Source organism: Meleagris gallopavo, chromosome 1 (assembly GCF_905368555.1).
Source record: "Meleagris gallopavo chromosome 1, MGAL_WU_HG_1.1, whole genome shotgun sequence".
Lineage (NCBI taxonomy): Eukaryota > Metazoa > Chordata > Aves > Galliformes > Phasianidae > Meleagris > Meleagris gallopavo.
The window spans coordinates 88679663-88968020 of record NC_139404.1 but is presented as its reverse complement, the minus strand read 5'-3'; the positions used below and the strand labels follow the sequence as shown (position 1 = coordinate 88968020).

At 38.2% G+C, this 288358-nt stretch overlaps 5 protein-coding genes across 17 annotated transcripts; 3 read left to right on the top strand and 2 right to left on the bottom strand.

Moving 5' to 3' along the window:
- Positions 1-45543: 45543 nt before the first annotated feature.
- NSUN3 (NOP2/Sun RNA methyltransferase 3) lies at positions 45544-96090 on the bottom strand. 7 transcript variants are annotated; one of them, XR_014887401.1, is made up of 8 exons: positions 95936-96090; positions 92966-93075; positions 91203-91546; positions 89518-89672; positions 88578-88699; positions 75795-76028; positions 49129-74399; positions 45544-46158 (listed from the first exon to the last, which is right to left on the bottom strand). XR_014887401.1 is itself a non-coding variant. In XM_085239954.1 (8 exons), exons 1-7 carry the CDS (start codon positions 96029-96031, stop codon positions 74354-74356), a joined length of 1107 nt encoding a protein of 368 aa, XP_085096080.1. In that variant the 5' UTR covers positions 96032-96090; the 3' UTR covers positions 50139-66587; positions 74321-74353. The 7 variants fall into 7 exon arrangements, 3 of the variants coding, with proteins under 3 accessions (XP_085096080.1, XP_085096096.1, XP_085096091.1); XR_014887400.1 differs by having other exon boundaries at positions 45544-49450; positions 54853-74399; XR_014887402.1 differs by having other exon boundaries at positions 66402-74399.
- On the top strand, positions 51202-55968 carry LOC146545498 (uncharacterized). The gene is made up of 2 exons (XM_085239948.1): positions 51202-54631; positions 55504-55968. Exon 1 carries the CDS (start codon positions 51202-51204, stop codon positions 54253-54255), a length of 3054 nt encoding a protein of 1017 aa, XP_085096074.1. The 3' UTR covers positions 54256-54631; positions 55504-55968.
- A 2059-nt stretch (positions 96091-98149) lies between the features above and the next one.
- On the bottom strand, positions 98150-146448 carry ARL13B (ARF like GTPase 13B). 7 transcript variants are annotated; one of them, XM_085239911.1, is made up of 12 exons: positions 146290-146448; positions 142234-142324; positions 140515-140585; positions 136305-136554; positions 119005-119034; positions 113062-113167; positions 109848-110050; positions 108054-108150; positions 107100-107328; positions 106252-106368; positions 105757-105825; positions 98150-100205 (listed from the first exon to the last, which is right to left on the bottom strand). In XM_085239911.1, the coding sequence occupies exons 2-12, from the start codon at positions 142290-142292 to the stop codon at positions 100129-100131; spliced, it is 1308 nt and encodes a 435-aa protein (XP_085096037.1). In that variant the 5' UTR covers positions 142293-142324; positions 146290-146448; the 3' UTR covers positions 98150-100128. The 7 variants fall into 7 exon arrangements, with proteins under 7 accessions (XP_085096037.1, XP_085096051.1, XP_085096042.1 ...); XM_085239925.1 differs by having other exon boundaries at positions 140515-140581; positions 146290-146435; XM_085239916.1 differs by lacking the exon at positions 146290-146448 and adding an exon at positions 143623-143757.
- Positions 117990-133221, top strand: STX19 (syntaxin 19). Its single transcript, XM_010720787.3, has 3 exons — positions 117990-118251; positions 130407-130687; positions 131678-133221. Exon 3 carries the CDS (start codon positions 131766-131768, stop codon positions 132639-132641), a length of 876 nt encoding a protein of 291 aa, XP_010719089.1. The 5' UTR covers positions 117990-118251; positions 130407-130687; positions 131678-131765; the 3' UTR covers positions 132642-133221.
- Positions 146449-146611: 163 nt separating the features above from the next.
- Positions 146612-179202, top strand: PROS1 (protein S). Its single transcript, XM_085239892.1, has 15 exons — positions 146612-147084; positions 151687-151844; positions 153006-153030; positions 153359-153445; positions 156881-157003; positions 157158-157280; positions 159353-159478; positions 164544-164665; positions 167402-167520; positions 169543-169732; positions 170682-170849; positions 171920-172088; positions 173629-173777; positions 174508-174721; positions 176839-179202. The coding sequence occupies exons 1-15, from the start codon at positions 147006-147008 to the stop codon at positions 176982-176984; spliced, it is 1998 nt and encodes a 665-aa protein (XP_085096018.1). The 5' UTR covers positions 146612-147005; the 3' UTR covers positions 176985-179202.
- Positions 179203-288358: the final 109156 nt, after the last annotated feature.

Here is a 288358-nt window from a genome sequence, read left to right as displayed (position 1 = left end):
TTGACAAAGCTGGAATTTGCTATATAAATTGACTCTTGCTGGATAACAGAAACCAGACAAATGAAAAACTATTGTTTTTTTTTTTATTATTATTATTAGATATTGCTTACACTTCACTTGCAAAAGAAGTAGAAACTCCAGAAGAAACAGCAGCAAGCAATTTGTGTTTCAAGATAAGACCAGGAGCACACAGCTAGGCTTCTGCTAAAATCAGCACCTAACTGAAGCATTCTGAATGATTTGCCACTGTTCTCCTCACATGGTCCTTTACTTGCTCTGTCTCTTGGGAAAGAGCATTTCTGTACTGGCATGTAAACCCAAAACGGCTCTGCCAGAACTGAAGGAGCTGGTTAATGGAAAGATGTTTAAACCAAGAAGGCAGCTCCATTCTTAAATGTACTTCAGCATACAGACTGTAATACAGGCAGTTTCTTTGTATCTGAAGGATCTCAGCAGAGGCTTTATATGCTCCCCTGTTGCCACCTCTAAATTTCATTGTTGTTCTCTCAAGAATTATTTCAGCTTGGGAAATTTAAGAGCATGTTTGCAATGATGAGGCTATAACCAAGGCAAAAGGATAGCAAATTTAAGAGGAAATAGGGGAGAAAGGAGTCTCTCGGTGCTAGCTAAGTTCTGCGTAAAATCAGTGGGAATATAAAGGTGCCAAATCTTACACAAGATGTCACAAAACCTTACGTGGTTGCAGCCAACAGGATGGAATCACTGCTCGTTTTTAGAAGTACTGCTGCTCTTAATGCAGTTGGCATGTCTTACAGTGGTCATAGCATTGTTCTAGGTCTAGCAGTCACAACTGTGGCAGGATTGAAATCAGGACTGAAAAAGGGCATGTTTTTGAAGTGTCCTGCTTTGTTCAAACAAGTATGTTCAATCATGGAATATGCTATTGAAGAGTTGAAAAAACCTTCCCACACATTCTTAACTCTCTCAAAATATACAAAACGATGCACTGAACATAGAGTCTCTCATCTTCTCATAATGAAAATGGAAGCTGTTATCTTTCATACTGAGGTTTGCTACACATTGTACAGAAGTTCGCTAAACCTATACTGATTAGTGAAGAGTGCCACAGAACAACTTCTTAAAATTAGGTTTTCCATTTTTCATATTTATTATGCCACTCCTTGAGATTATTTAGAGAAAAAAATGAGCTGTTTTGGAAAAATAATTTGGGATGGCATTTCATTTTCACATCTACTTCTCAGCTGTTCATTGGTCACGCTTATGTGAAAGAGTATGACATTTTTGCCCCGCTACTCAAAATTAGTCTTTACTTACATTGACAAACAGTAGAATCGATTGCACTAGTTCTACTTTAGATGGGCTAATGTTTACAAGGAGATTGTCCAACTGCATCCACATAAAAAAGTCAGCAGTAGCCAAAAGCCCATATCCACTGTGGCTTCAAGTATTGTTAATAGCAAATAGGTTGAACGTGAGGCAGTAGTGAAGGGAAAAAATTCCTCGTTGAGGACAGGCAGAGCACAATTTCTCATCATGGAATGTGACTTTTCCATCTTTATGGAAAGAACACACAGCCATTTTCACTCTAACTCAGAAAGCAATTGGCTAAGAATCCACTCTATGGATACTGAATGGTACTCCAGAAACTCTATAGTTAAGCCTTCTTTTTTTTTTTTTTTTTTTTTTTTTTTCCCTAGCAATTATAGGCAATGTTGCAAGAAAAAAAAGAAAAAAGAAAAAAAAAAAAAAAAGCTTATTCTCTGTAGAGGAGGTGTTTGCTTTTGCAAGAGAAACCACGCATCTTCCATACATATTAACGTATCAGCATGCCAGTGCATATTCACTTCATATTCTTGGTAACCTTCCTGCCTTGATATCTTCCTTCAGTCAGAAAACAAAAAGAAAAAATGAATAGAAAGTAGACACGCAGTTGCATTCCAGAGATCCTCAATGAAGACTGCTCCTCAGTATTTCTTAAGCCCCAGGTACCACCATTTCTGAATTTAATTCCTTCTATAAGAACCCCTGTTTTGCATAATCCACTGTGATAATTATGCACTGAGATAGATAGATAAGCACTGTGAGAAATAGCTTTACATAAGCACAGAGAAGTTCACAGATCCAAGTGCAAGGTACAAATGGAAAATAAGATCAGTTTGGCAAGACTGACAATGGAAAAATCTATCAGAAAGCGAGATGTGCATAGAAGCTAATGCCACCAGTCAGAACTACAGACTGTTCTGCAAACGCACTCCTCCAATAACCTATGCTTATTAGAAATGTTTATGTTTTAATGCACAGGACAAATGGTACAGCACATAATGACATGGCAGTTATGGCTAAGCTCCCTAACATAAACCAAAAATATTCCCTCTCTTTTCAGTGCATCCCACCAACCTCTTAAGGAAATAAGCCTATTCTCCCCTCCATCTCTCAGCAGAGGAGTCGTTTTCCTAAAAAGATCAAGATCAGTGTCATGGTTGGTTGTTTCTATCTGCCACAAAGAGAACACAATCCTGAAGATACCATCAACACAACTATGCAGCAATGGAGCTAGAGTTTAAAGTGCAGATGCTACAGAGAAGCAGTTCCAGTTTGACCAACAATTCTCATTAACTGGCAGAAAAACATGTGTTAGAGAAAATGCTTAACTTCAAGATTTAGAAAGAGAGCCTTCCTGGTAGGAGGCTTTGTTGACTCAGAGGATCCCGAACCAGATCTAGGTTTGCTCCACAGGACACCAAATGCTTTTCAGGCCCTCGAGGGCATCCCAGTCCTAACTGTTCCCCAGCTCACAGAGACACAAGACTCCATGTCAGCTCCTGATGCCATAGCTCCTGTCCCAGCAAGCATGCAGCAGCTCTTGACTCTAGCACCCATAGCCCTTCCCACCATGAACCCCCATACTCATAGGCCACAGCCTGGCTCTGGCCTCCATGGTCCTGATTCTCTCTGATGACTCCTCGGCCTGTGGGAGGGTGTTCCAGTATTCAGAAATTTCATGAGGTCTACCTGTCAAGTCTGGGCAACCTGAGTACAAGTTTGATAAAATTTACAACACTCCCACCATAAAACACTCTTCGACAGCAATTCCCATGCACCTGCAGCATTTCTGTCATTCTTACAGGAAACCCTCAACTTGGGAGTCAGTAGGGGCAAGAAAGTTCAACTTTACTTTATTTGCCTGAATCCTGTATCTGGTGGTGCTGAGAAAGACAAGCTTCCACCATCATTGTGACAGAGACTGGTGAGGCAAGCAGCTCTTCATGTTCTCTGAGTTTCAGAGCAGAAAATAGGAAGTAACTAATCTTACAGAAAGAAGATCATGTTTTATGTCACTTACTGAAGACTTTCAAAACGTCAATTGGTAGCAGAACCAAACCACTCAGAATCCAAACCAAAACTAAAATCCCACTCATCAGTAACGTAACAACTAGCAAATAGTTAGGGCTAAGGCTCGATCTGAAGTAGAAACAGCCACATCATGTCAGCTAGAAGAAGATCCTAGGATGCCCTCTGTAAAAAGCAGCGGATAGACTGAACATCCCAGCAGCAAAAATAGTTTGTAGTAGTAGTGCCACTGTTCAGTTTTCTGTAGAGAGGTTTTGTTTGCCTGGATGCTACGCTATAAGCATTTAACTAGTTGCTCTGTAAGCATTTTGGACTAAAGGTCTCAGGCATGAAAGGAACTTGTCCAATCCAATTATTATAGGTACAGTCTGTGACTTTGCCCCACCACATTGCCATATCACCAGCTATTTCCTCATATATTTGTGCCTCTAGCTGTGCTTCCAGAAATAAAATCCCTTGCAAGACTAGTCCTGTATTTAGTTTCATCAAAGAAGCCATCTGCTTGATGCAGCTCAACAGTTACATTCACTTTCAATGACCAGGAATCCTTTCTCTCTGCCTTCCTATGATTACATCTTAGCAAAAGCAAAACAAATAATCCCAAACAAGCTCCACAACTACAATCCTCAAAACACCTTTCACCACTTACTGATCCATTGAGTGTGCTGCTCTTGCCCTTTCCTTTTCAGAAAGGAAAACAACCATTTATGAGCACCTAGCTAGACATACTGTCTCCCAGAAAATCAAATCTCTCATAGCAGAGAGCTATCCTTTGGGAAAGCTTGTTGCTAAATATCAGTTCAAACAGCAGTGCAATATTAGGTTCAAAAATACTGTCCTGAGATTCAACACCTATTCAGATTTCAGTGACACTCTAAAGTCAAGCCATCATACCAGCACTGAAATATTGTTCTTTTCTTTGTCTCTTAGCTATAAACATCATTTTTGTTACCTTTGTCAAAATACATTATTAAAGCTTACTGCAAAGTGACTGAAAAGTTAAAAATATATTATTTTTTTTTTAAGAGTTAAGAAAAACTGTATTAGCTCATCAGCAAAGTTTATACTGGGGGTTGAATCTCCTGGGAAGATTGATTCAAGTACATGCAAGTGGACAGTGGTATATCTCTGCTAGTTCCAGTGATCATCAGTTTTTCCATTTGTACTGATTATCTCTTTAACAGCTGACTCCTTATACCTCAACTCAAGTTATAGGAAGCAAACCCACCAAGTACATTAAGTTGCCACTGCTAGAACAAAATACTAAGATAGTGCCAAAAGAGTAATTACTACAGTAGATCTGTGGTAGAAAAGGACATGTTCAGTTTTCTTCTTCTTTGCTAGTTACTTTTTAACCTATCTGCTACTGACATCACATAGAAATGTCTTAAACTTTTCCAAGAGGAACAATGTCTGTGCCAGTGTCCTGAATAGTGCCATAAAGGGAACAGGAAATGTCTACAAAATGTCTACAATACATGACATGTGTTTGTTTTCTTCATGCTCCAAAGTTACATCTCTTGGATTTTTGTCACCAACAGAAACAGGAAGACATATATCTATGCTGTTGTGTTGAGCCATTTCCAGAACTAGGAAGGAGGGCACATGACAGACCAGAAATTTCTCCCCGAATGAAACATTAATATGAGAGATGAGGTGCCATGCAAAATTACAACTCCACAACTGATTTCCTAACACATCACATCAGAATTTACAAACTTGAAGTTTTTTTTAACTCTTCTGAAATCAGCAGGTTAAGAGACCAGATACCAGGGCACTTTTAGAGTAGCATATCTTAATTCAATGATATTGACTGAAACAATTTAAAAACTTCATTAAGCCATAGACACACAGTTAATCCTGCAAATTTGAGACAACTAATTTAGAACACTTGCAGATGTCTGGCAAATCATAAGGTCAGATTAGCTCATCTGTCACAACCTGATGATCTTTAGAAAGGCAGATGCATACCATGCAATGACTTTGCTTTGAATCTACTAGCTAGAAACCATTCCTTCCATACAAATTATTTAATGTAAAATAAAATATACTTTTATTCCTCTCTTCATACAGTACACTAGACAATTTTAAGTAGTCCCCTAACAGAAACAGCTCCATCAGGAAAGGGGGAGAGGAAAAGGAAAGACTAAAAAAAAAATCCTTTTTCTTTTTAAAAGCATGATGGCAGTGGTATGAGTATTCCCAACAATGAATTTTTCTGCAAAACAGAATGAAAAACAAAAACAAAGCTATAAACACTAAAGCAGGCTGTATAGCATTAATGGTTTCCTCTGTCCTTTTAAAGATTTACTGTCTTTGAAGATATTGCCTCTCAACAGTCTGCCACAGTAATATTGTATAATGCTGAGAAGCCAGCCAAGGCTCACAGTAGAAATAAATATGAGAGTAAAGTTCTTGAAACAGAGTTGACAAACCAAAACTCCCTTGACTTTACAGTTAATTCCTCCACCAGGGTCCTTATTTCTCTTTCTGGGAATCATGTGACATTAGAACATATTGTGGAACCTGTTAGTTTGTTGGTCTGTATATAATACTTTCTGTTTTATTCATTATGCCATTAATGACCTTGCTGGTCCAACTGTACGCAGATATTAAACATCTTGCTAGATAATCACAGACTCATGGATTCATAGAATGCCTTGGGTTGTAAGGGACGGGCTGTAATAGCAAAATGAAATCACTTCCAAATGCTGAAAACATTTCATGAACATGGCCACACTGGAACAAGAGGATCAACAAGCAGTAGGGCATCTTCCACTTAAATAGGAAGTAATAAAAGAAGTGATATGTGTATTCCCCATTTCATAATCCAAACCGAATCTCCAGGAGGAATGAACTGTGCTATTGGTGATTTGACATCCAACTCTTTTTCTGCTAGGAGATTCAAATCATTTCAGTGGGAATTGAAAGATGAAGCAAAGAAGAATAGATGTCAGTTAGGGCTGAAATGCTCACCCAGCCTGTATTCCACATAAGACTTCCAGGCAAGATATTTTTCCCTCATACTTTTTCCTACCTATGAGCCTGAAAAGAAGTTGGATGAAAAAAAATCAGAAAGCAAGATCACCCTCTTAACTGAATCAAAATATTAACTGCTTTCCAGTATCTCTTCTCCTTCCCCATCCTATATTGCTGCACATAGCATACGAGTACAGAACTGATTTTGTGAAAAAAGATATCCCTTCAATCTTTTCTTAAGTCTACTACAGACTTTGGTTCTGATGTAAAATGAGGTATACCTAGGAGAGGTTGTTTCTTGCGTCCTCCAGTTCCTCAGAGAAATAAAAATATATGTAAAAAACAAAAGGAAGAGTTAAAAAAAAAAAAAAATTACACACGATGTTAAGGAATTTTGAAGTTGAATCAATTAATACTTGTATTAATCGATTTTTTTTCTTTTTAATAAATCACCGTGGAGATCTTTGGAATGAAAATTATATAAGAAAAACTCCATACAACTCGACTTTTTAGGCAGATTAAATTGAATAGCATCTGAACAGCGTCCACTGGAAAAAAAACAAAAAAAAGTACAGCACGGCAGCACAAATATGGGAAAAAGCATTAATATGATGGCTCATCAGGGAGCTATGGAAAGTGAGAAACAAATATTGAAGTAGCTAGCACAACTGGCTCAAGAGCTTTCTCTCCTTTCACCCCTGTGGTCTTAGGGTTCATCAGTACCTTTCTCAGGATGTCTCCTCTTCTTGGAAGTCAACAGTGCAGTAACAGGCCCTCCTACACCCCCTTCAGCCTACAACATATAACTGCAACTAAAGATTACAAGGTAATTAACATAAAGAGGATTTGGTGAGCCTATGCTAGTTCGTACACAAGAGCAGGTAGCGTACCTGGGCTTCGGAAGACCAGCATTCATGAACAGCAAAAGTGGGAGGGTGAAAGCGCACTCTGAAAATGGGCTGCATGTCTTATAAATTCAAGGAAGGGGAACTTCGCCTGCCTAACTGTGACGATTCCAGGCGCTGGCTGCAGAGAGTGCCTGAGCCTGTTGCTGCCAGTAAAAGGCTGCAGGGATTCCACCTGTGTGAGGTGTGAGCAGGTGGATGATCTGCTCAATATGGTGGCAGAGATTAAGGAGGAGGTGGAGAGATTAAGGAGTATCAGGGAGTGTGAGCAGGAGATAGAATGGTGGAGTAACTCTGTGAGAAATACACCAGGGTGATACCCCCTAAACAGTGGTGGACCCTCTCCCCTGCAGAGGGAGCCAATTTGAGAGAACAGGAGAAACGGAAACAGGTCCCAACTCAGTGACACAGGCAACTTCTATCCCAACCTACCTTGGTTCCCCAGGTGCTTCTACATAATAGGCTTGAAGCCCTGGAACCCAAGAGAAAGGTGAGTGAGGATGCAATGGGAGGTCTGCCTCAGAGGCTGTCTAGTGTCAAGTCATCAACCTCACGCCTCAAAACTGCATCCGCTAAGAGGGACAGAAAAGTGATTGTCGTAGGTGATTTATATCAGCCCAACCCTACCTGTGAGGAGATCTGCTGCCTTCTTGGGGCCCAGTTCAGGATATTTCTAGAAAACTCCGTACCCTGATCCACTCCTCTGATTATTACCCTTTCTTAATAGTTCAGGCCAGCAGTAATGAGGTCACTGATAGAAACCTGAGGATTATCAAAAATGACTTCAGGGGACTGACGTGATTAGCTGGTGGAGCAGGCATACAGGTAGCATTTTCCTCTATTTCTTCCATAGCAGGGAAAGACACTGAGAAGAGCAGGAAAACCCATTTTATAAACACGTGGCTGAGAGGCTGGTGCAAATGCAAGAATTTTGGGTTCCTTGATAATGGGGCAGTTTACTCAGCACCTGGCCTGTGGTCTGCAGACGGGCCTCACCTGTCTCAAAGGGGAAAATGGATCCTTTCCCAGGAGCTGGCAGGGCTTGTGGAGAGGGCTTTAAACTAGATATGAAGGGGGACTGGAATAAAACCAAGCCTGCTAGAAGTGAGCCTGGCTGAACGATAACAGAATTAGGGGTGAGGCAAGGGGCTCAGCTGAAGTGCATCTACACCAATGCACACATGGGCAGCACAACGCAGCATGGGCAACAAACAGGAGGAGCTGGAAGCCAGTGTACCACTATATGATAGCTGCTATCATTCTAGCTTACCTTTGTAGCAATCAGTTCATGTAACCATGTCCCGCAATATATTTCGTTATTATTACCACCATTCAAGGCAGTGCAGCATTGCAAAATTTCTCTGACTGTAATTAAACAGATCATTTCCTTTCATTTAATATTGAAAAGCAATAAGATGTTATTAGAAGGTGGAAGTTTTAATGCCAGTTTATTAGTAGCATGACTTGGTGCCTGCTGATAGTTACTGTAAAGTTCAAAAGGTTAACAAGAGTTGGCTGGGATCAAGTAGTTGCCAGGTGTTTTCCTTGTGGTTGATGGAGTAAAGCCAATTGAAATTATCAGTTTGAAAAGTAACCACTAGCAACTCTTCATTTCAGCATGGAAACATGTTTTCATGGGGAAAAAAATATCATTTTTCCTCTTTCTAAGACAACTCTCACATAACTTGTAATAATTAGAAACCAACAGCACCCAGCTTTCTCTCAGACTACAACAGCTTCCTCATAAAAAAAAAAAGAAAGAAAAGAAGTGCAAGAAAAGTGTAATGCTTTGCATTAAAATAATAACGATCTTTTCAGAAGAATAAAATCATACAGCTTTCTGAATTTAGAGAGCAATATTTAAGGTGTAGAACAGGTGTTAATTCCCCCCTTCCCCCCCCTGAGGACTTTTAATTATCTAATTTGTATCTGTAAAAAGTTGTAATAATATAAAAATATGCTTAAATATGAATCAGACAGAATGGATAGTTAAAGAAATGCACACTTGATTTGGACTGAATACACATATATTTGGTCCAAAATACAGCAGATGGCAAACCAAACAGGAAAGCATCCACTTCATCTTGCAAATCCTGTGGTTCTCTGGTTACTGTTATTTATTTGAGGGTAAATCAACACATCTGTAAAATTAGGCAGACAAAAAAATGACATTCATGTTGCACAAATTCATTGTCAGAAGATAAAAAGACAAAAATTGCCAGATGTGTTAGAAAACACATCAGTCAAAACCAGATGATACTGCCTGAGTTGCTAGGTTATTCCCTTGTACTTTGTCCTGCGTAGGGCTGTATCCTAACCAGAATTTACCAAAACATGAATTGAGTCTTCTAGGGCAGCCCTTTGAACATCGGTGCTTACCTGTTTGATAGGTATGTGAGGATGCACATATCTATATACACACACCACATACTCATTTTTATCAGTCTTTAGCCTCAGTGACCTTTTACCACAACACAGATAGGAATTGTGATGCATGTTTTAACTGTTTGTAACTTCATCTCATTTTTAGAAGTATTTTAAAACTTCCTAAAGGCAGAATGAGTTTCTCCCTACATTGAAATCAAAAGTTGTTTTGATCAAGGCAGGGTTTTACCCTTGATAGCTAATTCTGTATAAAAATAATAATAATTTCCAATTGGGAGGTAAGAGGGGAGAGGGAGAACAGGGGGTTTCTGTGCAGCAAGTACATTAGAGAACTATTTTTCCAGGTGAATTCTGCTAAGGAGGTACTTCTATATTTAGGGACTCGCTTTTCCCCCGTCACACAGCATTTCAAGCAATTTGTTTGAAAATTCTTATATTAAACTGTTCAGCCTCATTCCCTGCCTGTCCATTCTACTGCATTTTCTGTTCAGAACCCTATCATTCTTATAGTGCTGCTAATGACAACAAAATGCTCCATTCCGTGTTGAAATTTCAGAAAGATGAAGCTGAAGTATTCTGCAAGGACAAAGGGTACATTAAAATGAGCTGTGGAGTGTATGGTAATCATGACATGAAGAAAATATCCTCTCTAGCAACCTGTTCTAGTATTTGTCCTTCTCTATGGTAATAAATAAATAAATAAATCCTAATATTGAGTTCATATTTTCCACATTCCCCCTTCTATCTGTTGTCTCTTGTCCTGGCACTGTGCCCCTCAGTAGAGAGCCTGCCTCCATCTCCACCTCCTCTTTTCATCAGACAGCACCAAGGACTCCCTGCCCTCAGCCCGCTGGCTGCATTCCTGTGAACACAGCCAAAGATGCGGCTGGCATTTTTGCTGCAAGGACACATTGCTAACTTGTTCAGCCTGCTGTCCACAGGGACTCCAAGTTTTTTTCTTGTTTTCTCTGCTGTGGGCTCAGCCTATGATTTTGCATGGGGCTCACCCTAGCTCAGGGGCTGAATATCAGACTTGCATGTGCTGAGGTACCAATCAGACCACTTACCAGCATGCTGAGGTACCTCCAAAAGGCAGTCTTGCCCTTCAGCAAAGCAAACACTTCCCAGAACTTAGTATCATACATTTACTGAGAGTGTGCTGTATTTCATTATTCAGTTTGTGAACAGGGAGCTAAAACATTGTTAGCATCATTATTGATGCCTGAGAGATGCCACTAGTAATCAGCCATGAATTTGTGTCATTGATCACAATATTTTGGGTCTAACAATCCAGCCAGTTTTCAAACACCTTATCATTCACTTGTGTAGGCTGTATCTCACCAGTTTATTTACAAGAACACTAGAGCTTTTGCCAAAGGCTTTGTTAATGTAAGGTAAATAACACAACCATTTATCACATTGCAGGACACATTCAGGCTGGACAGGAGTTGCTCTAGTTCAGTCTGCACTCTCTGTTTGGAGTCACATTCTCATTCTTCGGATGTGTAGAAATGGCTTCGAGGAAGATTTGCTCTATAATCTTCCAAGGGCCTGCAGTGAGACTGACCAGCCCAAAGCTCCGTAGACCCTCATCCTTCTTACCTCACTCTTCTTGATAACGTGTGAGGTTTACTTTCCTGCAGCAAACAGGAAGCTTCCTTGATCACCATGACCCTTCCACAGTAATATACAGCATCCTCCCCATGTAACTGGTCAACTCTTTCAACCACCTCAGACGCAACCTGTCCGGTCATATGGACTTCTATACATTCTGTCGCCTATAACCATGAGCAATGAGGTCAGACAATGTGGGAGGACTACAGATACTGTTTACTGCTGAAGAGGGAAAATTTGTGTAGTCAAAGCTCAGAGTTAAAGCAGGCCAGCACTGAGAGAGGACAACAAAAAGGGCTTTTTAATACTTGTTAACAACACAGAGATATCATTGATGCGTATCTTTATGAGGATACTCACCTCACAAATAGGGATGGAGACAAAAAAAAGAGACATTAAATGCACTCTTTGTCTCTGTCTTCACACCAGTGATGAGCACTGGGAACCCGGGAGCCCTGAGTTCGAGGACAGCGACTATGGCAGCTCCTAAATTTTGACAGATTTGCTGCTCCAGCTGGATGCATATAAGTTGAGGAAGCCCAGTGGAATTCATCCCAGGGTACTCTATGAACTGACTGATGTCATCACAAGAACTCTCTCAATTATTGTTCAACAGTGTCGGGAATCTGGAAAGGTCCATTTGACTGGAAAGTGGAGAACATTGCTCCAGTTTTCAAGAAGGGCAAGAAAGGCTTCAGTAATTACAGGCCTGCCAGTCTCACTTCAGTGCCTGGTAAAATTATGGAGATGATGATGAGAGTTATTGAAAAATACCTGAAAGAAAATGCAGTGACCTATAGCCAACATGGGCTTCTGAGGGGAAAGTCCTGCTTCACAAATTTCATCTCCTTTTACAAGGTTACTCACCTATATGACCAAGGGAAGCCAGTTGATGTAATACTTCTGGATTGCAGCAAAGCTTTCTGTACTAACATTATCCATTTTGGCAAAAAAAATCAATGAAACAACTAAATTTTTAAAAATTATTTTTAAGGACATAAGTTAGACTTCTTGGATTCTTTTTTCCTCTCCTCCACTGCCTTCTTTCGTAATCAGATGTAAGCATAATGGGCACTCTCTCTACTTTGACCAGTCAGAAGAGCAGACAATCTCACCAATGCCAAGTATCTTTTTCAGAGCTTTCTCTAACTATTTAGGCTCAGTAATACATATAAATACTCTCCATATCTAAATCCAACTTTAAGTTAAGAAGTATTTGCCTCCTATATGCCTCATTCTCCTTTCAAAACACTAAAGCTTTTGTAATGTTTCCTTCAGATTAGCAAATACAATTAAGGTCCAACTTGTTACTATCATAATTGCAATCATATATCCATCTTGAGGATGAATCCCTTTTGTTTCTCACGAAGCAATTGTTTGTTATTAAATTGGTTGAAATACAGCATTAGCACTATACACTGCATTTTTATTAGCACACTAGCCAAGAAATGATTAAAGAACATAACAGCGTTTCTGAACTGGATCTAAATTACCATCGATCGTCAATAAACTGCAACAAGATTTCCCCTTCTTGCACATTTTTTCAAACCCCACTGCATGTTTTCCTGACTAAAGTCTATGGTGGCAAAAGGCATCTCTCAGAAGAATACAGTGTTGGACATACAGAACACAATATATGCTTTAAAAGATGAAACTACGTTTGTAATTTATCCCTTTCTCCCATTATTTCATTCTTTTTCAGTACTGCAGTCTTCACAAGAGTGGCATATTGTCATCTTTCAAAATGTGTTTTGACATACTTCTCAAGTAATCACAGCAATGGTTTTCGCAATTTACTGGCATATATATTTGTATTTTTCTCACTATTCCTTCATGTTCCACTGCTCAGTTTTATCTACTGTTTTTCTCTTTTCTCTTTAATGTAATCCAGCCCTATAATAGCTTTCTTTACATGCAAAAACAATTTTTGTTTGAATTGCCCAGGAATCCAATTGAATGTGCAGTAATCCTATAATTACACGACAGAAACACACCACTTTCCCTAGCTAATCCAGAAACCATTCTCCCTCCATAAATTTATCAATAAGCAAAGCGCACTTAAATGTGGTTTCCAACTGGCTCATTTCAGGTAAATGCTAAAATAGCCAAATCTATATCTACTCTGCAGCTAGGGAGAGTGCAGGACAGTCCAAAAAGGCAAGTCTGAGGGATTTGACAAGTCATTACTTACTCTCCTTTAAAGTAATTCTAGCTAATTTTGATATGCCAAATCCAGACACATACAGCAATCCTGAATTAGCATCAATTACCGTGTCATTTCAGGGCACAAAACCATCTTTTCCTATAACTCTTCACATAAGAAAGACAGAAAGAAATGCAGATTATTCACAAACATTTAAATTATATATAACTCAGTCTGTTTCCTCAGGCATTTAAAAGTTAGCACCTGGACCAGTTTCAGTTTGACAATAGTCAAATGCTTACAGCTGAGTACAGACTCACACAGTAAAATAAATTATGTTAAATAAATGAATTATGTTTAATAATATAGCATAGGCCATACATCCCAGAAAAAAAAATTTTAATTTTTAATTGTATTTATATTCTGTGAGAAGATGATATCCAACTGCTTCACAAGTAAGCAGCAACACAAAGGCCAAGTCCTGTTCATAGCAGTGGAGAAAATATACTCTGTTTCCAGATCAGGAGGTATTTTGGAATTTGCTTTGCCATCCAGGCATGTTGTTTGCATTTTTTAGTCCAGTTAGATTCTCTTGAGGGAAACTAATTAGAAGCATTTTTTTGACTGTAGACATTTTAATTTCCAGCTATTATATGATTCTCTCAGTGTCTGGACACCACACATTCTTCTTGCATCTTACAAGACAGACAGGAGTGGGACATAAAGAGTGTGAAGATGTTGTGATATGCAGATTAAACCCTGCTAGAGTGAGGAGCAAAGTGCATGCCAGTAAAGCTCATTCTGCTCCAAAAGCTCTGAGAGAACTCAAGATTCCCAGGTCAAAAGCACTTCAGCACACGCTATCCCAGAACTATATACAACATATACATAATACAATACATATACATAATACATATACATATGCAGGGTACAGGGAAGCAGTTATGCCTGTACACAGAACCTTAACATCGGAATATCCAGGAGTACGGCCTGAGACCCCCAGTGTTCTTTTAGATGTTTGTTAGTATCTCCATGCACATGGACATATATGTACAAAGTTTGTTTATGTTATTAAAAAAAATATCTTAATATCCTATTAGCACTCGTGTGGTGTTTTTGTTTTGTTTTTAAAAGATATATTTGTATCACTGTACAACCAGGATGAGACATTCAAAAGCAATCAACAGAAATAAGATGCTTAAATCTGTTCTTATTGTAACTGGTGGCACCAGTCTTCCAGAGAAAATGGTTACACACAAATTAGCTGACTGATTTAAAACCCTTCACCTGTAAGACACAAGGAACCATGAACAGCATCAAGGATGAGTTAGTTGAAGAAGGTTGATGGGGGAGGAAAGAAAAAAAAATCTTTCCAAAGAAGCCTGATTACAAAAGCAAGGGAGAGGACAGTTACAGTATGGTTGGATTTGAGTAATGAATTTCACAGTCCTTCATAAACATCTTACAAGAAAGAACTGGTTCAAGCTTGAATATGGATGCTGAGGCACAGAAAGTCTACTTAGAGAGTATGATCCAGAGGTAACAATACAGTCTAGTAGGGAAATTCCTTCATTTTTTTCAATATTTTCTAAAGTTTCCCAGTTAAAAAAATATAATAATAATAATAATAAAGCTTAATGGTCTAACTGCCCAGGTAAAGATGAAAGTATTGAGCAAGATCTAGAATCAACATGGCAGTAAACTGTGCAAGAAAATTAAGCAGCACACAGGGTCTGTACAGCACTATAAATGTGCAACTATAATTTGTATCTTTCCACTCCTTTTTGTTGGTCTCTTTCAATTGGTACATCTTGTCTTCTAGAGAGTCTTTCTTCAGAGCAAGACTTGTTATTTTGCTAGGTGCTTTATTCAGTGCTTAACAAAATAGGCCCCTGAATGGCTAAGATTCCTTGCAGTATTACTTCAGTATAAATGTTAAGCAACAATATTATTGTTATGCTACATAGCTGATCCACATCAAAGGATTTGGAGTTGATTCATTCATCATTGTCAGACAGGCAGTTTAAATTCCATCTGAGCCCATAAGCAACAACTTGAGAATAATGTGATCACTTTTTAAGGTTATTGAAGGGAAAGGGAGTCTTGGGAACAATTTTAAATGAAGAAAGTTCACGTAATAACTGCAGCCAAACTGGAGCTCAACAACTTGATGCAGCCCATGAGGTACAGTAACATGAATCTGTGAGGTTCCGTGAGACTTGTCTGTAAGACACTTCTCAAGCTGATGTTAGGCATATGCTTGTAATTCCCGGGAGTGAAACACCAGGGACAGAGTTCCCCACGGTCTCCTGGACCTACTTATATAAGAAAATAGCTTAAGTTATGATGCTATGTAACTGGTTTCAGAGAGACAAGATGACAGTCATTCCCAAAAGCGTACTTGCCACTTGCCACAGTGATCAGAGAGATTCTGTAGACTGCTGGCACTTGGATTCTTCACAAGCTGTTCCACAGTCTTTCCTGCCTTACAATCTAGCAACAGCCAGTAGGCCCAACACAGCAACAGAAGCATTACCTCATCAGATGCAACATCAAGAGGTAACATTTTATGTCTGAATTAAATAGATTATTAAGCTCAAATAATACTTTTTAGAAACCAAAGACTTCCTTTGGTGTTTAGACATTCTTTCTACACTCACAGTAAAGCTTCTGGGCACTCCTGACCTCAGCATTACATCTCCTCCCCTGCAAGCACATATAGCCAAGCTTTTCTTTTGCATTCTTGTATCATTTCCAACTTGATTAATGTCTCAGAAAGTCTTGCTTTTCTCCATCATCATACTTCTATCTGAAGTGACAGGTCTTCCATCAGACTCAAACACAGCAAATCGCATTAGGCTCCTACGCCAACACCAGATCTGAAACTTCCAGATTCCAGATATTCTGAAGCAAGAAGATATACCTTGATCTAACTTCAGTTTCACTCTAGGTCTTTACTGATATATTCATTATATTATGCAAGTAACACAGTGCAAACCTCAGAATATAATACGTGATGATATCACAGAATCATACAGAATCACAGAATGGCTCAGGTTGGAAGGGACCTCAAGGATCATGAATCTCCAACCCCCCTGCCTCATGCAGGGCCACCAACCTCCACATTTAATATTAGACCAGGTTGCTCAGGGCCCCATCCAACCTGGCCTTGAACACCTCCAAGGACGGGGCATTCACAACATCTCTGGGCAGCCTCTTCCAGCACCTCAATACTCTCTTGGTAAAGAGCTTCCCCCTGACACCCAACCTAAATCTTCCCTCCCTCAGCTTAAAACCAGTTCCCCTTGTCCTGCTGTTATCTACCCTTTCAAAGAGTTGATTCCCCTCCTGTTTGTAGGCTCCCTTTAGGTACTGAAAGGTTGCAATGAGGTCATCCTGCAGCCTTCTTTTCTCCAGGCTGAACAAGCCCAGCTCCCTTAGCCTGTCTTCGTAGGGGAGCTGCTCCAGCCTCTAATCATCTTTGTGGCTTTCCTCTGGACCCTCTCCAACAGCTCTCTGTCTTTCTTGTACTGGGGGTTCCAGACCTGGATGCAGTACTCCAGGTGGGGCCTCACAAGGGCATTGTAGAGAAGGACAATCACCTCCCTATCCTTGCTGGCCACCCCTCTTCTGATGGAGCCCAGGATACCATTTGCTTGATATCAAGAAACTTAGTTCCTGTTCTTACAGGAAGAGTGAATTTCAAAATCAATAGCAGAGAGAACTGCATTAGGATTGTACATATATTTTCTTTGAATACAGGTAAATGGAATACCTTTGTGTGGCAGCCAGAGATTCAAGACAGTTTAATTGGAAAAGATACAAAACCAAGGTCTTGACCATCTGTGTTCAGTGAAAATCTCAAGGGGTTATCACAAGTTTAAGCAGTTAGCCTGTGTTTCTCCAAATGACAAATCAGTCTCCAAACCCAAATCAGTTTGGGTTATCTGAACAGGTGACTTGCACTGTACTTCACATTCAGAAAACTATTTTGATTGTATTCCAGGCAAAAAAATAAAAGTATGGAAAAGCTGCTGGATTATTTACAAAACCCTTCACAAGGAAAGGCATGACAAATGCAAATTAAGATACCACTAGAAATCATAATGTCATTGTCAAAACTCCTTTCTAATAACATTTCTCTATTTAAAAAAACTTGGAAAGGTCATATTTAAAAGCATGAGTTCAAAATGGGAGTGTTCTCTTTGCATGATACAATGAATTTAATGGAGGAAAGCACATATGCTCCTTTACAAAAAGATCTCTCAACAGAGAGATTTTTTTTTTTCCTTCCCATTTTAAGTAACAGCTGTGAGGTCAACAAATGTTCCCTGCTGGAAAAAAAAATGTTTTCTTTTACTTCTAATTGCTGCACTTGCTCGCTAGTTGCCTTCACTTAAGAAAGTGCAGCATCTAAGCACTCAGCAGTCCGTGAACTCCTGCATCTTTCACATTGCGTGACTGGCTACCCAAGGGCAAGAAAGCAATCCTCTCAGATGCCGAACAAGTGCACTCAAGGGGAAAGAGGCATGAGTGTTGTCATCAGCCTCTGGAATCAGCTTGCCAGCTATGGGGGCAGGAGGAGAAGAGAAACAAACACAAGGAGAGGGAGAGCAAGACAGAACACGCTGTACCCTAACTCAGTGTCACAATAAATGCAGTGTTTGTTTACTAACAAAGATGTCAAGTGCTTTTTTGAAGCTTGGGAATTTTCCTGTTCGCTTCAGGTGTCTGACTGCATTTTTGTCTTATGAATGAGGAACTTGCTGAGGGTTTGTTTTTTTTTGTTTGTTTGTTTGTTTTCATTTTGCTGATATACTTAAAAACATCCATGAAATTGTGATATTATTAATCTCTGTAATTACCTGTATTAAGGCACAGTATTGCTCAAAATTGGCCAGAGAGAATTCTCTCAATGGCTACGCATAGCCTCTGTGTGTTTTGGATGACCACACAGAGACCAAACCTGAAAAAGGCAGGCAGCGGGGCCAGGATGTCACTCTACTTCACCATTGCAAGAAGTGAACTGGAAGTTAAGTGGTTCAGTCTTTCTGTTGAGACACATTTAGGGCAGAGTTTTAAAGCTGGGTGATAGGAGGTGGACAACAACAATATGAAAGTAGCTAGTTCTCTGCAATTAGCCTAACCTTCTGAATATCTCAGTCCAAGTCTTACTTCAGATTCATGTGTCCTTATCCTTGTCAAGCCAGGTAGCACACTGCAGAAAAAAAAACAACAAACTGTGACTGGAAAATGAAAGGCTTCCTTACAGTCATCTCTGCAAATTTCCAAATTACTGATTCACGTTTGTCTCATTGCTATTATCCTCTTATTTGCAGCTCAGCAAAGTGCGAAAGCCCACAGAGCTTTCTACAGACCATGCATTTATTTCGTACATCCCTAGGGATGTTTGGTCTTTAACTGCAAGCATTTTGGAACCGAGACTGTAATTCTGGTTGTATGTTTATGCTGCACTGCTCCGTGGTCTATTGGCCTTCAGTTGCTACCGTCAGGATTAACACGAAACACACTTCCACATATTCCATGCAACTTACGTTTCTCCTTAGAGCAAATTATGGTTCCTCCCCCCAACACACACTTTTTTTCCTTAAAGATTAACTGGTTTAAAAGCTATGATAACAGTAAGGTTGTTTTATTAGTAATGACAGACAGTAGAAACAAATGCAAGATGTGAGAAGTAACAGCAATGACACTGAAATAAGTATAAATTTCATGACAATGTTTTGACGCTGATTACTGGTACGTGTTCTTTGACTTAGTGAAAACGTGCTACACTACTTTGATCCTGTAGATGTTTTCACCAGCCACCTCCACAGCAAGGGAGACAAGTTCTTTTGCCAGCAGTCCTTCTGGAAAGATAGCTTTTTTTTTTTTTTTTTTCCAGCTTGTGGCTGAGTCACAACCACTGTCCCTCACTGACGATGGTAAACTGTGGATCAAAGCGGCAGTGAGGGACCACAAACGCTGAGCACTGGAGCCCGGAGTACCAGCTTTAATTCCTCCCCATTCACAGCTCTTCAGATGGTACTGCAACGTTGATTTGACTGACGTGTGCCATCATGTGGCGAAACTCAGCAGTACGCAAACAACACAAGCCTTACTTCTTTCAGTGCTGCAATTTTAAACACAAGATGAAAGTGAAATAGAAAGAGACATGATTGCAAAAATGTATTCATTCGGGCCTGCTTCTCCAGCAGCAATTTGAGATTCCTCAAGTGACACTACCCTTTCTATTCCTGAAATGGTTGCTAGCGAGTTGAATAAGGATTATAATCCTTGCACCCCTGGTAGGAATATTGCTGCCACAAAAATTAAACCCTAATGCATCTTCAGAAAGTTCTGCATTTTCTAGTAAATGTTATTATATCCTTGCAAATCAGTGAGAAGCTCAATCCTGCTTTGCAGCTGCAGAGAAGGTGCTGACTGACCCCCCTGCCAAATGAATCAAGCTGATGAGCTGTCTGCAGCCAACTGCCGGGGGCCCAAAACAGAGCGGTCACCTTTACACATAACAGCACAAGAAAATTACAATTTCAAAAACATTTAGACACTTACACTAAAATAGCAAATCCAGTCATTTCCATGAGTGTTGCTTAACGCAATTTCATGGCCTTGCAGCCTTGCTGAGCAGCGTTTTCTGCTCCTTCCTCTTCACAAGGCTAAAGTGAGTGATTAAAGCTGGCAGGGCTGACTGGCCCCAAACACAGCGGGCTGGGCCGCATGGCACTTAAAGCCACAGCATTGGGTATTATCTGAAGGCAACAAGGACAAACCAGTCCTTGAGCAAGCAGTGCCAGGTCAGGCTGTCCTCATCACAAACGCAAGCCACAATGTGCTTCAGGGATAAGCAACTGCAGAGTCACCTCTCCTCAATTCTTGTATATAAATATTGGAGGCAATAAAGCAAGGCTTGTACTAGAGAATAAAATGGAATTCAAACAACCTATCGTAGTCTACAGAATGAAGGATGAGAGCTTGAGTTTAACTTAAACATTTATTGATAGAGCTTAAAGCCAAATAAGACCATTACAATCATTTTGAGTGACCTCCTGTATACTACACACCACTAAATTTTACCCAGTTACACATGAAACAAGCCCAATAACTTCTGTACAGCTAAAGACTGTTTTCCAGTGTAGCACTGAATCTTGATTTGAAACACAGCACTTAAAATCACTCCCCTTGGGAGCTTGTACCAGAGGTTACAAAGCTAAAACTTTGTCCCATTACTACATTAGTTTGTCCAACATCAACTTAAAGCCACTGATTTGCCAATTCCTTCTACACTTGGCTGAAGAGCCCATTAGTACCCAGTATTTTCTCTCCTCGAAGACACTTAAATTTTGCAATTAAATCATCTTAGAGTAATCTTTCTGATAGCTATATAGATTTAACTGTTCTTGTATTTCTTGTATTGGTAAGGGTCTTCCAGGATGACTTCAGAGCCTGTTTTCTAAACTGGCCTTAATTTTTAACATCAGATCATGAGATAGTTACCAAAATTAAGCAAAGTGCTTCAACAGACACTTTGCCAGTGCCCCACAGAAATAAAATTCTGTCTTTTTTCCTCTGCTTCTTAGTACCTTTTCAACAACTGTTCTGATAACTGTTTCCATACCTGGCAATAAGCTAAAGGTACAGTGACAAACTCAAAGACTGCTACATCTTTAGGCAACCACAGTATTACAAACTGTTGATCAAGGTTTATTATATCTTCATAGATATCAAAGTGCTTAATCAGTAACACCTATTTTGACTGACAATCTTCAAAGCTCATATCTACTAGCATTTACTTTTATGTAAATCTATCAATTCTTTATAAATTAAATCTCCATCATTTGCCTAATATAGTCTGAGATAGACATTACGCAAACAGGATTTTTACAGTCCATATCACCAAGTCTGTCTTGAAACAGTGATTGTAAAACTTCCCAAATGTACAATGTATGGAGAATAAAAAATACAATTTCATGCAACTCTTTTCTGTCATTGATGAAAGTCACCTTAAATCAGCAAGTCTGCGTGTTACTCTCTAAGAGACATCATTCAACATCCTCCTCAAAATTATCATTGGATTAAAAAGTATCTCAACAACCTCATACAGTCTGAGCATATTTTCTCTACATGGAGAAGATTTTAATCAAATACCTCTGCCATTCCTACATCAGTTATTGATGTCTTCCCTTCCACTTATTAAAAGATGTGGTGGGTTTGCCTCAGCTAACAGCAAGATTTCTGCCCAAAACAACTGCTCTGTATCATTTTCCTAATTTTATTTCTAATACTCTTTAAAATTTTTGTAGATATTAAACTGTAAAGCCCTGTTGACGTATCGTAGATTTCTCTTAGTAAGCAAAGAATCTCCTTCCAGTTTTCTGAACTTCGTCGTGTCTTTGATTGCTTTGACTGCCATGTTGCCTTCTTTTATCTTGTGCATATTAGCACTTTATTCTAAAATAGGTTTTTAACTAAAATTCTATTTTACTATAGAATCAAGGTACTATTCAAACAAGCTCCTCTTTCAATAGTTAACTATTGTCAGTGACTATGTACTCAACATCTTCCAGGCTAAAAATTAATATTTCTTATTATGCCATCCCGAAGTACAAAAATACAATTACTAGATCCTGGACACTACACATATGACATAGGAATATCTTAAACTGTTTTATTTCAGAAATTCTAACAAAATTGCACTACTGAATTGACACATTCAGTATATGTCTCTTAAATTGAAGCTGGCCATAAACCATCTGTATTGCAGGAAGAAGCTTAGGCAGTCATGAGTGGTATTCTGTAAATTGATTGAGTAAGCTAAAAGGGAGAATTTTGCAAGTTAGAACACCAGTGCTTGTGTGTTTGAGATCCTGCACTTAAGTTACTAGTCATATTACTATGTATTATGTATTATATGTAGTATTATACATACTACATATTACTAAAAAAAAAAAAAAAAAGAGAACCAAGAAAAACAATCTGACCCTGTATTCCCTGTATTGTTACCAAATAGGCCATAATCAGTCATCTTAACATGCATTATCTCAGTTTTCAGAAATCCCTCATGGTCTAGATTTTACATCCTACTCATTACTCATCATTAGGGCTTCAACAATCAAACACAATAAACACAGAATGCACCTAAACACACAAGTCCAAAACATATGATTTAGCTGAGCTGAAGTCATTCCCAAGAGGGAGAAAAGTTATGGTTTATGCATCCTCTCCACTATTCAGACACTTGAAGTTGCTTTAAATTATTGTTGTGTTTTGGTACTGCCTGCTACCAATGCTCCAAGTAGTCCTGAGACCAAGTGACATAAAATAGCTGTATGGACTGTAAAGCCTGAAGTTTCCTCCCTCTGAGAAGACCTTGAGCCAGGCAGTTAGACAGTCTTTACAGCCTCCTCAAACCTCTGAAGCACAGATAATCACTGGAGGATAGAGACCATGCCAACATAACAGGATTTATTTCCTCTAACACATAAAGCCTTTTCCTCATATACAAAAGAAATAAAATTTACACAAACCACTGACCAATGGAGCTGTAAGCAATACAGCACTGGTCATCAGATATAGTCTTGGACAAAAAAAAAAAAGTCACATTCAGAGAAAATGAACTCCAGAACTGGAGACTTTTATCGCATGAAAATAAGAACTCACTAACAAAGAAATATGCCCCATCTCTTGGTGTCTGGAACCTATTCACAACTAAAAGGTACCATAAATAACTCTTCAACAACATAGACAGAGCTTCAGAACTAAGGGATTCCAATTAATGCTTTAGGGGGTAAAATAATAGTTTTGTCAGTGCTCATTAAAAAAAAAATGGCAAATGGATATCAAATTAACATACGAAAAAAACACTAGAAATGGATTCACAAAGAAGGATTTGCTATCTATTCATCAAAGGAATAAAATGTTACTTTACATGAAGAAAAATGCATGGCACAGATTCATAGAACAATATAGCATGAAGGACCCTTAAGAAATTATTAACTCCGTCTTCCACAATCCTGACACAAAACCACTTTGTTCACAAACCATTAAACACACACGCACACACAAGCAAACACAAAATAAAAAATAGTAAAATAAAATAAATCAAACACCCCTCCCCCACACACACACAAATAGGTCTGGTGTGGAAACCAATCTTTTTTGATAAAACATAAATCTCAGCACTTCCTGTTCTATCTACCAGGAGTACAAAAAAATGACCACTATTTCCCTCCTCATAATGGTTTTTATACCTCCGAAGTCTTAATGCGGTCCTTTCTTTTCTCTTCACTGTCCCTTCTCATTGCTAATTAAACTTATTTTACAATAGGATAGAATTTCTAAATAAAGACAATTCTGCAATTTGTAGAAGCAAGAAGCTAACTTCTGCACTGAAGATCTCCAGAATCTCAATGAGTGAAACAGCAAAGCTATGAAGATTATATCATGTTTATTATATTATGTTTATTACAGTATCGTCTGTTTTGCTATCATATATTTAACTGGTCAGCTTCTGCGGCTGTTATTTTCCACACAAAGTCAAAGTATCCAACCTTTCAAGCAGAAAAGTCAAAACAACGAAAAATCATCCTACACCTAATTGAGTAAACTACATGGAAAGTCATGTTGCAGATAGTATCTGACTTAGTGAAGAATGTCTTTTGCATTTCTGTTAAATTTCAGCATATCAGGTTGTACTACTATCACAGTATATCCAATTTAGAGTGTGATTTTTGTCCATGAAATATCCCATATCTGTCATCTGTCACAGGCCATTTTGCTCAGACAGGATGATTTTAATAGGAGGAAAATGCAGAGAAAAAGAATGTTTATGAGTCATCATGTTGACAGTGAAGGACAGAAGACATGTTATTTTGTTTCATCTTTCGCCATAAGATAATTCTTCAGACTTTGTGCTTTGTCAGGTGTAGGATATTTCAATAGACATAAACATAAGGGTGGCAGCACCATGGCCATACCCATACCTTCTACTCAAGTTTAATATCATATTTATTGTACGACCACTGAATCCAAATCAAACTTATTCATGAAAAAGATGAGGAGACCTTTCCATGCTTTAGTATACACTTACTCTTATAAATGCATACATTTCAAACTGTTATATACAAATATTTAGCTTTTTTGTCTTCATTAGCTCTACACATTTGGGGATGTTTTCCTTTTATGATACAAGCCAAAGTGAGGAGAAGCAAAGCATTGGCTTGTACTGTTTCAAGTTGATGAGATGCCTTTATCTTAATCCTTATTTTTAATACCACCACCACCACCATTTCCACTACTGGGATCAAATCCTATGCATATTTATGTACATCTGTTAGCCTTTCCTCACTGAATGATCAACAGTAGTTTAAGAACTACTTCAGTTTAGAGTTTAGCTACTTTTTCTATTGTAATCAAATATTTTTTGGTCATCCAAATTGGCCAGCTTCAGATGTAACATCCTACAGAACATTGAGGCATGGTTAAGAGCTATACTATATGAATCCTTTAAGGTCTTGGAGTAAGTCATATCTGACATTCCATTTGTCATCCTGAAATCCTGAGAACAGAAGACAAATGGCCCTCAATGTTGAAGGGAATCCTTCAGACAGAAATCACTTTAAAAGTAATAAGTTAATAAAGTGAAGAGATGCTTATGCAGAATAGTCATCAGGCTCATGGGCTGGGATTTTGCTCAGATGTCTTTGAATAACTTCCTAGATAAAGAAGAGGATTTAATTTTCCTGATAAAATTAGACCAATTAATCAGGCAGCACAGCAAAGATGTACTTCCCTTCTATAAGGGGAAAACCAGCTAAGTTATGATAAAGAATTTATTAGTAAGAAGTGTTCTCTTTAGACTTCTTTGGGAAATGAAGGGCAAGCCAATAGTAAAATATTTTAAAGCTCATTGTGGGCTTTTGGAGCACTGGTGAAATGTGCACTATCTATCAAGATTATTAAGATGAAACTATTAACCCTGTGACAGTTTAATAACCATTCTTTATGTTATAATAACACAGAGCCCCTTTGGGATCAGAGTTCCAATTTTGGAGGTAGTGTCCATCATTTGTCAAGGAAATTGAACCTTTTTTGTTGAACAAAACAGCAACAGGATCAGCCTCCCTCCCACCTTTTCCACCAAAACAATACAGCTGTGCAGATTCAGGTTGAGGTTTTTCTCTTTACAAGCTTTTTTTCCTGTAAATAGAGCAATTTGGTCTTTACACTTCTTGGGGGAGTCATAAATCACTGGACTATAAGAACAAAAAACAAACAAACAAACAAACAAAAAAGAGGATTAAAGAAGATTGGTCTTACAAACCTGAACACTCCTGAAGCTCATAAGGCTTTAGATCTCTTACAGCACTGACATGTTATGGTACCACATAAATGTCAAATCCCAAGCGACTTATATGAGTTACTCATCATAATGTACAAAAGAACACCTCAGTGCAGCACCTACAAAATGACCTTGCACCCTCTTTTACACAGTGGATTCAAAAATAAAAGCCAGGATTATTAACATTCATAACGTGCATGGCCGGTACCACATATATCTTCATTCCTAATCCATCAGGTTTAACATTCACACGCTTGTTGGCACACATGGGCATTCTGGAAGTCATATGAAAACATTTAAAGAAGAAAACAAAAAACACCATAACACAACAACAAACGAATATTAACAAAAAAACTTTACTAGGCAGCACTGCAGCACAGCAGTCAACACCAGAGACTATAAGATCCAAACTCTGCTAATTCTAGTCCCACCTGAGGGTTTGCTGTTACTTTGAGAGAAACCAGTCCCGTTTTTGGCTTTGAACTTTCAGTGGTTCATTTTCAATTACTTTACTTCCTTAGACTCACTCCCACATCATGTATGAGGTTAACACACACAAGGTTCCTAAAGAGCTTCTAGATGTACAGTTATACCTCAGGGCACGAGTCAACCGAGGGCACTCAATCTTGCTATTAACATGCATTTTTTACACATTAGTAAATGATATGTCATAGGTAATAGCATTTCACCCAAAATGCAGTCAAGGCCAGGTTGGATGGGGCCCTGGGCAGCCTGGTCTAGTATTAAATGGGGAGATCGGTGGCCCTGCCTGTGGTGAGGGGGTTGAAGATTCATGATCCTTGAAGTCCCTTCCAACCCAGGCCATTCTGTGATTCTGTAAAGCTACCTTCAAGCAGAATACTTTTTCATTATGTCTTTAGATTGGCTGTAACTTACAAATATGAGAGCTTCTATCCTACTGCTTGTGCACTTTGGCTGAAAACAAGCTTCCTGTAATATTGTTATTAAAGCCATTACACTGTGGTACAGTGCAGCTCTGTTGATTAAGACTCTATTATGGGACTCAAGACTTTTAACCTCACTATTGGGCACCTTCCCAAAGTTCCTACATGACTGTGGGCAAATCACCAGGGAAATAACTTGCTAAGGTACCTCAGGGGCCTCAGTTCCTTGCAAGACTTGCACAGTGCCTTGAAGAGGCTTCCTGTTAACTGCTTCTGTTTTGAGTTTTCTTGTCACTTACCACATGGTGAAAAGCCAAAGTACAAATGCCTCTGAAGGTAAAACTGCATGCTGTAAAATTGTTGCCCAAAAGTACCAAAATCTTGAAAAGAATGCTCTCACATGCTAGTCAGCCACTTATTAATGGGAACAAACAACATTTATGTTTGCTATAAAACTACTAACCCATGAAGTATTACTAGTTAACCAATAATGAAAATTGAATTGACATGTAAAACTAAATATATATACACACATACGGATACATCATATAAATATTGAATACATGCTTACAGAAATGTTTTCTTTTCTTACATACCTACCTATCATTTTGAGTACTTATGGCTGATTTTGGAAGCCACTTCTCAATTCTGAATTCATTTTGTAGGAATTTATTACTGATTTGTCCTCTATTGTATTTTGAAGACTAAAGATCTATTTATCCTTGAAACTTCACCTGTACATTTTTATTTTTTTTTCTACATAAAATTGAAGACCTATTGGACTTGCTCAATTCTAAACTATAAGGATCGAGAGCTGTTTTGGTACATCCAGTTCCCAGTGACTTCATCAAACTTTTCAGAGGTAACTGAAATTGCACTTGGAATCATATGGACAAAATAAGCCAGCCGTTCTAGGATAACAAAATAGCATTAAGCTCCCAAATCACACTCATCAGAAAATTCTTTGGTTTTGTAAAGCTGGAAGATCACTGAATTCTGTAAGAGTACTTATATGTAGTTTTCAGAGATTATTTGTAATATTCAGCACTTAGAATTTCAACAAAAAACTCAGAAAGCTAGCATGGCCAACTTCGGAGTAACATGCTAATATCCCCAAAACCCTTTATATACTGTGACCAAGAGGTAAGCATTTTCTCCAGAAAGTGAATAACTAGTCTTGACATAAAGAGAACATTACACAGAAATCTCACTTAGAATCTCACTCCAGTCTTTTATAGCTATTCCATACCCACATTATAATCTATATAATCTACATTTTTTTGCACTACCCTTGTTTTTCATGTAGCCAAGTATTCTGCATCCCCATGTTTTAGGGAATCAAATCACCTAGTGAGGAGCCTTTTGTAGAAATAATGTGTGTAGCCACAACAGGATTAGCTAAACAGAATTTCAAGGTGTTCTTGTATCAAAGTGATGTGCATTGTTATCAGCATAGCTTTCTTATCCAATTAATCCTCAGCTACAACAGCCCAACATTTGTAGTATAACTTTGAAGGGACAACTGCCCAGTTCCTGTTTCCCCACAATGCCAGGTGATTCAAATCTGAAGTTTGCCAGAGCCCACAATAAAGACAGCTCTCAGCTCTGAAGGCTATGCCAGATGCTTCACTTCCCCAAAATGGGCAGGTGCTCAGATCTGTGTCTTGGGTCAGGCACACTGAAATGCACACAACTCTCTTGTGATGAATTGCAGTACTGTAAACAACAGACTGTATCAGAAGGCTAAGATTAATTAACCAGGAAGAACAATTTAAAAGACTATGAACAAAGACAAAAAACAAAACAAAACAAACAAACAAACAACAACAACAACAAAACAACAACAAAAAAAAACCACCACAGACCTATTTTCTCCAAACATCCAAACATCACAGCTTTCATTTTCCTCCACTTCCTGAATTTCATTTTCTGCGTTGGGTTGTACAGGGAATATTCATTCAACACTCCACAGATGTCTGTTTGTGAAACACTTTCTACCACATTTTGCAGACCAATTCTTAGACAGGCAGGTCCTCAACTGATATGCAAAGAATACTATGATAACACTGAAGTCGGTGTTCCAAAACCATAACATTTTAATGAATTTATCATCAACTGCTGGGTATTTTCCTAGTCGCTGTGAGCAACACTCCCCAGAAAGTCATCAGCAAAGTCTACGCTAGCAATCTGGTCAAGAGGTGATAACAACAAACAAAAGAAAATCATACCTATGGACTGAGTATTCTTGAATGCAGAAAATGACACTTTACATGGGTTGACAGCAATAGGACAAGGGGGAATGGTTTTAAACTGAGACAGGGGAGATTTAGGGTAGATATTAGGAGGGAGTTTTTCACACAGAGGGTAGTAATGCCTTGGAACAGGTTGCCCAAGGAGGCTGTAGATGCCCCATGCCTGGAGGCATTCAAGGCCAGGCTGGATGTGGCTCTGGGCAGCCTGGTCTGGTGGTTGGTGACCCTGCACATAGCAGGGGGGTTGAAACTAGATGATCATTGTGGTCCTTTTCAACCCAGGCCATTTCTATGATAAAGAAAATCAGACAGTATGCTAAAGACAGAAGTCTCAATAAACAGAGATGGTTATATTCACTGTCTACTGGAGACCATTGATTGGCATTTCCTTCAAAAGATGGTACACTAACTTTTTGCCTTGTAAATTATGCTGACACTTTATGATTAAAGTCAGAAAATATATAGATTTTTATAAGTATGCCCATTTGAACATATTTATATTATTATATATTTATATATTTCTAACATACACTTTTGTTCCTGTGCTTCATTTGGTGTAGTTCACATCTGTAACCTTGCTACTTTTCAAAAATTGAACTCTGATCTTCAACCATTCCTTCTCCTGCACAGCTCTGTTTGTCCTATCCCAAACTTGGCAAAATTGACTTTGCGTTAGTGACTGACAGTCTTACCAGATGTCTTTGGGTGGCCTCAGAATCCTTCATCAATTGTCAACTCTCCCAAGTTTCTAATTTAAAACATCCCCTCCCAAATGTCATCAGTGTTCTCTGTCAGCACTCTAGAAAGGAAGGAAAAAAAAAAAAAAAAAGGGAAAAAAACTGATTTGCATTACCTTTTTCTTCTACAAGTGAGTGAGTGAGTGACTAATAATACACTGAAAGTTTTCATTATGTCATCTTCTCTCCCCAGCTTAGGCAAGGTCAAGCTTGGCTTTCATACAGAACTGGAATCATTTAGAAGATGTTGATGCTTCTTCTCCTCCTTTCCACCCTTGGGAATTAAGTGCATCTCCCCAAAACTCTCATCATCTTACCAGCTTAACTCACTAATTCTAGTCAGTACTTGTTATGTCCCATACAGATGTTGAGATTTTTCTTTTCTCTGCTGTTACTGAAATCACAGACACATGAAAAATGTATCTCAGACCTGAGGTTGCAGGGAAAGTCATCTACACCACCCTACAGGAACGCATATTCAATTTAATATTTTATATTGAAATATCAATATTGAATATTTCATATTCAATTTGAATATTAATTTTGTGAGCTTTTGAATGCTGTCCTGTTTTTATCTGAATATTCCAGTTTCTGTCTATCAACACCAATGTAAAATATGCCATTGCATTACACACTGAATGATGCTGCTGAAGAAAATACCACTGTGTTTCCTGTGCTTCCTAATATCAGAGGTGAATCTACATGATACAGTCACTGCCTGCTTTTTCTGTACTGGAAGATTAGAAATCCTCTTCTAGTCCCTTAAAATGTTTGATGATTTGCCACTAGATTTAGACTAAGGAAAGAGAGAGAATTTTTTTAGTATTTAAATTTTTGACAGTGTTAGCTGTGTATGGAATTCTTTACTTGAGCTCAGTCACTGTGAGTTCATGCTTTATACTCTTTTCATTAAGCAACTTGCTTTCAATTAAGCTGCTTGAGAGCTTTGTGATGAACTCAGGCATTTATTTCCAATTTCTTGTTATTCAAATTTTTTTCTTTTAAAGATGTTCAACTTCAAGCATGCATTTAAGTCACAGGGAACTCAATGGCTCTTAAGAACATACTTAGTAGCTTACTGAATACAAAAGGATTTGAAAGCAAATTTAATTATTCAGATGAAATTGGAGCTGGAAAGAATATATTACTTTAAACTGCAGTCCCCCCAGAGCATTTGTAGTTAGTAGAGTGTACATTTTTCAGTAGAGGCACAGGAACCTTACCCCATAAAACCCCTTCACCATTTGCTGTCATATGTCTTTTATACTATCATAATATGTGAAGTATCCTTAGAGTAGGAAACTAGAATTAGCTTTTGCAGTGGTTTAAAAAAAATAAATTTAAAAAAAGAATGTATTTTGCAGAGTACAAAACATTATGGAGAGAAGTAGCATTCACATTTTAACAACACCATGGGTAAGAGTGCAAACAATTTGTTTACGTTACTTCCTTGAAGCTTGACAATAGTCATTGCCAACACTAAGCAATTCTGTATTAAAAGTGAGTCCTTGGTCCTTACAACTTACTGCAAATTTGTGTTGAAAATCTGATATTTCTGTAAAGTTTAAAAAAGTATTTCCAGCCTTTTGAGAATAAGGACAGGAAAAAATGGGAGAAGAAAATTGCACACCCCAAATAGATGAAGGGCCTGTGTTTTATCTATTTCATGGATTGTTACCAGCCTCTGAAACTGTTCAAAACTAAGTTATTCGTTGCAGTATCATACTGAGAAAAAATAAAAAAAGCTTCCCTGTTTCTTGAGTCAATGGATCACAAGATCGCTGATGCTCAGACAGAAAATCCACAGATGAAATGCAGCTAGATCAACTGACTCTCAGTACGTGCTCTATGGATTAGGCCAATCTTCTCTTTATAAAGATAACTATTATTAGGCAGTATGATGTGGTCTTATAGCCACAGTGATAAATAACAACTTAATCCTCTATAACTCTACAGAGTCCACACAGCCTTTTCTGTAGGAAGCCGTACAGAGGGGTACTACTACAGACTAAAAGACACTGTCTATATACATCTTGACACGTGGGAAAATCTCTTCTTCAAAAAAAACCTCAGAAGTTTACTGTATATATTTCGTTAAACGGAATAAAATAATTTGATAGAGGGCAAAAAATTCTAATTATCAGCCTAACACAATAAATGTCAAAATTAGCCTGATTTTACAAAATAATGATTTGCAGCAAACTCCATCAAAGCATTTCATTTCCTGTGGAAACTTTCAAATTGCCTAAAGGCATTCTTTGACCAGCTGTACAAAACATTAACTAAATATCCTCTGAGTAAAAAGATTCCCATATCAGAGGCACCTGCACAATATGCAACAACACATTTCTTTTTCACATATTTGTTGAAGGCAGCTATACAGTTCCACTGGATCATCATTTACATTCACAATGGACAGCTGGCATCATCAAAATGAGACATTAAACTTGTTTATGCTTTCAGTAAATAAATAAATATCAAAAAAAGAAAAAAGAAAAAATCAGAGCTGCAACAGCAAAAAAAGGAAAGGAATGACTTTAAAAATTCTTTCAGATTCAGAAATGTTTAATTGCACTTTCAACTGGCAACCAATCAAAACATGCTTCTTCTCATATATGACGAACACTAAAGAAAGCAAAGTGAAACAAACAAACAAAAAATAAACAAAAGCACCCCAATTTTGCAACCCCCCAAAATACTTCTAAGATCTCTTTGCCAAATCAGGATGGTGGGAGAAAGAAGTATAATTATTGCAAACTTCTGTTTCATTAACAGACCACAGTCCAATAGAAAATTTAACCATACATTTTACTTCTCTATGGAAGCAGAAAGAACAAATCAGAAAGCTTTATAGTTAAGCCCTCTAAAAATGTATGCATTTGCTGAATTCTGCCTGGTGAAATCCTACCCTTGCTTATGCTAGCAGAAACATTTTTGTTGATTTTAGATGAAGCCCTGGCATTTAATTACCCAAGTCAATGCCTCTTGTATGAGCTCATCTGTTTATGATGTTTCAGCATTCACAAGTTCCCATTCACCTGAAGTTTTGTTGGTTCACAAAACTTCACATCAATTATTGCTTTTATTATCCCTGCTGGCAAATGTCTTGAGCAGAGAAAATATTTCTTCACAGATTGGCTTCAAGATACAACTGCTTCTAGCTTCTTACCAGCTGAGCACAATCTTCCTCAAACTTTTACCTCCTAGTCACTGTGTTTTATCTCACTAGGCTACAGCGAGGACTACTGCTTTATCAAGGAAGCAGAGTTGAGTGCTGAGACGTAATAAGTAAGTGCCCATTCCCATAGCATCCAAATGAGGTGAGCAGAGCAAGTCCATAGACTGTAACTAAAGTCAGCTGATCCCAGATATCAATAAGCAAGTCTGTAGGTCAAGCTGATAACTCACGTTAGCAACTTAAGGTTGGGATCAACAACCTGGACACAGGAATACCTGTAACATGGCTCAGACAAGGAGAAAGTTAATGCATCTCCCAGGCACTGTACTGGAGGTCCCTAAGAATGCCTCAGCCAGCTTTCCCTCAGGGCTTAGCACCTAAGTGCTCGGTTATTTTTCCTTTAGAAAATTAAATAGTCACAGTCATGGAAGACTACCAGAACAACTGTATATAATTCCCTATCTTAAATTTCCCATGCTTTTTGAAACTCTTGCAGATTCTTGAGGTGCTGCCAAATCCATCTCTTTCACACTGAAATTCACAATTTCTCTATCCAGTTCTCACAGGGGCCATCGTCCTTGCCTGTCTAGGACCCTCAGTTTGTAAGCTTCAGGGTCTATACAATGTTCTCATTGCTGGTGCTACCAATGCACCAGAACAAACTTTTCTGAGACAGTGCCCCCTCTATTTAGCATTTTTGTAAATCTTGAATGTTCGGTATGAACTGGAGAAAAAGATGGTTAAGAAGTCTACTTTCACCATGATAAAGATTTTTTAATGCACAGGCTAGTATATGAAGCTTATGTATGTCTATAGTAGCACATATACACAAAGGACTAAGACGTAGGCCACTCCAAAATTAACGCTTCCTATTTCTTTCCATGGAAACTACAACAGATACAAAAAGCATAGTAACACTATTTGATAGAACAAATTCTCAGTTACAAAACACTATTCTTCAACATATTTACCACCATTAACTAATTCACACAGATGAGCTGATCGAGACACTCTTTATTTTGCGGTGTGACAACTATGCATGGCAATCCAGAATGTGGCTTGTTTTTCATGTCGCTGTCACCACTGCTGAAATGCACCACCCACTGCCTCACTGTGCTCACATCTGCTGGTTGGTCTCTATAAACGTTCAACAAGTATCAGTGAATGTCAGTGGGTGCCATTCTTTCCTCATGGAGGAATTCAGTGATGCATCTTTGCTCTATATGCACTTACATGTTAGATGCCATTCTATCAGACTGCCTCTCTGCTGCCATCTGTCACATGGCAACAAAATATTACAGAATATTGTCAGGAAGGTTCAACCTCTACTGCCATACCACCAATATCTGCCTCTGATATCTTGGGCATTACTTTCTGAGCAGTCCTCAGAATTTGAAAAATTATATAAAAAGAAGATGTAGAAGCTCTCACTGACTCCAGCATCATCACTTCCAGAGCTCACTTTCTGGTAAGCATGCTTGCAGCACAAGGGATCCCAATCAGCTGCTCTGAATTACCTTGACTCGTTCTCCTGTCTGACAGCAGCTGCCTGACAAATTTCAACCCTAAACCTTCTGGAATGATTTTGGCGTTGGAGAACAGTTCTCAGCTGGGAAACAGCAGAGACTTCTTTAGGAGGTTTCCAATGAAAAGTCTTCATTTCCATATTAAGTTACATCTCCTGTTTGTACGACAAGCCTTTACCATTAAGTGTGCTCAAATAAGAATGGCCAAATTTTGTACAATCCTTATGTTGCTGAATTCCCACTAGTCCTACTAATTCCAAGGCGTTTTTTTCAGCATTTTCTACAGCAGTTAAAGTGAACTAGTTAAAAACTATTTCCTATGGATTTGTGTGTGTGTGTTTTTTTTTTTTCCTTCAGTACAAAAGAAATTTCAGTTGGAGAGACTGATGTAAAGGGTTGCAGTGCCTTCATGAGAAGTGTAAAAAGAGATAGGAGTTTTAACCTATTCCCTCAGAAGGTCAAACAGTGCAAATTAAAAGTACTACTGTGTTTGAGTTATGGAGATTTGTGCAGAATCTGAGTTAAGAGAAACACTTGCATTTAAGTGCAAGTTTTGCATTAAAGGCAAGTCCTACAAAGGGTCATTTACAATTTTCACCACAAACATTGGTTCATCCATCATGCCTACATATCGTGTTGCCACTCTGCTTTCAGAGAGCTACCATAACAGGACACATTAGTTTGCCACTCCATTAAATTCCTTCTTTGCCCTTGTGCCAACAAAAAGAATAAGATTTTTCTCCAAGATACTGTGATGGAAGAAAGCCAGATGAATGTAAAGCATTTTACAAGCTTAACTGATTAAACAAGCAATGCAGCCTTCGTACAGTAAAGATGTTATCGTTCTCCTTGATGGAAGAGGGACAGTGAAACAATAAGAGATTTACAAGGCATGCCTGAAGTTACATATTTGCTTGGACAAATGAGGAGGAAAAAAATGATCTCTGAACTCATGAGTCCCATAAGTACTTTTACAGGTTTGTCTTTCACACAAATGTGATGTTGCTTTATGTGATTTGGATACTGATCCTCAAAGAAATGAACTCAAGCTTCTTAATGTTGGGGTAGATGATGAGTAATAGGGAACGTACTCAGTGGATTTACTGCTTTAATGTTGCTATTGGCCAGAGTGACTGAATTTTCAAAAACCCATCACAATACATGACTACACTCTATCTCTCTCAAAAATAGTTGTGATGTATTCGTGTGGACATTTAATATTCTCACTGTATTTAGAAGCCCAAGTCTTAGAATGGCTTAATTAGATGAGTGTGCAAAGAAAATGCAACCTTAAATAGATGGGCTAATTATTGTGCTTTAAATGCAAATTTCTAACCAGACAGGAAAGTAATCCTACCATTTCATTCAAAAGAATATTTGTGAATGTCTCTTGCTCACTATTACTTGAAAGCTCTTCATTAGGCCAAATCTAAGATTGACTTGAATCTAAAACTTGGAGCTTAACCATTTGTTTGCCAGTACTAATCCTTTGAACTTCACATTTACCCCTCTTACTTAAAAGTACATCAAAAATAATGGGGGAAAAATAACTGAATCTAGCATTAGAGAGTACCTGTTGAAGGCAAATTTAATGATGTTATGCTTCAGGAAAGAAAACTTCACCATTTGTTTGGAAATTCTGTGAAGCCTTTTTAAGCACCTATGAAAAGTCCATGCAGGAAATATTTAATATCATACTGATAGCTACACTTTCTTCCTCTGAGTTTTCAGTGGAGTGTGGAATCCAGATCAGTTTTGTTTCTTGAATAAAGACCTCTGAGATCAATGCAAATCTTTGCGACTTCTTTCTTTCACTTTTCATGACTATGTTTGTCACTGGCTAAACAGACACGTGCTTTCATGGAACTGGAAATTTTCAGTCAATTAATGCAGATCTGATTTCTGTGAAGAACTGCTAATTATTATCATCTTTCACTTTGGTGTTATAAACAAAGGTTTTAAAAAGTTTAAAACTTCTGGAAAAGTGAATCTATCTTAAAAGCCATTATTTTTATCCTGGAGACATCAGAGTGCTATCAAAATAAATACTGTATTCCGGTTTCCAATCTGTATCTATTTCTAATGTCAACTGCCAAGAACTTGTTCAACAGTCGGAGCCTATTTATCTGCACAATGCATATTCTTGTTTACACATTATCACTTGTTAAGTTTTATGGCTGTAGACAAAAGGAAAAGCTGTACTGAAACTGCATGAATCTAACAGGGGAACACTTGACAGGATAGAACAGACTACTGATTATGGTTTTTAAACACATCATTTTATGAATTGCCATTTGATAAAAATGGTCAGAATTTTGATAAGGTTTATAACCAGCACTGCCTGCACTCCCTAGTTTTAAGAAAGATTGTGTAATCATTTCCATAATTAATACAGAATTCTAGGCAGGTTAATTATCACAATAATCAAGTTATTTTATTTCGGAAAAGGAAAAAGAAAGGAAGGAAAGGGAAAGGGAAAGGGAAAGGGAAAGGGAAAGGGAAAGGGAAAGGGAAAGGGAAAGGGAGGGAAGGGAAGGGAAGGGAAGGGAAAGAGGAAGGGAAAGGAAGGAGAAGGAAGAGAAGAGAAGAGAAGAGAAGAGAAGAGAAGAAGAGAAGAGAAGAGAAGAGGAAGAGAAGAGAAGAGAAGAGAGAGAGAAGAGAAGAGAGAGAAGAGAAGAGAAGAGAAGAGAAGAGAAGAGAAGAGAAGAGAAGAGGAAGAAGAAAGAGAAGAGAAGAGAAGAGAGAAGAGAAGAAGAGAAGAGAAGAGAAAAGAAAATAGAAGAAATAAAACCCCAAGCTTCCTTCCAGTGTAAGAGGAAGTACTGACGGTAAATAACATAATTTTGCAGAATCAGTTAAACCTGTTCAACCTTGAATTGGTCATGAAATTTTTGGAATAGGACTTCATAGCATGTTTACTACTGACAAAGTTCTGTTGCCTTTAAAATCAACGTTTGACTTGCTTGACTTAATCAACATTTCACCTATATTCAATAACAGATTTTTCACTTTCTCTGAAGGCCACTTATACCCGGATCCAGACACAGCACCGTCATTACCCTTCATCACTGTGATAGATCACTTCCACTGACACCTTTAACTGGATGATTCTGATGACTACCTGTAAGATGTAACTCCTTGTTTCCTTCAGATTTTATGGCTCAGATTCTGGCTCAAGATTAAAGATCTGACCTTAAGCTCAAAAAGAGAAGTTTAATTTATGACAGTTCTTCTCCAAATAGAAAGCACGTTTTAACGCACACATAGGGATAAGTTTTCATTATGTATTTTGCTACATTACTTTAGCATAGGATTAAATTCACTGTAAGGCTTTACTAACCATTTGGTAAACACTATCAATATTCATATGTGATTTTTTCACCACTAAACAAAACCTGAAGCTGAAGTGATTGGTAGTGAAATTTTCTGGTAAAAATGACAACACCATTTCAAATATTGTATTAAATATATATATATATATATTTTTTTTTTTTTGAATGTATGTGTAGAATTTTTGTTCACATTGCAATAAGTCAGAAAGCAAGTTTTTTGTTTGCCTATACTATTTTTTTTAAGTATACAGGAAATATATATATAATCCTCTAATCTTGCTCTGATTAAGAACTGTGTAGCCCAGTTTTGTGTGATATTGCAAATGTATCTTGAAAGAAGAATCTGAATGTATTTGTATAAACGGCCAACTTCACCATGACCTGAAATGTGACAGGGTTATGATCTTCAAATCTTGTACTTCCCTTCCTTTAAGTGCAGCTATCCTGAACTCCTTGTCATGTCAGAAGTGATAGATAGAGCCAGAAAACAAGATCAGAGTAATTTCTGTACCAGCTACTCCATTTAACACAAAGAGACTCTCTTAAATGACAAAGAAAGACAAATGGACATCAAATTGATGTCCTTCAGGTGCTAGTTCAGCCAATGACTTCTAATAGAGACGTTTTCTCTACAAGGAGAGGGCATTCAATATTTAAAACTATTCTTCAAGGAGGCCTGAGTCTGCTAAACAGCAGATCTCTTTGGCTTATGCCTAAAAAAATAAAACGTTGAAAATCTTCTTTTTTTCCTTTTTTTCTATTTTCTTTTTTCTTTTTGGATCAATTATCCCAAAGGCTGTACTAGTGAATGTATTTATTTCTGTTTAGAAATCTTGTGTTAACAATTGCATCACATTAAGCATGTAAGTGCCTGTTAAAAACAACTACCACTATCCTGCAGTCATTGGCACATCCATTACAGTTTTCAGCTGTGTTAATGCCACAGTGTGGAACATTACCATAGAGCACAACATTTCTGTGTGAGGAAGCAGATGGGAGCTCAGTGCTGTGTATTTTCTGTTCTCAAGTGGATTTTTGAGATCAGTCTGTTCTCTCTAGAGCATCCCACAAATGGCCTGTATAAATGAAAAGCCTGTACACAAAGACTGTACCAAAAAGCAGAGACCAGAGAGACAGAACTACTAGAGAACATCCAAAGGAGGGCTATGAAGATGGTGAAGGGTCTGGAGGGCAAGATGTATGAGGAGGAACTGAAATCCCTAGATTGTTCAGCACAGAGCAGAGGAGCTGAGGGGAGGCCTGATGGCGGCTGCAGCTTCTCACAGGGAGCAGAGGGCAGCCCTGAGCTCTGCTCTGTGTGACAGTTACAGGGCCCAAGGGAATGGCATGGAGCTGTGTCAGGGGAGCGGCAGGAAAAGGTTCTTCCCAGAGAGTGGTGGTGCATGGTTTCCAAGAGCAGTGGGCATGGCCTCAAGATGTTGATGTTCAAGGAGACAAATGCCTTCAGACATGGGGTTTGGATTTTGGGTGGTCCTGTGTGGAGCCGGGAGTTGGATTCAATGTACCTTGTAGGTCCCTTCTAGCTAGGGATATTCTGTGATTCTATGACCATATGAGCCAGTGATATTGAGGTGAAAAACCTCATCTTCTTGATTCATCCCACATTATTAGATTCTTTTCAGTTTTATTGATTTAACAGATTTTTTTTCATATAGATTAATTGGAAGAGATGTTTATTATTTCTTCTGCCTTGATTAGCATTTGAGAGACATTTGATGATGATAAAGTGTTATTAAAACCATCAGGGAACATTCAAAATCTGGCATTTTCTAACGTGTGAATCAGATGGAAATTACCTTCTGAGTATACTATAACAGACAATGTGTATCTAATATTAATCTGATATGCCTGTGGATACTAGTTCTGCACGTGCTTCTTTTGAAATCAGCAGACTTGCATGAATTCAGCCAGAGCAAAATCTGGCCTTCACCAATTGCCTCACTAAGGACATAAAGGCTGAGGGTCTTTCCAGATGACCATTTCAAGCATGAAAGATGGTACTCAGCCCCTCACGCTTTCCAGTTGCTGTGCTTCATATGTGCAACAGGGTGCCACCGCCTGTCTATCTTCCGGGATCCCACATGTGCAGATACAGCTAACCTGTGACCAAACAGACACACTGTGCCGGGAACACAAAAGACAGAGAAACTCCATCAGCACTCAACTCTGCAGCTAGAAGCCCCAGTTCCCAAAGAGTCCAGCTCCACACAAGGGCTCTGCCAGCTGATAGATCTGAGGGTCTTGCACAACAAGGAGAATGTGGGTAGCTGTTACCATCTGATGGACATGAGCACGTCAAATCTTGCCACTGACTGCAGCAGGCCTGAACAGCATTCAAAGATGGCAGTGAAACTCATCTGGTTTGTGTTTCATTCTTTGCTTTCAGAATTGTCAGTGGAATTCACATCTGCTTTTCTTACATAAATATTTTACTTTCTAGAAAGCGAACTTGTTTGTTTTTCTTGACTATAACTGTTTTAATCTAGAATCTTGCTGATTTTGTTGAGCCAAAATACATAGGTACAGACACCTACTTTAGATGATCTATATTAGATATGATTGATTCAAGAAATGCTATGCATGAAATACTACTGTAAAGTTTAGCTAGATTATGCTAGTGTGCTCTTTATGTTTTTTAAAAACATTCTTTTTTAAAGAAATAGCTGGAGAGGAGTTCTGCAAAGAAGGGCCTGGTTGCCCTCGTGGACAACAGACTGGCCATGAGCCACCAGGGTGCCCTTGTAGCCAAGAAGGCCATTGTTATCCTGGGGTGCATTAAAAAGACTGTGGACAGCAAGTTGAGGGAGGTTCTCCTCTCCCTCTACTCTGCCCTGGTGAGGCCACATCTGGTGTACTCTTTCCAGTCCTGGGCTCCTCAGCTCAAAAAGACAGAGATCTTCCAGAGAGAGTCCAGCGTAGAGCCACAAAGATGACTTTCCTCCATATGAGGAAAGGCTGAGAGACGTAGGATCTTCAGCCTGGAGAAGGGAAGGCTGTGGGGAGATCTTATCAATATTTACAAATATCTAATGGGAAGGTGCCAACTGGATGGAGCCATGCTCTTTTCAACAGCACCCAGTGACAGAACTGGGCAAGGGGCAAGGGACACAACTTGGAACACAGGAAGTTCTATGCAAATACAAGAAATAACTTCTTTACTGTGAGGGTGCCAGATTACTAAATAAGCTGCCCAGAGTCATTTTTGGAGTCCCCTTCTCCGGAGATATACAAAATCTGCCTGGACACTTTCCTGTTTAAACTACTCTAGGGAACCTACTTTAGTGAATAATGTTCAGAGGTCCCTTCCAATGCCTAAGATTCTGTGATAAAATTGAGTCTGTAGAAACACATAAAGCATTAAAGCAGTTACTATAGCACAGAACAACAATGGAAAAGCAAAAATGCAATTATCAGGTTGCTTGTTTTGACATGTGCCTGAGAAATACCTAATGCCATCATACCACAAAATTTTAAGTAGCAAAACCCTACACTAAATGAAAACACAAGAAACATCTAGCATCAGTTTCAATAACTACTGTTGCTGTGCAAACATGTACATGCAGAAACACACAAATTATTTGGGCAACATTACCCTCAAGATACTATTTTAGTCCTAACGGTACTCCTACATTTGAAAACTGATACATCAACACTAAAAAAATCACGGAACTTCAGCTACAGAATTGACTGAAATAAATGCAGAAATGAACGTCACTGTAAAATTATCTTCATGAATTATCAGTGTATGGATTGTTATTTATTTATTTATTTTAATTTACAGATTCTCTAAATCTGTTATGTTCTGCATTTGGGTCTGGAAATATTTGAACTCAGCCAAAGCACTTTGGCAAACCAAAAGAGAATTCTTAGTAATTGGCTTCCAGTCATCCAAAGTCCTTGGGCTAGGTTGGCAGGGAAGATGTGCCAACATGTAACTCTACTCACCTGCCTCAGTCTCTTTTCCACATGCACCAGGAAGCCTTCAGAGGAAAGAAAAGACAGACAAGAAAGGGCAAGCAAGCATTAAACCATTATAGTTACATATCCTGCTCCTTTTGTTTTCTGTAAGCTGCAGAGGAATGGGACTCACACTGGATGGCACAAGGCGTCAAAGATCAGGACCAAGAAAAAAAAGATTAAGAAAAATGATAAGACAGAAGGACATAAAAGTGGAATCACGGAACTGTTGAAGAAGAGTCAAGAAATAAAGAAATGTGGAGCATAGAGATGTTTTGAAAATCTCCTTCTTGCTTGGCAATGTATTTTTAGATAAAGAAAGAAAAAAAGAAAAACTTTATGAAAGAGTTACTGCTATGTATAAGCAAAAATGAGTGTTAGATACAGCTCTAGACCTTGTAAATTAGACACTAACCTTGGTCTAATTAATTCACCCCTTTCTTCCTCAGTTTAAGCAGGAAATAAGATTAAAGAAACTTGCCTCACAATAAGTCTGTCAAAAGGTTTACAAAATATTTGGAGATCTCAGTGGATAAGTCAGCACATAAGAGGAGAATATTTTTATGGCAACGGGCAAGGATATTTTATCACCTGCTGGATGAATTGGTGTGCAAGGGATTAAAGAAAGTGCATCAAAAGAAAACTCCTCATGTCTGTCAGCTGCAGTCTATGTAAATGTATCAAGCTATAGTCCCCTCACGCCTCATCTACTTAATAAAAGGTACGCAAAGAAGGCACCACTCTGAGCTGAATGCTTAGCTTATTAATTCCTCACGGACAAGATAAGGAGATAGGAAGCCTCTGAAGCATGTAAATTTCATTGTTTATAAGTGTAAGCTCTTTTAACCCTGCGTAGTCATGCCAGGCGTTTTAAGCACTGTCACCACCCAAATGTCAGACAGTCTCCTGATTTTGCTGTTTTACCTCAAATTAATTTGTCTTGAGCAGAGGAACAGCTCCATCCCAAAAACCAGCTAAATGACTCAGTGGTGAAGATAGGGAAGAAAAATCCCCAGACAAGGCTCCGCACTCTGGTAGTGGAAGAGAATAGGTAGAACAGAAGGCAGCCTTGTCAGTTAATGATAGGCAACAGAACAGGTACTTACAATAATGAGACTTTATAACTTTTGCCAGAAACGAGCCTGCAGAAGTACCCAGCTTTTTCAGATTAAGTGGGAGCATAATGGGTCTGCAATCCATTATTATGGGCAGTCAGTTTTTCCAGGAACATCAAAGTCCCCTTAAAGCCTGGAGAAAATGTTCTCTGTCCCCTGACCTCCAACAATATCTTCAGAGAAACTCTAAAATTTGGAGTAATCCTGGTTCTTTCTCAATAGTATTTGTTAATTAACAAAGCTACTTAGATAAATTTTCACTCAAGTTGCAGTTTGATTTGTGGGACTTACATGACAGAGCTCCATAAACAATGGAAGATGTGTCTTTCTGAGCAGTATTTCCTGAATACTTGACCAGGCTTTACAGAAAGCAGTATTTGACCCTCTTAGATTGTAAGAACAGAAGCAGAAATTCACCCAGAAATATGAGTTTGTTGCTGGTAGCCAGCAAGACTGTGTATTAGACACAATTCTCTCCTCATCTGCGGTGGTACTGCACAGCTCCAGTAAGAAGTTCAGTGTAACAGCTTCTGATTTACAATGGCTGGGAAAAGAGGCAAAAATGTTTACAGGATGCCATGGTCACCACTAAGTGCAATTAATAGAGCAGTTTTGCTGTACAGAAGCAAAACAGGGATAAATCACACTCAGCTTCTGGATCTCAACAGAAAAACACTCTGATCTGCTGCAGGACAGCTCCCCATCAAGGTTCATTGTAGATGAGTTTCACTGATGCTCATCAGCTCTAGCAAGCTGCTCCAAGCAAACGTAATAACAATTATTTTTTCTTCCTTATGTCTCCTTAATTTTCAGTAGCAGCTACGTTACCAATTCAACAGCTATTGCTGAGATGAAGTGGTTGTTGAGTGGAGAGACTGGAGAGAGAGTGTACTGCTTACCGAGCTGCAATCAATTCTGGTGAATCAATGTTACCAGAATAAAATATTGAGTTGTAATTAGATGTTCTTTCTTCAGAATGGTAGATCAAGTGCTGATTATACTTGTTAGGCTCATTCTTTGGACACTGACAATTTTAGCTTGTACCAGAAGTGAGTATATAAAGGCGCTTACCTGCCAGAATTTACACAACATGGAAAGGAAGTAAAACCTGACTGAAATCCCCTCACTATAAGCAGCCAATTTAGTAAGTCCATTAGTGTCCCCAGAAAGGAAGGAAAAGGCATAGAAAAGAAAAACAGTGTATGTTTCCAGACACATTATAAGCTGTTGAAAGCGATACTTCTTTGATACCATTTTGTTCTGGAAGGTTTTGGTATTATTCTGTCAAACTGGAATCACTCAGCTCATTTTGACTGAAAAAAGTCTAATGTCCCAAAGAGGAGAAAATTTTAACACATCATAAAAAATGCAGAAAATACACAGATGAATGCAGAGAAGGAAGCAAATGCCATACAAAGTAAAGCAATAGTGCCAAAATATCAACAAAGTCTTGTGGACAGGGTAACTGGGGCACACACAAAGATCTTCAGTGAGTTTGCATCAGTGTGACTTCACTAATCTTACCATCCATTGGCACAGCCCCATCTGCAGCTGATGATCAGTTTCTTTTAAAAAGAGGTTACTTATTCAACTCTTGCTATCTCAGAATAGACATCTTTCCTTCCAATACACGGGGTCTATGTGAATATTTAAAAATAGGGAGCAGAATGACATGCCATTGCATATGGCAACTCTTCAAGCAACATTTCCCTCTGCAGAAAAAAAAAAAAAAAAAAAAAGTGATAAGAGATACATCAGTATTTCTGTGGGATCAACAGAGAACACTGGAAAGTTTTCTAAAAGCAGATTTTATAACAGAAGAGAAATTCACAAAACACCCCAGGAATACCATCAGGAGCCTCAGTGCTGTTCTCCCTACCAAATATTCACTGTGACAGGTGACAAAGGCCACACAGCCTGCTTTTTTTTCTGTTGAGTAAGAGTCAGGAAGCACCCAAAAAGAGATGGAAACAATATTCTCCAGCTCCCAAAATATGAGCAGTGACATCACCAAGAGTTATTCCAGAGTTATTCCCTGCGCTAGCGCCCAAGTAGTCAGTGCAAACACAGTATCTTTAAATCTTTTTTTGCTAGTACAATATAAATGTCTCAGCTCTCTTCTTTGCTTGTGTCCTAAAGATGAACCTGACCAGAATAATTGACTCTCAATCTTCCTGATATAGCTACTGAAAATAACTTCATCTAATGTAATCTCTTTATTACTACTGTAAAACACTTTTCTCTTACTTCAGGTCACAGGCAGAAGGATAAGCTGGTTGAACGCCTAAGCCAGTCCTGGGAACACAGAACTCCAGCAAACGTCAGAGCTTCATATATAATCAGCACTCTTTTCAGCTGCAAGGAAATCTGATTTACATCAAGCTGCCGCTGCAGCAAAGGCAGGAAAGGTCCTTCAGAGATGCACAGTTCCAATAAATCCAGGAGTCATATCAGAAATTAAACTGAGGGTCACATTCTGCTCTTGGTTATGCCAGAGTAACAACCCCGCAATCATTGGAATTATTCTTGATTGATATCATACCTGATAGCAAAAATCTGTCCATAAGCCTCCAGTACCAGGCTCTGCTCTCTAGAGAGCTTTGAAATATTTCTAAGCCTGCTGTTTTTTAAGCTTCCAATTACAACCAACAGCAAAAAGGCTTTTGGAAGCAAAATACCACTCTTCACCCCAGCAAGGGTATTAAAAGCAGATCTCCCTTTTGTGGGTCTCAAGAACATCCAAGAGCATGCTGGGAAAAAAAAAAATACAATCTCCAGAAGATTGATGAGCCATGAAACATTTTTATTTTTTTTCCAGGTAATTGGTCAACCTTGATCACTGAGGTTAAGAGAAAAAACAAAGTAAAACAACAATAAACACCAAAACTCACATCACATTATCTCCAACACAGACATTTTGGATTGTGGATGAAGTGCCCAGGGTGACAGGAGTGTAAGAAGGCAGAATACAAGAGTATTGCAAAGGCTGAACTGATCTTTTATGTTAATTCCTATGCTCAATTTATGGTCTGAAGTAACAAATAAGAGCTGCTTGCAGAAATAGCAAGCCTCATCTCTTCTCTTACAGCAACACTCTGCTGGTTGCCATCTATTTATTTATTATACTAGCTAGCACCTTACAAATGCATTAGTTGGATTCAGGCAAAAACCACCAGGCAGAGCTATTAAAATAAATACAAAATCAACGCGCAGACACAGCAAAAAGCATGTTCAAACTCAACTTTCTTATGGAATGTGTAGAGCAATAAAAGAAAACCAAATTGCTTTCTGGAGAGGACTGGTGTAGAGGAGTTTTATGTCTGCATCCCAGCCTGATCTCTTGCTTTCCAGGAAAAGGAGACAAGTCTGTGTTCTCCATTGGTGCTGGAAACATAAGCACTCTTACAGGGATTGCCTGCAGCAAAACAAGATGAAAGCTGCATCAAGATTGATTCAAGCTATTTTGTCTGTTCAACTGTTACGACTTCTTCCCATTTCTTGAGCCATTTGGATGGTTTCATCCATCCCTTTTTTGGAAAGACAAACCTCCTTTTTTTCCAGCCACTGCAATCTACTAAATTTCTCCCCGAGGAAAAACTCATCTTCAGACATTTAGGGCTTACAATGATGAGTTCCATCTTTGGATCACAGACAAAACAATCCCAAAGTCTAACAAACAAGCAGAAACAACAGCTCTGAGGTCAAAGCACATCCAATAAACAAGGGAAACTAAAGCTCCAGAAAGAGTGACTCACTCCAAGTAAGTTGACTTCTCTACTGAAAAGTCTATCGCCAGGTGATGCTGGACTGTTTCTAATATTGATTTGTGCAGGATATTTTGATCTTACCCCATTACTCAGTGGAACAAAGGGCTACTTTTGTACCGGAGGCTGCAGAGCAGGAGACCTCTATTTGGATGTGGGATTTAAAGCAATGCTGTGCTACAAATCATGATGCAATTAAAGTAATCCATCATAAGTGACCATCAAGATTTTACTGCAGAAGACTATGAAATAAAAATAGAAGTACTTGCATGCGGAGATTAGAGAATTGCTGTGCCAGGACACACAGATTTTGAATAGTAGTGTGTTTTAATCAATATAAAGCAAATAATAATAATTAAAAAAAAAAACAACAAAATGTTGTAAAAATACAGACTGTGTAAGCAAAGACCTGAATAAAAGAAATGAAAACAATTGATCCTAAAAACATCCCCTCCAAAAAATATTCAGTGATGAAACAAAGCATGGGACAGTAAAGTAATAAAAAAGGAACAATTACAACAGTATTTGTCTGAAATTATTGGCTAAGAAGGATCAACCAAGAGAACATAATCCTGCCAATGAAATTTATACAGCATGTATACTCTAAGAGACTAAATGGCAAACTTGGGCTATTTGGATCACCTTCATATACTGATACAGATAGGGTGACAGAACTGAGTCCTTTGCAATTGTTCAGCATATTACTATAATGTAAATTGCAGCAATGTTGAAGCCTCTTAGAATCATAGAATGGTTTAGGTTGGAGGGACTTTTAAGATCACCTAGTTCCAACCCCCCTGCTACAGGCAGGCACATCCTCCTCTAGATCAGGTTGCTCAAAGCTCTGTCCGGCCTGGTATAACAGGATTTCCTTTCAGATGCTGTGAAAAGGAGGCACTGCTCCATTTTAGAATGCCTCCATCATAACAGAACCATTCACTGCAAACACGGAGATGAAAGCCTGTTGGGTCACAGTTGGTATAAGTGGAAGGAAAGTAGGAAAATAAACTGCAGGCTAATTTTAATGGGAAACAGACAGCTGGAGATACTTTTCACTACTAGTAATGTTAGCAGACATTCAGCAAGATCTGTCTTCCACTTCCTATACAGCCAATTCCAAGGGGATTACTGAAAAACTATCAGTGACTGAGTATGCCTAGATATGCTGGCTGGTTAAAAATAAGATAAAACGTTTCAGAACCAAGCCAGTGAAGCTTTATTTCTACTGCAATTTGCCATTAATAAAATAAGAAGAGAGGGAGTAGGTATGAACAGAAAATGAAAGTAATATGAAAGAAGAAAAATATGTAAAATCAGGAGTAAACCAAACCTAATAGGAAAATTACCCAACAGAGCAGAAATCTTCCTGTATTTCATCAACCAAGTTTCAAGAAGTATTTTGAAACTACAAGTAGGAACTTCTCCAACCACAGAGTTTCGAGGACAAAGTACCACTATTATGATACCAGATCTGTCTTTTATTACATATATCTCATTATTTTGATTAACCTTATATTGATCCACATGAAGAAAATCTTATGTTTATTGGTGACCTAGCTGTCAAGCTCTTTCTTCTGACCTTTTTGATCATGGAAACGTACAACTGTCTGTCACCTCCAGTACTTCCTTATCCTGTAGCTTTCACACAGCCTACAGAAAAATTTATCAAAAATGCATAAAACAGTTGCCAATAGCTACCAAGCTTCTATTAATAATTTTATGCCTTCTATTTCCAGTGAAAGTTAGGACTAAATGGAGGGAGTTACTGATGCTAAGTAAGTTTCTTTTGATCACATTGAATATTACAAACTGCACAGAACTCTTTCAAACCAATCTGTCATATCACAGTAGGCACAGGTTTTATTTCTCTCCAACGAGTAAGTACTCACTGTACTTGGAGCCATCTGCCTTACATTCCTTGTAGAAGCAATTCCCCCATTCTGTCTTTGAAAACAGTTAGGGGAATTCATGCCAGGACTGGGTTGACTTTGTCCTCTGGGCTTGAGACAAGTGTGGCTCTGTGCAGTCTCATACTATGCTAATGATTTGTACAGGAAAAGTGGTCTAGTGTGGAAAATCGGTGGATATCAGTGGGTAGAAATGGTTAAGTAAGAATGGCAGACAGCATGAGGTTTAGGAGAGAAGTAGTGAGTAATTTAGGAAATAACACTAAGCTGGGGAGGAGTGCAGCCATGTGAACTGGAAAAAAAAGAGGGCAAGTTTTTTATTTGTGACCACGAGAGAAGACCAGGTCACAGGCAGAGGGGATACAAACTGGAGAAGGAGCACTGGGAAGACAGAGCAAAGCTCTAGACTGCAAAGGAAGAGAGAAGAACATCATATTACTCCTTTCTCATAGGCTCTGAGAGGCAATTACAGGTACTTGGTATTCCAATCAGTATTAGAGCAACTCTAGTTCAGTGTGTCTGAGACTACTACCTTCTGATCTTGATTTAGTATAATGTTTCTAAAACAGAAAGCAGATGTCTTCTAGCTTAATTCTCTGATAAAAGCAGAACCTTTAAAATGATGCCACAAATGATGCTGTTGTTTCTAAGCACTTACCTAAATAGGGCTTCTCATTATTTGGAAAAAAAATAGCATTTGTGGACTCTTCTCACCTTTCAATGATAGAGCATATGCTGTAGTCAAGCTTCTCATTGTTATGGTTTCATTATTTCTGCAGACATAGGACACAACATTGACGAGTAGGCTATGAAGCATCGTAAACAATTACAGGTACACTAACACTGATGAAAACGAGAAATAGAACATGTTTCCTGAAACAGAAGCTGTTCTTGTAGAATGGCTTACTTGCTAGAACACAAAATTCACTGATGTACAGTTTTTTTCACTCACTAGAGCAAATCAGCAGAGATTTATTGGTCTGATGAATGAAATGAAAATTGTGCAGAGTATCAAAAGACAAAGGAAAAGCTTTTCCTTCTGTCATGGTTTCATGATTTTTCATTATCGGTATTCCACATCATAACATCATGCAATGTACTGGGGGTTTGACTGCTGATGCTCAAGTTCCGGGTGCCTGTCCAGAGGAGAAGAGCAGCTACGTTTCCCCAGGGGGCTTTGCGGTCAACGAGGAGATATAACTCCCGGCAAGGTCACCTGATGCTCTCTTCTCTGCCTGCGCTGCTTCGCTTGCGCTTCTCTGCCTGCGCTGCTTCGCTTGCGCTTCTCTGCCTGCGCTTCTCGCCTGCGCTTCTCTGCCTGCGCTTCTCATCTCAGCGTTGTGGTAAGGCCGATCCACCATCAATTTCACATTCTCTCTCCTTATAAAATTCTGTTGATACCATATTTAGTAAATTACTTTGTTTTACCTCAGATTGTTGCCACTGTTTTCAATTATTTCGGGGTCCCTTATTTTCTTTTTTTTTCCCGGGGGCGCGGATCCGCGGATCCCTCCGCCCTTCTAGTCACGGAACCGGGCCGAACCAGCCCGTAAACCGTTGACATTCTTGGTGGAGAATGCGGGCAACAGTTGCTTTTTAGCTTTTTGAACAAATCTCTCTCTCCGCTCTCAGACAGCTTCATTGGGAAAGTTTATCTGTTTCACCAGTACTGTCTGAAAGCGTGACCTTGAAAAGTCCAGGCGGACGGCCAATACTCTAGGATATTTGTAAACTTTGAGCCTTGCTATCTTGTTTCTGTAAAAGAAAAAAAAAAAAAAAAGAGAAAAAATGCTTTCTCTACTGAAACTGCCTTTTAAGGGGCTGCATGCCACTGTCTCTTCTTTCTTAATGCTAAAAACATACTGGGCCTTAATTAAGTTCACCACTTTGCTCTATGGAGCAATAGGTATATATAGCCAATTGAAAACATGGATGGAAATAACTATGTGGCATCTGTTATTTAAGAGAATATGCTGTGGTGGAAATGCTACATAGCCCCGATTTCATTCCTGACGAGCCAGACCAAGAGCATGATCCCGAGAGAGTCAGGTGTACACCAAACATGTGGCGTACATTCACAAAGACCGCACCAGAAAGGTACGCCAGCACATTTGCAGCAATGTATGGCAGAGGGGAAAGAAGACCCCTTATAAGTGAATTGGTTAATAAACTTCAAGACTTTGAGTTACATTTAAGCCCTCTGCGAGCTTGTGTTTCAGCCATTACAAAGGTAGCTGAAAAGCTGGACAGAATGGAAAACAAACAAGAAGATATAATAGACAAACTATCAACCGTGCCTGAAGCTGATAAATCCATGGAGGTAACGGATACATCAAATGGGGACCAGAATTCCCAAAACAGCCTATTGGAGGGGCTCATCAACTTGATTTCCTCCCAGCCGGTGGCATCTAATGTCTCAGCCATCAAAAGAAGACGTTCTCCTGCTCGAGCAAGTGACAACAGTAAGACCACATCACGTTTTGCCTTGTGGCATTACCTACGTGACCATGGAGAAGATATGAAGGAGTGGCATAAACAACCTACTCCTGTACTTCAAGCACGGGTAAGAGAGTTACAAGACAAATCAACCACCAAGGTGAACTTCTCCAAAAAGGTGATTGCTCCAGTTGCTGCAGACAATGAAGGTAACAAATAGAGGGGCCCTGCCCCCAGCCAGGGGGGGAAAGGGATAATAGAGTTTATTGGACTGTGTGGATTAGATGGCCTGGCACATCAGAATCACGAAAATATAAGGCCCTGGTGGATACTGGTGCACAGTGCACTCTAATGCCCTCGAGTCACCAAGGGACAAAATCAATTTATATTCATGGGGTGACTGGAGGTTCCCAAGAGCTAACTATGTTGGAGGCCGAAATCAGCCTCACTGGTAAAGACTGGCAAAAGCACCCTATTGTGACTGGCCCAGGGGCTCCATGCATACTTGGTATTGATTACCTCAGAAGGGGATATTTTAAGGATCCCAAAGGGTATCGATGGGCCTTTGGAATAGCTGCTGTAGACACAGAAGGTGTTAAGCAGTTGTCTATTTTGCCTGGCCTGTCAGAAGATCCATCTGCCGTGGGGTTGCTACGAGTGAAAGAGCAACAAGTACCGATTGCTACAAAAACGGTGCACAGACGGCAGTACCGCACCAACAGGGATTCCTTGCTCCCCATTCAGAAGCTGATTCACCAACTAGAGAATCAGGGAGTGATTAGCAAGACTCACTCACCTTTTAACAGCCCCATATGGCCAGTGCGTAAAGCCAGTGGAGAATGGAGGCTGACGGTGGACTACCGTGGCCTGAATGAAGTCACACCCCCATTGAGTGCTGCTGTGCCAGATATGTTAGAACTCCAATATGAATTGGAGTCAAAGGCAGCCAAATGGTACGCCACCATTGATATTGCTAACGCCTTTTTCTCCATTCCTTTGACCAAAGAATCTAGGCCACAGTTTGCTTTCACCTGGAGGGGCATTCAGTATACCTGGAATCGTTTGCCCCAGGGGTGGAAACATAGCCCAACCATTTGCCATGGGTTGATCCAAGCTGCACTGGAACAGGGAGGTGCTCCTGAGCACTTACAGTATATTGATGACATCATCGTGTGGGGCAACACAGCAAAGGAAGTTTTTGAGAAAGGAGAGCAAATAATCCAGATCCTTCTGCGTGCTGGTTTCGCTATTAAGCGAAGCAAAGTGAAAGGGCCTGCCCAGGAAATTCAGTTCCTAGGTATAAAGTGGCAAGATGGCCGTCGTCACATCCCAACAGATGTGATCAACAAAATCAGTGCCATGTCTCCACCCACTAATAAGAAAGAGACACAATCGTTCCTGGGTGTAGTGGGTTTTTGGAGAATGCATGTTCCAAACTACAGCCTCATTGTAAGCCCCCTTTATCAGGTGACACGGAAGAAGAATGATTTTATGTGGGGTCCTGAGCAGCAGCAGGCTTTTGAGCAGATTAAACAAGAGATAGCCCGTGCCGTGGCCCTGGGGCCAGTACGGATGGAACAGGATGCGAAGAACATCCTCTACACTGCTGCTGGAGAGAAAGGTCCCACTTGGAGTTTGTGGCAAAGAGCCTCAGGGGAGACCCGAGGCCGACCCCTGGGATTCTGGAGTCGGGCGTACAGAGGGTCTGAAGAGTGCTACACTCCAACTGAGAAGGAGATCTTAGCCGCGTATGAGGGGGTTCGGGCTGCTTCCGAAGTAATCGGTACAGAAACACAGCTCCTTCTGGCACCTCGACTGCCAGTGCTGAACTGGATGTTCAAGGGAAAGGGTCCCTCCACCCATCATGCTACTGATGCCACTTGGAGTAAGTGGATTGCGCTGATTACGCAGCGAGCGCGGATGGGGAATCTCAACCGTCCAGGAATCCTAGAGGTGATCATGGACTGGCCTGAAGGCAAAAAGTTTGGAACACCGCCAGCAGAAGAGATATCACGTGCTAAAGAGGCCCCACCATATAATGAACTACCCGAAAATGAGAAGACATATGCCCTATTCACAGATGGATCGTGTTGTATTGTGGGGAAACACCGCAGATGGAAAGCCGCTGTGTGGAGCCCCACACGACAAGTTGCAGAGGCCACTGAAGGAAAAGGAGAATCGAGCCAATTTGCAGAGGTAAAGGCTGTCCAACTGGCCTTGGATGTTGCTGAACGGGAGAGGTGGCCAATGCTTTATGTTTACACTGACTCGTGGATGGTGGCAAATGCTCTATGGGGGTGGTTACAGCAGTGGGAGCAAAACAACTGGCAAAGAAAGGGTAAACCTATTTGGGCTGCTGACCTGTGGAAAGATATTGCTGCCCGAATAAAGAATATGGTTATAAAGGTGCGTCACGTAGATGCCCATGTGCCCAAGAATAGGGCTACTGAGGAGCAGCAAAATAACCATCAGGTAGACAGAGCTGCCAGAATTGAGGTGGCCCAAATAGATCTGGACTGGCAGAACAAGGGTGAATTATTTCTAGCCCGATGGGCCCATGAGACCTCAGGCCATCAAGGGAGAGATGCGACATATAAGTGGGCTAGAGACCGAGGGGTGGATTTAACTATGGATGCTATTGCGCAAATCATTCACGACTGTGACACGTGTGCCACAATTAAACAAGCCAAGAGAATGAAACCTCTCTGGGAGGAAGGGCGATGGCAAAAGTACAAATATGGGGAGGCATGGCAGGTTGATTATATCACCTTGCCACGATCTCGTAATGGTAAGCGTTATGTGCTCACCATGGTGGAGGCAACAACTGGGTGGCTTGAAACCTATGCAGTACCCCACGCTACCGCCCGAAATACCATACTAGGTCTTGAGACACAAGTCCTGTGGCGACATGGTACCCCAGAAAGAATTGAGTCAGATAATGGGACTCATTTTAAAAATTCTCTTGTAGGTACCTGGGCTAAAGGTCATGGTATTGAGTGGATTTACCATATTCCCTACCATGCACCGGCCTCAGGTAAGATTGAACGATACAATGGGTTGTTAAAAACTATGCTGAAAGCAATGGGAGGCGGTACATTTAAGCACTGGGAGAAGCATTTGGCAGAAGCCACCTGGTTAGTCAATACCAGAGGATCTATCAATCGTGGTGGTCCAACCCAGTCCAGCTCCCTACATACCGTAGAGGGAGATAAAGTCCCTGTTGTACATGTAAAGAATATGTTGGGAAAGGCAGTTTGGGTTATTCCAGCCTCTGAGAAGGACAAACCTCTTCGTGGAACTGTTTTTGCCCAGGGACCTGGGTCCACTTGGTGGGTGATGCAGGAAAACGGGGATGTTCAATGTGTACCGCAAGGGAACTTGATGTTGAGGGAGTGCAGTCAGTAATTCCTAGTGCGTGTGTTTATATTTTGTTTGTCTATATTAAGCATGATGTAGTGATGTGGAATAAGGGGTGGAATGTCATGGTTTCATGATTTTTCATTATCGGTATTCCACATCATAACATCATGCAATGTACTGGGGGTTTGACTGCTGATGCTCAAGTTCCGGGTGCCTGTCCAGCGGAGAAGAGCAGCTACGTTTCCCCAGGGGGCTTTGCGGTCAGCGAGGAGATATAACTCCCGGCAAGGTCACCTGATGCTCTCTTCTCTGCCTGCGCTGCTTCGCTTGCGCTTCTCTGCCTGCGCTGCTTCGCTTGCGCTTCTCTGCCTGCGCTTCTCGCCTGCGCTTCTCTGCCTGCGCTTCTCATCTCAGCGTTGTGGTAAGGCCGATCCACCATCAATTTCACATTCTCTCTCCTTATAAAATTCTGTTGATACCATATTTAGTAAATTACTTTGTTTTACCTCAGATTGTTGCCACTGTTTTCAATTATTTCGGGGTCCCTTATTTTCTTTTTTTTTCCCGGGGGCGCGGATCCGCGGATCCCTCCGCCCTTCTAGTCACGGAACCGGGCCGAACCAGCCCGTAAACCGTTGACACCTTCCAAAAATGCCCCAACATTTTTATATCAAAAACAGATGTTCACATCAATGTAGTTATTTCCCCAATTCAGCCATTTCTGGATCATGTATTATGTGTTTGGTTTACTGAAATGCAAAGCACACATGCATCATCATACATGAAGCATATATCGTACATGAAGCATATATATGTGTGTCTAAAATGAAGAGCTTCAGGTCAGAGAGAGGTAACATCTCAATCTGTAGTCTGTATAACTGATGCAACTCACCCAGTTGCAGATACTTATATACAATAACCAGCTATAAAGATCCACAAAGTAAGATTTCATAACCTGCATTGCAAATTCTTATATTAAAATGTTAATTTCTTTAGTGATGGGTAGTTCTAACAGATAGAGTGTTTCCATCTACACATTTATGCTCATGCATTTTAAAAGCAGGAGATGTGTATATATCTTTTATTATTGATTGCTTTCATTGTCTTTTGACTTCTTAGCTTCTGTTTACAAATTTTCTGAAAAGAAGTTCTAGTAGTAAAACCTTATTCTAATTTAGCAAATGGATTATCCGTTATCACACTTGAGTACAGTAGACCAAATACCAAACTAACAGCCTGTAAGTAACTCTTCCACAAAACTAATAATCATTTTTCCTAATTTGCTTTTTCCAGGTTAGCTCGGAATATGGTAGAAAATCACATGAAGACAAATCTTGATACAGGGAATATCTGTGTATACTCACGCTCTCTTCAGTTCCTGCTAGAGACACTGTGTTACAATCTGTATTCAGAGGCTTCTGTGGGCAGTTAGAAAAACTGAAGGCTTGAAGAAAAGTGACAAATTTTAAGAGGCCACACACTATTTACCATGGTTCTCATTATGAAATATAGTCAAATCAGGAAGGGTCAGGAATGATTCACTATAAACTGTTGGATTACCTTGGTGTAGAACTAGTGAGTAAAGACAAGAAGAAGATGTTAAACAGTAAAGAAGTAAACCAAGCTCTATGTCTACACAAATTATCAGAAAAATGGTCTGTCTCTTATGAAGCATCTGTTTTCAGGAGCATGTGAAATAAGCTGCAGAACTTAAGTGTATTCATCATACTGTTATTAAACTTCATTACCTATCTAAAATCAATTGTTCAAATTGCCAGGAGGTGTGTGAGGAGGGGAAAAGGTTAATTCTTTCTGTGAACTCACTTAAAAGGCTTCCTATATTTAGAACCAACCATTTAGCTGACTACTTTCATCATCAAACCTGAAATATCAGAGACCTACAGAAGATGCCAGGGGAATTTCTATTAGATCACATACACCGTAAAGCTTGAAAATACGAACTTCAGAGATCTGAAAGTCCTCCAAGGAACCAATACTCAAATAAACTGCTGAGTCCTCAGCCCTTACAGCACACATCTTCTTCTGTTAAATGTACCATTTGGTAATGCATAACCATGAAGCCTGCTTCTCTGACATTGAGGTTCTTCTCATCTCCTGTATTTTCTGAGCTAGACTTCCCACTTTCACCATGCATGAGTTTCACCCCTCACATGAAAGCATGTTACTAGTGCTTAACACTGCTGTGTTTTGCTGCAGCTCCACAGTGGATTAGAAACCACCTACCCACTCTTATTTATGAGTTCCAAAACCCTTCAAGTTTTCTGTTCTCTGACGCGTAAGTGCTGCACTGCATCATAAAATAGCATGAGATTATCTTATAAAAACACAAAATCTGTAGAAGTCTTGTGCTATGCCATAAAAGCCTAAGACACGGTACTACTTGAAGTGTATGCAAAGTACTCATTTGCACATCTCTCCTAAAACAGTGGCCTGTTTTCAGGAGAGTATTTGCTTATGGTCTTTGCTTATGATCTGTGACACTTAGGACAGATTACTTGAATGAAAACAGGGTAGGGGGGGTAGCGGAAATCAGGTAAACTGAAGAAAAATAAAGTTCCAAGGAATAAGCAGGAGATTTAAGTTTGAAACTTGTCCACTCTTGCTAAGCTCTGGATAATCAACAAACTATGGCAATGTGACAGCATTTCATACAACAGATCTGGACTATGGTTAACAGCTGTAAAAAGACAAGGATGTTTAACCAAAATCTGAAACAAGCAGAACTGAACATGGGAGAAGCATGCTCTGAAACAAAAGGCAGTACAGGCAGTTTTGCAGATAAAGATTTCTTAAACATGACAAAGGGATGGATTTGGGGGTGTTGATTGATGAAAGACTCAACGTGAGCCAGCAATGTGGACTTGCAGCCCAGAAGGAGAATTGTATACTGCGTTGCATCAAGTGTGACTAGCAGGTTGAGGGAGGTGATTCTGCCCCTCTAATCTGCTCTCGTGAGACCCCATCTGGAGTACTGCATCCAGAACTGGGGCCCCCAGTACAAGAAGAACATGGAACTGTTGGAGCAGGTGCGGAGGAGAGCCACAAAGATGATCAGAGGGCTGGAGCACCTCCCCTACGAAGACAGGCTGAGAGAGCTGGGGCTCTTTAGCCTTGAGAAGACTCCAGGGAGACCTTATAGTGTACCTGGAGGGGACTTACAGGAAAGCTGGGGAGGGACTTTTTATAAGGGCATGTAACGACAGTACAAGGGAAAATATCTTTAAACTGGAAGAGGATAGATTTAGATTAGACATTAGGAGAAAATTCTTTACTGTGAGGGTGGTGAGACAGATTACTGAGCAAAGTTGTGAATGTCCCCTCCCTGGAGGCATTCAAGGCCAGGCTGGATGTGGCTTTGAGCAACTTGGTCTAGTGGGAGGTGTCTCTGCCTATACCAGTGGGTTGGAACTAGGTGATCTTAAAGGTCCCTTCCAATTCTAAATATTTTATAGTTCTATGAAGTCCTCTTCCTCCTTCCTTGCTTATCCTGCAGCTCAAAGCATTTTCCTAGCTCTCGCAGTAGATTAATAATCTACTCCCTCTTCTCAACCCTAATGCCTGGACTTGAAATTATCCTGCTGTTTTTTTTTTGTTTTGTTTTGTCCTTGCAAAATAAATCTCCTTTCTGTATCATCTTTTCCACTCGCTTGACATAAACAAAACATTTTAAATGTAAACTACAAATCCAATATCCATGAAAATGTTGCTACTTCAAGTGCTGGCAAACGGCCTAGTGTTGTGCAGGAAGTCGGATCATATTACCTTCTGGCCTTTGCATATAACAAAAACACTTGGCTCTTTCCTACTCATCCCCATAATTAGGAGGCAGAGCATCAATCACCAACTTACATGTATAGAAAGCTCGGTGCTAAACCTGCTGAATTCCTGTCTGTGCTCACCACTCAGAGAAGCAGAGGAGAAAACATGATTTTAAGCCGCATCAAAACAATAACTTTATGAAATCACACTTTGCTTTGAGATCCAAAACCTATTTTGTATACTGACAGAGTATAAAATCCTGGAGGGCTTTCCTTTCCTTCAGTAAAATAATAGCCCTACCTTTAAGAGGAAAAGGAAATCTTATATTAGGCTGGTAGTTGTCATGGTATGAAAAATTAGCTTGTCTAACTGAAATCTGATTCAAATGGCTTCAATTCTGGGAATACGATATGTTGCATTCTTAACTATAGATACAACAGAGTTTTTCTGCACAAATTTATCTAAAGTCTGTGATTATTTCAGTGCAGAAGTGAGTGAAGATGAAGCTGATTACACTGCTCAGCTAGCTCCACGTTAACATGAGTCTACTGCCTGCATTTCATGTATGTGTGTAGTATTTCAAAATATACAAGGGCTGCTCCAAAAGTAACGCCTCTATTTTATTATGTTGGTTCACAACGTCAGAGGCAGATGTCTGTGGTATGGCAGTAGAGGTTGAACCTTCCCACCAATATTCCCTTACGCCTTGTTGCTGTGCAATAGATGGCAGCAGAGGGGCAGTCTGACAGAATGTCTTCTGACATGAAAGTGCAGATGAAGCAAAGACATGTCATTGAATGTTTCCATGCAGAAAAAGATGGTACCCCATGACATTCATGAACACTTGCTGAGCATTTCTGGAGTTGAAACAGTGGATGTGAGCACAGCGAGGCAGTAGGTGGTGTGTTTCATCAGCAGCAACATGAAAGACAAGTCATGTTCCAGAGAGCCAAAAACAGCTGTTACACCTTGAAATGAAGAACATCTTGATCAGTTCTTCTGATCAAAAGCATGAGTCAGCTAATGGTGGCCACCTAGTTGAAAAAGTGTTTTATAGCTGAGGATTTGCTCTATCAAACAGTGTTACTATGCTTCATATTTGTTATAGATTCCATGGATATAAATAGGAAGCATTACTTTTGGAGCAACTTACATATATTTAGGAGTATCTGTAGGCCAGTACCCGATGTTAGACCCTGCAGAAGCACACAGAAATGAGGATAAGATAGTTATTGGTCTAGACATCCTTCTAATATAAATGAAGTGGTTTGACCACAAAACCAGCTTACATATGCATTAGAGTGTGTGATTTTACTAGCTATGATGGTTTGCTGCCACTACAATCTACCATGGGAGCTTTTGTATAGGGAAAACAGAATGGCTTCTCTGAACAGTGCCATCATCTTAGTAAAGACTCAAACTGGCAGCACTTCATGCACTGTAGCTTTGTTCTGTGCAGTCTGATGCTATGATCAAGGCTATAACAGGCACTCCATCACCCTGCTTGGATCACATGTCTGATGATCCTGAGACAAGATAGTCATAGATTTGTCTCCTATCTTATAGTTGGCCATTGCAGCAAGCAAGTGAAATATATCTCAGGAAACAAGGCAGATGAGCCATATCTGAATGTCAGGGTTTGCACCCACACTGTCACCTTCAGCTCTCCTTCAGGTCCTTGTTACATTACATGCTCACAGGTCAAAGAACTTGCATTAAACCTGATTTGAGCTGACCTGGGATTGAGGCTGAACATATTTCCATATTTATCTCTTTTTTTATAAACTTAGATTTATTAATGTTCCCCTTGCTATAAAATTCTTGGATTAAGGTAAATAAGGCTATAACTCAAAATATTTTGCCCAGCAATCTGCAGTGAAAAAAGAGCTGTAGATTTCTGGATGTACTAATAATGGTATTATTTTTTATTTGTGTTTAAAACGCACAAGAGATATTAACTTTAGTAAACACAAGTCACAAACATAAGCATACAGAAAATGGAATACAGAAACTCAGCACTAAGAGCAATTTTATATTAAAATGAAGATTGTCATGCTTTAACCACAAAACTAGAAAAAAATCCAGTTTATACCTCTCAGCCTAGCCAAAAGAAATAAACACCAACAAATGCAGCTCAGCTCTGATCTCCTCTGGACGCTTTAGATTTCTCTATTTTGTGCTATTTTGTACCAATCAATATACTGCCATTATATGACAAGTAGGCCTGCTAATTAAAGAAAATAACCTGCACCACCAAAAATACTATAGCCCTGAATATTCATGTGAGTGTAAAAGCGAATTCATGCATTGCTTATATTACTTGTGTCTGCTCACAGCCCAGAAGGCCAAATATATCCTGCGTAAGAAGAGGGGTTGCAAGCAGAGAAGGAGGGGATTGTTCCTTTCTACTCTGCCCTTATGCAGCCCCATCTAGAGTACTGCATCCAGGTCCGGGGCCCCCAGCAGAAGAAAGGCACACAACTGTTGGAGTGGGTCCAAAGATAGTCACAAAGATGATCAGAGGGCTGGAGCATCTCCTCTACGAAGACAGGCTGAGGGAGTTGGGCTTGTTCAGTCTGGAGAAGAGAAGGCTGCAGGGAAATCTCAACTGCAGCCTTTCAGTACTAAAAGGGAGCTTATAAGCAGGAAGGAGACTGACTTTTTATGTGATCAGGTGGAGACCAGACAAGGGGAACGGTTTTGAGCTTAAAGAGAACTAAAGATTTAGATTAGATGTTAGGATGTTAGATGTTATTACTCATTAGTAGTCTGCACACAGTTATTATTGTGTTATTGTTTTAGCAGCAGACCAAGAAGGTATTCAACATACGTGTGCCATAAGCAATAGAAAAAAATTCTTGAATTAATGTGAATGAATTGATCTATATGTGTAATAAATAATGTTCAATAAACATAGACCAATCTTGTCAAGAGCAAATTGCTTTTGCATTTTGTACCAGAAGTTGCTCTCAGACTTTAGCAAATCATAAATACAAGATACAGAACTACATTATGGGAAATTTTTATGCAACCAAAAAAAGAGTAATTGAAATAATAAAATCCCATAAATATGTCATGGATTTATATAAAAATTGTCATGGATATATGGAATATATTCATAACGGTGGAATTCGTTAGAATCAGTTTGTTTGTTTTCAATTGTATTAAAGTATCCTATGGAAATTAATGTCACATACATTATTTTTAATTATAGCATGGTCCAATTTAAGGTTGAAGCTTTTCCATTAATAAAACTCTTCCAGAAGACTAACCTGCTAAACCACTGCATGCCATATGCAACGTTATATATTTTTACTTATGGTTTAGCTGTAAGTTTTACATATATTACAGATACGTTCTAAATAATAAATGTATATATTTAAACTCCCATATTTTGGGCTGCTTTGCAACACAATATCCAACAGTAATTACTAGTATGCAAACAGGTTTAAATCAGAAGGCAACATGTCATTAAGCTATTTCCTGCAGTAGATGAAACACTTTTCAGCAATCCTAAATTTTGTCTGATTCAAAGAACGCATTAAGAAGCAGAGATAATAAAGGAAAGGAAAGAAGGTGAGGAGGAAGGACAGAACCCCTTATCCAATGAAAACTTAGAGCAAGTTGAAGTTCCAGTCTGTGATACAAACTGTCATCCTGAGATGACCTGGAAGGTAGGAAGAAAGGAGGTAAGAAAGATTCACATTATCATCAATGCAAGAGAAATGTTAATGGTAGAAATTTGAGTTTTATCCAGAGAAATGAATCAAACCCTATTAAATAGCGATGAAAACACACAGAAATACAATACCAGATCTTAAATAAAGTCATTAATAAAAGAACATTTGTTGCAGATTTCCAACCCGCTGTAGTAGGAAAATTCATGAATAATAATAGTGGCATTTATGCGATCCACTTTCTTCCTGTACAATATTTGTCTAATCTAATGAGATCTGGGTTGGCTGAATATAATAAAAATTTTAAAATGTTATACCTGAAATTGATCATGCATGTATTAGAAAAAAGAAAAAAAAAGAAAAAAAGGAAAAAAAGGAAAAGCGAGCATTTATAATCCATGCAATACTGTGTTAATATTGACACTCAGCTGTACTAATATAGGAGGTTATTGCAACTGAATTAATAGTGCTCAAAAATTAACATTGCTAGGAGCCCTACTGATTACATGAACATCTCCTGTACAAACATACTTTTTTCATTCCTGTTCAGGTCAAGGCCATAATGTTCCAATTTCATTTGAACAATTCAATTTTTATTCTTTGAGGCAGACAATATGGGAGAAGTATGACTGACAGAAGACAGACAGATTTGCTTTATTTACTGAAATTGAGGTGAAAATTACTTTTGTGTCACTACATCCTAATTCACTCTCCTATGAATATCCACACCAGATAGATAGATAGATGCCACCTACTACTGTACAAGACACAAAAAGTTGTGTCATATCATAAGTTATACTGACAACCCCACAAATTCAAAAAGAACTAGATGAAAAAGTTTCACTTTTGTTTGCAAGTACTGCATAACTACGTACATACCATGGTTTATGTCTAGAAGAAAGTATACAAGTCATTTTGTGAATAAAGCCAAAAAAATGTAGGTAGGATAGAACTGGGCTTGCTTCAGTATAAATTAGAGAGAACTATGTTTAACAAGTCTTACATTTGCTAAATGTTGTCTTACATCCTTTCCTTGAGTCTTGTTTTCCAAGTTTTTACTTTTTGTCTACTTCAACCACCTTTTGAATAGGCAGCCAAATTCCTAGTAGCTACAAGTATGTTCATGCCACCTGAAGGTTTCCATTTGCAAGGCAATCCAAGGGACCACATTCCCTTTCCTCTGATGAAACTGGCCATCAGAGTTCACTACTCACAGCACACTGCTTACACTTGCTCAGGTTTGTACATCCAGGTGGTCTAGGGATTACAATCCTAAACTAATCGCCAGGACAAGGCAACATGAAAGCCCAAGTGTTGCGATAGAAAACTTTGGAAAAAATTTTTCTTCTCAAAAGATGGACCAGACTGCTTTCTGGGATCAGCCACACTGCTCTGTTGAAGTTATGAGAATTTACTCCAGTGGAGCACCTGTTCCCAGACAGTATCTCTGATAAGGATTTGCTCCAGAATTCTGCGGTGTGTCACAGTCCCAGTGGCTGCAATCCCAGGAAAGTTGTCTTGCTTAACATATAAAGGACCTATGCATTTTTCTCAGCTTTTCAAGCACTGCCTTTTTGCCATCTCCTTTGTAAGGGGAAAACTCCAGCTGATGTGTTTATATTTGCATCAGACACAATGGTCTCCAGGTAATTTCTTAACAAATCATTTATAAGCCTGCAAGCTACACCTGCCAAACTCGATAGTGGAAATATAGCATGCAGGGTACAATGGGCCTGTAGGGAAAAAATACAGAGCAAAGCATCTCCTGACAGGGACAGGAGAAAATGTTTTCAGTGTGCAAATTCAGAACAACAGAGACTACTACAGGGTAACAGCAGTCAGGAAGTCTAAGTCTAACATATATATTGACATCCTCTAATGAATTAGGTTTGCAAGATAAATGTGTTATAAAACAGGTGCAGGGCCATAGCTGTGAGTTGAAAGGAGTTGACAGGTCTGTACAAGAGGTAAAACAGATTGATTCATCCAGAAATATAGAAATTCAACTAAGAGGGATTAAATAGACTCCATATCCAAATGTGATAACAGTCATAACACTTCCATTATAACAATGGCTGCAGTAGCTCAGATCCAATAAAAATTAAGCTAATGAACTGATGATAAATTTAATTTTTATTCCAGTTTGCATGCATTCGTAACAATAAATGACCACTTTAACTGTTTTCCTTCCTTCTCCAGCATACTTATGGACTGACTGACATTCATAGTAGACATGCTTTGCATTTGAGTGCAACATATTTTGGAAGAGATGGGGAAAATCAGCTATTCAGCTGAATAATATTTAAATGCTGCTCTCTTTTGAGTAGAAAATTACTCCCACCTGAAGCCTCAGAGAGACATCAGGTATGCATGACCTGAACTGAGTAAAAGAGCAAAAGTTCAAAAATATCATTGCAGATCTGTCATTACAGAATGATCTGAAGAAAACAAGGGGATAGAATCGTATCTCACTCTCACTATATTACATTCATGGAACAAACAGCTACAAAAAAGGTAAGGAAACTTTAACAGCAATACTCTAATATTTTAACATTTGCTAGCTTTTTCCAATAGAATATGCCAAACCGATTGCACCTCAGACAGCATTTTTCACATTTAATAATGCTCTGAAACAATGATTCTGAAAAGGGAGTACACCAAGGAAAGAAGAGCAAAGATTCAATCTTCTGAAATCCTCGTGTTTACTTCTTACCCAAAGAGATTTGCATATCAAAAGAAGCCTGAAATCATGAGATTACTACACATTCAGTAAGAGTTGTTTTTTGAAAGATCACTTAATTTTCGTTAACTGCTGCCTTCTGTGGGGAGAAGCTTAAAGTGAGCCATCCCCACTGTGGGAACTCCTAAAACCACCACCTGCTTATAAGGACAGACACATAGATACGCAAATAGCTTGCCCCATACAGCTGCTAATGGAAGAAGAAGAGCAGAGAGAACCAAGTAATATGGTTTTCAGCTTTCCTAAAAATGAAGAGAGTAATCTTTACCAGTGCTTCTGATTGAAATTATTTTAGATACTGATTTAGATTCTTAAGCGCTCATTCTCTTCTCCCTAGTACAAAACCAACCTGTCCACTCCTCTTTCCAGAACTGTTTTTGTCTCTTCTGCAGTTCTTCATAGCATCTTAAAATGGCCTGGGTTGAAAAGGACCACAGTGATCATCTAGTTTCACCCTCTCTGCTATGTGCAGGGTCACCAACCACAAGACCATTTTCTTTTTACCTTCTCTAAAAGTTAGTACAGAAAAAAATAAAATGCTTCTCTTTACAAATGTCAGGATGCTATCTAAGTGCAGAGAAGTAAGAAACAAAAGTAGCAGCAAAGGGAGCAGGGTAACCCAAGGTGCTGGTCTTCCCTATGCACTCAGTCCAGTAGGGCGATGGAGATGCCCTGCAGGAGTGACTGACCATTCCGAGGGGTTGCATTGAGCACAAGGAGAAAACTGCTTTTCTTACAGATAAGCTTACATTTTTCTGAAGGTGAAACCCATTTGTTTGCTTGTATGGGCTTAACCTCACCAAGGCCTAAACATTCATCTTTAAATACATTCTGGAGCCTGAATGGAGATATCAGCTGCAACCGCTGAGACAGACTTAACCCAAGTAAGGATTTGCAGTCTGAGATTATCTTTGTCACTCCAGTGCCAGGAATTTGCACACTGCTGTCTTTCTGTTTGTGTCCTCTTTGTAATGCCCTGTCATATCACTTGAGTTAAACACGAGCATGTGGGATGTTAGAGATGAACTAGTATGATGACATTTTAAGCTCTGCCTGCATCAGTTACTGCTGCAAAATTTCACACGCAGGAGGATGAAATGCAATTTGCATGCCTGGTCCCACTTTATTCATCCTAACAATCATCAGTTAAATGGTATAAACCAGTTGCAGGTATCCCAACAGAAGTTCACTGTTTCCAAACCAAGTCTACACAATGTTCTGATTAAAATCCCCTATGGAAAAAATCAAATGCACTTTCCCATTCACAATTAACAACAGCAGTTGTGTACCTGAAGTAACCATTGGGAAAAAGAAGAGTTGTACAGAACTGACTGAAATCTAGTCCATTTTGACCTTTAAGTTAACATTTTCAAAGAGCTGAAATGTTTTTGAAAGCCCAAATCTCCAAGGAAGTGAATATGACTTTGACACCTAGGTCACTTAGCTACTGTCAACTTTATTCCATTTCCAACAGATTAAAGTTATTGTGAAAAGAGTGAAAGACAGTGTTCTAATTTTCCTTTTAATGTAGGATTCAACAGAGAATGTGCTGCCTTAGAAAACTTTTTACAGTCTCGTTCTCTTATATCCGATTTCAGAAAGAGCAATCTTTTTTTTAAATAGGAATAAAAACTTTAGAAAACTTTAGATTAAGACATTTATCTCTAGCATAGTTCCTTTCTTCCTACTGCTTATTCAAAATACATACATCAACAATGCAACAAGTTCAATAAAAACAAAGCACAGTCTGTTACATTTAATCAGCCTTCATATACTTATCTGTGATCCTAGAACTGAATCACACTCTAGCCATCTCTAAGCCCTTTCAGGTAGAAGAATCTAAAGAAGCCTCTCAGCGTATGTATCGAGGCGTGTAGAAAGAAGAGCCTTTTCTTAAAAATGAAACACAAAGAAAATCAAATCTGTTCAGACTTTTTCCCCACCCCTCATTCCCTATAGGAACACAGATGTAGCATAAAAAATGTTTATAATACCTGATCTTGAATCTCCGCGGAATCATTGCAGAGAAGACAAAGAATCTCTCCACATCAAGAACTTGAGCTAAGCACGGATCCATCCAGTTGTCTTGACAGAATAATTCCACACACACTTTTCAGTGCAATGCATCTATTCTTTCTCAGACTTTCATTCTCACCAGGACTATTATCTAATTTCCCTTTCTGAAAAAAAAAAAGAAAAAAAAAAAAGACAAAACTCCACACACACAAAAAAACCCAAACTTATCTTATAGACAAACTCCAAAGGCCTATTACACTACTCCTTTAAGTTGCAGAGTAGCCTTCAGTGTGTTAACTTCAATAATATCCTCCCTTTGATGTCCTCTGCACCCGCAACCCAAGTAAAACAGTAAATGTTTTTCCAAAACACTTTCAGTTCTGCACTGAGAATCAATTTGTATGATGCAATTTGAAGAAAAATAAAACTCGTTTTGTGTTTCTTGGTCAAGCGTTAATAATTTAAAAAAGCCACATTTCTCAGAATAAAGCAAAGCTGAGTTTAGGAACTACAGCATTTTATATTGAAAGAAGCCTAGAAGAAAGCATAAGGGGACAGACATTTATATATATTTTTTTTTTCGCCTAAAAAAGAACTCTTAAGAGAGGACATAGGAAGAAAAACTCCGGTGGAAAAGCTCTTCCCCAACTTCTGTTATTAAAGCTTTGTATTTTTTCAGCAAAAGCAATGAAACTTTTCATTAAAAAGTAGCCGCATAATTTAAGAAATCAAGTCCCAGGTCAACTTATGTCTGGAAACTGGTGGAGTAAGTAGTGAGACATTTATAAATAAGTAAATGCTACTGGAGCAAGCTTGGCTTTTGTTGACAGATGGAAAAACGAGGCCCAGAGAGTTTAAAGATGAAGCAGTTTATGCACTTCATTGTGTCTTAACTCTGTTCTCAGACAAACCAACAGGAATGTTTGATATTGATTGGAGAGTTAGCCCTCTACGGAGTGCTTCTAAAAATCAAAACAGAAGAAAATTGCCCAAGGTGAAAACCGTGGACTGAACTCTGGCCTCCTGAACTTCAGGCTAGTGCTATAACAACAACAATATCCTCTCCATTTAGCCATAGTTGCCTTATAATTATGGCATACAGTCCAACACATGGTGGGATATATCTCTACATGATCCTTTCAGCACTTGAAGTGAAGGTCAGCATATCCTTGAGATCAAGGTAAGAATATTAATCACAGCCTAAGAGTTCAAGTCAACTTTGTATCTAGAATTAAAAGCCTACCAAACAAAAAAGCAACAACGCCATGACTACTTAAATATTTAAACAAGGTTAAAAAATAAAAGGCAATGAAAACCAACCAACTGAAACCACATAATTCCTGTTTGTCTTGGGTGACAGCTGCTTTACATGAGTTGCCATGTAGGGCACTGCATGAAAATTGATTGCTTGCATGATTAGATGACATAAACGTGCTTCCAGATGGTGGTATTTTCCTGTGTCACCCCACCACAACACAGCTACTTAAATTCATGAAGACACACTCTTCAATGTTACAACCGTAACCAAAAGGAGGCCTACTTCAACAAGGTTGATATACTCTTGCATACATCCCAGTCAAATAAAGAGATCATAAGTCTTTGCATATTCCAGTTCCAGAAGGAATAGCAAATAGCACGCACTAAGTGAAAGAGCGTATTGTACAGAAAGCCACCTGCAATACAGTTTGCTGAATTATATAATCTCTACTAGTACGTGACTCACAACTATGCTGTAAGACTAAGTTACACTGCAAACTTCCCATTTGGGTCCTCCACAAACCCAGTATCTTGTTAAGCTAGAAATGTGAATGCTACACAACATACATATGTACATACATAACTGTGAAGGAAGGAAGATGCTCAAGTGAAGACAAAGGCCTGTCACATAGCTTTATTTCTATCACACACATGCTGAACTGTTATGAATTCACATTTTTCAAAGCACAACCAGCAAGAGTTTAGAGTTACTAAAACACAGCTCATACATTGCACATTTATTTTAAACAGGCTCAAGGATGATGGGTTCTGGAAGGAGTAGATACCTCACCTAGATACCTCACCACTGTCTAATGTGTTTCTCAGTTAGGAATGTTAAGATAGCCAAAGAGTTAATAATGACTTTTTTTTATTTGTACCCTGTTAATTAAGTGAATCTATTCTATTCACACAGGTGATATCCAAAAGGGACCTTTCTAAGCCTCTGGGCTGCAGACTACCCATAATGTACAAACCCAGTGATCCATGCTGCTTTCAATTCTCCTTGATGCTTCTTATTTTTCAGTTTTGAAGCGTAATAGTAACCTTCAAAGCATGACACGCATTTCTAATCTAGTTACCTCCAGCAACTCATTCATGGAAATTTTCCAAAGATGCCCCTTCACACATGGAGACCTTCTAAGTGCATACTGTGCCTAAAATAAATAAATAAATAACCAAATGCCAACTTCTAAATCTCCTTCTGAAGATTGATCACATAATCAGTTGGAGGCAACATGAATGGTTTTGAATTAACCGCTTTGTAAAACATTCTCAGAGCCTCAGATGAGAGGCACATTATACACAGAAAGTAGTGTGTGCAGGAAATATACATTGTATATCTACAAAATGGGCCATATCCCACTGCCATTAAAATTGATGGGAGTTTTGCCATTCACTTCAATGGGATCAGCAGCAGTATATAAAGATGAATTGGCTATAAGCACACACACTGGCGCTTTATGGGCGTGACAATATAAAAGCCTTGTGTGAAGTAATGAAATGAATTATAACAGCTCTGGGTATGTCAATCTTTCTTCTCCTACCTTCAGTTGCTGTATCAGGAACATTAAACTTTTCCCCAGTTAGCCATAGAATCATAAAAATTACAGATAAAAAGTACTATTAAGTCTATTTCCTTCCAACACAAAATTATTCCTCCCTGTACCTTTCCTAATCCTCCGTGCACTCTAGATTTAAACTACTCAATGTTCTGACTTCTTTTCCTTCCTATAAGGAATTATTCCATCAGCTACTTAATCACAGATTCAACCAATCTATTTTTTTTTTTTCCTAGAAAACACATCAACAAAGCAAAAACCATTACAAAACACACGATGCATTGCTCTTAACTCTTATCTTGTTCCACATAGAGACAACTAGAAAAATACTTGAGAATTCTATCAGTTACATATTTGACTAATTTTCATAGCCCAGCATATCCAAATGAAGGCACAGCAATAGCTGCTCATTTGTTCCTGGTGTGATGGCAAACAAAGAAAGCAGGCAGGGATGTGAACTGCTCATTTGATGTCCTAGATTTTGAGTAATGCAACTTGATACCATTGTTTAATTCTCAGTAACGCATACATGCTTATCTTACAATTTCCAGCAAAGCTAAAAACTTTTTAAAAAGTTACTTTCACATTGTTGCTTACCGACTCACTCCCACCTGCCTCAATGCATTTACCTTGTTTTAGGTAAGTAGAAAGCACCAGACTTCTTCCTCTTTTAGGGCAGGATATTTAATGAATACATTAAAAAAAGGGAAAATAGCGTATCTACAATATAATCTACATTCTTACACACTTCATACTCAAGACACATCCAAGCAGGGAAACATAACACAAGAACACGTATTAAGAACCTGAACTTTTGTCTTGCTCCTCTTGAAAGCCATTCACTTGTAGACTCTCACTGAAGCAAGATAAATATAAACGCTTCTAGAGATTTCTCCAGTAGCAAAGCAAATTGCTTGAGTCAAATGGAGAACGAGGAGTTGTGTTAGGCCCATCACCACATAAGTGCTCTTCTATAATTATTAGACCAGAATAGCATCAAAGAAACAGCAGTAGGTAACTCAAATTTCCATTGGAGTGCTGTAAGATCTTCTCTAACACTGCATCCACATGTAAATGAGCCTCCTGCTTATTTTCACTGCTTTGTTTGAGTACAGTGTCAGTAAGGTCAGGCCAAACATATGGTCATCAGCATCATTTTAGGAAAAAGCAAGGTAGGAATATCACTACTGTTATCAGATGAAGTGGTAGTATCTTTCATATTTGGGTAGCTGTGCTGCCTCCTAGTGCTTTTAACAACCTTGACCAAAGACTTAGTTCTGCAACAACTTTTGGAGAATCCCTTACTATATATATATGTGTGTGTATATATATATATAACTTACAGTTACTGCCTGTAGATTTAGGGGAGCACAATCTGTTTCTTTTTCCTCTGTGACTCTGAGAGGTTACACCACCACAACACACTGACAAATGACCAGGTCCACAGGACTACCACTAAGTGAAACAGTGAGGAAGCACTTATGTAAGTGATCAACCTAAACACAGCTGCACGGAGTAGAAATTCTTCGGTGAAACATACAGACCATCATAAAAACCATATTTATGTTCTACCCTTCCTTTCAAGAGCAGTTGTCACTTTTTGAACAGTGTTTTATTTCCATACCATCTGCCTTTTTTAAATGAAGCGAGGCGAGCTCTCTGATGCTTCTCTCTGCAGAAGACCACATACTCGATCAAATAAAATTCAACCCCTCCCGAAGCTTTTAGACCCTGACCTTAAATCCTAGGGGCACGGAGGAAGATCAGACAGGAAAAGCATTTTCAGACAAATGTGTTGCTATGATCTGTCTTATAAAATACTACCTTTAGTCAAAAATCACGTGGTGGGGGCAAAGCAGAGCTATCTAAAGCCTGAGATCAGCGACTGCATACACTCCAGCCTCTCTGATTCAAGTTTGACAAAAACAGTAATTGAAAACTTAAGAGTTTCATCTTTAGCTGAGTTTTATCCAGAAGTTGACTACCAGTATGCACTGCTCAAGTTTCCTCTAGAAATAGAAAAAAAAAAAGTCTCATTTATAGACAATATTGCGTAAGTTACCCAGCAGGCCAAAGCAATTTTACCAACAAGAACATGACACCAACACAATTATCCATTCTGCTAAAAACAGGTAGTCAGGTTCTATTTAAATGTTCATAACTGATACTTGATTGAAAGCAAAACCCCATCACTTTCCTGGCAACATCATCAAAATAAGTTTTCCTACTGTGATAGTTCTGAGGTAGCCAAATAAGCTAGGCAGGTCCTCCCCACCCCCAGCACACAACTGTGGCCCCAAGTAATTTTTTTACCCCCTCTCATCCCAGGAATTCTCCTTTCCCCATCACTCACTCACTCACAGGTCATCTGCACAGGATTCAGCATTGCTGCTGTTCCATTCAGTTCAGAACTGCAGAAAGCCATGGTATCTTTCCTCCCATATTTTACATTATGCTTCCATTGCTTTTCACACATCTTAGTGAGGAAGTCAAGAGGTTGCTAGTCACTGAGTTGACTGTAACAGTCCAGTGTCATTTGTGTGTAATTTGTTTTTCCACTCTGCTCCACAGTGGAGAATGCTTTTGACAAGCTGCAATTGAACTGTGTCAGATGTCACTGATAAAGGATAAGATCTGGCAAATACTGAAGCTTCCTCTGTAAGATCATCTTACTGTACCATGTATATGTGTATATTATATGTGGATATATATACACACACACATACACAGACACTAAAAAAAAAGTCCAAACATCTAAACAAAGAAAATATTTTCTCTATGTTTGAAAAAGGAATGGCGGAAAAGCACAACTAGTTGAGTTCCAGTTATCTCTACTGGCTCTGAAATCTTCTGCATTGATATTTGCTACATGAGATACATTTGCAATGAGATGAGTCATTAACAAGAGCAATCTTAATTGTCTGCCATGAAGAAAATGCAGATTTCTCTGGCTACTCAAACACACAACAGAAGAGGCCACATTCCTGCCCTCAGCTTACTCATCTGCCTGTTCCTGGGCCTGCCACTTCCATTAAGATGGAGAGGCCAATTTATTTGCCACCTCATTTCCAACAGTGTTGCTTGTTAAAGAGGAGGCAAGATATAGTACACCTCAGGGAAATGCATGTAAAAAACAGAAAAGTATTGTTGCTTTGTCCTGAAAGTGAGCAGAGGAAATTCTAAAGAATCATAGAGTGGCCTGGGTTGAAAAAGACCACAATGATCATCTAGTTTCAACCCCCCTGCTATGTGCAGGGTCACCAACCACCAGACCAGGCTGTCCAGAGCCACATCCAGCCTGGCCTTGAATGCCTCCAGGGATGGGGCATCCACAACCTCCTTGGGCAATCTGTTCCAGTGTGTCACCACCTTCTGTATAAAAAACCTCTTCCTAATATCTAACCTAAACCTCCCCTGCCTCAGTTTAAAACCATTCCCCCCTTGTCCTATCACTATGCACCCTCGTAAACAGTCTTCCCTCCTCCTGTTTATATGCTCCCTTCAAGCATTGGAAGGCCCCAATGAGGTCTCCCCAAAGCCTTCTCTTCTTCAAGCTAAACAAGCCCAGTTCCCTCAACCTTTCCTTATAGCAGACGTGCTCCAGCTCTCAGATCATCTTAGCGGCCCTCCTCTGGACCTGCTCTAACAGAAAATACTTCTAAAGACATTGGAAGTAACCAAGAAATATCTGAACAGGCACACAAGCTTTCCAAGTACCCTTCCTTGGAAGCTATTTCATGGTGTACATAAACCATCCCCTTTACCCCCATAGGAATGTCTCTCTTCGTTTTCTCCTTCTTTTCCTCCCTCTCCCACCACACATGCTTACCAAATCCCTGTCAGCAGCCAGAACTAATTATAACATAAAAATTCTCCACAGTACTCTGAACAAGCACTCATCTGTTACGAAGCAAAATAAGTATCACTTCACAGTGAGCCTCTTTTCCTCCTGTCGTTTTGCTGCCTTTTTAGGCTAGCTGAAAAGAAACTCCAGAACAGCAAAGGATGCTGCAGAACTCAGTGCAGCTTTTATATAAATCAGGAGGCCCTGCCGCATAATTTAGGTCTAATGCAATGCAGTTCACAGGGACTCGCCCATATATCGAGACTGAGCAGAGTTCAGTTTTCAAGCATTCCTTTATTCATTGTGTGATTACCTAGCCCACGTTTTCCTCAACTATTCAGTTTAATCACATATTTTAATTCCATTCCTGAATGTTACATTCTAGGCTTTCCATTTCACTTTCCACAGGGCAAATAAAACTGATGGAAAGCGTTTTGACAAGGGTATTGTTATTTCAACCAGTCGCCTGAGATGACTCCAAATTCAGATATTACATTTAATGTTTCTGGGGCAGATGCTGTTAGTTTTTTGTTTTTTTTTCCAAAGGAACACAGTCTCATCATCTGCATACATTAGTGACTTCTCTGCCTCAAGTTGCATATGCTTCATATAGTCTTAAGCTTTCAGAGAGACTGCTGAAAATTTAATACTATTGGGGCACCTCGAACATTTTTTATCACACAGTAAAGGAGAAGATAACTGTGGAAATTCACGTATCAAAGGAGAAGAGTACTTCATGCATTTATTTGCTTCAGCAGTAGGAACAGCAGTGAGATACTATTTGAGGGCAAACTGCCCCAACCATTTTTGTTCTTGGTCACAGGTGCCTAAAGAACCAAAAGCTACTGCTTACGATCAGCATCTGTTTTTAAGAAACAAAGATTTTTCTACAATTCAGCTTCCATGGTTTTGAACACTGCCATCTCACTGCTCTAGATATTAGGTCCAGGAGGTTCCCAGCAAACATAAAGCTCAGAGTGGGGACTGACATTCAGCAATCCACGACAGGACTGCTGTGAAGAGTTAAAGCCCATCAATATAACAAGGTGAGCAAAGAATAAAGGCATTAAAAGCAAAATTCATTCCAGAGACAAAAGGTAGTTTACTCTAACAAGTAAATGGTAACAAGTATTTCTCAGCTTGCCACAACAGAATTACTGGAGAAATTGAAGCAGAACTACTGCATTTCCAATGGAACTTCTGACAAAAGATCTCACATAATCAACATTCTTCTCACCTTTGTTAATGAGGTGCTGAATCAATAATCGTTTTAACTATTTTTTTTTTTCCTCCAGTGTTTATGAGCCAATGTCCTTCTGTATTCAAGAAGAAAAAAAGTCTGCATTAGTCTTGATTTTAATTGGGATTGATTGTACATGCGTATACACAAATACGTATACACAAAATATGACATATCCATATGTACACAGTCACGCAAACTTGAAACGTGTGCCATACACCCCCAAAAAAATCTCCACTCTTTACAACAGCATTCCTTAAAAGTTTACTATAAGCTTCAGTCAGGGAAACGACTTAATTTCTTTGCTAAGAGTGGCACAGGACTCCTTTTTATTTTAACACAGGCATCCAACGAAGCAGATATACTGTTACATGATTAATTCAGAGGCAAAAGCCAAGCACTGACAAATTGGTGCTTTATACACCCAGTCCATAGAAAATACAGTTTGCATGTGTATATATGCATGAACATGGACATACCTGTCTATATAGCCATATTTCTCTACAGCACTGCACAGCAGAACTGAGGAAGCCTAAGAGAACATTAATACACATTCTTCTCACTGAATCTCCTCTACACACCACAGATGTGCCATCACAAATTCATTTAACATTCCTTAACTTGGGGTATAAGCCACCTCTTCAGATTGTTTTATTCATAATGACTGCAATCATGTAACAACACTGTCTGAATATAGTACCACTACTGCAGTTATTAATCATTCTGGTTCTATGTGCTTTATAGCCAGCTCGATATACTGCATTATGTCACAAACTAAGTATCAAAGCTAAACACATCTAAGTCCACTGTTATAGAGACCTTTCAAAAATATAAATTATTTTTGTAAGCTAAAAAAAAAAAAAAAAAACTGGTATTGACATACAGCTGCAAAGGTCAGCAACTAAACACAAGACAGGTTGTTTACTGGTTGAAAACTAACTAATATTAAACCTGTTTTGCCATTGCTAGAATAGTCAGAGCTTAAGATGACCAACTTTGCATACAAAGCAGCTTTTACAAGAAAACACATTTCAGGATAACACATTTCAAGGTATCTTGAAGAATGAATGCAGGATTTCCAAGACTTCAGAAGCAGGCATCATTTTTGAAAAATATACTGTATTACATCAGAATTAGTAATTTTAAAACAGTACAAAAATCACCACACACGCCTCTATTCTGGAATACGAATCCATTTAAGAGCATCACCTGGAAAATACTGCCAGGCTCTGATTCTGCCTACATGCCCATGTTAGAAAACATTTTGTATTTTTAGGTAACCACGTTACATTTCATTTACATTTTATCAGGGAGTTGCATATACAAAACAGCAAAGCTCTAAATTCTGCTGACTTGGACATGTGTATGTTCAAACACACACAGTATAGTAGAAATAAATACAGTTTCACTGATTAGTGAATAAACTAACAGGCATCACGTGGACTACATTTTCTTTAATTTAGCTACATACATTGGACCCCATGCTCTCCCTTTCTCTGGCAGAACCAGAAGTTCATGATGTTGTGTACCACTGTGAAAAGTGAATTCCTGGGAAACAGCTTTGGCAATTTCACTTATATTTACAGGAATAACATTAGTGCAGGAGTTCAGAATGAGATTTATTACACTGCTGTTCTCTTCCTTTGAGAGAGTACACGTAGAGTAGACCAGTGATCCACCAGGACGCAGTGCTTTAATAGCAGACCTGCAAATAACGAAAAAAAGTTAAGCATACATAGTGAAATATTGAGGGAGAGAATAGAGGAGGCAAAAAGGAGGAAAGATGTGAGAGCTGTAAATCCAGATTTACAAATAGGTACACAAATAGGAAAAAACAACATCATGAAATATTAATAGAATAATTGACAGTACAGGAAAACACCTGCATCACAGTTTTGCCTTCTCATTCATTATTGTATTATCAGTTAATTAAGAGTCTGTTGGTTTTTTTTATGTAAGAAAGACAAGCAGATAACAGCATTCATTCAGAGTTGCAGAATATACTTCGGATCATTTATATGCGCAGCACAACTGTGAAAATGCTGCAACTGTGCATACAAAATGGGTGAATACCACATCAGAAGTGCTAGTTAGATACTTAGCTGGCTGCTGGAGTGAACAAATAGCAGAATGTACTGCTGCAATAATAGCCTGGACTAATTGCTCTGCTCTAATTTGTGCAATTTCAGCAACTTATTCAGCATGTATCAGGGCTGGAGATTTCACTTAGACACTACTTTTCAATCTGATTTCCTAAGGAAATGTGATTTGTTGCATTATATCATCTACATGTGTCTACGTGTTTATATACCCTTCACGTATTACCTTGTTGACAAACACTGGCTAAATAAGGGCAATATTTCAGGTTTATAGAAAACTTCATGACTACTGATGGACAGTACAGAGTATTTCCTCCCCCTCTCGCCCCCCCCTTTATTCCCCACTGAAACTGAGATTGAACAAACTGTTTACTTTCCATTAAAGCAGATTCCCAAGGTCCTTCTCATAGAGAAAAAGACTATAACTTGTAAGAGTAAGAAAATGAGATATGCAATTCATAAACTTATAGCAAATTAAAAAAAGAAAATAAAACCTTGCACCACAGAAGGCTATTGAAGTCTTAGATTGGCAGGTATCACTGAGATGACTGCATTGACCAAGAAGAGACAAAACCAACAACATGAAGACACTAAGTGGAAATGAAAAACCCCAATCCTCAAGTCAGGTGAAAGCAGTGAGCCTGCTTTCAGGCTCAGATGAATAAACACAATGCCACTGAAATAGCAATTCCTCCAGAGGCAAGCTGAGGATCTGCTAAGCATGGTATCAGAATGAAAGCAGTTGAGAAAAAAGAAAAAAAAAAAAAGAGTGGAGGAGGGAGAAACCTCAAATCCCTTCTTTCTTTTATAAAAACAAGATTGGGCCTTTTCAGTAAAAGAATCAATAATAAAAGCTTTATCACAAGCAGGATCAAAGCAACTCTGAAAGTCCTGCAAAATAATAGGGAAACACCAGGACAAATGACTGAGATAATATATCACTGTTCACCTTCCCAGGTGAAAACACCTTCGTAATATACTCTCTACTCTTTGCATTATACTATTCAACTTTGTATTGCATTTCTCTGAGGAGTGCAAATCATCTTGCTCATTTCTATTAGTCTCAGTAAGGTTAATCAACAAGCCAAATACATAGTTTACTGTAACTACACTACTCCTGTTTTACTTAGCATAAGGGAACAGATCTCTCTCAACAGATGATGCTAAAAAAAAAATTAAAAGTGAGTGTTTAATGCCTTTGTTGTATCAGTTCAATAAAAAGATGGTGAGTGAGCAGATGGCTAGCACATTTAGCGTAAGTGAGAGAACAGGTAAAGATCAGCCTGTTATAGGTAAAGAAAAGGTTACAGAATACTTCTGTAGTCTGAATACTTTCAATTTAACTGAGCCTAATGGACTCATTCTAGGATACTTCCAAAATTAGCTAAAGTTTGTGAAAGAGCAAGCTTATCTCGAGCTTCTGAGTAGTTTCTGAGGATCTGTGAAAATGTTTAAGAATATTTTAGATACAGTCTGATACTTTACAAGATGGCATTTACCACATCACCTTGAGACAGTAAATATAGAATAGTTGCCATACCAACATTTTTCCACGTGATCATCAAAAATGATTTATGTTGGAAGGGAACCCTGGAGGTCACCTTGTCCAACCCAGACCTTATTTTCCAAAATTCTGCAACTGATGGGTTGACAGCTGGATTAGATGATCATAGTGTTCTGCTCCAACCTTAATGACTCTGTGATTCTAATTACCAGCATTCACTTCAATTACTCAGCCCTGGATAGTCATCCCTTCTCTTCCTCCTGCATCCAATATACATACACCTTATAGCAGGGTTCAAAAAGTATTGGACCAGAGAGCCTCAGCTGTCTGTCCAAATAACTGTTTGTTTGCAGCTCTTGTGCTATGGTGACAGCCATCCATTTTAATGGGCAGAGTTAATGCTACTTCTGTCTGGCTTGCCTAACCAACCAAAACACACCCAGATGTATGGAAGACAGCCACCGTAAAGCAGAGCACGAAGCCACAGTATGCATATCACAAAATATTTGCAAGAAATTCAGTAATATTCCATTGTTTCACGACAAAAAAAAAGTTTTTAAATGTCTTGAACTGACTGCCTTTTTACTTAGATTTCAAATGCTGGAGTGAAAGCAATCTTTATGAAATTATCTTAAGGCACAATTAATAGCACCATTTTCTAGTTTAGAAATTTTGCAGTAAAGCATCTCTTCAGAATTTTGGGCTAACACTCATTGCCATTGCGTTGCATCCTACCAGTGCCCAAAGTGTCACTTGTTCATAGTCAGTAGGGAAGAATCACAGGACATATTGCAAATCCTGCACTTTTAAACATATGAACAAAACAACAGAGACAGTTAAGTGCCACAGTCAGTCACTATCAGGAAGCAAGACAACATATCCACTTCTAAGACAAATGCAAAGACTGATAAAACAGCTGTAAATGTAGTTTGTGAGCAGATCCTCATTCATACACCAAGTTGATTATACATATCCAAATTTAACATGTAAAACATGATGTATAAAACATAAGCAACACTTCTCAGAATTGAAAAGGTCACTGAAATATGGGGTTTTGCCACAGGCATAATTGTTTCTGCTACTACAAGAAAGGAAAAAAAAAAAAAAAAAAAAAAGATGTTCACAGTTCAGTTACTCTTCCTAAAAATATGTAGCTTTGTAGATGTGCTATAGCAGCATCTGAAGACCTTACTAAGGACAGCATACTAAGTACTGCTCTGAAAGGCCATTCTGTGAGGCCATTCCTAAAGAGTCTTCCGTGTTCAAGCATAAACAAATACAAAACCATTAAAGAAACAGGAAAGTACATTCTTCTTATTCTGAAGATAAACAACAAACCAGGATCAGTGCACAGTTCTCTGTCTCCTCAGACTTGTACCTGTTCTGGAAATCATAAAAGCATTTTTCCCGCATCCAATAGTTGCTCATTTTCTAGCTTTTTAATCAGAACTTACTGAGAAGAAATCTAAACAGTGTCTTAAAGCGTAGCTCATCTTCATAATATTATAAGAAACCAAATAGTTTTCTCATTTCATATTTTCTCCTTCCTTTTACACCTTCTCCATGTATCCAGAAATGTTGTGCCACAGAAAAACAGCCAGTCAAAATGTGAAAATATTTTTGCACAACAATCAAAATGTACTTTCAGTACACCTGATAAAACTGTATTCAGAGTTGATAACCACAGCTGCTTTCCTATAATGCATATACTATATGAGAACTCAAACAAGTGAGTAAATAGTTTTACTGTTAAAAATTGGGAAAGTTAAGAGGTAAGTAAGTACTGAAAAAGTAGGCTAGCCTAGACACTGCTAAATGATTTTCTTTTTTCCTATGAAGTAACAAACATTCAAGGCACTACTTCCAAAGGTACCATGCTCCTACCACCAAGATCCTGGTGCAAGATACAGAGGAAGAAGCAACACAATTTCCAGAAAAAAAAAAAAAAAAAAAAAAATTAGAAAATCTCACAACGAAAACCAAGACTCCTTGACAATTTTCACTGCCCTGTGACCCAAAAAAGTCAGGCTGCTCAATGCAAAGTCATCTTTACTCTGAACCTATGTCATGAATTAAAATACCTAAGAGACACTACTTGACATTGCAAGGTTAAATCACTGTATCTATCCATCTTGACAAGCTCAGCAACAGCTGTTTCAGCAGCAGTGTTCAATGTCAACCAACCGCCATCCTTGATTAAGCTGTGCCTGGCTTCTGAAAAACCTTCAAAGAGCTGCAAAATTCAAAGTGAAGAAGAGCTGGGCTCAAAGTCACAGGGGGATAATGTGGTGGTTAAGCTGATTCAGAGAATCAGATCCCCTCATTGTCAGCATGATAGGGAATTCATTCATAAGAAAGCATGCACAAATACATTTAGGAAACTATCTTCTATGAACAAGGGAGGGAAACAAGTCCATTAAAGGGGCACATCAGAGCTGGACCATAACATACTGACACCCAGCAGAACCCACTATCACTGCTGTGACTACACAATCCAAGGATGTACAGTTCCTCTTGTACAAGAGGAACAAGGCGTTATCACTCTGATTCTTACTTAAAGCTTGACTCTCAACAAAGCAATCCGGCGCTTGTCATGAGGTACTTGGTAACTTCCAAATATGAGCTCCAAATCTAGAATGACTAAAAAGGATGTGAAGGCAGAAGACACTGATGGTTTTTTCACCTGTCTTTTATAATAATGTGTTGCTTAAACATCAAATATATTAGGTAATTAAACCACAGCGATTCTTCTCTTAGTGGTACAGATGTTTTTCTTCCTACTTATTAAAGAAGTAGCAAAACTTAGTTGAAATATGAATCGAGTTACAGTTAATTTGATCATTAGAAGATATACATTTATCATACTGAATTTTACATGTAACACGCAATAACACTGCACAGTTTCAAGCTTCTCATGAGAATACATATTAGAAGGACAGGAAAGTTTTCCTAGAGCCTCTTATGTCGTTTTCCATACAACCAATTTTGTTTTACTATAGTGCCAACAGCTGATGTGTGTAACTCAGCTTGTGTTGCATCCTATCATACTGCACCACTGCGGAAGTGAGAGGTTATTGTTTTAGTTCTGTAACCTGGTCAACACACAGCAAAACAAAAAAGAATAAAACTGGTAAAACACAAAGCAATCAATTAACATGCACCATTCATCATATAAGGCCTGAATCCAAAACCTCCAGGTTTAGCTCTTCCAGGATACAATATAAAACAGCATGCAAAAAGAAGTCTATTATAGAACTGCAATTACTGTACGGTTGTGAGAAAACTTATATGTTAAAGTAAAGGAAAAAAAAAAGTCAATATTTTCTGAGATAGTAAATGCAACTTAGGAGATACCAGCTTTGTACAATTAGAGAAACTCGCTACAATATGAAAATAGTCAAATATTGTAATTACAATAGCTAGAAAATTAGAGGTTATACTGAGATTAACTGGCACATTATTCTGTAGAAATTTGCTTGATGCTTCTCCTGTCAGCCTCGGCTTACTGACATTACTACTTTACAGTCACTGAATTTGCACTTGTATCTTTTCAGTACGTAAGTCTAAGACACAACCATAATCCAAACATAAATTGCACCTCTTCTCACTCTAAATGAGTTTTGCCAATGAAAGAGTTCTGCTCTTTGCAAGATGTTTCTTTGGGAACAGGTTCAATAGCACTTATTGTACCACAAAGTCAGAGGTACAAATGGTGCATTAGTCTATTTTAATCCTTCATATATCTTGAACACTGGATAACATTTTCATTTATTTTAAAGAATATACTATTTCAAAACATTTTTGTTTAAGTTTACTTCTCAAGAATTATTTTAAAACTAGAAATAGAGATGATGCTATTAGAAGAAACAATAGTATGATTATTTAATACCTCTGGAAATAAAGGCAGCTCTAGAGCCAACTCTAAAAGCACTACAATACAGTTAAGCAAGAACCCTGAATTAAGATTTTTCACACTAAAAGAAAATTAAACATGATAAGCTGACATTTTAGTTGTTTTAAAAGTCTTGGCATCTCCAATTCTCTTTTAAAAATAGGCAGACAATAAATTTGTAATTCAAAATTACAGTTAATGCCTGTATGTTCAGCCCACTCCTCCTATGCTTGGGTGTATGTTGCATGCCACTGGAAGGATCAGCATTAATTACATTACTCATTTAACCTTTTTCAGTACTTAAAGTAAAAAGATAGGGTATATTTTAGGGTATTTTAAAAATAATAACACTTCAACAGTGCCATCTTTTGGCAACTTGAATGTATTTCTGCTCAATATGCACGGCTATGATCAGAATGAAATCTGCTAACACACACAAACTATTCAAAAACTAGAGTATTTGAAGTTAAGCTTGCTTTTATCCTCAATTCTATTCTTTTTGTTGACAAAAGATATCAGGCATTTCCTTCTTTCTCTTACAGGAGTCCAGGTGCATCATGGTAATATGGACTGCACGTTAAAGGTTTTGCTTGGCTTTTCCTCAGATAAAGCCAACATGATAAGGAAATCCCTCTTGTGATGACATGCCCAGTTTATAATAATTTGTGAAGAGCAGTGACAGGGGTGTACAGGAGAGAGACAACTTCAAATATCACCACACAGTACGCTAAGAAACAGCTCTTTTGCAGAATTAAAGTAAATAGCCTTCAAAAAAGAAAACCAAACACACCTACTCCAATTTAGTCAATTTCTTCCTCTGAAAATTCTGATCAATAATGTTTCTACAACAAATAATTTCAAGCTCTTCTGATAAGAATATCAAACCTTCAATTTAACATTATTGAGCTTTCTCCTGTGATGCACACTGAGTCCCAGAACAATCACTCTGTTAACACAAGGCTACGAGATATCCTTTGCTATACTAAAATTGCCTTACTAAAATTGCTAAAAGTACCTTTACAAGGGCAACAGATTAGGTTATTTTTATACATATATTTAAGAGTCAAATGTGTCAATGCAATACCCATCAATTTTTCTTCCACTCTCAAATGTTGCAGCTGCCTCATACACATACATGCTGTGCCTCCACACAACCAGTATCACTGACAGTAAGGCTAGGTGTAGTTACCCTGCAGCAGCCAGAGTCAGCTCACTTCAAATCAGAACTTCAGTCATTTTAGTCATAGCAGGATTAATGCTTGCAGAGGTCCATTCCTCTTCCAAACTTCAAAGTTTTATTTGAGAAATGATTAACATATACAGCCCAAGTAGAACCTTTTCAACTAGAGGAGGCAGACCAGTAGACTTTCGAAGCCTACGGTGACATTACCACACAGCTTCTGAAATAGTATTTTTCATTACAACTTATGAATCACAAATACGAAGAAAAGAATGAAGACAGAAGTAAATTTTTTGTTTCATTGACATTTGTGAACCCAAATATCTAGCCACTGGATAGATTTTTTCTGTTTATTGATTCCAGACATTTTTTTTGCAACTCACTACTTGATATGTAAATTACACATATATGAGGGACTTGATATGTAAGTTATGAACAGAGCACCTCAAAAGACTTTAGGAACTAGGCATACATAAATTCAGAAATTATTTTATCTTTATGAAGAAAGATGAGATTGGGCCACAACAGTGGCCTCTGAAGACTGAAAAAACTGAAACCAGTCATAATTCTAAAAAACCAACCAGATTGTATTCTAAAGTAAAGGCATTCTTCAGTTCCCTGCTGTAGGTGTTACTTACTGATGAAAGACTGACCTTTAATACAAACAAAGAGGCAGTATGTCTCTCATACTCACTCAGCCACTCACTAATGCTCAAATCTAATTTCCAAACATTAAGTGTTTTAGTTAACAGCTATTTATATAAAACAGATTCTGGTCTGGTTTTCCAGGGATTGACTCCTCCTACCTTCCCTAAGCTCAAACACTGTGCTCCCTCTTGCTGATACATCTCTACTTTTGTCTCGTGGCAGTCTCTCAACAGAAAGGAATAAGAGTGACTTGTACTTCTAGCAATGTAACCAGCAGTCTCTTGAGGAATAGCATGGAATAAATACTGGCATATGCATAATTAGAACAAAATGTAAAAGCTCACCGTCCAGCCAAAAGCTACCAAGCCACTTTCAACCAAAGGGACAAGGAGGTACAGAAAAGGAATCTGGTTTTGCTCAGTGAAATGCCCTGAAGAGCACACCTGACACAAAGCCTTGGGCAATCGCTCTACATAAATTATTCAGTTTTTCAGAGACGGAAAGTGGTTAAAGGAAGAACCATCTACAGAATCTGCCAAAACAATAGTTACAATTCTAACAGATTCTCAGTGGAGGTGAGTAGATGATTACAAAAACAAGAGGGAGTATACGAGGAGGAATAGGAAAAACTCCAGGGAACGAGCCAAAAAACAGTACAGATCAGCAATCCTGCAGATGACATACTCCTCACTTTCCTACATGTCTTCTCTTCCGTTCTCCACAGAACACAGCATTCATTTCCTCTCTCAATTCACCACTCCATCACTGACACCTCAGTTTAGAATTTCCTCAGATCATTTAAAAATGCTATATAACTTAACCCACAGAGCTCTGATGTAGGAGCCTAGTAGTCTCTCAGCCAAGGCTGCCATATATTATTACATGTCCACATGTCATAAAGGCTCTCGTCTTAACAAAAAAACAACAACCATAGAGTATGGTGGTATCCGAACCCTGAGACCTCAGTCATATGACTGCATACTACCTACTTTAAAATAAATAAATAAAAAAAAACAATCAGAATTTGCCTTCACTTTATAACAAAATAAGCAATTTGCAGCACACATATATCAAAAAAAGTGTAAAAGAAACATTGTAATTCTTCATTAAAGTACATGCGGAAAACTCTTCAGTGAAAACACAGAAGAGATACCCAATCCCAAAGAAATAATAGTGGAGTTGCTGTATTTTTTCAGTAATTCAAAATATTTAAGACAAAAAAATCTATGATGAAATTCTATGAGCACATTTATTCTATGAATCTATGTCACTGATTTAATTACAGAGAGAAAACAGCAGCTTGTAACTTCAACTGCTTGCATCCTAAGTTTCATGAGAAGCTTTATTATTTACTTAATTTTCAAAAGTCTGTGCTTCAGAAAATAATGCTGGTCTGTTGGCATGTTAGCCTTTTAGAGACTTAGGCTGCCAATTCTACCTGATGACTTAAGGGAAAACGTTAGTCTTATTTTACAGACCACACAAGCATGCCATGCACCTTGACTCTGATGTTCAAGAGCGAAGAAAAGACATTAGACATTCTGCTAAAAGTGGAGTGTTTAGGGGCTGTTCTCATGGATAGTTATCAAGTAGTCAGAAGGAAAGAAGTTCCCTGTTTGATTGCAGTTTGTTGCTGACATGCTTTAAAAAACCATGGTGATGCTGGGACACGCTCATTGTCTTGATGGAAGCATTTCATTAACTAGGGACAATAAAGTCTTTTTCTGATTCCTTAACCTAGATTCAACGCTTCATTTTGAATTCTGAAAAACAAGAACCCATACAACCCAAAAGATCAACTAGCAAAACAAACATTTCGTATTACTGACTTTGCCACCAGTAATCAGAAGGGCAGAACAGTCATGTCTCTTCAAACCTCTCATACACTCAAAATTCTCTCAAACCTTTTAGCTTTGTGCACGCTTGTCTTACACACTCAAAACTAACACATCCCCTTGTAGTTAACTACTTTCAGAGAAAACTAGGTGAAAAGAAAAAAGTCAGCTACATTTTTTGAAGTCAGTTTGAGTTCCTTTGGACCAGAACTGCATGAGACACCAATTACAGCTGTTTAACTCCTACAAGATGTCGTGTATAGAATTAAAGTAGTCTGAATGCCTTTGCTGCATTTTCTGAAGAGCATCCTGTTTGGATTTATTTTCAGCCGAATCCTAACAGTTTATTTCAGCTGCAATAAGTGGTTCAGAAATAATTACAGCATCTGTAACAGTTTCACCATCAAGTTATTATGCACTCGACCTTAACCCCCAGTTTAATTTTCATTTGAGAACTGATAATATTGGTAAATTCATTTGTGGGAACCACTGCCTTTCACGCTAGCATTCACTATCAGGAAATGAACATTCCTTACTTTGCAATTTGTTTTCTGCATGAACACTCCAAATAATAACAAGATTTGCAGCATGTTCTTGGATTATAGCACTCTGCAGGGATGCTTTGGTTTTGATATTAACAATCACTATAGTCTCAATTTCCTTCAAATCAGTGATGCCCTTGTTGCTTATAAAATTTGCTGTTCAACATCTATGCTATTCATTTACATTTCAAATTTTGTTCAGACTGGTGGAGGAAGAACGTTACATCAGTTTCAACTTTTTTTTTTTTTTCTTTTTTTTAAAGATTTTAACTCCCTGAAGCTTTCAAATACTTTGTACACTGTATTACAAAATCTTTTTCTTCCTCACTGACGTCCCCAGTTTCCCCTCCTTCTAAGGCTGATTTGCTTTAGCCAAAACCCCAAAACAGGATGACAAAATTCAGAACAGGATTACAGGTGAGGCATCACCATAAATAAAAAGAAAGTAGAAATCACAAATTATGTGCTGAATGTCACTCAAAAGAAACAAGGACTGTACTCCCTTTCGCATTTTGTAATTCTTATTTGTAGGTAACCTCTTTTGCCGTCTTCCTTATACAACAAAACTATTGTTAAACTGAAGTCACCCCTGGCTTTTATATTTTATCTTCAAATCACACCATTTCTTCCACTACTTTGAACAATACTGCTGAGATCTAGCTTTATATTTATTTTTGTTTTACAGATAGAGCAACCGAGGTGAGAGATACCCATGAACATTAAGCACAAAGCAGCCTGAATAGGTAACCCAGAGCTAGCATGAGCTGACTACAAGGAAGGTGATTTAGCATACGTTCAGCCTTCCTGGATATCACTAGAAGGTATCTATTACCAGAAAGTATCAGAGACAGAATTCAAACTGAGTTTTTGATTTATAATTACGTACCCTGGCTATAAAACAAAGGCTCAAGTAGGTAATATTCTAAATCTTAGTTTTGCAAAAATTCTAAAACACTTGCATGAATCATTTAGCCTTTCCTGGTCTCATTTTATAATTTCCTTTTTCCTCTTTCACATATAATCTGAGATGCCATTAATATTGGAAATCCATTCTAAAATAATCAGAAGGAGCAATAAAAATCTAGCAGACACATACAACGCTTCCAAGTACATTATTAGATTAAGTGTGCAATCTTTACATCATGAAACTCACCATTTAATTATTGTGCCCCAAAATCTTTTAGAGGAGAAAAATAATATCCAGTGTGCATAACAATACTGTTCAACCTACAGATCTGCTCAGATATATCTGAATGATAAAATGTAAGTCGAAGTAAAAGGATTTTAAATTCCATATCAAAACTATTCTAGTCCTTACAAAGCTTATTCTACTTGTTGCTCAATTTAGGAATAATTGTCCTCAATTTACGGATAATTCAATTTAAACCTATTTGGGGGGGGTGGCAGGTGTGTATTTTTGGTTGGTTTTGTTCTTAAAAAGTTCCTGTCGTCACGAGTCCTTCACTTCAGCATTACAAACTGCAATGATTTATGCAAATTCTCCAAATTTCATTGCATGATATATGCTTTCTTTTGGTTGGGAATCACAAATTGGATTTTGTATGTCAAATATTGAAAAGAAAAAACTGAAATAGGTCAGTGTTTTAAATATGATCGATTTCTTCAAAGGAAATAGATGACATGATGCATTACTGCAATAAGATACTCATATTTCTGCTATAAATCACAGGCTTCTGATAGGTCTTTTTCAGCCAGAACTTGTGCAAAACTATCTGGAAATGCTGCAAAGGGAACTTTCCATAACGACAACTTTTTTTTTTGTAATATGTTATATTTCCCCTCAAGTTGCTTTGACAGATAGACTTCAGGCATGGTTGTTTCTTAGTTAAAAGCACTCAAGACCAGAAGGAATTACTGAGAAGTCACAGGACAGTTTTTCCTCATTGGAGAAAAAGAGTTTCAAAGGTTTCACAAATGCTAGCCAGCCTATTTCTGGTATTATTAAGAAGTGTAATACATGACAACTTGATTTAAGTTACAAGGTGGAAGCTCCTGGAAAATAGATAGCCTCCCTCAGCCCAGTTCCCCCATAAACCACCATTCTTATACTTTTTTTTTTTTTTTTACCCAATTATTTATGGTAAGTAGTATTTTTGGGCTAACAGTAATCAAAGGGTATATATACATACACACACGACTACTCTCACAGTTTAAGAAAAAGAAGCAAACCAGGAATATTACGCAAGTTTTCACTTCAGGTAAGGAATATTTATGAAATCATTTTAGCTGTATTCACTGAAGATATACTAGACTGCTCTGAATCATCTGAAAATAGACATAGATACAAGTTAGTTAAACAGCACCATGCAGAAGTGCGAAGGACCCAGACCTCACCACTTATGTTACACCATGCAAATTTCCATACTCAAACTAATTTTCTCATCTAAACAATAATTGCAACAACATTCTCTTTATGTTCTTTTTCCTCATGCAGTGAAACTTAGGTTTGGATACTAAACATGACAGATCTTGTCCTCATTTAATTTTCGTCAACTACAAAACTCCTTTAACAGCTCTTCTTCACACTTCTCACCTTAGCAGCTGGAACTGCAGAACAGATAACTCATTCCTTTGTAGTAACCTAAGTGTAGCTTGCTGAATATCAGAAGAGAATAACCAACTTCTGTCATTTGAACAAGGAGCATCAACCAGTATCTACACAAAAAAAAAAAAAGAGCAAATAAGACAATTCACAATGCAGATATTCACTTTCTGAGAACTGTCCATCAAAGTACTTTTGCAAGCACTGAGAAAACCGTATTTTACTTTCCATCTTGGATGTGGGAACAATCTAATTAATACGTCAAGATGTGGCATTCTTAAGAAATCACCAGGTAGGAAGAGAAAACAAAGCATAAGAAGGTGCTGCTCCAAAACTACCCTCTACCTGGATAGGTCTTTCTTGTTGCCTCATGGTAACAGGATGGAAGGTGCAACAATGGCACAGTAGCAAGATCCCAAGCTGCAGTGAGTGAGGATCTGCTCAAACATGACAGCAGAAGGCAGAGAAACAAAGGAAAGAATCTACTTATCTTCAGAAGGCCTCAGGTAGGCAAGGATCTCTAGCAAAAGATACCCTTATCTCTACCTCCATCCCTTAAATGAGGTCTGGAAAGGGGTAGATGCTGGTTCCATCTCTTCTAATCACTCAGGTGCACTGCTTGCACCTGAGCTCTCCTGGGTTTGCCTTGCCTTCCCACCTGGTGCTCAATCACTGGCTCAAGCCCTGACTTTGCACTTCCACTACACACCTGAAGCCATAAGTTCTTCGTTATCAAGGCTCCTTGTCAAGACTAACTGAGTAACATCATCTAACACATGAACAAATACGCAGTAAGATTCATCAAATGATTTCTGAGGCTCTGCAGATATTTATATAACAAAGTTACAAGGTCACGTGCAAATATTTTTGTTGGGTTCAGAAAAAACAAGAAAACAAAGGGAGCAGCATAGGAAAAGTAGCAGAATGTTACCTTGTCATAGAACTCAGGCTTAAGTTCTCCAATCTGTCTACCGTCTAGGTTAGAGACAGTTATTAAGTTAAACACAGGATGTGGGATGAAGGATTCCATTGTCTGTTTCAACCATCTCGATCTCAACTCATCATACTCATTACAATGAAATTGACCTTAAAAATATTGAAAAGAAAGTAAAGGTTCTAAAAAAAAAAAAAAAAAAAAAAAAGTTACCAATTCTCAGAAATTCTACAGATACTTTTTGTGAAAGCCACTGAGCTTATAAACTATGTGCTTATGTTATCACACGTTTTATAGCACTGCTCATTTTTTATAAACCCTCACAAATTTCAACATGTTCCTACAAAGCAATCCATGAATATTTACTAGAAAAAAAAAATAAATACTTAGGGTAGCAGTAGACTTCCACTGTAAAACAAACTTTAAACATAAGTCAATTCCAGTGTATGCTATCTAAACATTGTTCTGGGCTCCTTCTGCCATTGTGCTTAGATAACCAAGTATGTATCTCTTATAAATTAACTGCCTTTTAACTAAATGAAAGCTCAGCCGACTGCATCCTATGCTGCACCCTATGCCAGAGCAGTCAGAGCTTTTAAAGATAAGTCACTTGTACTTATCAAGCACAACAATACATTTTCTCTTACATCCCTTTGCTATTTTATTAAAGTTTCTCCTTTCCCAACTCTGGACACCCACCTGTAGTTCATCCTAAATTCATGTCTGCTATAAACAGCAGAATACATCTCAGCACCCAGCCACTCAGGTACAGCCACAATCAACTTCCTTGAACCCTACCTTCTCAGCAACAAACTGATACCTTTAGAAGCAGAGGTAAAAAATCAACAAAAGTTCCCCCCCACAACTTTTTGAAAAGGTAACCCACATTCCATTTACCTCATCATCAGCACTGGATTCCTCTAAGTGAGAGAGAATGAGAACCAGCTGTAATCAGTGAGACAGGTGGTTCTAATTAACATTCTCATCTGTAAGAACCTAAGGTGCTGCAAACATTTTGAGACAATTACTACCCAAACTAACAGACAAACTTGGAAACAGCAACCAAAACTTACTTAAACCCCCTGGCCTAGCAGAACTGGGCAACACCAAGCAGCAGCTTTCTAACATGCTAGGGTTATTTGAGAGCTCTCTTCTGCAACATATAGGTAAATCAAGACTGGAACTTATTAAATACTGATATAGACCAATTTCTTGCCATAAGCTTTCTTCCCCTGCCTAGATCCAGCACATTTAATCTATATTCTATTTTACACTGGTTCATTTATTTACTTAAGCTATTTGCACAGCACTGCCCAGAATGGAAGCAGGGGGGAAAAAAGTACGAATATTCTAGGATTGTAAATTACTTAACTTCATGGGTCAACAAATCTACAAAGGACTTGAACTAAAATTCAATTCTTAGAAATAATATAAAGAAATTAGTAGGAAAAAAAGAAAAACAAAGCTACTCTGCATTTGTCTGTCAGTATGCAGTAACGTATATTTAAATAACTTCTGCCATTTTCATCAGTTTTAGGTAAACAGAATTCAAAAGAACGTTAGCAAACAGCACGGAACTGAACACTTTTATTAAATACCCTCCACTCCCATTTCCAACTCTCATATAGAACACATAGACAACTCAAATAGCCCAGATGCAAATCATCTTCTTGATACAGTACCTGGACGGGCACACTGTAGGATCACTACTGATTTACCCCCTGGCGCAGCACAGAGATCCAAAACGTCTTCCCCATCCTTCACCTCTAATGCCAGCACTGGTAACACAGAAGCAGCGTTGAGTAGATAATATTCTTTGAGTTTACCAGCCTGGTGTTTTTGTGAAGGGAACCTCCTAGGAGTTCTACTGACGTAACACTTCAGGGATCTCGGAAGATAGGGCAAAGTTCCTCTGAAGGCAGGATGATATCCCTGCGCACACAAGGTATCCTCCAGGTCAGCAGTGTGGCTGAATTTGTTGAGCAGGACAGCGTGCTGCCAGTACGATGGGTATGTGAGTACCTCTCTAGATTGGAAAAAGGACAATCTATTCAATAACTTGACAAGTAAGATAAACTTCCCACCATGCAAGAAGCCTCTTCTTACATACTGACAATCAGACGATTCTTCTGAAAACAAAAAGGAATCATTCTGATTAGATATAGTTGTGGAAAACATGCAGGAAAAGAACTTCAACAGGAAATCAAGCCATCATTTTCCCTAGTTACTGCATTAAAACAGTAACTTCTTCTGAAATAAGGTGTTCTTGATTTTTCCAAATTCTTTAACAAATGACTGTGGAAGTTATAAAATATGAAGCACAATGTTTTTACTTCTCTAGGGGCAAATAGCAACTGTAACGTTCGTCATCAGAAATCACAGCAAAAGCACATCGGCTTCGCAGTGGTCATTCCAGCCATTGCTGTATACACGCATTTGTAAAATGCAATTTTTACAAGTGTCCTTTGCTAAATTTCCATGTATGTTCTACAATCACTGCATCAGGGAAAAAAAAAAAACAAAACAACACCTTAAATGAGGAATGTCTCATTCCTTGAAGATAATCAAAAAGTAGTCTTTAAATACAGGAATGCAACTGTTCTTATTTCAATTTGATTTTTTCAGGCTTTCAATCTTTTTCTTCAAAGATTTCCCATTTTCTATTTGAATTCCTATCTGCAATATTTGCTGACTAAAAGTGGAACATAAGTTGATCCAGCCTAAGAGTTTTTAAGTTGATTCAATTCAACTAATGCTGCACTTTCATGCTTTTATTTATACAAATATATTTTCAAGAGATCATTCAGAGTAGTAACATGGTTATTAAGAATACAGAAGAAATTTTTCCACTCAAATAATGCGGCACAGCTCACGTGAGCATTCAGCTTGAAGCTAACTGCTTTTGTTCACATTCCTTATACAAGCTAAGCAATGAACTCCCCCAGAAGTGCTCTTCTATGGCTTTTTTATGAGGAACTACCATCCAGCAGGGAAGGCAAGATGTCCTCTCTGAATTCCAGTTCTCCAGCTGCTGTGTGATCAAGGCCCAAGTTAAGTGACAGATTTCTTCTAACATCTCAACTATGAAGCTGTAGAAAAATACTAACAGCAGCTGCGAAGTAAAAAGTGTTACTTTTTGAACTGTTCTATATAGAACAGCTAACAGAGCATGCAAGACAGCAGTATTCTCACAGTGCACACACACACAGGTGAACAGAAACTTAATCACCACATCAAAAAACCAATGTCAGGGAAAAACTTAGCAATTTCAACATCAAACCTTCTGCTTTTACTTCCTGCTTTTACTACAGTTCTAAATGACAAATAAATTGGAACAATTGCTACAATTTATGCAAGACTCTTTCCGAAGTTAGCTTTTAAGTGCTTTATAAGCTAACAGAACCTCTCTCATTCCCTTACCCCCAGTCTGCCCAAAACAACAGACCTGATGCTGCTCCATGCATCTCCCAGCTCTGTTGAGTACTGCTTCTCAAAGTGGTCCAGAACAACTTGACAAATTTGCTTTTGGAGCTTCCCTTTGGTTTTATTTTCCAGCTTCAGAAAAAGGAGTTAAAAAGGCAAAAAAACAAAAACAACTATTAAAATACTTTTTTCACATTAGGTCAATTAGTATCAGTGATATTCAGATATCAAGGTAGTATCTCATACGTACTAAAATGTAACAAACTGAAGGACTAAGCTAGGTCCTCTCTCCTTCCCCACCTATTAACAAGGGCAATCAAACCCTGATAAACATATTCCCCCTCCATCCACACTAGGATAATGTAGTGGGTCCTGTGGCTGTCTGATATTTGGGAGCAAAAGAAGCAGAGCGTGACTGAAAAGAATGTCTTCCTATTGTTAGGGATGTGAAAAACAATAGGAAGACATTCTACAGGTACATTGGCCAGAAGAGACAGGCCAAAATGAGTGTACCTCCTTTGGTAAATGTAAAAGGAGAACTGGCTTCAACGGAAGAAGAGAAGGCTGAGGTATTGAATGTGTTCTTTGCCTCAGTCTTGAGTGGCAGCCAGGATTCCAGTATTTCTCACATCCCTGAGCCCTGTATCCCTAAACCTCTAGGTGGAAACTGAGGCGGTAAATCCCCCCCACTGTAAGAACAGAGCAAGTCATGAGACTGAATGTGTGTAAGTCTATAGGGCCAGATGGCGTGCAATCTGGAGTTCTGAAGGAACTGGCTGAGGTGGTTGCCGAGCCGCTCTCCATCATATTTGAAAAGTCATGGCTGTCAGGTGAGGTCTCAGATGACTGGAGGAAGGGTCTCATCACTCCCATTTACAAGAAAGGGAGCAAGGAGGACCGGGAACTACAGACCGGTGAGTCTCACTTCTGTACCTGGGAAGATTACGGAACAGATCATCCTAGACAACATGCTTGATCACATGAGGAATGAGAGTGTGATCCAAGACAGTCACCATGGCTTCACCAGCGGAACGTCATGCTTGAGCAATGTGGTGACTTTCTATGATGGAGTGATGGCACTGGTGGACAAGGGGAAGGCGACCAATGTCATTTACCTGGACTTGAGCAAGGCCTTTAACAAACTGGATGGACGTGGATTTGATGGGTGAACCACTCAATGGATACGAAATTGTTTGAAAGGCCATAGACAGAGGTGGTTATCAATGGCTCTATGTCCAGGTGGAGGCCGGTAATGAGCAGCGTCCCTCAGGGGTCTGACTTGGGACCAGTGCTCTCTAACATTTTATCAATGACATCAATGACAGACTCGAGTGCACCCTCAGCAAGTTTGCTGATGACACCAATGAGTGGTGCGGTTGACACGGTGGAAGGAAGGGATGCCATTCAGAGGGTTCAACAGCAAAGTGCAAGATTGAGCTGGAGGAATCCTAGGCATTTATACAGAGTGGAAGGAGCAGTCATCGAGAGAAGGACCTGGGGGTCCTGGTGGATGAAAAGCTTAACATGAGCCAGCAGTGAGCTCTTGCAGCTCAAAAAGCAAATGGTATCCAGGGCTCCATCAGAGGAGGGGTGGCCAGCAGGGACAGGGAGGAGACTGTCCCTCTCTACCCTGCTCTTGTGAGGCCCTACCTAGAGTCCACATCTGGAGCCCCCAGTACAAGAAAGACAGAGAGCTGTTGGAGAGGGTCCAGAGGAAAGCCACAAAGATGATTAAGGGACTGGAGCACCTCCCCTACGAAGACAGGCTGAAGGAGCTGGGGCTTGTTCAGCCTGGAGAAAAGAAGGGTGCAGGGTGACCTCATTGCAGCCTTTCAATACCTAAAGGGAGCCTACAAACAGGAGGGGAATCAACTCTCTGAAAGGGTAGATAACAGCAGGACAAGGGGAAATGGTTTTAAGTTGAGGAAGATTTAGGTTGGATGTCAGAGAGAAGTTCTTTACCAAGAGAGTGTTGAGGTGCTGGAACAGGCTGCCCAGAGAGGTTGTGGATGCCCCGTCCATAGAGGTATTCAAGGCCAGATTGGATGGGGCCCTGGGCAGCCTGGTGTAGTATTAAATGGAGAGGTTGGGGACCCTGTCTGTGGCAGGGGGAGATTCATGATCCTTGAGGTCCCTTACAACCCAGGCCATTCTGTGATTCTGTGAAAAGATTGCTTCCTAGAACCTGGAACTTGTCAATCACTTCTGCCAAGGCTTACCTACACACTTAAGTAAAATCTATTGGAATCATTGTGCAAGTCCTCTAGAGCAGAGCCACAAAGCACTGCAACAATTAAGTTATTCCAGGAATAAGAAAATAATTTGAACCATGGTATTGCCTGAGTTGGAATAGACCATTAAAGGCCATTTAGGCCAACCCCCTGCAATGAACAGGGACACCTACAGCTCCATCAGGTGCTCACTGCCCTGGCCAGCCTGACCTTGACTGTGTCCAGGCATGGGGCATCCACCACCTCTCTGGGCAACCTGTTACAGTGCCTCACCACCCTTACTGTAAAACACTTTGGCCTTATATCCAACCTAAATTTTCCCTCTTAGTTTGAAACCATTTCCCTTTGCCCTATCACAACAGAACCCACTGAAGGGTCTGTCCCCCTCTTTCTTACAGTTCCCTAATTAGCTATAATTCAGCCATAATTTTGATTCTCTTCACTAAAAAAAAAAAAAAAAAAGAAACAAAACATATGTTTCACTTCACAAGAAAGAGGAAAGAATTTCTGGTTTCTAAACAAAGCCGTATTATTCACAAAGTGGACACAGAACTTTGCAGGGCTTTCCTCCTTGGGGCCGTGCCACACCTCTCCCCTCCAAGCTGGGACCATCATTCCCCCACTTCCCTTACAGCCTATCACGGCTCACCCTTAAGCACACAACCCCGGACACAGCACTCCTCCGCCGGGCCGTGCAGGAAGGGGCCGGTCGTTCCTCACAGCCCGCTTCCGGCCCCGTGCCGCCGACCGCGGCGCCTCACCTGCTCCGGCGTCTGGGCGGCCCCGCATCGCGGGCGCAGAGCAATCGCGGTGGGGAGCGGTGGTAGCAGGCGAGCTGCCGCGTGAGGCAGCCTCATGGCCGGCGTGGGGGCGGGGCGGCCGAGGGCTACTCCTCCCAGCTGGAGCACTGCGCTGCTCTCTACCGGTCAGTTGGCCTCGTGCTGGTAGCGGTTTTTTTTTTTTTTTTTTTTTTTTTAAGAGACATTGGAACTACCGTTCCATTGCTCAGCATCCCCCCGTAAAACACTAGAGACAGAATGATAGGTTGGAAAGACTACTGAAATCATCTAGTCCAACCACCAGCCCATCACCATCACCATCAGTAATGCCCACTAACCATGTTCCTCAGTGCCACAACCACACGGTTCTTTAACACTTCCCGGGATGGGGACTTCACCACTTCCCTGGGTAGCCTGTGCCAATACATTGCCACATTTTCTGAGAAGAAATATTTCCTGGTATCCAACCTGAACCTCCTCCTCCGGTGCAACTTAAGGCCATTCCCTCTCATCCTATCACTGTTACCAGGGAGAAGAGCCTGACCCCACCTCACCACAGCCTCCTTTCAGGCTTAAAGTGATAAAATCTCCCCTCAGCCTCCTCCAGAGGGAATAATCCCACTTCCCTCAGCCTCTCCCCATAAGAGCTGTGCTACACACCCTTCACAGCTCTGTTTCCCATCTCTAGACATTCTCCAGAGCCTCAATTTGCTGAAACAGAACCATGGAGACCTGCAGGCTCCTTGTGTGAGGAAGGACATCAGTTTGTTCTTTTAGCCTGCTTTTGGTGTTGTTGCTGTGGCCCACTTAAGCTAGTACACACTAGTTTGCTCTCTCAGGGGCCTGTTTGTCAGCTCTTGTTGACTTCTCCAGAAAGAGCAATTTGGAAACAGCAAGTTCCTCTAACAGGGCTCTTTGTTAATGACTGCATGTGCAGCTCCTGTGCACTTACACTGGCCTCTAAAATCCAGAATGGAAAGGGGTGCAAAGGTAAAGGCAAGAGCACCAAATAAATATTTGAGTTTCAGGCACTGACTAATGAAGGCTAGGAACACTCATGCTCACTCATGCAAATGATTGTCAAACTTCAAAGCTCGTTTAAAGTGTTTCAATCAATATCCTAAGAAGGAGCCAATGGGTGAAATGGAGCGCTCCTGCGTACTCAATTGAAAGGAAACCAGAAAGGTTTTTAATAGACACCACCAGATATGTACCGGATATGTACACATAGGTACTGGAACAGGCTTCACAGAGAGGTTGAACTGGAGGTGTTCAAGGCCAGGTTGGATGGGGCCCTGGCAGCCTGGTCTAGCATTAAATGGGGAGGTTGGTGGCCCTGCATGTGGCAGGGGGGTTGGAGATTCATGATCCTTGAGGTCCCTTCCAACCCTGGCCATTCAGTGATTCTGTGATATGGAATAAAGCTGGTCTAAAAGTACAGTTCTCTGCAGCTGTAGTTCTGCCAAGTCCTACTACTAACACACGCAAGAAAATACATACAATTTAATTGTACATTTTGCCAGTAACACAAATCACAAGCTTGTCTTAGTGAGGCATTAAGTGTGATCAGTACCATGCTCAATACCTGCCTTAGAATCCTTGAGTGTAATTTGTACTGTGCTATTTATGTGCCTGAGGAAGACTTTGTGTGGAGAGTCCAGGATGAAGGAGGAAGTTGTGAGGTGAGGGAAGCACACCTTACAGTTCTCTGCACTTCCCTCAACCGACGTCATTCCACTAGCCCAAGAGGAAAATAACTTGAAGTTATGTTAAATTCATATTCAGTGAGGCATATAGACAGATCATCAACCTTTCCATGGCCTATTTCCCTAAGTTTTGTAAAAAGTGCAGGCCTTGTTACCACAGAGCAGTTGCCAGAGCAATCCTGGGTAAGGAAATAGTTTATCTGAAGGGGGGAGTTGTTCTATCCTAGGATAAACATCTCCAAACTACATTTGCTTTTAAAATTTAGAGCTTTATATACTAGCAGTGCAAATGAGGCTTGTAGACATAAAATATTTTTGACTATTTTTGCCTCAAAAATAAAAATTATGATTACGTGGGAAATGTTGATGTTATACATTTGTTTTAGTATGTATATAAATGCAATCTTGAGCAAATAAAAAATTAAAGTAAAAGAAAAAAGAAAAAGCTATTGTGGTCAATACATTTTCATAAACAAAACGGTATGAAACATTTTTAGTACTTTGGTCATTTATTGGTACAGATTATTTTAAAATCAGAAACAAAACTAATATACATGTCCACACGCATAACACGCCCAGCACACATTTCACACATAAGTAACAACATCTTACCTTTCAGTTTCTCAAATTTTGTTTCCACAGCAGTATTTAGCTTTATTTTTTTAATAAAGACCTCAATTAATTTATTTTTTATTAGTGTTAATATAAAAGGGTAATGCATTTCTAGAAACTAAAACTGTAAAAAAAAAAAAAAAAAGCAAAAACAGAGTCAAAATAATGAAGCCAAAATAATGAAGTGGTAACAGAGTAAGAAATGGGTAAGATGGGATTGTACCTATAAAAAAATATTCAATCCTTCCTCCACTAAGTATCAAGGTTGTTTAAAGTGAAAATGACTAAGTCTCCCAAATTACACTATTAGAATATAAGAAAAGTATTCTCATGCTGACAGTCACATACAAATTGTTTTGTCTGTATGCCAAATTTGCAAGCCTGGAATACTCCTCTCTACCCAATTCAAACTTAATATTTTTAAGACTGATTCTTTTTTCCACTCAAACATACTCTTAAAAATTAATCGTGTCATTTCAATATGGTATATTTATTTGTGTAACTTACTGACATGTGGCAAAGACTTCCAGTGTCAGTGCTGAATGCATCACATCAATGTAATTTCTATTCAAATCATTAAATAATATCACTTTATGGAAAACTGAGAGCAGAATGGAAAATCAGCAAAGAGCACTTCTTAAAAAGACTCTGAATAAGGGTTCCATCCTTGTAACCAAGTGGCATGGCTATATATTGCTTTTATAAAATATACCAATGGTTGCCTCCAAAGTAAGAGGAAAGACAGCATATAGGGCATGTCAGTAATCATGTAACATAACCATTTCTAACCTGTTTTACATATCCCTTGTATTTGTAAAATTAAAATACTGCACAGGGACATTATAGAACTTCTTAAAATTCTGGAGATTCTTTTATTTTCAAGATGGCATTTTACTGTTAATGAGATTAAAAAGTGCTGGAGCTTAAATGCATATTGGATGATTCAGTTTTTCATCAGGACTGATAACTGAATTAGTGCAAAACTTTCACAATGTGCAATTTTATTATATGTTGTAACAGACAATACAGTATTCAGCTCTATTTTTCAAACTGAACTTATTACCTACACCCAACTCAGTTAACAAAACTAAAACAATGCATAAGAAAAAAATCAGGCGATTCGAATAGCATAATTTTGTAAAAAATGTATTTATATTAAACTTCCCTTTCTACCTACCTCCCTTCAGGTTGCCAGAAATAAGCAATAAAGGTAATGTAATCCCTAATAAGAGGTATTGCTACTGTAAGAAAAATGTTAAGTCAAATACATTTTACTTGCATGTATTTAGGTATCAGCTTTCTAATGCTTTCTGGGTATTGTTTCATTGGTAGTAGGTAGGAAAATCCACATATATTTTCAGATAATTTTATAAAAAGTTAGAAAAATATATTTGATATTTGTTGCATAACCTGCCTATATTCACCCTAACATACATAAAAAAATGCATTAGAACCATTTATTAGCTGTAAAAATATCAACCACTGCGCAGCACCTGGTGAAAGGTTTCAAAGAAAACATACAATCCAGTATTTTATCATCTTGAAGGTATTTTTCTTCGGGTTTATAGCTATGCATTTTCACAAGTAAACCCAAAATGTATTCCGTACTGTGTTCATAGGAGCTTCCATGAAAACACAGATCTTCCTTGCTTTCATGCTTTCTTCACCCTGAAGTGCTGGTGATGTGAAAAGTAAATGACAAAGTAGAATAGAATAAACTCCATGTTTAATAATTACCAAATTTTTACTTTGCAAGAAGCTCACAGACTGTCATTTTTAAAATTTTCCTTCATGGACAAAACCCATTTTACAAAACAATTTCTTGACCATGTTTTTTCATTGTTATCTGGGATCCAGTTAAGCAATGACATCATGGGTATCACTGTTTGGTCTTTGGTGTACAGTCAATGGCGGTAGAGGTTTTCCATAGAAATCTGTATAAAAAATGCCAGAGAAGAAAAACACATTAAATGGATGTTTATTATCTCCTTTGCTTAATAAACTGTTTAAATAAGGCCAAATGTTGTTTCCATACTGAAAGCTAGATAGCTGACATGTTTAGAGCTAATTCCTACAAAGCAACTTTCAGGCATAGTGCTAACAGCTGCTGGTGTAATGTCCAAAAAACCATTTAATTACATTTTGTTAAACATGCATCAGCACTTGGAAGATCATGTCCAGAAGTAATCTACAAACATCCTGTAAACAGCTGTTTACAAGGGTGGATAATGATATGACAAAGGGGAATGGTTTTAAGCTGTGACAGGGGAGGTTTAGGGTAGGTATTAGGAGGAAGTTTTTCACTCAGAAGGTGGTGGCACACTGGAATAGGTTGCCCAAGGAGGTTGTGGATGCCCCATCCCTGGAGGCATTCAAGGCCAGGCTGGATGTGGCTCTGGGCAGCCTGGTCTGGTGGTTGGTGACCCTGCACATAGCAGGGGGGTTGAAACTAAATGATCATTGTGGTTCTTTTCAACCCAGGCCATTCTATGATTCTATGATCCTAAATATAGAGCATGAAACATGCAAAGTATAGAAGTGGCAACAGAGAAAATTAAGAATAAAAATTTGAATTTTAGTGTATTCATTGCAGTCGTTGCAATCAAGTTTTAAGTGACAGTAACACTAAACAGCATCCAAAATTTTATTTCCATTTATGCATGGCATCTATCTTGAAAAGCATACCAATTTTCTAGAAGAACTATATTATGAATTTTTAGATATAGGTGTAACATTGCATGTTGCCAATAAAGGAATTTAAAGGAGGAAAATCATTCAAGACTATTAAGTACATTCAAAGCTATTAAGTACACCAGAAGAGAATAAGCATCGTCCTTAAATATTTGCTAGTGATATAAAAGAAAAAAGAAACAAGACACAAATCATGCAGAGTGGTACATACAAAATGTTTCACAAACGAAAAAACAAAAGATGGTAAGAGGAGGCAGGTATAAAACAAGAAAAACTAAGTAGCTTTTTGAATGATTCAAATCTCAGCTTCAGTTATATGGGCAATTTCCTCCCCAGCAAAGATTTAACAACATGCCACCAAACACAAAATTCAACTTTAACAGAGCATAGTTCTCCAATAAAAGCTGTATTACACTTGTTCTAAACATGGAATAACTTGAATTAAAACTGCATTTCCAAGCTAAAGCTAACAAAAACAAGTTGTATTGCATTGCTCTAAGAATACATATACATGTCTGCAGGATCAAGCTTTTAGCTATCATTGCATAAGCAAAATGATAAAACTTCTGTACTCTTGGAATCCCTTGACTTTAATGGAGCTAATTCAGTGTTCCATCAGTATATGAAAAGCAACCAAACTGCTAAAAATGATTGCAGGGTAGATGAAAACCTGCACAATGGATGTTTTATTACTGTCAGCTCTTTGAGGTCTGGCAGACAACTTCAGGACTGGCAGACAATTTTAGCTCCTATTATATGTAAGACAGGTTCATCATTCCTGCAAATGTATTCTCCAGTGGCAATAAACAGATACTACCAAATGTTGTGCTAGAATCATTACAATGACAGGAAAAATTGCAGTCCTTAGTGAAAGTAACAGTATAATTAAAGATTGAAATAGTTTACTATACTGCTTGTTAACTTTGCCTAAACATCCAGCACAACGTTCTCTGCTAAGAATGACACAAAATGACACAATCTATGTCCTACATAGCCCAATAACTCACACACTTTTCAGTTTGCACATTGAATTATTAAGATGGATTTACATCTCTGATAATACCTAGCATTAAAAACAGACATTTGCATTGTTGTTTTCACCTCATACTACGCTAGTTCTGTGTATTTCTGCAGCAATACCTGTACTACAACTGTGTTCAGTTTGGGGCACCAAACAGTACAGAAAGGACAATGAGGTGCTGGAGCAGGTCCAAAGAAAGGCAACAAGGCTTGTGAAGGGCTTGGAGAATGTGCCCTATGAGGAGCAACTGAGGGAACTGGAGCTGTTTAGTCTGGGGAAAAGGAGGCTGAGAGGAGACCTTATTGCTCTCTTCCAATATCTGAAAGGTGCTTACAGAGAGAGGGGGGTTGGTCTCTTCTCACTGGTGACAGGACGAGGGGAAATGGCCTCAAGTTGCATCAGGGTAAGTTTAGGTTGGGTTATCAGGAAAAAACTTCTTTACAGCAAGGGTTGTTAAGCACTGGAATAGGATCCCCAGGGAGGTGGTTGAATCACCATCTCTGGATGTATTTAAAAACTGTTTGGATGTGGTGTTCAGGGACATGATGTAGCGGAGGGTTGTTAGTTACAGTAGTATGGTTTGGTTGTACTCAATGATCTTTAAGGTCTTTTCCAATCCGAGTGAATCTATGATTCTACATCTCTGCCTCACTTAAAAAAAAATAGTAATAATACAGAAGCAGAGAAATAACTGCTATCCTGAAGTCATAAACCTTACGCTAGTTTATACCCGAATTCTGGGAAACATCTATTCCTGTGTCTTTTCATTGACTAGCAGAAACAAACAGTATAAAAACTTGTTTTGAAGCGTAAGAGGATTGGTTTCTTGACTTATATTGAAGAGCTATCAAATGATTCAGTTATATACACTCTTGGACATGGACTTTGAGAGTACTCCTGAAAATAATCTCTGCAGAAACAGAGCTCACTGAACTTTTAAATGCAGTCTTTAACTTAAATACTTAAAATCTCAAAGAAATAAAGCCTTACCAAAGTCTCAGCTGAAGGAAATAAAAAAAAAAAAAAAACACACACACCAAAAACCTATAAGCCTTCATCACAAATTATGTTCTTCAGGCCACTTGCCATCAATTATCATGAAATCAAGCTAGGAGCTTTGGCTCAATCCCAGAACTACAACATAATCAACAGATGTGGAACATAGTGGGAAGAGTTCTTTGATCATTGTATCACAATGGACAGTTCTGGGCTCTTCAGCAGGGACAAGGACGGCAGATGAGGCAGGAGATGGTTCTGTGTGAGGGACGGGATGGATTGGATAAGGATGAAGGTTGAAGCAAATAAAGCAACTGTCAGTGTGGAATTCTGTTATAGGCCACCCAGCCAGGATGATGATGTTGAAGAATTGTTCTTCAAGGAACTAAGAGATACCTCTAGGTCATCCACCCTCGTCCTTAAGAGTGACTTCAACTTGCTAGATGTTAACTGAGAATACCACACAGCTGACATAAACAGGTACAGGAGATTCCTAAAATATCTTGATAACTTCGTGGTACCAGTTCTAAGGGAGCCAATTCAGCAAAGTCCTCTCCTAGTTCAGTTGCTTGCAAACAGAGAGTGTCTCATGGGTGAAGTGGCAAATGATGGTCATCTTGGCCATAGTGACCATGAAGTATTGAATCTAAAATCTTTTATGAAAGTAGGAAAATTGTCACTAAAACTTCAATCCTGGATATGGGGAGAGCAGGGTTCAGGCTGCTCAGTGAACTACTTGGCAATGTCCCCTAGTAAACTATTTGAAGGCCTTGGTGTCCATCAATGCTGGACACTTTTTAAGTATCAATTCTTAAGAGCACAGGAACAAGCAATTACAATATGTTGGAAGTCATGTAGGCAGGAAAGAAGGCTGGCTTGTCTAAGCAAGGAGATTCTTATAGAGTGTAGGTGGAAAAAGAAGGTATATTGCCACTGGAAGTGAGGTTGGGCAAATTGTTGTTATCCATTTTAGAGAGAAAATTGTGTGGCCAATGTTCTGTGAGGAACAACAAAGAGGGCTTTAAAAAATAGGTTAACAGCAAAAGAAGGACCAGAGATAACATTAGTTCACTATGTGATGGGGATGGTCACTTAATAAATAGTGAGCTGAGCAGGAGAAAGCAGTTGCTGAAAAGGTAATAGTATTTATAGGTGTGAAGTCCAGTATTAAAATGGCCTTTAGGATGAAATTTTTATTCAGAGAGTAAAATGGCAATGTTCAAAAAAGTTGAAGAAAGAGAAAGACTAATGACAGGCTTTTTTTTTTTTTCCTTTAACATCCAATTAAAGAGAAAGTGAAGATTTTTTCAGTGTTCATTAAAAGAGTATCCATTCAGAGTCCATACTGGCAGGTTGTTGGAAATAAATTTTAGCTTTTACCATGTTGGAAATAATTTGTGTGACAAAAAAAAAAAAAATGCTGAAATAGCTCAACAAATACATTTTACTGCTCTATGCTGTTGGTGTTATTAACGAAATTTCTGACAAAACTAATGTCTGGCAGAAGCACAGGCAATGTTTTTAATCTGCAAAGTGCTGAGCGTTCTAAGTTTCTTCTGACCTCAGTGGTTACCTCTGGTCATTAGATTGTTCCCCTATCAATGTGTATTTGAATATGTGTATTTGTATATGAATCTTTAGATTCCAAAATACTTTTATTCAAAATACTTTCATTATTATTTCTATTTTACAGATAAACTAAAGAAGCACAGATCTCAGGTCACTGATCTTACACACCTGTGAGTAGAGAAACTAGCTTAACTTTTTTTTCTTCCTTGTCCACCCATGCTCTTCCTACAAAATGTGATACCTCCTTTAGGCACAGGTTGAGTTAAAAACAAAAATAAAAAAAACCCAGAATTATCACCCCTCCCTACCTCTCCATCTGGATTTTCTTTCTTGCCTTCTTTTCTCTACATTCCTTTAAAAAAAAAAAATAAAAAGCAGAAAGATGGCTTTATGATTACAATTTTCTGAAATGCAGACTACAGACTACATTTTATGTACGTTCCTTTGGAAAATAAATATGTAGTCTCAGAGATTTTAATTCTTCTTTAGGCAACTTTTGATTATTTGTGTGTTGGTTATCCTTTGGCAGAGAAGCTGTACATTCTGTTGCTTCAGAATTTCAGCAGGTATGTCCATATGGTGCTGTACTACGTGACCTTAACCATGGCTTGAAACGATTAATTCAAGGATTAAATCTGATCTCTTTTCTCTATAAACTCCTGAATTAATGTTTTCTTTGATCAAATGTGTCCATTGCTTTAGTATGCTTATCCTCCTCTTATACTACTCCGAATATCTTCATATTCACTTGTTTTTTGAAAAACTGAAAAATAAAAACCATAAGAAAAATGAAGACTTTTTCATCTAGAACTGAGAATGTATGGTTTGCCCACTTAGATCCTGAATGCAATATGTGTTTGCACACTTAAAGTAACTATCCTATTACTGTCTGTAATACGCATTTTTATAATATTTAGGTTCATGCTGTTTGAACAAATAACAACTAGCTTTTAACATCCCATACAATATTAAATTTTGCAAGGGGATCTGAGGGAACTTACATTTTTGGTTAAAAAAAAAAAAGGGAAAAAAGATATGAGACTTGAAAAATCAAAAAGATGCTTTCAATTAAATTATAGAGTTAGCTTTTGGTCAAAGAAAACTGACCTTGAAAATTAAAAAAAAATGAAGAATGAGATGACTGTAGAAGCGAACGAACAGTGGAGAATGCTTTAAGAAAGTTCAAAACCCGAAATATATTAAATTACCAGTATGACGTGTTTCACCAAGAGGCTCGAGTTTTCGAAGTCTATTAAGTTTAGGAGTTCCCCATCCAACTAAAGAAAAACAAAGAGTGTCAAAATACATCTGTACTTGATTCTGAGAAAATATATGGACACCAGTCTCTTTTTGGAGAATTCAAAGCATTTAGGAATGGAAAAGAAACGTATTATATATTTGACGAATTCCATTTAGATAATTTTAAAATAAATCAATCTACCCTTAAAAATACTGATATTTTGATTACCCACTGATATTAGTCTGACTCCTTTCTTGTGCATGTGAAAATAACAACTTCTCCCCATGGTATGAATGAAATCAGTACTGCTAAAACTTCAGATTGTGAAGTGGGAAACTACATCAGAATTTCTTAAAGGAGAAGTTTTGGCAATATATCTCAGTTTCATCATTGACAGATAAATATTTTAAAAGTTTAAAAACCAGAGATTGAGACATCAGTTATTGCTTATTAGTACATTTACCTGGTGGAAGAGTTGATGGTGGTGTAGGATTTGGGGGAACTGCATCATCTCCATTAATGGGTTCCACTCTGTGGCCTCTTTTTAATTTTGTTTTTTTATTTTTCTTCTTACTGTTATCTATATGGAACAGAAATAATTAAAAGAATAAATAATTACATACCATATGGTTATATTCAGAGAACATGTTAAATCATCTTTTAATATGATTACTGGTGTAGACGCATGAGCATTTTCAGTCTAGATTTGCACAATACAACAAAAATTTGTGAAGTGTACAATGTACACAGCATACTTTGTTACTGTGAGCATAAAATATAGGCAAACTCTACATTTTAATAAACAAATTCATCTTAGCTTGGTAGCGATGGCAACTGGATCACATATTAGATTATGATAATAAAGGACTCAGTTTCAGCTGTAATCACAGAATCATAGAATCACCAAGGTTGGAAAAGACCTCCAAGATTATCCAGTTTAACTATCCACATACCACCAATATTTCCCACTAAACCATGTCCCTCAGTACAACATTTAAACATTTCTTGAACACCTCCAGGGACGGTGACTCCACCACCTCCCTGGGCAGCTTGTTCCAGTGCCTGATCACTCTGAGAAGAAGGATTTCCTAACGTCCAACCTGAATTTCCCCTGGCACAACTTGAGGCCATTCCGTCTAGTAATAAAAACAGTCAAACTAGCAAATAGACACTTTTTATAAGTAGATTTTTCAGTTCAATAACTGAATGGTGTGCTTTCAATAGATTCAATTAACATGTAGTGTCTTGAAAAGTAATGCAGACATAGGGAAGAAATGTGTGAAAAATAACATTAGAAGGAAGCAGAGTTACCTGAGTCAAGGCTTTCTGAGGTTTGCTGCTCATTTTCTTCACGCTGCAATTGTTGTGCAGTAGTAGAATTGCATGTTTCTAGTCTGGTACCATTTGTTTTTTGACTACCGTTAATTGTTAATTGCTGAGCATCCACTTGCTCTTGTTCTGTTTGGGATGTTGAGACAACAATTGCCTTTTCAGTCTCCAACCTTTGCCGCTTCTTTTCCTTCTCAATTTGTTTTTCGTTCTAATAATAATAATAATGATAATACTTTAATTTGTTTTTATAACTTCTAATGCTGAAAACTAATTCACTACTTTTTTTTTTTTTTTTTTTTTTTTTTATGTCTCAGATATAGCATACAAACTGTTTTCAGACAATAAGTGAAGAAGGTAACATCTCCATTACGCTACCCGGAGTGGCACAAGTAGAAAAAAAAGACAAGGGACTTACAGCAAAAGAAATTATTTACAGGTTTACATATTGATATCCACTTACATATGACATATATATACAAGAACAGTAGTCCTAAGCAAATTTTTTTCCATTATCTTAATTTTCAATAGAAAACAACAGATTATGCTGAGAAATCTAAGAAGTTGAAGTAGGCAGGGAGATTTTGTCTAAGTAACTACAACACTAAAACACTTTACAAGAAAACGGCAGACTTGGAATATTTTCCAGTCCTGAATGTCCAATAGTTTAATCAGGAAATATTTTCAATCAAATGTTTACAGTGTGATTATTTTACTGTGTCTTCAATTTTTGTCCCCTTTAAACTAATACTAGGGGGTTTTCTTAACATGAAAGCATTGATTAGTTGCACAGAAAACAAGACTGCCAAGATTAAAAAAAAAAGTGCTGCGTGTACAGACTTAGAGTAATTCTTTCAAAGAAACCCTTTTTCTTATTACCTCTCAGACATTTGTTAGAAGGTCTAAAATGATCCAGATTTCCACATATTCTCATACCTCAGAGATTACTGCAGCTATAGGCTGGAAAGGGTTTTCAGAATTCCCCGGCTCAGGATCCTCCTCATCATGTACACTTCTTCCTTCTTCTCTTTCCCTTTTTAGTTGATATTATTTTGTTGTTATAGTGTGTTTTGTGGGTATAGGAGAAAGATGAACAAAGAATTATGAAGTAGCCAGGTCATAAATTTTACAAAATAGAGAACAGTTATTAGGTCATCTAATTCATCCTCCAGGATATGCCAGCTGATTTTTACAGCATCTTTCTCTATTTTGAAATACATTCTACAAAAATCATAGTCATAGGCTAACATCAGTAGAACATAAGAACATGTTATAGCACTGGTAAAAACACATGTTGTTACGTGCCATAATGCTCAAGTTGCACTTCAGAAAGCCTGCAGTTTCTAAGGATCAGACATGTGACAGAATATTCTGAAACAAAGATTTTGATGGTTCAGCAGTATGATGAAATATCAGCATTGTTAATCTTCCACAACTATTATTTCATGGTATTCAACTATTAAGAAAACTGACATGCTGAGGAGAAAGCAGACTATCTAAAACATCTGTATTTCACAGAATCATAGAATCATAGAATGGCCTGGGTTGAAAAGGACCACAATGATCATCTAGTTTCAACCGCTCTGCTGTGTGCAGGGTCACCAACCACTAGATCAGGCTGCCCAGAGCCACATCAGGCTACAGACCTAGCCATTGCTCACCCAAATTAATCCAAAAAAAGTGGTTTGGATTTCTTTAAGAGGAAAATCACAAGTGAGAAGTGACATTTCTGAACAGGAAGTAAATGGTTAATATTTCCCAAGAATGAGCACAAAGTCAGTCGTGTATTTAACACATTTTGTTTCTCATTGTTCTAGATTCTCTTAACATATGGAAAGGAGAACAGCTGACAAACTACTCAGTACATATAGAAACAGTTAGGGAAAATTATTTGTTTCAGTGAGAGTCAGAAAAGTTGAGAAAAATCAAACCAAATCAGTAAGGGCACAAATCAAGAGACTTCACAGAAGCTTCACAGTTACTTCTCACAATAACTCAGACTTGCATGTCTCTATATTTTTAGGGCAGACAGAGAGAAAACGGGCACTTAGAGCATTTTATAATAATGCCCCAGTAAAATGATTCACAACAGTCTCTAATAGGAACCCGGTAGGCTGCTGACAACTGCAAAAGGCCTTGGAAGGAAAGTAATAAATGCTCAGATCATTCGAGTTGGAAGGGATCTTTGAAGGTCATCCAGTCCAACTTCCCTGCAATGAACAAGGACACCTACAGATAGATCAGGTTTGTCAGATCATGAGTTCCTACTTCCCTAAATCATCTTAAGTCCCCTCCGTGCCTTGTGGGCTGGATATCCTAAAGTTTATTAGGCATAGCATCAAGTAAAGTTTAATCTTTGATATTCACATATGGGTTAAAAAGTGTCATTAAGTTAGTTAAAAAGGTTATTTTAGGACACACCTGAAGATTTATTAAGATTAAATGATTATATATATATATTTATTGTTAGCATCCTGTTAAGTTCTATCAGCAAGACCAAATTTATTCCACAAACAGCTTTGCAATTCTCACTCCAGCATGAAAAAAGGGACTGAAACAGGCAAAAACTTGTTGGTCTCAAAGAAAAGGTTTGGCATTCAGGTCCTTACTTCTAATATGTAAGCCTTAGCTTGAAACCTTAAATCCATCACATAAGCTCTATGAACAAGAATTAATCAAATATCCTAGAGAGGGAGGTAAAGAAGGTAGGAGAAATAAAAGAAAAAATACCTTTCTTCTCGTATCCTTCTCACTCGCTCAGCTCTTTCTTGTTTCTTTTGTTCCTCATATGCTTTTTGTTCTGTAGTATCTCTTTGGATGCGCTCATTTAAGGCATCAAAATCTTTTGCTATGATATGCAGAAGCCAATATAAACCCTTTTTAATTGATTTATCAATTTTTTTCCCATAGCCCATGACAGCTGAGCAAGGTTCCTGTAAATATAAGCAGGAAAAAAAAAGGGGGGGAAATCATTTAATTATTTGCAGTTCAGATTACTTCACCAAATACATGGGCCCAGCCAAACAAATACTGTTGATCTTAAGCTTGGAAAACATTAAGAAGTATGAGAAATAAATCCGCATTTAGTTACTGTGTAAAATGTAGGTGTATTTTTTTGCTAAGATAGAAATCACATCAGATCTACCAAATTCCTGTATTTCCAGTCCCACTTCAGCAATACTACCTGCTGCACAGAAAAATGTTTGCATGTCAATCTCCAAATAAACATACGCATACACCAGTTACATACGTATCCATTATTTATTTACACATCTATTTATATTCCTATTTCAACAGACAATCTATGCATCTCCATAGGAATATAAGCATTTTATCAAACTCAAATATCTATTTTCTATCTTGCTGGTGCATTATAATAGCCTAAATTATATTTATCAAGTAAAATAGGGAAAAAAAAAAAAAGGTATCCAAGGAAATCAGTTAAGCTTCAGTTCGTGAAATAAATGTTCAAGTTATTCACAAGCATTTAGGAGATTAATAAAATTCTATCTGAATTTGTCAGAAAAACTCAAACCTCTTCAGTTTCTCAGATCAGGAGAGGAGTGAAGTAAAACATCCATTTTGGCTGAAATAAAACTGTTGTTATGATATTCTCATAAACAAACAGACACAAGTAGGCAAACCTATTGGAAAAATAGGTGCAAAATTTTGCTAAACTTTTTTAGAATACTCGATACAACACTTGAGGTAAGAGTGGTTGAAGGAATTAAGAGGAACAGAAAAATAATTTTAAAAATACTGATTATTAAGAACATCTGGTAAGAACATGTTGAAAGGACAGGAGCGGGCTTCTCCTTGAAATGAAAAGGCATCAAGGAGTTATGATAACAGTCCTCAAAAAAGGAGAAAATTCCAAATAGGAAAAGAATAATTTTTTGTCTGTGTTTGTTATCAGGAAGACAACTATAACTGGCTCTAATTGGAACAAACGAGATGTGGCTCAATTCTAAGGTTCAAATATGATTGTTATTTACTACAGAACACCACAGCATTCTCTAGAAAAACCTTAACAGGGAGATTTGTAAGCACATCTCTGAGAAACTAAGCTAATAGACCAGCCTGTTTTCGTTTAGGCTCACACAAAGGTTACTTTTGTAGTAGTTCAAGTATAAAATATAAAAATTTAGAGATACAGAAAACACAGAAATATTAAAAAAAAGAGGATGGTCATTTTGACTGACACTGTATGACTGCTAGACAAATGACTCAAATTGCTTTAATATTTTTTGCAGAGAAATATAAAAAAAACAAAAGAAAACTGATTGAATAAGAAAAAAATTATTCCTGCCTCATTTTAATAATATTATTTATTAAATCTTTTTTTGTTTCATAATCCCATATTTAAATTCATCCCATGAATGATCATACTGAAAGAGCTTGGGACCAGGTTTATCTTTAATGATCCTAGTGAAAACCTTTTCTTGGGGGTTGAAAGTAGATGATTATTATGGTTCTTTTCAACCCAGACCATTCTATGATTCTATGATTCATACTTCATAAAGAAGCTTGCAAGATTCTCACAGCTGCTTTCAGCTGAAATGACTCAGAGTACAGTCTAGTTTCAAGATAAAAACAGAGAATGAGAAATTAAGTAAATCTAAAGTACTGGAAATATGCATTAGAATCTCTTAAGTTTTTTCTATTGTTAATGCTTTGTAAGAAAATAATATTACCACAGAAATCCCTCAAGAACAATACTGTGATCTTTTTGTATTTATGACTGCTGCTGTATACTCAGTGCAATGTCTGCTGAATGAAGAAAAGCCTTCAAAGGGTCAAGACACTATGAATCTAGCTGTGGCTGTGCTATAATACAGCTTCCTACAAAATAACATTATATCTGTGCTACTCAATGAATATTTTAACTCTTCCTACAGAATTAAAAATCCTTTTAACTTTAAGACCCACGTATCAGATGGAATGTATATTCAAAATCATCTTCCAATGTTGTTTAATAGTTTCTATACAATTTGTAATATTCTTAAAACATTTATGTGGCAATTACAAAAAGATCATACACTTAAAACTCACAAATACTTAAATTAGAAGATTTGTTGTTTAAAAAATGACCATGACTACTACATCTAAAATGTAATTATTTTAGGACAGATATTAACTAGACCTTACTGTGTCTACTGGGCTGGGAATTAGAAGATATTACTTTACTTAATTTACTTTACTCCTACAGTTTCACAGATGATAACTCAGACTATCTGAGGTTTTAGCTGTGGACAGAAAGGAGACAAACATTACAACTGAACAGTGGTCCTTCCTGAATGTCAACATAAGCAAATTTCACTTTCTACTTCTTTTTAAAAAGGTGGAATACTAAACTTGCTGAATATCCACATCACTAATTCATTATTTTTATATGGTTTCAAGGTGGACCAATAAGTACACTTTGACAACCTTTGTAGCGATTTCTTCAACAAATTCAGAAGCCAAGTGTCAAGGTGAACAGTAGATTTGCTTGAAAAAAAAAAAGTACAAATGTACATACTGTATCTTTGCTGGGATTGCAGGCTTCTTGTTTCATTTTTATGCTATATGGCATAATCCCCTGTCTCCTTGCAAGCATTATGTGGGCTGCAGAGTTCAGTACAAGCATGACACTAATGCCCTATAGCTTGCAGTACCCACGATTTTTAACCTCTTATACTTGAATGAATTACACTCTAGCAGAATCTAAACAAGGAGAAGATGTATGGCGGAAATATCTTGTTTCTGTGAGGATTAACCTTGTTTCTCTGAGAAAAACTAATATAATAGAACTGGTGTAAATTTCTTCAGGGTTTTCATAAAGGTTATTCTTGTTCCTGGGACTGCAGGCTTCTCATTTCAGTGTTATGCTAAATGACATAATTCTCTACCTCCTTACAAGCATGCATGCACAAGAAAATGAAGCATCTTAAAATATACTTACAATCTGACACAGACATTTGTGTTCATTGACAAGCTTTTCCAGAGATAAGGTCTCAATTACATCTGCTTCTGACAGAGCTCCTTCTCTGTCCTGCTTATTTGCCAGTCTAAAGAAAAGATCAAAAGGAAACACTCAGCATCCAGAAATATGGAAGAAATTAGATCTTAAAAACTACATTCCTGACAAAAGTAGGAAAACGTAGGAGAAAGTAAAGAGAAAATGCCTTACTCCAGCTTTAATTCTTAGTTCTTTCTATCATACACCATTTTCAGCAGAGATACTAATATTAATGACTACGCACCCATAGACAAAGCAATTATATTTTACAGCTGAGAAGACAACAGCTGTACTGCTCACCTATGGTAACCCAGTATAACCTGCCAGGGTCTGTGGATCAAAGTTCAGAACTTCTCAACTTTCCAAACCACACGCACTTTCCACATGCACATAACACTGCTTCACAACAACCTCAGGTCTGCCTACTATCCACTATTTTTCTCAGCTGCCAAACAGTTTGGTATGTAGTATCTTGAACCTGTTCTTCATAAGTAAAACTCAGAACTTGCATGAATAGCTCTAAAAGACATTTTATTATTAAAGCAAGAGAAGAAAAAGGAAAGTATACGAAATGCATAACTTACAAAATAAGTATTCCATAAAATGAAGTGCCTTTATTCACTTATTTCTAAGTGACATGGGACCAATATGTCTTTCATGTCCTCCATAACTGCACCAGTAATGTTTTTGTACACTACAGATGCAACCTGATTCACTACCCCATGAATGTTTTTCATTATTTCACATCTGAATATGTACACTGACCTGAAAACAGAGGATGCTATGATCCTTTCAATACTGTTGAAAAAGTTATCAGTATTTATTAAAAATAAGGCTGTCTAGAATTACAAACATTCTAAACATTTAAATTCTTCTTCTCAGTAAACTCCTGTGTATACCACAGTATAACCATAAAAGCTACCTCCTTTTATCACAACTAAATTTTTAATGTTTAATTGGAATCTCTTTTATATAATATGAAATTGAAAATGTTTCCAATCTAAAATCCTGACAGCACTACTTCTCACAGAAAGGTGAAATTTTGTCCCTGATGAGGATTTCTCTCAGCTATTTCAAGCAATGATTTTCATGAAAAACACAGAACTTGTCAATCCTTGAGAACTCAATTTCTTGAATAAAAACAGACTTAAACGGATCACCATACAAGAAGACAGGATGCATTATAGGCACTGTGATCATGTATGTCTCACTTCTTCAGGAAAATGGGCTAAGTCTGTGAATCTGTAAAATCTCCTCATTCACTCTTAGCAATATGCTTATTCTACTGAATGTATTCTATACGTGCAGATTTCAAATTCAACAGAAAGGGATACAATTCTTAGAAGCAAAAGAAATGTCTACATGAAATAATCACAGAATGGCCTGGGTTGAAAGGGACCACAATGATCATCTAGTTTCAACCCCCCTGCTATGTGCAGGGTCACCAACCACCAGACCAGGCTGCCCAGAGCCACATCCAGCCTGGCCTTGAATGCCTCCAGGCATGGGGCATCTACAGCCTCCTTGGGCAACCTGTTCCAAGGCATTACTACCCTCTGTGTGAAAAACTTCCTCCTAATATCTACCCTAAATCTCCCCTGTCTCAGTTTAAAACCATTCCCCCTTGTCCTATCACTATCCACCCTCATAAACAGTTGTTCCCCCTCCTGTTTATGTGCTCCCTTCACGTACTGGAAGGTCACAATGAGATCTTCCCGGAGCCTTCTCTTCTCCAAGCTAAACAAGCCCAGTTCCCTCAACCTTTCCTCATAGGAGAGGTGCTCCAGCCTAATGTGTAGAAAAAGTCAGAAAAAAATGTAACAAAGTGAATATATTTACCTCAGTATTTAGGAATGTGTTAGCCAGACACGTGTTCCCCCCCAAAAAAAGTCAAAAAAGCAAAGTTGCAGTCACACTGATGAATGCAAGCACATGTTTATAACAAGTGGACAAGTTAAGATGCAAATCCAAAGTATATTTTTAAACAAACAAAAACAACAAGAGAAAACATGTAAGAAAATTTCTGTGCTTCAAGAGAAGAACTGAAGAGTTTTATAAGAAATAAATAAAACTTCACAAGAGTAGTGAAATCTAGGAGTTGTTCCAATCTTTGATAAAAACAGTTGGTGACAACAGGTTATATATATAGTGTTTCCTTTCCTATTAATTGCTTTAAATTAAAAGCTAGGATGGTAAATCTCCACGAACATGGGAGGGCATTAAATATGCAAAATACTATTAATGTTTGAAGTTACTATTTGTATATATGAAAAACTGTACTGTTTATATTTAACCAATGTATGAAGGTCGCTCTGAAAGTAATGCCTCCTATTTATTTCCATGGAAACAACAGCAGATACAAACAGCACAATGGCACTACTTCATAGAGAATATTCTCAGTTACAAAACTGAAAAATATTATTTTTCATTTTGTGGTGTGACAGCTGTGCAAGACTGTCCAGAATGTGGCTTGTCTTTCAGATCATTGTCACCACCACTGAAATACACCATCCACCACCTCACTGTGGTCACATCCATTGTTTAGTCTCCATAGACCTTCAGGAAGCATTCATGAATGTCAGTGGGTACTTTCTGCATGGAATAATTCAGTGACACGTCTTTGCTCCATCTGCACTTCCATGTCAGACTCCATTCTGTCAGACTGCCCCTCTGCTGCTATCTGTCACATGGCAACAAAATGTAACAGAATGCTGGTGGAATGGTTCAACCTCTACTGCTATACCAACATCCACCTCTGACATTATGGGTGAACATAATAAAACAGGAGGCATTACCTTTGGAGCAGCTCTCAGATCATTTTGGAATATAACATGCAATCAGATTTTAATTTCTACAAATTTTATACAAAACTGGTAATAGTACTGTTGTCATAATCCAGAGAATTAAAGTGCAAAAGCTGTAAAAGGAATTTTTCGGAGTACTAGAAAAACAGAAAACTGCACTTGTTTCTCTCTAGTAAAGGAATTCTCCTAAAATAACTTTTTGTAATTTAGCAACTCTTCCATTGCCAAAGAACTCTGAATCAACTTTCTAGACAAAATCACAAACAATTTAGCCTCCAGGAATGCAATGGCAGATTGGTTTAGAACCAGACTTCACAGTCTTTCTTCTAAACCTGAAGTTGTCATAATCACTTTTAGGGAATGTTTGGCCAAAGCTTGTAAGGAATTATCATACTCCTTACTGGGAGGAAACAATGCTAAGAATTCACTCCATAGTTAGAGAAACTTGTCAGCATATGAGGTCCACCTACAAACGTACTTATTCTCTCATTCTCATTTTCCAGAATTGCAGTATGAGAGTCTCAGTTCTTAATTATCATAATCCTAAGAGATCTTTTAACCTCAAAGAGCCATAAAAAAGTTGTATTATATTTACAACTCCAAAAAACAGTCCTTGTCACCATTAATCTCATGTGCTGTGATTCATTATCTGACCTTCCCTTTCAAGGATTGTGCATGAAGGAGACCATGGAAAGACAGCTTCTTAAACATCCTGACAGCTCAATTCTCTTTTGATCTTTGTTAGTCTTAAAAACCACGTGCAGTCAAAAAGGTTTATATATTTACCATCAGCTTGGGGATAAAAACTCCTATATCCCACCTATGATCAAAACTTTGTTAACTTGCCTGCAGCACAAGAAAGAGCACAGAGTTCTCCTCAGTATGTTAACACTTGATTTGATAATCCATTCCCATTTCTTGACAAAAATATTAATTCTACAGTGCTTTGTACTCTATGTGGTTTAGTGAAGACAATACTTCACGCTTCCTTACTTCATATACAGAAACAATGACTTTTTCAATGTGTTTGTTACATTGGCACTGTTTCTTAACAAACAGCTACAACAAGTAATGTTGTCCCAGTATTTGGCTATTAAATGTGCCTGAAACTAAACTAGAGAAAAACTGAAATAGAATTCAAGAAAGTTATAGGGAGAAATCAAAAGACTGGAAACAGTTATCTTTGCCTTCTTTTTCTTTTCCCCTCCATTTAGCCCACCTTTGCCACAGCCTAAAAATCCTACTGCACTTTTCCTAGTTTCAAAAAGCATTCCTCAGCAATGCTGTCAATCCCTATCTTCATCTGATTTAAGAAAATATTTCTGAGTACATACTTTGTTGCCACAGCCTATTCCTTTTCAACCTGAAGATTAAATAACTGTAGTATTTACTGTTTCTCTGGACTGTACATTCTACAAATCACAGATGACGCAGAATGTAATCTTCGCAAACTGCATACCTCAATTTGACAGTAATGCCCTATAACATGCAGTATCTGCTGATTTTTGACCTTTATTACTTTGAATGGCATACAGTTTGCTTTTTGGACAGTTATCTTCTGTTTTCAATACAGAAAACCTGTTATAATACCAGCTGTATTCAAAAATTGGAATTGAAGTTCTGTACCTGGCTAAGTGAAATATCCAAATGGCAATCTCCACCTCACGCTCCCCAAGAATTCATTTAATACAGGTCATACATTTCCTGTTGCTCTAATCCCTGTCCCACTTCAGTCTGTAGATCAAACTTAAGGAATTAAAATATTGTTCAAATACTTTTAAGACACTGGCAGTCACACTGTGCATTAAAGATGCCTCATGTTTTTTCCGTTCAAGTAAGCATATGGATAGATCCGCAACCTACTCTTGCTTTCTTTTTCGTTCTCACTTCAGCGTAGAAGAAAGCAATTACTGTGCTTACACTTGTGCTTCAGAGGCAGGCAGTGCTATGTTTGCAGCTGACAAGGTCTCTCTACCTAGGGAGCTGGTCTCAGACACTTCCTACTATTGGCCAACTCCATGAGAGTGATCCGCCTCGCAGCAAGGCTGGGTTGCAAACAGGCAGAACCAGATTCCCCAAGTAGAAAGTAATCAATTTGCCTGTCTACTGCAGTTGCAGAAGTCAGCTTCCCTCTCGCACTGCTGCACTTGAAGATGAGCCCTTGGACAATTATTTAAGGACTAGGAGCAGAAAGCATACTGAAAAGACTTACTGGAATGCCACTCAAGACACAGAAAATATTCAAAACAATATTTGTCTCATTATACTCAAGCTTAGCCTCCAGAGTTCCCTTCTAAAGGATAACGTGTGCCATCAACTGGATTCAAAGGTAAAGACTTTTCTTTTACTTAATGTTAAAAAAGTTGCAAATATCAGAAAAAGGCTGTGTAGTCTGTGTCTGTGTCAAGACACACAAACAGTGAATATCGACCCTGAAAATAATTGGATAGAACTCTAGGTTAATATTGTCTCAGAGCTTCACTGCTCATGCACGGGAATGCTAAGCTTTGAAGCCAAGTTTTACACATAAAACCTCATTCTTTACTGAATACACTGGAGTTATCTTAAAGGACAGAGCTTGGTTTTAATTTTCCAAAGCAGCAGAACTTCATATGTAGCAATCTTTGGTGTTTAAGAACTATAAGAAGTATTGATAAACACACTTGAAAGCACTGATGGCATATAACATTAAGTTTGCCAACTCCAAAGCTTTTATAAATAAAATCATGCTTTACTTACTTAAATTTCACAAATTATACTTGGAACCCTCTTAGTGCAACAAAAAATGTTATTTATAAAAGAAACAGAGGAAAGGAAAGCACCAACTGCTTTTATGTCATGTAAGACTTTTTTTTTTTTTTTAAACAACTAGAGAGCTTTGAACTTTATTTTTAGAGTCATGGGAAACTGTGGAAAGGGAGTGTATGTGTGCATTGGCACAACTGACATCTACACTTCAGTATTTCCCTCAGAAGACATACCAGCGAAAAAGACTCTGAACATGAACTATGTGCACTTGTTGGCTTGCTTCTAAAATGTAAATTACCCAGCAAGTAGTGAACAAGTAAGCATTAAAACTTACTTCACAGTCCAAGAGATTTGGTGAAAAAATCTGGAATAAAAAGGACATATTTGTGTCTCAGTTTTCTTAAAACAAACAAACAAACAAGAAACGTTAGAGAAAAAACAGATGTTTCTTTCACAGAAGGTATTCTGCATGAGTGCCGAGATGTGTTTATTTTCTTGGTTTGCAGGCTTGGACTTTTTGTTTTAAATACGTTTCCTTTACAACTTGTGCATTTGGTGTTGGATTACCATACAGCAAGAACACTGAGAACTAAATAGTGTACAGGCAGGCTGTTAGAAGTAATATGTGAAAGCTTATAGATACTGCTTTTGGGTATAGCCAGTTATCACAGACTTGAGAAGTTTGGTCAAATCTGCATGTTGGCCATAAAAAATATAGAAGAGCACAGTATACCTCCAGGATACTTTGGTCAAAATACTGCAGTATCAGAATTGTCAATCTTGAGTAGAAGTAACTTCAGGAAAATGTATCTTTAAAAGAATGATTTATCTGAGATCAGGAATACTAGATTTGAAGACTACTTTAATTGAGGGTGACTGAGCCACCATTCCTCAGAATGCAAAGACAAGAGGAAGAAACTTTCAGCTGCACAGCAGTCTAAACAAGAATGAACAAAGCCATATTTTTCCACCCACGGTTGAGCTTTTAGAAATGATGTTCCACATATTTTCTTCAGAATTTCATCTCTCATCCTTTTTTCTTTTCCCACTTGGACAGTTCTGTGGACAGCAATTACTAGGATGACACAATAGAAAACTGAGGCCTGTGCAGTTATATGAAGAAAAGATTTATTAGTTTCTTTGTTTTCCTCATATTACCATGCAGCTCAAACTCTTGATCGAGAGACAGAAAGATGTGTGTCAGATAGTTTTTGCCCTTCAATTATTGGCAGTTCATTAACTTTTTAAGAAAAACACACTTACTGCTAATTTAACAACCACACACATAGGAGAACCAGCAAATAGTTTCAGGCCTCCCATGGAAACTGAGAGGAACTCCCTGCTCTCCCTTCTTTCTGTAGACTTCTTGCAGATTGCATTTAACAGCTTTTAATTATACAAATAGTCCAAATGTGGCTCTTAGCAAATCTTAAGCTACATTCTTTGGCACTCTAAAGAGCTGCCTTAGCATTAGGCACCTTCTGGATTGTTGATAAGAGTTGGAAAATCATTGGTAACTTTTTACTGATTGACACTAGGGACTTCCTCAAAAACACGGAATATTTAATTTCCCTAGTTTGTTTTTTATGCCTTCTATTGTTACGTAAAACAAAACTTTGAGTATTAGGGTAAGATATAATGAAAAACCAGTGAATTAGATGCTCCAAGACCATCTGCTTACAAACATCAATTAAGAGTTTGTGTATACGTAACTGCAGGCAGATCAATTTCTCTAATTCACCTTTTTCCCTAATTAGTTCCTCCAGGTCAGTTCTAACTATTCTTTTATTTAAATGTAAGATTCTAAACTCATCCTGTTTATAGTATCTTTAGCAACTCCAGAGCAATCTCAATCTCATACTACCTTTTGAAGTGGTTAAAAGAATGTCAGTTATCATTTGTTTCACTTCAGCTAAGTGGCCACATTCCTACCTCGTATCTAAATCCTCTTCTCATTTACCAAAAGCGTATTTCTCCAACGCACTTCTTCACTATCTGTTTATTCCAACCTACTACTCAAATGGGCTTTACACAAAGAGAGCTGAGGTTATAACCAGGACACCGTATTTAACTTCCAGGTGTTTAACTGCAAAAGCAATAAACTTCGCTGCCAAGTTTTTGTGTAAGAATTTTTAAAAATCCCTGAAAATATGTTTATTTTCATATAGTTTTCATGTATTTCACCTTAATATATAAATACCAAGACAAATAGTGAAGTTTCTTTAGGCAAACTGCCTGTAGGATACATTGTGGTTTTTGCTTTGCCTAGAAATCATTACCTTGATTACAGATGAGTTGCAAGGCTGCAATACTTAGCCATATGACGTGATAGATGAAATGAGAATGAAAACTAAGTGGGACTACTAATTTTGCTCCTGCAACTACTATCAGGATAAAGAAAATCTGGAAATAGATTTATACTAACAGAACCCTAGAGAAAGCTATTAACTAGGAGTTAAAAATGTACATCCTATTAAATGGAAATAATTTCACTTGTCCTTCATTCTGCCTAAAGCCTCCTCTTTTGGCAATTTACTTTCAAATTCTACCTTACGATATATAAACATCTAATGCTTCATTATGTAACTTTTGGTAGAGGAAATTATAGTCTTCTTTCTGGATTTCTATGACTTGTAGGTGGCCAGCGTGCTCATACCAGCTAAACAAGTGAAGGTGCTGATTACTAGCATTATTCTTGTCTGAAAGAAAAACAAAATCAGGAATCTACAGTGATTTATTTACTTTTTTTTTTTTTTTAAAGTTTCCTGAAGAGCACTACTTTCAGTAATTCTTTAGTACATGAAGCATCATAAACACATTAAATAAGTTCTTCAGTTTTAAATATGAGATACTCCAGTCCTCTATAACTAGAGAGAATAACTCACAGACTAACTGATTTTCAGGTGAAATCACTGCTTTGTCAGTCAAGACTCAGTGATGTATGCTGCATTTGCAAGCGTGATTTATGCCAGTGCAAAGGCATGACCTTAACACCTTCCAATACCCACAGTTTCAGTGGAAAGTCTGAGAATCACCGTCTGTACACAAGGAAATGATGACAGATCACTATCCTCAAATCTTCTACAGTCATTCAGAACAGGTTACAAAACTCCAAGGCAAACCCAGCTTTGCCACTGATTCATTACGCATCATTGAATCACATATTTCATAAAAATAGTAACATCACCACATCTCTGTAACTGATAGGAAGAAGACTGACAGTTGTAGAGATTTTGAAAGTATAAAATCTTCTAAAACAGATGATTCAAAACCTACATATTCTCTCATACCTACTAATGCCTAAGTTCATATTTCTATTATTTGTCTATCATCTTCTCTCTTAGTATGCTTTTTCCATATCATGCAACACCACAGAACTGCCCTAAAAGAACTGTATCTCCAGCATCTTGAGTATGTTACAGATTTCTGGCCAAGAACATCTAAATTAATTAAAATAACTAAAAGTCTATTTTCTGCCCTTACATCTCCCTTGAAGTGCTCACTCCAGCAGCACAGCTTAATGACACTCTTCCAGCAATCTCTGAATCGTTTTCACCCATGAAATTTTATTGTGCAAATCCCCTTAATACTCAGACCTGTTTTGTTATATTTGAATCACACATTTTTATTCAGTATCTGTGTTTCTTCCCTTCCCATACCTACTTCACATTAACTAGAGAACTCCCAAGCTACATAGCTTCAAATGCACCATTTTTATTCCCCTTCATATGGGTCATTTTGGGTTTGCTCAATTATCTTCCGGCAGTTCTAATATGGGGATATTTTCTCAAGGGGGCAAGAAACAAGATTCTATTTCCTCAACATCACAGTGGGCTGTGATAATACAGAGGTTACAGATTATACAAACAGCCTTCACACGTTAGCTGTTCTTAAAAATATTAATAGAGATCTCATTCAAGTCCCTCGCATTGAAAATGCAATCGATTTTGCACTGTCATATAATATACTTCGATACTACTTACCTACCTTGCAAATACAAATGGTATGCGTTTTTAGGCCTATATGCAAGGCAAACTCTCTGCCTTTACTGTTTTCTTGTTGAATAACAACCATGCTTCCCACAAACAGAAGCTTGAACTTAGAAATAGTTCTTAAGTATGTTTTTCCAAGAAATTATTGTCTTAAAACATGATGATTTAAGAGGATATTTTCATCCAATTGCCTTGCTTCCTGAAAATCCGTGCTTTAAGCATGTGTTTTTACAAGCCAATTAAGCTAAAAGAAACTTTTTTATTTTGAAAAAAAGTAGAAAATAAATTTAATCTGCACCAAATTTCCTTACTTTAGTTGCTTAAAATGTATCCTGGAGTAATAACACAAGATTCTAGAGCACAAAACATATTATTTCTTTTCTTATGAGAATAAATGAAAGCACAACCTTTTCAGAAAACTTAAATTTCAATTCAAAACCTCAGTCTTTCTCACAAACTATTAAGAGTTAATATTAAGTTTAAATGACGTAAGTGCTTCAGTAATTTTTTATTGAGTTGCTAAAAAACTCAAAACAGCAACCAGGTTCCAGACCAGAGTATGATTGAACATGACCCAAAGCCAGTGCTGTCAAAAAGAACAGTTACACAGGTTTGATTTTTTTTTGCACAATATAACAGAGATGCAACTCCACTGCAGCCTAAAACGTATTAAATAAGAAATTACTTTTAGCTGAAATTCCTTTGGGATATATGTTGTCTGCAAGTGTCTTCTACCTAGTGCCCTTCATTGTATCATAACTAAAGGACAGAAAAACAAATCAACCCTTATTTTTATTGCAGGTTTGTTTTGGTTTTGCTTTTTAAAGCTGTTTCGGCAGAGGTAGTGATATGATCTTTGATAAGAATTTAAGGCATACTTTATCATCATAACAAATTAATAATGGATAATGGTACACCACTTATCAGGATCTACTGTTCTCCTAGGCAATGTGTAGATGTACTTATCATTGTAAAAGCTTCCCTATCCACATAGGCCATCACTTTGGAGAGACTCATTTCTGGTGAATAACACATTAAAATTATCAAAACACCAATACTCTTGCAGTATCTTTAAATATTTGACAAAGATATGAAAATTGCACTCCCATCAATAATATATAAGAAGATGACTACCATAACAAATACAAATTGAATCACCAGTGAATCTGAATGACAACTATGTGTGCGCACTGGGAGAGGGGGGATGGAGAACAAAGCCTTCCTAGGAGATGAGGCTTGTCAGCATGACCAAACTGAAATGCAGCATGTGCGTTCCTATTCCCCTCTCCCGGCCAAATATAGTATGCTAATGAAAGCTGGTCAATAATCCTTAAGCTCTAAGTACAGCTTATGTACTGGCAAAACTGACCATGACTTTTTCTCTTCTGTAGACTATCCTGTTCCCTTCCTTACCTCCATCTACCTTCTGCCTAAAATCATCTTGTAGCCCTATCTGTTCTTTGGCTATGCTTTCACTATTACATAACCGTTTTACTGTACATAGAAAAGGCACAGTGCCACATGAATTCCACTGAATTACTGCAGCTGTATTATCTCCCTAACTACACAGTATCTTTTAAAGGCCTACAGCTTGTGATTATGGCTCTGAATAACGCTTCAGTAACTCAAATGCAGCAATATTTATGTCTGAGGAACAGCAAGGAACACCAACAGATCTCACGGATGCTCTTCACATTTGTTTATGTCAGAGCACTCAGAGCTATTTCTAAACTTAGTCAACAATTTGCCGCTGCAGTTTAGCAAGCTAATGCTTGTTTCCTTTTACCATTACTGAAGTCAACCTCCTGCTCTTAGCTGTTGTAACCCAACTTCTCCAACCAGTGAAGAAAAAATCTGATAAGGATGCTAAGAATGTACTAGGCTGTGCTGAGCGGAAGGTTGCCTTGAGCATAAATTAGCAGAGGGAGTACACGTGAATAATTGGGTATGAAGAACAGAAAAGCTGGAGTTTCTGTTCCTACAGTGACTGCCAACTGTAGTTGAAGTATTTCACTACTTCTGTAAGGCAAGTCCTCTGTTTCTGATAGTGCTTCCAGATTCTTTTGGATGAAAAAAAATAAATTGCCCCATCCAAGTTAAGCGTTAAGCAAGTGGGACATGAAGCAATACATTACATACCAGAGTAAGTTATTTAAAAGTAACCTCAAAATTCTAACAGCATTTTTTGAAATTTGTGGCTTTTAGAGGCAAACCTGTTTTTCCCTTAAACACTCAAGTGTGAGTTTAATGGAGAAATTTAGGAATTTAACACAGATCTTTTGTTTTACACTGAATTTGTATACACTAAATTATCCTACAATAAAAGTTTCCTACTGCATAACAAGACAACACCAAAGGAGCAAACTTTATCACAGTTAAGTGTCAATATCTATCATCAAGAGAAGTACAGGACTATTTGTTTACGTGAGAGCTGACACCAAGGCAAAACTTCAAGTTGGAGTCACTCAACGGAATACTGAAAAGAGAAATCCAATGCAAAATAAGTAACTGTGTGTTGATTTCCCAGTAGGAAACCTTTCTCCGAGTTTGAGATTACTGAACAATGTCAGATAGCAGGATCAGGCTTTCTTACATGACCTGGAAAAAAAACACAACACTTCACACATCTCTTTTCAGGACACTTGCAGAATTAGGCCATGAATTACTACATATACAGTCTAACGCATCAAGGCAGGGAAAAACAGATTCTCAGTCACAGCCTGGTCCCAGGTTCACTTAATTCATGGAAAAGATTCCAGTGATTCAGTAGACTGAGGATGATGCCTCCAGGTCTGGTTTTGACCAGAAGCCGAAGTGCTGCATGAACTGGAGAAAACAATCTCCTCAACTTCAGTAAGAGGTATTTACTTCTCTTTACCACTATAAGGTCTGGACAATCCAAGACACAACGCTTACCTAAAAGGAAAGAAAGCTTATATTCGCAGCATGCTTAGCAGCTGAAACAGATATCTGTATGTGAAATACACACTTATCTTAAGAGAAGCTTAAGGTTTTAAAATATAAAGCTCCAACAGTCTGAAATAGTTGGGAATTCTTTCCTTTCTAACTTAGTAACATGGTGCTTGGCTGACATTAACAAGTGAACTCTTATTTATGAAGTGCCCTTATGGTGCCTTGTGAAATTCAACACTTCTCTCCATGAAAATTGGCGCTATCTATCATGAGAACATAATCCCCCAGGACAGGAGAAACAAACCTCTCCTCTGCGAACAGATGTGCGCACATTCCCCACCTCTGTAACTTAGGCTGCCTTTTGGCAAGGAACTTCAGCAGCTGCACATCTGCAGAGGTGAATAACTTTCAGCAGAAAATACAGAGGAGGATCTTACTGCTCCCACACCTGCAAAGCAAGCTCAGCATTTGTTCCTCTCCAAATGACACCCTGATGGGTTGATTAAATCATTCAGAAGCATGCCTATTCACACTGCTTGCAAAACACCATGGTTGTGACAGCATCTCACCTGAACTGCTTACAGTAGTAACATGGTTTGTCAGCAAGAACTTAGCAAGCGCTCTCACAGGGTATTAAGAGAAGAGTGCCGTTCAAGGACACTGTTAATATAAAATGATTCTACAAAATACAACTGTGTGTATGAGAACACTTGTTATTAGGGAAACACCTAAACATCTGTTTAATGTTAAGCACATGCTCAAAGCTCATTATCTTCAATTAGATTTGAGCTTATGCTGCCCAAAGTCCAGCCTCAGTTTCTGAGTGAAAATGACATACTGTACTGGGAAACAGAGAGCTCTTCTGGGGAGGTTTAACTACGTGCTCAGATCTGTGCATCTGCTTAAATGATTTGCCAAACTGGGGGCATAATATAGAATATTTAAATATAGAAGGATCACATAAAAACTCCACCATTCCTGAAGTGAAATTTAATCAAAACATTGAGCACCTAAGAATGTTAAATAATTCTGGCTACAAACAGCACAAGTCTTCTTCCCCTGAAACACTCACTCTCAAGTCAAATTAACCTTTGTGCAAATGACTTAAAAGGCAGACCTGGTAGCATATCAGTGTCAGGACAACGGCCTCATGCAAAATGTGAAAGAAGTCTAGTTGACGTAGAAGATCGCAGGATGTTTAATTAGTAAAAAACTTTATTCATCACTGTTGCTATTGCTCTCTGTCCAGCTAGCTTCCAGGAATTAATATTATTCCAGCTTCAGGCTGGTTTCCTTGATCCAAGAAGATGAGGTAATAGTCACATGAAAGATGAAGACAGTATCAAGGCTCACAATGCTCATTCACTGAAGGATATAATTCCTTCAAACTGTCTGTCCAGCTGTGCTTGATTTCCCCTCAGCATTACTGTGGGGCAGCATTATTTCCAGAAAAGGTAGAAATAAGATCATGGACAGACATCAGTACTCTGAAGAAAGAAGTCCCAGTGTTAAATACCAGATTGAAAATGGGTTTGAATGGGTTTGAAAACATCAGATCCTGTTTGAAAAAGTTTGAAACATGAAGAATTGGTTTAAACTCAGCACAGAAAGCTGGAACTGACTGTAGGGGACTTAGTCACTCAAGAGATTTCCATCTATGAATTCCCTTTACTCAACTCTAAAAGAGCTGGCACATTCTCCCTGTGTTGGCAAAAACTTCAGTAAGTCTCTCATCTCAACTGAAAGAACAGCAGGATGCACCCCTATAACATACAATCCAACACAAAGGACAACAACACAAAGGACTCCTTATATGAACCAAGTTAGTTAGGAAACACTCAAATAGTCAAGCCAACAATTTCCAAGGTTATCTATGTCATGAAGACATCCTTGTTTATTTTAAACCAGCATGCATTTCAGTTGCAATACAATCAGCCACATTTACTGGCAAGCAAGTTCAGAGATGGGTTTTGAAGGCAATCCAAATAGGAGGCAGGATACAAAAGTAGGGTTCCATTGCTTACATTCCACTCCCTAGTGAGCTCAATGTTTAAACAAGACAATAATAATAATAATTAGCTACTTGAAGTGTTTTCTGCTTACTTCTTCATATGTTTGAGATTTGAGAAGAAACTGTTCCATTTATGGATAACCATATGATTCATACTTTGCAAAGAGTCCCCTAACAGTCATGCAATTCTGCTGCTTTTTAGTTTATTCCCCCCCTCAAGGAATTCAAATATTTCAAGATCAGTGAACCCAAACCATCAAAAAGTAGACAGTAATTGTTAATAGATACACAAATTGAACATCAAACCTAGTTCTCAAGGTCCTGTGATCAACTCACTTCAAAGCCACAGCAAATTGAACATAAGAAAAACCCGTAACTGTCCTTTTGAGAAATTGTGCTGCGTTCTGATGGGATAACTGGATGACTATATGCATGTTGTACAGTAATTACTTGAATTTCCTTAGATACAATAAAGTCTTGCCACCTCACATAAGCATTAATGGTGCCATTAAAACTTGCTTTTGATCATAGGATTGCCAAGCCATGTTAAATTAACATGGGTCAACAGATGCGTTAGGCTGCACTTAAACAAGATTTTCAGGTCAATTCTCCAAAGCCTTGTTTTTTCACATGCCCCACACTGAACTTTCCCAACAGCAGTCATGGTGGTGCCAAGCAGTTCTGAAACATTTCAAAAGAATGTTAACCTTAAAGAAACCACTTCTTTTTGCTGTGGGAAATACCACGAGTTAAGCAACACTAAGGAATTACTGTAATAAAATAAATACATGTTGTATTTTTCTCCACCCTGAAGTAGTATTTTCCACAAAATTACTTGGAAGTTTGCCTGTTAACTCAGTAAAATATGGTAACTTTCACTATCTACCAGTTTTTGTTGTTGTTGTTTCTTTTTTTTTTTTTATTATTCTCTTGCAGCAAATGAATAAACATTATGTTTGGATCTTAAATCATAGAAGTGGGGAGTGGAGTTGGGGGTTTCAGGGGAAATAAAAAAAGCAGTAAGGGAAATCTACACTATGGTACAACATCAGCATTGTTTCTTACAATTGATGTCTGTATGTTTAAAGTTTTGTTTTTTAGCTAATCTTCCTGTAGACAGCAATGTATAAATCTGTGGAAAATACGTTCACAATGTACAGCTCCATGACTTAGATAATGAAAAAAAAATATTTAGAGACCTTAAATATGGGTAAGGGATCAGAGAAACCACAGAACTATTATATGAAGTTATTCTAATGTAACAAAATTGTTTGCATATTGACAGGTTACTAGATTGATTCCTTGTAGCTATTACAAAATGCACTCTTTTGGATACTAGAAAGAAATACTGCATTTGCTTACCAAAAAAGATTCTCTAGAATTGGGATTTCAGAGAATACACATCTATAAAACAGTCACTTAGGAAGACTACCCTGAAACCTCCAAAAACAGCTAAAAGATACTACTGCACAGTTTAACATTCATCCCTGAATAAACCCATGAAAGAAACACATTTGACTTGACCAGAAGACCCTAAGTAAAAATTTAATAGTCTTCTAGTCCTGAACGCTTCACTTTCAACAGAGATTTTCAGTTCTTGATTTTATTCCAAGGAAAACATTCATGGGAAGTTTAAGAAAATACTTTCGCCTCTGTAATTAAAAAAGATTATATACTCAAAGGAAACCTTCTTTTAATTAAAAAATGAAAACTGCTGAATTACATAGTATTAAACATATGCATACCAAATTTTTGGAGTCCACCTAAAATCAACAGAACTACCTAAGAGAGGTGATCCACCCTCAGTAACATGTTGCACTGTCAAATCAGACAGAGGTATCTCATCAATTTTTGCTCTGAGTAACTGAGATTCACTAAACAGTTTGCAAGCTAATCACAAACTAACCATTTATTAGATTTATACAAAAACTTGAAAATAAGAAGTAAAACCCAATGCCAATCTACTGCAAAGCAGCAATGACCGATACTTTTGACTTCTGCAGAATAGAGCAACTCTTTTGTTTACAGAGCAGAGGATAAAAAAAAAATGAAAAATAGCAGCTCTAAAACAGCCATAACAACAACAACAAAAATAATTCTACCAAAAAGACAAGCTCTGCAGTAGATACACAAGAAGGTGCAGAGTGTGTGCATTAATTCCATAAACTCAGGTTCATTAATATGATTCAAAGACATCTAGAAGTAGCCTGCTAGTGTGTAGAGGTTATGCTCCATGTAATGAAAATGTGCAACATAAGCATCTTACTACCAAATGCCCTTCCTTCAGTATATGAATTTTGAAAAGCCAAGTTAAATCTTCAGAAATGTTTCAGTAAAAAATTACTGTGATGAAATAACTGTTTTAGTCATTTTAAATATTCCCTTAAAGGTCCATATCATCTGCAGTGTTCCAAACGACTTATTTACTGCACAGAGATCTTCACAAAGAAAGGAAATATTTGAAAATAGACAAAAGGCCTTGCAAATTCAAACAAATGAACTGTAATACTCTTCAAAAATACTTAATTTAATGGTACTCATAGGAAGAATTGCCCACAACATTCACATTGTGTGTGTCAAAGTTACAGATCTTTTGGTCCAACTCCCAGTATGCGGTACAGAGAACTATATCCCAGAAGCATGCCATCCCACATAAACACCCATGAACAGTCCCTTTCCAAGCTCTTGTTCCTTGTGGCATGAAAAGGTTCTTTCTTTCTCTGAACTTAAAGAAGAAATACTTGCATTCAGAAATACTAATGCTTATCACTCTTGTTTTTTGGGACTTCTCAGTTAATGTTTCATCTGTCTGCATTACAGGTTATAGATACCTCTCCATGGATATTGCTGCATTCAAGAAGACAAGCACACATTCAACAGAGGTTATTTAAAAATATATATATATTTTATCGTGGGCATAAAACACATATACTGCAAAAAGCTGCCAATTTTTAAGATTTTGTTTTTAATTTCAATTTTTTTAAATGGAAGATGTCTTCAAGCAAGTCCTTGAAATACTTTCCTATGTTCAAAATCAAACAGGGAAATTTAGACTGACTGCAGAAGCCAGGCTGAAAGCTACACCCACAGCCATTTGAAAGGTATGTTTCTCAGATTTCCTATAAAATCATTCCCACTAAAAAAGTTCAGCATCACATTAACAGATCTCTGTTAATATAATTCTCAGATTGAGTTTAAATATCTCCAGCAAAGCTTGCACAACAGTTAAGGTAGAAAACATAACTAAATCCACTTTCTATTAAATAAGAAACATTACTGAATTGTGTGCTAACATGTTGTATAGAGTATGTCACTAAAAACTGTATTAAGGTCACAAATGGCAATGTAAAGTGACAGAAATCCAAAGAAGCTTATAAAATCTTCAATACCTGGTGTTAATTATACTGAATCCACTTCTATTCAGTATTTTCATACTAAACTACAAGTTCTGTCTTTCTGTAGTTCAGTTATCATCACTTTAACTCCACAGAGAAGGGATGGCAAGGAAAAAAAGGAGAAAAAAATTTCTGTGCGGCTGGACTAAGAGCTTAAAATAGCATATTCAAGCCAAAATTCTAACCTTTAGGCAGACTGTCTCAAAGGCCAAAGTGCTCGCTTTCCACTGAAGATGAAAATTTTCTAGTATTTCCTGAAAGATTTAAAGTGATTCATTTTCCTTCATCAAATAAAGAATTAGATAAATCCTTTTTTTTTTTTTGAGTTTCTCATCTCTTCCTTCATAAAGTCCCCCCACATGCCATATTCTTAGTTATTTTAAGGTCTAGATAATAAACCATAATCTATCATAAAAATTGGGTTGGACTACGAATTACTGTCTACAGAAATGCAAAAGATAACAAAAAAGCCAAGGGAAGACTTAACTGTGCACATCTGAAGATAAACTAAAAACTTTAGGTTTTGATTATAGAAACTGGGTTAAAGGGTAGATTGTTCTGACATCACCTTCCTTGAACTCAAAACACTCACCTGCTAATCTTAGCAGCATACAAAGGGAAGTAGCTCTGAGTTCCCAAACTACTTTTAATGCCTACAGACCACTGCTAACATGGATCTTTACACTTTGATTGCAGGGAAACAAGCTAAAAGAAAAAAACCGGAGCTAACTCCCTGTGTTGCAAGAGAGGTTAAGAGCAAAGAAAAAAACTGAGCACAAGAATCATGAGAGATCGCCTCCAGGAGCTTAAACTCCGAGCCAAAGAACTACAGATGGTTGGAGAAAATAACTGTCCACCCGTACGAGACGAGCAGGAAGAGTTTGAACAGCAGGCCATTATTTACGAAAGGGAGCCCATAACCGAAAGGCACTTCCATGAAATCCAGAAGCTTCAGAATGAGATCAATAATTTGGTGGAGGAAGTTCAAAAATTCAGTCAACAACAAAAAAGTCTAGTTTCTTCAATGAGAAGGTTCAGTGTTCTTAAAAAGGAATCTAACACAGCAAGAGAAATAAAAATTCAAGCAGAGCATATACGAAAAGGTTTGGATGAACTGTCAAAAACAGTGAAAAAAGCTGAAAGTGAATATGGGTTATCACGTGCCATAGTAAGAATTCTAGCTTCCCAGCACACTTTCCTGTCCCGGTGTTACCTAAACGCTATGCTTTCGTACAATGAAGCTATAACAGCCAAACAAGAGAAATGCAGAAGATTTATTGTTCGTCAGCTTGAAGTAGCTGGTAAAGAGGTATCAGAGGACGAAGTCAATGATATGTTCCAACAAGGAAAATGGGAGATTTTCAATGAAAATCTACTCACTGAAGCAAAAATTACTAAAGCTCAGCTTTCGGAGATTGAACAGAGACACAAAGAATTGATCAGCCTAGAGAGTCAGATCAAAGACTTGAAGGACCTTTTCATCCAGATATCAGTTCTGGTGGAAGAGCAGGGGGAGATGATCAACAACATTGAAATCAGTATGAACAACACTCAAGAATACACCCAAATATCTAGAGAAAAATTTGGACTTGCAGTCAGGTATCGAAAAAGACACCCTTGCAAAGTAATATGTTGCTGGTGTTGTCCGTGCTGCAAGTGACAAAGCAAACGACCTTTGTAAGTAGCAGCAGTTCTTATGCAGGAAACTGAACTTATCAACGAATCCCAGGATTCTTTTATTGCCTCATTCTTCTTCCCTTTTCGCCTTCCACACTTCCACTGAGGAAAAATTGCACCTGTTTTTCCAAACTGAGTTCAAAGATTGAAATGAGATCTTCACCTGTGCTTAAGTTTTATGGTTTCCACCGAAACACATAAACTAGAGGAAAAGATCAAAGGAGACAAATAACACTTTCTTGTTCTTCCACTCATAAGAAGCGTCAACAAAACAATGTGTCAATATGCCATATGTGCTTTTGGGAGACATAAAAATTATTGTAAATCTCAGACAGCATTCAGAAGACCGGTTGAATTACCTTTTATAAAATAACAATTAGTATTCCTTCAATTGCTGGTTTTTTTTTTGTTTTGTTTTGTTTGGATTGCTTTGTTGTTGTTGTTCTTGTTTGTACAAGTGCTCATACTTACTTGGTTCAAATTTAATTTTTTCCTTCCCAAGAACTTGAAGTAGTACAAATAAAAGTAACACAAAGCAGGCAATCTCAGTAACAATCAAGAAACTGATGCATAAACTTTTCTGACTTCTTGTTTGGTTATCAAGACTACATATCACCACCTGACTGAGAAGAACTGTGCTCCATTTTCTCTGCACCTCCCTATTACGTAGTGGTAGGATTTCCCACCTGGTTTCTTCCTACTTCTGAGCAAATGCAGATCTCTTGCATCTCCTCACACCACACACTCCAGCAACAGCTCAGATTCACTGCAGTATAATCAACATTTGTCTTTGCTGTCCTTCTTGTAGTGAAGCAAGACATTTATTTGTACTGCTTAAGGAGTGGTTTGAAAAAGGAGATGAGGATCTCCAGAACACTATATGGTCCTATGAAATTCTGTTATTTTGTATAAACCTAGTATCCTAATTTAAGAATGTATGATAGATGCCTGAATTAATAAAAATTAATCCCTTAGTACCTGAAATGAACATGGAATACATACAAGAGGACAATATGGTATGCACTGTTAACTCTTCTTGGAAAATTTAGATCAATCACCAAGTTAGTTTCCCCTTTAAAGCTTTAAATTGCAGCCTAGTTTAATCATTTTAGATTACATATGCCAGATACTCTACGTTTACAGCTAGCTAACAGGAGCATGTCAGCTGCTACCACTTCAGGCCTGGAGGACATGCAATGAAATCCAGTCCGAAGATGCTAGCAAGGATTATATAAGAATCAAACTCTCATTATTTTTTGTATCAGCTTCTTTCGAGTCAGATTGATGGCTCCACACCCTCCAGATTTTAATTGCACCAGGCTATCAACAACTCTTGTCTGTTTCATCATTTTATCTCTATTTACTTTTTATTTCCCTTATATCTTTCTTTTCACTTTAGTTTCTCAGGTTCCCACTCTTAATAGTGCCATTTCCATGTACAAATGTATGTGTTTACGCCAACTATCCCCAATAGTTACATATATTTCTGTGCACAAATAAGTATATTTCCATGGATGAATACAGTGTCCATGCATCAAATATTCTATAAATAGACAGACATTTAAATCAATTTAAAATTATACTTCGCAATGGGATTTGGATAACTAAGATGGTAAACTCCCATAACTTCATGAAAATAAGCAAGCAGTTTTTCCTTTACCTTTGCTGAATGTAAATCTTCCGTAGAAAAACAGTACAAGGTGCCTAAAAACTTATCTGCTGGATTTCCATATACATAAAAGACTGATTAACCACTTAAGCACTTGAGCGCACCACAGTTAAAGCTAAAGAAGTAGTTGGAGAACTACTGAATCCCTTCACAAAACTAAGATACTGCAAGAGCAAGTTCTGCTCAAGGACTGGTGAGAGTCAATTAGAAGGAAATATCTTCCTTCTATCAATAAACTTAGTTTAGTCACAATTAGACTCACTTAACAGACTCTGTCTTCTGATTAGCCAATGACATTGGATCAGAACCAGGACTAAGTACCAAGGAAGTGCGTGAGCTCTGTGGAGGTTAAGATAAACATCCACATAAACTCTATTACAAGATTAGGGCAGAGATTTATATGAAAAAAAATAAAAATAAAAATTAAAATTAAAAAGTTATATTTGTTTTTGAAACACTGCACAGTCGTCAGCTGTCCTAGGTTCATTTTTAGAAGAACAGATTTAAGTTAAACTAGTTGCATGAAGATGGCTTTATTGCCTTCTTCATACTACTAGCACAGAAATGGTAGTTAAAATCTAAACTATTTTTCAACATGCAATTATCTTTCTTTACTGTAATTCATTTAATCAAAACAGATTAAAAAACTTCGCTCTCAAACCACCAAAATATCACTACTCCTTGAAAGCCTCTGTTTTTAGCTTTAAGCATAGGTTCTTTATAACACAACAGAAACATACAATTACACCCACCAAAGATATTGTTCTGAGAAATCATTTTCAACTTTAAAGTTACAAAATAAGCTATGAAAATTGTGTTTGTTACCATTTTTTTCATTGCTGAATTTTACAAAATATTACTTCCAGTGTATCACAAAAGATAGTTTTTAAGGAGATAAATTAATGACTTTTTCTCTGTTTTGTGAAAGAATATCTATACCTTTTGAAACTTCAAACAAAATTTCCCACCAATTAAACTTACACACACCAAAGCAAAAGCAAATATCAAATACTAACAAAGTAAGTTTTCTTTAATGGGATTTTACTGATCATGCATCAGCAGCAGCACCACGTGTTAGGCGAACAAGTTATTAATTACTGAATCTTTACTGGTATTGTAGAATATAAACAATTGTTTACAATTTATGGAATGGATGTAGGTCAAAACAGAATCATAGAATGGCTTGGGTTGGAAAGGACCTCAAGGATCATCAAGTTCCAACCTCCCTGCCACAGATACTGTTACCAGACACTAGATCAAGTGCTAGAACAGAATGCCCAGGGCCCCATCTAATCTGGCTTTAAACATCTCCAGGGACAGAGCATCCACAGTCTCTGGGCAGCCCGTTTCAGCACACCACCACTCTCTCAGTAAAAAACTTCCCACTGACATCTCATCTAAATCTCCCTACCTTTAGTTTAAAATCATTTCCCCTAGTCCTATCACTATCAACCCTTGTAAAATGTTGATTTCCCTCATGTTTATAAACTTCCTTTAAATATTGGAAAGCTGCAATGAGGTCTCCCCACAGCCTTAGTAACAACATTTTTACAAGAAGTTGTCATTTCAAATTTGCGCAGCCTTTAACTACTGTATCATTTGAAGTATTACTTAAATTTTCAAGAGTTAAGAAAATAATTTAAAAATTCAACATATTTTTATGAATACTGAAAGAGAAGATAAATAAATATCCCTGAAAAAGACTAGAAAGTCAGATGCAGTGAATGTGAAACCACATACACTTCAAGAGGGAAAGCAGGAAGCAAGAAAGGAAAGAAAGAAAACGCTCTGTTAATCATTATAAGCAAATACCTCAGAAAAACCATACAACTAATTGCAATATTGTTTAGTGCTAAAATATACTGTTAATGTACATTATATTTATACTATACACATATACTTCATTAGAAGGTATACTGAAGGTCAAAATCTACAACATTTCAGATTATGAAGAAAACATTTATAAATATTACTTACACTAACACGGGTTTCCCTGATATCTTAGGGCTGTTTAAAACTTCAGTCATGGCTTCCTTTGTTTCTTCCATTCTTTCAATGTCACTAGAATCCACAACAAATATTACACCATACGACTCAGCATAGTAATTTCTCCATATGTTCCGAATTCGTTTTCCACCTCCTAAATCAAAGATGGTGACTTCAAAGCGTCCCTGTTTAAGGTCAATCTTGGAAAACCCAACCGTTGGAGCTACGTCTTCAGGAGACTCTGCCAGAGAGATCACAGAACTTTTTACTGAAATTTCCTTAGCCATTTAAAAAGAATTTTACATTGTCATTTCTGCAGAAAAAAAAAAACAAAACACCTATTTTTTTTAAACACATGGAGCAAGCTTTCAATGTTACTTGACAGCATGTTGCTAACTAGATATTTTACATTAATATTTTACTTTTCAGGAAATTTTATATTAACACTATTAACACATACTCTCAATCAATTATTTTACATTGATTGAGATAGAAGCACCAGGGAAGAAAAAAACAAAAAGAAAAAAAGGCATTCTTTAATATTTAACACTACTTTAGAAGGGAACTGTGTTTTTTAGTTTTAATAACAGACCCATTCCATCCCAGGTGCACCCATCCAAACAATACAGAATAGCATACAGCAGATGTACGGTATTAAATCCAGTGTGAGAAGCAAAACAAAACAGATGTATTATGACCTGGGAAGCCTTCCGAGTGAGAATATGCTCATCACACTCCACATGAGGATTCAGAATAGACAGACCCCTTGCCAGAGCAGCTTAGGCCAACACTCCAACAAGAGAATGGAACACCTGTTTGTGAAAGATTCCAACTTCAAAATTCAGTCTTTGTACTTACTGTACTTGACTGTACAAGAGAACATTGAGAGCATGAAGGCTTGCTAAGGGTGAAAGTTACTAATGATGCAGAATTTAAGGTGATATTGTTGAAACATTCAGTCCTGTTGTACTGCAAGGTTCAACAGTAAACAGTCTGTGTGAAAAAACAGCATCTGCTGTATAAGCTGCAAATCCATTTTGACAAATATAACCGCTGACTAGCTGATTTGCCCACATTTAAGAACCAAAATACGTTTAGAGATGGTTTCTGCTAAAACCCACCAACCATAACTGTTGGTTGTGATACTGTTTTTACCAAGCTTGGAAAAAAAAAACAAACAAAAAACACACACACTTGAAGGTTCTAACCTCTGCAAGTTCTGTTAGAGAACAATTTTATTCTTTTCCTTAAGACAAACACTATTCAAGTCCTGCGAAATAGTCACAGAAGTCAGAACTACCCTTTTTATGGAGCTTCTCTTTAGAAATATTTTTTTTATCTTCTTTTTTCCTCCCTCCCAAAGAAAGAACTTTCAGAAATAACACTAATTTTTAGCTGATAAAGACATTACAGTTGATCTTGAAACAGAATTGAAGGCTAAATAATGTACTCACATTTTCACAGTAAAGATTCAGGAACATAAATGAGAGAACACAAATACATTATTCCTAACTTTATTCATAATTCAGCAAGTCACTGAACTTGCATAACAAGTGTAAACAAAGTCAATTCAAAGTCTGTCAAAACAATTTTCAGCAGTCTCTTGTGTAAATGAGATGGAAGTTACTCAAAAACTTCAATCTCATAAGTAAAAAACACCTTAAAGACTATTTATTTTCATAAGCACAATTCTTATCTCAAATCTTATCCTGCTTGACAGTGATATTGGGCAATGCAAAGTACCCTCCAAAATCAAGGGGTCTCTTATGGAAGAAAGTGCCTACAAAACTGCTAGTACTCTTACGGAAACAAAAAAGAAAGTGTATAAAATATATATCACTAAAACTATTGCTTATGTTATACACATACACATGCAATTTCATTTTTTTGAACCTTTTCGTATTTTCTTATCAGAGATTACACAGCATGTGCAGGACAACCAAGGGATCAGGCCCAGTCAGCATGGGCTCATGAAAGGGAGGTTCTGTCTAACCAAACTTATCTCTTTCTATGACCAGATGACCAGCCTGATGGATGAGGAAAAAGCTGTCGACACAATCCACCTAGACTTTAGCAAAGCCTCCAACTCCATCTCCCACAATATTCTCATGGAGAAGCTGGCGGATCATGGTGTGTACTCTTCACTGAGTGAAAAACTGACTGAACAGCAGGGTTCAGACGGAGCTGAAAGGTGTTAAATCCAGCTGGTGACCGGTCATTAGCAGTGTTCCCCAGGGTCAGTACTGGGGTCTGTCCAGTTTAATATCTTAACTGGTGATCTGGATGTGGGGATTGAGTGAACCCTCAATAAGTTTGCAGATAACACCAAGTTGGGAGGAAGTGTTAATCTGCTTGAGAGTAGGAAGACCCTACAGCAGGAATCGGATGTGTATACTAAGCCAATTGTATGAAGTTCAACAAGACCAAGTGCTGGGTCCTGCACATGGGTCATAATAATCCCAGGCAACACTAAAGATCTGGGGCAAAGCGGCTGGAAAGCTGCAGGGAGGAAAAGGATTGGGGGCTGTTAGTTAACAGCCAGCTGAACACAACCCAGCAGTGTGCCCAGGTGGTGAAGAAGGCCAATGGCATGCTGGCTTGTAAGGGAATAACATAGCAACAGGAGCAGGGAGTTGACTGTACTCTTCACTGATGAGGCCTTACCCCAAGTACTGTGTTCAGTTCACAGCCCTCACTACTGTAGCCTTTACACTACAGTAAAGACAACGAGGCCCCGGAATGTATCCAAAAAGGGGGAACAAAGCTGTGAAGGGTCTGGAGCATACATCTTATGGGGAGCAGCTCAGGGAACTGGGATTGTTCAGCCTGGAGAAGAGGATGCTCAGGGGAGAGCTCATTGTTCTCTACAACTGCCTAAAAGGAAGTTGTGGCGAGTTGGGAGTCAGCCTCTTCTCTCAAGTAACAGTGATAGGCCAAGTGGTAATGGTCTCAAGTTGTACCAGAGGAGGTTCAGGTTGCATACTAGGAAAAATTTCTTAGAAAGAGTGGCAATGCATGGGAATAGGCTGTCTAGGGAAGTGCAGAGTCACTGTACCTGACGATTTCCAAGAAACATGTAGATGTGGCAATGAGGGACATGGTTAGTCATCATGGTGGTGATGGGTTGGCAGTTGGAATACAAGATCTTAGAGGCCTTTTCCAATCTTAATAATCTAGTGATTCTACATTACTTGGAACACTGGTGTTATACAAAGTCTGCTGGTACTTGCATGTTACTGGATGATCACCAGAAAGCTACTTCTGCACATATAACATGAAAAAAACACGGTCCACCAATTTCTTCAGTCTAGGCTGAGATGTGAAACACTCCATTAACCATAATATTCTTCTTCTTAATGTTAATTCAAACTAACTGTGAATTTGAACATCACCTACTTGAGTATTTTTCCTATACTTTCTTTTATTTAAATCAAGCAACAACATTCTTTCAGCTCTTTGTTGAAATACCCAAGAAAAATTCTTCCCACTCCAAAACATTCTATGATGCTCATTAAATCAAACAAGAACCCTTACCCAGAAGAAATTTTGGTGCAAATTTGCATTACGGTAACAATACAGGGGTGTGCTCAAGGCATGTAAGTACTAAGGTACTCTGAACACTGACTTTAGATTTCCAAAATAATTAAAAATGTCTCTGAGGATTAGCTTTCTATGTGAGAGGATCAAAGGCTCTAGTGCTGCATGGGTCAATGTCTTATGAGGCAACTCTCTCCATTATATTCACCTCACCTCTATAATATACTATTACTCTTGAACAGTAGCAATTCTGCTTGTCAGCTGCTGCTGGTGTGTTAAGCAACACTACACTCACTCAACATTATCTTAACTATAGAGGTCAAAAAGCAGAGCTTGCTCTAGGACTTCCCTGGAGCATAATGTAATGACTAGAAGGCACCTACTTTTTTAATGTCACCCCAGCCAGATATCAAAAATCAAGGTCTTTATGTCTCCATACAAGACCATTTAATGTTTCCCTTCCATGTAATGGAGCCTGCAACTTGTTCACTTTTGGTACTAGACTGCTAGAGAAGTGCACAATTAGCAAACATTTAATTTCAACAACGTACAATGAGAGGAAGAGATAAATCAAGAGATGAAGAAATACGTTAGATGAAAATGATGCAAAGCAAATAATTATACTATTTGAACATTACTTTTAGATGATAAATTGATTGCTTACCTCCTTGAATTCCTCGGACTGTAGCAGTTTTACCAGCATTATCAAGACCCACCATTATTAATGTCACCTTCCTCCAAAAAGAATGAAAAAAAAGAGAAAGATATTTAAAGTCCTTTTCTTTCTTGCCAGACATCACTTTTTTATTGTGTTTATTTTTTTAAGAAATATTCATATCAAATTTCCCACAAAATAGTAGAAAGAATAAATCTCAAAATATCTAATTTGCAGACATTGTTACATTTCTGTATCTGCCGTTGGATATGTCAAACTATAACAAGGTACAGTATTGTACTGTAAGTTTCATGAGACAAATTATATTTGCCCACTAGATTTTAATTTCATGGTACTGTAGATTTTTTTTTCTTCATAGTGTTTATCTCTTTAGTAGTTTCTTCAAGTTAATTTCCACTCTGAATTTTTATCATTTCTGTCTCAGACAAAACTGTGGTCTTGTTTATACCAGCAATTTCTGTATCAACTAGTGAAACTGAACAACACCATAAAAGAATTAAAAAAGTGGGTCGATAACATAGGACACTGTAAGCTAAGTGGCTCTGGTACTCATCGTGTCTTTTTTTTCCCCAAGCAGGAACAATTAAAGCTGCAAATGTGCAAATCAGTGGTGTTACTAATATACTCTGCATACTCAAATTAGTGCACAGACTAGAATTTGTACTAGAACAAGATTTTAAGTAAAACCATTGGAAAAAAATACTTATGTGTAGACCTTGATTATTCTTCCAATTCACAAATACTCAAACAAGTAAGAGAAATTTGCTGAACTTTATGCTCCTCAGTGAAATAACACAAAATGCATCACTATTTCCAGTCTTGAAACTATAATAACATCATACATGAAGTATAATTCATATACATTCTTTGAGAAGAGGCAAAAAGCTCTGAGAAACCCAAAAAATGAATAATGGGATCCTATTAAATTATACTTTAAACATAAGCTGTAACTGGAGCAGCCACGAACTTACAACTGTCTACAACAAATAGCTTGTATCAAAAAGCTGTTTAATTCAGTATACTCCTCTAAGCAGCAGCACGGTCAGCAAAACCTCAACTTTTCTAGCACATGAAATCAAATCCTCATACATGAGTAAAGTTTAAAAAAAAAAAAAAATAGTGCCGTATACCCCTTATTTCCCTTCTTCCTAGTTTGTAAGCAGTTTGAAATAAAGTTCTATGCATCTTTGCTAACTAGAGGGAAAAGAATGTAGTGTGTCAAAGTAAAACTAACGTAAAAGGAAAAACAGTCACATTCTAGAAGCAGGAATGGATCACCAAGTTGATCACAAAATGCAGCATTAAGGTATTTAAAAGAAGAAACAAGAATTACACTGGGGTTACAGTATACTCTTGACAGTAGTTTAACAAACTGCACTTCATAATCTCAAAATGCAGAAACCAAATTGATTAAATTTTACATAAACACTCTAGCATCTCCCCATAGGAAACTTTACGCAACAAATGGTATTTTGAACTTTATACTTTCAGTCAGAAACAAAGTACCTTCATTGTGAGTGTACATGTAACTTGTAAGTTCAGAATACATACTGATTATCACTTGGAGTTAAAAAAAATATATATATTTTGGAATTGGAAAAAAAAAAAATACTAAGAATGAAAGTAAAACACTGGTGAGATTATGTGAGATAAAGTTTGGGAAGAAGGTCAGCACTGAAGTATAAATAAACACTTTCACATGTTTACCTGACAGGCTCCTGCCAGCGTTTTAACCAGGTGCAACAATTGGCCATTAGGTTGAACATCTCTCTTCACTAGCCATTCAGAGCCTTGAAAGCTACAGAAACAACATGAACAGGTCAGACCAATGCAGGAAGACTGGGAGACTGCAGAGGCCCAGGTACTGACCTGTCACCCCTAGCAAGAAAAACAAATGCAGTTAGTCCCAACGTGTAACCAAGACAAACCACCCGTATGCAGAGCACACAGCAGCAGCAACCTGTTTATTCAGTGTTACTCAACCCCAACAAAGTCCCGGTGCGTCTTTCACCCTTTCTCACTTTGTTTGCCTCTGTTTGGGGCATCTGGGTAGCAATATCACACCACTTCCACAAAATAATAATGCAAGACCTGTGTACATCAGGAAACAGCAAGTTAGAGCAGCACAACATATCAAGCTATGAAATCCCAGTGCTTGTTTAGCAATTGTATTGCACAGTGCTCCTGGCTATGCAATAACAGCCAAATTCAAGCACAGGTAAGGCCTAAGAATGTAACACAATAAGACATCAGATGCAAATAAAATGTCATACACACTACATGTATTCACTTACCATCAGTTTCTTTTATGCATCAAGGAAATTGGGTTCTCTAGAGGGTACTTTGAGGAATAGGCAATTTAGTATACTACTTTTCACGAAATTAAAAAGGAGAATCAAGTATCTGTCATTTTACAATTCCATTTTCTACCATGCAAGTGTGAGAAAAAGAAACAGAACGTTCCTTTCTGATGCTGCGCTGTGGAATAAAATATGGTGAATGACTGCCTGATTGCATGTATGTCTAGTAAGTACAAAACAGTGCGGCTTACACAAATCATGCAAACACCCAAAGATGTAAAAGCTATTAAAGACCCTCAGTCACTTCAGCTACAACAGTATTACTATAAACAGTAGCAGTATAAAAATGTTCATGGAAAGCCCTTCAATGGCAAGCCTGGACAAATGTTAGTGCACAGCTTCAAACTCACTATGCTCTTCTTGGTGTGCATTACTGGCTCTGGCTGGGACAACATGTATTTTCTTCATAGCATGGTGCTGAGCTTCGTATTTTTTGCTAAAATTATGCTGATACCACAGTTGCTGAACAGTGCTCATGTGGCATCAAGGTTTTTCTCTTTCCCACTCCACCTTGCTATCAGAAGAATGATAGATTTAAGCTCAACATATTGTAAGTAAGTCACTCCAAAAGTAATGTTTCTTTATTTGCACGGAAATTACAACAGATATAAAGAGCACTGTAACACTATTTGGAAGAGCTAAATGTCATCTACAAAAGACTCCTTTTCAACATAGTCACCATCATTAGCTATGCCTCATTGTGCTGATATCCACTTGCTAGTCTTTTTAAACTTACAGCAAGCATCAGTGAAAATCAATCGGTGCAATGTTCTCTGCGTGGAGGAATTCAGTAGCACACCTTTGCTTCATGTGCACTTCTATGTCTGGTGCCATTTTAGCAGACTGTTCCTCTGCTGCCACCTGTCACACAGCAACAATATGTAACAGAACATTGGTGGGAAGGTTCAACCTCTACTGCCGTTCCACCAACATCCACTCCTGATTTCATGGGCCAACATAAAAAAAATAGAAGGCACTATTTTCAGAGCAGCCTTCATCACTGTTATCGGCAGGCTCTTGTGCTGGTCACAGAGCTTGCTTACTTTACTGTAGATCGGAGACTAGAGTTTGCTAGTGGCCAGGAAAGGCAGTATGGGGGATGCTTCTTCCTTGGGAAAAGGCAAACCTGTTTGTGGGATAATCCTTGCACAGATATCCAAGTGAGCTTGATTGGTAGCACAGGGAAAATTTTCTCAAGGAGATATAAACCTGGGGGAAAATAACACAGTATTCCAGTTGTGTATTACAAGAACTATTTAAACCAAGGCAGGATGAGCCTTTTGCAGGGGAACCAGGACTGTGCAGCAGCAACTCACTCCAAGCCCATCTTGACATCCCACAGTCCAACATACCACTTGTCATGTACTGGACAGCAACCTCCACAGATAGGGCCCAACTCATCAACTCTTCTCACAGACATTTACCAAGGGATAGGGAGGGAAACATACTGAATAGACGACTAATATCTGTGCTATGTCAAAGGGCAGAGGATGGTGGTTAATAAAATACCAATCTGTCCTCCAGAGGTTGTCACAAAGACAGATGTTCTCTACTGGTAACTTGCCTCCATGTCATCAGAAAGCAATAACACTTTGAATTGCCAAAGCAAATTTCCTGAAGCTCATTTCTCAAAGTTCCTTTTTTAACCAAATTAATTCCTTTGTTATTTTAAGCAATAACTAAGCTCAAACTAAGCCATGTTCAACAGAAGCAGAAAACTGAGTAATTAAGGATAACTTTCTAAACTTCTTCCTAATTTAATCAAAGTGGGGAAAAATTGAGGAGTTAACCCTGACAAACACACATTATCCCTAACAAAGAATAGTAGTTTAAATAATTTACGCAGGTAGTAACTGAAGACTCCTGACCTTACAAAGCTGTTGCATTCAAGAATGTTTTGTATGAGTCCGACATCATTTAATATCACAAATAGATCAGATTCCTTCCAGAGCAGACAACGGATATTCTTTAAATATTTACACTGCTATGTACAAGAGCACCTTAGAATAGCTTCTCCACAAGACTAGTGTGTAAGGAACAGAGAGGCTCCTTAAGAAGAGAGCAAGATGAATACAAGTATTCCAAATACAAAAACCAGGCTCTGAACAACCATAAAAGCCTCCAAGAAAACACATGCCACGGAATACAGTGCCTAGACCAACAAGCAAGTACCAACAAAGTTAATCTTGTGAACATGACTACACAAATTCATTTTCAGGACGTAGGTGTCACCACTGAACAATCCTTTCCCACATGCTGTCCAGCTTTACAGACTCTAACAAAATTGCAGTAAAGACATTGCCCACAGTATTCAACAGACATTGTGTTCTGCTATTTTGCAGATATGTATAGCTCATTAACAGCACACACATGTTGCTCCAGCAACATGTTTCCAGAAACTAAGAAAACCATAATAAATAACTGCATTAACCCTTGTAATTCTATATTAAGATCAAGAACTACTTAGCAGCCCATATGTAATGTGATCCAAAATACCATGTACCAGCAAGTACAAAACTCAGAGGAATCTGCTAATCAGATGCTTTTATTTCCACATCAAAGTATCTTTTAGATACTTCACTGTCAAGAGTTTACATGAAGCATTCTGCCCTTGGTAGAGAATTTTTCACTGTACTATCAGTCCTTCATCTTCCTTAAAGAATAATTAAGCAAAGCATTTAAAGCTTACCCTTCTCAGCAAGTTTAACTATTTCCTGCTATGCTGCTCCTTAGAATCGTTTGAGTTAGAAGGGATCCTTAAGGCCATCCAATCCAACCCCGCTGCAATGAAGAGGAACACCCACAGCTCCATCAGGTTACTCAGAGCCTGGTCCAGCCTTCCCTGAATGTCTCCAAGGATGGTGTATCCACCACCTCTCTGGGCAACCTGCTTCATAACTACTCGTACCATAAAAAAACTTCTTCCTTAAATTCAAAATAAATTTCTCTTCTTTTAGTCTGAAACCATTCCCCCTTTCCTATCACAGCAGACCCTGATAAAGCGTGCTCTCCTTTCTCATAATCCCCCTTCAGATACAGAAAGACTGCTGTCAGGTCTCCTTGTCTGACTTGTTTGAATTTTATTAATAAAAACAAAGAGCTCTACTTGAGTTGCATTATGTTTTGAACAGCCAGCCAAGCAACTGAGCAGTGACGGAGGCATGTTTCACCCGAGCCTGAATATCATCATTTCAGCCAAAACTTCAGCATAGCCAAAAGGCACACAAAGTACAAGCAGGAACAGCGTTGGGCTTGCTGGTGCCTTTGGGTCACGAAACAGGACTTTGGGTCACATCACACCTGGCTTGCTCTTAAACTAGACTGACAAGAGTTAATGCAGTAACGCATTTAACTGATACTCATCCCAACCGAGTCTCAAAGGCCCTCCCGGCCCCACACTTACCAGCGATCGAAGCGCGGCGGTGCGGCCTAGGCGGGCCGGTGCGCTGTTGCGGGGGCGGCTGCAGTCCGCCCCGCCGCGCCGGGGTCACGTGCCCAGCGGCCCGCTAACGCCAGGCCGCCTATTGGTGGAAGCCCCCATCGGTAGGGACGCGTAACCAGGCCGGTAACCCCGGGTTACCGCCAACGGGCGGGGAAAAAGGACAAAATTCTCGCAGACCGAGAAACGCGGAGGAGGGCAGAGCCGCGCCGGGGGGGAGAGGCAGGCCGGCGGTCGGCCAATAGGAGCGCGACACTCCGCACCGCCCGTGGCGGGCCGGCCGATCAGCGGCGAAGAGGCGCCGCCGGCTTTCCGCGCCTTGTCCCCCGTGCGGGAGGACCCGAAGGCGGCCGGCCGGGTGGCAATGCACCCTTCGGTGCGGGCGACGCTCGGCCCGCTCCAGCCGGGAAGAAGCTTCGCCATCAGGCAGCTCCCGGCGATGCGTCCCGCGGAGCCCGCCCGCCGCGCTCCCCGAGCCGGGCGCAGACGGCGATCATCGCCGCGGCGCTGCCCCCGGCGCCCTGCTGACGCTCGGGCCGGGCACGGTCGTCGGCCTCGGCCCAGCCTCCCCCCCCGCCCCTCCCTCCCGCCCCCAGAGGCTCGCCCGGCCCCGCCACCCCGCAGAGGAGCCGTCGCGCAGTCCCGGCGCCGTGCCCGCTCCCCGCCGGCCGCCGGCAGCGATGAGGCCGCGGGGCGGGCGGTGCGTGCCGCTGCTCGCGGGCCTGGCAGTGGCCATCGCGCTGGCGGAGGCCGCGACCTGTGAGTGGGGCGGGGGGCGCGGGCGGCGGGGAGAGGGCTGACCCGAGCGACGGGGCCCTCCGGATGGGAGCTGTGCGCTCGGAATCGCGGTCTGCGGATACGGCGGGGGCTGCGGGGCTGGTGACCAAAATCCAGCGCTGGGGCTCAGAGCCTCTCCTCACCTAGCGCTTGGTCCTCTTAGATTCGGTTGTCTATCTGGGGCAACTAGAATTAGGGCTCAAAGCAAGCGTGCTTCTGACGTGTCTTACTAATGATTAAACGGGCAGAGGAGAAAACTAATGTTTACTAATCAGACTTGTGTTTGAATGGCAGGGATTCAGGCTAGGAGGAGAACGGTATGGAAAGATGAAAATTCATTTTAGAAATTAGGTTTGAACTGGCCCTAAAAATAGGCTTTTTTCGACATCTCCCTTTCTCCTGCTTTTGTAATGCTTCCATAGAATCGTTTGAGTTGGAAGGGATCTTAAAGGCTATCTAGCCCAACTTCCCTGCAATGAACCCACAGCTAGATCAGGGTGCTCAGAGCTCCACCCAACCTCACCTTAAGTGTCTCCAGGGATGGGGCATCCACCACCTCTCTGGGCAACCTGTTCCAGTGCCTCACCACCCTTATTGTGAAACACTTTTTCCTTATATCCACTCTAAATCTCCCCTCTTAGTTTGAAACCATTACCCTTGTGCCATCACAGCAGACCCTGATAAAGAGTTTGTTCCCTTCTTTCTTATAGCCTCCCTTCGGATACTGAATTTATATACTTTAAAATAAAGTATTATTCCAAAAATAATGCTTCCTACTTATTTATATTAAAATGACAAGAGATACAAAGAGCACAGTAATGCTATTTGATAGAACAAATTCTCAGCTACAAAACACTCGTTTTCAACATAGGCACCACCTTAGCTATGCATTTTGATGAACAAGAGCATGCATGCCCCACTTTTAAATATCCACACCAGTGGAGGTGACCCACTGTCACTTTGCCCACTGCTGCAGTGCACCACCTACTACGTGACATCCACTGTTTGGTCTCCCTAAACATTTAGCAAGTGTTGATGATTGCTATAGTGGGTGCCATTTTTCCCACAGGGAGGAATTCAGTGACACACTTTGCTTCATACACACTTCCACGTCAAATGTCATTTTGTCAGACTGCACATCTGTTGCCATCTATTGCACAGCAACAATATGTGATGGAATAGTGATGAGGTTCAGCCTCTACTGCCATAGCCCCAACATTTGCCTCTGACATCATGAGCCAACAGAATAACATATGAGACTTGCTCCAGAAGTAATGCTCCTATGTACATCGTTCTTTTTTACACAAATGGCTAATCTGTAATAACATACAGCAGTGAGCAGTGCTGGACTAATTGCAAGCTTTATAAATGTTCTTGTGCAGCATAAGCACATATAATTTTTGTGCAAGACAGAACAGACAAACATTAGCAGTTCATTGACTTTAATTTGTTGGTTGCGTAAAGCTTATGTCACTGATGTGCATTTCTAAAGACTCTAGGAATTATAGAGCTGACTGCAATACAGCAGCTGTACAAATAAGGCAATTCCACTATCTAGAATGTCATCAGTTTTAGTTTTTATTCATTGTGTTGGGTCTGTGAAGTTTCTCTGACAGCAGTAGTAGGCTACAACAGCTTTCCACAACCAGGGTATTTGATAAGCAGCTCTAAGCTGTGCTTAACTAGTCCACTTAAGGCAGGTTTGTGGCTGTCTGTGCACTACAAATTAGCTTTGAGGAACCACACTCAGTCTTATTCTCTCCTCATTTTTTTTTTTTTTTTAATTTCTTTATCAAGAGTATTGCTTTTAAACATGCATTTGATAAACATAGATTTGATAACTAGACACTACACTGTATCTGTGCAGAGCCTGTTGGTTGAAACTGTAGCCAGGATTTCAAAGAGGCTTTAGTGATATTTAAATAAAATACGCTGAGTTCCTTAAGGGTTAACTATTGGTTTGGCAGGGTCAGGAGTTCACTGGAGTTTCCTGTAATCAAACTGGCAGCAACAGCAGGGAGGATTTGTTTTTTCCCCTAATAAAAGTCCTGTCATGATCCTTGTAAGGAAAAAACAGTTAAGTAAATACACTACTAAGTCTGTACATGTGAATTGAAATATTTTCAATAAAAATTTGTGCTAAGGCACCTTAATTAAACTTAAAAGCTTAGGTAAGTATAAATGGAGGCTGAACTACTTATTGTAAAAGAATATGCCCATTTCCACTACTGCACTGTATTCAAAGCAGGTAGTTTTATATCTGGGGTCATGTCCCCTGAAACACTGTACTTAGAATTTTATTGCACGTTATTTATTGAAAAAGTGTGTTGAAATGAGAATGATGGTCAAAACAAGAACATTTAAAGTCAGCTGTGAATTAGGCCTCATCTTCACCACAGAGCCTCTGCCTCAGAGCCGTATCAGAAGCTTACATTGGTGGTAACCATAAACAAAATTGGCAAGAGTTTTTCTGCTTGGACGCTTACTTAGTTTTTCATGGTAGCATACACCAATGAAAGCTCTCTTCTATCAGCATAGATAGATATGAGTTCTTTGCTTTTCAAGACGTTCCAGCAGAGCTTTGTACTGAAGTCTTGGCCTCATTACTGTTGTGGATCAGTCTCCACCTTACAGAGATCTTTCCAGACTCCAGTAAGACTAACTCATAGATAATGTATGTAAGAAGAAATGAATCCTCCAAAACCAGAGTGATGCCTACTCAAATACTCAGAACAGGGCATAAGCTGTTCTCTCTTCCTTGCATTTCTGAGCAACTTGCTGGTTACTTTCTGAGACAAGGATGTGTTTCTAAGCTTTAGAGGTATGCCATAGTCTATAATCAACAAATACACAGAGTGGTGTGATTAGGCAAGTATCTATAGATCATATAAGTAGAAAGGTTATCACGGTGGAAAGGGATAATTGAAAATAAATGAAATGCTCACCATGTCCTATGCTCGCAAGAAAACTCCAAATGGAACAATCTCTAGAAAAAGATCCTTCCTCCTGGCAGTCAGCTCTTAAATGGGTCTAGGTGAGGTGGAGCCAGGTTCCACCCCTTCCAGCAGCACAGGTGAATTGCCTTCACCTGTGCTCCCAAGGTTGACTCAGTGCTTGCCTCAAGTGATCAATCAGAGGTTCAGGCCGTGATTTAGCAGTTCCCATACACCATACCATAAGAATTAATCTTATGAAATAGACCTAAGAAATCAATTTGAGGCTACAGTCTTATTCCATATCACATACTTTTAGGATGCTGTAACAGCGAGGTTTCATCAGGTCACTGTCCATGTTGAAATGCTCCAGAGTGCTTCAGCTGTGTTTGCCATCACTTGATTGAGAGCTTTGTGTTTAGAGTGCTATGGTTTTAAGTTACATCTGTCACTTGAAAGCCTTTCTGTCTTCAAGTTCTGTACATCATTAGCTGTTCTTCCTAAAAAGCCATTTAAGTTTTTCCTCTATTAGTGCTTTGGGAGGCCATTCTCTGACAGTTGACTACAAAGGTACTCTGGGTTTGAGGTATTACAAGTTAATAAATAACACTGAATTGACTATGTCTGTTTAAATTGATCTTCACAGACTAGTGATGAATATTTAAGTACACTGTATCTGGTTTGCACAGTGGGTACCCTCTCACAGTTATGCTAGTCAGACAGGTTGCTTGTGTAAAAGCTGGTAAAAGAAGGGAAGGTGCAGAAGGTGCCATGCTGTCTAGTTAGCATCTGTCAACCATGCTCTTTAACCCCGTAAGCTGGAGTTCTTGCTATTATGCTCATCCGTTTTTTTCTTAATCACAAGGTATGTCCAAAAATAAAATCAATGAGGCAGTCTAGTCTAGTCTCTTTCCCCATAATATTGTGTGCTCTGCAAAGAACACTGGACCAAATAGATATCTTTTTATTGTAATACAATTTCACAACTAATTTCTTTGCCAATTGTCTAAATGTCAATAAAATAGCAACAATAAGATATGTGAAAATTAGGAATGACTCACAACATGATCAATTTGAAATATAAAAGTTAAGTAGGATTCTATTTTACCTGTGTCAAATGTGAATGTAGTTTCAGGTTGTTAGCCTTGATATTTTTTTTTGGAATGTCATTATCTTTTACTTTCTCATATTCTTTCTGATTCTGAAAAACTAAAATGACTTTGTGTTAATTACATATAACAGGTAGCCTGATTTCTTTCGGACACATTTTTGATCACATATATAGGATCAGAATATTTACTTCTAGGTCAAGTAAACAGGTAATAGAAAAAACTTGAGAGCATTTTTCCATTTATCAGTCACACATCTCATTTACAACATCATAGCTTAAAAAAAAGACTGAATATAACATTTAAATTGTGCTTCAGACACAGCATTGCATAAGCTTTTTTGTGGTGACTTGGAGTTTTTTTGGTCAGGAACAGCTAGGACGTGTACCAAGAACAGAATCCTGGACTGTTTGTGCCTAAATCATAGGAAACAGCCACTTCATGAGTAATCTCTTAATTCAGACTTTTGTAAGGGAATCTCATGTTTATCTCATATTTTAGCAGTTGAAAATAAATAACAGAGCTCCTTTGTTTCTACCAAGTTTTATCCCACCAGTATGCCTCTGAGTTCCTGGTGAGGAAACGTCGAGCAAATTCTTTTATGGAAGAAAGTAAGAAGGGAAATTTAGAAAGAGAATGTATTGAAGAATTATGCAACAAGGAAGAAGCCAGAGAAATCTTTGAAAATAATCCTGAAACTGTAAGTATGTGATGAACATCTGTGAGATAAGCAGTACTTCTTTGCAGTAGGATTCTAGAGGTACACAGGATTCACATTGCAAAGCTTAAAAAAAATCTCAAACCTTGCAGACCAAGAACTGGGCTGAAAGTCTCCTGCGTATAGAATCAATTAATACTAAACAACATATAAGCAAAGAAAATAGTTGAGTAGATATTATTTTGATTTCAGGTATGGATCACCAGTTTTAGACCACAGTTGTCTGCGTGCATTCCATGTGGGGAAAGCCTGTTAGCTTCAATTAAAATTTTACACAGAGAATGCATGGCAGTGCAACTCTTTTAATGAAGGGATTGAACGTATTACTATGAGCTTTTTTCCTAGTGGAGATAACTGTTCTTCAGCTCATTCCCACTGCACAGTATTTAGCATTAGGAATATTGTAGTCAGCTTCATCCTGTAAAGGGGTTATTATGTACAGAATATGTGATTAAGATGAATTCCTGATTTGCAAGCCATGTATTAGTTCTATGTTCTGTCTTTGATAACATTGCATGTATTTGGAGATACTGTTTGTTGATATTTAAGTAAAAAAAATATTTCAGTAATCAGTAGTTTATTAAAAAAAAAAATCTAGTTTAACAAGACTTCACTTTATTTGGAATGAAGTTCTTGTAAAATATTCAACCTATTCCATGTTGTGGTGTTTGGGGGGGTTTTGTTTTGTTTTGTTGTTATTGTTGTTTTTAATTTAATTTAGTTTATTTTTTTATTTCCCTTCTTTACCTGAAGATAAAAAAGGAGGCTTCTCTGTCTCTAGTAATAGTATTGGGCAAGATCCTCCCATTCTAAGAAAAAATTTTCAAATTTTCATTTTGACCTCCAATTTATTATCACATCCAATTCACTTTCATTGCCTTCACTTTAAAATTGTCAAATTCAGTGCAGAATCTTAACCTTCTCTCCACTGAGTCCTTTGATACGAAATAATCTACTATCTTACCCTAAATAATAGAATACATGCCAAGTTTTATATGCATCATTATGAATCCAAGTGATTTTCTTTTTTGCTTCTTTTAGAGTTATAAGACAAATATATTTTAGAAAATTTTCAGTGTGTTTTGCTGTATTTCTGTCTACCTTCAGTTTTTCTTACCCTCTGTTTTTCTTTTCTTTGTGCAGGAGTATTTTTATCCCAAGTATTTAAGTAAGTACAAGAAACCTGAGCAACTCTATTGTGTCATTCACTACCCTTCCTATTTGGATAATGTTAGTTTTGTTATTCTGCCCACAGCACTAAAAGATTTCCATGCTTATTATAATGCATACTAGCTCTTTGGCAGTCTGATGTGCTTAGATCCCAGCAAAGGCACTAAGAAGGCTGGTCTGTGATCAGCTGTCCTTAATATACCCAGACAAGTTTTCTAACTTGTTTCAAACTGTGAGAAGAGAGTCTTTGAAGATGCCATGTATAAGCTGTTGTAATTTCAGTCTAAATGAGTGTTTGTATCCTATGTGTGGATTTGCATTTGCAGGCTGCCTTGCCTCCTATCGAGCAGGAGTTTTCAGGGTTACTGCAGTTACTCCAGATTCTCCTGCTGACCTGAGGGCATGTGTCAATGGTAAGTGCTGCTGCTGGATGCTTTACCTACTGCACTCACACTTGAACACACACACATGTCCATGGCTAGGAAGCAGTTGTTTTTGCCAGAAAAATACGCAAATCTCTATTTAACTCCAGCAAACAATTATCTGGGAAAAGAATTTGACAAGAAATTTAGGTGAGAGAATTTGCAGAGTAAGTGACTGTTTTTAATTTTTACAAAGCATACCAAAAAAGAAACAAACTGCGAAATGGAAGGCAGACTTTCCAGAAGCATAAAAGCGTGTGCTGTCACAGCTCACCAATGTTCCCTAGTATGGCCTCAGTACTCTGCCATATCTTTAGTAACGATACTTGACTCTGCCCTTCAAGCAAATCCTGTTTGATGAATTGAGCGAAGAGGCCACCTGGCAAATTAGCCTTTATACTACAGTTTGGCCCATGGTTACACTATATCCTTTGTTGAAGGGTGTAATGCCACTAACTGAAAAAATCAAACATGAGCTAGAAGATCTAGTTATTTACTTCAGATACAAGAAGACCACAAAGCAAAGAGTTTGTGATGCTGCTCAAATATGTAGTTTTCTATGCCCATACATTCATAATACCAGTGTGAACTGTATTTTTTCTAGTAAATTCACAGGAAACATCTGTAGCTCATTCCCTACTCGTCACTGTAGAAATATCTCTCTGAACTTATTAAACTTTTACAGCCTATAAGCATCAGAGAAATTTTCTTATTCTTGATCATCTGTCCCTGTTTTTGTCACTGAAAGCAAGAGAAGGTGAGAAAAATTCTTAATAATGACACTCTACGTGGTCATGGATGAACATATTTTCCAGATCACTTAGCCAACGTGCCTGCTGTCATAAACTAAAATATACTGCCATTGATGTCACACTTTCTCACTCTTTATTGGTTCTGGGAGAAAAGAATTTAGCAGAGTTGTGTGAGTGCACAGTGTTTCTGTATTATCCTGTGAATGCAACTAGTTAACTTGTTGTTATTGTATTTCTCCATTTGGATTCATAATATTGAGGAAAGACGTGTTACTACTGTTGGTCAGTCAACAGGAAAAAGGACAAGTTAAAAGAGTTAGCATAACCTTTGCAAGTGTTCCAAAGGCTTGACTGTTCAAAGGACTTTATGCAGAGCATTTCTGAAAAGGAAATACTGCTGAGAAAGCAGAATAATTAATTCCCATTAAGACTATGACTTTTTTTTGGAAATGTATTTTCATTGACTCATGCATCTTACGATACTGAATATCAAGCATTTTTTCATTTTAAAAGTTTTGTGTTTATGTAATTATCCGAATTGTTTTGATAGTGTCAAAATGAAAAATCCAATTTTCATAATAAGAAAAAAATTAATTATAACAATTACTTTAGAACAATACAGTAACTAGTGTGAATCTCAAGATGGGAAAGAATAAAAATAACAATGCGACTAGAATTTTAAGGTAACTTGAAGTTCCTAAACGTCTGTATCACATAGTTGCATACTTAACTGCTTTTGAAAATAAAGGCTTAAAAAATCCCAATGTTTACACTTATCCAGCTCAGCACGGCACATGTTCTGGATACCAAAGACTTAAAGTGGGAGAGGATGTTTCTTGCCACCTATCTTTTCACTGAAGCCTGAGTAGATCTTATGACATTTAGTTGTTGTCACGCATGTTTCTCAGAAGGATTTAGTGAATAGAAGGTCAGAAGGAGCCCCAGAAGTTCACCAGTTCACTTTTTTTTTTTTTTTAAATTTATTAGCATCCCCAGTTCTCTTCCTGTTTATTTACTTAATTCATCTTATTCCATCTATGTATATTTTGCACTGACAACATAACCCATCTTCTGTGAGATCAGACTCACATGCCATCACTACTTTCTGCACAGAAACATTCATACTCAGTTTTTTTCTGCAATTGCACACTTCAAGGGTACCTTCCACATCTGTCATTTATAAAATGCTTTGCTTGTTCCAAGCCTGGTTCACACACTTGTTCCTTGACCTACAAAAGCAGAAATTAGCAAGCAAGAGAAAAAAAATGTAGGTAGTTACACAACTATTTTTTTTACCACAGGAAATTGCTGTGACAGTCATGTATCAGCCCCGTTCCTTTTATTTCTTCTTTGCAATTTCTTCTGCCAGTCTTACCTGAAACTGGAGTCCTTTGGTCTGCAACATGAGTATTAAGTGCCGTACAGTAGCTATTCTAGAGATGCTGTATGGTTTTGGAGCTTGTCTGGCCTTTGAGGTTTGGGATTTGCTTGCAGCAGAATTTAAATATTAAGTAAATTTAATTGACAAATATGCTAACAGTTTTTTTTAAACTTTCTTACACAACTTTAAACTTACTCTTCTGTGGGGCTCAACATAAAGAAATTCAGTGAGGTTTTTGGCACAGAATCACAGCGAGTTTCATTCTGCAAGATTACTTGCCTTTCCAGCCACTTTTTTTTTTTTTTTTTTTTTAATCTGAGCATCCCAAAATTCTGTCTTCATTCTACCTGTTCTTTTATAATACTCTTTTTTCATGTTTATTTTCTTTTTAGAAAACATGAAATAACGTCCTAAAATATGTACAAAAACATATTTTTTAAGAGGAAACAGTATATTTGTGACTTCTATAGGTTTGGTGATAAATAATCCATAAGAGTACTGACAAACTCAAGAGAAGTAAATATAAGGACACTTGATATAGTATGCTGACAAAAATTAGGAAAATAGTGGAAAAAATTTGAAGAATTTATGTATTTTGGGCATAGCAAAAAGATAGTGAGCTTTGTGTTCTTTGTCCCAACTATGTATTTTGAGCCTTGCTTCTTGAAGTCTTGCCAGCATGCATAAAGAATCTTCAGTTGATTTTTCCAATCTATTTTTTTTTTTTTCCATTGAAGCTAATATTTGTGACAGGAGACAGCATTATCACTTATGTATTCAGTCTACATGTAAGGCTTGGGCAGCCAAAACAAACTGAGGTATAAGTCTCTCTATGAACACAATACACTTTCTTGAACAGAGAAACTGAGCTCTTGAATTTTATTCTGGGGTACTTGTTGAAAATTTGGAATTTCTACTGAAATTTGTGTCAACGTAATAAGACAGAGCATTATTCTCTAAAGGGTTAAATATGTCACTAATATTAAAAAAAAAAAGTGTCAAGACTTTGGTCACAATCTGCAAGGATTATTGTGGTTTAGTGAATCACTTGTTTTCTAGTAATTTTCTGTCTGGTGAAGAATACTGGTGGCTTTAGATTTTTTTTCACTTGCAGATTCTGGCTAACAGAATTAATAGCAAGAGTTTTGTATCAATATCTGATCTTATTCATCAAGCCTCTCCCTGTTTTATGAAAGGTAAAAGGTACCTGTGGAAGACGAAAGGAGAGATTAATCTGATCCTTGAGGGAAATATCCTCAAATAACATGCACTTCTAATGTTTTCATCCTGCAGAAATTTCAAACCAGTGTAGCCCTCTGCCATGCCATAGAGATGGATATAAGGATTGCATAGATGGACAAGCCAGATATACATGCATCTGTAAACCAGGATGGCAAGGAGAGAATTGTGAAAAAGGTATAATCTCTAATCTCACTACAATATTAGTTCTTAGGAATACAGTTATAGTTCTAGTGCTGAATAGTACAGATCTTGAAGTATACCTACATGCACACAATTGTCAATGGTTGTTTTTCCCTGAGCAATGATTTTTATTTTGTTTTCCTTCTAGATATAAATGAATGTGAAGACTTCAATGGAGGTTGTAGCCAACGCTGTTCTAATTTGCCTGGAAGCTACCGTTGTTTATGTGAGGATGGCTACTTCATGCATTCAAATAAACGAGATTGCAGAGGTAGGAAGTGAGGCTTAAGGAGAGTATCACTACATAACAATCCATTGCCTATTGACTTAGGGGAAAGAATTTAGCCAAGTAGTTCCATAAATGCTCTAAATCAACAGAAGCTTGCATTGCCACTGGAAGCTTGCAGGCCTGCTTCAACGAGGCTGCTCATCCTACTTCCTACCTTATACTGCTACAAACATTTGTACAACTGTTTAGTGAACAAGATCAAAGAATGAAGATGTTGAACCAACTAAGGTTCAAAGAAAGTTTTAGTCACTAACCAGTTTCATATCTCCTTTAAGCTTGTTGAAACAGAAACATAGAATGTTGCAACCAGCTAACATTGTTATCGTGCAAATCCTATCTGGCAAACACTGGCTTAGGCTGAGTCACTCCAAATTTGCTGTCTTCTTTTGGAAGTTTGTATGTTTGTTAGAGAATAAACTATTAATGAAACTGAAAATGCTGTACATGAAGAAAAACATTTGTCTTTCAATCACCTAGCATAATTTTTTCTTCATACATGAATAGTTGTCAATTTATTATTGACCACGACCTATGCATTTCATTCCACTCCAGATGAAGTCTATATATTAAAATAATTAGCAAATCTTACTTCAAAGAAAAAAGAAAAAAAAAAAAGCAATATCTTTTCATTTTCACATCACATATTTTATTTCTGAACCATGCCAACCATTTCAGATAATGTTAAATAATTCAAGAGACAACCTAAGGGTTGTCTGCCACTGTTTCTTCCTTTAGTCTAAATATATTTGAGAGTTAATAATGCCTCTGGAAATACCAGAAGAAAAAAAAAAATCTGTTATGTCAAATAGGGAAGACAGGTAAGCTATTTAGAATCTCTGCAGTTCTTGGAATGATGTTGAAAAAATCTTTTAAAACATATATTGAAGCTAAAAATACACAAACATACTTTAACAATTTGGACCAATGATGTAACTGATTCTTTGCAAAGGTTTTATTGTAACACAATGCTTGGCTTAAAAAGAACAAGTTATTTTTAGTTATCTGACACTAGAATCAATGAGTAGCAGACAAAGTGAAATAACTAAGCAACTAAAAAAAAAAAATCATAAACATTTTCTTAGAGAACATTATTATTAGACTGAGATGTTTCTTCTGGAGTTCTACTCTACCTTCAATAGTGACATAAGTACAGATCTGGGTGTTGATCATTCAAAGACCATCAGATTGGCAAATAACTTGAAAACTAATCAAACATAGTACTAGTTAGGTCATTTAAAAACTGGATTTAAGTATTTAATTACAATCATCTTCAAAATTATACACCAAGGAATTTAAAGCGCAGAAAATAACACTCAAAAAGTAGCCTGTATTTTGGACAACTGTGACTTCAAAAATGTTTTGAATCCTCACAGGCAGGTAACAGACTCAGTTCTCCCCAGTGCAGTTACTACAAAACCATGGGGAAAACTAGAATGATCCTTGCACATACAGATGGGAATTAAAATGCTAACATGGATTGGATATTTTTCTGTCTACAAGACATTTAGTTAGATTTATACTATATGTTGTATCCAGTTGTCACATTGACATTGAAAAATATGAAACAACACAGAAGATAAACACTGGAATGATTTGGGGGATGAAGAGACAGGGAGCAACATGAAGATCTGTCAGCATAGCCAATTGTGACATGTAAGAAATGGATAGGATTATTTCTTGTCTTTCTAGATGTTTTATAAAAGACGGGATATTATTATGCAGTGTAGCTTAGCTTATAGGAAATCCACAGACTATTTCTCTTACTGCATTCCTAGATATGTTTCTCTTTTCCTGTTAGCCACTAAACATGTGAGAAGATTTTAAAGGTAGACAGGCAGAGAATTCATTTTTGACTGAGAGTCTGCAGAAATGCCTTTCAGGGACCTCTGGAAGTCTTTAGTGCTACAGTTATAGACCACTATAAAAGCACAGAAAACCTAACTAGCAAGAGACAGTTTGCCAGCCTCACCAAGTTCTTACAGTTTTGGACCAAGTTAAGAAAAAATGGTATGCAAAACAGTAACTTATTTTTAATAACTTGTTTGTATTTTTAGATATAAATGAATGTGCATTACATCCAAACATCTGTGGGACAGCTGTCTGTAAGAATACCCTGGGTAAATATGAATGTGAATGTGCAGAAGGCTACACATATAATTCAACTTCCAAGAATTGTGAAGGTAGGACTTCCCTTCCTGCCTCCTTCCCTCTCATATTCCTCCATTTCTTTCCATTTTTGAATCTACTGCTATACAAAATCCAGCATCTCTTATATGGTATATTGATTACTATGGAGTTACTCACTTGTTTGTTCTTTCAGGGGTCCAAGATATACTGCAGGCATTTCAATGACTTGCTCTGAGGTCTTAGGGTATCCAGCATAGTCTTGCGTGTCCTCCTGCAATGCCAGATGATTTTGTCAGTTCATGGGACATTATCTGTTCCACTGTAAAAAGGACTTTCTGTCCAAGCTCTCAAACCAACTAACAGGTTTTTTCTGGATAACTTGGAGCAGTGCATTTAGCATCTGGACATTACTAGAGTGTCTTGTATCCTGTTTCTAAGCACCATTATAGTTGTGGTGGAATATAGATGGAATATTTCACATTTGTCAGTTTACTATATGTGTCTAACTTGAGAGAGGTTATAGGAAAAGCAATTAAAAGTACTTATTCGTCAGTTCCTTACCAGTTAAGACAGAAATATTTGTAAGGAGAAGAAGAAATGAAAACAAAGCTTAATCTGTTGGTGCCAAAATGCTAAAAAGTTTTTCTTTATCCGTCTAATAGGTTGTTTAGGTTTATTTAGCCCTCCTGGCTAGGGACTAAGTCTTTCTTTATATGTCTTTAAATTTAAATTACATTATAGAGCTTTTCGCTGGGGTCAGTGAAATTTAACATTAAATTCAATTGTCTAATCCCTCCTTGAGTTCTGTAGTTATGTTGAAAACTAACAGCATAAGAGTGAATTGATCTCCATTGTAGGCTGGATATGACAACACGACAGTTGTATAAAGTACCCAATATTTAAAATGATAAATACTTTTCTTCGTCCAGAAAAAGAATTGTGGGGAAAAAAAAGGACCTGTATCAAGAGAGTCTTCCCTCTTTTGTGAAGTGTAAAGATAGAAGAAAGAAACGCAAGACAAATTTCTGTAACAATTACAACAAAGTTGAAAAGTGTTGATTACTTGTGGTAAAATGGCAAGAAGCCGCTCTTCCAAAACCATCATGAAATAGTAACTATTTCAAGCATTGAAAGTATTTGCAAACTTGTTCTACAGTGTATTTCACTCTGTTAAAATTTCTGTTCAGTACACATATCAGAAATTCAATTTCAATTGTAGAAGAGGGATATGAGCTTTTGGAGTTTTACTATGAAGGAGATATTTCTGCCACATACAAAAAAATAACATCAGTGATCGATTTTTATTTCAAATGCTAGCTCTATTTTATTGCTCAAAAGGAGAGAAAAGCAGTTTGTTGCTGGTTATGAATCTTTTGCTCCATGCAGCATTCTTGTGATAAAGTTTTTCATTGTGGTAATGATTACATATTCAGACATCTGCTCTTTATCTAGTTACTATGGGATTAAAACTTAACTGACAGTTTTATGCCCCTTTTTGAGCTACATGCATGGGAATGAGAACTCATGGTAGTGTATCTAATTGTCACCCCTTCCACTACTCTCTTCAGATATGTGGGTTGCATCAAATTGAATTGAAGTGTTATTTTTCTTTTGAATACAGTGATCCCAGAAGGCTGCAAGATGAGAACATAAAAACAGCAAAGATTTACCTCCTGTATGGAACTGCAGCAGTGCTGACAATAAGCTTTTAGACATAGTTATAATGACATTAAATGAGTCACCAAATCCACAGAAATGTAGCCTTCCTAAAAGACTAAATGGCATTAGTTTTTTTGCTGTATTGCATGTAGGTGATCAAATCCAGTTACATTTGCTAAAAAATAAGGTTTGCATTCATTTATACACGCTTATATTGATGATGACTGTTACCATAATGAGGAAGAGATTTTTTTCCACCAGTTCCTACGAGACTTTTGCTATGTTTTGTAAGACATCATCAGAGGGAGAAATCTGTACAATCCAGTCTTTTTTCAATAGAAATCATATAATTTTAGATTCAAATTTATATTCTTCTCATCTCATGCTGAAACCATATTTTAAAGAACTATCTAATTATTTTGTGTACCTATCTTCATATTATTTTTCCTTCTCTGAACGGGGAACTTCTCCTAAGGAAGTGAATGAGCCAGTTAATCAAACAAGACAGAGTATTTCTGCATTTCAGATATTAGTCCTCCCTAGTACCTGTTGTGAAAATCTGAGACAAGGAATAAGGCTTTCCTCTTTCCTCATGAATTGTTTAACACACACAAAACCCTGCTTATCCACATTCACGCTCTGGGGAAATTACTATGTTTCTCTAGCAGTATATAGAATGGCTCTCTTCTAGGACATGGTTTGCAACTCCTTCATGGCTGATTTTAAGTCTTAGCAACTCAGCAAAAGCAATCATTCAATCTTGCACTGAAAGCAGCTGTACGAACCCAGGATGCTGCAACATATCCATGAGTTTGTCTGAGGAGCTTCTGATGACTATTTTATGATCTGGAACTATCATTTGGACAGAACTATGGGAAGCTCTTGAAATAGCTCAAACAAGCATGCAAAAACATTGAGGAAATAGCTCAAACAAGCATGCAAAAACATTGAGTACAACTCAGAAGAAGAAAAGGATAATTTTAAAGCGATAAAAAAAACCTCCAAAAAGCCTAATCCTCTCCTGATTCAGCATTTCTATAGCAGGTCAATTAGCTCTGCATGGAGAGATTCTGCTATTTGGACTGATAAGGGATTCCAGAACAGCTGATGTGGAAGGTGACTTTCATAGCTATGCATGAAGCTTGCTGTCCTCCTGTTCATATCATACACTCTGGAGGGAGACCTTACTCATGAGCATTAGGTTTATTTTGGCAATGGAAATTTACATCTCCCCAAGACTAGCGCCAGTCTCTGAGTAATTGATTTAAGACAGAAATTCACCTGTCAAGCAGTGTGCAATAAGCTTTCATAATAGCTTCATAAGTTTATGTTTGTCTGCAGGCTCTGGGCCTGAGGAATGCATTCAAAATGAACTACTGCTTTCAGAGAATTCATTCATTTCAGAGATTTACTCTATTGCTACTGGCTAGCCAATGCTTGTAGTTTTATTTTTTTTGTATTGGCTGGTGTTCACGTGCTGGAAGGGGTAAAGAATATTCCACAGGGAACAGTACCTCCTAAAGCATCTCTACAGAGTCATGTTTCTCTGGAAGGCCTTGAGAAGAGTTGCTTCTAGGAGTCTCTCTACTTCCATTCCTCTCAGGAGATGTTGAATTTTTCCTTTCATATCTTCACTGCAAAGCAGGATATAGGTGTTTTTTTTTACCTTCTCTTCTCCATATGCTCAGGCCTAGGCAGATTTCTCACTCTCTTCTGATCCTCTAGTGATCATAACAAGAATGAAATTTGTTTTTCCAAAGCAAGCTGAATAGGAAAATATAGACAAAGCATTATTCTTACCCACTGCATAGTATGTGTAGATTCTGTTTTGAATTTGTCATTGCCTCATTGATATGTTTGATAAAATTAGAAAAAACAACCAGCAACAGAACCAGCTTGACATCGTAATCAATGGGTTTGTTGTCATAGTTTTAAATAGACATGAAATTGCCAGTCAGTGGAAATTATTAGGAAATGACTTTCACAGTAGAACTCCTTTTACCAAGCTGAGCTTGCAATCTATTGGGATAGACAACAGCCATCAAGACCATGAATAGTTTAATGATTTCCAACTGGAAAGGAGTACATATGCCAAACAAAGGAGAAGCAATCTAACTGTAGATGAAGGAGATGAAAGGGTCGAATTTCAGTTCTGCATCAGCAAAATACTTCTTAACAACTGACTAAATTCTGCTGCATGAATAATTTGTGACTATTTTCTCTGAGGCATATGTGGAAATAAGTATGAATAAGGCTCCAAAATAAGCTCTTAAGCATTTCAATCCACCCTCACATCTTACCCAGAACGTTTGTAGTTTACTGTTGCAGGAGTTTGCTTGTATGTATATACATTTGTACATTCAGAGTAACACATTTTAATAGGACAGCTTTCTCAAATCCAAGCAGTGAAAATTCTTAACACTGGCAAATGTTCTCTGAAGATTGTAATTTCAGGCACGTCATAAGTGAATTTATACAGTCATTATATAAGACTAAGTCAAGTTATGATGCTGCAATACAAAAGCATCTGCAAGAAGCTACATCAGATCAATTAATGGCAACATCTAGTACTATATTTCTGTATTAACAACTTCTTTTATTTACTTATCTGAGATTTTGGATTTGTAAGGCATTTGAAGAAATTTGAAGAGAGAAGCAGAAGTCTGCTATGCAACATTTTCTGCAGCTATGTACCTGAGATCAATTAGAACTTGAACAATCCAAAAGGCTGTAGTCAGCAACTGTCCAGTTATATCTTAGGAAACTGTCATTTGATAAGTATCAAACCTTTCATCAGAACAGGAAAGCAGTGTCGTCAACAGATTTCTATATTGCATCCTATGCCTTTTGGTAGCTAAGTCCACAAGACTTGATATGCTCCTAGCATGCAATGCAGTCATATTTAAACTTGCTAAGCTAATAGATGCTGTTTTAAACTTAGTTTTTTTGTGAGATTGTTGTGTGTTATTTTAACACATATTTTGCTTTGAAATGATTTTGGTCGTATGTGAATAAAACACGTTGCTTTACCACATAGTGGCCATATATACCTCTAATACTCTAAATTTTGATTATATCCATAGGAAAAGGAAGAAGTCTGACCCAGAATAGCATTTCTACCATAACAGTAGTGATTTATTGAGGTCTCCTGTGCTAATGCAACCACCTCGCATCTCAAATTCTTACTGCCTCACAAATCAGACTAAATTTTACCCAGCTCTGAGTGCGAGGCCCTTATCGGATTGCTAGGTTTTATACATCCAGCAGGTAATTCTGGATTCAAAATTTTACACAGGGAACATCCGTTAGCATTAGTTTAACTTAGCGGTAGTCACCTGTTGGATTCATTTTATGCTGGAGAACTCATCTTGTTTATCATTCAATTAATTTAACATATGTTTTCAGTCTGTTCAATGAAAAATCTTAAAAACTCTTGCTGCGTGCTTTCATCTCTTCTAGATATTGATGAATGCGCTGAGAATACTTGTGCTCAACTTTGTGTAAACTCTCCAGGAAGTTATAGCTGCTATTGTGATGGCAAGAAAGGGTTCAAGCTCTCCAAGGACATGAAGAATTGTGAGGTAAAACTGCACTGCATAAAATTCCATGTGGAAAATCACAAAGTTGGATATCTGTTGGTGACAGGATGAGTTAGCTTCAAGAAGATAGGAAGCTATTTGAGAACCAATTCAAAATTGCTGAAAAATTGCTGGTGACTTTGAGCTATGGTTTGACTCACAAAGCAGACCCAGTAAAGTATTTGGATACCATTCAGTTCATGCATACTTATTTACACAAATCTTGTCAAGAGAAGCTAGCCCTAGCCAGTCTCCTTTATTTTCTGCCTCCAAAATAGATCCCAGCTTTCTCCTATCATACAAATAATTCTTGTTCAGCTTACTCAGAGCCAGAATATTCCACTTGCCACGTGTTTCCAGGTTTTTCTTAGACTGCACAAAAGTTTTCACTCACTTTTGCGGAATTACTGCAAGATCCTGTTTGGATCAAAAAAACAAAAGCTGGACTGTTTTCCACAGTTTTCATCTGCAACAGCTTAAGAAAAAGGATGTAGTAATACTTGCCAATTGAAGAGCCTCTCACAGCCAGAATGGACTGTTGTTGCTCAGTTGGAAAATTTACACTTATTAGTAGCAGAAAATTTGGAACTCTGGAGAATCTGAGTACGAGGCTTTTCTCGTGAATCGTTCTTTATATGTTTTGAAAAATTCATGCAGGCTGAGACTTGTTTTATGAGGTGAGTGCAGATAACTGCTAAGAAAAAAGAAAAAAGCAACAACACCTCTAACACAGTACAACAAAACTGGACCTAAGCCATAGGAATGAGGTCTGGCACAAGCGCTAGCATGTATACGTTAGAACTTGTTTGTACTTGCTAAAATTTAATATCTGAACAACACTGGGAGTCACTACATTTCTTTTTCCTTTTTCATCAAAGGAGAAGAGTATCTTCTAGCCTCATTACATGCTCATAACAGCTGTTTGGAAGTGATTATCTGTCTATTTGGAAACTAGTTTCGGGCCCTGAAATTGAAAAAAATAGTTTAATCAGTTGAAAATATATGCAGTTCAAGGACTAGTTATATTGGCAAATGTGAAATGGAATAGCCATAAAATTAATCACACCTGTACATTTAATGAAACTGCTGTGTCATTAATGCACTAGAGTTTAGTAACTGTATTCAGCTGTTTACCAAATGAATATCTTGAGAACAAAAGAGCCTTTCACACATATTCTTGTCACCTCTATTCTATAGGACTGCTATACTGCCATCATATAATCTTTTATTATACACAATGTGTTTTGAGGGATACCTTCATAGCAAATTGATTTTTAGGCTCCTACTAGTCAATGTATCAGTGCTCTAAAGTACATTCTGCATATCTTCCCAACTTTCTTCAATGCAGAACTTACTCCCTCTACCAGAAGACGTTCCAAGTGCTTTACTTTCAAGAGAAAACTGAACATATTACTTTACTTGTAAAATCACAGTTCCAAAACACAAAGAAGCCAACAATGCCTGGAAAGGGTAGTTTACATTTGTTTGCTCATTATTTTACTAGTTTAAATCTGCACCTGATGTAGTTTCTATGTGCAGAAGCCTGTTTAAAAGTTTAGGTAGCTGAATATCTGAAAAAATAAGTGCTGCTGATTTTGATGTTGATTTTGATTTTTCTCTCCTCATTGCAGCTGTTGCTGTCTGATTGTGATGTCTCATATTTGACTTTGGCTAGAGAACTAGGAATAATCCCAGCTTTGCATACTGTTAAAGGACTTTTAGTTCCCACAAACACGTAGAACTCCTCTTTTACACTTTTCCTGAGAATATTCTGTCTCAGGACCTTCCTGTTCCCATTAACAGTTCTCAGAAATATTAATTCAATGCTGTTTTAGCAGGAAGTGAAGTCTGTTGCTGGTTGCATCAACATCCCCTTCCAGAAGTCAAATAAAATAACTACATTCAGTGAACACACAGACAGAAATATTTTGTACCAATCTGTTACTGTATTTACCTGTAATTTGCTTCTTTTTATTCCAGGTAAATTATTCTAGTTGTACTGGAAGTTGTTCAGCTATGACTAGTTGTATATTGGTATTGATAAAGAGAAGGTGATCTTTACTTATTTATTTTTAAATCTACTCAAGTCACAGCTCTGACCTCTTTCCCTTCTAACACCTGATTATGTTTAGATTCCACACAACTTTAATAATGGACTTTGGCTGGACTCTAGCAGATGGATGTCATAGGTCCCTGGTGACAGAAAATGACATGATGGAATATGAGAAATCTTGATTAAAATAATGAATATTTAAATAGTTGCAGCCCACCAGAACTTTTTCAAGCTATCCTTCAACAGCTTAAATAAATGGACATTTATAGAATCATAGAATTATTAAGGTTGGAAAAGACCTAAGATAATGTACTCAAACCTTCCACCTACCACCAATGTTGCTCACTAAACTATGTTCTTTAATACATTTCTTGAACACCACCAAAGACAACCACCACCCTGGGCAGCCCATTCCAGTGGATTACCACTCTTTCAGAAAAGTTTTTCCTAAAATCCAGCCTGAACATCTCTTGGTGCAACTTGAGGCCATTCTAAACAAAAAAAAAAAAAAAAAAAGGAGAGTTATCAATTTATGTATTGATACTCAAGTTTAAAAAAAATTAGTGAAGTCATCTGTTGCTTAAACAAACAACAACAAAAAGCAGCCTAACAGGAAACAATAGAATTTGCTTAATGGAATTTCACAATACAATGTTAACGGTTTTTTTCTTTTCTATTACTTTCAGTCTATTTCTGCGTGTATCCCACTGAACCTAGAAAGGAATTATGAGCTGCTTTACCTGGCAGAGCAGTTTACAGGGATTCCTGTTCTGTACTTAAAGTTTAAATTGCCAAATGTCACCAGGTAAGCATTTGCTATTGATAAAAGTATGCTTGGAAATCACAGACACTTGTTTCCCTTAATTTTCTGAGGATGTAGAGTGGACTGTGTGCATAAGTTATATCACCTTCCCCCATGGGTTAGGATACCCTTCTGTGGAGAATGGATTAACTCAAGCTCCTGCATGTACACTCACTTAAGGGAGCATGGAGTCATTTGAAAGTGGACAGGCAAGAGTAATGTGCCTGGAGTTGTTTCACAGCATCTCTTAATTATTGTACTGTGTCCTTGAGACACCTCATCCTATATATAAACAGAAACTGTCTGATGTGGCAAAACTAAAAGGCCAGCAATTTTCTTCCAGACGCCTCAGAAGCAGGTAGAGCCAGTAGCAGCTGAGTACCAAACAGGAAACAGTGCAGAGCTAGGTAGGGCAAATGTGAACCACTGGCATTCAGATGTGACCATATCTATGAAAAAATAAGCTGGAGTCTTCCAACCATTACAGTCCTACTTACCAATGTTGTTTGGAGGAAAGAAATGTATGGACTGGAAGAAAGAGTTCAAAGAGATTGAGACTTGAGTGTGCAAAAAAGGGAAGAGGACTGAGGGTATCATAGGCACTAAGTCCTATTGGTTTGTACACAAGAGAGGGAAAAAAAAAGTGGTGTATCTTTGTGACAGAAGCTTACTTTTCCCTTGAAAGAAAGAGCAGGGGTTAGGAAAGGTTGGAGACAGTGTCAGAGATACAAGAAATCAATTAGAATCCTCAAATAAAATTCAGATATTATAGGAGTAAGAGTTCTCTGTTCTCACATATGGCAATGGCTTTAAGCTTGCTGCTGCTGCTATTTCAACAAAATCAGGCTAGGGCTGCCCCAACCCCATGCTTCCTTTCAGAGCTTTCTGAGGACACTGATAAAGCACAGTACCTTGTATATCACCACCTACATGATTTCCTTTATTGCTGTTAGAGCAATTGACAAAGATAGTGACCTCTGTATTACTCTTGGACTTCTTCATAGTGGCAGCCAAAATTGCAATGTTTCTTGACTTACTGAACAATTTCAGAGTAACAGTAAAGTAACAGTTAAGCTGATGATCCCCAGAGCCTCAGAACCATACAGAAAGACATAAATATTGAGAACTCTTTCCTCTGCCATTTTTCCAAGTTGACCTGGCAGTAATGCTTTCCTGGAAGACCTTTCTAATAAGATAAATGTTTGAAGCTATCTTAGTAGCCTCTGTAAATACAGAATGCTGTGGGTCTGCGCGAGAGACTGACATCTAGTGGACAAAGAACAAGACTGGGAGTTAAAATGACCTAAGTTCTCAATTTCTCAACTTTATTGTTTCCAGCAAATCCTTACTTCTCTGTACTTTGTTTTCTCCTCTCATTCTTAATCTCTTTTATCTGGCCCAGAAGTTCTGGGAGGTGAGAACTGTTTCTCACTATGTTTTCCACTCTAGCCTGTCCTATATACATAAATTGTAATTTTGCTATGTGTATGTTCAGCTGCCAAGACACAGACAACAAATTCTCAAATTAGAGAGAGATGCATAAAAGACAACATAGCAAATTGCTAAGTTATAATTATATATATAATATATATATAATATATATATACATTATATATAAGGATAGCACTTGGCAACCCCATTTTACTAAATTACGCTGTAGATCACATATTTTTCCCTACATCGTATTTCCATGCAATGCAATAGGGATATTGCCTCTATCTTCTTAATAAACAGGATGTGTTATCCTTCACATGCAATGCTCTTATGAGATTTGGTAACTGAACAAAAGCTTTTTTCAAATCCCAGTTCCAGGAATCAGTTGCTAAAGTTTTCCCTGGATTTAGATAAACAACATTAGATTCTGCCTTTGTCTAATAGGATGCAAATATCACAAATGCTCAGAAACAGAATTACCAAAAGGTGACTATCTATTAACTTTTTCTTACCCTACTAACAGGTTTTCCTAGGCTCTTCAGTACTTCAGTATTCCCATCTTAATAAAAAAAATTCTTCTTCATAATTCAGATTTTCAGCAGAATTTGATTTCCGGACATATGATTCAGAGGGAGTTATACTATATGCAGAATCCCTTGACAATACAGCATGGATTTTGCTTGCTCTTCGTGATGGAAAGATTGAAATTCAATTCAAGAATGAATTTGGAACAAAAGTTACCAGTGGAGGAAAAGCCATTAATGATGGCCTGTGGCATATTGTAAGTTGGATTTACCTCTCTTTCCCTTCCTTTAATCCCCTAATGGAACTATACCATATGCAGAATCTAAGGAACAATTCTGGAGGCTTAAAATGATGCTCCCAAATCACAGATTTAAAAAAATTAACCATGAAATGTGCAGGGATGCCCTTCCTCTGGGAATTTGTGGCACCTGTTTATCATCATTGGTAAAGAGAGAATTAACACTAGCTAGAAACATAGGAATTCTTTGCAGTCATGAAAAAAGAAGCAGTAGATTATTAGAAAGTGTGATTGCAGGGTGAACTGCACAGTAATAAAACACTTTGCCTAGAAAGCAAAATTTACTTTCAGTAAACGAGAAGTCCAGCTTGTTCTTCAAGCTCGCACAGCTAAGATGAAAGACCTCGCCCACCATCTGTAATTGACACCGTATTATTAAGACAAATTTGTTTTTAGGGAGTGAGAGAAGAGAACCTAGAATTCTGCATAGACCTGTTTCAGTTCAGTTCAACTTGATTGAGATTAAAATTCTACTTTGATGCCTAACAATAGCAGGAGCAGGTGCTGAACCTGTTCTGTTTGTGTTCTGTCTCACTCACTCAATTCTCTGTATCAGCTTACAGTGAAATGGAGAACTGTATGCCAAATATAGAAATTGTACAATTGTAGAAGTCAGCATCTTGCAAATTCTATAGAGCATGAAACAAACTAATCAGCTGTGGAGGTATTCTTGGGGGTAAAATGGGAGTAAAAAAAGATCATCTTTCTATGAGATGTCCATGGATATGGACAGCTGTGATGATCCAAGTTTAAATATGCTATAAAGTACTGAATGCATTAACACTATTTTACAAGCCAGATATTTAGAGATATAAAAATAATACTTCATACAGGTACATATAATTAGCATTTAGAAATATCCTACTTGTTTGTATGTGCCTATTTAAATATTTTCATTTCATTCTAGATATCAGTTGAAGAACTAGAAAACAGCATCAGCGTAAAAATAGCTAAAGAGGCAGTGATGAATATTAACAGCCCAGGAACTCTCTTTAAGCAATCACATGGTTTCTTAGAAACGAAGGTGTACATTGCAGGATTACCTCGCAAAGTTGGTGACAGTCTCATTAAACAGGTAACTAAAAAAATAATGTTAATTAAAACTTATTTATTACTTTTTGTATTTTTTCTTTTGCAGTCATGCAAGAAAGAGTAGTAGCTTGAAATCTGTTTAGAAAATGAAAATTGGGTTATTAACCACTGTTTTGAAAGTAAATGTGCAGAGAACTTTGCAGTCTATCCTCTTGTTTCGGTTACAAAAACACAGTGTTTAAGGCCTAATCCCTTAGGATTCTGTACCATTTTTTTTTTTTAAGATATCTTTAAGATTCCCTAAATCAACTAAATCTTCTGCTGCGTGAATATTTTGGAGTGACTCACGTTTGTGGTGCTAGCTTCTGCTATGCCCTAAATGGGTATGGATATCACTGTGCAGGTAGCACAATGAGCTTTCATTTCTACTATATATATACTATATATACTCCTTAATAGCCCAGGCTAGACACCACCAATGATTCACTCAGTCTTCCATTCCTAGCTTGTTGATGAGGGTGGGCACAACCAAGTTGCTTCAGCTATCTGCTTCAGAGTCTGGGTGCCCTCAAACTGGCTGAGGGCTAACAGAGAAGCAAAAAAAATAACCGTACACCAGTTTTTTCTTCTCTCTCTCTTTTTTTTTTTTTTTTTTTTTTTTCTCCTAAGCAAAGCAGAGAGAAAAAATATGAAGCAATACAACAGCATCTCCTTGTCTAACAGGAAGTAATTACAGAAATTTCTTCAGAAATGTCTATGCTTTCATACAAGTAGAAGACTAGAGAAACAAGAAACAGTGCTATTGTCATTGTCCTTGAGATATACAGAAAAACTATAGTAATCTAAGCAAAAGAACAGCATGAGCTTTAAAAATAGAAGCAGTCTCTTTTTTATACAGATAAGTAATATCAAAACTGGAAATATTAGGATAACTTATTGAATGCTGAGGTACTAAATGCATGCCATTTGTTTACTCTCAAGTATCAGTTCTATAACGTATAGCACTGATAAGGCTATTACTGGCTCTACGTTGATATGTAAAGTAAGACTTTCTTATTAACATTTTCAAAATAAATTTGAATTCACATGCCCAGTGCTATAATTCCTCTACAGATTAACCCTCGGCTGGATGGCTGCATTCGTGCCTGGAACCTGATGAATCAAGGACATTCAGGTGTAAAAGAAGTTATTCAAGAAAAACAAAGCAAGCACTGTTTAGTAACAGTTGAGAGAGGATCTTTCTATCCTGGCACTGGCATGGCAAAGTTTCATATAAACTATAGTAAGTATTTTTTCTGTCTGTTCTTATACTTTTTACTGGACTGTTGATGGAGGTGATGAATTTTAAAGGAAAGTAAAAAACAAAAAACAAAAAACCTAAACCAATGCTAAGCTATGTGCCACTACATCCAGTGGTGATTCCAGTAATTTTTTTTGAGAAATATGCTTGAATGAGCATTTTTGGTCCCACTGATGTCATCAGTTTAATTTGTGCTTTAGATTAGGAAGCATACTCTTCATTTGCAAAAGATAGGCACTAATTCTAATTAGATCTAACTCTGCTCTGTTTGTCTGCTGAGAGACCTCCAATGGTATTGACAGAGAAAGTATACTGGGGATGTGGAAAAGGATCATTATAGTTTTGTTAATGCAATTCATCTTTTAAATAAACATCCCATTTGAATGCCTAACTTGCTCCTCCTTAACCCAAAACTTTATTGCCTGACTTCAAATTTTGCAAGTCAGAATCATCCTCTGTACTCTCAAGTTCCTGAAGTGAAATATCTCTAGTATCATCGCAAATCTTGTTGTCATTGCACTTCTATATCTCAGATGCTATCCTACCCTCCAGCCCCTCCTTTCTTTTTCTCCAGTCTTTTTCATCTTAGGACTTGCTATTCCTTCTGAGGCCTTTTATTTATATCCCCTAGCCCACTTCAAAAGATTTCTTCAGTTTCTTATATCATGTTTCCAGTCAACTCAATGTGAGTGATTCTTATGCCACTGAAGGTTCTTTTGATTCCCTCCCATTCATTCACAAGTTGACATGTCTCCTCCCGACCTTTTTACGTGGGGCTGCTGCTATGCCTTCACTCCTCCACCCTCCATTCAGTTCCCAGCCCCGTACCACCCTCCTCAAATTCAAGTGGCTACTGCTGCCTTCCCACAAGCTGTTGTAACACACTGCTTCCACTCACACTTTCCTCTGTGTAGGGATCTAACCTCACTTCATGTTGTAGAATTTCTGCTTCCTGAAGAAACTACTAGAAATCAACTTAGATTTTAATGGGGAAAGGGAGGGCAGATGCTGGAAGTTACAAAAGATGACAAATAGCTCTTTAAACAATTTTTGTATTAGCTTCACTGTGAATACATCATATTAAATTATATTCACACCATCTGCACATTCGTTTTACCCATCTGCGTATTCCCATTTTAATAGTGGAATGATTTGAGAATGTAAAAATGTGTCAGAACTGCCAATCTTCTACTCAATGGCAGTAATTTATGAGTTACACAGTTTTTTTAGGTTTGATCTTAAATTGACCTATAATAAATACGGTACCTCTTCCACATTAAAACAGAGAAAACAGCATTATAAAATTCCAAAGTCCTGTAAGAGCACAATAGCAAAGTGGGTTGTTCTGGTGGTTCAGTTTAGACTTGCAGTTCTTTCTAGAAGTTCCAAAATTCACTTTATCTGGAGATTAGAACCAATTTTTCCACAATATGAAAACAGATTAAGTACTAATATTTTGAGACTATATTAATTTTTCATTTGCAGGTAAACTAATTAATTTCAATCTTTTCTTTTAAAACAGATAATCTTGACAGTGCTGAAGACTGGCTAATAAATGTGACTATGACTATTCGCCCATCCACAGACACTGGTGTTATGTTTGCTCTGGTTTCTAATGAAACAGTGCCTCTTGCTTTGTCCATAGTGGACTCTAACTCTTCTGACTCACAGGTGATCTTACAGTTCTAGCAGCTGGAACATCAACTCACACGAATCACAACTCTCATCTTTGTCTCATTTAACTTACTAGTCATTTGTGAAAAAGTCAAACTAAGAAGTTACTTACACGCAGTGGAGGTGGAAGGCTGAATTAATATTTTGCAAAGCGCTTACATCATCTTTTGATGTGCAGAAAATGAATTACTATTTGTGATTGCTCCAGCAGAGACAAAGCACTAACTGCTCCTATGTTAGGTGCTATCCGTTATATCACGTCTCTAACCTTTTCTTCCAAATGCACAGAGCAGCAGAGGAGGTGTGGCAGAGGCTGAGTCGTGATGTTATAGCAATGATAGTATGTTAGTTTCAATTTATAAACAGATGTTTTTGCTCGTCCATACATCTGCCTGAAATGAGAGCACGTAAGGAAAACATGGTTGCCTTTGAAGCTGTAGCAGTACTCCTTTTGACTTTAAGAGAAGCAGGATTTCACCTCCGAACCACAACCAAAGAGTTTTTACAGTGAATGTTCTCACTTATAAATTTCAGAATCACTTATGTTTACAATGGTGATGAAGCTATCAACCTTCAGTATCTTTTCCAGCTTAAGATACAACTTTTTAAAACATCTCTCATATTCCTTTTCTTTCTACTTCCAAATGTAAAATGTATCAAAATTAAGTATAATTGTGTGTTAAAGTTACACATAGCATATTTTGTGACTTTATATTCTCATGTTTAGGAAATCATTGTGACTATTGGAAACATCACTGTGGCAAGTCTGGAATCAAAGAAGCTATGTACACCCAGGAAAGTGCAAGTTGGACTTCTGGTAACCAAACAGCAACTTCAGCTGTCTGTTGATTCCCGCACAGACCAAAGCAATTCAGAGCAACTGTCTGTCCTGCATCAAGCAATGATGACAAATGTTGTCACTTACTTGGGTGGCCTGCCAGGTGAATTATATTTATTTTCATTCATTTGTTCTTTTGTACAAGCCTCATTACGTTCAGCCTTGCCCAAGCTGTACAAAGCATACAACTGTACAAGAAACCATTTACCCTTTTCACCTCCCAGATTCTTCTTGTTTCATCCAGTCTGTGCAGCTTTTGAAGGAGCTCAGTTTTCAATAGGATCATCATTAGGTCCATTAAGAGGCATGAGTCTCTCTCAAGACGTTTGAATTTGTAATTTTTTTTTTTCTTTTTAACCTGGGAAGGAGTAAGCATTATATTTTCTGAAATGCCAGTAGGAACTGCATCAAGTATATAAGAAAACAAATATTTATGAGTAAATTGTCAGAAATGCAGAAGCTTAAGTCAGAAATATTGTTTCAACAAGTTGACTGACAGTCTTTGCGAGATGGAAAATACACTGAAATAGCAAATAACATTTTGTTTAAATAAACCACAAGTGAATCCTCAGTGTTAAAACATGAACAAACATAATTTTGTACACGAAGTGTACACATGCATATTTGTACAGCAGTTTGATTTTGGAGTGAATCATGCAGAACAAAGGCATTGCCACAGACAATGATTTTTTGGAGCCTGAGTTCCTCAAACTTAAAAATTGGTAGAGGAAAAAGACCATGGTTACGATGTTAAGTTACTAACAGCAGAGCCTTTCTATTATCCTCTGTTAGAGGTATTTTAGGAAGAGTAAGTCACAATCTCTACAGAAAGCCTTACAGTTTTTATGAACGTAGTCTTGAATTGACATCCACGTTACACGTGGGCTGCATTGTCAAAGCACTGCCACAGATAAAGCCAGTGTTTATCTGCAATGCGTTTCTTCCACGGGAGAAAATGTATACATGAGCATAAAGTAGTGAGAAACTGTGTATCCCGTGGAGATGATCTGTTTAGGCATTTTTCAAGGCAGCATACACTGCGGAAGCTGGAATTATGATTTCACCCTCTAGACTTACTCATCAGAATAGAAACAAGACTGGGCAGTACTGCAGCCCCAATCCACAGCTGTTTGAAATGATAGTTGCCTCTGCTTTCATGCAGAGGCAAATCTTTATACAGTGGTAGTAGAGGATATAAAAAATTGTCACTAAATGTGACTTTCTTCTATAATTTTGTTTTTGAATGGGTATACAATGTCTTGTAACCCAGCTAACCAGACAAGTTTCATTCACATAGAATATATAGAATAAGAATACTCTAAGAGTGCAGTACTGTCAGGCACCGCTTCAGGTAAGTGTTTTTGTAATGCCTGCTGACTTTTCAAACAGAGATGAAGTCTGTATTTGCTTAGTAGATGCAAGTTAGTAGATTAACAGAGCCGTAATAACTTGAATACGATTCTAGTCGCTTCAGAGTCTTCTTCAGGTTTGTGATATCTGACTCTTCCTAGCACATTGCCAACACCGAGGCCTTAAGAGTTAAGACCTTAGCTAAAGTCAAGCATCCTAAATAGATAAGAAGATGAGTACATATTGTATTCTGAGGCCGCACAGCAGTTCTTGCTTGATCCTGTGCCTAACATATTGAACGCTGGAAGCACATCAGTGATCTGATTCTAAGAAAGCTAAATGAGCAACAGATAAAGTGGGTCTCTCACAGAGATTTCACATGGAAGAAATAGTAAGGAAGCAATAAAATGTGTGCAGTTCCCAGGGGTCCCCTATTTGAGAACGTGCAGATTTTAATCCAGAATGGTTTTCTGGCAAAAGTCAGATTGTTCTTTCCATGACCTCTAAACCTATAAGCATCTGTTTGTAGGTCAAGAGAAAAACAGTGGGCTCCATGGCACACAGTACTAGTTCATTGTAGTTAAGTGTTTCTCATAGCAGCATTTCCTGCATTATGTATAATTTTCTGGTTTCTGGTTGGAAGAACACTTAAAATGCATATTTCAAATTGTATTGACCCTTCTCAGCTTTGCTGACTTTATCTCAAGGAATCTTAAACAGAAGGGGAAGAACTTAAATGCCAAATTGCTGTTTTCTCCCACGGATGACTAACGGAGGCAGATTGGAGCGTTCCCCATGATTTTGCCAGTCTGAAAAATACCTAAGACATTGCATGCCATGGCCTAATAAATTGAATGTGTTTCTGTGCAGATGTTCCTCTGGGTGCTACGTTAGTAACTGCTTTCTATAACGGCTGCATGGAGGTGAAAGTCAACAGCAGACAGCTGGATCTGGATGAAGCCATTTTGAAACACAATTCCATCAGATCTCACTCGTGCCCACTGATTATGGAGTAACCATGCAATTCTTAATTTAACTTTTTTCCTTTCAGATATAATTTGCATAATTAGTCTCATGTCATAATGAAGCCTGTACTGTTTTATTCAAGATGTGCCAGGAAAACAATCAACAGCGTGTTTTTCCACCCTTTTTTATAGAATGTGGGTGAAAAAATCTCCTCTTTTCAGCTCTACAGAGAGACAGTCAAGATCAAAATTCCGCACTGTTTTTTGTTGTTTTTGTTGTTGTTGTTGTTTTTAATTCATATCAGTGATAAAGCTAGATTTATCTTCCATGCTCAGACTAGCCCTTCGTATATTTAGTTCGGAAAGAGAAATTTTACGTCTTATTTTTCATATATCAGCACGAAGTTACAAGTTGTAAAGGTTAGCAGTATATTAGAATGTAGACAAAATCATTCTCATTAAGCTTTTCCAAATATAACATACAAAGAGAAATCTGTACAGGTTTTGTAGTACATGCCTTCAGTAAAAGAGAAAATGCCCTGGAATCCAGAGCCCAAGCTGTCTGTGGGTATGTTTACATATTTGTACCAATGTTGGTAAAGCGACTTCCAAACTATTTTTTTTTTTTCTTTTTCTTTCTTTCTTTTTTTTTTTTTTTAAACATAGTTCATCTTTGCAAAGTAGCTTATATTGTACCAACTTTAGTTCTTCTATTTTAGGAACACAGCTTTAGACTGTTCTGGATTAGATCAGGTAATTTACTTCTAAAGTGGATTAAAATACAGGCGAGGCAATTTTAGAAAACAGAAAATTGTATGAAGGAAAGAGCTCTGGTCTTCATCATGGGAGAGCAGACTGGAATTTCCTAAGTAAAACTGAGAGCTTGCAGCAAACTGTTATTCAATTTATGACAAATTTGGCACTCCTCAATACGAGCACCCTCTATGGTCCATCATAAATTCCCTTCACTTTTGTCAACCTTGCATTCACAGAGCCCCCAGAAGAGATTTATTTGCAAGCCGTAATACAGTTGTTTCTGACCTACCTGAAAGTCTCGATTTTACTAGCAATATCAGAATGTAAAGCCATGTTCTGCTCAGCCAAGTTTAACAAAACAAGTGATTAGAAGAGTACTGTTTTCCTCATGTTTTAATTTCAAGTGTTTCTGGTATTTCTTTCACGTTCTTAGTGTTCTTTCTGCTTCCAGCCTCATTTTCACGCAACCAGAAGCCTCTCTGTGCAGCTCACATATGGTTTTGTTAACCCCAATACAAATAAATTGCAAGAGAATTGCTGTAAGCAATGAGTATATATACTCCCATCCATCATCTGGAGAGTCATTTATCTGTCAAATTTTTAGAACCAGGGTTTGCTTTCTTTGCTCAAGACAATGAAGTGGAAATGTATGTAAAGAAGGGTGGATTGTGACAATATTCATTTTGAGGATAGTCTTTCTCTGGAGATGCTCCCATTGACATTAATGAGGTTTCTTTCACAGTTGAGTACAAACACTAGTGCATCATACCACAGAATCTGAGCCCACCTTTCAACATTATTGCTTTGTCTGAGGTTATTGTTAACACAGCTTCCCACTTGTGCCCTCAGATATAACACAGTATTTGCTCTGAATTCTACACCAGCCAGCTTCAAAATGGTCTCTGAGTCTATCCAGCACTGATTTGTATGCAGCTGCTTATCAGCATGAATTCCATACATCTGACACCCAGGGGCTAATTGCCAGTGAACTAGAGGTTCAATTTGCTAAGAACGAGTGAAAAAAACCCTTTCATATCTCCAGATTTTATGAGAGGGAAATCACTGCAGGAAAGCATCCTTCCACCTCCTTGCTTTCTTCCCATCTCAAGAAACATGTGCTTCATTTGGTCCTAGTAACTACTGAAATAAGCATTAAAATAACAATTGAATTCTGGAAAGCTCTTGGCCAGTATCTGCTTTGTACAAGCATGCAGAGAAATAGAGAGGAAACACAGTCAAGCGTCAACAGTACTACAAACTCTTATATCAGCCTGTGTGAACTGCAGGAGGAAAGGCTGGTGCTTTTTTTTTTTTCTGTTTAAGTGTAAAAATTGGTATAGAATTGAAATTAAAGAAAATCATGTTTTCCACACAGACACCACTTCTTTTTGTTATCGTTCAAGAATATTTTAGGATACTGTAGTTGCAATGAAATGTCTCCAGTTTTTAAATGTAAAAGTGCCTCCCTATTGTAAAAATTAAACGAAGCAGCATTTGCAAGTTTTTTCTCCCATTAAGTTGTATTTGTCTGTGTTTTTTCATTTTCACTACGCAAGACTGGTTCTAGTGGTCGAATGGTTGACTTTAGAGATTGTGATAATCTTCAACATCAAAGACAAGAGCTAGCTTAAATTAATAGGCTGTCCAAGTAGGATTCAGTTGTGGCTGTCAGGTGAGGTCCTGGACAACTGGAGGAAGGGTCACATCACTCCCATTTATAAGAAATGGAGCAGGGAGGACCTGGGGGAACTACAAGCCGATGAGTCTCACCTCTGTACCTGGGAAGATCACAGAACAAATCCTCTTGGACGAGGATCACATGAGGAATGAGAGTGTGACCCGAGACAGCCAGCATGGCTTTACCAGTGGAAGGTCACGCTTAAACAATCTGGTGACTTTCTATGACAGAGTGACGGCATTGGTGGACAAAGTGAAGACGACCAATGTCATTTACTGGGGGTCTTGATGGATGAAAAACTTAACACGAGCCGGCAGTGCGCTCTTGCACCTTGGAAAGCAAATGGTATCCTGGGGTCCATCTGAAGAGGTGTGGCCAGCAGGGACAGGGAGGTGATTGTCCCCCTCTACAATGCCCTTGTGAGGCCCCACCTGGAGTACTGTGTCCAGGTCTGGAGCCCCCAGTACAAGAAAGACGGGGAGCTGTTGGAGAGAGTCCAGAGGAAAGCCACAAAGATGATCAAGGGACTGGAGCACCTCCTCTACAAAGACAGGCTGAGGGAGCTGGGCTTGTTCAGCCTGGAGAAAAGAAGGATGCAGGGGTGACCTCATTGCAGCCTTTCAGTACCTAAAGGGAGCCTACAAAGAGGAAGGGAATCAACTATTTGAAAGGGTAGGTAACAGCAGGACAAGGGGAACTGGTTTTAAGTTCAGGGAGGGAAGATTTAGGTTGAATATCAAAGGGAAGTTCTTTACTATGAGAGTGGTGAGGCGCTGAAACAGGCTGCCCAGATATCAGATGCCCCATCCCTGGAGGTATTCAAGACCAGGCCCTGGGCAGCCTGGTGTAGCATTAAATGTGGAGGTTGGTGGCCCTGCATGTGGCAGGGGGGTTGGAGATTCATGATCCTTGAGGTCCCTTCCAACCCTGGCCATTCAGTGATTCTGTGATAACTTGTTCTCTAGATAAATGTTTAACTTTATTAATTGTTTAATATTGCTTGAAGAAATTAAGCTTGGCTTAAAGCACACGTGGAGGAAATTAGATCAATGACATTTATTGATCCCTATCTTTTCTCCTTTATCAAATGTACGTAATTGTATTTTTAGGCATAATCATTTCAGCAAGGGCTGTTCAGTGTTTATATGGAACAGCTGTAACCTCCTGTATGCACCAAGTGTTACAAATCGGCATGTCCCAGTTTCCTTGAAAATGAAATCTAGCCATGGAATTGGTTCTCATTTATACCAGAGCAGCTTTCTGCTTATGTGCCTGATCCAAGCAGAGTGTGCGTGCTTTAATGCTGCACATCTCCTGGAAGAGGAAACTGGCTGGAATGGGTGTGAACACTTTCACTGTTGATATTCAAAGTTATCTCTGGCATTGTCATCTTCAAAGGAAAAGCAGCCAAACTCATTTTTAGACATTCCAGTCCTGTTTATCACTGAACAATGTATTGAAGGATCAACAACACAGGATGTCGGTCCTTCAGCATTATTAGTTGTATGTATACACTAAATATTTTGCTACCTCAGCAAACTTAGGATATCAAAACACCTGGATTTGGGAGTATTTTATCTGCCAAAAACAATAGCAATGTAATAAAAAAATTAGATACAGGGAAAACCATAGCAGCTAATAACAAAGGCATAAATAAAGCATACTTAGTAAATAAATGAATCACCAAGACATTTTGACTAATTTTCTCCTGCATTCTTTTCCTGACCACAGTCCTGCGGCTGCACTTCAGAGCTAGATGACCATAGATCCATTTGTAGAAATGTCCATCCAAACTAAAAAAACCTTATCAGGAATAGACTTTACAGTTTATGTTTTTAAAACAATGCTTCCTATCCACCAAATGAATATAGCCCCATTGTTGCATTGGTTGTACACCTTTATTAGATACAATAGGTTGTAAACTTATTAGTAGATAGATTTCAATGGGAATATGTGAATAACCATAGAAATTAGGTTGTTCTGAGCAAGAGATACTAGCAGGGAGCCAGTATCTTTGGCTTTTTTTAACAGACATTTGCATTGAATCAATCAATTGAAAGTCTGCACAGTTGTAGGTACTTCAGGAGTTAATTATATTGCCTTTTTTTTTTTTTTTTTTTTTTTTAATTTTCCTCTTCTAAGTAATTTGTAGTATCTTAAAATATTAGGAAAGTGAAAGAAAATCACAAGTAACAAGAAACCGGAATCCTGCAATGTAGGCTTATGGAGCCAAAGATATTACACCCTTGCCATACAGCTTGTGAGGACCATAGAAAAATGCAACAACGCATAAAGACAGAGAACTTCCCTCTCTCCATAAGCAGTTACATGCTGAAGACACAAAGTCCAAAACTCATCTGTGATACCAGACCTTCTATAGACCAAGCCTCTTATCCATGTTTCCTCAAAAGCAAATTATGTCCTTCAAGTAGCCCTAAAAACCTTGCTTTACTTATTAGCGGCTCCACACAAAGCAATGCTTTTGCCATTTATCATTAGGAAACTCTGTTTCCCTTCCTTCCTATCGCCTGGTTATAAGAGAAATAAAGGCCAACTCAACAACACACCACCCTGCAATCACAAAAAGCCATACAGCTAGCTTTTTTTTGAGATAGAGGGCCTGAATCAGCAGGACTCGTCTCTAACTTGGCCAGGATTCCTCTACTGAAGGGCCACCACAGCACTGAGAGAAGTTCATCCAGCAGCAATACCACTGGAGTGTGGTGAAAGCCACTCCACAGAATGAGAGCTACACTTCGTGAACTTATCAAGAGTCTTACACATGATATCAGAAACAAGATCTTACTAAAGGCAAGGTCTTTATTAACAGGATCTAAGAAGATCACTGCAACATACAAAGTTATATGTGATTTTTGCAAACTTGGAGTACTATGGAAGGTAGAGAATAAAAACGACTTTGTTCATCGATAAAACAGAAAATATTCTGCTTACAATTCAGCATTGTCTTACCTTTCCAGGAAAAGTTTTCCTTTCATCAGATTCTGGTACAAGTCCCACAGATCAAACCAAGAACTTTCCCCTGAGCCAGTCTTCCTCTTTTCCAGCCTATCAGAGCCATATGCTCATTCCCACCAGCTGGCCACAGTCTCCTGCTAAGGCACTCAATTGAAAAGCAATCTTCCCTTTTAAACCTGGGCAGAAGCCAGCCTTTTGTTTAAGAGGTTTCTTCTGTAACAGAAGGTCATGTAGATTTAACAAACCTGCTTGCCTAGAACAGGAAAACCCTATCACCTTGTAATTCATGTCTTCATATTAAAGCACTGGGCAGCAGAAGCACTAAGCAAGCTACACAGAAAATCTGAAACCTGTATCTCAGTGAAGTTTTATACAAGGTTTCGGGGTCTTTCCAGAGGATGCATAAGTAGTTTGCTGGCAGCCTCACAAAACCCTCATAGTGAAGTCATTAGTCTGCATTTGCCATTTTCCACAGATGTGAAGTGGAATGACATCAGGATCTGCCCCAAGCCATCCCTCAGCCTCTGGGATTGGCTAAGAACACGGACTCCTTGGGGTGCTCTGTCCTGAGCGGGAAATGGGACCAGCCCAGGTCAGGCCATCAGGAGAGATGCTTCGCCTACAAAGGCTGCTTCTGTAGGCACTTAGCTTTGCAGATGAAGATAAATGAACAACAGTTCCAGGAATGCTCCACATAAAAAAAAAAGCTGTCCTGTTAAATAAATGATGGCTGAGAACAAAGTAAGAAGTGCGTTGTTACTGTCTGTCTTTTTAAAGCAAGATAAGCCTCATGTTGTTACTTTCCAAACATTATTTGCAAGAGAAAGACCTCAAAAAAATAACTCCACAAGCATTAGAAATGCAGATTGAATGTTTTTCAAAACATTGCCATAATCATAGTAATTTGGGGCAAATTTGGGGCAAGCCACTTTGCTGAATTCTCTACAAGTTACTGCAAAGCCTAACCGTGGATTTTGATTGTGTGGCCGTTATCATCATATTTTGTTCCTGCAGGAAACAGAATGTCTTTTACTTCTGTTTAAAGTAGGTAACTGAAATGGTTACTCTCTCACCTGTGTACACTGCTAGCAACATTTCTTCCTGCACTGACTTTGTGCTGTTATCAGGATACCAGGAGCTCCAGGTTCCCCACCATTAATGACATTCACAGTTGAAGCATTCAGCAGTCCCTTGCTCTGCTTTGGGTGTCAATGATGTCAGCAGCTGATGCTAGCAAAGCAGAGCTGTGACCTATGATCTCAAGGGCTGAAAATGTAGTTCAGCTCATCCATAAGAAATTAAGAACCAGCTTTGCCAATATTTCTACAGTCCTTTTACTGAAGCCTAAAGAAACTGCCACTAACCAAGGATGAAATTGATTTAACCAGGCTTACCTTGCAGCCTGCTGTAGGTCTTGACATAAAAACCACCCTCCATCCTCTGAAACTCCAGCCAGTGGTACTTTAAAAGCGGACACTGCTTCTTGGGCGATATGCAGAATGAATACTAAACAGATCCCTGAAGCACTTCATACCTTTTGTCCAGAGTCAATGCTTTTTTTCCTGTTATGTGCACTGTTTTTCTGCTGCTAATGTTGTCTTTAATTCCAAATGTGCAGAGAAGGAGCATGCAGGCAGATGGCAAAACCATACCTGGAGGAATGTTCTCTGAGAGTATAGAGGGACAATAGGCACCCACCTGCCCTCCCATTCCCTTAGTGCCTCTGAAAATCTGCCCTAAGCCCATTAATATACAGCCAGTGAACCTGAGCTAGACGTGATATCCCAGAGCAGAAATTTAAATTTCACGCAATTCTTTACCAGAACAAAATCAACTTCATGCTTGCAGTCAGATGAGAAATACAATAGATCTGAAGATTCTTTGACAAACAAAAATAACACATGCTTATGACAGTAATGTGCGTGGACACCCATTTTAATCTGTTCCTGTTAAGTACAGCAGACAGAGAATGAGAAAGGCATTCTCCAGCAATCCAGAAATTGAATGATTTCCCATGTCTGTTGTACATTGCACTACATAAATGCATAGCTTTATGTCTTTTTAAGTCCTATGTTCTTAACGTAAGTCCTGCTGGGCTTATGCAGCACTGCAAATTTAACCTCCTGGTAGAAACTTTCTATCCAGACTTTAATTTCCTAGCGATGAAGAAAGCTGCAATGCCACTGATACCTTCTGCACATTCCAGCTGCATTTACACACCCTGTCATGATGAGAGCATCTGGGGATCCCAGCACACTGCTAAAAATCACTTCCACACCTTCTCCATAGAATCATAGAATGGCTTGAATTGTAAAGGACCTCAAAGATCATCCAATTCCAACCCTCCTGCCTGCTAGATCAGGCTGCCCAGGGCCCCATACAATCTGGCCTTGAATGCCTACACAGATGGGGCATCCACAGCTTCTCTGAGTAACCTCTTTCAGTGCCTCACCACCCACTCAGTGAAAAACTTCCCCCTAACATCTAATCGGTTTAAAACCCCTTATCCTATCACTACCTATGCATGTAAAATATTGATTCCCTCTTGTTTATTATCTCCCTTTAAATATTGAAAGACAGTGAGGTCTACCCTGAATCTTCTCTTCTTCAGACTGAACATGCCCAGCTCCCTCAACCTTTATTCATAGGAGAGGTGCTCCAGTCCTCTGATCATCCCCATATCCCTCCTCTGGATCCTCTCCACAAGCTCTACTGGAGCTCGAAAATATAGTCTCTTGGTGTGGCCATGCCTGAGCCTTAGAAGAGAGCTAGTGGGCTGTCCTGCACTAGCAGAAAGGGACGCTGGCGGCTATGCAAAGCAAGCAGAGAAGGAGCAGATGGTATGTGCCCTGTTTGGGGCTACTGTTCAGCTGCTGCTTCAAAGGCCTGCTGTCTGAAGGTACAGTTGGATGCTTTGCTGTTGTGTTGTGCAGAGGGCAGAGGACGTGTATTTCCTCAACTTACAGATGACATATTTACACTTCAGGAAACCATACTGTTTTACAGTAACCCAGCTTACTTTATACAAACTGTTTGGTACCCACACAGAGCATGGTACAAGCTCATGTGCTCTGCTTCACAAGGGAGAAGGAAGGCCCAGGCCTCCCTGTCTGGCTTCTGTTTCCACAGACATGTCAGTGTTTAAGGGATGATTTACAAACATCCTTACAGCAGCTCTCTGTGTTTGTGTTGTCAATAAGGATCACTGCTCAATAACTTCACGGTTTTGCTGCTGTTCACAGGTTGACTTCAGTAGAATTCAATGCCAAACTTGTTCCCTTGTCTTATAGAACAGAAGTCAATCCTACTTCCTGCCAACTTTTACCTTGCCTTTACAATAGGAAATACTTTCTCCAAACAATACACTGAGTATATGTTCTCTATTTGATGTCACTCTTTTCCTAAGCATCTGGTTTCCCATCCATCACGATCTGTGGACATGCTGCTAGTCACTCAGCGTTGATGCTGAAGTTTGTCTTAGCACAAATGAAGCATTTTCAGGTCCCAGTGAACTTACACGTCAGATCTGCTTAGCTTAGCAATAAAATAATGGCTGTGGTGGCTGCCAGCTCAGCAGCTTCACTTGGAGTACTGTAGGCATGCCATCGTCTCAGGCTCAGGCACCATCTGCACTGCAGCGCCTGCCACTGGTACTTAGCTATCAGTTCCCTGGCCGCTTCATAAAACAGAAGCGAATCTGGCTTGCTTTCTTACAAATGAGTTTTAGTGGAAGCCTGTGAAACCCAAATATTTTGTGATTTATCTGGATTTATATTTTCAGTTTTTGAATTGGTAATTTACAGACAAATTTGGACTCTGTAGTGCTACCAGAGATTCAATCGCTATGTCAGCTGAGATATTCTAAGGTCTAGGGAAAGTTGAGGCTTGGATAAAGAACTTGAGATTCCTCATGCTCAAAATCCCTTCACTAGCCCACAGGCAGACTTCCTGTACTTTATGGTCTTCAGCACTGGTCTTCAGGCAAACAGGACTCAACCTATTACTTACTACGTAGACCTTACACCTGTTTTGCTTCTAAGCATTTCCTTAGTACACTGTCCTTGTGTAGAAAGAGAGATATGCTCTCCTCAGGAGAATAAAAAAGAGAGAGTTGTTAGGTCAAAGGCTTCCTAAGCCCTCGCATCTGTGGGATGCAAACATGTGAACAAGGGACTGGTTTCATCCTGGTCTCTAACTACTCTTCCACTGCGGCCAGGCCCTTGCACCACTCTCATAGGAGACTGCTTCTTTCACTGCATTTCTGAAACCTCCTCGTTTCGGGACCTCTCATCCCATTTTTCTCAATTCCAGACTCTTCCAGTCTCTTCATCCTTCTGGATGATGAAATGCGTACTCGCAGCTCAATTTCTGCTTCTTGCCACAAATTTCTCTGCCTCAAAGAGGCATTCAGAATGTTTCAGTATTAACGTACACATATGATATAGCTTGGCCAGCTATACTTGCACTTGCAGAGAGCATGATTCCCTGCTATTCTCCTGCCCACCCAATGATCTAACACAGGGGTATCCAACATTTTGGCTTGTCTGGGCCACACTGAGTGAAGAGGAATTATCTTGGGTCACAAATAAAACTACGGTTAATGTATGTAGAGAACAAATCTTCTTTTTTAATATACATTTTTACTAAACCATAAAAAAAAAAGAAAGCACCAAAAGCATAAAACTAGTGGGTTATGTAACCTTGTTTTTGTGAAACTAATGCATCAGTTTGGTTTGATGGCAGTGACTCTAGGCGATCATCAGAGATTTTTGATGAAATTCTACTCCTCCTGTACTTCATCCTTGACAATAATTGTTCACTAATGTATGTACAGCCAAAAAGAGATGAATTCCTGTATCAAAATGGAAAGCATAACTGCATATTTTTTGCTATTCACAGGGCCCTCCGTGGTGACTTCATGGATATCAGGACATGCTTTCAGGTTCTCTGTCACACACTTTGGGAACCTCTTTTGCTTTGCTCAGCGGGTAAGCCTTTGTTTCAGAAAACGCAAGTCTTGTCTCGATCCTTCCAATATCTACTGGCCAAAGAAACCCTAATGTCAACCCTGATGTTAGAGGGGCTCCTGCAAAGCTCTGCAGGAGTGAAGCACGCTCCTGCTGTTACCCCTCAGAGCCTGACTCCATGTGCACTGCTGGTTCCAGCGCTGCCTTCAACAAACAGAGGGAGAAAGCCAGCAGCACGGACCCCTTACTGGGAGCAATGTGGAGGTGGTTTGGCTGGCCACGCAAGTCGTGTTGTTGCTATAGTTATTAACTATCTTACTCTCTGCTTTGATAGACTGTCACTGAACCTGCCCTCTGCTTCTCCTACCTGCTGAGGGCAGAGGAGGAGAATTAAACTAAATATTCTGGTCCTTCCAGGAAATACACATTTGAAGTTGATGGTCTTAAGGAGGTGCTGACCAGCGGCTTGTTTATTATTTCTCTGGAAATCTTTGTCGTGTTTCCAATAAAACAATTTCTGTTATAGGTTCACTACATTTCCCTATGAGCAGGGCGCTTTTTCATTTGTACTCTCTGTTTCCTGGCCAAACCTTGCATTACACCCAGAGGAAGCTTGCAAGAATGTAGCAGCGTGTTGGGCTGGAAAATAAACATTCTAGGGACATTGCAAGTATTTCCAAAACAAGCAATACACTCTCAGCAGGGTCAGAAATAAAGTTCAACTGAAGAGGAGCACAAACACATAATGGCCTGAGACAGCACAAACAAGATTCCTTGCACGAAGCACTCTGCACTGTGGGGCAGGGGACTCCCTGCTTACAGCGTGGCAAAAGGTGATGGCCCATGTTAAGATGCACAACCTGTCATGTTGATACTTCTGCCCACATACACCAGCTGCAGCAACTGCTATTTAACCACTCTGCCTTTGCCTCGTTGGTCAAATGCATTTAATTAGAAACAGATGATAACTGTGGCTTTGATGTCAGCAGAGCACAATCAGATATAGAATCATAGAATCAGAATTTGCTCAGGTTGGAAAAGACCTTCGTGATCATCAAGTCCAACCACAACCTAACCATACTACCCTAACTCCAACAACCCTCTGCTAAATCATGTCCCCGAGCATATTTTAAAGACAAAACTTGCACCACTGCCACCTGGAGAGTTTCTACCTTTCTTGTTTAATGACAAAATCCCTTTGTGTGCGACCTATTGCCAGTTTCTCATCCAACACTTTGATACTGTGTGATACACCAGACTTTAAAGTAGTGCTCATACACATCATGTTTATGTAAGCTGTTAAAAAGAGAGCGCAAGGGCCAGTTAGGTTTATATGAGATATTTCTGGAAGCTGTGGATGCCCCTGGAGGCACTCGAGGCCAGGTTGGTTGGGCCATGGGCAGCCTGCGCTGGTGGGTGGCAGCCCTGCCCACAGCAGGGGGCTGGAATGATCTTTAAGGTTCCCTCCAATCCAAATCATTCTGTAATTCTACAGTTCTATGATCAACCTGGCAACATCAGTATGGAATTTGGCGATCTCTCAAGATGCTTCTTCGGTCCTAACTTACATTCTTCCCTGAGGATCAGCCATCCCCACCCATTTTGGAGGAAATACGACACTGCGTTTAATAGGGATTCTGCTTCCAGCAGGTAAGAAACCTTATAGGGCGTTGCAGCAGCAGCTCTCTGAGAGCCTCCAGAAGCCGAGCCGGGCTCGGAGCGCTGCAGGCAACGGCCGGGAGCCGCGCAGCGGCGCTGCCTGACCGCTGGAGTGGAGCCGGGGCCGCGCCTGCGCTCTTCCTGCTCTGCGGCGGCAGGGGGAGGGAGTGCGTCTTTTTGTTTTTATTTTCTTTTTCTTCTTCTTTTCTTTTTTTTTTTTTTCCTTTTCTTTCTTCTTTTTCTTCTTCTTTTTTTCCCTTTCTCTCTCTTCATTAACTTTTATTATTTATTTATTTGTTTGTTTGTTTATTTATTTATTTATTTATTTATGGGCATACAAGATTTCTCCCCAGAACAGTAAAAGACAGAACATCTAATTTGGCTTGCCCATTTGAAACAGCATTTGAAGATTATGTGGAGTGGCTGGCGTCTGAAGCAATGGGGGTAAATTCACTGTTACCTTTGAGTTAAAATATATTATAGGAAGGTCTATCTCAGAGTGTTAACAATTAAAAATTAGGCAACCAGAAGCAGCAATTATGGATAAAAGCAAGGAATATCATTAGTCTGGATAGATATGGTTTTCACAAATGAAAAATGAGTATCTGAAGTATACTGGACAGAACCTACTTTTTTATATACATTTCATTTTTTTAAATAAGACAAAATATTTCATAAAAAACATCAGTAATATACACTGATGGCAACATCAGGTAAGCAAGTTAACCACTCTAGATGTATTTTCAAGTATCTGTCAATGGTCGGGCCATTGGCAATTCTGGCTCCCATAGCACCTAGATTAAAGTTTTGTATCTGAGTGTAAAGGGAACTGAAGGCAACTGTTCACATTACTAGAAAGGACATGACAGCTTATCTGAACCTTTATGGATACTCTCTAAAGATGTATACAGAGTTACATGACTCTATATGATACTCATTGTAATGAGCACACAAATACAAAATGTGAAAAATGTCAACAAAAACAAACAAAAAACCTCAAACTCACAACCAGTCAACCAACCGGAAGAAATATTATATAATGTGTGTTAGGGGATTGTAAGTAAAAGCCTGAGATCCTGTTACATACCACTGGATTCCCATTCACCATTTCTTATAGAGATTTCCTATACGTTCAGATAGCTCTGTCAAAGCTTGAGCACTGAAAACACCATCCCATAGCTGAGGACTACAGGGAGACTCAGGCATTGCAAATAAAACCAAGTCCAAACTCAGAAAGAAAGTCATAAGTCAATATATAAATATCAACACCATCCCATGTAGACAACATGCGATGGAATGAAAAGCGCACATCTGCTTTATATCAACAGGCAACATCTTTGGCAACATCTTGACATTCAAAATACTTCTAAGCCACAGCATAGTACGGCATGGATAAAAAGAATTCTGTTGCACAGTAGTCAGAGCTTTGACTGGGCTATTATTGAATGCAGCTCTACCAACATAAATCTTACCAAATTACAGGTCAGAGGATAGTTTGTGTATAGTCTGTTTATATCACCGATTATAAAAAAGAAGGCAAAAATGGCCACATTAAACTATATTCCATGCAGAAACCTCTTAGGAGACACAAGATAGGCAGAAAAGCGTCTCTTTCTCAGTTATGCTTCAGGCCCCAACACTGATGGCAGATTTTGAACCGAGGAATGGCAGAGGACTTAAAGAGATGATGTGCACAGCTCTACACTTTTTTTGTTACTTTCCAGAGCTCCAGAAGGAGCAGGGAAAATGGGATATGAACTGGCTGCTCTGGTTTGTGCTGGCGATCAGGCAGGGACCAGGTGGCCGTTGTACGTATTAACCAAAAATATCACTTACAATAAACTTTATCCTTATTTTTCCCTTGAGTACCAGGGATGGGGAACAGAGCTGGGGCCTGTCTCTCAAATCAGCCAGACCAGTTCTACAGGGAAGTGGGAACACCAGCTTTTCTCCCAGACATATGAACAACCAAATGTCTCACAGTCCCCATTTGATTTTTAGGTACTATTACTTCCTCCCTTTCACTCTTTATCCCAACTGTGCAGTGCATGAGACTGATTTAGACTCAGGGTCTGGTAAGGCTTTAAACTAGAATAGAAGGCAGTTTCCTGTCAAAAGCCAAGCAATGATAAAAAACAGTATTACTTTTAAATTGAATTTGGAACAATTACATAGGAATAATTGTTTTGCTGTAAAAAAAAAATAGACGTAGTACTGCCTTACTAAGAAAAAGAACAAGCCAGATTTTGTGTATTTTTTGTTCATCCTTTGCTATCTGGAAGTAGATGGCTGCATGTATCTTTTAACTTAACCAAATTATTGAGAGCTATTTATTAGTTTACCTTCTGTAAGAGTCTTTCCTCCCTCATGACCTTACATTTCAGGTTGAGAGCTTACCCCAGTTTGAAAGTAAACTGCCTTGAAGCATACAGGAAACAGAACTGTGTCATATATAGCACACAATTACATCAAAAAGAATGAAAAACATTCAAATCCAATGGCATCTAAGTAACTATGCAGAATATTTTCAAAGAACTTCATTCTTATATGCCAAATGAATATACATCCAGTATCACAGTAATCGTCATCAATAAATGACCTCCCAGAATTTGCTATTTGCCACATTTAAATTACCTGTACAAAATAAGTGGGCCTCAAACTTGATCTCTTTTGCTCTCTGATAAGCTTAGGTTTGTTTCTTTTTGTTGCCTTGCTTTTACTACATTAAGGGAGGATTATAGAAGTATGGAAGTCATCTTCAAATCTGTACTTTCCTGATTGTCCAAAATACTTTCCTAAAAGCAGTATCACACACAGATTGTCATACACCCCTAAGACAGGCTATCTTAAGTGCAGAGATACAAGAATAGTTGACTGTTCTTTGAGATTCCTTGGAGTTTTTGTGCAAGTTGCTCATTTCCACTGCAGCCCATATCCCTTTGATTAATTGTCGTCTCCGTTACTATCAAACCACTAAACAGAACAGAATCATAAAAAGATTTGGGTTGGAAGTGACCTTAAGGAATATCTAGCTTCTCATGGCAGACCTCAACAAAGTACGGCTCCAACAGGGAAACTTCCTCAAACCTCTCCATAATGAACATCTGTGCTTGTGATACTTGTGATCCTTTTTGCTAAAGACCTACATTTATAAAGTGGTCTTTTTTCATTCCAGTAATATATTGGCTCCATCAATTTGCTGGCAAACTTCCTGTTTCTGATGTACTTGAAAAAAGTTTTTATTATCACGTCTTACACCCTTGCTCCTCAGAATCCTTTTTTTGTTAGTTTTATTATGGCTTCAAATTAAGCTTGCCAGAAGCTTTATTATTTTTTCTATGTTCTTCATTTGGATTTCCACTTACTGAACAATTTCTTTTTACTTCTAATGACCCCTTTAGCTTGCTTTTAGCCATACAGGCTTGCCTTCTTATCCACAGCTCTTTTAGACTTAGGGAGTATTCGATCAGATTCCAAATATTCTCTCTGAAATGGAGAAGAAAAAAAAACTAAGTTCTTGAAAGTTTGAAACGGAAAAGCTTGTCCACCTTCTAGTAGAAAAATTAAAGCTCAGAGTAAATTTCCCCATCTTATTTAGATGTCCCCTAAAGTCATCATAGTTTTCCAGGATGTATTTAAAAAGCATCTGAAAAGATTATGGAGAATAATTTTCACGTGAGGAACCCTGGAGGTAGAAACATTTAGGTATGAGATTAAGTTCTTCAATATACAAAGAATCTTCATGCAGGTCTAAAAAGTTTAACCAGGTCTGATGAATTGATACAAGTTCGAAGAATTAAACGTGACCATGGCACTTAGGAAAAAAATACTGCAAAATTGATCATGCAAGAAGCTCTGAAGTGAATAATTCTCAAAGTATGTGCATGGAGCTGGCAAAGACCATGCCCTTAAAACAGTGGCTGAAAGGGAATGTGTGGTTCAGTAAATCATTCAAGCATTAAGCTTTCATCTTTGGAACCCTGGTTTATACCCGACTGAAGCGTTAATTATAAATGTCTGGGGTATGCTTTCTTCACTTAATTAATCTCCACACTTACATGAATTGTGAATCCAGATCATAATCAAAAGCTCCTCTGGCACAGAAGACCTCAACTAACTGGAAGAGAAGGAAAGCCATTCTGTTCCAAGCACAGCGGAAAGAAAACACATACATAAAAGCGTATAATTAATTTTGTATCACAGATTTTAAAAGATTAAGTTTTGCAGTCAGCAGTGACCTTCTAAACCTGAGTATCCTGATCTAAGGCAGGGATCCTCAAAACTACTGGACAGTGTAACTTCCCATTGAAGAAGGTCTTGCAAGACTTTGTGTGCATCTAATCTGCAGAACTTTCTTAGTAGGTTACAGGAACACATGCTGATTCATATGGTGATTTAGACCTGCATTGCTACTGAATCTATCCAGTTTAAAGCTCGTGTGGATATCTAAATGATTGTCCTATGAGTGTAGTAAGACCTGATGATGCCCTATGGTGCAGTGGTGTTAAGTTTCTGATTCAAACAGTATTGTCCATTGAAGCTTTACTGATGAGGTGAAGGCTGGAAGTACTAAGAAAGATAATCTGAAGAGATCAGATACACAGGGAGAGTGATGCAGCAAAAATGAGAAATACACTTTGGAGAGAAAAATATGAAAAGCAGCAGACGTCAAAGGCAATTACATTGACTTAAATGCTTCAAAACCTGAACTTTGCTCATAAAGCACTTTAAATGGAGAAACTCTAGCAAGCATGTTTGTTTCACTGCACTACACAGAGCACTTACTAATTAAAAATAAGTAAATCAAGGCTTAGATTTCTATGCACATCCCTATCAGGTTACCTCTAACTCAATTTGTAAAGATTTTTGATGTCTCCTAGTGATGAGTTCAGATAGAAGAAAGCATCAGTGGATTAAAAATTTTTTTTTTACTTACTATTGCATTGTTCTTCTCAACCAGCTGCAGCATGAACATTCTTCATATGATTAATTTTGCACGTGAGTTAAAGATATAATTCCATAATGGACTCCTCAAGTGATGAGTGTTTCTATGCATATCATTCCTGCAATCAGGATACTCCTGAAAAGACAGACATGCACATACATTATTACAAAACATTATTAACCACTATAATAATGCATAAATATTAGGTGATAGTAGTTATTTTGTTTTTTAAAGATTTTTCTGGTTTAGTTATTTTGCACATAGTCAAGTTTAAGATTACATTTAACAGGCACCATGGACTCTGTCTCTCTTTCATTTCAGAATATCATTTGTGTCTACCTTCTAGAGCATTATAACACAACACTATTCAGAAGATAAAATATTGTAGACCACAAATTATTATATGGACTGTCTTGCACTTTTTCCTTTATAGGACAAAGAGTATTTCTCAGATAGTACAGTCTCTGTCTGCAGACTCGTTGAATGTGGCCCTGCAACTCCTTGATATTCTCATTTGACATACTCACTCCAGCTTCACTTCTGCTCAACACTGGCACTAGGAAAAGTGTAGTTATTTAACTGTGCTTAAAAAAAAAAAAAAAAAAAAAAAAAAAAAAAAAAAAAGGCAGTTTACAGAATGAAACTGAAACTGTATGAACAGTAATTTTTTTGGATTGTAATGAAATATATGCTACTATTTATTTTATTTTCAAATTGCAGTTTTCTTGACTTGAACCAAATAATGACTTCAAAAAGGCAAAGGGGTTGCTATAAAGCTAAAGCAATCTACCATTCTATGCAGGGCAAAAAAATGGGAGCCACTCTTAAAATCTAAAACTTCATGTAAATGAACAGATGCTTGGGTTCAAGTTGCGCCAGGGGAGATCCAGGTTGCATGTTAGGAAATCCTCCAAGAGAGTGGTCAGGTGCTGGAATGGGCTGCCCTTGGAGGTGGTGGAGTCACCGACCCTGGAGGTGTTCAAAGGACATTGAGATTTTATACTGAGGGACTTGGGTTAGTGGAAAATATTGGTGGTATCTGGATGGTCGGATTGGATGATCTTAGAGGTCTTTTCCAACCTTATTGATCCATGATTCTACTCTGCAAAAAATAAAGTGATCAATTATATTTTTTTCCAGCTGAATGAATTACACTGAAGTATTTACCAAAATACATTTCAGATATTTCATGCAGTCCACCCAAAACATGAGCTTACATCCTACAGTCTTCATAAACAATTATTTTATTTTTATTTTCTTTGAGTCTACATTTCCACCTGTTTTTTTCATGTACCGTGTGGCAGGCTGAGGGATGTAAGGCACGGAGTTCTCTACCAGTGGCAGCTTAAGTAAGAGCTATCACTGAGTAAATAGTTTGACAGTCATTTCAACCACATTGCATCCTGGTGGGGATAGACATATGATCACCTAATTTCCATATAGGAAAGCCTACATTTTAATAATCACCTCATTCTTCACTATCAAACTATGAACATTCAATAAAAAAAATATTTCTTGCATTATTTCTTATCCTGGTCTTTTTTTTCCCTCCAAATGAAATAAAAAAAGAATGTGGGGGAAAAGTTACAGCTGCTTTCTCTACATTCCTGTTTTCTTACTTTTTGTTGTTGTTTTTCATAATACTACAACTGCCCAATGATCATGTGAAATCCTCTCTGTTCTTTTTAAAAAAACACCAAACAAACCAACATTGCTTTTCTCCCTGGGACACTTTGTTCTCATTATTTTTCAGAAAGTCCTAAAATCTAAAAATAACACACCCAAGCCCAAACTACACAAAGATCAGCCCCTTCCATATTTACATAGAAAGGAAGAAACCACTTTAAGACCCCTCATTGTGTCTGGCCAGCCTCAGGGTCTCTGGATTGCAAGTAACAAATATCACATATTTTGCTTGCTCTAAGTGTTTACTCTTAAATACTTCAATAAGACCCAGAAAGCAAAAAGCACTGCTGCTGGATCTGTCACATTAACCTCTTCTTACCTCATGATTGCTTGAGAGTGGGTAGGAGATGGTGTTAATTACCTTAGCCTAACACTGTAAATGGATAAAATACAGAATTAATCAGAAGAAAAAATAAAAATAAAAACAATACTTTGGTTCCTTTAACAGCATTTAATCAGAGAAACCAGTGATTGCAGCAGCACAGCAACCGATGTCCATTTGACATCCAGCTGTTGTCCCTCAAGATTTGTACTTAAGCAATGAAGACATCCCTGTTTTATCTCTAATATTCCATGTGAATATGTAAATAGATGATTACTGCCAATATAGCACCTGCCAGGAACTACAAGTATTTAAGGTCTGGAATTATTCCTACAGAAGTCAATGGAAGTCATACTAGCAATTTCAATCACAGTTGGACCAAGTTCAAGGACAAGGGACGAAAAGGTTTGTTTCTATAAGTACCTTAGGTTGCAACTGTTCTGAACTCCACCATGTTTTATTTTTTCCAACAGTTTAATAGGAACAAATATTTGCATAGGTGTTACACAATTGTGCTATGGGGAAATGCTGAATTACAAAATAAACTGCATTCCTTACAAATTGTAATTGCTGCCCAGGAGAGTGAACACCAAGAAACAGCTTCCTCTCAGCTGTGGGAACCAGGCTTGTGCTGTGCACCTGATCAGAAAAGACAAAAAATCCCACAAATAAAAAGATTTTCATGCAACCAGAGGACTTGCACAGTCCTCTCACACCAGCATGTTTGGAATTTCAGAGTTCTATGTAGATGACAAACAGAAGGTTGGGATAAGAGGGGTGAGTTTCTAGTAATTCTGGTTACATGAGCTGACACAAAGGAAATTTGAGATTAGAAACTCTCCCAAAATCCAGATGCCAGAAGTACACACTTTATTTACCAGAAATAATCCCTTTCACTTCCACGATACAGCTCCAGATACACATACAGATGTAGAGGACCTCTTCTCTCTTTCATAGTGTTACTATTGCCTCAAGGTGTTAGGAAAAAAAAAAAAAAAAAGTCAAAATTTCTAAGTTATACTAAAAAGTATGCCTTGGACTTAAAAATAATAAATCTTGGCTCTTTTTATTTGTCCACCCTCTTTCACATTAAGGAAAGTTCACATATTTAAGATTTTTTTCTAAAGCCACAGAGGCCAAAAATGCATTTCTTTTCCAAAAAAAATTGATATTCTCGAGTGAAGAGTAGATTGCAGTCCATATAGTGGAATTCATGGGGCTGGAGGACCCAGCAGTGGTGAGGCAGCAGACCAGTCAGATGAGAGCAAAACGTGGGTGGTCAGCCAGAGTTAGAAGGGCTGTTTCTTCCTAAAAGCCAGACAAACTGATCTGAACTAGATCCAGGGGTTTGCTGTGCAGTAAAAGGTGCCCAGGCATCCCACCACACAGGGAGAACTGCTGCTACTATCACCCAGTATGTGCCTCAGCCTGCTCCAGCATACAATATTGCTCTCTCCTGGATTAATGTGCCCTGTTTTTTGTGTCCATAGTCCTCCCAGAGCCTGCCACCTACCCCTCATGTAATGCTGCCTTCATGGAAATAGGATCAGAGTTACTATTTGGGGCCCCAATGACCCAGCAACAACTGATCCCACACCTGAAGCTTACAAACACCAAGGCCAGGCCTTGCACTTCTGTTTACCCCAGGCTTAGAAACAACTCTTCAGGGCAAAATGAGAGTCAAGGGATCCAAACTATCTCTGAGAAGGTGTCTTCAAGAAAAGACTCTTATATGTATGTGAGATATTAGGCTGCGGATCAATAAAATGAGCACATCTGTTTCTGTTTCCTCAACAAAGTGGAGCATCCTTGGGTTTATGGCACAGTCTTCAGAGATGTCCTCAATATTTCTCTTACAGTTTATAATTTTTCTCTAAATCGTGGAGTCAGTCAGACATTCTGTCTGTTTGTCTCCCTCCTGTCCTAGCTAATTTCCTTTGATCTTGTCTGGTCATGCAGTTAAATTGAAAGCAAGTTCCTCAGCAAATCCTTCCTGAGGTACTTTTTTTCCTTCAAAAAAAAAAGAAAAAACAACAGAAGGCTTTACTTCTACAGACATTTGTGATTTTTCATTTCTATTACTTGAAAGGGAAGAGGGTTACACTCTCCACCTGCCCACTTCTTGAAGAAGCTATGAGAATCAGTTCTCAAAGCTTCAGCCATTTTCTTGTCTTCCACTCATTCTTTCAGCTACGTATGAGACCAGTAACACTCACTGGTCATCATTCCTATCTTCTCATTTGGGAATCAGACCAAGAATAAAGTGTTTTAGCAATAGCAGGAGTCATGCTTAAAAACCAGTCATATTTTATGAGAGTCAAAAAAAACCCTCTATAACTGGCGAAAAATGAAGCAAGGGTTTTTCTTTTGTACCATAACAGTCTCTTCCAACTACCAGCTCTCAACTCTTTTTAATAGCACCATTCAGAAAAGCTCACACACCTGTCTTAGCTTATTCATCCTTACAGTATTCCCAGAAGCAGTGAAGAATAACCTTAAATGAATGGGAAACTGAGGTACAGAGAGAAGGAGTAGCACAGCAAAGGTCACATGGGACATCTGTAGAGTGGCAGAACAGGCTCTTGAAGGCCACACATAAGTGCCTTAACCACAGACCACTCTTTCACTCAACTTTGGAGCCCAGAAATAATGTCTGAACATTCATTTAATAAAAGACAAAACAAGCTAAAGCTTTTGGATACAGACCCAAGACTCAAGCCTTAATTTTCTGCAGAAGAAGTCTGCAGTTTGCTCCAATTCCAAAGCAGTAATGACTAAGAAAACATTTTGGGCCACATCTCATACTGATTTAGCCCTGCCAAAGTCACTGAAATGAAGGCAGCTTCATGAAAATGTTGCTTGCACATCTTACTTATGTTTTATTTGCTTCTCACTTCTTAGATATAGCCCTCACCCAGATCAGACTTAAACATGTTAAGCTCTAAAAGGCTATGCTGGTTGTGGAAAAGGGAGAAAGAGGGTAAAAGATTAGCTGCATTTTTCTTCCCTTTTTCCAGAAAATCTTTCCTTTGCTAGCGTATTACTATCAAATGAAGATCCAATGGGCAATTTAGGATGAAGTTTTTATTCGACCTCCACCTGTAGTCAGTAGCTCAGTTGATTCTCCAATGCAGACAGTATGTTAACACTCATACTTGTCACTATAAGGAAAAGTGCACCAAAGACAATGGGGAATTCAGAGTTGAGGCTGAATGACATGTATTTAATAGCTTTCCAATTCAATGAGGCATTTAAGATTTTCATTAGCAGTAATTACGCAAGAAGTAGAGGTCAACACCAGAAATTTTACAGAGATTAAAGAAGCAAAATGGATTTAAAGCTAGAAAATTAGATTAACACAAGAGACAGAGACATGGAAATATTGCTACTGCGCATCTACTGCCTTTGAAAACAATCGCCTCTTTGTTTAAAATATTCTGTTGATTTTTGCAAGTTTTGACTACTAGAGCACAAAAATTTTAAGTGTCAGGTGCTATGTTAGGGCTCAGTGAAATAAAAGAAACATCTTGGTATCTGGCATCTAATTTCATTTATTAATTTTCAGAAATGGAAAAACAGTAATCCTGTCTTTTGGCAAACAAGATCGATTCCTCATTGTTCCAGCCTACAACTTCAGGCCATACCAATCCAGAGAGGGCTAGAGATTTGATTTGAAAATGTAGAAATCAAAGTTTTCTACTTTGTACCAGAGGTACTTTTATATAGTCATTTTCTGAGCTGTGACAATATAGGATCACAGTCTTTGCGTAAGATGCTGCCTTTCTCTCCAGTAATATACCAGGAGAGGCAACAGAATATCTCAACACAGCTGGAGGCCCTTGGAAACCACAGTGATTTACTGAAGTGGTGGCATGCAGCACTATGAAACTGACCCTTGTGCTCCTTGAAGAATCAACCTGCACTTATAAAACTCATTTTTCATTTTCACACTGCATGAATCAGAACCCCTGAGGGACCATGGACATTCAAACTGCAATTCAGGTGCTCTTCGAAGGGTTGTGATGTACAAAGCTAGGCTCAGTGCTCAGTTGGAGTGCTCATGCCGGTGGCTTTCCACCCAGCATGCCTTCCCACTCCAAGGCAGGTATAGGCTCATTAAGAACAAATGCTGACGGTGCTCATGAGCAAACTTTGAGCAGAAGGATGAAGGTAAGCAACGACTTCTTCAGCCTCTGCCCCCTGGCCTGCATGACCGTAGAGGTTTTTGCTGCCCAAGTCAAATTCTCAAGAGGTATTTGAACTTTCACATCACCAACGTTTCACAGAGACATAAATTGATGCTCTATTAAGCTGTAGGTAGGACACAGATGGGAAACAGACTTCCTGAAACATGGAATCATAATTCTCCAGAAGTACACTCACAAGCTGTTTGCCTTTATAAGCATACAACTTCTCTAGAGAGCAGTCAAGTTACTCATGATGGGCTTGTTCACCTAAATGCCCCTACTGCCCATCCAGAAGAACTTCAAATATTGGCAATATGATTATTCTAGATTGGCAGTGCTGAGGTACAACCTGGCATGTTAGTTTGTTTCACTCATTTTTTATTCAGGAATTGAGAGTTTTAAATGGCCAAGCAACTCAGAAACACATATTTGAAACTGTCAAGTGAAGAGTTACAAAATCACGTAGCTGAATGCACAGTTTCTTCCTTTGCAGGAACGAGAAGAGGCCAAGTCTTCAGCAAACTCTTCTAACAAATGAAACTCATTTGGTTTTGAGAGCAATGTATTAGTAGCTGCCAAACTGTCCCAAACGGCTTTAAAATACACTGTAAGATAATGGAAGGAAATTCATAAGATAATCTTAAAGAGCTGTAGAAACAGTAATTTCATGTTCAAGCTGCAAGAGTCTGGAATTCTTTAGAAGTGGATGCAAGTTCACTTCATGGTCATGGTAGTAAAAGACGTCTGTGATTATACTGCACAGAAGAACAAACACTCTGTAACCATACAAGAAATAAACTTTCCTTACCTCAATAAAAGAGGGCTTGAATGTTTCCACTTGGACTACAAGCTCTGGTGGCACAAGTTAAAGCAGAGTGTGAGTTAATTCATTCAGGGGTGCTGCTGGATAAATAATAGATAATAGAGGCAAACGACACTTCACAAAATCCATGCATTGAGTTAAATAATGTGGATTTCTCAACTACAGAGAAATTCCTGTTCATATGAAATCCTTAGTTTTGATTAATCATTTGGAATCTACTCAAATGGAAGGAAGAAATCTGCGTGCTGCCAATGACTATTTTCCTATTTTTAACTGCTGACCAGTTAATTAGCACTCTTCTGATTGAGGAACAAATTGATATTACTGAAATAACATGAAAGCATTTAAAGATTGAAACTGACTGCACATGCACATGCACTAAAAAGTGGGTTAAGTAGCAAGCAATTAGCTGTATATAAGTGATGAATCAGTCTGTTTTGATGATACAACTGTAATTTCAGCTTTTGCCTTTTCAAGTACATTTCACAAATACAATAGGCAGGCTTATACTGAAATGTGAGCAAATCATTACTCTTCTTTTAAATTAGTACACATTTTTCCCCCTCTTTATTTCTCTCTAGAAATTAGAAGGAATGTTCAGGTAGTACCATAAACCCTTTATGTAGTTATGTTTGTATCATATGCTTTCAGGAAAAACAAAAACAAAAACAAAACAAAACAAAACAAAACAAAAACACAAAAATCCTCAAAATATAAGGAAAAGATTCACATTAAAGATTGAGAGTCCCATCGGGAAATGAAAAACATCACTATAGGATCAGCAGATCAGACTTTCTGTGTGGTGCCATGCTTTAAAGCTCAACATGATCATCCAGGAAACATTGCTGAGCATTAGCCAGATGATTTCTTCTAGACTTCTTCTTTTGTTATTGTACCAAAATAAATACTTAAATCTTTCTGAATTCACAGAGTAGAATGATTATTGATGTTTGAAAAGGATACTAGAGGTAAAACAAAAGTTCAAGAAGCGCAAAAAGAGGAATGCATTGTAGAATGTGGGGAATGCAAGAAAAAAAAAACAACAATCAAACACTCTTCAGACTCATCTTAGAGTTTCTAACATGCACTATTTTAATTGGAACCATTTTATGGTTCAACTCACTTGCACTCTTTGAATTGAAAGACAGTGTCAGAGGCTTTGCTATGTGTCTATGCTTTGAATAGTAATGTAAAATCTGATCAAACACACTGGGTCACACAGGGATCAGCATTAAAAGAAAGTTAAATGAGAAGAGGGCATGGCCATGGCTGTTTTAACTACTAACCACAACATTAGGTTAATTTGAACAATCATTTCACAAGGATTAATACATTTTTTTGTACATTATGACTAGTATTTTTTGGACTTTCCCCCACATTTTCTTCTCACAGAATTTTAGGTTAAAAAGTGTCTACCATTTTGCTGGAGGGATAGATGGACGAATAGAAGGAGAGGCAAGAAACAATTTTTGGAGGTAACAAAGTTTATGTTCAAAGCTGTAACCTTTACCTCTGCTTCAGCCTCTCAAACATCCTTGGCTAATTTTTGAACTCTGCCTTCCTTTTGCTCCAACTCCACTAAATAACGATGCACTTTCAAAACACTAATGATTATTTATACTCCAGTACAGTTTTGAGTCTGCCATTAGCAAGATCTAACAAAAAGACCATGGCATTTCAGCACATTAGCCATGGTTAGGCTGAGCCCAAACTGAAAATGAGAACTCAAATTCTCATGCAGCATAGTTGTGGCCCTAACTCATGCTACAGACCTGAGTTGTGTTTTCAGAATGCAGTGCAAAAACTGTCTTATTTTTTTTACACAAAATCAGTGTAACTAGAATATGAATAAACCATGAAAGAGGTTAAGCTTCTCAGCAAACATATAAATTGGGACTGGTGGACAGGAATGCTTTTTCTTTTATTCATGCATTTCCTTCTGTTTATTGAACTTTGGGACAGCAATACCAACCATAAAGAACTATAAAGATGTATTAATACCTTAGTGGGTAAGGGGTAAACAGCTGGTTAAGAGAGCAAGAATGCCTGAAGCAAAAACTAAAATGAAGAACTGGCTGCAGTTGATATCAAACTGCTATATATTAGTAACATGTTTTGGCCAATTTTATCTTCTGTCTTAAGGATAGTTTTCTGTGCCTCACTCAACTAAAAGGTCAGATCACTTAGTGAGTGGATAGATACAGTGATTCCTGATCTCTTCCTAAGAGTTTTTGTCTGCATGTTTGGATCATGAGATGTGGAGCAAAATAAATGATCCATCTTGAGCCTATCTTCTCTCTAGTCATGATTATACAATACCTGAACCTATATTGCCCAGAATTTGTTTTTAAAGTTGATTTTATCATATGTGAAACTGAGTTAAGCTTGAGTGAGTGCTGGAACACACTCTGATAGTCAGAAGGAGCCAGAAGCATTTGGGAGCTGGCCTTTTTCCTTATCACATGTAACCACAGACAAATTAGCTACCAGGAAAATAAAACAGAAATTTAGTACATACATTCTGTTTTGTCATTGGAAAACTGATCTTACCTTAATACCATTTTAAAGAATAATTTACAGAAGAAACAGAAAAGATACAGCTAGTTTTGGGGTATTTTTATTGTAGAAGAGCCTTATGAAGGATAACAGGATTTAAACATAATACTACAGACATTTACTACAGTTGGCTAGAAGCAAAGGCTCAAAAAGGAGGTGTCTCGGGTGAAAACAGCCATCAGAGCACTCTTACCTCCAATGGAGATAGATCAGCTGAGAGGCTGACCGCATAATGAAGTCATTTCTCTTTTTAACCACCCTATAGACTCCTGTGCATGTGATGTAATTCTCTGTTCAATTCCATAGAGAAGTTATCATTTCCTATTAGAATCCATCGGGTGTTTCTATGTGGGTTTCCTTTCACAGTCTCCTTAGCATGGCCAGAAAATTCATTTTCTCTGTGTAAACTAAGTGGTGTAGCAATTTTTCCTCTTAAGTCATATGATGTCTGTCACCACAAAAGCAGCCTACATGCAGCTGTATCTCGTTTTGGAGCATATACTCTTGCATATGGCTTCTAGATGGAGGCAAATATCACTGCAACAGAGTTATTTAAATAATACATTGTCACAAAATGATTAATTTCTGTTTTATTTTCAGCATGAAAGTCTGTGGCATAGACCCCCATATGGTAAAATAATAGGCTGAAAGATTAGCCACCGTCACCATCTGTTACCCATCCCTGATTTCACTCCCTCTTTCAGGAGCTGATTGCAGTTTCAAAATCTTTCATTCAGAGTCTATTTTCTTTCAAGTTATTACCTAGATGACTTCAGTTATTCTGTATAGCTGGGGCCTGAAAAAGAAATGCTGAGAGCAGTAAATGCACATGAAACATTTGCATAGTGCAGTAGAATGGAGGGTGTTGTGACAGGAAATTCACAGGCTGGTGTCTCACTTCACCCATCAGTGTTACAGCAGTGTACAACCATTGCCTGCTTTGGAATCACCCTAGAGGGCTATGCTACTGCAAGAGAGAAATTAGGTGTTCAGTGGCCCATTTCTTACTGATGTCATTCACTCCATGCAGCAAGTGAACAATAATAAAACACTTCTTTTTATATGACTATTGAAAGTTATTTTCTTTAGATGATTAGTCATATCTATAGAGGTAAACTACATTTTTTATGGTGTCCCAAGTAAGTACAAGAAAGTAAAACAGAGATGGGAGGAAGGAATGATAAGGAAAACCAAACAAATATGAACAAATATATTTGAGGTAAGCATGCAGGAGAAATAAACAATAAGAGTATTTTGCAATCAAGATCCCTGCTAATTTATGTGACAGACAGATTCCAAGTCTAATCTAATATGCAAAACACCTTCACTATGTATTCCTTCAAATGCAAATCAATCAGAAGCACCTTTGAATGCCTGGCATCCATCAGAGAGGATATGGTTTACACTGAGCTGCCCAGTGCTTCATGGTAGGGAACATCTTAAGAGTCTGACTTGCATTTGCTTTGCAGACTGACTCAAATCATAAGTGACCTGAGATACTGAGTTGTGGGTGTATCACAACTATGAAATCGCACTCTTTGCCTTAGCCTGCTCTCAGGTCCCATTGCCTGCTCCATCAGCTTCACTTTCTAGATTAAATTTCAGGCACATGAAAATGACTACCCTGCTTGTTCAGTGCCTGGTGTATCATCAAGAAACAATAATAACAATAAAAAATAATCAAAGAGGTTCTTCATGCAGATGGTGTCAGCTTTATTTTCCAGATCCATCATTTCCATTGTTCACTGTGGGATATGAGGCCAGATTCTTAGTGGAAGTAAATCTGCACTGCTTTGCTGTGCATGACAGAACTGCCTCAAAATGGAGCTACCAATGTTTATGTGCAGGAACAGTCTAAATGTCACTCTTATGTCTGGCCCATGATTCAGAAGACCATAACTGTTTGACATAGCCCCTATATTTGTTATTTTAGGAGGCTGGTTGGAAGGAGATGGCAAAGGTTTAGGAGTCAATGATCTCCATCAGCTCTACAAACAAGGCAAGACTGCTGGGCTTTGTTTTCTTTTGGGAACTTTCCAAGCATCAGTACTTTACAAGTTACCCCCATAGGCAACTTAGTATCTGTTTCAAGTTAATGTGCTTTGTTTTTCAGGCCACAAATAAAATCAGAACAAAGTAAAAGTTCAGATTTGTTTGAAAACAACCCAAATTGTGTACCGTGTGAAAAGAAAGGTAAAAAGAGGGTCAGAGAAACTGACAGTAGAGAGGGCATGGGATAGGGAAAATCTCTCCAGAGGAGAGAAAGTGATTTTTATGGCACAGATAAAGAATAAACTGCAGAGAGAAGAAAAAGATGATAGTCAAAAAATCTGTGAAAGTCACTTCAAAATGCTGTAGCTCTCTTTCTTCTCATGAAATCTTTATCTCACTCTTAAGAGGGTCAAAAGGACTGAAACTGCTAGCTCTCATATTGCCTTTGTATTAGAGCTATAAGAAGACGATAGCAACATACTCAAGATACCAGGCCAAATTCTGCCCTTCATTATGATCATTCAACTAATCTGGGAATCTTGCTTGACACAATATTTTAATTCTTTGATTCTTTGGAAAAAAAAACTATAGCAAAAAGAGAGGATTTGCATTCATCAAGTATCAAACACACACATCATTAGTTAAACAAACATAACCATAGAAGGATTTAGAGGGATATATATATATATATATTTCATACTAATTTCTGTATACTCAACTTGTGACTATTCCTCATTGCTTTCTGGAGAGCGTTAATGTGATTTTTGAACATTCAGACTTAGAACTGTTCTGACTGAGGGCTGTGGAAGTGTCTGCCCTATCAGAGATAGGGAAACAGAGAGAACATGCTGCTAAGGGAGGTATCTTCATTTCTAAATCTGTGAACATGTTGCTATGTTAGTAGATTTTTTCTGTACCTTTTATCCTTTCTTTCATCTCACATATCTATTCTCAAGGATGGCACTAGATTTAAACTGCTAACTTGGTATTTGGAAGATCCAGTTTTAAAATTCTCCATCCCTTTACAAATATGGGACGAATCTGAGGACAGCAGTGGCCATCTGTTAGATAGAAGTTAAAGCATTTTCCCTACAACACAGAGAAAGGAAAATAAAGTGTGCTCTTCAGTGATTTTCTCTCTCCTTTTCTGTTCTGTGAAATCAGCCTCAAAAATTTCCATTGACTACCATGGAAACTGCATTGGGCCAGTAGAAGTCACAGGGATGACAGATGGTAAGAAGTTATGTATATGACCACCATATAAATTGCTCACTGAATGCTGAATTTGGATTAGGGCATTGGCACCTCAAGTGATTAGAGTTGTGCTCAAAGGCAGATAGGGCACCACTGGCCAGAACAATAACAAGTTAAATATATGCAAACACTTCATGAGACATTAAAGCAGGGGTGAAAAACATATTCAGAGTTACAACATCTCATCAACCATCAATGGATTACTTTCTTGTCTTGCTTCACTGTGTAGGTTCATCAGTCCATAAGGATATGCAAGCAAAAGAAAGGAAAAAATGAAAAAAGCCAATTTGACTAAGATGATTGTCAGAGAAAGGAACTGGCTGGCTCAAGGAACTGGAAATAAAAGATGAAACTTTTGAAATCTATGTCACCACCTCAAGACTGGCTCAGATCTGCACTGACCCATAGCTATTATTGTAACTGGGTGAGATTTTGGTACCCCCCATGTAATGGGATTGGGCTCTTAATCCAGTTAAGAACAGATGTTCACATCAAGCAGCTCAAAACCCAAACCCACTCTGTCACTCAGTTGGAAGAAATGTGAAAAGAAAATCTCATTTGTGACATGGAAGAAATTGTCCCCTTGTTAAAAGTTGAAAATTAAGGGAGACACTACTTCCTTCCTACCTTGCTCTGTTTAACAGTAAACTGCAGTCCCTGGATATTACAAGACATTCTAGGCAGGTGAATTTGTCATCTGCACAAGCAACTTAGGCCTCTCTGGGCAGGGGAAAATTCACAATGTCCAATTCTTATTTTGCCCAAGCATTTTATCTTCCTTTGCAAGTGATACAAAAATAAGTCAATCTTTCAAAAGGCCTCTTGCTACCAACAATGAAAAGATGCAACTGAAAATGAAAACAGCGCTTCATATAGCTTCCTTTCATTATAAACTCTCGAAATTTTCTCATGTAGCTAAGAAGCAGAGGTATGTAAGGTGAAAAGCATGCAAAACTCTCATCTGGATGATTAAATAATAATAGAAAAAGCCATTTCAGTAAAGCTGCAATGAGAAAAAAGAAAGCTTTACATTGAACAGATACAGCTAGAGGAGCAGTCAACAAGATGTGAGCAATAACAGACTGGAAATGTTTCTCCGCACACAAATTGAATAGATGAGGCAATATATTTTCACCATTGCTCTTAAAATTAGCATGAATGATCTTCCCAGATGAGTTAGGCACCCAACCAATGTCCAAATTTATTTCCACAAGAAGAGACACTGACAAAACGGTAAATGTGTGCTACACAAATTACACTCAACCACTGATTTTTTAAGTTCAGCAGCCCATCTTGTGCGACTGCTTATAGTGGCAGACAGACAGACCACACCGGCTGCAGCAGTAAACTGAACTCATATCTTGCACTGACTCGAAGATGCAGTTTGACACGTGCTGCCTAAACAAACCTGAGCACGTCAGTTACTTTCAGATGATTTACTTCTTACAGTGGCTCACAACATAAAAGCCAGCAATCAGTCATTAGCACGCAGCAGAGGAAATTTTCCCAGGGTATTATGTATCGTATTTGGACAGCCAGAACTCACTGCTATTATTTATTCACACCACTATAAATTATTCTTCTCAAAATGAACCCGAGTCACGTAAATGCTGACTTGGAAAGCACCAGAGCCCTCTCTTTTCCTGCTGCATGTATTTTTCCTTTTTAATAAACTTCCTGCCTACAAGTGAAAAAAACAAAGTCTGGCGGGGTTTATGTGTTTCAAATCAACACCACAGAAGCAAGGGAGAAACCAGTTTGGTTAACGCTTGCTATGTCCCTTTTAAGGCTGTATATTCACTGTGGGCTTAAATTGTTCCAGCTCTGCAAAGCTGCTAAACATTGTACTGATGAAACATATCAATACCTTATTGGTATGAGAATCAGATTATTAGCTACAGGCTTTTCTTTCCTCTTTTTTAAATACATATTTTTGTCCTATCAAAGGATATCCAACCAGGCACACTAAATACATGGTAATTTTGAATAGTCGTATGTGGGGTAATTTAAAGCAAGGAAATTAGCAGCAATTGATGAGATTGAGTTCACACTGTAAAAAGGCTTTTAGGACACAAATGCTGCTCATATTCCCCATATGATGAGGCCTAGTAAAAATGGTGTTGTGACACCAGTTCATTTTACAAAAGCTTCCCGATAGGTAGTGTCTTGTAGACACTGTTAACAAGCGTTAACCAGGGAAACCAGGACTGAAAAGCTCCTTGGGAGTCGTCATAACCAGCCAGACACTGGTACCAAATCATTAAATTGAAGCACTTCAGGATGACTCTGGGGTGGTTCATTCCAACCACAGATACTTCTACAAAAAAATTGATGAACAAAAGGTTTTGCCCATTAAAGTGCAAGCAAACAATGACTTCTCCTGCTCTGTTTTATGATGCTCATAATTTTGAAGGGCAGCTAACTAGAGGTGTAGAGTATGAGCACAGAAGAGGAACTGAGCTATGCTCATAGATCCAAGGGCTCTTCAAGGGCTCACCCTTTTCCCACTGAAACAAATGAGTAACAAAAAAGCCCTCTAAAGTTATCTACATTACTGCAAAGTCTAAGGCCAAGGTTTTTCAACTGGTAGCCCTTAAGCATAGTCCTTTTATCTCCTTCAGCTTCCTCAATAGCTGTTGCTGTACTCCAGTGTGCTGTGGGGAATGACTATACTACAGAGTCTGTCCCTAACCATGAACAACTTGGATATTTTCAGCAGAGAGTTATACTTCTCACTGTGTTCAGTACTTCCCTTACACTGCAAGGAAATAAGACATTAGAAAAGCATTGCTCAACTACAGCTGACCACCTCAGCTCTCAGAGATGCTTGTACTACAAGTTCTACATCTGACTTATGCAAACACATAGGTCAGAACTGCTGCATTCTGGGGCCAACTGGCTGCTCGAGTCTATGACAGCTTTATTGCCATACAATTGGAGAAGTAGATATCTCCTTCAGAAATAGCTTGAGAATGACTTTTTGTTGCTGTTATTTTAGGCGTTGCTGATGTTTCTTTGGGATTTTCTGTCTGCAGCTCTACCAGACATTGCTGAGAGAAGCAATTCTGTTGACAAGTTGCCCCAGAGCATGCTGTAAATGGGATATAGTACCTCACTTGTGGGTTCTGGAGATACCTCCTTGTGCCATTTTTTGGTCAAATGTTATCTCTCAGATGCAGAAAACATGCATGTTGAAAAAAATTATTGTTATTCGACTCTCACAAACACAGCTGAAGCTGCTGTCAAACAAAAGAGTTAGCTTCCACTGTCAAATAAGAGTTAGCCTTAACTGATTTCTGCTGCAATACCTCTGGAGATACGTTTCTCTGGAGCCTTTGGTGATACGAGACAAGTAATTTTGATTTAATCTTAAGTATATATATATTTAAATTTTTTGACAATTTCTTCTACACTTAGACACATCTTTATCCTTTTTGTTTCCAGACGACTAAAACCAGCTGGCCATTTTTCAATTGTTATTTTATCTGCCATTGGAGCTTGAAGAGACTGAAGTTCTTACAGACTAAAATCAATTTACGTCAGTTTCTGCAAGCTCAAGAAGATCAAATAATTTGAACAAGCATTGAGAGACAGATCTTTGATGTACATAGGTTGTAACCAATGGTGTATGCCAATTAAGGGCATGGCCTTGGGCTTTGGTATTTCTTCTGCGGGATTTTAGCTTTGAACTTCTGAGGTCCCTTGTTACCAATTTCCTTGCAGAGCATGTTTCCCACTTAAACAAACATTCCCAGGGCTCTTTGCATAGGACAGGATGTCCAAGATTCTGATTCACTCATGATCTTGCTGAAATGAATCATATATTATTTCAATTAATTACTCAGCTAAATGTATACGTTTGGTATCATTCTACAGGATTTTTGTCTCTTTTTTTCCATTTCAAGATGTGTTCCTTGAGGGAGCAACCAGGACAGCTGCTAAGGAATGATGTCACTCATTAGCTTCACAATGGAAAAGTAAATATGTTAGCTAGCAAATGTCTTACACATCTATGTTTATTTGTGAGAAATAACTAGTTTGGAGAATGTCTACAGCTGTGACTGAAACACAATAAAATAAGACAAGACAAATGTCAACACCTTGGTTGCAAACACAAAGCAAAGCAAATGGTTTTATCCTAAACTGAAAGTCCCTTTTTGCATGCATGAGAATGCTTGTGGTTCCACTTACTGCAGAGGAAAGCCAGAAGCACAGTAACCGATGAGATCTCCAGCCACATCTCAGAGCTACAGTTTGTCCTCCCATCACCGACCTGGGTGGGATGCAGCTGCCAAGATATTTGTTTATGAAACTCCCAAGCTTTATTCATCAAGCTACGCTGCTTGAGCTAACAGCCAAACCTCCTCCCCTTTGGACCCATTCGAGTGACTCGGGGAGCCCATGGGGAGCCAGCAGAGGGAAGGCTTTTTTCCCCTATGTTAAATAACAGCTCAATTTTCAACACATCATTAAGTATTGCAGCTGCAGCAGAATCAAGTTAAGTAGAGAAAAGAATGAAAACAACAACAATCCCCCAAACTGAATTATAGGCTCTATGAGGTGGTTTAATCAGTGGCTCAACTCTATTCTCCCTGCTGAAGAGCTCTCAAGGGTACAAGGATACACATGAGACTGCACAGAGCTCAGCTCCAGTGCTGGCTCTGGCTGTGAGGAAAGTCTCCCTGGCCATAGTGTGTTGCAGAGAAGCAAAAGGTACTTGGCAAAGTCCCTTAAAGAGACGTAGGCAGCACTCTGAGCTTTAAAGAACTGGCAGACACAGATATCATTCCGTAAGACCAAGGCCATCTGAAATGCGTTTACTTGCAGGACAGACTTGTCAATACTGCATCAGTTGCCACATTTGTCCCTAGGGACAAAGTGGTTCTTCGTGCCATTTTCAAAACTCTTAAAAACACCATTTTCATCCCCCTATTTATAGCTAGCAGACACACCAGACTCAGCAAGACATCTCTTAACCTCATCTCTTCAAGTTTCTGGACCAAATCTGTCACTGCGATCTGGATTTCTTGAAAATTCTAAATTCAGACTGTACCACAGCCTCCTGCACTCTGCTCGCCCCACTGGCACGCTTCCCATAATCAAAATCAGACTATGCTCTTGACGGACCTGCTAGCATATCTGGTTTCCTTCTCATCTGGTTTTGAATTCTCCCTAATCCCCTAGACCTTAGGCCATAAAATAACTCTGATCGTTACAGACAAAGGCAGCACAAATGTGCACACTGCTCTCATGCTCTCCTTCAAAGGCAGCTCACCTCTAACCTGTGAGAATCGTCTTCACTGGATGCAGTAAATCAGACAGCAGCCCTATCTATACCGCTGTTCTGGCCCTGGCTCCTCCATTAGTACTGCCAATGGGATATTAATTTGGAGTTTTAATAACAGCGTTTTGCAATTTCCTGGCTACTCTGCAGCTGAGGTAAATGGGACATGTGAGTGCATAATAGCTTTAAAAAAAAAAAAAAAAAAAGTGAAAGAGAAAGAAAAAGATCAAGTGACATCAATCAGGTAGGATGGTCTGAACATGAACCATAATTGGGTTGCTGCTTCTCAGGGTAATGCAGCTAAAGGGGCCTGCCTCAGAGCAGGCAGTTACCTGATGAGCACACAGAAACTGAGCGCAGATCTCTGAATTTTCATACTTCAACTAAATAGCGAACAAACTGAGTTTTTCTGCAAGGTTATTTTTGTATTGTTATCTTAAGAGTCATTGCTCAGATTGCTCAATTTGTATTGGTAAGTTAATGATGTGCACTAGTTGAGAGTCATAATGTGAATGTATGCTTTGACTAGAATGCAGGATGTACTGGATTAGGAAAAAATTAAATCACACAGCATCTCCACTGCTTCTTTCAGCATATTTGCTGCAAAAGGACTTTTTTTGCCCTAACAATAAATCCAGCTGAGATTCTCTGAATGTGTCCTTTGAGCTGTTTTAATTATTACATAATAAGAATAAAAATCTCATACACTTTTATTGAATACTAACCTGAGGACTTCCCTCTCACTTGCAAACATACGTTTTTAAGCTGCTGTTTAAGCACTCCCCAGAATTTCAGCAACATGTGGTGCTGGGGTTGGAAATGGGCAGGGCCAGTGTTTTGCATGTTGCCATTGCCAGATACCAGCAGCACTGGTGATAACAAAAGAAAACCACTTTCAGGAAGTCTTAATTCTCTGCTCAATTCTGAGTGATGCAAGTACGTAACTGCATTTGCATATATGAGTACGTGCCAAACTGAAGAAATGAACTCTTCTTACAGTGGGCTGTGATACTCAGTGGATCCACCATGATGAAAGATGTAGATGGTGGTGATAGGGAAATGTACAAAGCCAGATGAAACGTATACTGAAGTGGACCCAAGTGGAACAACCCATTAGCTATATTAAGTTTTGGAAATACCCCTTTAAATGACAACTAAATGAGATTAGAAAGGATATTTATGGATATTTATTGTTATTCACTCAAAGGAAAAAAAAAAAAAAGAAAAAAGAAAAAATACAACAAAAGCAAATCCAGCTGCGCTTCTTTCTATTAACTTCTTTTGGAAGCCCAGCTTTCTTTGTTTCAGTTTGAGTTTCACTACAAGAACCCAACTGGCAGTTGTCAGAAGGTGAACATCCCACTACCCAGGCAGTAGCCACCTCTTCTACATTGACCTAGGGGAAATCTCATGAAGGAAGTGGGTTGAACGCAGTATCACACGAACACCATATTTGTGCAGCTGAACTGCACGTCATTCCCTGCACCCTGTGTTTTTGCAGCTGGAATATCTAATTTGTCCTATTACCCACACTGTATAGAATCTCATGCAAAATGCTATTGTGAGTCTATCAGAGCAATAGAGATGTACATAAGCTATTACAGCAGATTTTAGCCACATTCCTTTGTTGTCATGTGGAAAAATATTGCCTCATTCTATCTGCTACAGGGCAGGAATTCCTCTATAACAGGTGTGCTCCTGCTGCAGTGCCCTGGCCAGCCTAACCACCTTACCAAATAACTGGGCCAGTTATGCAAGACTTCAGTGCACACGTTAACCTGGTGTTATGAATGCCAACAGCTTAACGAGGGGCTCTAAGCATGCAACTCCTCTTGCAGCTAAGAAGCAGCAGGAATGTGGACAGCTGGCAGAGAAGAACCTGTCTCAGGGATCATTAAGTGCCAGTGCTTTAGGAGAAACACTGGACAAGACTTCTTCCCTCACTGAAATTCTAGATGCGCAGTGGAAGTGTGGCTCAGAGGAGAGGATGACTCGCTTCCACAGTACAGAATGCAAGCTTTTGCATCATTAATACTCCATCTGCAGAAGCAACCAAACGTTAATCAGGGTTTTCCTATTCTAAAGGAGTACATGTCGATGTGGGCACTGAACAAGCATGCTGTAAACTACACTATTTAAACGTAACATTACACAAAAACATTGGCTCACCTAGCAACACACAGCACTCCTTGCTCACCCCAAATCTCTGGGTTGAAGAGCATCCAAAACAGTTTCACAGCCAGATTTATCTGCACAGGTATTGCCAGGCATCTTTCAAGTGAGGATTACAGCCTGTTCCTCAAAATGTACTTTAGGAAGCGGAAAAAAAAACAACAACAACAAAAAAAACCCACCCACATTACAAATATCTACCTTGCTTTCAGCTTATCTTCACTTATGTCAGCTTCTCTTCACTCAGATTCTCATCTTGTTTAAGTCACTATGGAAACCACAGAGTTTTAATTTGCAAAGGGAAGACTGTAACACTAAATGCTAATTGAATAGTGACAGCCTGGGAGCCTCCCAAATGCCTTTTTACAGACTCATATAAATGTTTACTAGGAATGGGAAGAGACTGAAACCTGTGGAAAACAGAGGGAAAAGAAATTACCTTCCTCTGGCTTCTATTAGAGGAAATGAAATAAATCTTAATCTACAAATAACTTGTTTGAGAAGCATAATCACGTTTGAGGTTTTTTTCCCTTCTACTCTTTTCCAGATTTTCCCACTAAGGTAAGACCCTCATGGACATAGTGAAAAAACACCCTCAGAATGGGGTAGGAGAGATGTTTTTCTTTGCTCCTCTTTGACAGTGAGTTTCTCTAAGGACTTCTATGCTCAGCCTCACTCTCCTATCCCTCAGCTGCTCTGATATGCCTCTGCCTGATGTGAATTCAGAAGCTGCATCTGGCTGTAGATGGAAGAGACTATCTGGCAGAAAGTGGTATAAAAAGGAACAAATCAGGCTCCTTCAGCTCATGAAGGTGGTAGGACAGATCTTACACAATCAAATGGAAGACTGAAAACACAAACAAATCAGGAGATGTAACAGGTTTTCATTTTCTATACTGCCCTTATTAATCTCTGTAATAGAAGCAAAGACCTTCTAAGGCTTATGTAGCCGTGAATTTTGCAGCATTCTCTGCTGACTGAGGATGAGGGCCACTAATTAAAGGTCTCCAGCTATGTGGCAGCCTGGGCCCCTGTGGTTATCAGCACAGCAGTCCCAACTTACGGAGGCGATGCCAAGTCATTAGATATCATGGTATCATGGGCTCAGCTCTCTAGCGTACGGTCCCATGTCCAGGAGCCAAAACCCGAGAGCGCTAGCATCAGCGAGGCCGGTTCATTAGCATGATGCCAACTGCATCGTGTCGTTATTGGTTCAGCACTTTTGCTTGCTGAGATAAGGCCCACATGCGCATCTCGCCCAGACTCTTTGCTCAGCATGCTCATCCTGCTGAGGTAGGGCAAATGCTGGCTGTTTCTTGCTGAACACGTGTAGTTTGCTATGTAATGTCAAGAGGTTAACAAACCTCAAGAAGCCGCTGGCCCTTCCTGATGTCTGATGAGCCCGTGGACACAGCTAGCATGCCTTCCTCAGCATCATGGGCAGGTGTTACTGACAACAGATATGCTTCTGAGTGAGCAAACCGCTTCAGAGGGATTTAGCTCTTTCAGCAGTCTGCTTTTAAAACACAGACTGAGTGTGAACTGCAACCTATACTGTGCTCTCTGCAAGGCAACAGCTCACCTCTCAGCAGGTCTACTCCAAAGATACAAGGCTCTGCTAAAGCAGCTTCTCAACCCTCAATGCCATATCACTCAAGTTGGAGCAGACAAAACTCTACTATCTAATAGCAACAAGTCCAATGCATCATCTGAATGGCCCCAATCCATCATGCATGTAAAGTCTCTTCACATAGGGCTCAGGTACAAGAGCACTTCCAACTCACTCTTCAAGTGGAATGTTCTCCCGTGTGTCTGTATGGCTGCATCTAACTACACAGAGCACTGCTTTTCACCCAGAACTATGCCTTTAGATATGCTGTAAGGTGTAATATTTAAGATGCAACTAGCATTTACGAAGCAGAATGTAACATTTGCTGTTTGCTAGAGTTCAGAAAAAGGAACAAGTGTCATTTCTCACGAATGCATTTTTAACAAATCAACAATTGCAGGCAATTTGCTTCCTGTGACAGCATGCAAAACAAGAACCCAGAGCACCTTTCTCTTTACTCATTTGCTTCTGATGCTTGATGCAATGACACTCATTGTATCCATATACTCAGGCCTACACTGGCAGAAAGGCTCCATGCTTGTCAACAGAGGATGGAGTATGTTCCAAAAATCCTGCAGGACTGGAGCCCACCGGGGTGTGCATACACCTGCTCCTACTGAGTGCCAGCATGAGGCCACACCATAGCATCACCTCCTCAGGCACACGTTGAGGAACTGGATGCTGGGCAGCCTGATCCAGTGAATGGCAGCCCTGCCCACAGCAGGAGGTTGAAACTGAATGGGCTTTCAGGTCCCTTCCAACCCCACACATTCTATGATTCTATGAACTGCCACCACTCCATGCTGAAGGCAGCTGTATACCTGCTGGTAATGGATAAAGACTTCACACATTGTAAGGCCAAGATGGACAGTTAGAGTTGTCTGGTATATAATCTAGTAACCTAACCATTAATAATCACAATAGAAGGATTTCTTTAAAGGCAATAATTTCTTATTAAACTATAGGAAAACTGTGTTAGGAAGCTATCTAGTCTTGATTTGAATACATCAAGAGAAAGAGAACAAAGGAAAGACGACCAGTATACGAAGCCTTTTCAGCAGGAAGGAAAGAAGACAATACTACAAACTGTAACGTTTCATAGGGAATTTGACAATGGGATGAAAGGCATTCTGGGGTTTTATTTGGGACAAAAAAAGAGGCATTAGCTCAGTTTTCATATGTAGCTCTGCAGAGAAGGATCTGAATGTCTGGTGAACAACAAGGTTGGCCTTGAGTCAGCAGTGTTCCTTTGCTGCCAAGGCCAATGGTATCCTTGGGTGTGGCCAGCAGATTGAGAGAGGTGGTTCTGCCACTCTACTCAGCCCTGGTGAGGCCACATCTGGAGTACTGTGTCCAGTTCCAGGTTCCCAAGTTCAAGAAAGAGAGGGCCACCAAAATTATGAGGGACCTGAAGCATCTCTCATATGAGGAAAGGCTGAGAGTCCTGAGACTGTTCAGCCTGGGGAAGAGAAGGCGGAGACTGGATCTTATCAACACTTGCAAATATCTAAAATGCAGGAGTCAAGAGGGTGGGGTTGGGCTCTTTTCAGTGGTGCCCAATGACAGGACAAGTGGCAATGTTCAAAAACTGGAACACAGGAAGTTGTATATGAACATGAGCAAAATCTTCACAGAGTGATGGAGCACTGGTACAGGCTGCCCAGAGCAGTTGTGGAGTTTCCTTCTCCAGAGATATTCAAGACCTGTCTAGAAGCTTTCCTGCATGACCTGCTGTAGGGAACTTCTTTCGCAAGGCGTTGGATTCGATCATTTCCAGAAGTCTCTTCCAACCTCTATGATTCAGTGATCCTGTGATTTCACCTCTAAATATTTTCTAGATCACAATGTGAGACTTTGTCTCCTCACTGCCAGCTCACTTCTCATGGCATTTTCCCAAATATCCCATACAGTATATTCCCCACTGAATACATGCACAGATCGAGCATAATGCTGGAACAGAACCGAAACTATGAGGCAGTTCCTCATCCCCTTTCCTGTTCAGCTGGAAACAGCACATTTTGAGGAAAAGGGCAAGAGAGGAGGAAGGTTTGAAAGTGGAAAGCAGAAAATAGTAATGGAAAATAGTCGATGAATTCCAGATGACACGCCAACCACTACGCTGCAAATGTGGAGGGGAACTGACAGAGAAGGCAATGCAAATGAAATAAGCAATAAAGCAGTAGAGCCGCACAAATTCTCTTCAGATTCTTCAGAAGTCAGTGTGTTTAGGCTTGACTTTGAATTGACATAATGGGCACACTTTGCTTGATGTCTTACTCGCAACTGAGCCAAATCACAGTGCACTTTAGTGCTCCAGTGTTCTAATAAGCATTTGCTTCAAAGCAGCAGTTCAGATCTCCCTGTGAATTTTGTCAAGTACACATCATATCAAAGGATAAGTATTTGCCAAAGCCTTTCTTCAGTCACAAAGCAGGGGGAAGGTTTGTTTAAATAATGTCAAGTTGCACCTGCTGGCTCACACTGGGAGGATGAAAGGAGCGACTGGAATTTCTGTCACTGTTGAACCTTACTTTTCATTTCTTAAAGTATTTTTATCAACGTGAAAGGATTTGTATTACAAAAGCAGAATGTTGCTGTAAGGCCATTCAGAGCCCTTCAAACGGGAAGATAATAGATTCGTGGCTAATAAAGTGGTACTTGTCTGTGAAGCAAAAGAGTGGGATTAGGTTGGCATGTTAACAAGATACCGACGCCATGCATGCAAAAACAGCTTAACGTATGGCACAGCATTTGCTTGTGCCTGTGCTCAGCCTTTCAGTGCCTTAGCCCACAGACTTATGTACTGTTTACAAGACAAGAACTCTAAGATGAGATCATTTTTTTTCCTGTATGGGGAGGGCAATCGAGGCCACAGCCCTCATGGAGTAAGCTTCCTCTCCCCCACCACATCTAGCGGGAAGTTTTGTTTCATCCTTTAGCTTCAGTCAGAGCGGTGTCAGCAGCAGGGAGCATCTGCAAGCTGTATCCCCTCTGAGGGCAAACAGGAGAGCAGGGCTCTGTGATACAGCAGGGCTGAGATCTACTCTCTACACAGAGCACATTCAAAGACACGTAGTGAAAGCCATTGTTCATCATCAGATGTCCATGTTCCCTAAGCCCAGTGTGCTTTCATGGTATAAATTAAGAGCATGTGCACAGAATAAAACAGCTGCTATAGTAGTATTCATGGAAAGTCAAAAAGGACGTATAGAAGGGTGTACTCACATGAGCAGGTACACCACAGCAAGCCTCATGGGCTTCCTGTGCTCGTCTGCATTTTGCTAGCCAGGGAAAACATCACCTCCTCTCTCAACGTGTGACTTTGGAAGTGCAAACTTGAAAAGGAATGAGGCGCTGAGATCCCTTCACAGCTGAGCTCAGTTCAATAATGAAGAGGCACATTAAGTGGGATAGGCAACAATGAGATGCAGACACTTAGCCTATTTAACAAACCTCGGCTATTATCACAAAAGCACATGGAAAATCAGGGAACAGAAAACAGAGCTTCACTGTCTGCAGTCCCACAACACTTTCTCCTTCACTGTACTGCAAGGGATTAACTATACAGTAACACTAGACAGCACAATCCCCATCAGTCTGAGAATCAGAGACTCAGAAAAACAGAGATTCTCTGTTTTGTGCTAACAAATATCTCCAAAATTATTTTTCCAGTCTTGTCCTTTTGGCACCAGCAGGTCCACTGTCAAGATGGTGCTCCTTTTCCTCTGTGCAATGCCATGCAAATGAACAAGCTGCATGTGATTTGCAAACACCTATGTAAATGACACTGATTACTTCAAAGGTTTTCTTACATTAACTTATCAGGATATTGTACATAGAAAACATGTCCTACTCCAGCTGGTTATAAGGCGGTGAGTAAAGTACTACTAAGCCAAACAGCATCTTTTTTCATTTCAGGTGTCAAAACAGTAAGTTACAGGCAGCCCTTAGAGACCAGTTGTGCCCTGGAGACAGTTTATCTGTCCTAAAATCTCAGCACAGGAGATAGTAACACAGAGATGCTGTTGGCAGCACACAGAGCATGTCTCTGTCAAGTTACCAGCCTTAATTAGAACTTGGCTCCAGCCAAGCTCTTGGATCAAGTACAGCAAAACTCTGGTGAGCTCTGAATCCAGACACAATGTTTAGACACAATCCAATTCCCAACTCAGTCTCTCATTGTGCTTGCTTGGAAGAGGATAGGGCTCATCTCTAATTGAAGGCAGCCTGATCAGAGGACAACCAAAGTTGCCATCTGCTGCCTGGTCTGAAGCCCGATGAAAAGTTTGCTGCTCTTTCTTATTCTTCCAGCAAATTCTGCAGCAAGAATAGAAAAATGAAAACCCCACACTAAACAATTATGCTGAGATCTAGTTTATTCAGCATTAAGTTTCACTGTTTAAGATTTGAAGATGGTAAAAAATGCCTAACGCTTCCACATCATGAATACTTGAACTCAGTCCCCAACACCAATATGTTTACATTTCTAACCATATGGGAAATGATACAAAATTCCCTCGGGAATTATGTATTTCATTCATCCACATCCCCTTCATCTTCTTAAAAACAAGCATTATTGCAAATGCCTAAACTAAAAACTACTGTCATGGATTTGCTTAGCTAACAGCATTATAGGTTGTCAAGGTGAGGGGTGGGGAGGTGAGGTTTGCTGCTTCTCTTGATCCTTTGTCTTAAGCTCAGCTCAGCTTCCTGTACCATCAGCAGCTGTACAAAAGAGCACATCAGAAGTCCTGACAGAATTTGAAAATCAGCAAACTGCACCATGGGATTTGGAATCCACAAGCCATCCACAAGGCATAGCCTTTTCCCAGCCTTCCCACTGCACAAAAAAAAATCTTATTTTCACTCCATCTCCCACATCCATACCACCTTAGTCTTTGCTATGCACTGCAGTGTACTGCCTGATTTACACCACACATGATGTCTCCCTGCATTTTCCCCTTGGTGTCTCTCTGCCTGGAGGAACAGCCCCACTCCAGACATCGACCTCCTGCTGCTCTTCCCATTCTGAGTTGTGGTCACCTAGAAATCCCCAAGTCCTGTACTTTTTCCATGGCAATTTGTGACCAGAAGGATAAGGGCAGAGTGGCTGCTGCAAAACCTGTTGTTAACAGTCAGTAATAATTGCAGTAGTAAATGAAGGTAACAGAGACTGAAGGAGGAAGGAATTTGAAAAGGAGAAAATAACCAGAAACCATGCAATTGTTCTTGCCCTACTGCTCCAGGCTGTACTGAAAATCAAGATGTGGAGAAATAAGCTCCTCTGCAGCTGATGTATTTGTTCTATATATTTATATATATTTTTAAGGGCTATCTTTCTTTTTTTTTTTTTTTTTAAATCGTTAATGGACTAGTATGGTGAATTACATTTATTCATCCTTCTCATTTGTAATGTAAATTCCTGCAGTTATAAAACTTATGTGACTCAGCATCTGAGTATTTGTTGTGCTCAGGCTTTTAGCATCCACCAGGAAGTTTCACCACGTGTGCCAAGGATGAAGGAAACTGAACGTAGTGACAAAGGTGCATATAAATGAGCTTTGTGACACAGTGAGATAGACAAGAAACTTTATTAGCATCCCTAATAACAGAAAGGATGAAATATCAACCCACGGCCTAGAATGCTCAGTGCAGCAGAGGAACCTTATCATGACTTAATCATGGGATAAGATGAAACTAAAGCTCAGACCATGATAGATAACAGCTGGATCACAGGCCCCAAACAAATTTGAATGGATTTTAATTAACATTAATCTGCATTGAGGGGGCAGGGAAAGGAAAACAGGAAAATTATAATGGGAAAATTATAATATATTTCTGTTTTTTCAAGCTTGTCGTCATGATAACTGAACTTAGTTACTTGCAGTAACTTACACCAGGTTAACTGTGTCTCCTATCCCACCTCTACATTCCAAAACATGTTTGGTTTTGGAGAGTTCTTCTAAAGAGGAATATTTTCAGCATTTTATTTTGTAGTATCACAAAAGAGCACACCAGAAGTCCTGACAGAATTTGAAAATCAGCAAACTGCACCATGGGATTTGGAATCCACAAGCCAGCTTCTTTAAAAAACCAAATTTCCATAGAAGCACCTCCTGTGGCAAGTCCATCATCCACAGGCATTCCCAGCTTGTATGGATTACTCCATTCCTCTTAAAACTAGTACATTTTGATTCTTCTACATTCCTGGACCTTTATGGCATAACTAATTTTGTGGATAAGTTAGAGAAGTAGACAAAATATTATGACAGCACTAGTATTTTCGTTTAATAATCTCCAAGCATCTGTGGAAATGTTTCTTCTCATGATACCCTTTTCATCCTGTTTGCTTTTCCTTACAAGTCTCTAAATAAAAAATACTTAGTTCAGTCTTGCTTTCACTCAACAAACTTTTTCTCAATTATTACTACTTCAAATTACAACTCTTTCCAAGAACCTTAAATTCAGCCATTTAATGGTGGGCACCTGGATAACCATTTTCGACTCTTGCTTCTGGCACTGTCAACCTAAATATTCAGAGACTATTCATTTACAATTTCTGTGGGTCTGGCACATGGGCCAGAGGAAATAGCAAAGTACTTTTACCTAGACAAAACTTCCATTTGGAGGCTTCAGTATAGAAGCCCAGAAAAAAAAAAAGGAAGGCCATATTTGCACACATTTCAGAGCACATACTGGAATGTGCCTATGTATACAAGAATGCCCAGTTTTACACGTTAATCAGATACCTACACATTCACACAGTCAGCAAGGCTCCTGTAAGCCTAATTGGTAGATACACAGAGGGTATTCGCTTATGTAAGTTAAGAATATACAAAGTAAAAACAAAAATTATAGAGTCTGCCCCAGAAAACACAGCTTGTTCTGGTAACTTTATACAATTCCTATAGAAGACATTTTCTGTTTTTACACTAAAGAACCTCTCTTCTGATAGGAAGCAGTTGTTTTCTCTTGGTGTGGAATAATGGAGTCACGTGAGAAATCCCAAAAAAATCAAAGGATGCACACTTCATTATTTTACAAACGTTATTTAAAAGAGTTGCCAACTCACACTGCAGTAAAAAAGAAATTAGCCTGTGGCAAAGCAGGGGAGGCATTGCTGAACTAATTTATATGATATAAAACCATAGGCAAAGAAAAAGTTTTTAAATGCTAAGCATTGTATCTCAGAAGTACGTAGAAGCTGATGATCTTGAGAATTCATGGAATAAAAAACATTTCACTGATTCCATTATACCACAGTCTGATTTCAGTAATTTCTAGCACATGTGAAGAGCTCCCTTCAGAGATTTGTTTGTTTTCCTGACTTTCCAACAACAAAATATCATAAGTTCAATCTTTTTAACTGAAAGATAGAATTTTCTTCTGTTTTCAATTACCAAAGGTCTTCTGGGAAGTTAAGATCAGAACAGATCATGAGCATATCTTAAAGTCAAACTCAAAAGTAGGGCGGTAAAATGACAACTTGGAAATCTGATAGGACAACTGAAGGCTACAACCTCTAAATACTTTTAGCATTTGTGGAAATTTTTATGAAAGCAGATTTGAAAAAAACCCACTCAATACTAAGTGTTACCATATGAATAAGAAAACATGATAGATGCCTTATGTTTATGAATTCAAAAGTTTGTATTTTGTCTAATTTATTTTGGATGGCTTAATGAGGACAAGTACTTACTGATCTTTCATACTATTTGAGATTTACTGAAGGCGACTTTCCTACAGCGTGGTTATGCCATTAACTGGCTCTGTAATCATCAAAATCAATATTAGGATAAGCTATAAAAATTAATGTTAAACCTCTCTATGGTGAGCATTCTTTTCTCAGTTGTTCTTCAAAATCTATACTACAACCGCATGCCTTTTTTTTTTTTCATTGTATAAAATTGAATGATTTCTACATCCTTCCTAAAGGATTTTACTATCAGTTTGGCCTTTACAGGAAACTATAACTATTATACACTGATGGCATATTTCTTGCGGATCACTCATGGACCAAGATCCTTCTGAGCCACTGAAAGGGATTTCAATGTTTTCTAAATGCTATCAACAGCTATATCAGTTTTCTTTTTCTTTTTTTTTTCCAGATAGAAATTAAAAATTAGCAAAGTTAATTCACATCTGTTATGGGCATATACTTATTTTAGCACTAATATGTATCTGCTTTGGTCTCATTACTTCTACTGGAAGGTATCAAACAGTTTCACTCCTCTTATAATTTTCAGCCAAAACATAATTGTAGACAGTTCATTCATTTTTGTGCACTGATCTTTCACCATTGAGAGTTTTTTAATTTTGTTTTGTTTTCTCTTCATTAATTTAAAATCAATAAGGTTATAAATAGCAAGAACAGAAAGAGTAAACAAGATTAATCCCAAATTAATCCTGAGCTCCACTTCTAATCTGCAATGTAATCCACCCTTCAACATTACCTGTCATTGTTTGTGCTTTATTTACCTTACAATTTATCTTAAAATCATCCCACCAAACATGCTTTTTAGCATTTTTTACTGGTTCTTTTGTGACTGATACATTTCTGAATTTCAGATTGATTTGTAGCTCTAGCCAGAGGATGTATAGTACCTAGATTAATTTTTCTGAGAATCTGGTCTGATTTATGTTTTAAAGCCCGTCCAACAGTAAAGACATTTGCTATGTCTTACAATGTTTTTTTCTTAACTGCCAATTATCTTTATTTATTTTTTAATCTGACCATTCTACTGAGGTATGTAGATGCAGGGCTCATATTTATTTCCCCATTTTACATATAGGTATTTTATTTGCTATTTTCCAGATGTAGCTGGCTGTCTCGCTCAACCTAGTTTAACTACCAGAACCCTTCTATTTTTCTCTTGCATTTGTTTCAGACCCCTGGTTTAGAGGCTTACCTGAAATCATTATCTCTTTTAATTTTGGTGGAAAGGGGAAGACAAGGAAGATTTTCTTTCTTTATTTATTTTTAAACAACATGTCTAAATTGAATTCTATGACTATTATGTCACCACCGTAGGAAAGTCACTGAATTTAACTCAATTTCTTTTCTTATTTATGTATCTGAAAAGCCATTTCTTTCCTCTTTTAACATGTAAACTCAATCTGAGTTAGATTTTGACAACTCACACTTTATCTTTCTATTTTGTGATAACACAGGCAAAGGTTTTCAAAATGAGTCGCCCCATATCCCTACAACCACATGTGGATCACCACATTGGAGTAATTACAAATGTTCTGGGTCCACTCAGTATTACAATTTCAAATGCTAAATATTCCAGGTTAGATCTTTTTAAGCCTGCTAAAAATTGCCTTTCTGAAAAGAGTGATCTGCTATTTATTAAATTTTCTGTTTAAATTAAGAAAAAGTCAATGAATCATTGAATCCAGAGCTATTTGCCACATCTGACACTTTTAATGCTCTCATCACTATTTGGCAAAGGCTTGCAAATTTTACAAAGGGGCCAGCTTTCTCTATACAACAATGAAATAGAATTTATCATCATTTTTAAATTCAAGATACCATTTGTTCCTAGAAGTATTTCATACCCTCTGCTTAATACAAGAGAAGCGATGCTCTTAGAGTCTATTTCCATTAGAAAGCAAGGTGGTGAAAGAAGTTAAGCAAGTTTTCTTCAGGGGTGGAAATTATGAAAGTTGTGGAGTGGTTCTTCAATGGAGTACCGCATCTCTTTATACAGAGATGCTAGCAGAGATTTTGCTTGTGATAAACACCTAAGAAATAAGAGACAATTGCAAAATACCAATATATATTGCATACAGCACATTTCTCAAAGTACTAGGCTATTCATCTAATATATATTCATATAAATATAGAAATACAAGCTGGGTTTTTTAATTTAAATGAGTGTTTAGTTATGATGAACTCCACATAACCAAAGGCACACATAATTCCCCATCCACAGTGAGTCTCCGCGCAAAATGAGCAAAAGCTAAAGAGCAAGAAGAGAAAGAGAGAGCAGAGAGTAGTCTTAAAAGACATACAGCCAGCAGCATCAGGGTGGCAAAATCCAGTTCAGGGCAGCATTTTGGTGCCCTAATCCACACACATCAACAAAGCATACAAGGCACTGTCAGCACTGGGGCAAACAGAGTACACATGGGGTGCATGTGCTTTTGTGGTGGAAAATTTATGTGTCTGCTGCCAGTAAGTTAGGATTTTTTACCGATAACATTGCACAAAAATATTTGTGAAAGCAGTATGTACCATATATATTCTAACAGTATATTTCCTCCTCTATGAAGTTTGTTTATTTGGGGGAAAGTTAAATAAATTAAAAGAAACCATTTTCTTTTGCACTTGAACTAAAGATACCCTAATAAATTCCAGGAATAAACACCACAGTTCAAACCATCTGAGAGAAAGCTCTGTTCCGACAGCTTATTGGTTTCATTGTGTAGCTAGTATTTCTGTTATTCCATTGCTGTCATGGTCGGGCATGGTCCTGTAGAGGGAGGCAGCTCCTCAGGTATCTGGAAACAGTTTCCAGAAGGGTTTGGAACAGGACCTAATACTTAAATTCAATTTTTCACTCAGGTTTTGTCTGCTGCTGAACAGGATGTATGTTGTGATTTTTGCATTCTAAATCTTGTATTATTTGATACACTGTTGTGATTTGACTTGTCTCCCTTTTCAGGATATACTAAGAGGCAGAACAGCCTTTTATAAAAAAGATAATTTGTGTGGATTTTTTTTCCACCTTAAAAATCTGCATACCATTCAGATTCAGTGCTCAATGTCATAAAGTAAATGCATGGAGCATTAACTAACTCAACAGATGATAATACGGTGGAACAAGTAGAATACTGTTTTCCCTGTTCAGGAGGGAATACTACTTCCTTGACTCTTAAGAACTAATAGAAGAAAACAATCTCTAAATGTATGTTGGGGGAAGTAGAAGATTCACTACCAAAAGACTGTATAACTCCAGATTACATGGAAAATTCACACAGTAGAGGCCAATATTCACTGGCAGCATAAAGATAAACAAGAAGTCATACATTAGAAAGTAAGCCAACCTCCAGCAGAGCAATTGTCTCCCAGACAAACACTAGCAAACTAAACTGGCTTCATTATATGAGTCTTGCTACATTCAAGAATCCCTGTATGGGACAGCAAGGATTGATAATTATCTTCAGGACTTACACACAATTTCCATGTATGCTTCAATTCATAAAGAGCATTTTATGCAAGGAAGTAAATATATCACTAAACATATGACAAACATTTACAGAATTCCTACCGTGCATAGGCTATCCTGTCACATCAGTATTAAGAACCATATTCAATGGCCAGTCAAAAAACAAACAAACAAATTTAGCTATAGCTGACAAAATAGAGCACTTGTATCTATGAACTTCACAACACTGAGACAGAACAAGAATTTAAGTCAAAGTTACTGTATCTTTTTCATATACCAGGAGTGTTTCTGACAGCTGGGTTAAGGATAACTGAAGCTAATAAATACATAATAATAAAAGAACAAGATGAACAAGCAGTAAGATTTAATAATAAACATAGTATTAGAAACCAAAGAGGAATGACTGACCAGAGATCACCTTCAGAATGAGAACTAACAGGTTTCTAACTGAAGAATACGTACACAAAGACTCATTTCTCTTCATTTATCCTCCCTTAGACTCCCAAGGTAAATTTTCCGAGGTTCAGGAAACAAAGAAGCACAATGCTGTCTTCAAGAGCAAAAGAAACTATTTTTCCTCACATACACATGCTATCATACAACGTATTTTATGTCATTCTTTTTCTGCAACACCTTTGCTTTCCTGTTACTTAAGTAACACCATGACTCTGATGTCAAAACAAAAATAAAACATTTCTGTTTATGGGGAATACAAACTCTAATTGAGGTGAAATTTTGGATATAAGACAAGCTTCGCATTTTCATCAGGAAAACAGTCTAGTTTACAAAATATTCCCAGATGTGCTTTTGATTCTCTAAATCTCTCTATCTTAAAAAACTGCAGCTTAAATTAAAAACTGAACGAAGGAAGTTTCCTTCTTGGTATTTTAGACAATATTTACCATTGGCCTGATTCCACCGACTTTGGGGAAACTTAGGATGAGATGGAGGACACCATCTTGAAAACATTAAACTTGTGAGAAATAAATTCAGACATTTTGATTTTTTTTTAATTTACAATAAAGAGAAATGATCTTATTTTTGGACACTTTGAATCCACCTCTGGAAACTTCAAAGATATTTAAAACAATAAAAGAATCAACATTTATTTATGGTCAGATTTCAAAATCTGACATCAGATCTACTTCCTCTATCCAAGTTCAGAAGGACTCTTTTTTGAGTGAAATATTACTTAGCATGAATATATCAGAATATATCATTATTTTGAAAATGTAATTTTCAAAAAGTAATTGAAAAAAATGGATGTCCAAACTTTCCTTTAGATGCAAGAATAAATTCTCTCTCTCTCTCTTCTCTCTCTCTTTTTTTTTTTTCTCTGAAGTGTCACTGTATCGGGTCTGAAAGTATGCAGGGTTCTGTGCAAAGATCCCTTCTATGTTATTATGAATGTACCTCTGTGGGTATTCCTGAGAAAATGTCCTATATTGGAAAATACTTGCTGTAAGTATATTCTGTGTCCTATAGGAGAAATAATTATAACCAGTTACTTGCCAGAAGTAAACAGAGGCACAGCATCCTGAAAACGGGGCAACAATTATTTTGTTTATTCAGGTATGAAGTACAAATCTTGTGCCTCCTTTACTATGCTAAGACCACCACCTTAACCATAACAAAGTCCTAAGCTCAGGGCAAGTACAAAAAGGCCACCATACTACTTGCTTTTTCTTCCTCTCCCTATATATACACTGAATAAAGTTCAAAAATTTTGCTAAAACATGGGAAGTAATATCTGCATTGCAGGTGACATTTTTGTAGTGAAACATCAAGTAGCAAATACACCGTGATTTATTTATATGTTCTCCCCTTGATTTGCCCTTCAGATGGAAAAGTAAAAAACTCCATGAGGACATGATAGCGTCATCAACAAACACAGTCTGAGCTTTCTGCATATGCTACAGGACACCCAGTCAATCCAGAAATGCAATTGTCTGAGAATCCCCAGGGCAACCTAACAATTTGACTTGTGCCCTATACCCTTCTTGAAAAAATAACTCATGTAAAGCTCTGTTTTTCATCAAAGCTAACAGGAAATATTCCAAATCTTCAAAGAGATTTTGGTTTTGACGGGGATGATGAGAGCATCTTGTTGGATTTATACTCATTTCATCTTACTGGAGAAGAAAATATTCTCCTTGATACATCATATAAATCCTTTTGAGAACAAAGCTGAGAACAAGCATTTAAGAACAATGCATTTGATGTTAAGTTCTGTGTCCTAGCCAGTCTCTGTACATGCTTGCTCTTACACCTAGCATTTTATAATTGGAAGCAGAAACCTGATTTTCCCCATTGCTTACAGTGTGATATGGCAATTACATAACATTAAAAACAGATGAACCGAAGGGACCTTTTGGTCCCAACTCATACATATAGTCTTTATCGAAGATAGAAAACCAAAGAGAAAAAAAAAATCGTCACATCATCCAGTGTTGTTACTGCTCCTCTTTGCCAGAGTAAAACATACATTTGCTTCAATCTTGTCTATGCTAATTGTCCATCTTGCCTTTCATGCAAATTACGGGAGATGGATTCCCAGTATGACAATAATTTTGTCCTTCCATGGGATTCTTAAGCATCTGTAAATCACATATACCATCTCCAAACAATGATAAAGAGCTCAGAGAAATTAAAATACAAATCTTCCGGGCATTTTCAATATTGAACATTTGGCTTTGTATAATTGCTAAATTGGGAAATTCTAGAAATTAATGAAGGGAATATAATTTGCAGTTAGAAATGATTTAATGTTCAGCGTCTGAGATTGCCTGAGGATACAGTTTAGTTTGGGGTCGAGTTTGTAGGTACTGTATTTGAATGCTACTGTTGCAGAGATGGTGACCTAAAATATGAAGACTCTGATGAGATCAGACCACATAGACAGAATTTGATGATTTTAAAGAGCATAAGCAAGTTGTAAACACAGCTTCCTTTACAAGATTTTGAGCGCACACATGTGAGTTTTAAGATTCTCAGGCTTAAATTCAAAAATATTATAAACAGACTCGATGCTTAGCTTCATTGTATTAAAAAAAAGAAAAAAAAAGTTTTGATTTCAGACTCTGGTTTTGATCCATCAACCAACTGATGTTAATCAAACCTAGTAAAATATATGTTTTTCCAAGAACAGTTTTTTCTGCCCTCTCTATCCCTTTAAAAAACAAAACAAAAAACAAAACACACACACTGGAGGACTGCAGGAAAAAAAGTATTTACTGATCCAAATTGACTCTTGACAGCAATATTTTATGCTAGCTATATAGAACAGAATATCAACTCTGTGCTGAATAACCTACTGTTCAAGGCTGTTCTGAATCAAACTGGGAAAATAAACCAGTAGGGAATTTTCTAACAATTGCTCTTCTACAAATTCAAAGATTAATGTCAGGCCTCAAATTATTTTTTGACTCATTCCTCTTTGAATTAATACCAAAGGCACTACAGAACATCTCCTACAGCTACTTCTATAATCTTCACGTAATTGAACTTCTCAAAGGAGAAGTGAAAACTCTGCTCTGAAACTAGAGATCATTACAAGAGTTCATTTAGAGAGACCTACCCTCTCACTCTCTCAAAGCATTGTGGATATCTCTTGCAATAGAAAGTCCTTAACAAGGGGACAACAGTAGCCCCATCAAATTTAAGTTATGTAAAGAGCCGTTTCTTCTGTCAAGTTCCTAAGTGCCTAACTCCTCATATCACTGTTACTCTTCACGCTCATCACCTGACTAATGTCTGTTTTTACTGGGAATGCTGAAGAAGCACAAAGCACAAAATAAACCAGGTCTATTCTACCACAAGACATTATAATGCAAGCCACCATTCCCATCAGAAACAAGTCAGACCTTGACCTACAAAATATATACTGCAGTATAAAAGAAACTATTCTGTAAGATAGAACTGCTCAGAAGCAAAAATTCATTGGCTTCAGTAGGCATGCCTAGTTACCTTTAGTTTGAAGCTATAAATGGCTGGCCAAATGAAGGCATGCTATTATTTTTAATACAACCATTATGTATTTTAGTACATTTTCAAATTTAGCATCTTAAATTTTAAATACTTTCTAAAATTATAGCTACGTCAGCTGCTATTTTATTCACTGAATTAGAATTTGAAAATGAAATCTTGTAACACTACAGGGCAATTTCAGTTGGACACTGGTGTGGATTCATTTTACACTCAATCATAATTTTATTGAAAGTTATCTCTTTTTGGTCTGTTGCCTGTTTCCTAGAATCACCAGTATCTTGCTGCAGACCTAAGTTATAACTGGTCCTGTCACAATGTGATCTCAGAAAAATCTTTAAATCTGTAGGGATTATCAATGAATTTGGAGTGTACAGATCCACTTTGTGTGCCTGCAGGAATGAAAAAAGACACAAAGGAAAAAAAAAAAAACAGTCAAAATTCCGGTTTAATTTGCTCACTGTCTGGAAGAGAGATGAAATAATAACGAGATCACAAATTTGGTTACTGCCCCTTACCTGAACTGTGACAGTTTACAGGCAAAATCAAAGTTCTACAAGTTCAAAAACAGAATAGACCCTAAGATAAAATGGGTATTCATTTCTAGGACATGCAGATTAAATTTTAATAAAAGTTATATTCATTATTGAATCTTAGTAGACAAAGCTCATTCTTTTATAGAATTCTGATCTCTCAGCTATGGATTAACTTTAGATTAAAACAACAACATAATCTCTAATTACAGAGAATGGGTTTTCATTAGGACTTTACCAAAATGACAAAATAATTAATGAGAGATAATTTGTAGGAAGACAATAATCTTCCAAAGTACCTAATTGGCAATAAATAAATAAATAAATAAATAATTGTTGAGGGCTTGCAAATAATTTTTCAGGTTTTCTAGATCTGGACAAAAGCATAACATTCACTGGCAAATCTTGTTTCTCTTCTATTTCAGATATAACAACAAGCTAACACAGCATGGAAAATAATTGCCAGAGAAATTACTGACTAGTGATTGTAATTGCTGCCTGTGTAGGGGTCAGTCAAAACATGTAACTCAAATCAATTTACAGAGTTCCTTGACCCATATTGTGCACGAAAAATTGTAAGCTTTCCGACATTTTAACTACTGTGAATAGATTTAAAGAAAGTAATTTTACAATGGCAAAATAAGTTTAATGTATCACATGAATATCATTGGGCTGATTGCAGAGACAAAATCAGCCCAGGTAGAATAAATGATTTCATTGTTCAGTTATGACTCTAGTAGATGGTCCACATGTATTTTCCTTTTAGTTAGAAGGAAAAACAATGTAAGTTACTTTCTTGATACAAAATTCAGTCATTTCTAATGGTTCTTACAACTTGATTGTGGACTAACTTGCCTCTGAGATTATACACAGAATTGACCTTTGCTACAAAGGAGAAACATGTAAACAAAACTTTCATTTTTTCCTAGATTTTTTTTTTTAATTGTTTGGAAAATTACCAATTAAAATAGGAATTATGTAAGAATTGTAAATAAATCCAGGATAGTTTCCTTCAGAGGAACAAGTATGTTGGTACACGTCATCTCATTATCCCTTTCAGATATCCTCTCTTGATGCATAATTCTATCAGAGCAGCGGTTCTCTTTGGGCAACTGACGCTACTTGAGAATGTCAAGATGTTGCAAAAATTTCAGTAGAATGTCCTGGACAAGACGACTGGTAGGGAGAAAATAATATATCCTGAACCACAGCTCTGTGCAGTGGGACATCTCTAACCTTTTCTATTCTTGCCTCAAGCAGAGTATTTTTCAACAGTTGCGTGTGTGGTGGATGATAATAAGCTGCCTTTCCTTTGGTTAGCTCCACCAGGTTTGACTGCGAAGATATCACAGTGTATCAGCTATAGCAAGTCAGGACAAGACATCCAAAATTAAGCACAACATTGTGTCTCTCAGGGTGACCACCAGTGAATGTTCAAGGGGAGTTAGTTACTTAAGAATCAATGCAAAAGTATGATAGCCTTTATCAAATGGCAGCTTAGGCACTCCTTGCAGGGAACCTGTGTTTAATAATTCGTGACTCCTTCATAAATTTACCTAACTCATTTTTGATCCCTTAGATACTTTTGGTCTCTCAAATATCTTATTGCAATGAAGTTAATTATTGCATTCAGCAAACTTATTTCTGTTTAATGACAATAAAACTTGGACATGCTCAGTGCTATCATAAATTCCCATCAAGCAGATGTCTACATTCAACACAATATCCTCACAAGAAAAACTAAGACAATATGCCATAAACATTCATACTTGAAAAAAAAATAAATGTAAGAACTCAGGAAAGTGGCAAAGCTAAAAGAATGTGCTTCATTTCATCCATGGCTTGAGCATTCTCCAAATAGGAATACATGTGGCTGTACTAAAAAGATAACTAGAAGTCATATAGTTCATCTCATGTCACACTGAACATGGGTGTTTTATTGAGTTCAACTGGTGCCTGAAATATTCTTCGCTGCATCAATTCAAATGTCACCCAAGATGAAGACTTCATCAATTCTGCTGCTTTTCCCCATTCCTCTGTGATTCATTGTGAACATTTACTTCCATAGTTTTGGGCAAAGGTTGCAACTAATTACATTTAATACAGAAACAAATCCATCTCCTGATGTCAAGGATAGTAAATTTATGCATATGAATGAACTGGGTCAAATGAGACTAAGTTTATTCGGTAAAAGCCTGTAACAGATTTAGTAGAGTGTAGGTGACACCAAGAATGTGCTATATTACTCTGCATATTCTTGATCATTTTACTGGATCAAGCAAGAATACTCAGCAGCTTGTCAAATTCAGTTGTAAGTAATACTCAAGTTGATGCCTCAGTGCTAATCCAGATTACACAAGATAGTGTGTGTCTAAGCAGTTTGTTGTATAAAACATGAAAATATTTTTTTTCTTACTGTACTTTCTTTATGCTCTTTCAGAGATTAGATATCAGTGGTTGTCTGCTTCTACTTACACAAATTACTAATCTTATTGAAGTATTTGTAAATATTCAGAAATAATGTTTCCCACTAACTGCACCACCTCATTTTGACTCATCAGCTATATACTTACATAAGGCAAAATCTATTTTTTTCACTTTGTTTGGACAGTTTCACTCACATATTATGTTATAGAAACTTCATTGTGTTGGGTACAAAATAATCTGGAAGATGAGACAAAAGTAGTTACCAACTTTTGCCATTTATTGCACATCTTGTTTACTAACATGACAGATATGTATAATGATATTTCTATAATTAAAAATGTAAAATTTATCACTTTGTACATAGATTTTTAGTTGGTCCTGGGCCTAGAAATGACATGAACTGAGAGAAAATTCTGTTTTGAGACTGCTTGTTGGTTCAGTTATACTTTTTGGATTCTCTGCTTGCGAAAGTTAAATTGGGTGAGAGTAAGGTTTGTGCTTGCATTTAAATAAGCTTTGAAGCACGGAGACTAAAAGCAAAGAATTCCCTCTCCACCACCAATCTAATTGTTAATTCCTGAGGAAAAAACAGATTTTGGAATAGATAGCATCAAATTTTCAGCAAATAACAGTTACACAAACAGTTAATTTGCTTGAAGATAGATACACAAAATATCGCCTGTAAAATGATGGAAGAAACAGTGTTTGAGCTCAAAGTTTCTTTGTTCTACTCATCACTCTCCTGAAAAATCCTGTATTCTGAAATGTAGCTAGCAGTTTGGGATAAATTAGGTTTGAGCATGTTGAGATTTTAAGATTAAGGTTGATATCAGCACTGCCAATAAAGAACTAAGCGGAAGACAGAATGGTTGTATAAGATCAGGAAACCCTTTCCATTTTCCACTGCAGTATAATGAAACTGTTGTTTTGCTCTCACTAGCCTTTTCCTCTCAAAATCCTTGAGTGTTCTCAAGAAGCAAGTGAGGTTAAGTGTTGACTGAGGTTGACTTTCTACATATCTGATCTTTATTTCTCAATCCTGTTTTGCTGGCTGTAAAACACAGATTGTTTAATAGGAAAAAAAAAATCTCTTTCCCATTCTTGTATTTAAGTAGAGGTTTCTCAGTGTACCACTGTATTTTTTGAGCTTGCGTCTAGGCTTTCTCTTTTTCTGTAAAGTAGTTAAGATTTAAATTTATTCAAGACTGTTCTCTTCATTATTGCAGCTTTCTTGCCTACTTTGTCTATCAGGACGCAAAAGCGGATCTCTCAGATACTATTTGTCAAGCAAAAGATGGGAAAAAAGATTTCTCCTGCTTTCCACCTCACAGTCTCTCATATTTAATGTACAGTGAGAAAATACAGCAGTCAGCTCCCATCATTAAATAGTGTACAAGGATTCATTTCCCTGAAAAAGACTGCAGGAATGGGTGCCAGAATCTGTGACTACTCTGGATCAAGAACAGCTGTATATGTTTGCTCTTAAATAAAGAGCATTAAAAACTAAAAACAAATACATAAACAGAAACAAACAAACAGAAAACCCCTAAGAAACCAAGTATAGAACATTCAACTTTTTAAAGGGAAGCAGTTTCTGAATCCAGTGCCCCGGCTATGCAGGGAATTTGAATATCCTTGTTAACATGTATGCTCTTTGGCAGTACTGCTGCCCATGAATATGACAATTGTCAGAGCCTGGAAAGTCATTCACTCACTACTGTCACAAATCTGCATAAAACACAAAGCCACCATATGTTTATGTAAAGAGATGAGTTACTCTCTTGGCTCAAGTGCATAAAGATGAAATATAGAGTATTCATCAAAAAACTATAACATAATGCTTGGCTCCCTCCCTTCTTCCTCTATTAAATTAACTTTTTCAAGATTAATATTTTCATCCATTTTGCAGCATGTCATAAAATATAGAGTAGTACTTACTTCCAGGGAAACAAAGATCATGGGTCATGACATAGAGCAATTACTTAAAAGACAACAAGAAAATCCAGATAGTGCACGATTCAGAGTGTTGTATAGCAGCTGGAATTTACTTCTGCGATCACAGTGCTGAGCTCTCTTTTACATGGAATTTAGAAGCCCTGTTGCTTTTTTTATTTAAATAAACATGTGATCCTTTTCAACTCAGCAACTAGCAGCTTAGCAAAAAGAAGCATAAAAATAATGCAGTGGTAGAAAAACCTTATCTGACTGTTTTTAGTATTTATGGAAAATGACTTTCTGTTGCTTTTTTTTTGCTTTAATGATTACAAGTCCACATATATGTTCAGGACAGACTTGCGTGGCTTTGTTGTAGCTACTTGTTTCCATCAATCTGCAGGAACTAACACAGTAATATGCTGTCCAAAATGATTTATGATCTCACTCTGCATATGCAAATCCTAACTTTGAGATGTGAATCAAACTACTGTGGTAACATGTCAACTTGCAAAGTATTTAAACAGCTGAATACACCTGTTTCCACTTTACGAATGCTTTCAAGTTTTGGCTACTTTGATTCAAAGCAATATGTTTAGCTTAGAACATTACTATTTAATATGAAAATTAAAATTGCCTTCTCCTGGGTATAACAATGTGATGAGGTCTAACAACACATGTATTTATTAAAATGCTGAGGCCCAACCATCTAATTGGGTGGTTCTTAGAGCAAACGAAACCGTGCAGCTCACACTTACAGAAGCACTCTCCTGGAAATAAGCACCAGGCTAAGATGTATCTGCAGGCCTGATCATGCAGGCAGTTGGCAGTTAACTTGAAATCTTACAATCTTAAAATGGGAGTGAAGGCTAAGTCACAGTCTACATTCTCTCTAATTGGATTAGTTTGATAATAGGGGCATAATGCTCAGCACACATATTTATTATCCCTACACATGAGAGAGGAAGGATGGTAAAGCTGATGGGAGTCTACACAAATTGCCATGGTTTAGCTAGTAGAACACCTCTTCCCTTGGTAAAAGTACTTTGGTCTCCAAGAACACCCAACTTAGTGGCTTAGGGCAACCACTGACATGACAACCACTGGAGCAGTGATCATTTGTGTTGGGCACAACCTGCATGCAAAGGAGAGCTTGGACAAGTGCCTGCTGCCTTAGAAAAGCACAGGAAGGCACCCATATAAGTGCTAGAGCTTGAAAGATGAGCATGCAAAGCCCATAGCTCTAGAGACTTGGAAAAACAAACTCAAGGTAAATTGGATTGCACAGGTAAACATGGGTTCAGACATAATGGCATAAGTAAGAGGGATTTAGCACTGACTCCTCACTCATGCTGCTGCTGTATTTATTTGTAATAGGACTTGTACACCATTCCACTTTGCATCTATGTAGGGGCAAATTTTCCAGAGCTGGCTACTAAGTCCAGCTACCACCTGAAAATGTAAGCAGAACACTGGAGATACAAAGAAGATGAGGAAGTGAAACACCACCTAATTACAAAAATGATGGCAATTCCTATGCCACCCATTGACTTGGGTAACAACATTCCTATGTCTGACATCAATTATTACTTCGGAGCTACAATTCCTGGAGTGCAAATGAAAATATAAGGCTTTTTCTAAAAGTGCATTTTAGCTTCTGTGCACAGGAACACGACCCAAATACAAGTCCAAAATACTCAGATACTAGAAGACATGAAAATAAGTATCAACATTTTCAGGGACAGCAAATAATCCAATGCTTAAATTTCCTTCATGATTTGGAAAAGCTTCATGATGGTCCCACTTGGATTATTCATGGAAGCTACATCAGATAAAGTTTTTTGCAAAACCATCTGAAATTTGTAATCCTAAATTCTATGATTCACATAAACCTTTTTAATAAGAAAATACCTTCCACAAGGAAGGTTACAGACAGCAAGAGCTATTAAGAAATTGGAAAGAAATGCAAGAAGATCAGATGTGAGGAAAAATAAGAATACAAAGTATAACACAGAAAAAGGATAAAGATTCCATTTTGATTTGTATATCATTTTCTAATTTGAAGTTTTCCTGGATTTCTACATTGTTACTTGTTTAGTAACAATTGGGTAATTTGGGGGTTGAAACTGGTACAGTGCCTAAACTTTTGAATCACTACTTTTCGTTACAGTTTAAAATTTTTATTTATTATTATTTTTTTCTGGGCTGAGCTTTACCCACAAAGTTAATGAATATTTAATATTAAATCTCAATGTCCTCTCCCTTACAGGAATTTGGAGACATTATCCACTTATCTTTCCGCTGCTGCATGGGGTCAAACTCAGTTGGCTGCAGGACACTTCAAGTCTCCTGTAGTCAGCCCAAGCAATTTATAACATTGAACAACAGCTACAACACAGGTCAAAGCATCAGATCTAGAGCAGAACAGACAAGGCAGGAAACGTAGCTCTCAATAACCAGTCCCATCAGTCTGACTAGCAAGCCCTCCTGAGCAGCTGAGCCCAGACTTTATATAAGAAAGGGGAGTGACAAATCCAAACATCTGACTCAACTAGGTTTAGCAGGCCAAATGTGTATCTCCCTTCCAAATTTATTTCTTGATGACTGCCTCTGGGGGTCGAATGGTTCCAAGAGAAACATTCAAACCAAGGCAAAGGATTTCCACATAAACACAGTCATAGCAAACATGCACTTACTTTCCATAATAACTTGGAATTTCATCTGGTGGCCTATTTGGAGCCCCATGATTCTGAATGACCTCATTCCTTTCTCACTCACTCTAGGGTAAAATTCTCCCTTGTCAAAGAGAGTCTCCAACTGCCATTGACTTTTAAGAGCCTACAGAACTGAAAACAATCCTTCTATAATCCCACCTGTTCTAGACATAGCATTTCATACAGCTATTTCTGCTTCCAATCCATAAAATTATGATTGAATTAGAAGTTGTTCTCCTTCTTTAGCTCTCCCCTGCTACACCCAGACTTGGGCTAGATATTCCAAACAGTATACATTTTACCACTTTCTGTGCTCATTCATTACAAGGATGAGCTTTTTTAGTGCTATAAGGAGACTCCTTTTAAGCATGACTTTTGTTTCCAGCCCTGCTTCAGGCAACTGAGGTAAGTACAAGTAAAGTTACACTGTAATAAGACAGCCATAGTTCAGAAGTGGGCTTTCTAGGTGTTACAGTCATACATGTAGACAAGACTGCTTACTGATTTTGTACATGAAGAAAATCTTCACTTTATTTCTGCTGTAGTAAGGCAAATTTAACAAAATTGATCTTTATTTAATTAATGTAACAGAAAATTATAATGTACAATTTAGCCTTTTCCATATCTGATTTAATAACTGACAACCATATGTACAATGTACATAAAAACTTACTGAAATAAGTAGAGGGAAATATTATGAGAGCTGCTCTGATGTTAATACTTCCTATTTTATTATGTTGGCCCATGAAGTCAGAGGCAGATGCTGATGGTGTGGCAGTAGACATTGAACCTTCCCACCAATATTCTATTACATTTTGTCACCATAGAATCACAGAATCCTTAGAGTTGGAATGGACTCTTAAAGGCCATCTGGTCCAACTCCCCAGTTTGAAGACCATGGAGCATTTTGCCAATCTTGGCTGGACTGTCCTATCACACCTACTGTATAGTCTGGATTTGGTTCCTTCTGACTTCCATCTGTTCAAGCCGATGAAGAATTAGGTTGACAAACACACCTAGAGCCAGTCCAAATCCTCTGTTAAGACAGATTTTTCTGTGCAAGAAAAGTTATTTTTTCTAAAGCTAGAATTTAAATTGCCTTAGGTTTTAAACACAGACAGAATTCTTTAAATTATTGATAGGAGGATTTTTTAAAAAAATTTTCCTGCAAATATCTGCATATCATCCTTTCTTTTTCAGTCACGGTGAGACTCAACAGCTGTGATCAGTGGAAGGAATAGTGTACTTCAACATAAAATTAATTGCTTCTATCAATATTGTTCTCCTCAAGTTCATAGCCCATTTGCTGCTGGGTCCCACACCACAGGCTTACTCATGTACCTAATTTTCCCTCATACGTGCCCCAGAATGCAGAACACAAAAGGGAATCAGAGCCTGGAACTTCAGATGAGAATCATTAAGCAGCGTTTTAATAGACCTAGGGGGTGTGTGGAAACAAGTTATTGCAGAAGGCTTCACAAAGAACATAGGAATGATCTGTCATACAGTGAATGTACTTCAGTACCTAGCTTTGCTCTAAATCAAACTCTTAACAATTCTTTTTCATAAATTACTATATTTCAGACAGCTGGCAGAAATGCAGAGCAGTACATTAAATTATTTAAAAATTACCAATTGTGCTTTTAAGATTCTCTGCATTTTATGAACACTTATATGCATGGGTTTATTTTTTAGGTAGAAATCATACATTCATGCACAACATACATTTTTACTTGATTTTCCTTTTCAGAATTCAAAAGGCTAGTTGTCTGTTCTTGAAAATCCTCTCAGAGTAAGAGAACTGAGAGTTTTAGTTCTCTTTTCATATTTCTGGGAAAAGAATGGGTTCACCAAACATCTGTCAAAACTGATCAGAACAAATAAGAAGCATTTTAATAATTTGAGTAAGGTAGGAACATCCTTCTGCATAAGAGTCACTGTTGCATTCGGAGAACTCTATCCACCCACCCTCAATCAATGCTTCATTTATTCTGTTGTATCCTTTAATATGAAGAGCTGACTGAACACGTAAGTGAATTATTCACCAGTCACTCACAATTAATTTAATAATTTTACAGATAGTGAGATTAGTTCAAAACCCCGTATGTAAATATCAATTTAGTATCACACTGAAAACCATTAATCTTCAAATGCAAAACATATCCTGATAACATTTTCAAGTAATGATATCCTATTTCTTTAGTATTTTATTAGGACTTTCCCACTTGCATTATATAGTTCTTCTAAAATGTGAAGAGTGCACAACTCAGTGACACCTAATTTATTTTCAATATGTGCAGTATAAAAATATTGTATTAGACTCAAGCAGCTGTCAAAATATTCTACCTGACAGCATGCAGGACTTCTTGCATGTGATGTAGCTAGACTAACTATTCTAAGAACAAAGAAAAAGCAACTCTTAAGATGAAAGAAAATGTGTGAAGATACATTTAACTAAAATATGAGATTACATGCAAGTTCACTGCATTTCCCCTTCAGTTTGATATTTTCCTGTTATTTTTGCTTAAGAGTGTTTGATATATCAACACAAAAGTTGTTTGGAATAAAGGATTCCATGTCCATCTAAGACCTGATAAAATGTCTGTTAACTGCTTGGCAGTGGTCAAATCCATTTCCACTTGTTTCTATCAAAGCCACAAGCACAGTTGTTATCACTCAATATTCTTAGATGTTACTTAGAGGAATTCCAACATCTTACGTGTGAAACCCTACCTGGAATGCCTTAAGAGAGAAATCATAATCTGAGTAGGGCTGGCAGGCATGTTAGCCTTGCAGAAGACTGATTCTTGTTGTAATGTCAAGATATTGGTGTGCTGTATGGCACTAGCTAGCTACCATGGGGGCAGAGGGGATTGATAATAGGAACACTACCAGGGCTGATAATGGCAGCATTACATGCAGATTCAGATCCCAATTTTCAATTGCAGAGGAAGATTGCTAGGAATAGTAGAAAGCTGAAATAAAACTAAAATAAAACTCATCCACACATTGCTCTTCGTTACTAGAAGAGTCAACCACTGCAACACTTCCTGAATTTTTCTTCCTGCTTCACACAGCTGAACTATGAACATGTTTATTTTCTCCTATTCCCAAAATTGTCAAAAATAAAATTTTAAGTCTTAATCTAGTAGCAATACATAAGCACATGACAAGTCCCATCGATTCACTGTGATTCCAAGTGCTTAAAATTAAGCATCTACTAAAGCATACACTGCCTTTGTTGGACTTCAATACCAATTTAAGCTTTGTATGATCATAAAGCTCTGTGCTCAGGATTTCCTATCTGTTGTATTCTCTGCAATCACAGATGCTAAGGCACTAAACAGCATTAGACCCACAAATTTATGTAGGTCTTACTTTATAGAGATGTGAGTCTTAAGAGCCATGTACCAAATCCTGAGGTTTTAAATACTCCATCCCATTAGAAGGTATAGATTCCACCCACCAAAGTGGCTTCTATTAGTTCTTACCTAAAGGGACACCCCCCCTAAAAACTCACGTACTAAAAGCACGCTTTGACAAAGATGTCCTTATTCTTTGACCTACTTATTCCTACTTGCTTATACCTTCTCTTCTTTTCTACTATGGTTTCCTGCTGCTTAAGCCTTTCTCCCTTGTTCTTAACAAATGTGGGAAGGAATCTCCTCCCTGGAGCAAGGCAGGCCACCAGAAGAAGCAGATGGCAGTTGTGAGCAGAGGATGAGAGAAACCCAAAAGAGAAAGCTGTTTGGGAAGTAACGAATACAAGCACTAATTTATATTTTAATGATTAAAGAGAGATTAAAGCCAACCACATCATGATTTTAACTCTGCAGCTGGTGGATTTCTTTGTCTTCTGGTCAATGAAGCTGAATTAGGGGACTGAGGGAACTTTAAAAGTGTTAAAAGATGCTATAATAATAATAATAAGGGGAGTTCTATAATTATAGAGAGATTATTGCATATAATATATAAGTGGCTTGCTCTTAAAGAGCCTCATCAAACCGATTTCCACTGCAACTCATTGATGCCACAGATGAGGACTTCAGGTGGGAGGATAAGCTATGGGAATGGATGCACACTTAAGAAACAAAGTCCTCGTTTTCATGCAAATGATCTTGTGCAGTTTAGAAGAAGGGGAGAAAAACTGTCTTTTTAGAGCATTGTGACAGCAATACAGTGTGGCGAGGAGGAGGAAAACTCCTCTGGTACAGTGATGAACTGTTTCAAATGAACATTTAATAAAGTTGTTCCGAAGACAGCAGCTGTAACCCTTCTGCAATCCTAGCATATTTTACTATGATTGCACAAAATAAAAAAGTCAATGTCTGCATGGTATAACTAGAATGACAAAACCAGCCACTGGAAGATTTTGATGTTATTGTCTTTTCATTCTTCTCCTTTTAGACTGTGAGAACAAAGTATATTCTAATGGTATGGTTCACAAAGACTTGTTTCTACTCAAGGGGAATCACTAGTTGAACTCACTGTAATAGTAGGTGTTGTTGTTTAAGTTTTATGTAAGAACATGAAAGAAGTTCTCTCCTGAATAATCCTCTTGCTCAGCTCTCCACCACTGAAACTCATCTTGGCTTGTCATCCTCATCCATACTACCTTGGTGAAACCACTCTGTCTGGCAAAGATAAAGGCAGGTACAGTCTTCACTCCTTTTTCAAATGGCTGGATGGACTTTATAGCCAATGTATAAAAGCTTACATAGTTGCAGGAAAAAGTCCTTCTGTATTCTGAACAAGGGGAAGAACAAGGCATTAAATATCTTGACTTCCCTCCCCACTTTTCAGAGCATGCTAGCATTGTGCTTTGCTTGGAGCAAATGCTTCAGTTTTCCTACTAAAAGGACAAAGGTATTGTTCACAGCATTCCTGTTTGTTTTTGCTGCTGTTTGCTGCAGGTACACAAGTCCTTCAGGTAAACTCAAAGCAGAAGTAGTGTTGACCCACCCTATCACATAACCCTCAGTCACTTTGAACCTGAATCCAAAAAATGACACTTCTGCTTAAGATCCAGATTCAAGCTGTAAGAAAACTTTTTCTGACTGCAGAACATTTCCAGTCAAATATATTGTTATCTGAATTTCAAGATCTCATGAAATGCAGAGAGAGAAGTAAGCACCAGAAACAATCCAAAGCAATCACACTAAAGAGTTATCTTACTTTACCAGTACTTGAGGATATCATTTACTGTCTTCATGACTCCAGAGCAGGAGTCCAGAAAAATCAAGATCGCATTCTTCAGAGAAAATACAGTATTTATTGTCTCATTGAAGCTAAATTCTTCTTTCACATTCTTTAGTTATAGTAGGAGTGAGGTGAGTCTTTAAATACAATCATGCTACAACACATTATGCTCCATATCACGTTTGGATCTGTGCAACTTTACTTATGTGCTCAGAAATCACTTATTTCTAAAACCAAAGGTATTAACCCCATTCAGCAATTAAGATAGACAATGTTCACCACCACTACTCCTGGTCAAACATCACCCAAGTTGGTGAGACTCTATGTTACTTGCATTCCTGTAAAATAAATAAATTACGTATTGGGATAAATTTTATTACTAGCTTTAGACAAAAGATGGGATAAATAAGCAACTTTCGCTTTGTATATTGAGCATCACATGCTTCTGTCCATCATAGCATACTAGTTTACCTTTATATTTTAAATACCAGGGATTCAGTTCACACCACAAAATGCCCTATTGAGATTTAGGTTTTTTCTTCAGCCTCTTACAGAGTAACATTGCTTGTTCTCATGAAAAAAATTATACAACCTCAGTTTCAGTAAAGGGACAAATTCTCAGCTGCCATAAACTGATATTACACCAAGGTCATTACAACTGCACAGATTTACAGCATTTTAATCATTCAGATACAGGACTCAATCCCATCCATCAGTGTTTTGTATCTTGCATCATCGCTTAACACTCACTTCTGAAGACAAAATACAAAGATGAATTAAGCCCTCTGGGTTTTATAGCTACTAGAAGTTGCTCTACTTAATGATGTAATTAATCTTTTCTATTGTTTGTCCCACACCCTCCCTCCTGCCCCCACCTTGAGATAAAAGAGTTGTTAAAGCATTAATTTCTATAGCTATTTTTTTTTCCTTTTGCTTGCTTGTCCTTTGTGTATATTTTCTAGTTTACACTTAACGTTCATTTCTCTCAATTTATTTCATGTTCTTGCTAACCTGTTGTCTAAAGCAAGCTTCAAATGGCAGTAGCCATACTGAGATAGTCAGTTTAGTGGGGTGAAAGATGAATTTCAGCTTTTTCACAAAAACCAATAACCATATGGTGTCTAGCACAATGTAACAGACTTTTGCTGAGCAGTTCTTAAAGACCACAATGATAGGCTGAACACTGAAAAACTGAAATATAATCACATTCATTCAAATACTCGCAGACCTTACTTTCACTGAAAGATTTTAAGAAATCACTAGTCATAACAAGCATTTCAGCTATTTCACTTTATATGGGGCGGACTGCAATGCATACCACAGTACTAGTCTCAAACAGTTCTGTCTTTCAACTGTTCTGTCCAACAATAATTCAGACAACAGTAAAGTAAGAAAAGAACACAACTGATCAGCTCAGGGTGGGTTTATTTTTGGCACATTTTGGTCTTTAGACTGATTTTGAAACATTAGCTTTCCCTTTCCCTTCTATTGTTTAATATTCAAAGAGATTACAGATTCCACTAGAAAGGAACAAAAAAAGCAAAAACATCCCAAAAACCTGCAACAAAATCAAACCTATTTTCATTCTTTAGCTATTTCTGAGGGTCATATTCTTTTATATATTACCAGGCCTATCTGATTTATACTGATGTTCAGAGATAGACCTCTATCTCAGCAACATTTATACATTTCCTTATATCAGTGCCCATCCATTAAACTCACAGTGATGCTGATCACACATATAGAATTAAGCCCATGCTTAAGTATTCACAGCAGCTGGGCCTTAGAGCCAATATCTTTCCCAAGGTATTTAAGCATCTCTCTTCCTTAATCATTTTTGGCAGCATACAAATAGATGCAGATTTGCATATATTTACCAAAAACATACGGCAGCCCACAGCTACAGTAACTTTACTTGCAGAAAAGGTATACAATTTTTCAGAATTGCAAAGCAACTCAGCTACCAGCTGCCTCTGTGTATTTAACAAAAGCTAAGCCTGAATGAGGTATATACAGAGAGATCTGCAGCATCTCACTTGATACATGCTGATGTATCACCAATCAAAGCTATCTGTAACACCAGCTTAATCAGTTAGTCCCCAACCTTGGAGAATAACTCATTAAGGAGAGGCACAAAAGAGAAGGCAGCTCAATAGTGTTTCAGTGATACATAAATAAAGCTGCCCTGTCATGGTAAATTCTGTGTAACAGGGAAAATGGTATAAAACCTGACATTGATCTAGAAGCTTGGTACCTCAGGGCACAGAAGGGGGAAAAGATATTTAATCACTGATGCTGACTGTCTCCATGATCTGGTAAGAAGCTTGTGCCACTAGCTATGACCCATCAGGTGACCCTAAGTCAAAGTGGATGAGCTCTAAACCTGAGGGAGCATGGCTGAGCAATAAGAAAACTGGTTTGATGGAAAATGAGAAAGGAAGCCCAAAGAGATTTAGCCACCATTCAAATGCAGAAATATTAATTCTCTACACATTCCATTCAACCCTGTGGTTATAAACATTTCTGAGGAGGGGAAAAACAAGAACTTAATTGAGATTCTGTTTGCAATAATAAACTACTAAGGCAAGTTCTTTGCAGACTATCTATGCTGCAAGATCACTTAATGCTGAAAGTACATTCATTATCATATTTATCAAATAATCTAACTATTTTGACTTTTCAAATGCTATTTATTTCCCAAAAACCTTCCAAACTTGGAAGAGAGGTTTTGAAATATTACATATCCTGATTGATTTCTCTCCTATTCCAAAACATTCCTGACTAGCTTTTAAGAACTTAATTTCTACTGTTGAAGACAATAGATAATTAAAACTAATTTTTGCTACAAAAACTTAGTTATTCTTGGTTAATGACATTTAGTTAGTTTTAGATTTTTATTCGTTTGATTTTAAAGTTACCTATTTCTAACTATTATCATATTGTTAATGTGTTTGATTTCCCTCATCTTAAGTGTTTTATAAAGCATATAGCAATAGTACTATAGTGACCATGACAGGTAGGATAGTAACAAGGGAACTAGAAGTTTGAGGAAAAAGAATCAATGAAAAACCTTCCATTCATTGTGCAGAGATATCGGTCCTAAAGCAATTATACTGAGCATTTATTTCCCCCATATGTTAAAGAAAACAGACCAAACCATCATGCTGACCAACCAGAACAGCTGAGAGCCTCCTCTAAGGGACTGATCTGGTCATACAAACAATGGTTACTACAACCTCCACATCTAAAATAAGCACAAAGGAAGAATGCCATCTTCCCTCTGCAGAAACAGTCTTTACAAAATATGACATCCAGAATTGACAACTGCAGGCCCAGAACAAGAAGGGAAAACAAGACCAAAATGAGTGTCAAAAACAAACAAAGCCTTGTAATGTGAAGCCTCGTAATGTGAAGCCTCAAGGAATGTCACCCATGCAGTTCATCCAGTGTGCATTAGATTGACTAATCTAACCTCAACATGAAAAGCGAAGGTTATTTTTGCAGGGAATACAAACTGTCTTCCCCTTATTTGTCAAACCTTGATATATATTTCAGTTGATCTTCCCAGAAAAGCATGGAATGTGGGATGAATGAAGACAAGCACAGCTATCTGCTGTGACGTCAGAGCATAAGTTGAGCCAGTGTGGATTCTTAGTGTCTCAACTCCAATTTTAGCCATCAAAAAGCTTCAAATAGTTCTCCTCAAATTCTGAATCAAATTCAAGTAAAAAAAAAATAAAAAAAATACATCACATACTGATTTCCATGCAAGAAACAAGTTAATTTTCTTATCACTGAGCAACAAAAAGTCTTAATTACAGTAAAACTACTGTACCCCATTTGAGTGAAGATCAGACCAGAAGCCACACAACAAATTAAGAAAGTCAAGGTACTCAGTACAACAGTGGGAACTTTCAGCTTTGAGCCTTAGAAAATTACTTCATAGCAGAACATTCCTTCAGTACAAAAGCGTTAGAAATACTGGTGACTTCTTCAGAAAAAGAAGAGAAGGTTCTTTCCTCCAGTCCCTTTAGACTCCTTAGTAAAAAATCTCTTGGTTCAAATGCAAAAGTGGGATTTACACCTCAAATGCTAACATAGTATAAAAAAGTCACAGGATGCAGTCCACCAGGGTACAGCCTAGAAGACAGACCCTAACTTAGTGTTTAAAATAGAATTCCAAATGTTTTCCATCATTAGGCCATACGTGACTGGATACCAAGCCATATAGCAGACCGGGCACAATTTTAGGTGAGCCCAGGTATTGTAGAAGTTCTTTTTTGTTTGTTTGTTTTTTAAACAATCACAGAAAATATTCCCTTTTATTTTTACTTTCAACAGAGCTAGTTAACTAAATTTAGTCTTGTAAACAGCTAACTTAACAGGCTGCACCTGTCTGCCTTACTATTTTAGCTGACTTAGGAATACACTTTCAAACCAAGTCTCCTAGTCATCTGCACTGCCTGAATTTTGATTCACATTTTGCAGCTAAGTTAATGCCCATAAATAGGATCAATTTCAGATTAAATTAAACCAGAAAGTATACTTCAATGACTTATCTGATGCAGTCTAATTTAAATGGTGTGGGTGCCAGGGTGTAGCTAGTATGAAGTAGCTTCCTGAAATTGGGAGAGAACAGACTTCAAGTTGACAGCATCAAGTGTTCTGCTCTTCAGTAGTGCAGTAGTTCAGTAAGAGCAGCACTTATTAATGTACTTGTACATAAACTGATGTGCATTTCTGAAAAGGGAGTACAACAGACATCAACATTTAAGCAGTCTATAGTGCACTATACTTGTGCTTCAGGCAAAAGCTCTGGTCACTCTTGTGACCTCTCATCCATTCTCTACAAAATATTCTATAGAGCCAAACCACTGAATACCTTGAAAATGAGAGCACACACCCTGAAAAATACAGGATTCAGGGTATAAGGTTTGTTTCGTGTTGTGAGTAAGCATGGTTAAGGAAGAAGTTTACCGTATTAAAGAAATAAAATAAAAAATTGTGACAAACAAGAGAGGGTTGATAACTGCAGGACAAGGGAAAATGGTTTTAAGTTGAGGGAGGGGAGATTTAGGTTGAATGTCAGGGGGAAGTTCTTTACTATGAGAGTGGTGAGGTGCTGGAACAGGCTGCCCAGAGAGGTTGTGGATGCCCCATCCCTGGAGGTGTTCAAGGCCAGGTTGGTTGGGGCCGTGGGCAGCCTGGTCTGTATTAAATGGGGATGTTGGTGGCCCTGCATGTGGCAGGGGAGTTGGAGATTCATGACCCTTGAGGTCCCTTCCAACCCCGGCCATTCTGTGATTCTGCAATTCTGTGAGCTTTAACGGTGAAACTTAGAATGCCCTTTCCAATTTTCATCTTGACTCAAGGAGAGGAAGGGAAAGAGAAAAGCTTTTTTTTCACTATTTTTTTTTTTTTAACGCTATGGTCATTAAATAGAAGTTGCCAGTACCTGCCCTGTCAGAGGATGCATAAAAACAAACACATTACTCAATCACCATTTTCTAAATTTCTCATTACCTAGTTTGAAAGCAGCTCAGCTTTCTTTACAAATATATCTTCAAGTTGGCTTTTCACTTCAAAAAGAGCACAATAGAATGCCAGATCTTTCTGAAAAGTCATTTCACCGGATTATTTTCATTATATATCATGTTGGATTGCTTAAACGTCTACTCTGATATCAATCTCACCTGAGCCCTGCACGGTACTGATTTGCTCTCTGACATTACATATATCCCCAAGGTTTCTAGCAACAAAAAAAACCCATGCTGCTGCATATATGGAAGAAAGTGACAGCCTAAGGATTAACCTGCTTGTTGATATTCATGTTCTAGCACATCCTCTGACAAACAGAATACTCCAGGGGTCAGGCTTCATCCTAATCAGAAAAGAGAGAATACAGATTGTTTTGATCAGAACTACATGTGTCTGAAAGGCTAATCCAAAATTAATTAGATCTGGGCTGCATAATATTCATTTGGATTTGTAAACATGGTGACAGGGGTATGAGGATTATGCTGATAGAGAACAGATAAGGTAACTAATTTGTAGGTTGATGATGCTTTAATAATGTCACGAATAACACTCCTTTGTCTTATTAATTGCGAAAAATAAGGGATGTTTTTTTCTGTAAATTAGCATGTAGACAGTGATTCAGTCAAAAAATGAAGACATTTCAGCAGTCATAACATGTGGAAATTATTTTAGCAACAATACTCAAATATTTCCACTCTGACACAGTAGTCAATTTAGAGCAGAGCAGCCTTTTTAAAGGCAGACACCTTGGGCAAAAGGAAACAGATACTGAACCGTTCTGAATTTTTTAGTTACTGGCTTTTAAAAACCATGAGGCTGACTTTCACATGCTGAAAGCTGACACAGTACTACTGATTTCAGGCATCACACAATGGTTTAATTCTTAAGTGGCTTTTCCCTACCCCATAATCAATCTTCATGTACCAATAAAGAAAAAAAAACACAACACTGTACAGTGTTTAATGATTTAAAAAATAAAAAATGCACTAAGTTACAAGAACACCAAGGTTGCTGATAATACTGTCCAGAGTAACAGACATTGCCTAATTTCACATAGACAGGGAGGAGTGGTGGGGAAAAGTCTTCTGCAGGACTCACCTGAGGATATGAGATAAACTGCAGACAAGTTCACTGTCTACCTAACACAAAGTGTTGATCAATTTGGAAGGAAGGAATGGGAATGAGAATGCATGAAAATGGAAAGTGGGAGCACTTACAAATTCATTAACTAAAGTGTCTTTCTACAGACCAAGGTCATCCTTATTCAGCTCCTAGATTACACATCCTCCCCCATTGCTATCAATGTGAGCTGAACAGGATAACAATCTTCCCCTGTGTTATGAGAATGTCACAAACAGACCATTTCTCATTTTCCTTTTACAAATGGATTAGCACTGTGCCAATTCACGATTCTATTTCAATCTGTGCTGCAGGTGAAGACTTATCTTATTAAAACTATACTGAGATTTTGTTATGTTTATACAGATATATTAAACTTCAGTTGTTCTGCACATGGATTTTTCAGATGAAACTATGAGTGTTAATATTTCAGAGAGGAAAGACTGGAAACCACTTCAGAGAAGTGCATGTTTGACAAAATGTCAGACAATGGCCTTGAAAGCTAAGAGAGAAGATGATAAAGATAAAAATGCTTGCTTAACGAATAAACCCTCTGGGAAGGAATTTTTGCTGTATCTGTTACAATTCTAGTGGTGCCGCAGTTTCCCAGCTCGTGACAGTCTTCATCAGTACAAATGCAACAAACCACTATTTTAGAAGAAATGCAAGTGCTGAAGTTTCACATTAGGGACATTGTATCAGAATAACAAGGAAGCGATAATATTAAGATAGGAGGTGCTCCCTCCTCGCTCCCTGAAGGACAGTAGAACTGTAATTCAGAAACCATTTTTGGTATGTGATCATGGTTCCCCCACAGAATTTGCCTTTGGGAAAATGCATTCCTCAGTGTTGCTATTGTCAAGAGGCCAATTCCTTCCTTGCCTGCTTACTGGAATTTCCTTCAGCACTACCTTTGAAACCAAGCAGTTTGCAGCTGACCTCTGAAATACATGCTTTGGTTCATGGCAGGCTCCAGGCAGAAACTGTATAATGTATGCTTAAAGCAGAACGCTCTCAGAAATAAATAGAAAAAAGCTAGAACAAATATTTGCTATTTTAACATCAGCAAAGTCAAGGAAGTACGCTGCTGTGATATTTAATACCGCTCAACATAATCCAAAGGGGATTGTGCAGCATCTGAACAGACTGCTAACAATAAAAGGGATATTTGCAAAGGAGAAGAAAAAGACTGGAGGTGGAGGAGCACTTACTGTGTTGTATAATATACAAGATAAAAAAAAACTACTTGAAAAGTGTTATTCTAAAATTGTTCTTTTTGACAGAACTTGACTATATTTATACCCATTAATTTTATCCTCTGAAAGAGTGGATATCAACTCTTAATTTACTTGAAGCTTGTCATCCATTTACATACAATGTTTTCTGCCAAAGATGCTTAGAATCACAGAATTATTAATGCTGGAAAATACCTCCAGGATCATCTAATCTAATTGTTCACCTACAACCAATATTTCCTCACTAAACCGTGTACTCAGTACCACATCTTAACATTTCTTGAACACCTCCAGGGATGGTGACTCAACCATCTCCCTGAGCAGCTGTTCTAGCACCTGACCCTCTTTCAGAGAGTAAATTTTTCCTGATATCCAACCTGAACCTCCCCTGCTGCAACTTGAGGCCATTCTCTCTTGTTGTATCATTGGTTATGTGGGAGAAGAGGTCGACACCCACCTCACCACAACCTTCTTTCAGGGAGTTAAGAGAGTGATAAAGTCTCTCCTGAGCCTCTTCTTCTCCAGACGGAACAATCCCAGTTGTTCCAGACCTCTCACAACTTCATTGCCCTTCTCCAGACACACTCTAGGGCCTCAGTGTCCTTGTACTGAAGGGCCCAAAACTGAACACAGCACTCAAGGTACAGCCTCACCAGAGCTGAGTATAGGGGGACACTATTTCTGATACAAGCCAGGATGCCATTAGCCTTCTTTGCCACCTGGGCACACTGCTGGCTCACATTTAACCAAGCACTGACCAACAACCCCAGGTCTGTTTCTTCCACACAGTCCTCCAGCCACTCTGCCCCAAGTCTGTAGCATTGCCAGGAGTTATTGTGGCTAGTGTGCAGGACCAGGCATTTGGTCTTGTTGAACTTCATCCCACCCACCTCAGTCTAGATAACCAGCCTATCCTGATTCCTCTGTAGGGCCCTCAGGCAGACTGATGCTTCCTCCCAACTTGGTGTCATGTGCAAACCTGCTGAGGGTGCACTCAATTCTCTCACCCAGGTCATCAGTAAAGATGGGCCCCAAATAGGATGGGCCCCAACACTGACTGCTGGAGAACATCACTCATGACAGGTCACCAGCTGGATTTAATTCTATTTCACCACCTCTGTTTGGGCCTGATCCTCTAGCCACTTCTTTACTCAGAAAAGAGTGTACCTGTCCAAATTGTGAGCTGGCAGTGCCTCCAGGTGAATACTGTGGCAGATAGAGTCAAAGGCTTTGCTGAAGTCTAAGATGACTTCAGGTCAACAGCCTTTCCCTCATCTACCAAGCAGGTCACTCGAACATATGAGATCAGGTTGGTCAAGCAATGAACCCATGCTGTTGAGCCTGATCCCCTGGTTGTCCCACACATGCCATGCGATCTCATTCAGGATGGTGTGTTCCATAACCTTCCCTGGCATCTAGGTCAGGCTGACTGTCCTGTAGTTGCCCAGATCAACTCTTCCTGAAGATGGGAGTCACACTGGCATGCCTTCAATTCTCTGAGACCTCTCTGGTTGACCAGGAACAATGATAGACAGCAGAAAGAAGCTTGGCAGTCATCTCTGCCAGCTCCCTCTGCATCCTTCAGTTGATGCCATCTGAACCTATAAGCTTGTGACAATCTCTGTTTCCTCCTAAATGATGGGTGGTTTCTTCCACAAGATGTAGACTCTATCTCCTGGAGCCTCAGAAAAAGTTCCCTGTTCACGCATGCTGATCTTCTTCCCTGTTCATCTAATAGCACAAGGGGACAGCCTGCTCCTGTGCCTCTAAAACTTCCTTCTTGGGAAGCATCCAGCCTTCCTGAACACCTTTACTCTTCAGGACTGAATCCCAAGGGACCCTCTCTACCAGAGTTCTGAATAGTTCAGTCATCTCTCTGGAAGTCCAAGATACGCTTACCTCATTGTGAAACTGCAAACAGAAAAGCGCAAAGCTGCTCTGACAAGGACATCAGCTGCTAAGTGCAGAAGCCTTGATTTGTGCTAGAGTTATTCTATATAGTTATGCCAGAGTAAAATTAATCCCAGCAGATATCCCCAAACATCCATAGAGTTTGGAATAAAACTTAAAGAACCAGACAAGAACCTCAAAGCTCATCAGAAATATCAAAACCTTGGGGATCAAAATATGCTCAAAGTAATTAAAAATATTTTGCCTCTTTGGCCTAGAAAAACTGCCAATTTAGTGTCAACCAAGTCAAAAGCAGGAAGAAATATGATGGGGATTCAGTGTCACATTTCTTCACTTAAACACAATAGCCCCAGATGGAGAGACAGAGTTCTGCTCTGAAACTGTCAACTTGTTTTGGGAAATAAAAGATTTCTCATCACAAAGACTTTTAAGCCAGTGTAATGTGAAAGCTATAACCTCACTGTGAAAAGGGAAACTAGTAGAGAAATAGTTCTTTAAAAGGGCAAGCCTTGATCACAGGTAGAACAAGCAGCTTAGGAAGATAAAACAGACAACAGCATTCCCTTAATATTTGGTGTAGGGGGAGATGGATCTTATGAAGGCCTTTACTTTGCCTCTGGAGCAATAACATTAAAAAAAAAAAAAAAATCCAGATCCCACCACTGCAACTTTGGAGTCCACTTTGGATGCCGGCAAGTACTTGCTAAAAGGAGAAAAGAGGTTGGTGCAAACTACTGGTCTCCTTTGAGAAAACTGCCACTGAGCAAGTGGCTGTTGATTTCCCCATCAAGTGGGCCACCCAAATCCAGCCAAAGCATCACTAGTAAAGGCCAGGAAGTGCTCAGGCTCAAACCAAGTACTTGTTTTTATACTTCTTCCCTTCAAAAACAACGGGTGCTTCAAGGTTGACAGCATTTACAGGTTTACAAAGGTTATGCTTATGCACTCTAGAGCATTTGCCCAGAATACTCACAGAGATACTACTTTCCAGTCTGCTCACACTTCCCAAGCAAATTCTTTCTTCTTAATCTAATAATACATAACGTAAGTGATCTAAAAGCAGCTACAAGCTTAAGTCTGATTCATAGCAGCCCCATGGACAGTTGTGCTATACTCTCTAAAATAGGGGAAGAACAAGAGCAGATGGGGCTGAACTAATTTTATCCTCAAATCATTGCATTACTCTAATAGAGGAACATCCACACTTTCCTTCAGACTTTCCTAGCTGCAGTGATTTTTCCTTTGTGGCTATACCTCTCAGCCAGCATGCAAATAGAGCCAACTACCTAGCTGTTACAACACAAACATTAGGAGCTAGCTCTAACATTAAGAGTTTGGGAAAAAATACTATATGAAGTTACTGCAGGGAAAGTAGCTGAAAAAAAACCCTTGCTTTTCAGATTCATCAAAACTTCTTTTTCCATAATATCAATGCTCTAAATACACGACACTTATACTAATCAATGGAAGCACAGACATACTTTGGAGAATCGCTTCCAGCCACCACTATCACCAATGGGCAAATATCAACTGTTACCTTGACTTGTGTGAGTGATATCAACAATCGTTTCCCATGTCATGGTGTATATCAGTTTAAATAGAAGAAAAAGAAAGAAAAAGAGCACAAACAGACCTGACCAAGAAAAGTTCACAATTTTACTTGTAAAGTCACAGACATAATAAGGAACAAAGTCATCTAGGATAGAATTTTGGTTTATGGCAAAACACAAGGATTAGATAGAGAAAAGCGTAAGGATTAGAAAGTCATCAAATAACAAAATGATCCTCCTGAAAATCATGGAAATCCAGCAAATCCAAACTTTAAAAAAGATAAAGAAAATCTAGCCCCTAGGGAAGCCAGGTCAGTAGTCAAAGGTGAAGATTTAACATAGGAAATCACATTACAAACAATGTGCTAACATAAAATTGCATTAAATATACAGTAGCAGTAAGGAGGATATAGACTTTAGCATGGTTTTCTTAAAGAAGCATATTTTTTTTTTGGTTGGGAACACATGGGATCAACCATTCCAGTGAACCTTGTTAACACATAACTAGATCTGTCCAAAAAGGATGCATTACTCCTACAGATCTTTTTCTAATGCAGCAACATTATAGCAGCTAAAAATAGTAATAAATTACTTTACATATGTAAACTAGCCCAGAAAATGTTATCCAGCAAAACAGTTTATCCTCAGATTTTGATTTTTTATCCATTATATCACTTGTTTTTTCTATATATGTAGGGAAATAGAATTGTATGAAAACAAATTCATTAGTGTTTGAGAAGTATTGTGACCTAGATCAACAAATCCCACTGAAAATACAACAGATAAAGAAAACTCATCTTATGAAATGAAAAGAATGAATAATAAAGGAAACCAAACAAACACAAAATGAATGCTTAAGTACCAAAGATAGTGAAATACAAAAACACTTCTGACTGAGTACTATGAACAGCAAAGAAAGTATTCCACATGAAAACATACAAGAAAACACCCTCATTATATATGCATTATACACAACAGAACATAGTATTCATCTTGACCTTTCTTTTGGGAAAGTGCAAAGTTTTGCATACTAGAGGCATAGCTCCAGCATGACAGCTGTGAGCACACATTGTTTTTGCACTCTTTAAAAAGAGAAATAAAGTACAGTAGAATTTTCGAAATTGCCTGAAATACAAAATGCTTTTTTTTTTTTTTTTTCTGTTTCAAAGAAAGAATAAGCCTGATTGTCTTAAGTGGTAAGATGAAAAAGAGGCTTATTAAAAGATAATATCAAATTTTAGCAGGATAAAACAATTACATTTTACTCCTGAAATACATTATAGGGTCCTCTAAAAACTATTTATAAACAAAATAAACCAAAACAGCAACAGAACAACAAGGAAAAACACACAATCCAACAAGCGGAAAAAAAATACACCAAAGACTCAACTATATCAAAGAAAAATGAAATTCACAGGGGAGATTGTCCTCGTATTGTTTTACAGACAAATCCTAATGGCCATATCTATTTCTGTTGAATACTTTCCTAATCTCAATTGTTGAATGCTACAAGAGGAAAAAAAACATTTTACAAGTAATCCTCACTCCATCATCCTTCTATTATCAAAGTCAGTAGGCATAAAACGTGATGGAGGAAAAGACATAAAAGAGCATCACTGCATTAAAATTTTGTGAGGAAAATTACATAAATTTTTTTTCTTGTCCTCAGAATATTTCTGAAGTTTCAAAAGTTATATATTTTACACCCTTGCACTGAGAGAATTGAGATATTTTTGCAATATCTAGATGAACTAGGACAACCAGTTATCTGTACTACCAAAAATCCCCAAAGGGGAAACATAAGAACATTTCCAAACTTCAAACAATTTTTCTTCTACATGATTTTTAGCAAGATTCCCAACAGCGAGGCTGAACACAGCTGGACACAGCAGGCTGAACTACAATGAGGAAGGAAAATGTGTGAAAGATCACTTACAGCCCTTGTAGAAACAAGAATCCCATTTGAGAAACTGCTGCTTGCGTAACACAGAGCTCAGGAGCACCTGGCAAATCTGTCCATGTTAAAAAGGTTCTCCTCAAAGCATTTTGGGCAGCATCCTCAGAACCAATGCACTCAGGAGTATAAGAAATAGCTGGTGAGTTCTCCAAAGGGCACAGAAGTGGATTGGGCACTCAGGTGAGATGCAGAAAATCTGAGTTCAGCAAGGTTATGGGTAGCTTGTTCTCAGCTAGTGTCCTGCATGGGTAGTCCCAGTCACCTGGTATGTCATCAATGAGCAGCTTTTCCTCTTTTGATCAGAAATACCCCTGAAAAATCATTCTCGATTTCTATGTGAAATTGAAATTATTTGCTCAGAGATTCCTCTTGAACTAAGCAACTTGTAAGTTATAAAAAGAACTAGATACACCTCTAAAACTTAGAGTGAGCAGCCTAGAACTGCTGGATGGGGACATCCAAAGTATGGGGGGGGTGCAGGGGCTTGACTTGAAGGCCACTATGAGAAATCTGTCCTGAAATTATTGTCAGTCACACTGCAGCAGTAAATGAAACATCTTCAGCTATAATGGTTACTATGAAATGGCTAATTGGCTCTCAGCAAAGCTGACTCCAGTTTTCTAATTTCAGCAGAGATTAATACATTATTAATGGATCAGGCTGTCTCCTCTAGCTTAAGAAACAGCTGCTAAAGGACCTGCTGCTCTTCTGCTTGTAATTAATCAATTTTAAATTTTATAGACGACATGATACCAATAAACCAGAGAAGTAATGCTTATTATTATTTTTTCTTAATATACTAACATAAAGTTTCCACTGCCACATAAACCAACTTATTTCACTTCTGCTGGTGAGCTTTCACTTCTGCTGCAAATATAAAAGACACTGTAAAGAAAACTCACTTTGATTAATTTCTATCTTTACCATTACATATAGCCTTGATAACTACTTTCAGTGGCAAATGAAAAGGCATTCTGCATCAGTGAAAAGTAAGGTCCGTCTTACAAGAGCTTACTTATACTCACTCTCCTTCTGTCACCACCCTGGCCTATTCCCAGGCCTCAGCAGGTATAAATCATATTCCTTAGACATCAGCCTCCTCTTTCACCAGTAACGATATGAGAGTCATTTGCCATGTGGTACCTCTGTGAGAGGACTGCTTGGAAGAGAGAGGTTTTGCACATAGGCTCATATCCAAGCAAATCACTACGGCTGGCTTTCACAGCAAGTTTCATGAAGGGTAGGTTTTGTGGCTGCCTCCTTCTACATATAAAAATGATGCCTGGAATTAGTCTTTTAAGTAGAAACTGGCCGTGCCTTTATATTTACCAAACATCTGACTGTGTCTCTGAGAGCTTTGCTCAGTGAGGATGCTCTGGCACACAGACAGGCAGGAGAGACTCACACTGAGCTTGAAGGTGACGGAGATCTATGTAGGTCACTCCAAAAATAATGCCTCCTATTTATTTCAATTGAAATAGAAAAGGCAGAGTAACGCTATTTGATAGAGTAACTTCTCAGATATTAAGTAGTCTTTTTTAACATAATCACCATCATTAGCTATGTTTTTTTCACGTGCAATGAGCCTGCATGCTGCATTTGTAAAAATCTGCACCAGTGAAGGTGATCTGCTGTCACCACTGCTGAAATGCACTGCCTCACCGTGTTCACATCCACTATTTGTTCTCCATTAATATTCATCAATCATCAATAAATGTCAATGCCTTTTTTTTACGTAGAGGAATTCAATTCCACACCTTTTCTTCATACACACTTCCATGTCAGATGCTGCCTCTCTACTGTCATCTGTCACATGGTAACAAAATACATTTTGTAATATTGGTAGGAAGATTTCACCTCTACTGCCATACAACCAACATCCACCTCCAATATTGTGGGCAAACACAGTAAAATAGGAGACATTACTTTCAGACCAGTCCTTGTACTTCCACTAGAGACAACTGCTGTTTCTGTCATATACATTTCTCAAATCATGTGTCAGTGGATCGCAGGAAGAACAGTACATTGACTTGGCTTTGAAATGAAATGGGTACAACAGCTTTAGACTTAATTCACAGAATCACAGAATGTCCACGGTTGGAAGGAACCTCAAGGGTCATGAATCTCCAACCCCCATGCCACATGCAGGGCCACTAACCTCCCCTTTTAATACTAGACCAGGCTGCCCAAGGCCCCAACCAACCTGGTCTTGAGCACCTCCAGAGACGGGGCATCTACAACATCTCTGGGCACCCTGTTCCAGCACCTCACCACTCTCATAGTAAAGAACTTCCCCCTGACATTCAACCTAAATCTTCCCTCCTTCAACTTAAAACCATTTTCCCTTGTCCTGCCGTTATCTACCCTTTCAAAGAGTTGATTCCCTTCCTTTCTGTAGGCTTCCTTTGGGTACTGAAAAGCTGCAATGAGGTCCTCCTGCAGCCTTCTTTTCTTCAGGCTGAACAAGCCCAGCGCCCTCAGCCTGTCTTCATAGGAGAGGTGCACCAGCCCCCTGACCATCTTTGTGGTTTCCTCTGGACCCTCTCCAACAGCTCTCTGTCTTTCTTGTACTGGGGGCTCCAGACCTGAACACAGTACTCCAGATGGGGCCTCACAAGAGTTGAGTAGAGGGTGACAATCACCTCCCTGTCCCTGCTGGCCATTCCTCTTCTGATGGAACCCAGGATATAATTTGCTATTCGAGCCACAAGAGCACACTGCTGGCTCATGTTAAGCTTTTCATCCATCAAGACCTCCACGTCCTTCTCAGCAGGGCTGCTTTCAAGGACTTCTCCTTCCAGACTGCATAGATGCCTGGGATTCCTCCGGCCCAAGTGTAAAACCTTTCACTTTGCTGTGCTGAACCTCATTATGTTCTCCCAGGCCCACCTTTCAAACCTGTTTAGGTCCCTCTGAATGGCATCCCTTCCTTCCACCGTGTCAACTGCACCACTCAGCTTGATGTCATCACCAAACTCGCTGAGGGTGCGCTTGATTCCATTGTTGATGTCACTGATAAAAATGGTAAAGAGTACCAGTCCCAAAACAGACCCTCTGAGGGATTCTGCTCATTACCAGTCTCCACCTGGACACAAAACCATTGATGACCACCCCCTGTCTGCGGCCTTTTAACCAATTTCTTATAAACTATTCCTACGATTAAATTAAGTACCGATTATGAATCAAAGAACAGCATGTAAGTCAGTCTTTTCTAATAAATATTTTATTTATTTATATTTATTTTATAGTGCCTGTAAACTTCTAAAATCACATGGTTTCATATAAAATAGGAAAGGAGTGGAAGGAAAGCACGACAGAAAATATGCCTAGCAATTTTAATCATTTTATACAGACTGCAATTTGATTTGTTTTCATAACTACTACTTTACTACACAGTACCTGAATTACTGGAGTAAAATCAAAACATTTTTCTGTCCTTGTCCAACAATTCATCAAAATGGTTTTATTCTACTTAAAAGCAACTGAAACAGTCAAATATTTCTAGGGTATGTTTCTGTGAAAATGCTAATTTAGTTAAAATCACAGCTTCCTGTGGCAGTTGTTATTTTCAGATGAAATATTTTTTGTTTATAGATAAACTGTTTTTCATCTTTATTGAACAGTGTGGTCTATACTATACTTCATAATTAAAAACCAAAAGGTAAAATGTTTTATTTATCTGAGTACAGTAATTCAATTTATCCAAAAGTGATTATGATTTTTTGAAACATTTTGTGAAAAACACTTTTAGTTTAAATTCAGAATAAGAACCCAAGCAGTAATAGTGCATTTCTCGTGAACTGAAAATCTTTGTTTCATCTATTGGTAAAGTCCAAATTGGATCTTCTAACAATAAGATGAAAAAGCATATGAGATCCTATTAGAACAAACAAAGAAATCTTCTAAGCTACATGAACAGTGATGCTGGAAATATCTGGTCTTCACTTATAGAAAAGAGAACTGTTTTGAGGGTGACTGTTTACTTCATCTTTCTACCCAAGATAAATGCACCATGAAATCCAGAATGATATCTTTTCTCAATCTTACATCTGTACCCACTGACCATCCATGGTGACCATCAAGCATCATCATGGTGTGCATCAAGCATTCAGCTTTTCTCCAAGATTTTTCCAGATTACACAATACTATGAAATGAACAATTTAAGAAGTCACAAAACACAGTCTCTTTCCTATTGTTTCACATAGAAAACACAAAAAAAAATTCATGTGATTGACCAGAAATTCATAGACAAAGTTGTAGGAGTGGTTGAGAAATGCATGTCAAATCTAAAATGTCTGAGTCTTGCCTAGCTAGATGATGTTGAGAAAACCATCTTGACTTCATTAATTAGAACAAGCATTCAGCAATGGATTATTCAGTGCCAGGTTAATGATCTTCCACTGTGAGTAGATATATTCTACGCATCTCAGTAGAGTTACCAAGGGCATTCAGTTTACAAAGTAGACCTATTTTTTTCCAAATGTGTAAAAAAGTCCATGCATCTCCATTCTTCAAAGGTTCTGCCTTTTAAATATTAGTTACACAGACACAAAGCTGGAAGTTGTTTCCTTGCTCACTACAACTAGATCCTGATTATTCGGAGCCATGTTATAGAATTCCTTTCATAAACAAGCAAGATCTTAAAACAATAAAGGTTTTTGCTTTTACTAATAATATGCAGAATTTTAATTTAGCACTCAGACTGGTGTAAATAAAATAAAGACAGGTAAATTAAGTTGCTTCTACTTTTCCTAGTATTTTGATTCATATTTTTAAGCCTCTCTCAGCTACTTAAAACACACAACCTTTTCCCAATTGTACATATTCTGCTGTTATTGTCATGAATTTAAAATATTTCTAAAATTCTTCTAAGCTCAATAATACATATTAACAAATTCCATTAACTATGCTAAGGTAGGTTTTCCCTCTATTTATTATTGAAAGTGAAAGGAAAAATAAAGAAAACCTGCCAATGTGTGTGGATCTGTCACATAATCATTCACGGACAATAATCATTTATAAATTTCAAAATGAACTTCTTTTCAATCTATTTGTAGTTCTTCTACATGCCAGGGACTTCACAACAAAGATTATGGTTTATAGAATTGACGTAGGAATTCACAGTGGGAACTCAGGCAGATGTATTAATTTACAGACCCTGTAATTGACAGAATCACCAAGGTTGGAAAAGACCAAGACAAGATCATCCAGTCCAACCATCCACCTGTCACCAATAGTTCTCACTAAATCATGTTTCTCAACACAGTGTCCAAACGTTCCTTGAGCAACTCCAGGGTCGGTGACTCCACCACCTCCCTGGGCAGCCCATTCCACTGCCTGACCACTCTTTCAGAGAAGGAGTATTTCCTAACGTCCAGCCTGAATCTCCCCCAGTGCAGCTTGAAGCCATATTCAATTCTTTACCCCAAAGCCACCTAAAGCCAACCTGCAATTCTTTACCCCAAAGCCACCTAAAGCCAACCCTGCAATTCTTTACCCTAAAGCCACTGCAGGCCTACAAGTCTTATTCTAGCCTTGTAACTAGAATGGGCACCAACTTTGAGTATTATAGCAGCAAACAAACACCATTTGTCAGTTTATTTTCATTCCTCTCTAGTAGAGAACATGGAAAAAAAAACAGAAAGGGAAAAAAAAGAAAAAAAACATTTGAGAATCATATTCTTTCCAATTAATCTACTAAAAAGGCAAAACAGTCTTGGAAGTTTTACTGGATTAAAGGTCAGAAAATGATAAAGCCCATGACATTTTAATAGTTTTAGACACAGCAAATTCTCATTCCAAGATACTAAGAATCTTTAAGTCAAGTCCTAAATATCACTCAGAAGAATAATATTACTTATGCCAGAAAGGCAAGGAAAGCCCTCCACATCATTTTGGGGCATTTTCCTTTCTACTCCCAGACGATCCAATGTTTGAACTTGGGAATGAAGCACGAAGCAGTGTTTACAGAATGAGAGCACATACTCTTCAGACTGTCACGCACATATGCACCACATTTCACGAGGGCAGAGCAGAACACACACTGAGAGTGTACATTTACACACACAAAAAAAGAAGAGCTAGACAAATAATTCACACCATTGCAAGTATTGAATTGATTACATTCTTTTCTTTACGTATAAGTTATATTACTATTATCTGGACTTTTTTTTTCACTTCATAACTAAAGAGTTTCAGAAAGTCCTCCCTCAGCTTACCCAAACTTCCAGGGATTTCTTTTCCATGCCTAGGAAGTACCACACTCTCTACATCCAGCCAGACCTCCAATTCATACACTACAAGTGTAGTTTTTATATCCTAGTAGAAATAACAATTCCTTAAATTCTCAAATGTGTTCAGTCTGAGTTACTCCTGAACTCAATCTTTTGCTAATTAGTTCAACATCTTAACACCAAAAATACCATATTCATAGCTAGACAAGACTTCTAGTTCTTCCGAATATTGTGTACAAGAAACAAATCAGAATGGAGATTGCTAGTTGCATAAGTTATTTGTTGAAAACAGAAATTTAAGCAAATCATACATATCCTAGAAAGATACTCTCTTAGATTAAATGCACTTTTTGGGGGATGCCAGAAATTTGCTCTGTACAAACCCCAAAATTCTGAACATTTTCTTGATGTGGAACTTTGCCAAAATGGCTTTCATCAGATTAAAAATCCCATGCTTTCAATCACTTCATTTCTATTTATTTTGCTTATGCCTTTTGTATAAAAACTAGATTGAATCCTTCACTTCAAAAAACACAGAGCTGACCTCAGCTTTGATCAAATGACCTAGGAAATATTTGAGTATGATTAAACATTACAATATAACTGAAGTTTATCTTTTTGATAGTGTTCTGGGTAGCTTCCAAATCTGCTTAAAATTTTCCAGATTCAGTAGCTGATGATAATTAATCTGCTTTTAGACTCTCACCTGCAATGTTTTTGGCTTTTTTTTATTAAGAAAAGGAGACGGCTTTTCTTTTTAATATGCAATTGTATCATCGTTTGATAAACAACACGCAAGCAATACTCCAAAATCTGATTAAACACCAACTCTGACTTACAGAAGGTACTCAGGAAGGGAGTATCTTCATATATATATATATATATATATATGTGTGTGTGCGTGTGTGTGTGTATATGTATATACACTAAGAAGAGGAGTTCTTTGATGCTTCAGGAGCACCTGGAAGAAACTCAGTGAACAGCAAAATGAAAGTTATCATTTCTTCTTACTTCTAAATTCCATTTCTTTTTTTTATTTTAATCCTTATTATTTACATATTGAGTATTAAAATAGTATCACTGGAAAAGACAAAAATGTTCCCAGAGTCATGAATTACTATTTAATAGTTTCTGCAGAGTCCTCCAGTCACAGTTGTATCCGAGGGTGATTTCAAAGCCTGCCTCTGCTATATCTCTGGTCCTTCAATTAAATTCCTCTGCAGAGAGTTGAATGCTGAGTTTTCTGTCTCTCATTCCTCACAGTTCTCCACAATTTGGTTTGCTAAAGGAGGTTATTAGAGATGTCAGCATCTAATGTTCAACTTATTTCCAGTCCCTACTTTTAAATGTCTTATTGAAAATAGTCACATTTTCTACTTTTTACTTCTTACTGCTTTATGCGGTTCCTTTTAGAAATGTAACTAATCCTCTAAGCAAAGTGGAATAGACCAGTTGTATTCAATGTTAATAGATAAAGGCTTCTTATGGCCTCCACCTGAAGTTAGCAAGAGGTAAAAAGATTTATTTCTTTGGTATTCACATGCTAAAAGAACTTGCCTTATCTTGTTCTTGTTTAGCCTTATATCTGGGTTTATAACATCACAAAAGAATGGGAATGGAAAAATGAAACCAGAATTACATCCAGCTTATAGAACTATGGCAATACCATGTTGGGAAAAAAAATAAATTTCCATTCTCTCCTTTGTCCTGGTGAATCAAAGGCTCTCTGATTGCTGGTGTCATGTAATACTGATCAGAAAGGAATAAGTGGCTAGTGAGAATGTGCTTTCTATCAGAGGGCTGGCAAATTGCAGATGTAAAAGCCCAAAGGTCAGTGTTAATCTCCATATCTGAAACAGCAGAATAAAAAGGAGAAAAAGAGGGTTGGAAGAATTTATTACAGTCAGTCCAATCAATCACATTTGGATTTCTGTGAAAACAGATATTCATGATCCCCTCTCACTTTCCAGTTATGTTGTGTTCTCCATTTACTGTTTTGTTGTTGTTGTTCTTGTTTTTATTTTGTTATTTTGTTTCTCCAAAGACTTCACTTATTTTTGTCTTTCCCTAATTGACGGTTTTGTTTTTATTTTTCAGTCCAGCTTGAAGATGAACTAAATCCAGTAGGATAGTTACCTGGGTAGCTGTCATATATCTTAAAAAGATGATTCATAAAGCCCTTTTAATGCAAGATGTCTGTCACCATCAGAGTTCACCAGCAATTCACTCTCCTTGAGGTAAAAGACATGCTGGGTTCAGTGGGGAAAATGTGGGTGAGGGTACGACTATGGGAAGGCTGGATATATGAGACTGCTAAATCCAGCTCACTGAATACTGAGTCAGAAGAGTCATTTTGTGCAGGTCATTTGGAACTACCAAAGGCATGTATCTACGTGACTACCTCCACCATTTTTCCATCTGTAAGTACACAGAAAATTTAGCATTTGATCACGTTTATCAACCAAGTAGTTTCATGCACCATCAAGACACCCCAATTATTTCATGTACTCGCAATTCAGGGGAAGAACCAGCTAAGTGTAACTCAGGTCCTGATGAATGTCATGCCCTAAAGTTTTCTCCAGCAGAAAAAGCTGCTAAGACCAGATGAAAAATAACACTCCCTCACTAAGTCCCTTCTCAGTTACAGACTGTTTAAAGCTCTTTGAGGAAACAGCAAAGTAATTCCGCATAGTGCAGAGCATAGAGGAATCCCCTTATGACTTTAACATTCAGATGTTGGTTTGTGTCCCAGGTAAACAGTTTGGTTTAGTGGACCTTCATTCTCCAAAGAAGAATTAAATTTCTTATTCTTCTTTAAATTGAGTCCACAAGATCCCTTACGCTAAAATCTGCATAGCAGCATGTTGTTTCAATGGCAAAAGCATTGGGCTTTGAATATAAGCATCTAAAATTACATACTGTCTGTCTAAATTGCTTTGGGGAAGAAGAAGAAATCTTCTGCCAAAAAAAGAAAAAAGAAAAAAAAAAGCGAGAGAGACAGAGAGAACTTGCATTTGTTAAGACTGGGTAACCAATATGCTGAATTTGGCAAACATGTATCAAAACTCCTTTCAGTAGGAGGCAACAATTATGTCCTGGAATGATTGCTGCCCCCATTTTTGGGTTTGGACAGCGAAGATGGAAGGGGCACCACAAACATTTCCAGTTCCTCCCACAAAGCCTGCCAAAGTATCTTTAGATTCTGCATATTGGTATCTATTTTGCACGTGTTGCTAACAATACAGGCAGCCAAGCTAGATCACATCCATACATATGGAGCTTTGTTAAATGCAGATGGTGTAGTTTAAGTTGTTCATAATTAGGAGCTATGTCACTGTAACTTGTATGCCTTTCATAACAGGATATAAAGCTCTCCATCTGCTTTGAAGCTTGCTAATGTAAATAACTTACTGGAACATCCATTTTGTTTGTTCCACTTCAATAATCGTAAGAAATTAGTATGGTTGCTTTGAAAGGATGTCTTCATAAAACACACAACACAACACTTCCCCAATGACATGGTCATTGTTAGTGAGCTACAGCTTTGCGCTTATCTCTCACCCATCCTGGTCCCAGCCTTTGTTTCAATTCAGTTGCTCATTGAGGACAGAGTTCATCCTCAGGAGGGAAACCCCATCTACAATAGGGAGCACATAGTCATAACAGCCCCTGGGAGAAGAGCTGAGGGCTACAGACATTTTTTTAAAACTGCAGCAATCACTAAAAGAACAAGCTTCCTACTGTAAATTGGAAAAGGATCTGCTATCCTTTTTGGAGATGACATAATTCCCTCTGAGAGCATGACTGCTTGACTGGAGTGCGTCCCTGTGTTGTATCTACTCTCACATTTGTTCCATTAACTTCAGTGGAGGCAATTATTATACTAATTTAATCGCATATAGCATCCTGCTGTAGATCCACTTGTAAAATGACTAAAATGCTCAGACTATTTTTTTTTTTTTTTACATTGTTTAAGTGTTTTTCACTTTCTTTCCCTGTGACTTCCTAAAAGTTTCACACTTTTTGTCAAACTGCTACAGCCACAATGTGGAAATTGAAATTTCAGACATTTTACTGTTATTCTTGTAAATACTGCAATTGGGAAGAGCAGGACTAGGTGTGGTAGAGGGGAAACAGAGGACAGTTAGTGCAAAACACCTTAGGAATCAATGTAATCTGTTCTTCACATTGCCAGGATCAGCTATTGGTGAAGGTATTTACCTTCTTTGTAATTTCAATTTCAACAAGAACAAGTAAACTGCTACAATACTTCAATGCAGCCTCCATAATCTCCCTACCCAGTTTTTTCTTTTAAATAAAGGTGAGCTTTCCAGCAGTGAAAGGTCCTGGAAAAAATCCACATTCCCATATTCTTTTTTTTGTCGTTGTTGATAAAATCTTGTGGACCAGCCCATAAATTGTGCAGTTTTTATTCCCTAAGTCAGCACCACTGAATATGCTAAAATTCAGAGCCTAACCTGAATATCAGATATCCTGAGTGGGGATCTTTCTGGGGGTATCTTTTTCATTCTTCACTTAAATACCATCACCAGATTCAGTAGAAAAGAAGTCTGCTTTTGTTTGCCAGGGAGACAAAATTCTGGCATTCCATCAGCAATTGGTAGTAACCTGAACAATCAAACCAACTTCTGCCTCATCAAGATAATCATAGTGCCAATGTTCTTCTCAAACTCTAAGGCCTTCAGAGCCAAGGCACTATTTTAAACACTGAATATCAAATACACACTGCATTTTTACATACACAAGGCAAAGGTATTTTGGACAATTTCCTCATTTCCCTGCATGATTAGCTTAATGACCAATAGTTCCAGGTATCTCACCAGAAACCAGATCATAACTTGCTAGCAGATTCTGGTATGGGATCAGAACCACAGAGCATCATTTGAAATTAAAGTAGACTCAGTGTATGCCTAGGTATCCTTAATAAAATATCTGTAGAATGCTCAATTTGGACATCTGCAACCTATAAAATATTTTTCAACAGTCACATCACTACAGAGACGTGTAAGTGTGATGCTCTACGAGAAATAATAATCCTACAGTTTTGCTTATTTGATCCTTCTTCCTGTTCACAGATGATCATTTTCTTCCTCCACTTTGAAATCTGAGTATGCAAATATACTTCTGTATTTGAAAGGAAAATTAAGCACACAGTTCTATATCAGATTCTGCATGGAGCAATAAGTAGAGGTGGACTATGCACATTCCTGTGGGGAACTCCTAAGGGAAAAAGTCTCCTAACTCTGATTGTTGTAATTTTCATCTTACACTAAATGAATATGTAATTTACAATAGATCTCCATAAAGACAGCTACTCCTGTATGTTTATACGCAAAACACACAATAGAATATTGCATATATTTTTTTCAAAACTAAGGACTTTAAATTTATTGTAATGCCAATTTCTTATCCCTGATTTTTTAGTTGTTTCATAAATGTTTTGTTTCGCAGTGTAAGAAAAAAACCTGACACACCATCACAAATGAAGTGGTAAAGTTCTCATCCTATATGAGAGCATATTTAACATTATTTCCTCCAAATTTAGTCCCTATTAATTGATTCAAAGCAAAGATTGTTCATTATGGAACAGAGTGTTAAGGTCTTCTCCTCAATCTGTTTTTCTGCTTCTCTTTACAGAAAGTATAGTATTTTTTTCAGTTAAAAAAATCTCTCATGATCACTATGCTCACTTAACCTCAAAATAATATGATAATTCTTCATTTGTCAAGGTAACATAAATGAACTTCTTTCAAAATGGCTAAAATTCTCTGAAGTCTATGCCAGTGAAAGAAGCTGGACATGCTCTGTTAGAAAGCACATGCATGAGTAACATTAGGTCACCTCAAGCACTGGCCCATTTATATTTATGGCTGCTTTCATTAGTTTTGATTGATGCAGTGTTTCCATGTACTTCTGGACTGTAACTTTTAAAGTTAATTACATTAGTCTGCTTTATGAACTTTTAATATCCAGTCATGTTAACAAATGATTGAAGTGTTCTAAAACCGAGGGAATTACATGTTGACTTTCTTGTGTGAAACTGACTGGGCAGCAGGGAGAGACTATTCAAACAACTGAGGAATTATAACAATAAATAGGTAACAATAAGAAAAAAATCCATCCTCTACATGAAAAATGAAGAACGTAGGAGACAATGAAAGAATTTGCCAACTTGCGCAACAATTTGTCAGATGTCTTCCTTTAATGCCTTCCTTTAGGTGCAGCAAATACTCCAATTAACAGCTCCCACAGAATGGAAAGAATGAATTACATTCATTAGGAATATGGTTAGATACTTTTTCCGCACTGAAAGTAGATGAGCAAATAACAGCAAATGGCAGTCGTCTGCTTTCAAGGCTTTCCTTTTTAAGCAAAAAACTTTGGTGAAGATTACCAAATTCCTAGCCTTCTGTCAGCAACACCTGATGTGAGGACAAAGCACACTCAGACCCAAATAAATCACACCCTGTCATGAAACTTTAAAATCAGCAACATAGATATGGAGGAATCTAAAAATTCTTCTAGGCCAACATCAGTTCTTACATGGGAAATGCAGTTTTTATTCCCTAAGTCAGCACCACTGAATATGCTCAAATCCAGATCTTAATCTGGATATCAGATATCCTGAAGGGGGATCTTTCTGGGAGATCTTTTTCATTCTTCCCTTAAATATCACCAGCTTCAGCAGAAAAAAAAAAAAATCTACTTTTGTTTGCCAGAGAGATAAACTTTTGGCATTCCATCAGCAATTGGTAGCAATCTGAATACTCAACTGCTGACTCGTAATTTTTTTTCAGCAACTGTGTCTTTGTGAGTACTGTGACCAGGAATAAACCAAAACATCAGCCTGGAATCAAACACCTCCATGATGTTGCTGAGTTCTGCCTTCCAGAAGGGGCACCATGGAGCTCTGTGGGGCCCGGGGCTGAGTGAGGCCCTGCTGGGATACAGGCCAGGAGGTGCCCCCAGCTTGGCAGGGCCTATGGCTGGGCAGGGTTATGAGAGCCGGAGGTCAGCCTTTCTGAGGCCCTTTTAGGGCAGGATCTGATGGCCTTAGGGCTTGAGATGGCTCTGAGTGGAGGCGCAGGGAAGGAAACTGTTCTGCTTGTCCCTCGGGGCACTGCCAGTTGTTAATGCATCATATCAGGACCATGCTGGAATAAATGCTCTCCACATCATCAGATATGGACAAATATACTGATGTTTACTCTTATTATAAGTGTATGAAGCCTCTTCTAGATAAGAAGAAACATTTCTTTTCTGCCTCTATCTTTTAAAAGAAATATGTATGTCCTTAAGAGTATAGTCTGGATATCCTGATCCTCAGGGGAATCTTTTACAACTTAGTTTCATTTCGAGTAATGCTGCTCTCAAGAAATTAATTCCTAGAATCTGATCTATCATTTTAAGACAACCTGTTAATAGCATGAAATGAATTGTGAGATTCCCTATGTTTCTGAAATGATGTGTTCTAAAAAGAGGTCAGATCATCAGATTTGACCAATGACAAGGAGGGCCCAAGTGAAAATGACCATATTGTTTTAATGATGCCAGAAGAGTCAAGACACCACATTGACCCCATCCTGCCTCTTATTCAGCTTTTCTACATATATGGTGCAGTTCTGCTGATTTACTGCTCTGTGTCTTACCAACCTGACAGCCCCGCATGGGGAGGCGCTTGTTCCTATATGTAAACCAGCTCTATAAACTAGGCTACCTGGACTCTGAAATGCTCTGTAGTCTAATAATAAATATTAAGAAAACACTGGGAAGCGCTTTATTTTCTTACTACACCTTTGTTTTTCCCTTCAACTTACATTTACAAATGGATAACTCCATTTAGACATACAGCACACCTATTATGACATGAAATAAAATATGCTTCCGTCATACAGAAACTGAAAGAAAATCCTATTTCTCTTTCTCAAAAGAAACAGATACTGAAGCAAACTGATCTTGAATGACAATATTATTGACATAAATCCCCAAGTACTGCAATCCAGTAAAACCAGTGGTTAAGAAATCACTTACATTGATCAAACCAGTATATATAACTTTCAAATATTTCCTAGTTCGTAAAATAATCCAAGCTGCCCCGATGCCTCTCTGTTCTAGGGTAATGAAATTGAATTCTGTGAGACACCCAGTACACAGTGAAGTTAATCTGTTTCATAAAGGCAGTCAAGTTCAATATGAATGATCTGAAGACTGGGGAGTAAAAGAGAAGAAAAATATACCTAAATACACCTAAAAATAAGAGTGATTAGATCACACGCTAGGACACCTGCTGGTGTCCTCAGGGCTTTGCCGCTGAGTTTATAATGTCATAAACTAGATATTTAAGGATTCTTGAAGGGATGTTAGCAGATTCCTCCAAATTAAGTACATAATGATCTAGAAAATTTCCTTTAGTTTCATCTGTGATTGTTTCTATCTCCTCAAATTCTTCAAACTTTCCCTTTTTTTTTTTTCTTTTTCCTTCTCATGTCCAATATTTCTACTGAAAACCAAGGTAATGTGTTCATACTATTTCAGGGCTGCATTTAGATTATCTTTCTTTTCTTCATTCTTTTCACTACATGGTTACCTCACTAATTTCCTTATTCTCTTTTTCTGTATGTTTATTCTTATTTACAAGCTGAAAGTATTGTTTTCCCAGTTTAAAAGACTTTATGATGTCTAGCTCAGTTTTACTTTCAGGAATTCTAATTTACTCATGAACCATTAACCTCGATTAACATTAACATACCTGTACTTGCTGTTGCTTTTCCTTCATTTGTCAGCTGTTGCTTTTCCTTCATTTGTCAGCTTTGTATTTACTCCATTAACACTATTCCAGAAGTGCAAAGACTCATAAAAGACATTTCCTCCTTTTTTTTTTCCCTGAAAAAAAAAGAAAGTTTCGTACATTTTTAATTTATTAGTTAAAAAAAAAAATCACAAATGCCACAAAACCCCTCAACAACACGTACCTCCAAACTATCTGCATATAGATGAGTTTACTCATAGTAAAATTAGTTTGCTTTTTTCTTTCCTTTTCAAACAGGAGCCTGTAACACAGATTTTCCCCCATTTATCTTTCCATTAAAATTTATCCAGGTTACTTGAAATGACTAACCCTCTTATGGAATACAAATTGTTTCTGAAGCTGAGTATAAAATAAAACTAATTAAGACTCAAATTTAGGGATTATTTGGTGAAGCTACCATATCCAGGATTACTAGAGCCTCTCAATTTAGAAATATTTGGAGACTTCCGAAATAGACAACTTCAGTAATGACAATCCCTACTCTTATCTCTACCTCACAATATTGAGATTACAGCGACTCTTAAAATTTTAGCCAAAACTGAACAGTTTCTTAAAAGACTTCAGTTTCAGCAGAGTATTTTGTTATCCACAAGGAAGCAACTTCAGCCCCCCCCCTTTTTTTTTTTTAGTCTCTTACTTCTTTTCTTTTAGAGTTTTCCTATCATTTTAGAATGTTGCAACCTGTCCAGCACTTGGGATGCCAAATGCACTTTTCTTCATATAAATATAGAAGTACATGCTGTACCAACAGATGTCCATCAGTCATGATTGACAGTGTTGCATTTCTGTTAGTAGACTATATGTGGCACTAGTAATTAAAGTTTTTACATTTTGTTGCGCATACTCTTATTTAGTCTATGAACATTTCTCTGATGTGGCTTTCTTGCTTATTCATATTTAACCTCAATGACTCAAAAGCTAACCATGCAATGTTTTTGATTTTTAAAGAGTATATAGAACCTTGAGACAAAAACTTTTCTCAGCTTGGAATGAAATGTTTCATTTGTGTACACTCAGTTAAACAATATCTGCTTAAGTTATACTGTAAATGGGGAAAATAATGAAATGCTACCTGAGAGACAAAGATACCATGTTATTTCTTTTGCTGGTTCTTTCAGAAAACCTTTTTTTTCCCCAAAACTATGAGTTAAAAAAAAAAAACAGTATTTCTCTCATATGAAAGCTAGATTACTTGTTTTTCCTTTGCAACCTCAAAATGGAAAGGAAAAGTAAAGCAAAATTCCTTTGTTTGGGTATTGTTGTTGTCTTTAACTCTGACATGTATTTTTTGATACTAAAAACTGCATTCCCATAGTACCTCACATTCGTTCTAATAAATCCACAAAGCAGTGTTGAACCTACACTGGCATAAGCACTATAAGAAGTCTCAAGCAAAAAAAATATTTCTTTCTGAAGGTTTCTGTCTTGGCTACTGCTCATCAGACATCTAATCATTTAACATTTTTCTTCTGCGTCTTCTTCACTCGTATTGTTACCTCAAATGAAATAATTCTGTTATGTATGCTTTTCTACATTTGTCCTGACTTTCTAGCTGCCAGTGCCTGTGTTCACTAGGAGTTGGGCATAAAGCAGCTGACTGAAAACCCATTTTTGCCTTCCAAGAGAGAACAATTTCTACAAGTACTGTGAAAGCACAATTGATTCTGGCAGCATTATTTTATCAGGACTGAGGTAAAAAAACTTAAAGAAAACTAAATGTGGTACACTTTAATCAAACAAATTAAAAAAAAAAAAGCAAAAATAAAAAACAAAACCCAACGAATGAGCCTAAATCAGTCACATATTCAAATGATAATTTCCGTAGCAAAAAATTACAACTTTCTGCATACCAGAAGGCTGAATTCAAATCTAGAAGGTTCATTAACGCATTCATTTTGTGTCTATTAAGACAGGACTTGACTTTTGCTATGACTCAGTTTTTCTACTTTTAATATCATTTTATAGAGATAACAAAAACAGGAAGAGTTGAAAGAACTCTTCAAACATCACAAGTTTTCAACTTTCTCTATATGTACTTCACCATTTATTTATTTATGATTCTTTTTAGTGTATTCTTTTTAGTCACTGTGTACATAAGGGAAAAGTTACAGTGAGTGCATTCACATGTTTTTAGAACATAGTCCCCAGCATGAGCACAACCATGGTTGCAAAGGATGTGCACCTGCAGAAACAGGATATTGTGATTAAACACAGAATGGGAAAGGTGTATTAGGCATGGGAAGCTTAAACTAATTGTATCTGATACAGGGAGAAGGGAAGATAAATAGATGACAATAAAGAAGTCACTTGTAGTGCTGCGTCATTTAGTTGTGTTTAGCTGACATGCCAGGCAGCAAACATATTATGCTAAACTCAGTTTCACATTAGCTTGTAACATAAGGCAAAGTTTTATCTTTACCCGTTTACCACCCTTTACTGTCATGCCGGCACAAGTATTTTTATAGCCATGCAGCTGACTTAATCAGGGAACTGATCCAGGTTAAATCAAACCTTTTTAATTAATAGGATGGAAAAAAAGAAGGAAAAAAAGAGAGAAAAATGGCAAAAGGAAAAATGTGACCATTTCTTCTGACGACCACAATTTCAGTTTTGACCAGCTTGTAGTGTTCAAGTAATTGATTCTTGAACACTGAAGGGAAAAATGACACCCAGTAATCCTAATTGCTGATAAAAAAAGACAGATGATTTCTTCTGTCCCTGGAAAAGGTAAAGGTGTATTGGATGATGTGATTGTTCAACTGGCATAGGTCTATCAGTGCAGGAATGAAAAAGGGGACAAGGACACTTTCTCACATTCTCTTTTATGAGAGAACCAGCTAGGCTGTATCTCCCTTACCTTTTCTATGAGATGAAATATAATTTCAAGAATTTCATTAAATGTCAACTCTTTTTCTCATGTTATAGCAAGAAATTGATTTGTTACTATCAGAAAAATACACCACTGTGTACTGTTACATATTTCTCCTTTTGGTCTTCCTGGTTTCTAAAACAATCCTTTTAATTTTTCCAGGATTTGAAAGTTGGTTGTTACCTGAGCTGGTTTTTTTTTTTTTTTTTTCATTTTTAAAGTGCTGATTCCAATTTTTGTCCTTTCTAGCATTTGAAGCTTTCCCTAGCTTTCATTTAAATTTCTGTCATTGTTTCAGTCCATGGATTATTAGAGACAGCTTGATTCAGATCACATAAATAGTTACTACCCCTTCCTTTTGCCTGCTGGCTTTATTTCCCACCTTCTTTTTACTGTGTTAGCCACATTAACTATCTCATCCTGTCCAACTCTTCAATGAAGACTGGAGTACTTCTCATACTTATCTAGCACTGTATATTATTTCTCTTCTTTGTAGTAGAGTCTAATGCATGTATGCATGAACACACACACACACACACAAAGAATGAGATTTTCTACAGAGAAAGACTATTTTTCAAGACCTCGCCTTGACCAGGTTATTAAAAGAAGAATCAACTTCCCAAAATAGGAACATATTATAGTAGTGCTCCAAGATCTTTCATCAAACTACTTAACCTACAGTTAAAACATCAGGGCACAGTAAGAGCCAGCCACTTCGTCTGGGAAGGGAGCCCTTGCCAGCTGAGGCCCACCCTAGCACCCCAGTGAGGTAAGCTGGGCAGCTTTTGTGAGAGTACTTGGGGTTGGTTGGTCAGAAGTGCTCACCATGTTTGTATTAAGCCAGGATATCAAGTCAGTAAGGCAGGTTTCTGCCACAGCATTATATATGGCTGGAGGAAGGCAAATGCCAACACCAGAGCTGGCCTCAAGCACAGGAAGCCCAGCTTCTCATGAAGTAGAAGAAGGGACAGAAGAGACTTCTGGTATTTTTGAGTCCTGGCTGAAACCAAGAATGAGTTGGTTCCAACAGGAATTGGTCAGATTTGACAAAGTTCTACAGATGTCAACACACACGATAACTAGACAGGATTAGCTATTTCACAGTCTAGTGTTTAGAGGATATAGAAACTTTACCATTATCATATTTTCAAATACCAGCTCCTATGAACTTGGTCAAAGCCCAGTTAAATTCTAATACAATTTCTTAACTAAATTTAATTTTTTTTTTTTTATCAATCATGGGCAAAAATTCTACCCCAACCTTTACTTTAGGCACAAGATATGTCTATAATGACCTTCCTTCCTCTCCTCACTTCACCCTCCAGAAGACATTTACTTGGATTAGGCGAGACCTATTTCTCTTCTTTCATTTTGGAAAAAAACTTGGACTTGAACGATATTGTCCTTTCTCTAGGACAAACAGCTGCAACTGGAGCAGAGAAAGCCAACTGGGCTCCAGCTCATATGTCCTGTATGAATAATTTAGTCTGGGATAACTCTGTATAGAAATTCAAGTAGTGCCTGGACTATATCACCATTTTCACAATGGCTGTCAGAGAAGAATACGTATCCATACTTGATGAAATAGTAAGGCTCTGCAGGAGAGAGGTTCTGACAGTAGAAAGCACATACTCCATTTGGATAATATGACAAACTCAACTCTTTCTCAGCTATCTCTGAGCACACTGCAGCAAACTTTCAGGGAGTCTGCTCTGTCAGTGACTTATTTTCTTGAAAGTTTCCCGTTTCCTTCCCTTTCACATGCACCCCAGGTGACGCCCTTTATCTGTAACACATTCTTCTCTAATGTCAAGCAATATTAAGCTTAACTAGATCATACAGAGGATTCTCTTCCTGGATACTATTTTAATAGCAGTTCAATATTCATTAACATTATCTTATATGTCAGAGACCAAGTTATTTCATCAGGCAAATAAAGTTGGCTTGATTTAATCAAAATGTATCTAATGGTTAGAAGAGACAGAGCTTTTGAAATAGTTTTCCAAGACATGAGCTCTGTTCTTAGCTACTCTGAATAAAGTTCAGCTTTCGCAGTTCACAAAGCATGAGAGCTAACTGGCTGTTCAATGGAGGACACTCACAGTCTCTGGTGGAAGGCTTCCAGGGAGGAACTTACCAAGGAGTCTACAGAGGCAGTTGTCATCAAAGACTAGTCAGTCAGCTATCACCTTTGCTGATTTTTCAGAGTCTAGAGTCCTGGAGTTTGCTATCCTCCCACTGGGCTTCATCTACAGTAAGGAAACTTACAGAAAGAAAAGTCATGAAACACCCAAATATCAAACACTTCCCCTCTTCCCTCCCATCATTTCAACCACACTCTTTCCTCCAGTATAATTCACTCTTAAAATAAAGAAATACTCTCATCCCTCTCATGTTTTTGTTCTACTGCTTTGTATCTGAAAAATAGCAAGTTGTAAGTATTTTTTATGCTGAAAATGAGCTTCTACTCTTACAGCTGCCAGAGATGTTACAAGCAGCATTTTACTTTAAACAAAATCAATATAGCAGTATTAAAACATTTCTACCAGCAGAACAAACAGAATTAGGTTAAATGACAATCTCATTACTGCTGTAAGAACTTCAATAAATGGTAACCTTTCTTGCTAAAATATAAAACAGTGAAACCAAGACAAAACAAAAAAACAAATTGCCCAATTAAGAGCACTGCATCCTTAACACAACTGAAAGATCAATACCCCTTCAGATGCAATTGCCTCCTTCTGCCTGCATAAACAATTCATTATTCAAGATGTGATCTCATAGCAGGATTTTCAGGCACAATTATCATGGTTCTTCACAGTTAAAACTACAGTCCTCAATGTGGAGCCTGTTTACAAAAAGCACCCTTTGGGCCTAAATGAAATAATCTTATTCTTGCTCTACAAAAAAGAATCTTCACAGGTAATATATTAAGACCCGCATATTTTTATGTTAAATCACCATTTGAAATCAACATAGTGTTGTGAAACAGTGTTGGTAACAACAAGCGTGATAACCATGACCGTTATCCAGTTTTTCTCACTGCCCCATGGTTTTCTAATATGCTGAGGATTTTTATTATATTAATGTTTACTCATTTTCTTTAATTGCAAAAAAAATATGCAATTTTGACATCTGAATCAAAGAAGTAAAATGTGAGGTGAAGCAGATTATCTGAAGGAAGATGTTAAATCTCTTTAAGTGTCACAGATTGGATTTAGCTTTGCAAGTCACTCTGGAAAATCTTGATTCAAAGACATTTAAAGCCCATAGGGCTCTAGGATGGGGAAGCAGACTTCAAGACTCTCTCTGCATATTATCCATGTGAAGAGTTCAGTATTCATGATTATATAAGCTCTCTCCACCATTTATATCATAGAAGGTATTACTACCTGTGATACACTGTCAAGATTTCATTTCCAAATAATTTCATAAATCATAGGGACATAAAACTAGAGGCCAAGCCTGAGCTGAACACCCTTTTCCCTCCTAAACATCCTAATTGCCTAAGAATTTCACCAACTTCTTGCAGTAATACACCTCTCATTTTCTGTATTAGCTGTTGTCAGATGGACATATCTATTCCTTATGAGGGAAAACCTGATCAAAGTTGGGCACATTTTTGAAAAAACTGGAGAAGTCAGTGGAAAATTGAACTGCAGCCTAGCCAAAACTTTCAGGAAACTCAAAGTGGATTCAGCAAGTAACATCAGTTAAAAAAAATATGAGTGGGAAACTCTTAAATGCTAAAATATTTCCTTTTACTTTGAGGAGGGGAAGCGTATTAAAAGCATTTTGAAGTGTCCTTCCCCGTTTGGAAACTGATCTTAATAGGAAAAACAGAACAAAAAAGCAAATTTATTTTAGAGAAATGGAAAATTTTTGGTCTAAACTGAAAATAAAATGATGTATTTTGTTTGCGTCATAAAGTTCTCTCTTTCCCTCGTCCTCTCAAATAATTTGTTTCTACCTAAACTAATAGGTTTTCACTTATTTTTTTCTTTTCAACCAACAATCCCCAAAAATCCAATCCTGTTGAGTTATACTTGTTATAGTACAAACTGGCCTCAAGACTTTTTGCGTGATTAGAAGGATTGTACCCAGTAATTGCTTTTATAAGCCAGCACAGTAACTTCTCTGGAGTAGTTAGATATTAACGTGACTCACTGCTAGCATTCAGAATGAAAGTTGAGCTGGAGAATGTATACCTTTTCAATTTTCCAAACCGGTACTCTCCATCAACTGAATGACTTTTTATTATTCTTAAATTGATTAATATATTTTTGCTGGTAGCATGCCATATTGCTTTTTGCTATTATTAAAATGTTTTTAAAGATTCAGTATTCAAAGAAATACAATAGTCTTTCTTAAACTGAAATTTAGCTGGAATGGGAAGGGAGGAAGCATATGGAAAGCTCACCATTACACAAGATAGCAGTGTGGCTGTTAGCTTTTTCTTCCACAGGGATACAATCATCTAGTAGAGACAGGATGAAAGCGAAGTTATGCTCTCCCTCCCTTGTTGCAGCAGTCACTGAACATAGACCACTGCTCATCAAGAGGACTGATCAGTTTCTAGATGATATCCACCAAACACACAGCACAAGCAAGCACCTTTTCCAGCTTAATTGTGAATGTCATTTCCCTGTCTGCCATGTCTGTTAAAGTTTTAGGTCTGTTCCTCTTGCAATAGCTCATAACACTACGAACACCTGCAAATCAATGAGCATAACCTTTGCTTGCTCTGTTTTTAGCGTTACTGCTGGTGTAGACAGATTTTACAGACAAACACAAAACTCTACACACATCATGTTCCTTAAAACACCTTTGCTTCATATATTCTTCCATGTCAGATGCCATTCTATCAGACTGTCTCTGCTGCCATCTGTCACATGGCAACATGTAACAGAATATTGGCAGAAAGTTCAGGAAGTTTCAACCTCTACTGTCATACCACCAACCTCCAATGTGCTGGGCCAACGTAACAAAACAAGAAGCATTGCTTTGGAGCAACCCTTGTACTTCACTTTCAATGTGTATGCTTAACCATAAAAGGTATGTGAAATAAGTCACATGATCTGCTCATCATCACGAATCTTCAACCAGGGCTGAGTAAAGATCTCAGTCTTTTAATTGAGGGAAGACAAAAATGTGTCTTTTTATTTTCAAAAAAAGTGTCATGGTTTCATGATTTTTCATTATCGGTATTCCACATCATAACATCATGCAATGCACTGGGGGTTTGACTGCTGATGCTCAAGTTCCGGGTGCCTGTCCAGAGGAGAAGAGCAGCTACGTTTCCCCAGGGGGCTTTGCGGTCAACGAGGAGATATAACTCCCGGCAAGGTCACCTGATGCTCTCTTCTTTGCCTGCGCTGCTTCGCTTGCGCTTCTCTGCCTGCGCTGCTTCGCTTGCGCTTCTCTGCCTGCGCTTCTCGCCTGCGCTTCTCTGCCTGCGCTTCTCATCTCAGCGTTGTGGTAAGGCCGATCCACTATCAATTTCACATTCTCTCTCCTTATAAAATTCTGTTGATACCATATTTAGTAAATTACTTTGTTTTACCTCAGATTGTTGCCACTGTTTTCAATTATTTCGGGGTCCCTTATTTTCTTTTTTTTTCCGGGGGCGCGGATCCGCGGATCCCTCCGCCCTTCTAGTCACGGAACCGGGCCGAACCAGCCCGTAAACCGTTGACATTCTTGGTGGAGAATGCGGGCAACAGTTGCTTTTTAGCTTTTTGAACAAATCTCTCTCTCCGCTCTCAGACAGCTTCACTGGGAAAGTTTATCTGTTTCACCAGTACTGTCTGAAAGCGTGACCTTGAAAAGTCCAGGCGGACGGCCAATACTCTAGGATATTTGTAAACTTTGAGCCTTGCTATCTTGTTTCTGTAAAAGAAAAAAAAAAAGAGAGAAAAATGCTTTCTCTACTGAAACTGCCTTTTAAGGGGCTGCATGCCACTGTCTCTTCTTTCTTAATGCTAAAAACATACTGGGCCTTAATTAAGTTCACCACTTTGCTCTATGGAGCAATAGGTATATATAGCCAATTGAAAACATGGATGGAAATAACTATGTGGCATCTGCATATTATGTGGCATACCATTCCAGAGGGAGCTGCTAATTTTACAGGGTTGGGGATTCTTAAGCAGGTTTCCAGCCTCTCCTTTGAATTCTTTATGCGGATTTTCAATGCTCACCTGATCACGTTATTAATCTCCGTGAATGTACTGCTCACCATTTCACTTATTATTAGTATTTATTATATTTTGAGGAAGTCTGCCCCAAAACCAGTAAATACTGAGTGGCAGGGAATGTGGAGAGGCCTGGGTGAGACTTTAGAGAGATGGAAATCTTCGGTGTCATGGAACTTTACTCCAGAACACCTGAAAGACCCTGAAAATTTAAACAGATATTTGAGACAGGAATGTCGTGGCTCAGGAAGATCTGAGGAGGCCCAAATTGTTTGGGGCCTGGCTAATGCTTACCGGGCCTTATTCAATACTATCCTGGAGAGGGAGAGAGTTTGTGAAATTGAAAAGGAGAGTCTCAGGGAAACAGTGCAAAATGAGCGAGAGAGTCTCCTGGTCGAGAGAAACAGCCTCCAATCTGAGAGAGATGCCCTCCGAATTGAGAGAGACTCCCTGCAATCCAAACTCAACAGTCTTCAATCTCAACAAGACACCCTCCAATCTGAGCTAGATACCCTCATAATCGAACGAGACAGGCTCCGAGCTGAACTGGAGGATGAGAGCATTGGAACTGACCAACCTGATCAACTACAGGAAGCACCACAATTGATGTCACTTGCCCCTGTAAGAGGACGGAAAATGAAACGAATCTCGACTCAGTTAGAAGAGAAGAAAGAAGAGGAGAGAGGTCCAGAGGAGTGGCTCCAAGATCCACAAGAAGCACCCCTAAGTCCAGGGGAGGGGCCCTCAGTAAGACCACGGTCACCGGCGCCAATGAGGGCAACAAGAAGTCCCGAAAGAGTAAGAGGTGAGCAAGATATCGTTACCATTGTTGATCGATCTCTGAAAATGAATGAAATTCGAAGTCTGAGAAAAGACTTTTCACGTCACCCAAATGAGCCTATTGCCACTTGGTTACTTCGATGTTGGGACAATGGGGCCAACAGTGTGTGGCTGGATAGTAGAGAAGCTCGCCAACTGGGTGGCGTTGCTAGGGACTCAGCCATTGACAGAGGTATTAGTACATGCCAGAACCAGGCCTTTACCCTCTGGAAGCGGATGTTGTTAGCTGTAAAAGAAAGATACCCCTTCAAAGATGATCTGATGCCTGAGAAAAAGAAATGGGCTGATATGGAAGAAGGCATCTGTTATTTAAGAGAATATGCTGTGGTGGAAATGCTACATAGCCCCGATTTCATTCCTGACGAGCCAGACCAAGAGCATGATCCCGAGAGAGTCAGGTGTACACCAAACATGTGGCGTACATTCACAAAGACCGCACCAGAAAGGTACGCCAGCACATTTGCAGCAATGTATGGCAGAGGGGAAAGAAGACCCCTTATAAGTGAATTGGTTAATAAACTTCAAGACTTTGAGTTACATTTAAGCCCTCTGCGAGCTTGTGTTTCAGCCATTACAAAGGTAGCTGAAAAGCTGGACAGAATGGAAAACAAACAAGAAGATATAATAGACAAACTATCAACCGTGCCTGAAGCTGATAAATCCATGGAGGTAACGGATACATCAAATGGGGACCAGAATCCCCAAAACAGCCTATTGGAGGGGCTGATCAACTTGATTTCCTCCCAGCCGGTGGCATCTAATGTCTCAGCTATCAAAAGAAGACGTTCTCCTGCTCGAGCAAGTGACAACAGTAAGACCACATCACGTTTTGCCTTGTGGCATTACCTACGTGACCATGGAGAAGATATGAAGGAGTGGCATAAACAACCTACTCCTGTACTTCAAGCACGGGTAAGAGAGTTACAAGACAAATCAACCACCAAGGTGAACTTCTCTAAAAAGGTGATTGCTCCAGTTGCTGCAGACAGTGAAGGTAACAAATAGAGGGGCCCTGCCCCCAGCCAGGGGGGGGAAAGGGATAATAGAGTTTATTGGACTGTGTGGATTAGATGGCCTGGCACATCAGAATCACGAAAATATAAGGCCCTGGTGGATACTGGTGCACAGTGCACTCTAATGCCCTCGAGTCACCAAGGGACAAAATCAGTTTATATTCATGGGGTGACTGGAGGTTCCCAAGAGCTGACTATGTTGGAGGCCGAAATCAGCCTCACTGGTAAAGACTGGCAAAAACACCCTATTGTGACTGGCCCAGGGGCTCCATGCATACTTGGTATTGATTACCTCAGAAGGGGATATTTTAAGGATCCCAAAGGGTATCGATGGGCCTTTGGAATAGCTGCTGTAGACACAGAAGGTGTTAAGCAGTTGTCTATTTTGCCTGGCCTGTCAGAAGATCCATCTGCCGTGGGGTTGCTACGAGTGAAAGAGCAACAAGTACCGATTGCTACAAAAACGGTGCACAGACGGCAGTACTGCACCAACAGGGATTCCTTGCTCCCCATTCAGAAGCTGATTCACCAACTAGAGAATCAGGGAGTGATTAGCAAGACTCACTCACCTTTTAATAGCCCCATATGGCCAGTGCGTAAAGCCAGTGGAGAATGGAGGCTGACGGTGGACTACCGTGGCCTGAATGAAGTCACACCCCCATTGAGTGCTGCTGTGCCAGATATGTTAGAACTCCAATATGAATTGGAGTCAAAGGCAGCCAAATGGTACGCCACCATTGATATTGCTAACGCCTTTTTCTCCATTCCTTTGACCAAAGAATCTAGGCCACAGTTTGCTTTCACCTGGAGGGGCATTCAGTATACCTGGAATCGTTTGCCCCAGGGGTGGAAACATAGCCCAACCATTTGCCATGGGTTGATCCAAGCTGCACTGGAACAGGGAGGTGCTCCTGAGCACTTACAGTATATTGATGACATCATCGTGTGGGGCAACACAGCAAAGGCAGTTTGGGTTATTCCAGCCTCTGAGAAGGACAAACCTCTTCGTGGAACTGTTTTTGCCCAGGGACCTGGGTCCACTTGGTGGGTGATGCAGGAAAACGGGGATGTTCAATGTGTACCGCAAGGGAACTTGATGTTGAGGGAGTGCAGTCAGTAATTCCTAGTGCGTGTGTTTATATTTTGTTTGTATATATTAAGCATGATGTAGTGATGTGGAATAAGGGGTGGAATGTCATGGTTTCATGATTTTTCATTATCGGTATTCCACATCATAACATCATGCAATGCACTGGGGGTTTGACTGCTGATGCTCAAGTTCCGGGTGCCTGTCCAGAGGAGAAGAGCAGCTACGTTTCCCCAGGGGGCTTTGCGGTCAACGAGGAGATATAACTCCCGGCAAGGTCACCTGATGCTCTCTTCTTTGCCTGCGCTGCTTCGCTTGCGCTTCTCTGCCTGCGCTGCTTCGCTTGCGCTTCTCTGCCTGCGCTTCTCGCCTGCGCTTCTCTGCCTGCGCTTCTCATCTCAGCGTTGTGGTAAGGCCGATCCACTATCAATTTCACATTCTCTCTCCTTATAAAATTCTGTTGATACCATATTTAGTAAATTACTTTGTTTTACCTCAGATTGTTGCCACTGTTTTCAATTATTTCGGGGTCCCTTATTTTCTTTTTTTTTCCGGGGGCGCGGATCCGCGGATCCCTCCGCCCTTCTAGTCACGGAACCGGGCCGAACCAGCCCGTAAACCGTTGACAAAAAGATTCTCTTCCACTGACTGGTGCTGGCTGGCCATTTTATTCAGTAGCTGTAAAGCCAAAAACTGTAATTTTTTTTTAAATGGCAATTCAAGAGATACCATATGAATTCAAGGAACAGATAGTGAAAAAGTGTAAGGAATTGTTAGGTGATTTATTGATTTTTTTTTTTTCCCCTCTTCAACATTATCCCTGATATATAAAGAATGACTACAATTTGAATTTTTTTTAAAAACTATCATTACATATGTTTACACTATGTTTTGTGGGGATTCATTAAAATCAGAAATTATATAGAAATCTGATACAGAATCTAATTAATTCTTAGAAACTGGAAGGCTCTGTGTTGATTCTCTGTGTCCTAAACTCCAACCTGTGTTTGTGCACATGACCTTTTTTCCCCTCAAATTGAGTTTTTCTTGCTGATGTATAAATTCCAAAGGTTAATGCTAGAAACCAGATGTATTTAGGCTGTTTATCTGAAGACAAGGTCATCATCTGCATGTTTTTATTCTTATTTTTTTTTTTTAACTATTTTTGAACAGACAGCATGGTATATGTGTAGAACTATAACACCAAGGCTGACCACAGAAATAAGAAGAGTCAGGCTTTCAACAGTATAAATTCAAAATAGTCCTAATTAGTACCTCCATTCCCCAAAACAAGAAGCACTGACTGAAGGAACATATAAAAGACCAAGTTCTTCTCAGTCTTGAATATTAGAAAGTAGGGGAAAATGGGAATAAAGAAAACCAGCCTAAATTACATATTTCTTTTTTACAGAAACCAAGAAGTGAGGAAATGTGTTTACTACCTTAAGGTTTACAGTTAGGTCAGAAGATGTGGTATACAAGAGTTCTCTAAGAAGGATAACCTTTTGACACCACACATATTGGAGTATTTGTCTCTACTAGTAAATTTAAATCTACACATGCTCTAGGCATCTATGGTAGGTGAATGTTGTTATAGAAATCACAGTATTCTCAAAATCTGTTTCAGAGTTCAATTTTGTTATCATATTTTTCAGTCTGTTTAATATTATTTAGTTCCTGGGTTCACTAGCTGATGGATTTACAACTGTATTCATGTGCTCTTAAATGTACTTACAGTCCACAAACACAAATACAATCAAATGGAAATGAAATTTGGCTTTACATTTGTCTTGTTGCTTGCATTCCAACCTGACAGGAACCTGAGGCTACATTTCCTCACATAAACAAATCTGTTCCATTATGTCCAATATAATCGTAGATAGCAATATAATTTCTGAATGTTGCTACTATGTGGATATCTATGTCGGTAATTGTCTTGCAGCATTCCCTTTAGTTAAACTGAAATGCTGCCACACATACATTAATATTCTAATGAGTGCATCCCTATCCTGCCTTCTTTGGACATGAACTTTCAGCGAAGTAAAAAAGAAATCTGAAACATTAAGTACAGATAATCTGTATTAAGTCTGATTTGGACCAGCAGTTCTCTTGCACAGTCTCAGGATCTGTCTGTCTGATTCTTGCCAGTTCCTATTCCTACAGGCAATTGCAGGTCTGTTGCCGTAGATCTGTGCAAATTTGTTCCCCTGAAATACAATTACACTACTGATAAACAAACTTGAAGCCAAGATACATTAAATGCTTCAAAGCAAACAAGTCAAGAAAGTCTCACGTGTAGAGGAAAAAAAAGGTGTGCCATTAATACAGGATTGGATGGTCTGATACCATCAACAAAGGATATAGCCCATACTGTATCATTCATTTACAGCTATAAAGCTAATGAAAAGAAGGGCTATTCTATTAATATGAATTGGAAATGAAGTCTGAAGAACTGTGTATCCTTGCCAATTTAAATTGTTACTGTAGAGACATGAATAAAAAAAATTCATAGACCTCATCCCAACACAGGGGTACTAAATCATTCTAAAAATCAATATCAGTGTTTTCGTTCAGTCATTTCTATTGGAGTTGAAGAAGGTTGGCATTTGTCTGCCAAGTCTGTGGCAGGCTAAGAGGCAGAACTTAAAGTGGAACGGAAACTACTCCAGCTGCCCCCATATACATTTAAAAATCCTGACAAGAGTCAGTCTGGGAATGTGAGAATTATGCCAGGCTGAACAAATGAAAAAGAACGCTACTTCTGGAGCATATGTTTCTTCTCAGTCTAGAGGTGGTCTCCAAGTGGGCCTAAATTTCTTTGTGCTTTATGTTTGGCATCACTGAGCAGACTGCTAAGGTATTTTTGACAGACAAAGAGAAAGCAATTGGGCAACATGCCTCCCACACAAGATAACACTCATACTAGCCACTCTCCTAGCAAATTTTCAGACCTGCTTTACATTTATAATATGGATGATTTCACAAGCAGTATTTTTCATTTAAATTTCTACAAGCAGCAAAACAATTCTGGGTATTTCAGAAGAAAAAAAAAAAGAACAGTGCAAGCACAATGATGTTACTAGTGGGAATATTTAAAAAAAAAAAAAAAGAAAAAAGGAAAATATCATCAGTCTGCACACAGTCTTCCATTCAGCTGGAATGCAAAAAAATTCAACTTTCATAAATAACATAATAGCTGGTTTCAAAGAGAAAAAAAACAAATAACACTCCCTTTATGATTTAAGTCTCCAGTATCTGACACCATTTGATACTGTCTTTCTATTCTGTATTAATCTTTTAATTTGTTATCAGTTACCAAACCATTAGACTTCCATGGATTTAGTTTAAACCAGTTAAAAACTGAAAATTAATATGGAAATTATGACTACAGTCACAGAAGTCAGATCAACTTCTTATGCAGATTGGCTTACCAGCAGGGTATCTATTCTGTGTCCTGCACCCTTTGACTGGAGCTATATTACGCTACTCAGAAGCTAAAATATAGAGTCTTGTAGTCCAATGTATTCTGAACTTTTAAATCCAATAATTTGCCACAGTCACTGACTCTGAAACAAGTATCTAAAAGCACAGAGGCCCTCTGAAACATTCAGCTCAGTGAAATTGAAAAGTATAAACTAGCATTTTCAACTAGGTTAGTAGGTGTATAGTCAATGAATATAAGGATGTTATAATTATGAAATAAACAAGAGAGTATGGTAAAGCAGATTATAATAACAAAAAGAGAACAGTTAGAAAGCTTTCCCATATTCTGAGCTCACTGCAAAACTCCAGAGGAGGGATCTCCAGAAGAGAACCTGCCCCAGTGCCAGTTAGCTCTTAAATGGGTCTAGGAGAGGTGGAGCCAGGCTCCATCCCTTATGGCAGCACAGGTGAATTACCTTCACCTGTGGTTCCATGGCTGACTCATTGCTTGCCTCAGGTGATCAATCAGAGGTTCAGGTCGTGAATTAGTAGTTCCCATGCAGTAGGTAAATGAAAAGAAAATAGTGTCTGAAGATTCTTAGCTAACTCTGATGAGAAGTTCAAAAGGTTTACTTCTAACATATCTTCTTGCACTCTACCCAAAGGTTACAAGTCATTGCTCTTGTGGTCTTGCTCTACATCTTTCCTTCAAGATTTCAGAAAAGCTATGTCTTCAAGCTTAGGCATGTTACACTGGGAGTTAAGAAAAGTATATTCCATCAGAGAATTTTAGCAT

Bases quoted from the DNA above. Each gene is read 5' to 3' on its own strand.
- LOC146545498 (XM_085239948.1), top strand. From the start codon at position 51,202: ATGCCCTCGAGTCACCAAGGGACAAAATCAATTTATATTCATGGGGTG.
- STX19 (XM_010720787.3), top strand. From the start codon at position 131,766: ATGAGAGATCGCCTCCAGGAGCTTAAACTCCGAGCCAAAGAACTACAG.
- ARL13B (XM_085239899.1), bottom strand. From the start codon at position 142,627: ATGTACACAGGTCTTGCATTATTATTTTGTGGAAGTGGTGTGATATTG. The intron at 107,329-108,053 runs GTATGAGAATAT...TATTATTATTAG, and splicing joins TAGCTGCAGTAATCTCTGAG to AACGAAAAACAAATTGAGAA. The intron at 106,369-107,099 runs GTAACTCTGCTT...TGTTCCATATAG, and splicing joins CTCAGAAAGCCTTGACTCAG to ATAACAGTAAGAAGAAAAAT.
- NSUN3 (XM_085239954.1), bottom strand. From the start codon at position 96,031: ATGAGGCTGCCTCACGCGGCAGCTCGCCTGCTACCACCGCTCCCCACC. The intron at 76,029-88,577 runs GTGAGAAGTGTG...CGTTATTTGCAG, and splicing joins CTGCAGTTCCAGCTGCTAAG to GTCTGCTATTAAAGCACTGC. The intron at 74,400-75,794 runs GTATGTAGCTAA...TCTTGAATACAG, and splicing joins GGGAGAGCATGGGGTCCAAT to AAGGACATTGGCTCATAAAC.
- PROS1 (XM_085239892.1), top strand. From the start codon at position 147,006: ATGAGGCCGCGGGGCGGGCGGTGCGTGCCGCTGCTCGCGGGCCTGGCA. The intron at 151,845-153,005 runs GTAAGTATGTGA...TTCTTTGTGCAG, and splicing joins TTGAAAATAATCCTGAAACT to GAGTATTTTTATCCCAAGTA. The intron at 169,733-170,681 runs GTAAGTTGGATT...ATTTCATTCTAG, and splicing joins ATGATGGCCTGTGGCATATT to ATATCAGTTGAAGAACTAGA.